General features: G+C 43.9%; 6 protein-coding genes and 2 long non-coding RNA genes across 29 annotated transcripts; 4 read left to right on the forward strand and 4 right to left on the reverse strand.

The window, feature by feature from the left end:
* Positions 1–759: 759 nt before the first annotated feature.
* On the forward strand, positions 760–19,598 carry ATAD1 (ATPase family AAA domain containing 1). 2 transcript variants are annotated; one of them, XM_068687874.1, is made up of 10 exons: positions 760–924; positions 2,749–2,924; positions 4,255–4,353; positions 4,586–4,706; positions 6,342–6,542; positions 7,653–7,759; positions 10,354–10,443; positions 13,050–13,100; positions 15,808–15,944; positions 16,490–19,598. In XM_068687874.1, exons 2-10 carry the CDS (start codon positions 2,763–2,765, stop codon positions 16,608–16,610), a joined length of 1,089 nt encoding a protein of 362 aa, XP_068543975.1. In that variant the 5' UTR covers positions 760–924; positions 2,749–2,762; the 3' UTR covers positions 16,611–19,598. The 2 variants fall into 2 exon arrangements, with proteins under 2 accessions (XP_068543975.1, XP_068543974.1); XM_068687873.1 differs by having other exon boundaries at positions 919–1,068.
* A 449-nt stretch (positions 19,599–20,047) lies between these two features.
* PAPSS2 (3'-phosphoadenosine 5'-phosphosulfate synthase 2) lies at positions 20,048–50,223 on the reverse strand. Of its 3 annotated transcripts, none has more exons than XM_068687868.1 (13): positions 50,069–50,223; positions 36,717–36,822; positions 32,171–32,406; positions 31,367–31,505; positions 30,973–31,091; positions 30,741–30,854; positions 29,724–29,835; positions 28,186–28,206; positions 26,633–26,838; positions 25,193–25,328; positions 23,298–23,566; positions 22,158–22,387; positions 20,048–21,860 (listed from the first exon to the last, which is right to left on the reverse strand). In XM_068687868.1, the coding sequence occupies exons 1-13, from the start codon at positions 50,087–50,089 to the stop codon at positions 21,719–21,721; spliced, it is 1,851 nt and encodes a 616-aa protein (XP_068543969.1). In that variant the 5' UTR covers positions 50,090–50,223; the 3' UTR covers positions 20,048–21,718. The 3 variants fall into 3 exon arrangements, with proteins under 3 accessions (XP_068543969.1, XP_068543968.1, XP_068543970.1); XM_068687867.1 differs by lacking the exon at positions 50,069–50,223 and adding an exon at positions 47,284–49,925; XM_068687869.1 differs by lacking the exons at positions 28,186–28,206; positions 50,069–50,223 and adding an exon at positions 47,284–49,922.
* Positions 50,224–65,029: 14,806 nt separating this feature from the next.
* MINPP1 (multiple inositol-polyphosphate phosphatase 1) lies at positions 65,030–87,731 on the reverse strand. Of its 2 annotated transcripts, none has more exons than XM_068687870.1 (5): positions 87,072–87,699; positions 86,758–86,946; positions 85,871–85,968; positions 83,894–84,027; positions 65,030–68,779 (listed from the first exon to the last, which is right to left on the reverse strand). In XM_068687870.1, exons 1-5 carry the CDS (start codon positions 87,616–87,618, stop codon positions 68,380–68,382), a joined length of 1,368 nt encoding a protein of 455 aa, XP_068543971.1. In that variant the 5' UTR covers positions 87,619–87,699; the 3' UTR covers positions 65,030–68,379. The 2 variants fall into 2 exon arrangements, with proteins under 2 accessions (XP_068543971.1, XP_068543972.1); XM_068687871.1 differs by lacking the exon at positions 65,030–68,779 and adding an exon at positions 69,744–69,868 and having other exon boundaries at positions 87,072–87,731.
* An 18,845-nt stretch (positions 87,732–106,576) lies between these two features.
* On the reverse strand, positions 106,577–112,348 carry LOC137859930 (uncharacterized). Of its 2 annotated transcripts, XR_011098669.1 has the most exons (3): positions 112,091–112,348; positions 110,312–111,009; positions 106,577–109,983 (listed from the first exon to the last, which is right to left on the reverse strand). It is a non-coding gene; the product is annotated as an uncharacterized lncRNA (long non-coding RNA). The 2 variants fall into 2 exon arrangements; XR_011098668.1 differs by having other exon boundaries at positions 106,577–111,009.
* A 23-nt stretch (positions 112,349–112,371) lies between these two features.
* On the forward strand, positions 112,372–195,837 carry SGMS1 (sphingomyelin synthase 1). 10 transcript variants are annotated; one of them, XM_068689499.1, is made up of 9 exons: positions 112,674–112,814; positions 133,791–133,909; positions 163,172–163,263; positions 179,700–179,778; positions 180,141–180,983; positions 186,002–186,119; positions 189,961–190,114; positions 190,843–191,009; positions 193,345–195,837. In XM_068689499.1, exons 5-9 carry the CDS (start codon positions 180,361–180,363, stop codon positions 193,522–193,524), a joined length of 1,242 nt encoding a protein of 413 aa, XP_068545600.1. In that variant the 5' UTR covers positions 112,674–112,814; positions 133,791–133,909; positions 163,172–163,263; positions 179,700–179,778; positions 180,141–180,360; the 3' UTR covers positions 193,525–195,837. The 10 variants fall into 10 exon arrangements, with proteins under 10 accessions (XP_068545601.1, XP_068545603.1, XP_068545600.1 ...); XM_068689497.1 differs by lacking the exon at positions 179,700–179,778 and adding an exon at positions 124,724–124,953 and having other exon boundaries at positions 112,681–112,814; XM_068689500.1 differs by lacking the exons at positions 112,674–112,814; positions 179,700–179,778 and adding an exon at positions 112,372–112,496.
* Positions 195,838–202,994: 7,157 nt separating this feature from the next.
* Positions 202,995–227,650, forward strand: LOC137859474 (putative neutral ceramidase C). 4 transcript variants are annotated; one of them, XM_068688543.1, is made up of 21 exons: positions 202,995–203,866; positions 205,113–205,277; positions 207,195–207,304; positions 207,600–207,749; positions 208,315–208,491; positions 208,963–209,090; positions 209,672–209,749; positions 211,022–211,142; positions 212,588–212,713; positions 213,099–213,185; positions 214,808–214,918; positions 215,036–215,117; positions 215,564–215,679; positions 217,300–217,394; positions 218,087–218,126; positions 218,854–218,949; positions 219,812–219,907; positions 220,549–220,698; positions 221,561–221,620; positions 223,487–223,575; positions 227,168–227,650. In XM_068688543.1, exons 2-21 carry the CDS (start codon positions 205,124–205,126, stop codon positions 227,352–227,354), a joined length of 2,253 nt encoding a protein of 750 aa, XP_068544644.1. In that variant the 5' UTR covers positions 202,995–203,866; positions 205,113–205,123; the 3' UTR covers positions 227,355–227,650. The 4 variants fall into 4 exon arrangements, with proteins under 4 accessions (XP_068544644.1, XP_068544646.1, XP_068544645.1 ...); XM_068688545.1 differs by having other exon boundaries at positions 202,996–203,866; positions 205,113–205,259; XM_068688544.1 differs by having other exon boundaries at positions 202,998–203,866; positions 214,808–214,912.
* A 5,891-nt stretch (positions 227,651–233,541) lies between these two features.
* A1CF (APOBEC1 complementation factor) lies at positions 233,542–261,766 on the reverse strand. Of its 5 annotated transcripts, XM_068688451.1 has the most exons (13): positions 261,629–261,720; positions 261,112–261,178; positions 256,344–256,487; positions 253,383–253,517; positions 252,512–252,642; positions 250,748–250,986; positions 247,474–247,638; positions 244,247–244,344; positions 243,085–243,355; positions 241,641–241,849; positions 238,947–239,083; positions 238,152–238,285; positions 233,542–235,878 (listed from the first exon to the last, which is right to left on the reverse strand). In XM_068688451.1, the coding sequence occupies exons 3-13, from the start codon at positions 256,440–256,442 to the stop codon at positions 235,727–235,729; spliced, it is 1,770 nt and encodes a 589-aa protein (XP_068544552.1). In that variant the 5' UTR covers positions 256,443–256,487; positions 261,112–261,178; positions 261,629–261,720; the 3' UTR covers positions 233,542–235,726. The 5 variants fall into 5 exon arrangements, with proteins under 5 accessions (XP_068544552.1, XP_068544551.1, XP_068544553.1 ...); XM_068688450.1 differs by lacking the exon at positions 261,112–261,178 and having other exon boundaries at positions 261,629–261,766; XM_068688452.1 differs by lacking the exon at positions 261,112–261,178 and having other exon boundaries at positions 241,641–241,825; positions 261,629–261,765.
* On the forward strand, positions 243,294–245,113 carry LOC137859404 (uncharacterized). Its single transcript, XR_011098259.1, has 2 exons — positions 243,294–243,392; positions 243,518–245,113. It is a non-coding gene; the product is annotated as an uncharacterized lncRNA (long non-coding RNA).
* Positions 261,767–278,478: the final 16,712 nt, after the last annotated feature.

Here is a 278,478-nt window from a genome sequence, read left to right on the forward strand (position 1 = left end):
CCGTCCCAGCTTGATTCCAGCTCCCTCGATTGCCTCAATCCTGCAGGAAAACACTGCCCTGGTGCTGGGAAGCTGCAGCACATGCCTTCTATTTAACCGACTGATCAATAGCTCTTCCTAACCAGTTTTATTTTAGGTAGATATTTTGTACTTCCTGGTTAGGCTGCTTATTCACTTCTTTACCAGTCAGTTCAGAACCGAGATAGTGTGGAATTTTTTATTTCTTGAATGATTCCAAGATTACTATTTCCTACACATTTTTAAGATTTTTTTTTTTTTTCTGTAAACGTGTGTATCTCAAAATTCAGGTGGCCCATCTCAAAATTCAGGTGGCCCATCTACACTGATAGCTCCAGGAGTGAGGACAGTTCAGAAACTGAACCATTTGTTAAACGTACTTTTTTTTTTTTTTGTCATTTTATATGTTTTTATATATCCGTATCTGTATATACTGGACAATTGTGCCATTTTATCATTGCACGATGGCCGTGACCTCCTGTGCCATACTGCCCTGCTTATCGGCCACCCGTGGTGTTCTGTGGCAGGGGACATTGAATTGCGGCAAAAACTCGAAACGTGACAGGACAGGGGCCTGCAAGGCGCGTGAAGAAAGCTGAATTTTCGTGAACTGCCCACGCTCGGCACGACCATGCGGTACCCGAGCGAGGAGCCGAGGGCCGCTGCCAACCGTGGCCGCCGCCCTGAGGGGGCCGCGGCGCCGCCGGCCGTTAGCGGCGCTGCCCGGCGGGCGGAACCTTTGCGCTGGGCGGCGGCAGCCGGCCGGAGCGGGGAACCACGGGGCCGCGCCGCCGCCGCCTCCTCCTCCCCCTCCTCCTCCTCCTTCTCCTCCTCCTCCTTCCCCCGCACGGCCGCTGCCGCGCCGGGAGCCGCGCGTCGCAGACACCGGCCCGGGGGGGCGGGCAGGTGGGTGAGCGAGCGGCACCGCGGCCGCCTCGGCGGCACCAAGGTCGCGGCTGCCGGCCCGGCCCGGCCCGGCCCTCCCGCTGCCCTCGGCGCGTCCTCGGCGGGCCCGGGCCCGGTGCCGCGATCCGGCCGAGAAGCTTCTCGGTGCGGGCACGGGGGGCGCGGGGCAGGAGGGAGGCGTTGGCCCCCCGCTGAGGGGGGGGATGTGCCGGCAGCCGTGCGGGGCTGCAGCGAGCTGAGCCCGACCGCTGCCCGCGCCTTCCCCGTGCCGCAGGCGCCGCTGAGGAGAGGACGCGCTGGGAAAGTTGAGGCGAGGGTTTTGAGCGTAACCTTTCCCTTAAAATGGCTGTTCGGCGAGGCTTGCGTGGGAGACGTGGTGTTGGTGGGGCTGTTTGCTGGCTTGGTTGGTTGGTTTGGGTGTTTTGAGGGGTGTTGGGGCCCAGTTTTCTTGCTCGGTGAATATATAGCCTTTTTGTTTTAATAAATCACGCTTAATAGAACGTGTTGAATCTGCTGGCTTCCATGGCTTGCTTAGATGATAAACAGACAAATTTTATTTGGTTTCCAAGTAGATACGTGCAGAAAGGATCTTAACTTTTTAAATTTCTACACGGGGGTGAAGGGTGTTCGAAAAACAAAACCAAAAGTGTTCTGGTGGTCACTGCTGGAATATAGCAGTGAGCTTTTGACTGACTTGGGTGAACGTATCAGGATGCTTCTCCTGATTCCAGCACGCTGAAATTTTGCAAAGAAAGTCCATGGGATGGTACTGGTGTTGCCATTACTTGAACACAGAGTCAACATAATGTGACTACTAGCCAAGAGCAGGGGAATTCAAGGATATTTGGGTAGTCCAGCTTTCCCCTGGCTGACAGCTCTGTTTGGAGGTCAGCCAAGGAATGGATAAAGCTGCCAAAAGGAATTGCCCTTGCAGCAGGAAAATCAGGCAGCCAATGAGTAGGACTGTGGGCATTCTTGTATGGAAACCCACAAGTTGAGTGGAAAGTAGGTTAAGGGAAGAGGACCCCAATTTTTAAGGCGTTTTTGTATGGTTTAAGAAGAATTTTATCTCTGCAGCACACTACTGTAATGTGAAGGTGTTATACGTTCTGGATGGTGCAGCAGCCAGCCTTTTCCCTTGATAACTCTGTGCCACATCCAGCCTTTTCAGTTTTCCAGGGTTATTATTAACACGGAAGACTACAAATATATTCTGCTAGGTGCAGGCTCCAGCTCTTAACCTCATTATATCTGAATAGAAGTTGTCAATCTTCATTGAATGTGACAATTCAGTGCCTTTCCTTAAAGCTTCCTCTTAGGAAAAAAAAAATAAAACAACAGTTAGCTTAAGTAATGTATTTATCTTTGTCTCCATGACTTAGCATTCTTAGGCCAATAACAGTCAGATAATTTCAGTTTTAATGGGAATGCAAGCTTGACGCTGAAATAAAGTGATCTTTCTTGGCAAGGTATTATGGAGCTGAAAGAAATGCTGATTTCTTAATGGAAGACTGAGATGGAGACCATTTTGTATGTAATCAGTCAAGAAATTGGGCCTCAGATTGCTGTTGTCCTTTGTCCTCTGCTTCCTGGAAGTGAAACTGAAACCATGTCATCGTTATACTTAGTGCTGCATACTTTAACCTTACCCAGTTTTATGTATTGGCACTGTGCTGTTGTTGAGGTACTTCATGGTAACTACATAGTAAACTTCATGCTCTCTGTCTGCCTGGAAATATATTTAAACACCATTTTATGAAAACTAAGGTAGGCATCTTCTCAGTTTTACTTTCTCTTTCTCCATTGTTTTTTTTTTTCGTTTAGTGTTAAAAGGCAAAATGGTACATGCTGAAACCTTCTCACGTCCCCTGAGCCGGAATGAAGTGGTCGGATTAATTTTTCGTTTAACGATATTTGGTGCTGTAACATACTTTACCATTAAATGGATGGTTGATGCTATTGATCCGACCAGAAAGCAAAAAGTAGAAGCTCAGAAACAGGTAGGATTTTATTCGTAAGTACTTTTGTGAAATACTGTTTCATTTATTACTGCTCAGAGAAATCTGCTAACTGTAAACTGGACTGGGAATAACCACTGAAGTAATCAACAAAACTAGATGTGTATTTTATTTTAATAAATATCAGGATCCAAGCTATTAGTGTTTTCAGTATTTACATCTTACAACAAGTTTAAGTGTTTAGCTTTTAGTTATAGAAAAACTGCTGAACTGCAGTTCTGTGTTGCCTCTCTAGTTATGTGCAAGTGTGTGGTCTCAATACCTCTTCTGACAGCTTTGCTAAGCAGCAGTTGCATTAAATAATGCTCTCAGTTGCTTTTTAAAACCTTGACCAGAAATAACTTAATTCTCTGCTGCTTTTTGGCAACTTACTGGCAGGGCCAGGAACTGTAGTTACTCATGACAGTGAGGGACACTGCTGTACAAATGCCTTTTTAGGCATTTCACTTTAAAAATCAGCTTTCACAATCTGTGCTACTGCCAGCTATTATATAAGGCTGCAATATCCCAAAATCATGTCAGACCTAACCACAAGTTTGAGTGTAAAGAGAAACTGAGTTGTGAAAGTGTGTTGACACAATAAATGACTTTTCCTTTTAAGTTGGGGAAAAAAACACATTGAATACATAGAAAAAATGACTGGCCTCTGTGCAGTATCTTTTTTTTTTTTCCTTGAAAATACATCATTCTCTGTCAATGATACAGTGGTGTTGGGGACAGAAGGTTGGGTGTTTGCTTTTTACAGTGACACAAATGATATTTTCCATTAAAGTGTGCACGTGTGTTATTTGTAGGGATATGAAGGTAATATAAGCATGTGAAGTTTGTCTGAATCCTATACAAAGTTTGTAAAGAATTAAGGACTCCTTGGCTGCTTTTTTTTTTTTTTTTTTTTAAGTGTAACATGTCTCTATAAGCTTTGGAAACTCACACATATTATGGAAGTGTACTGAGGTTACCTGTGTGCCAGCCCTGTTCTGATCAGCAAAGTCAGTGTGTTAATGTTTGTTTTGGTAGCTTTTCAGGTTATAATAAATGACTTGTAGGTCTGGGACAGTGGGAGGGTTGGTGTGACACTTACTTGATGGGAACTGAGACGTTATTTAGTTTCGCTCAGGTGACAGCAAGTCATTTGGAAATAGCAGAGCTTTCCTCTTCACAAAGATCTTGTTTCTTGTCAAATGTGACTTACTGAGAAGCGTATAGTTCTTATTTCTAACCTTCAGACTCCAAGTAGCAGATCTTTTAAAAATATTTTTTGAATTGTTACCTATTTGTTCCTCTGATTTTCTTGGTGTTTTATTTCCCTTAGGCTGAAAAGCTAATGAAGCAAATTGGAGTGAAAAATGTCAAGCTTACTGAATATGAAATGAGTATCGCTGCACATCTTGTAGACCCACTAAGCATGCATGTAAGAAATTGTTTTCCATTTTATTCCTATAAAAGCACTTCGGACATGGAAGATACTTCTGTGTTGTGTTATTTGGATGATATTTGGCATATATATGTATCCATGGAAATACACAGAAAATATTTCTGTAGTTTGAAACTAAGGTAGCATCATGAAGCATAAAGCTTCCTTTCAACTTCCTTTTAATTTCTTATCCCCCTCAATAATTTCTAATACTGTGTTTCCATATCAGGTAACCTGGAATGATATAGCAGGCCTAGATGATGTTATTACAGATTTGAAAGACACTGTCATCTTGCCCATCAAGAAGAAATACTTGTTTGAGAATTCCAGGCTCTTACAGCCACCAAAAGGTAGGAAGGAAATGTTATGAATTTATATGCTGATATTTAAAAAATAATAATAATAAAAAGAGAAAGGTTAGAATTACCTAGAAAAGAAAGAGGAAGTGGGTTGACAGTTATCCAAATTGTAACAATTAGGTCTGAACCTAAGGGTTTTTCCTCTTCTACTGCCATGAATTCAAATTTTAGTGAATGTTTTATTTTAACTATGAAGTGATAATTGATTTTAGTTGCATTTTGATGAATTAATCTATGTAATCTGCATTTTTAATTGCCTAAATTGTGGATTATTTTTATACCTCATCTTGCCTTTTGACCAAGGTGAGCTATAACTCTACTGTACAACTTTGTACACTTATTAATATTTTTATGGTATCATGGAAATGTAAGTTATAAACACAAAAACTTGTTTTAAGCTAATGTTTTACACAGCTCTCTAGTCTTAAAAATGTTGGTCTTTGTTCTAGTTATGGAAATTCCAGTCATTCAGAGACAGGCATACCATTTTCATTTCGGAGATCCATTTATTTTTTTTTTGTTGGAGTTGAATTGGACAGTATTGAGGCAGTAAGGAAACTGTTGGGTGACAAATTAAATTTCCAACAGTAAAACGGAAATTGGACTATCTGCACTAGAATGCTTCTGGCCATATTTGTTGTATGTTACAGAAAACAAAGAATTTAAATCTAAAATGTTGGACACCATAAGAAAGTTTATTTTTAATGTTCTGATCCCTGGAATTTTCTGAAAACAATTAATTACTGTCTGTATTAATTGCCTATCTGTAACCATCTCTTCCTAGTTTTGTGAACAAAAAGATGAAAAATGAAACAGTTCTGTAACTAGTTTAGCTTTTTCCAGGCTCCTATCTGTTTAAGTCACAAACTGGAAAATTATTTTAATGTCATGATCTAATATGTGAAAGGGAAATTTTTTTATTTATTTATATTTTAAAGCATACTTTCCATATAGGACAAGCTCTCCTGTTTTCATAGTCACTTAAATCGTATGTTAATAGGAAGTCATTTTTTCAGATTAGTTATTCTTGTGGTCATCAATTGCATAAACAGAAAAAAAAGGTAATTTTTTTTTTTCAGAATTGACCTTTTTTTTTAAATTGTTTTCTTTACAACTATGTTAGAAAAATATTACTGCGAATTCTTTCAACATGACAAGTTTCTTTCAATATGACAAGTTATAAAAATAACATGAGATGTCATGCTTTAATTGTGTGTGATTTGTTTAAAATGTTTGTGGGCTCTATTTTTGTTTAACCCCTTTGTGCTAAGCTTTCTCAGCAAAATTGAAATTAACTGTAAATAAGGCTTATCAAATGCTTATAAAAATGTTTTTAATATTACGTTACATTTACAGTCACTGTAATAAAACAGTCATCTCTCAGACAAGTTTCTTCTAAATTTCACCATATTCATCTACTTTTAGACAGTCTTAGCTTTAATCTTAAAACAAGGCTCTCTGAAATAACTAAAATGACTGTGTTTGATTTGATGGAGCACTGTATAACTTGATGTCCTGTCCTTTAAAACTTGAACAAAATACAAGCCTGGACCCTCTCACGTCTGTTGTGCCAAAACATGTTTTCTGTACTGCAACCAGAGAACATTAACACTGTGAGTTTTTCAGGAGTACTTCTCTATGGCCCTCCTGGTTGTGGCAAAACATTGATCGCCAAGGCTACAGCAAAGGAAGCAGGCTGTCGATTTATTAATCTCCAGCCTTCAACGCTGACTGACAAATGGTATGGAGAGTCTCAAAAACTGGCTGCTGCTGTCTTCTCCCTGGCTATAAAGCTCCAACCATCCATCATTTTTATCGATGAAATAGGTAAAAATCTGTGTTTTTTAAGTAACTGTAGCAGAGTGGCAGTAGGCTGTAGGTTTGAGTTGATGGTTATATTGAGCTGTTGTCACCTGTTTCTTAAAAGAATGATAATGGAACAAGGTTTAGTAATAAAAGTAGTAGTGAAAAGTAATGGTGACATAGTAGGAAAAACAATGTATTTCGTGTATTTCTCTTTTTTTTTTTTTAATTTGCTAGTGGAGGAAATTGCTAGTGGAACAAGTTGCTGCTTATTTTTGGTTAGGCTAAGATTCGTGTGGAAAGCCTTTCTTTATAAAGGGAAAGCTATCGCCAGATACATTTCAACACTGAATAACTTTTTTCCATGAGGCCACATAATGGGAAGTAAAATATGGGATTAGAAGAGCTCAGGAATAATAATCTAATTAGGCAGGCTACGGAAGTAGGAGGGGAACTTCAGCTAGGAAGGCAGCGAAGTTGCCAGTTGTTCAGTGCATTAGAGCTTGTCACATTAGTATTTGAGTTGCTGTAAGCAGTCTAGTTAAAATTGTTCATTTATTTGTATCACTGGCACTTAACAGAGTGTGTTTTACAGTTTGCGGAAAGGGAGCATCAAAGGGGCTACTTTCATAAGATGCTGATTTTACTTCCTATAGGTATGAAAAATGTGCTTTTCCCTAGCTGCTGGAAATTCTTAAGGCAACCTGTGGCAAAGCTAGAACTCTGCATAGCAAAGTATATAGCCTACTTCATATCAGTCCTGCAATTTACTGTTCTTGTGTGCTTTGGTGATTTCTAACTTGCCAGACTCTGAATGTTTCCATCTCTGCGTAAGAAATTGAGGTGAAAGTTAAGTTTCCATTCAGGAGAATGAAAATTTGGATCACAAGATTTAGGACAGTCCCATGTGATAGTTACATACGTACGTGATGTAACTTAAAAGATGGGCTTAAAAATGTGGTAAAATTCCACTATCCTATTCGTTGTAATAAATATTTTCCCTTTCTTGACAGCATTTATTTTAAAAGTACTTGTAAGACAGAGAGTAGGATCAGTCTGCACATAAGAAACCAAACAGCATAGTTTCAGTGGCAGGATTGAAAGTCAGCTGCTTCACTGATTCCTTTAATACAGATTCCTTCTTGCGAAGTCGTTCGAGTTCTGACCATGAAGCTACAGCTATGATGAAAGCTCAGTTCATGAGTCTGTGGGATGGACTGGACACTGATTATAACTGCCAGGTAAGTGAAGAGGATGGCAAGAAAAGCAGTGTGATTCTGTTATCTCATCTTTTATGCATTGAATCATTTGGGAAGAGTAGCAGATCATGTGTAGTAATTGCTGAAAGAGTTTCTTTACCTATTAGTGATTACCCGTGAATTATGGGGATGAGATGGATTAATAGATTGTGTTTCTTCTTGAGAGGACTGTTTCTATAAGTGTTTTGTTTTAAATTAAGAGCTGTTATTTTCTGAAGTCTCTTAAGTCTCAAAAATATAGCTGTAAAGTTTGAGCTGCCAAAATTGGGAATTTTGAACTGCTTTGAAAAACACCTTGTGAACAATAAAAAGACAAAAAAGAAAGAAAAAAAAAAAAAAAAACAACCACCCACCCAGGAAACATGACTTGTGTGCTGCATAGAAGAGAGCCTGCTCTATGTTTTTGAAGTGTTACCTGGGGCAATCTTTTTCAGGCCTTTAAAAAGGATGGTTATTCTCCAAATACTAAATTTTCAAGTTTTTAAATCTGTTCTGAGTTTTTAACCTGTGAATGAGTTCTGATCCTCTGAACCCCATTATTTTTTTCTTTATAAAAATTGTTCTTCTTGCTCTCTCAAGCATATAGTAAAGACTGTTTTTCAGGGGATTTTTTTTTTTTTAATGGTTAGAAGACACTGAATAGATGTGCATAGAAGCTTTAAAGCAGAGTGTTTGCTTACTGCTAGTGGGAGGCTAATGGTATGAATATTTTAGTGGAAGCTAAGATGATCTTGCAAGTATACATTCCTTCCAATATTTGAATATTATCTCTTTTCCAATAAGTGACCACTTGGGTTCAGCATGCTGAGCTTGAACAAGTTATTGTTGTCCCTTATGTGTATGCCTCTGCATAGTAGGGAGTTGCTGCAGTAAAATGCCGTGCAACAGCTGGGTGAAGACGCTGTGGCTGACGGAGATTTCTGGGGAGTTTTTCGGCGGGAGTGTTTTGTTTCAATACCATGTTTCAGGCTCCTCCCTTGGATGTCACTGCTATTCAGGAAGTGTTCTTTCAGCAGTGGTTTTGACATTTGTGCTGTCTGATTTCTGACAGCCAGCTCACTGGACTCTTGTGTTCATTACAAATGTTTACTTGGGAGATTTGGGTTGCCTGTCTGATTCTCACCAAACAGATTTCCTTTGAATAAGGATTAGATTTGTCTTTTGTTACTGTAACAAAAATTCCAACTGTTATGAGAAAATTGTAAAGTGCTGTAATGAGCGTTACTTGTTCCTGTGTTGATTGCACCTGACGAGTGTGTTAAGCTCTGATGGGCTAAACCTGCCGAGGAAGTAGTCTTGAGTCCAGCAGGAACTTCAGGCACAGTGCCTAGAGAACAGGGCTGTACTGCTCAAGGCTGCATGCAGGGGAGCTCCGTACAGCTGTGTTCACACCTGGGGGAGCTCATGTTTGCATGAAGTTCTGGGAAGGCTCCTCAGCTCTGTATGGAGGGAAAAACACTTAAGGTGCAATACTGGGCACTAGCACAGGTCCTTGGGAAGCACCATATGGGAACAGCAGTGCCTCTTTGCAAGAGACAGCTTGGGCTCAGCTAAACATTAGCAAGTGCTCAGCATGCGTACATGACCACAGAACTTGCATGCATCACCCTTACTAGACAGAGCTGTGATTAAGACCGCTGGAGCCCCACCTAAAAATGAGCCTTTTGGCTTTTTCAGTGTAGCGATTTGCCACCGTATAAATAAGCCTCTAGGTGGCAGGGTGGCTCTGATGCAGAAAGCACAAGCTGGTCTGGCCGGGAGCTGTTGGCTGCGGAAGAGTGACCCCAGACAAAGGAGCAGAAGGGTGTCAGGAAGCTGTTTTGATAAGAGATTTATTTCCCTGGCATTTTTCACTTTTGTGACTGGGTATTTACAGTGTACATAACTTAAAATAACAAATGAGAAAACAAGGTTGATGTGAATGGGAAGTAAATTTGTTCTTAAACTAACAACTGGAATCCACTCAAATGAGGTAAATACTCTCCTTGTATTGAACTTGGCTTATACAGGTCTAGTGTAGTGCTCTTTCAGTATGCCAGTGCATGTAGGTTCTTCTTGACTTCTAATGCTTTTTTTTTTTTTTAATGTAAAAACAAACAAACAAAATACAACATTTTAGTGCTTGCAAAAGTTGCCAGCTTGGTCATTCCGGAGAACTGATTCCCCTTCTTTTTTTCAACATAGCACAAGAATTAAACATTTTCTCATATCTTACCAAAATGTCTCTTTTCAAGTTCCTTCCAGACGACCAGGAACTAAATAAACATCCCCAGCAGCTGTAAGCAAAAGCTCTGGGTTACTGCTTAGTGTTTGAACTTCTAGATTGAGATCAGAAGGCTTCAGACTCATGTAAAAATGTCCTCCGAGATGGTAATGTGTGGTACCAATACTTTCTTGAGCTGCATGTTTAAATCCAGTTACTGAAATCAGTACCAAGAAGCCTTATGTAACTTCTTTAAATGCTGATGTTCTTGATAAAGTGTGGAAGAGTCACGTTTGATTTTGAAACTGTAACATGGTGATGTTTTTAAAATCAGGCTTCAGGCTAACTAGTCATCTTCTGTTGATGTACGCAGGTAATAGTGATGGGAGCCACCAACCGTCCTCAGGATCTTGACTCTGCTATCATGAGAAGAATGCCAACCCGGTTTCACATCAACCAACCTGTAAGTCATGCTATCTTTGCTTAAGCAGTGAGTCTGGTGGCTGAGCAACAGGCAGGTATTTTATCAGCCACAAAATGGCTTTATCAGCACAAAATCCCAACTGGGATTTTTTTTTTTCCCAAAGAAATAAAGATGGGGTATTATGTTGATCAGTTTTTAGTCTCATGGAAGTACACAGAACTTTGCTTTTAGAGGTGGGGTTTCCCACAGAAACATGATTCCTTGATTCTTTTGTCTGAAATAACTTTAAGTGTCCTGAGCACTTCCAACCCATTTTTCTGTCTACAGAAGTCAAGTGGCTTAGATGCCGCACTCTGAAACAGACATCAGTCCATCTTCCCTTGCTGAGAGATAAATAAGTATGAAATAAACTATTCTTGTAAGTTTTTGTGTAGCTAAAGGAAGTCCTTGGCATAGGACTAGGGTGTGTCCTTTGTCAGCGCACAGCAGTTAGTACTCGATACTCTCTCTGGGTGCTAGCAGTACTATGTTGTTTTCCAGTGCAGCTTTGCTATTGAAGTTTTGTCTTTCAGAATGCACCAGATGTCTCCATTAGCTGTCGTCTTTGTAGTGCAAGGAAACCCAGGTAGCTGAATTCCATGAGGGAATATTGGGCAGATACAGGAAGGGTACAAGCCAAAAGGTGCATTGTCTGCTTAAGGAGCAATTCTGGAGAAGCATCTTAGAAAATAGCATACTAAACAGAGAATTTTAACATTTGTGGCACTGAGATGAAGGGCAGCTCATTTCATGTGCTGCGTGTCTATTTTAGTGCTTTGGAGTTCCCCTTCCCCACCTATACAAGCTACTTGCCTACAAGGTAGAGTGACAGCCAGGTCAGAGGGCACCAAGAAACAGGTACATTTTGACCACTGTTTATAATTTCTGGGTATGAGATACTTAGTTTTCAAGAAGAAGAGAAGCAAGAAGGAAATCTGCATACCAAAAGCTCCATTCTGCTTAAGCCTTTCCACAGCTGGATATAGCAAGCAATCTGGAAAACTGTTTTTATTCCCCTTACAATTTATGACAAATGGGCAGTAAGGCAGGCCTGTATCACTTATGCCAGCTGTCACAATCTTACCCTTACTATTTTTTGCTATTGCCATCATTTTCAAGGTATTTGAGTAGCCTTTGAACACGTAACAAGACATTTTTGTATCAATACTGGAAAAAGATTGATTGTGGTTGTCAGTATACCCTTCTGGCTACAGAAATACCCTTAATTATTAATTTTTTGCAGAAACCTAGAGACTGGATTTAAACTCTCATTGATTGTGCAAGAGAGTAGTCATGTTCCCAGACCTGTCTTGTTTGCACACGCTTTCACTCCTTGTGGGTGGATACTTCTTGAAACAAAGCATTTGTAGCACACTAACTACCTTTATTGTGATGTCTGTTCGGAGGGTTTCAGACACCTTACTCATCTTCAGTTTTTCGTTGAATTAGTAAGAGGCATGGATGTGTATTTTAGTACTTTGCCACATCTTTTTATCAAGAGTCATTATTAGAAGGATGAATTTTCTGCAGGTAACTGTGCCTCAGAATATTACCATGGAGGCCGGTTTCCTCTCCGAGGTCTAGAATTAAAATCGGAAGTGTTGTTTAGGGCACAGGCATGGAACTTTCCTTACCCTGCTACAACCACCTCATGCACTTACTGCTCACCTCTTGTTCTTGTCTGTGGTACTTCGTGATACGGCCAAGATTGGTTACAACTCTTTTATCAAGGACCAAGATAACTTACGTGCTGTGGATTGACAGTGTGCACAGGTAGTATTATTATGGAGTACCTAACACCTTATAGATAACATGTTGCAGTTTAACCAGGTTTGGGATGAAAATGCCCCAAATTGCCCATAAAGAATTATCTGCAAGGCAGAGGGAAATGGAAGAAATATTTTTGAGACCGAATGTCATCTGGTCAGATGCAGACTGTCTATGTAATTAGTTTATTGGTTTTGCTTGGTTGGTTTTGTTTGTGTTTTAACAATGAAAGTGAATTTTGGACAAGTTTGTTTTTAGGAGATGCAAGAAAGTTTATTCGCTGCCTTTTGTTTTTCCTTGTTAGTAAGGCTATGCTTAGCCATTTCTTTCAAGATCATTATGGTATGTGATTTATATTGCTTAAACTTCCCAAGCATGATCTGTAGAATTAAATTTATTATTGTGTTTTTGCTTTTTTAAATATAGGAGTTTATCCTCTTGATCTGATTTAGCAAAGTATGTATTGAAAGCATCCTCTAGATCTAGAGAGTCTGCCCTTTGTTAAAGATTATGGGAAATCCTCAGAGACAGATGCTTTTATTTAAGGCAAAGTAAGACTAAACATATCACTGCATTTTCTCTTTCCCTATAGTTACTGTAAATGTATATGCTCAAATGTTTAATTGTATGTACTCCCAGAGTGAGAGTACCCTAGATCTGTTTTTGCCTCGTGGTGTGCCTAATTACTGTCACATAGGTTTACTTAGTTGTATCGTGTCTCCCATTTGAAGGAATGTTTTTTGTCATGGAAATTTAACTGCAAGCACACTTGGAACAAATTTGGTATCCTACTTATGTGTGTTTTTGTTCTCTAGTAAGTTTTGTCTCTTTTGTTTAAGGCTCTGAAACAACGAGAAGCAATCTTGAAGCTAATTTTGAAAAATGAAAATGTAAGTAGACTTCTTTTAATGGTTAATTTGCTGAATTACTGTTCTCATGAGTGCAGGCTCTGGAGTTGTTTTATAATTGGCTGTTCTGTAGTAAGGTAGAGATGACCTACCAGAGTATTTCTGATTATAACTTAAAAATCTTCTCTGGTTTTAGGCGTGGTGTAAGATTAAAGCAATAGAGTTGTCTACTGGTTTAAGTATGAGCTTCATTCAGAGCAGTAGTCTCGGATTTCTTGGTGAATCACCCACCATCTCTGAGGAAAATTATGTAATTTCTCTGTCTCCATTTTCTTGTCATATAACAAGATAATATATTCATCTCCCTGAAGGTGAATCATGTTTGAAAATTGCTTTGACCAATAAAAGAAATATCATGAAGTATTCACCCAGGAAGATACTGAATTTCTTGAGCTGTAGTCTGTTTGCGCTAATTAAGAAAGGAGGAGTTACTTTTTTTTTTTTTTTTTTACAGTGCTGCTTTTTCCACTTTCATTCATGGTTCATACTTTCTTTAGAGGAAAACTACTATGGATGTTTTTACAAATAATATATGGTGTTCATATCACCATGTGGGTTACAAAATGAGGAGAACAGTAGCTGTGAGTGCATCGGAAGCATCTGCTGGCAGGATACAGGACCATTACTACTAGAGGTTCCTGCCACTGAAGTCTTACAGAATTTAGTCTGTAGCACAAATTCTCATTAGGTTAATTTTGCAAGGTGTCTGTTGATTGAGGTCCATCCTAATAAATGCCATTCATTAGTAAAAACAAGTGTTTTTTTTTTTTTTTTTTTCAAAGGTTTAAAAATCATACCTCATCATTGTGAATGGCAGATACTGAGGATTTTTTTTTTCAAGTGGTCATTTTGGATTTTTTATATAGCATTGGAATATTTGCTTCTTGCAAAATACTATACGCATATGAAAACAGAACACATGCTAAATGCCAAAGAAGTTGTGGAGGAAAAGATGACCGATTTGCAGAAAGCTTCAAACAAATTAAAACTTCTATTGGAAATTGTGGTTCCAAATTGTTACTTGTTTTCAAGAGTTGTTAGGAAAGGTGTGCGAAATAACAGACCTGTATGTGGGTTCCTGAAATAACTGCAGCCAGCCTTTGCATGTGAATGGAGTGTGTTGTTCCTTTGCTTTGTCAATGAGACACCTTGGCCTTATGGCCATGAAGAGAAACCTAAATCATCTTCTGAACATGGACTTGAAAGAATGTAAAGCATACCAGTCATCTGGCAGTGAATCACAGCTACACAAGTAACAGTTGCTGGGGCTGCATGGAATCAGACTTCAGTGGTTATCCCATAGGAAGGGGAATTAGGTCTCTCAAGCCCAGTTTATTTCTAGCCACGGTAGCCAACTTTCTGGAAGCCCTTGAAAAGAGGGGTTGGAAAAAAACAGTGGGCATGGTGGGTGTAGTCATACCCACTGTTTTTTCTGCCTGTCTTGAAGTCTTGTTTCTTCTCCCTGAGTTGAAGGGAAATCCTTGTTAATGCCTGCCACACAATGTGCACGTTTTCTGGTTGTTCTTAACCAGGTACACTGCTGCATCCCTTTCTTGATGGCCGTCAGCCCCAGGCTGGGCAGCTCCATAGGTGACCATTGCTGGCTTCTCAGTGTTTGTGCGCAGGATGATGCTTTAGAGCAAAGCACTGAGACAGCCAAGCTGTAGTGATTGTAGGAGGCACCTTGGTGTAAAACAGCTGCTGCTTCTGCCTTCACTTCCACATTTGGGGAGGCAGATGGCTGGCTCCAGACCCAAACCTGAGTTGTAAGTCAGGGAACAGTGACTTAAGTATGAGCTCAGGGGTTGAGCAAGTAGGACAGAATCACTGTAATCTTTGTCCTTCAAGAAAAGCGGGAGGGATGGTGGGGCTTGGAAGAGTGCTTGGTGGGTGTCAGCACATTCTTGCATTATCCTGCAGAGCCCACAGGTTGGACTGGTAACGGGAAAATAACAATAGTTATGCCTGGGGCTTTGCCTTTATCACCAGTTAGCCAATTCCATGGAAGAGTTTCCCTCTTAGAAGAAGTTGCGCCTTAATTTCAGCCTTTTGGTTAGACTGTGTTGGCTTTAACTTCTTGAAAAGGAAATGTGGGGGCACTAGAAAATATGCTGGAAGGAGCTTGTGTAAACTGGATAAATAAATATAAGGTCTTGACTGTAACAAGTTCAGTCCAATGCAGCGCATGGAATTAGACGTGTTATTTTGCCTCAAGGTTCCATCTTTCATGGTTGTATAAAACAGGAGCAGTTGTTCAGTAACACACACAGACAGAAAAAAAAAAAAAAAAAAAGCAGAGCTGTTGTAGGAAACTTGTGTGAGCATTTGGGAAACTGGGTCATTATCCCTGTCATCCTGTTTTGTCATCTAACAGGCTTCCAAAGCTGCACGGGAACTTGATCAGTAATAGAATATACCAATGTGATGGTTTGCTTTCAATTACCTGTTCCTTTCTATACGTTAGGGTTTTATTAGATGAAACATTAGTTTAATTTAATGATGTGAACTACTTGGAGGATTCAAGGCATAACTTAATCAAATAATTTTCTTTTTAGTTCCCAAAAAGCAAGATTGGGGAAGAAAACCCTTAGGACAAGTAAAAATACTTAGAGGTGATTATATCTTGTGCTTGTAGAACAAAGTATATGACTTTGGAGTTTTCAAGCTGTTACCTTTTGGTTTTGGACAGGTGGACAGGCATGTAGATCTCCTAGAAGTTGCTAAAGAGACTGATGGCTTCTCAGGAAGTGATCTGAAAGAAATGTGCCGGGATGCAGCACTCCTCTGTGTCAGGGAATACGTTAATTCTGCATGTGAAGAAGACAAGTATGTGCCTTTCTTCTCTAATACAATACCTGAATAGCAATTTTGAAGACTTCTGGTGCTACACGCTGTTCAAATATTAGAATTTGTTTCCTAATTTAAATTGCAAATTTAGAGGGTTTTTTTAAACCTTGCAATGATTCACAGAAAGCACGAGGTACTCTCTTGACAAACTGCCACTATACAACCATAAGATCAACAAATAAGTTACCTTTATTCACTTTGACTATGAAAATAAGACTATTTGTTCCAAAGTGTTAAGCTTGAGGTTGCATGAACCAACAAGAGTTAATATTATTGCATTATATTACCAGCCTTAAATGATGATAACACTCTTGCATGCATGTTAACTTTACTTGCTGTGATCTTTCTTTGATTATCTCCCGTACTTGCAGGTAGACTATATGCACAGATAGAAGCATGTTTCCAGTGTAATGTTGGATCTGTGTCAAATTACTATTTTCAAGAACTAAAGTTGTCATTGTAGGAATAGGTGTCACGCATCACCTAAACCGTTGTTTTGCTTTTTTTCTTTCATTCTTCTGAAGCCATGATGAAGACGAAATTCGGCCTGTGCAGCAGCAGGATCTCCACAGGGCGATAGAGAAGATGAGAAAATCAAAGGATGCCACACTTCAGAATGTTTTGATGCATGTTAGTTTAGATTAAGACTAAAGAGTGTGTTTGCAGTTTCTGATGTGATTTAGTTTATATTCTGTAATCAACAAAAACAATGTAAGGGGGTGGGAGTGGGGTTGTTCCCTGAAAAAGGGAGTTCTCTTTCTGGAATTGTTTTTATACAACAAATTCTAAGTTATTGCAATGTTGTCATGCACAACTGAAAACGTAAAATAGATCATGAAGTGGAACAATTATAGCTCAGACCAAGAGCAGCTGCCTGTGTCTTGTCCCATAATCGATACACTGTGTAGCCTTAAAGCAGGTTCTGATATGGTGCATGGGTTCACTGGGTTACCTGTGTGGAGGGAAGATGATTTATTACCAGTAGGTGTATATACGTATGAGTGTGTGTGTATGTATTAAATGTATATATTCACACATTTTTTTTATATGTAGACATAACCTGTAGATAACGAGTATGGAAAATCTTTTCTACTTCCTGAGTCGAACCAAATCAGAAGATGTATAGATTAAAAATTCATCGATACTCAATACACATTTACTTCTTTCTTGTGCCAGCAAATAATGAAGGTAGAAATTTTGCTTCTAGGCAAAATTTGAAATGTTACTATTTTTTTTCTCACGTTACCACTTGAAATCTGGTACCATTTACTAAAGATGGTAAACTACTGTACAAATGTTTGAATACTTTTAATTTTGTATGAATCCTGCTTTTTGAGGCATTTTAATGCTGTTTTTATTTTTTATTTTTCCCTCTGATGTGAGTAGAGTAGAATCTTCTTAACTGGTCTCTCATTAAGTCCCACATATTATAAACTTTATGAAATTGTGCTTTTTGGTTTGTTATTTGTTGTAATGAGGGTTTGCTGCTATTTAATTTTCTCTGGAAGACCCACTGCTGCACGGTGGCATTGTACCATGAAGATTTGTACACATACTTTGATTAGGGTGAGGGGAGATGTTTTCTGATGTTTTGCTCTGTCACATATGTGCTCCGATGTGCAAAACTGAAGGCAATGAAGAATGGATTTCAGGTTTATAAATGTGATTTAGAAATGTTCTGCTGTACTTGCTGGTAACAGTTCAGTAAATTCATGTAACATTATGTAGTGATAAAGGCAAAGCGTTTAAAAAAAGAAGTGGCAAAGTGTTTTGGTAAAGTTATTGTCAGTAGGTTTTAAATAATTTAATTTTCTCCTTATAATGTTGTGCCCAAATTTAATGCAAATATGTAATCACGATTGTTCAACCCAAGGGCAAGGTACACTGTGTCACAGCTCTGCTAGCTACAGAGGAAAGGTAAGCCCTGAAAGCAAGATAGTGATGTAAAACGAAACAATCTGCAAAGTAAAATAAAGACTTGGAGCCAGCTGGCATACGGTATCAGGTGCTGATGGCAGTTTCCATTAAGCTTAGAGCTGCAGCAGCCCTACCCAACTGAGTGCCTTTGCTTCACGTACTGGTTGTGTAATGCTCCAGATGCAGTAGGTTTCGTTTGACCTGATTTAATCTCCTTGTCTTTTTTTTTTTTTTTAAATAATTTACTTTGTTTTTTGATGTGGCAGGGGAAATATGGGAAATGCATAGTGGTGTAAAACAAGACATAGGAAATTAGGCATAGCAGAACATAGTGGAATATGGGTATCAAAAAGTGGGGTACGGAATGCTGATCGCCCAAATTGTTCTGGTTTCAGGGCTGGAATGAGTGCTATAAGCACCACTGCAGGTGCTAACCGGCACTTCTTCACCAGGGGAGGGGGGAGGTGGTTTATTCTGCAGGGAAACTGCTAAAAAAAGTAGCAAGAACATGGAAGCTCCAAGAGGCCAGGAGCCACAATCAGCAAAGGCCACTTGCAGTGGGGAAGGGTGAAGGTGCAGCAGTACTTGTAGTCAGCTCCTTCCAGGACACATTTCCCCATTGCACTGGCTGTGAATGAGAGGAAATTGCTGCTGCTGCTCCTCTTGCCTTTGTATTAAATGATGCGCCTTAAGGCTACCTCTTCAGTGGTAGCTGGGGAACACTGACTGAGTTCAAGGACTAGCTTTAAGCCAAACACCCAAGTAGTGCAGCTTAATGGAATTTGCTTTCTCAGCAGGTTTAAATTAGGCACTCACCAGATGTGGTGCTCTGCCTACAGTGCAGTAAAGCAGTGGCTGTTTTTCCTGTGCCCATCGTGACTTGCAGGTTGTTGCAGGTGGATGAGATAATGCAGCTCCTAAGCTGCCTCTCCGTCCTTTTTCAGGGTGCTTGCTGCTTGGTACAGTACATCCTAGTATTTTTTAGATTAGTTGTAAAATGCAAGGTTAAATGTCAATTAAGTGTGCATGGGAAGAAGAAGAAAAGCATGTCTGCAGGTGGCAAGGGCATCTGGTACCCAGCTCAGCTCTGCTTTCTTTCTGTGTTTCTACAAGAATCTGCCTGTTTGCATGCCAGCTGCAGCTTGCCTTTACCTCCTGCCTATAATACATTGCTGCCTGCTTATGAGGCAGGGTGCAGGAGACATACAGGGCAATTTGCAGTGGTCCCTGAGGACAGCTGCAGCTGGAGTGTAGGTTTTTTTCACTTTTTGAAGGACTCTTCCATTGTTGCAACAGCTTTGTCAAACCAAGACCTTCCCCACAGCTTGCTGGAAGAGGCTGAGGAAGCTGCAAGAGCTTAGCCACCACCTCCTTCAGCTTTACATCTCCAACTGCCTCTGCTGCACCCAAACCCTGCACTCTGCAGCACAGGCTGGGGGGGGCTGACCCAGCACCACACTCTGAGTTGGAACAGGGTTTGGTGTGGAAAGGGCCCTTCCTGGGGAGCAGCGACTGGATCCTGTGGCTGGAAGAGGCACAGACTTTCCCAGCAGGCAAATCATTTATTTAAACCTGCTCAGTCACTGGTAGACAGCAAGTGCAGCACAATGTCCTCTGACTGTAAAGAGCCTGATCTTGGCAGTCCGACACGACTTGGAGAGTAATCTTTGAAGCAGTCTTAAATATTTGGTAAATAAATGCACTCTTTGCACTTGGGTTTTGTTGCTCTGGTTCTGTAACCTTTGCATGTACTACATGTATGTCTACGTTTCAAGGCTGTCAATACAGCCTTTTTTTTTTTTAAAAAAAAAAAAAAAAAGCACCTGGTTTGGACATGGGAAACCAGCTGCTGTGGGGCTGCAGTACAGTGCTGCTCCAGCATGGCTCCAGGTGTGGGTGTAGCAGCAGGTAGTGCATGCCTTCCATGTGTGTTAAATTTGCCTTGTTTGACATACTCTAAGCCAGACAGGAATAAAAAAATAAATAAAAAAGATAAGGTTTATGAAAGAAAATAAGCTATGTGGTCAGCCTCGTGGCTGCTGGCTATGCAAAGGTGGTGTGGATGGTGCCCCCACACTGCTATGGACCTGTAACTAGCCACAGGTGAACCACATGGTTGTGGTTTCCCCTCCCCCTTCAAAAAATAATTACAAGGCAAGCATTACTTACTTGTATAAATATTTATTTGTACTAAAAGTGAGTGTTTCATAGTAGAGTATGAAGTTCAGAATATATTAAATCATAAGATGCATCAGTTGAGGTACAAATTCCAGTCTCATGTCTTTAATAAATACACTATAAAAAACTAGTCTGCATACTCTATTTTAATCAGAGGTAATCAGTATACTAAGCTATTTTAAAAGAATAATACAGCATTTGTGTTTTGCTATAACCATTTGGATTTACTGCATTTTTTTTGAACTGATTATTTTAGAATGTTTTAGAATGAGGCAACAGCACTATTTCACTACTTAAAAAATGGCAAATATTGCAATTATAAATTGGAGTATTGCTTTTGTTTTCCAGGTCCCTGCCAGAGGGCCTGAGTAGGAAAGGCACTGGTGCTAGCATGCTGAAAGGCTACTAACATGGTTGGTGCAGCATTTTTCTGAGGTATAATATGGCTTTGTGTTCTTCCCTTTGAATAATTAAAAAAAATAAAAAATAAAAAAAAACACCTCTTACAAAAACATTCCCAATTGCATATGTAGTCTTAGACACTGCATCATGGCCACACCAAAACACGTTTGAGCTGGAGGTGCCACTTGCTATACTAAGTGCCACTTGCTATACAAGCAGAAGCAGGATTGTTTTTACTGAGCGTAGATACATTTGTAATTAAAACAAGCACAAGGAGAGGAGAACATTATTTCCATTTCATTTGAAACACATGCTGACTGGTGCTGGGACATCTACTGAAAAAGGACAAGTACAAAAGTCAGGAAATCTGGTGGCTGTGGTAACTAACAAGTGCAGTGGCCCCTGACTATTCCATACCATTCCCCTGTGTTCCAGAGCTTTCTCAAAGATCTCTTGTGCTCCACAACATCCCCCTAAGGATAGCTTCCCCTGGCTGCCAGCCCACCAGACCCTGAGCCCAGGCAGCACCCTCTGCAGCCTCGCTGCGGTTGGGCACGCTGCAGACTCATGGGGCAGTGAGCTCAGAGCAGCAGCAAAGACCAGTCCAGGTTTGTTTGTTGTTTTTTGTTTTTTTTTTCTGACTGAATGGGTCAAGCAGGAAGAAGAAAGGAAGAACAGCAAGCAAGTGACTTGTCTAGGCTATTTAAAAAGATACAGTTAAAAAAGGCACTTAAAAAGTCCTTCTGTTAGCAAAAATTGTCTAAGGCTCAATCTGGATCCAAGCAACTGGAGCAACTGGATCCAAGCACCAAGTGCCAGCAGCAACCACTTCTCGCCCCAGCAGCTGCTCCTGCACTGGGCGAGGGGTAAAGGAAAAACACTTCATCATTCCTGCTTCATGCAGGGGCACATTTTTATCCTGGTGCCAAGGTCCTGGCTCTGCAGCAGGGACCAGAGCGCAGTGCCAGCAGCACCGAGAGACCCAGCTGGTGTTGCACTGGGCTTCCCAGAGCTGCATTGTGCTGGGAGCAAAGGGCCGGCTGCCCGCTCCTTCCAGCTCCATCATCAGGGTGCTCCTGGCAGCTTCAAGGGGAGAAGGCCCCAGCTCAAAGTATTTCCGATTAGTAAAAAACTCTCTGACCCAGGCAGGAAAGCCCTACGAGTCAAAATATTGAAAACATCAAGTAGCTGATCGGTATCATAGGGAATCAATCAATCATTGCTCACTCTTAATACAAGTATTTTTAGAAGTAGTGTTAATTCTTTTTTTCCAGTGACTGGTAGTACTCGGTTAGGACTTTCCAAGCTTTGGGAGCCATGAAGCCATCTGGTGGGTTTTCACCTTCACGAGCAAGCTTTCTCATGCGTGTTCCTGAGATGAAGTCAAAATCGTCGTGCCTACAGCAAAACAGAGACAGAGGTGAGATCAGCACAACAGCTGAGCTGTCCCAGCGTAAATCTTCTGCTATGCCAAAGGTGCAGTCAGAAAGCTCCCGGCACCATTTCCTCGCCAACTGCAGGCACCAGCAACTTCCCACATGGAGTTTACGATTGGCAGCAACGGTGTCCTCTACGGGAGTTCTTCCTATATGAGCTAGAGTCATAGGTAAAATGCTTCCCTAGCAGCTGTGTAGGCTAAAAAAAAAAAAAAAAAAAAAAAAAAAAAAAAAAAAGAGACACTGGTGCCTGCATTACCTTTTGGGGTCATAGAAATCCATAGCCCTCTTCACTTTGTTGTAAGCAGCCACTCGGAAGGGGATGATTTCCACCGAGGTCAGGCCTGGTGCCATGCTGAGGACCTTCCCTCCTTGTGTAGGCTCGTAGAGGTCCTTCTTGGTCTCAGGGTGAGGCATGCCTGCAGGATCACGCCCTACAATGTAGAAGTTGGCCCCAGCAATCATGCGAGCCCGGCAGTGCCACTGTACCTGTGAAGGAGAGACATGAGGAGCTCTGAGCACTGAGCAGTGACTACCCTAAACTGCAGAAAAGATCCTGGTGAGCTGGATCCCACACGTGACAGAGAAGGAAGGATGGACACGTATCAGTAGCGTCTCTGCAGTTAATCACTGGCCATCAGGCTCATCTTCCCCTGCTTGGACCTGGTACATCACAGCTCTTCTAAGGAGAGGTGTTTCACCAGAAAAAACGGGGATGACAACTGATCTTGTTCCAGTGAATGAAGGAGGTGCTTTGCTGTTTGAATGTGGCTGTCCATATATCCCACTGGTTCCACGAAAAGGCCTGCCTATAAGGTTTCTGCTTGCACCATTGCCTCTGCTCAGCTCGACTCCCTGCGTTTCTTTCCTGCTTGCTTTGTGGAGGGACAAAAGCGATGCTAGACTCTCCAAGGCACCGAACGCACAGCTACCTGCAGCACCCACAGAGCCACTGCTGAAGGGTTCTGGCTGCACCTTAGCCCAGGAGCAGCTGATGCTGAATGGAGGCACTACTTTGGTTCAGGTTTTGGTTGTTGGTGAAACCAATAGGCAATGGGTGTTTGGGCTGTTTGCAGGGTGGTTTGGTGTCTACTGCTTTCCTTCCACAGATTTAGGGACAGAAGAGAAACAACTGGGAAAAAACAAATGAGCACTGCTGCCCAGCACAGCTCTGCTCCAAGCTCTCAGCACAACTCGCAGAAGCGCAGCAGCCTGCGGAGCCAAACACTGCTGCGAGATGGCAGCTGCAGCAAGCAGAGATTGAAGCAGGGAGGGAACTGAGAGCAAAGCAGCAGTGACTGACCTTTGCCCTGCGGCTTTCTGGATCTGCACTGGGAAGTCAGCAGCAAGTTTGCCCACAGGCTAAACCTACACCATGGTTAGTGTGCGGCAACTATACCTCTGTGGGGCCAGCGTAGAGCATGGGAGAGGGGAAGATGGCAACAATGGTTGATTTTGGGTCCAGAACATGCTCCTCGAGCACCGCTGCATGCTGCTTCATTCGCCATTCCAGCGGGACATCGTCATCTTTGGTCCATCCACCCAGGGGGTGCAGGAGAAGCACAGGGTTTTTGTAGCCCCTCTGCAAGAGCTGGCTCCGCGTATCCTGCATGAGCAGGGCATGCCCATTGTGCACGGGGTTGCGCAGCTGAAACGCAAAGACAGCATCTGAAATGGAAAGATTCAGAGCGTCACAGGCCTGCGCTGAGCTTCAGACACTGCTTCATTTATCCACTCTGTACATTTTGACACAGCCATAAGATACACAAGGGTCTGCTGTCCTATCTTCACGTCAAAGAGACCTTAAATACCTTAGATGAGTATTTAACACAGGTACAGTGACCCTGCCAAGTTTATTTTCATTGCACATCCTTCCTTTGGGACCAATTTCAGTTTGATCAGCTCTCCTATCATGTTTTGAGATGCCTCTGGGCACAAATGTAAACCTCTGCTGAGTTCCCTGGCTTCGAAAGCTATTTGTCACCTCCCCAAGCTCTATAGCACCTTCATGAAGGCCAGCACTATCTCCCTCTTTAAACACCAAAAGGAAATGAGTGTGCAACGACTGGCATCTCCACTGCTAATGGTCACTGCTGCTGCTGGTCCCCTCTGCTGCTGGGATGCTGTAGCACTGCACAGCATGGCAGGTGAGGGTTGGAAGGGTTACTTCACACTTACTGTGCAGAACTTAATTAGTCCTAATGTGTTGATATTGCATGAACACTACAAAGGCCTTGTCTCTGGTGGCAGAGGTGAGAACTGAGCCAGGCAGAGATGCCAGGTGTAACAGGAGATTTATGGGGTCAAATTACATAGACTGACTTACAGACTGAGCTCTTCAGATTGGGCTGCTCCTTTTGAAACCTTGTTTTGCAGAAGTGCCCCTTAGCCCATACTAGGGCTGTTTCCACAGACACCTCTGGTGCTCAGAAACAGGAGTTCATGAGAACACAATTGACTGATGGGTGTAAACTACTTATGGGTATAAACAACCTCTCAGCCTGTTCCCTAAGGACTTGCCAAACAGACTGAAGGCAAGTCCTGCTTAGAAACCCTTCTCTGGAAATACTGAGACAATACAGCATTGGGTGGCCATCGAATGCCCCACAGACTGCCAAGACAGCCCCCGGGGTAGAGCACCACCTGCAAGTAACCAGAACTCGCCTTTGTGCCTGAAGGCCAGGCACTCAGCACAGGACTTTACATGCTCTGGGTGTGGAAGAAAAGGACCTGGCCTGCCAGGAAGGACAGAGGAGTCATGAGCAGCATGCTCAGCACTCTCCAATCCTGTGTCTGGAAAAGCCCACTGGGGAAGCTGCCTGACACAAGTACTGCTCCTACCCTTGGAGTAACTCTGTGCAGTGTAAACCCTACACGTTTTTTGTGCTGTGGCCTGCTTTGCACTTACTGCTCTCCCCACTGCTCCATCCCAGTCTCAGAAGCATATGAAAGCAATCTGGCAGGTGCTGAAAGGCCGGGAGCGAGCAATCACAGACCACAAGCATCTCCTAGTGTCAGGAAAGATGGGGGGAGGGCACACACTTGAGAGGCTCATGAATTAGGGAGCCAGCTGAAAAGCTAGTACGGCAAGCTCCCCAGTCCACCTGACAAGTCTGTAGCATATCACAGGGATCTAATGATACAGCATGAATTAGCCAGTTACCCATTAACCAGTTAACCCATTGGCATTTACCCATTAACCAATTAACCTCATGCAAAATAATGGCACTAATGATAAGATTTCTTGGTAAGAAGAGCAGAGTCATTGGTGCTAGCCCAAGGCACTCAACTCACCAGCATTCATTTCTCTGAACTTCTGCTTGAGCTCGAGTGGTGTCAGCCGGTACTGGTCCAGTCCGTCATTCCATTTGATTTTCTCCAGCACAAGGAGCTCTCCACCAACCAGCCAGTCTCCACTCTCCATCACCATCTGTGAATTACACACAGGTTACATCAGGATAGAAAAAAATCTCTCATTTCCCAGCCTCCTTTGAAAAGCACTAGGTATGATTCTGCTTGTGGAGTGATCTTTCTTTCTTTTCGACCTTGCAGCTTGAAAACATTACCAAAGTGGCAATGTGATCTGAATGTCATGAGCAGTGCAGTGACATAAACCAAGGCATCAGCCGCAAAGACCATACCGCTGCACCCAGCTAGGTGCCAGACTTCTCTCTGCAGGGTGGAGGTCAAGAAGTTAGGGCACTAGATCTTCCTCCATCTGAGCTTTTGCTCTTGCAAAGTCTTTCCACAGAACAAACAGTGCTCTGGTGGTGGTAACACCACCGTGTTGCCCACCTTTTGTTCCCTCCTATGCTGGAAATGTTATTATCCTCCTGGAGCGCTGCCTGGGGAGTATGCAGCCCCATGATTTGTTGAATCCTCCTCTGGCTGTAATAATGAGACTTCCAACTCCATTCAGAACAACCTAGTGCCATTACCCTGCATTGACCAGCTCAGGATCTCACAAGTCTTTATATGAAATCTCTACATTGGCATTACTGTACTGTCACAGCTGTTTTCTTCACTGTCAATGGTATCATTAAACTTTCATAACTAAGATTGCTCTGTCAAGAGAGCAACTGCTACTAAATAATTGAGAGAAGTATTTTAAGGTAAGGGGAAAGAATTAGTAGCTTTGCCTTTTTAGTTCAAGCTGCTTGGCATAGCTTGCAGCTCTCCCTTACTAAGAGATGATATTCTTTGTATGGCCAGCAAAGAGAAGGAAAAAGATAAGGCGTAAAAATACAACCCCTTTGTATTGCCTGCATGAAAGCTACATTGAGGAGTAAAGCATAGCTAAAAAGGAGCACGAGCCAGGGATTTGCAGCGTCAATATTTGGCAGAATCACTGACATCATCATGCCCTCAAGAGCAGGAAAACCTAAGGAAAATCTAAGTTGCTGAGCATGTTAAAAACATTTGAATGTTGGTACACTCGTGAAAATAAATGAATGAGAGGAGCAGTACGCTTGTTTTCCCTTTCTACCATTTGTTATCTGACTGATGCTCTTGCTAAGCAGCAAGTGCAGGGTTAACAGTTGCTTGTAAGCCTGAAAATTCAGTCCTCCTGCACGCTTGAGAAGTGATGGTTCTCAATGAGGAGCGGGGCTTGGAGAGCTGACAGGACACCCAACACCATGGAAACCTCAGAGGAGTTTGGTTCTCCAGCCCCCCGTGGCACATTGCTAATCCTGGCCAGGTTTTTGACAATAGGAGGGACAGGGACAAACCTACTTTGACATGTGGGTGCTTGGCACAGGTGGTGCCCCAGATGCGGGCACAGCGCTCCTCCTTCCTGTGCTCAAAGTACTCGGGGTTCTTCAGGATCGCCACCTTGCGCCCCTCGTAGCTGAGTGCCAGTGCTCCGCAGCCCTCCAGCCGCTGCTTGTCCTCCGTGGAAACTGGCAGCACAATGGGGATGGTCAGGTTGATAACGCCGTCTGGCAAGAGAAGGGTGGATGTTAGCATCCTCCAAAGACCTAGAGCACCAGCACTGCTCAAAGTGTCCCCACACTACTTCAGATGGACTATGGGAGGGGGATGGGAGAGGCTGGAGGGGGCACTGAGTAAACAGAGGCTTTCAGAGGCTGAAAACAGGAAGCCAGGTTTTCCACGATTAGTTCACCATCAGTCATGTGAATTTATTCACTATCCAATTTTTGTTTTGTGCTGCTAATGAATACCAATGTTAGTGGAATAAAAAAGCTCCTTATCTTAGTGCCAGCAATGTCTCAAAGACACCTGGAATATTTATTTATTTTCTGGACTCTTTCTCTCCCAGGAAGATTTTTCTTTTTCAGTTGGCTTGTTTTGAAGTCTCTTTGAAAAATTTAAACATACATGATACATACAGTCTGGCTATAACCCGTCTCCTCTTCCAGGACAAAATCTCCATTAAGACCACTCCAGCGTGGTTTTGCCTGGTGGCATCTCTCACAACCGTGAAAAATCACTGCACTGCCCTATTTGCACGTCTCTTGAATCAACTCTTCCAACAGGGAAAACATCATAATGTTCTGTCTTTTTTTTTTCCTTGTTGTCTCTGTACTGTTACCCCTCTTAGTTTATCTTTGCAGCCCATTTTTGATCTATTCTTTGTATATACAGTGAATCCATGTTTGCATGTGTGGTTTCAAATCTCCGTGTTGTCTCTAAATGCCTTGAAGTCGATTTTATCCTCCCCCCCTTCTCACTTCCCCACTAAGGTCTTGCCACTCAGATATGCCAGTATTAATACATAAGAAACCATCTTTCCCATGGGCTGCCATTCATAAACAAGAGCAAATAAATCACTGATTCATTTTGTTCTGATCTGACTGAAATCATTTTGGACCCTTGAGAGTCTTAATTCGAGGATTTTGCCTATGATGTAGATTTTGTTTAATCTTTATTAAAATTTTCCATTTAATTCATGACTTGGTATCATCTGCCAGACAGAAATTTTCAAGCAACTTCATGAATAATCAGATACCTGTAACCAGTCACATGTGAATCAATCAGTATCAACTTTATATATTTAAGAAATATTAACCAGTGATCAGTCAATAAAGTCAACGTGGAAAAGTCAGCATGGCATTTTCAAATAAAAAATCACTCCAGTGAAAATTACTAGGATTTTTGTGCAGAGTGGTCAATAGGACATGGGGTATACATGCCATTTTGTAAACAGCGGAATCATAAATGGGATGTGGGTGTGTTAGTGTTAATAATTTAAAGAGCAAAAAAATCTGAGCAAAAAATCTAATTGTAGTGATTTCCATATAACCTGAGGACAGTTAAATACATACCAGCTACAGAGGGATTCTTTCCTGGGAGAATACAAACACAATTAAGATAATTAACACTCACAGGCACCAGTTATGGTTTCCAGAATCAAAGCAGCTTGGTTGAAACCTCCAGCAAACACCGTGTGTCGGCGGGCAGGGCAGGGCAGCGCGCTCCCTCACAAACATGGCCTTTGCCAGCCAGCCCAACAGTGCTCATCAGCCACACACACCCAAAGGGATGCGCAGCATCGGTGCTGTCTCTCCATCTATTTTTAACACCGCTCTTGTTCTATCAGTATGCCAATGTGGGATTTACTCCTCAGTGTGTGAAAAATGCCTGTTTGTCAACCACAAGAGAGGAGGACAGACTCATGCTGATGCTGGGCCACTGAACCAGATCACAGATGTCCCTCGCACAGCTTGCTCCTGCTGGGCTGCCTAAAACATCACCTACACCCCCTGGGTAAGAAAAACTGGGCCACAAACTTTAGAAAGACCGGCATGGAAGCTCTTGGGCAAGGCATGCCCAATCCCACCACCCACAGCCTCTGAGCAGCAGAGCTCTGGAGCAGCACAGTCATTCTGGGGGCACCTCTGGGACCTCGTCAAGTGTGCAAGGGGCAGCTTGAAGACCACAGCTCCAGGTCTGACAATAAAGGAAATGTACTTTTGAATGCTGTTTACACAGCGTTTAGGCTACCGAATGCCTGAAAGTTGAAGAACACTACAGACGCCCACATGCAGACACTGTTCCAGCCAACATGGCAGTCCTGAACTAAACCCTGTTTGCACTTGAGGTGCAGTGCCTGAATCCCAGTGCCAGCAGTAAATTACTGCCCTGCATGACCAAGGCAGGACCAGGGTCCTCTAGAAGGAGGACAAGACTCCCTACAATGAGTCCTTCACCAAGATCCCAAGCCCTGAGGCCAGAGAGCCATACTGGATCTACAGAACTCAACGCATGCACCCATTCACTGTGTGCATGGCAATGGCATCTCCATCTGAGACATGGGACACATGTATCAACTACCCCAAACTGCCTGAGCATTATTTGCCTCTTCTAGGGATGAAAAAACTCTTATTAAGTTGCTAATCAGTAGCTAAATCTGATTTATTTCAAGCTATAGTAATGGGGAAGGGGGAAAATAGGAAAAATGAAAGAGAAATCAGCCCCTGGCCCTGTTTCCAAGGATCAGCTACCCTCTCCTCTCATCTGAAATTCAGCCTGGCAGCCTTCCCTGGCAGAACCATGCAGGGTTAAGAGGTTTTATGTATATATATATAATGGCAGCCAAGACCTTTGAACAGCATGATATGGGATTTCTAGTGTGTGACATGGGGCCCTGGCTACAGCACTGTGAACTCTGTCACCTTTTGTACTCTTTGGCACATTTCAGAGCACAGCTTCTCAGCTCCGGCACTCCTTTACGAGGGCTTGCATGTAGCACTTCAGAGGAAAGGGGGCTTAAAACACAGCTGAGCATCAAGCTGTTCCACATGAGTGCCTGCTAAAGCACCACAGTGCGAGTGTCAGGTCTCCCAAAGCGTAGGATTCGTACCGTTCAGCAGGGTGCCGAAATGGATCACTTGCAGGTACTCTGCCTCGCGCATGAAGCCCTTCAGTGGCGTGGCCCAGCCTTCACTCAGCACTTGCACCCACTGCAGATCCAGCTGCAAAACAAACCCAGAGGGCACTCCTGTCACCAGCTCTCACTGCTCTTCCTTTCCTTCTGCTGCAAGAGCAGTCTCACCATTTAGTGTAAAATGGAGAACATTCATTAAGGGGAAAAAAGTGGTATTAGGGGCCAATGTGATGATCGTTTTGTTTTGTTTTTTAAAGCTAGATCTGTATTCTTCCATAGCACAACCATGTGTGGGGCTGTCCTAATACTATCAATGAAGTTGATGGCCCTGGCATGCTACAGGACAGAGCAGAGAGACACAACAGGATGAAGTGTCTGAGGATGAGGACTACACTTCATTTCGTCATAAAACATAGCCATGAAAGGACACAGCAATCTGAGGAATCACAAAATCAACACAAAAGTGATTAGAGGACTGGAACTCATCTCCTGTGAAGACAGGCTGAGGGAGCTGGTGTTGTTCAGCCTGGAGAAGAGAAGGCTCCGGGGTGACCATACAGTGGCCTTTAGTACCTAGAGGAGGCTACAGGAAAGCAGGGGAAGGACTCTTTGTCACAGGATGTGGTGATAGGACAAGAGGGAATGGCTTTAAGCTAAAAGAGGGTAGGTTTAAATTACATATAAGGAAGAAATTCTTCACTATGAAGGTGGTGAGGCACTGGCACAGGCTGCCCAGAGAAGCTGTGGCTGCCCCATCCCTGGAGGTGTTCAAGACCAGGTTGGATGGGGCTTTGGAGCAACCTGGTCTGATGAGAGGTGTCCCTGTGCATGGCAGGGTGTTGGAACTGGATGGGCTTTAAGGTCCCTTCCAACCAAACCAGTCTGCGATTCTATGAACAGAGCACCATTTAGCCACATCCTTGTCTATGCTTCTGCACTTCAAAAAGCAAACCAATGACTGATTCATAGTGCAGCATTCAAATGAGATGTTACCTTCGTGATCTCTACGGATGGTAGCATGTCTGCTTCAGCTCGGACACTATCAAGTTTATTTTCGGGTACAAACAGCTCAAGAACATCCTTAATCGATGCGCGGGGCACAATGTTCTGAAAGAGAGAGAGAGACAGCACTCCTAACACTGCTTTTTAAATGCACACCAGTAAGTCAGTATGTGAAGTCAGATTTATGAGCTGCCAGTGGTAGGGGTAAAAACAAATGACCTACTTGTGTCTGCAGGAGCTCCACAACCTGCTGAATGCATTCAGACACTGATGCAACGTTTGTTTTCAACACTAGTTCAGGAGATTCAGGCTTCTCATAGTCTGAGTCAATCCCTGTGAATCCTATGGACAATTAAACCCAAACCAAATTTATTTAATGTAATACTCCATGCTCTAGAGTTAACACCACTATACAAACAACTAGCAAGCATTCAAGCTGTACTGAGTACTAGAAGTGTTGCTTGTTGTAGTAAGATTAGGAAAATACGATACCCTTGTGTACTACAAAGAGCCTTTACTAACCCACCTCCAGAGATCTTCTATGTGCAAAGCTGCAAAGATAAGCTATCTGACACTTTGTTAAGCAAAAGGCAAATTAAGAGCTCATTCTTGCATACCTTTGATCTCTCCAGCTCTTGCCTTTTTGTACAGTCCCTTTACATCTCTGCTTTCACAAATATTTAGAGGAGCATCTACAAAGATTTCGAAGAAAGGAAGCCCAGCTGCCTCATGAATTTTCCGTGCATTTTGACGATCCTGTTTCAAGAAAGTTGGGAAACCGTATGTGTCTGCATCGCAACAAATACTTTCCTACTAAATGACATTCCTTGGAATTTTACACAGGTAAATTCATCTTTGGTACAGATTTATTAAATTTAAACCAATTCTAATTAAAGGTTTATATCTCTTTTCCCACTTTTTCTTTAAAGATACGTTAGAAGACCTCTTCATTAAGTGGGATAGCAGAACCTGATGATGTGAATCAGTCCTGTGTTTTAAAAAAAAAAAAAAAGGCAACTATTCAACAATTTAAATTAGCTTGATACTGGCAGATATTTGGCATTCTCAGGAAGGATAAAAACACAATCAAGCTTCTTCAAATAAAGTACTGATACCACGAAGACGGGCTATTTTTTATGCCTCTTTTCTGCCTCCGAACAAGTTAAGAGTAGGAGCTTTTATAATAAGATTTCAAAAATCACTTAACTTTTAACCAATTCTGAAAGCAGAAATGATACGTCCAGCAGCACTCCAGAAACTACTACTGATCATTTATAGCTCTGTATGCTGGTGGCATTGCACAAAAGCGTGAAGAAGCTAAAGGAACATCTGATGGCATATACATAAACGTCTCTTTCCTAGGAACATTCATGAGATCAAGGCCATCCAGAAGAGAGCAGCATATGATGCAGAGAGTTTACCTTTGAAAAAGGAGAAATGAAACTCGTTATGCAGACGAGCCCAGCATCAGCAAACAACCTGGCCACCTCTGCAATGCGGCGGATGTTCTCCTCACGGTCTCCAGCTGAGAAACCCAGGTTTTTATTCAAGCCATGTCGAACATTATCACCATCCAGGGAATAGCAGGGGATGCCATGAGAGACCAAGTACTCTTCCAGAGCAAAGCCGATGGTTGTCTTACCAGCCCCAGAAAGGCCTGTTGGAGACAGAAAAGTGAGGTTCAGGTTTGAGTTCAAAAGAATGAAAATGACTCCATAACCTAATTCTTCCTGAGATGCTGGCAACATCCTCCTGTCTGGACCTGCTTTAGCAAAAATGAGGTAGGGAGGTTGGAGTAACCTTTTCAGTGTATTGTTACTGCCACAGGACCCTGGTCAAACCTTCTTACTCCAGGGGTGGTATTAATGCTATGCGAAATGCTGTTAGACCCTCCCATCTGGGCGGGTTCAGCCCAGCTGTGTTGCAGAAGTACATCCAGCTGGGCCACGGTGGAACAAGCAGGTGTCAGGAAGAGGAGGAAGCTTTAAAGGATGCTGTTGCCTCTATGTCTTTCAGTATCTTCCTCCTCCTCTTCCCCCTCTGGACAGCCAACCGCTCTCCTGGAGTGGTCCAAGGAGAGATTCTTGCCACAAGTGCATGCAGTGGGATGGGCTCCAACAGCAGCAACAGCCCCTGCGCATCCACAGACACCTCCACTTACACAAGAACAGAAGCCACAGATCTGTAACAGCAGAACAGGATGGCTCTGCATCTCCTGGAGTCAGGTCAGCAACCAGAAAGTCACCAATCCTAAGTGAGGTGGCTGTTTCTCACCCCATCTCCATCCACTCACACAGTGAACTTGCTACTGCCTGTGTAGCAGAGCGGCAAGAAGATCTGGGGCACCAAAACCGCTCCTTTCACTTGGGTGGGGATGCACGTGTAGAAAGCTCCTTGAGATGGAAGAGGATCTCAGCTTAGGAAAGAGAACACCTCCAAACACAATGCCTGCCTCAGGAAACCCTTCGCCTCGGAAAATATCCTGAGGAGACAACATCACCTGCCTGCCTGTTTATTTATATACCCCAAATGAGATCCAGGCAAGGTGGACTTTCAGTAGATGCAGAACGGTCATGCTTGTGCTAGAGAGGAAATGTGGCTGGGTGTGCTGCTGCTTGTGCCTTTGGTTTGTGTAGTACAATGGCCTGAGGGCCTTCCTCAGCAATGCAGGACACTCAGGTGTCCTTCTGCTTCATCTATGTAGTCCATGTAACATCCTTCCATACCGTCTCTTAAAAGTCAGTTGTTGGGAAGTTAGGAGGCCACTGCGTATGTCACAGAGTCATAGGTTGGAAGGGACCTCAAAGACCATCTGGTTCCAAGCCCCTGCCATAGGCAGGGACACCACCCACTAGATCAGGTTGCTCAGGGCCTCATCTAACCTGGCCTAAAACACCTCCAGGGGTGGGGTATCCACAGCCTCTCTGGGCAACCTGTGGCAGTGCCTCACCACCCTCTGAGGGAAGAATTTCCTCCCAACCTCTAATCTAAATCTCCCCTCTTTTAGTTTAAAACCATTCCCCCTCATCCTGTCATTATCTGCCCAAGCAAAAAGTTGCTCTCCACCTTTTTTATAAGCCTCCTTTACGTACTGAAAAGCTGCAATGAGGTCACCCCGAAGCCTTCTGATCTTTTGCCTCAGAACCCCAGCTCTCTCAGCCTTTCTTCGTAGGAGAGCTGTTCCAGCCCTCTGATCATCTTCATGGCCCTCCTCTGGACCCACCTCCTTCTTGTACTGGGGGCCCCAAATGTGGATGCAGGACTCCAAGTGGGGCATCATGAGGGCAGAGCAGAGGGGGACAATCACCTCCCTTATCTACTGGCCACTCCTCTGGTGTATGCTGGGATACAGTCCAGGATGTAGTTGGCCTTTGGGCTGCAAGCATGCACTGCTGGCTCACATCAAGCTTTTTGTCCTCTAAAACTCCCAACTCTTCCTCTACTGGGCTGCTCTCAATTAGTTCTTCTCCCAGTCTGTCCTCCTGTCCAGGATTTCCCCGACCCAGGTGCAGCACCCTGCACTTGGACTTGTTGAACCTCATTCAGTTCACGTGGGCCCACTCCTCAAGCTTGTTCAGGTCCCTTTGGATGGCATCCCTTCCTTCTGTTGTATCAACTGCACCACTCAGCCGGGTGTCATCTGCAAACTTGCTGAGGGTGCACTTGATTCCATCGTCTATGTCATTGATACAGATGTTAAACAGCACTGGTCCCAGGACAGACCCCTGGGAGACACCACTTGTCACAGGCCTCCACCTGGACACAGAGCCATTGACCACCACTCTCTGGGTGTGACCTTCAAGCCAACTCCTTATCCACTGAATGGTCCACCCATCAAATCCATCTCTCTCCAATTTGGAGATCACGTTGTCATGTGGGACCATGTCAAAAGCCTTACAGAAGGCCAGGTAGATGCCATCAGTCGGTCTTCCCTTGTCAACTGATGCAGTCACTCCACGACAGAATGCCACCAGATTGTTCAGGCACAATTTGCCCTTGGTGAAGCCATGCTGGCTGTCTTGGATCACCTCTTTGTCTTACATGTGCCTTGACATTGCTTCCAGGCAGATCTTGTCCTCATCTTCCCAGGCACAGAGGTGAGGATCACCAGTCTGTAGTTCCCTGGGTCCTCCTTTCTACCCTTTTTAAAAATGGGAGTGATGTTTCCCTTTTTTTCAGTTACCAGGGATTTCACCTGACTACCAGGATTTTCAAGCATGATGGAGAGAGGCTTGGCAACTCCATCAGGCAATTCCTTCATGGCCTTGGGATGCATGGCAGCAGGCCCCATAGACTGTTTGTACTTGTTTAGTTTCATCAGGTGGTCTCGAGCTTTCTCTTCACTTACAGTGGGGGAGGGACTTTGCTCCCCCAGCTCCCATCTACACATTCAGGGAAATGAGAGACTTGGGAAGCCTGACTGACAGTGAAGACTGAGGTGAAGAAATTGCTGAGTACCTCAGCCTTCTCAGTGTCTGTCACTACCAATCCTCACTCTCCTTGGCCTTTCTCTTTTGAGCAATGTACCTACAGAATCCTTTCCTGTTATTCTTTGCATCCCTTGCCAAGCTCAGTTCCATCTGTGCCTTGGCTTTCCTAATACCATCCCTGCACATCTGGGCAGCATCCCTGTACTATTCCCAGGCCACATGTCCCTGCTTCCACTATCTGTGTGTTTCCTTCTTCAGCTTCAATTTGACCATCAGGTCCTTACTCAGCCATCCCGGTTGTCTGCCCTCCCTGCCTGCTTTCTTACGTAGGGAGATGGCGAGTTCTTATGCTCAAAGAGGCTCCAGCTCTGTTCAGCTCCTTTGTCCCTGAGGACAGTGTTCCAGGGAATCTCATACCCCAGGTCTTTAAATAGCTTGAAGCTCTTTGGAAGTTCAGGGTCCTGACTTTGCTCTTCATCAGGCCCATATTCCCCAAGATCACAAAAGAGTAGTCATCAGCCAAAGAAGTTCAAAGCTTTTGTATGCAGGAGCTTGGAGTGACAGTTGAAAGAAGGAAATTGCCTTGGAGAATTATTTCTGGCTTCAGAAATGATGTTAAAACAGATAAGATGCTGGCCTTCTTGAGATTAAAGAGGAAAACAAAATAGAGATGTGTTTTAATCCAACATCTAACACATAAATTGATAATGAAGGCAAATCAGAATGGCTTTACAAACCCTTCCACTCATGTCTTGCATCATCATCTGGCAGCCAAAGAAAATACAAGTATTTAACAAGCAAAGAAAAAAAATGGAAAGTAGCAAAAAAAGTCATGTAATTATCAGCAGAGCATAATAAATGCTGTTGCCATTTTTAGAAGTCCCTAGTCCTCAAATACTGAGTTGGTTTTTCAAAGCAGAAGAGAAAGGCAACACACCAGAAGGTGCACAGAATGAGAAATAACATGAAAACTGCGATGGCAGCACAATAACTTTCAGCACAACTCACTGTCTGGGTGTATTTCCTTTCCAGACAAGGAGACCGCCTTATTTTGCTGCTCACAAGGTCATTTTAAGCACAGTAAACCTGAGTGCCCCCACAAACTTTCCATTGACCCAGAATGGAAATCTGTGTGTGCTGTTCCAGACGATCCTGGGTGTGTTTCACTGCCAGGGGCTGCCCGGGTTTGAGCCAAGACTTCTTCAGCCACACGCTTTGGGACAAGTGTGACCCATAGGGCTTTTTATGTGTTCAATCAAGGGAGCCAGGAAATGGAGGCCCCAGTAACAGCTGTGAAATTTATAACAACGTTAGTTAGGGGCAGCAGCTGCCAGGGAGAACATCTTGCATTACAAACACCATACAGCAACGTTTCCTTGCTTCCTACTCGAAATTGTTTTGCAACTCCCAGCTCACAAGGAACACTGGTGTTTCCCACAGATCCCAAAACCCCACCTCCAAGCTGTCCTCCTTATCCCCTTCATTCATGCAAGCAGCTGTCACATGAAGCGAGACATTCGCGCCCAGATGAAAATACCTGTTAGCCAAACCGTGCAGCCTCGGAATCCACCCCTGGTACCGACAACTTGTCCTCTCTTACTCCTGCTGACATGGTGCGCTTGGTAAACCACATTGGTTGATCCCTAATGGAAACAGAGCAGAACAGAGCTTTTGTTACCGTGCTGCACTCTGTATGTGAGAAAATTTCAGCCAGGACCCAAGAGAGATGCAAGTTCATTCAAAAATCTACACAAGCCATCGCGGCGAACACTGGCAATTTCATTGTATGGGAAAACACTACAACCAAAATAGGAAAACAGGAAGAAAACAAGGGAAAACAGTGAGCTTTTAAGCCACTGGCATAAGTTATGCCTGTCCAAGTCCAGGTGTGGGCTGCAGCCAGAATGAGTGACATGGCAGGGCTGAACTGGGCGAGCCTGTCCCCTCCAGCAGGGCTTTGCTCCTCCTCACCGCTGCCACGATGCGGTCAGGTCCCACAAAACCAAGCGCACTGCCTGCAGAGCCTCAGGCAGCTGCGATAATTGTGAGGGTTACGTTTCCAGCCGCGCCAGCAAAAGGGAAAGTCCCAGCAGAAGCTGGCATGGAAACATTCTCTCCTCAGCCACAATCTGCATCTGAACTGCAGGTTCATCCCTTCCGTACTGTCGGTGCAGCAGGGGACCCAGGCTTTCTCATAACGTACATCATCCCATGGAAATATTTCTACGTCTCAAGTCACAGCAGGGAAGCCATCACATCTTATATGCCTGAGATTTTTTTCAACAAGCAAAAAGGAATGGAGGAATGGGAGAGAAAAACTTTTACAATTGTCTGCAAAAGAGCCTTTTTTTTTTTCCTGTGCTTTCTGGGCCATTAATTAATATGATGCAGCAAAGGCATGAGCGTTCATTGGAGGCTTGGTATTTTGTATGCACCAGAGGGCTGTGCCTGCACAGAAATCTGGGTGACAATTACTCTGTAACAAAAGAGAAAGAACACCCTCCTTGCCTCTTCTCTCTTCAGTATTAGCCCTTTCAGAGAGGCTAGCATCCTAGCAGAGGTCAAGCTCCCACCACAGAGATGTATCAAATATACTCAGAATGTCATGCTCAATTTCAATTCCAGTTTAGCTAAAAACTCCAAAAATAGCCTCTTTCTATGCCTGCAAACAAGAGGTGAAATTTTCCAGTTGCAATTGCTTGTGGGCATGCTGAACAGATACCAGGTCCAAAACAGCTTAATATAACAGGTTCCCTTTTCATTGCTGCTCTCAGCAGAGTAGGTCCCTGATGCTGCTTCCCCTTCCCATGGCCATTTCAGTGGATAAAAATAAATTATTTGGGTGTTTCCTGAGTTGATCTTCTGCAGGTTGAAGTCCTACTCCTTTTTCCTTCTTTGCAAGCAGCTCATCCAAGCTCAAGGGACAAAGGACGCTGCTGGCATCTCCCTTGACAAGAACACCCGTGTGCTTCTGCAGTGACGTACCCGTGCCAAATCACGTTCTGCTGCAACAAGCCTCCCTCCTCCACCAGCAGGGTGCTCTTACCAGCATCACCTCACCTCTTGCCACGTGAGTACAGTGCAAAGAAAGAGCCTGCTATGTACCCAGGCAGGTAAGATGCTGTCTGAGACACAGACCCCAGTGCACATCAGCAGCACCCTTCAAGTCTTGCAGCCCTTCCGCGAGCATCGCAATGTGCCACCCCTTCCCCAAAACCATACTGCTGTGCCAGCAACCCCAAACAAAACCTCTCTGGGTCCCACTGGGAAAGCATGACTGAGCAGAACACAGCCTCATGACTCCTAAAACAGAAGGCAAAGATAAATAGTTCAACATTTGGTTTCAGGGTGTTGGTGTTTTGTTGTTTTGTTTGTTTGATTTGCAGGGGGGATGTCAAAAGTCTTTTTGAGCATGTGGAACTTGCAAATATGAGATGGCACCACCGTGGTTTCATTTTTTCTTGTTCCTAGGGGTTCGGACTTCTGAAGCAGGATTAAATGAGCACATGTGGAAGGCAACAGACACCAAAACAGCCCCTGGGCCCAAGACACCACAGTGCGTTCCTGCTGCTTTACCTTTGGCTGAGGCCTGGCACCGGTCTGGCGCTGTGCGTGGGTGCCCAAACTCACTCCTCTCAACAGTGAACCACGACTCAGTGCTGCAGCGAAGCCATCCCAGACACAGCACGAAGCCTGAGTGGCAATCACACAGCCCTCCAGTGCCCCAGCACATGGAGCAGGTATTTTGCAGTTTGCAAACCACAACAGAAGAGGCAGATATTTCTGTGTGGAGAAATGAAACCTGCAAGTTCCAAAGCTCTTTCCTACACCCTGCATCAGCAGGAACTCCCGCAGCATGCTTATTTCCTCACAAAGTGGCTTTGCAGAGCATTAATCTGCTGGGTCTACTCTGCATGACCAGGAATACGATAACGTCTGTGCCTCAGGAAGATGCAGGTGTTAACACATTCCTACATGGCTGACATAATGAGATTATTATGTTAAAAGTACATGCTGCTGTAAATTTGCACAGTACATGCATCTTGGAGCAGGTTTTTTTGTTCACACCAGCATCTTTTGGAGCTTGGCAAAGCATCATCGATTGCATTTTTGCAACCCAGCAGCACTTCCAGACCTCTCATACCTGCTGGTTCCAGATCCCTCCGGTTTTGCTCCTACACCCTTAGAAATCTCACTGCTACAGAGGCAGATTTCCCCAGAGTCATGTGTCTGAACAGTGGGACTCACACCGACTCCGACCCTTGTTACCAGCTGCACAGAAAATAAGAGGCATAGGGCAGTGGGAGGCTTCGCTGGTGGCTGGGAAGCTTCGCTGGGGGCTGCTCAGCAAAACCCCCACATCGTCATCCAGCAGCTCAGGAAGTCAGATCTGAAAGCAAGCAGAGAGAAGCCACAGCAGCACCAGAAATAAGCATTAACAGTCTGAGAGCAAGTGTCAGAGAGATTTCATCTAGAAGGAACGTACATGGTAAGGCTGTTAGCAGGCAGAGATAAGGTTTCGTAAGACACAGGGTTGGTCTGCTGATTTTCTTCTCGTGTTATTAATCTCGTCATCGTAAATCAAACAGACCAAGCCTGTGTACAAAGACCTCAAAATACATCTAAAAGAGATCAGGGCTTCTGATCAGCCCTGCAGCATGCCTGAATGCTGGGCCCCATGGGGGTGGGAACAATTCAGAGACACTGGCAAGCATTTCTCGCAGAAATTCTGAGTCTGGCCACGTCTACACTAGCTCAGTGCCCAGACCACCCACCCTGGCTCACCTCATCCAAGACAGGGGACAATTTAATAAGTGATTCCAGACCTTTTGCCAAGGCTGCAGTGGGCTCTGCTTTTCACCTTCTGTCCTACTGAACCTTTCCATGAGGTTGACAAACTGGGAAGCACGAAGATTGCAGAATCATAGCATCACAGTATGGTTTGGGTTGGGAGTGACCTTAAAGACCATCCCATTCCAACCTTCCACTTCCAGGGACACCTCCTACCAGCCTAGGCTGTCCCAAACCCCATCCAGCCAGGGCTTGAGCACTTCCAGGGGTGGGGCATCCACAGCTTCTCTGGGCAGCTGTGGATGGTCTGGGCAGCTGGGCAGCTGTGGCTTGAGACCAGAGAGCCCACCACAGCACAGACCTGATGGAAGTCAGGAGCCATCAGTGTCCCCTGCTCTGAGAGGTGCCACTTCTCAACTCGTAGCATCTAGAAAAGTCACCTCAGCTCTCCTCAAGTGTTGGCTGTGAAAGGGAGCAGTGGCACGTGCCCAGATAAACCGAAGGATGCATGTGACTGCCCACATGAGGTGTTATCAGGCAGCATCTTCTCTTACCCAACAGTGCTGTGCTGAACGCACCATATCTGGGGGCCTCTCCCTTGTCTGACATCTGTTAGAAGCAGAAAAACTGCACAATTAATAGAAAATGTACTAGACGAACAATAAATGGGAACTACACGGACGATTTGCCATCCATCTTTCATTAGCCATTCAAATAGGTACCAACTCTGGACCTTAGGATGCGCCTCTGGCCCCAGCTGCCCATTTCTTTGGCCAGCGTCCCCGCAGCTGCTGGGGGGACTCCGGGGAGCAGCTCCCTCCAACACACCGCACACCAGCCCAAGGACCGCACTGATGGAGGAACAGCATCATGGACTGGCCTCGCATGGAGGCGGGTGACGTCTGGCAGCACCTCCGGGGGTTCCCCCAGCATCATTTCTACTTACAGGACTCACGTCATTAGGATGATGATTCACTTCTCCAGTTAAGTGTTTAATACATGCCCTATTTTGGTACTTCAGCCTGGAAAACTCTCCAAAAGGAAAAATAAAAAAACGACAACAAACAGCAACAGGAAGGATAGGCTTCCAAAAACATTTTGAGCCCATCATATTGAAAAATGATACAACTGACTTTTGAAATGATAAAATGATAAAGCAAGCTTTCATGTTTGAAGTCAAATGCTTGTTTAAACCTACAGAGACTGATCTTGTTGTATAAAATTACTTCTCAAATCCTGCCACTGCATTAAAAAAAATATTTTTTTCTCATTAGTTGGTAAAAATTAAGTTATGGAACTTTTCCTTAAAAAAATAAAAATTCTTCCATGAGGGCAATTCCTGCAGCTGCTCTTGCAAAAGGACATCATTGAGGAGAGAAAGCGTCCGTCACCACCGTGGGGGAAAAACCGTCCATAACAGAGTGAGAATGGGGGGTTTTGCTTGGGGAAGGCTGGCTCATATAATCAAACACAACGGAGAAACCTCGGAGTCTCTGAAGTCATGATGTAGCTCTTGTAACACTACCTACAGACTTTTCCCAAACATCACCGTAGTTCACTGCAAAGGGCTAAGGTGGTAAGGGTTTCAAAATCAGCTCTCTCCTTTCCCAGGGAAAAACCCCAGAGGGCTGGAGTTACTCTGGAAATTTCCGCCTGTTTCAGGCCACAGGATCCCATCACCACAGAGTGGAGCAGGGCCAGCAGGTGCAGGGAAGGAGGGCTGGAGCTTCTCAGGCACCCAACGCATCTCCATGCCACCCATCTCCCTGCCCCCCCACTGTCTCCCTCTTCCCTGCACATTTGGGCCACCTGACACGGCACTACCTGAAGAGCTAGGGGACATGTAGGATGGCTCACTCACTTCAGGCAACGATAAAATAAAAATGTAAAAAATAGCATATATATATATATATAACTTTTTTTTTTGAGATTTAGTTGAATAATGCAGCAAAGGGGTGCTAAATATCCCGCTGGGGTTGCCAGCATTTGCTCACACCAGGTAGGCTGCTGAGCTGGGCTCCCTTCTGCATTCAGCTCACTCATAAACCAAAGCAGACCACACGCGGTCCTCGGCACAGTCAGCTACTGCTGCTTGTTCCTTTTGGCACCACTACATCAGCCCATTTTCCCTGCCAGGAGCATAACACAGAAGGTCTTAAGGAGACCAGCAGACATCCTAGCTACCTGAAACAAGCAGGCTTTCAGCTTGCAGACAGACAGTTTGAAACGCCAAATACCGCTAACACACACGTTTGTCAAGGTGGCGTTAGCCAAAGTGCTTTCTCCTTAACCCACAGGAATTTTTGAGCTCTTAGCAAGACCCTGATTTTGAGTGCTGCTAAAATAGTTTTCATTTGGTATAAATGTGAGTGTTTGGGGTTGCCACAATCAAGTTTTATACAACCCCGGGGGGAAAAAGTAAGGCTCACGTTCCTGTCACCTTGCAAATCAAATACTGATTTCAAGACATTCTGACTGGAAAGCAGCAGGTTGGGCATTAAAAGTCATCTTTCTGAAGTCACCCAAATCAGGGGTTTACTTTCCTTTATTTTTTTATTTTTATTTTTTATTTCTCGACAGATGATGTCACTACTCTGATTTCCTCAACCCAGAAAAATTACTGAATCGTCCTGTGCTCATATATTGCCAGGACAAATGTGATAAAAAAATTCCTGTCTCCTTTCCAAAAATTACAAGGGACATCCGGACAGGAAGCAAATATTTGACAACAGAAGCATCTTGTCTGCTGCTGACAAAAGTAACAACAAGAAATCCTCCTATAGTTCCTTCCTCCCCCCACTCCACCACCCCTTTTTTTTTTTTTTTGTTAGTATTCAGAGCAGTTCTGCTAAATTACCTCCCCTAAATGAACTCGTTTCAACAGTTTGGCTCACACTGACTTTGCAAATACTAGGTTTTACATTGCAGAATGAGAAGTGCTTTGCCTTCATGCCCAGGTGTGTTACAAGGCTGCTTTGTGCAATGCCAAGACAGGGACAGTCCTGTGGGATCACAGACAACACAAAACGTGGTTCTCCAGCACATCAAGGGAACCCAAATCACATTCTCACTGTAGTTTTTGGACTGGACGCCCACAAAGATCCATCAAGGCTGTCCATTCAATGGCTGAGAAAACCATGGAGAATGGAATTATGCAGCCAGCAAGTAGGTGACGAGCTGTGAAGGTGCGGAGGGGGCAGCCAGCTGGGCTGCTCCATGTGCCCTGATGGCATCAGTGGGGAAATGATGCCCCAGCAGCACTGAGCAGCGCTGCCTGGCCAGGGAAAGTGACAGAGAGCATGAATGGACAAGCTTCCGTGGCAGCTTCCACAGGAAAGTGGCAAATCATGGAAATGGGAGACGGGACAGCAGTCCCTCAAGGAAAGTACAACAATCGTACGTATTTAGATTACACATTAAATTTGGTATATAAAAATTTCCAGAGAATTATTATAATTTTTTCCCTCCCAAATACGAGATTCAGGAATTTATTTAACAGGTCATGGCTTTTTACAGTAAAGCCACTGCGTACATCCTACCTCTTACCATGGCAAGGCAGCCACCCCTATCCCTAAAAACAAGCAAGACGGGCAGCTAGGATTCCTGCATCAAATACCACGCAAAGCATAACCAGCAATACAGCCTCAGGAGATCAGCAGCTGAGTTAACATTCTGCTACAAGACACACGATCAAAAATAGGAGCTCTGCTGTTCAGAACTGACACTGGTCACCGAGCAAGCACTGTGAGTCAATGTGGCAGAGCAACACGTCACTTCATCAAGCTCATTTCTCCTGAGAGCTCAAGACATTAGTTCGACAAATCCAGACCATCAGTACGTATGTTGGCTGGAAAAAAGTCATCAGATGCGTTCATGGCAGGAATAAAGGACTATTAGGCCCATCAAGGACTGGTAGGTCCTTGAGCGAGCTGAATGCAACCAAGTACAGCACAGGTCTTGGTCACTGCACACCACTCAGCTGGCTGATGGACAGTCACACATCCTCCTTGGGGACCACTATCACCTGGCACCTCAGAAAACTTCTTGAAAACTCCCAGCATCTCTCTGATTCACAGTTTTACAGCAAAAGAACAAACGGTAGACAAAGCCTCAAGCTCCCACAACATAAAAATGGTACACATTTGAAGAGCAGCAGCCCTGGACTCCAGGCTGCACCTCCAAGAGCTCGATGTGTCTTCCACCCATCCCAGGGGCCTCAGACCAGCTTCAGGCGGAGGCAGATGCAGTCAGCTGCCCTGGCCATGGCTGATATGACTTGTCCAGCATCACGCCCTAGGTTCCTGGTGTGCAACCCCATCCCCACCGCCACACTCACCTCCCTTAAATGAGGTTTGCATCTCTTCCAACCCCCTCGGGCTCACAGGATGATGATCTTCCCATCAAAAGGGCTGGGCAGGCCTGAAAAATGGCCTCCCACCCAAAACGCTTTTTTTGTGCCACAATGCAAAGATGAAAATTGTTTTGCTGTCGAAGAAAACATTTTGTTCTGCCAGAGACTCTGTGAAAATCTCGAGGTCAGAAAGTTTTGGAAATGTAAGCACAAATGGTCATTTTCCAAAGGTGAACAATCTAGCAAGTGTGTGGCAAAAAAATCTCAACTCCAAAGCACTGCATCTAAAAAAGAGTCACATTAAAAACAAACAAACAAACTAAAAAAAAAAAAAAACTACTCAAATTGTCTTCTTTCTCAAGCTCTGTTCTCCAAACAGGCCAACACATTTTGGCACCCACTCAGCAGATAAAACTCTTAACACGAACAGCTCTAACTCAGCCAAGCTGTAAGCAAACACAAAAGGACCGCTCCACGAGGAGAGGAGAGGCAGTGCTACCAGCCCTACAGGCAAATCCTAATTTTCCAGCATCCTAATTTTGTGACACACATCTGCACCGAATCCTTTGACCAGCCTTTTTTTTTTTTTTGCATCCCTCCTTTTGTTAATGATACACTCCGAGTAAATTTTCATTTAGAAATGACTAAGCTGTGAGGCAATTAAGGAACTATTTCTCACTTCCCACAGCTGTGATTCAGAGCTAAATCTGAAGTAATCATTAGTCACCACACTCACAGTAACAGTAAAGTAACATAATGACCTGAATTACATGCCATTTCTCTTAAAGGACTTTAAAGTACCAAAGCACATGAGCACTGTGATCAAAGTACAAGTTCAAGGCAGAGCATATCATTAGAGAAGTATTAACATGGGCCCTAAACACCCCTTATCTTTTGTGGGCATGTACAACTGCAAGTTTATCTAAAATACCTGATTTCGGATAGAAAAGGTCTTTCCTTTTTGAAAGGCTATTTTAAAGACACCCTCCAGGATCAACATCAGCCCAGTAATAAATGCAAGTATGCCGGTACTTCTGAAAACCCTCAGGAAAAACAAAATCATTGTGGCCTAAATCTAACTTGCATCTGCAGTGCACATGTCTGGATAGCTTGGGGTCTTCAAAATCATTCACTGTATTGCCTAAAATCCCTTGCAGGAGCTGCGCAAGAAGCATACAGATGGAAACATATGTGCAAGATAAAGGTTTTAGCAGGCAACCTCTCCGAGACTTAACCCGTGCCACCCGAGGAACAGACAAGGCCAGATGCCATTGATGCAGGAGTCCCACAGCAGGAGGCGAAACACTGTGCTGATTCACAGTGCTTTGACCATCTCTTTTCCAGCTGGGAGATGGATTTAGGTGCTGATCCTGGGGCTTAGCCACTGTCCCAGGTCACACCTGCAGCTCTGCTAACCCCACCAGCAAGCAGTGCTCAGCTGCACTCATCCAAACACCCCCAGCCCCTGTGAGATGGACAGAAGTCCCAAAGAGCCTGAAGCCCCACTGGGAAGGCAAAAGACTGACTTCAGAGCATGCCAGCAGGGATCAGATCTGGCCCCACAGATGTAATGGCTGAACACACATGCCCTGGCCACTTGTCCCCGTGAGCTCCTGAAAAACACTGCTCCAGTGGCCATGGCACCATCAGGGACACAAGACAAGCCTTCCCAAAACTAAAGATCCCGGCACACAGCTCCTGGAGCTGGACCACACTGACTATTTTGTTCCCCATCCCCTGGGTGACTCAACCTCCCCAAACCACAGAAAGAAAGAGCTGTTCATACTTAGGAGACTGCAACTTTTTCTGTCCTTTCCTCCATGAAATTCCCCAAAATGAACAACCCTGCTTTCACAAGACCGAGTGCAGTTCATAAACAAGCAGCTGGTATGCTGGCAGCCCTGAAAAACAGCACAAGTTAATGAAACAGCAAGGCAAAGGGAACAGACCAGAAAGGTAACTTTTTAATAGCAAAAGACTTCAAAAGAAAGAGGGAGAAAAACAGTACGAACTACTGGAAACAACAGAAATTGATAAAGAGCATATTGAGACAGTTCATCTAATGAACTCTCCTTGATCGTCAAAGAAAAGAGAGAAAGAGATAAAGTAAAAAGTGACAGAAAATAATACAAGGAGTATCAGAAAACCTAAGCATGTGATGAGCAATTAGAGAACAATCACTGTTTACTATCACAGTGCAATGAGTAAGGGACTGTGTTTCAGAAGACACATCACACCTGTAAACCAAATCATCTGGTGAAACACCAGAAACACAGTCTTGACAAACACAACCAAAACCAAGCCATGTCAATTCACTAAAATCAGCGTTTTGCTGCCTACTGCCTGTTCAAGCGCCATTGTGATGAGCAATCCAGCACTGTTTTGAACATCAACATCCTTAAAGATGTTTCAAGATGTTTCAGTCTTTTTCTTTATATTCAAGGCAATAGTAAAAAAAAAAAAAAAAGCATGCAAGCAGATGAATCTAGGATTATTATTTTTTTTTAAATAAACTCCTCCTACTTTTTGTTTTACATTCGTTCACAATTAAAACGATAAGGTTGTACAAACATTACAGCATGGATTCCAATATCACACTTCATCTGAACTCTGCCCTGTGGCTGCAGGTTTTTCAACATGACAATAGTTTCTAGGCAAAGAAACTAACCTTCATATTTCTTTATATTTCCTCAGTGGTGTCATCTAATGGTGTGTTTTTTCCTTCTTTCTTTTTTTTTTAAATAATAAAAATCTTTTTGCATGTTAATTTACCTTTAAATAAGGATCTGTAACTTGTGATCACACACATGCAAGCCCTGCACGAGCAAAACCAAACCTCGGGAAGTTACAGCTTTGGGACCTACCCAAAGCTACTGAAACGGAGGGATGCCACATGCTGCATTGCTCTGCTTGCTGGAGACACTGTTATGGATCCAACAGGTGACAAAGCTGCAACACTTACCCTAGGAAGGCAGTTTTCACCAGGGTCCATTCTCCCCTAAGGTTCTGTGAGAACATCCAAGGAGAAACTCGCCACAAAGAGTCAGCAAGGAGGATGTCCATCTTCCTCCCAGCTCTCCCACCTCCCGGGCAAGCAGGAATGAGTTCAGCTGGGTCTCTCTCAAGCTAAACAAACACCTCAGTTTTGCGAGGTATTCTGAGTGGCATCTTCCACACACCCATGTTTTGTTACAGGAGCAAGGGCATAGATGCAAGCCGTGCAGCTGGTCACCCTAGCAAGGGGACAGTCCCTTAGGGACACTGCCAAGTCAACGGGCTTGGTCTGCCTCTCCATGGCACACTGCACTGTCTGTATCCTTCTGGTTCTTGTAAAAACACTGCTCAGTGCAGAGAGGCAGCAAATGGAAAAAATACCAGCAGCACCACAGGTGTACAGAGAACAAGCTGCTCTTTCGATGGGACTGAAAGAACTACTCAGCCATGAATGCTTCACTGTGCAACAGCCCTCATAATAAACAAGGGCAGTCCCACAGCTCCATGTTACTCACTGCAATTACTTTAAGGTGTACTTACTCCTGAGAGTAAGATTTCACCATATAGGCACACAGGAGGCTTATGTAAGGAGCATTAAGGTCATCATTAAAGACCATTCTTCTCCCAAAAAGTCAGTTCTGAAAGTGGTCAGAAGTAAATACTTTCTGCTGTCAATAAGGTCTTTGAGCTGAAGGAGAATGCCAGGCACAGAGAGGACTTCATGCCTCTTGTAATGTCACAGGCAGAAACCAAGGGAGCATTTCAGTGTTAATCAGAACAAAAGATTCCCACATATAAACTCCCAGGTCTTAATCTGAATTAGGGGGCCTTGCTGATTTTTAAGGGCACCACACACTGAGGTCAAAAATTTTAAGTTTCCTTCTTTGCGCCTTACCGTAAGCTTGCATTAATAAATGAGTGTTAGGTGAAAATATCTTCAAACTATCCTCAAACTCCAGGCAGCACACAGGGTGAAGCTGGGTTTTAAATCTTAGGTTTATGAATACTCAGCGTGCAAAATCAGAAGTACAGCCAAATAACAGTTAGCTCACCTTGTAACAGCTAGTACTACTGCACCTTTTGAAAGCGGGCAACTAATCAGTGTCACCTACAAAATCCATTTTTGACATATTCTCAGGTAGTGAATAATGCTGGAAACATCCATTCTCCTCCAGAAGTGCATCTGAAAAGCCTCACAAAACGTTGCCTGCAGAAGGAAGATTACTGCATCACCCACACCATAAAGAAGTGGTAGAAACTAGGATTTTATTAGGAAAAAAGGATTCAGGTTGCTGGAGAAAGGAAAAAAAGGGGATTAAGGAAGGTGCAGAAAAAGGACCAGCTGCTGTACTGAAAGGGATCTTGGAAGATGAATTAGTGTTTGCTTCTCACCTTCCTTTTCCAATCGGACCTGTCTTGGCTGTCCTGCTTACAAAAGATGTCATGAAAAATTCACTACTACACTCAACCTCCTCTGAGCTACAATAGCTAGGCGACTAGCTGCAGGTGCACATAATGCTCTTGCCTGCTCTTTTTTTTTTTTAGGCAAAATCTCTAATAAACCACAGATGTCTGCTCTTTTTTTAGGCAAAATCTCTGATAAACCACAGATGCCTCAACCTTCCTGCCCCGTACCATGTAAATTGCACCGAGACTGAGTCCAAGATGCCTCATGCACACGCAAATAACCACACGCTAGCACAGCTCTTTCCCTTGCTCTCATGCGGACGACAGGAGCCTTATCAAAGGCAGTGCCTTGTCCTGTGCCTCCAAGTCACTTGAGATGGCTGAAAGCAAGGGGATGACAAGTCCGCATGGGGAGCAAGACCTGCAGCCTTGCTTTGCACAGCACCACGCTGCCCTGGCCACAGACCGTGATCACTAACGGGGTAACACCGTGGTATCATTGTAACAACTGAAAACTCTTATAATTAGCTAGATCTTACTCTGCTGCATAGCTTGGCAGACAGGCACATGAAAATACCCTTTCAGCTGTCAACAGCGAGCGTCTGTTTTGACAGCCAGGGTACAAAGATCAGCCACAATCTTGCTTATAAAGGTCATTTTTCCACCCAGGGTGGAGGTAGTGCAGAGGGATTATTCTGGAAGTTCAGCAATACCTCTCTCCTGTCACAAGAACGAAAAAAATCCTTCAGTGCAGGGCGCAGACGTCGCACCTCCGCAGCGCAACCCCTCCAGCACAGCTTTGCAGGATGCCACAGGGGCGCGCTTCGTGAAGCGCCGCTTGGGTTGCACTCCCGTACGGACACGCTCTGAGTGCACTAAACCACCTGAAAACCTTGCAGCAAGGCAGAAAGAGGTAATTCACCAAAAAAAAGCCCCGGGCTCGCGGCCGGGATGCCCGCACTGCTGCGAGCAGCCAGCGGGACCGGCACCTCGCGTCCCGAAACGGCGGGGGGAGAGCGACGCTGCCCGCGACAGAGATCCGCGACTCCCATTGCTGCCTGAGCGCTGCCCTCCCTGCCTGTCAGAATTTGTGAACTTTTCTCCTTCTTTTTCTTCTTCTCACCCCCGCCCCGTCCCCGGACAACTGGCAGCGCCGAAAGCCGGCGGCTGCCTCAGCAGCTTCGGGAGGCGGGCGGCACCCGAAGCACCGGAGCGGGACGGCGGCCCTGCCTCCTCCTCCTCCTCCCCCCCCCTTCTTCTTCCTCCTCCTCCTCGCCTGGCCTGGCCTCGCCGGGGCCCCGCCGCCTCCCTGGCCCGTCCTCCGCCCCGTCGGAGCGCGGCCCTACCGTCTGCTGGCTGCTCGACATGGTGGCGGGCGGGCGGGCAGGCAGAGCCGGCCCGGCGGCAGCGCGCTATAAGGGCTCCCGCGACACGTAGCACGGCCCCGGACCGGCCCCTCTCCCCCTCAGCCCTCCTCCGTCTCCTCCTCCTCCTCCCGCAGCCACCTACGTGGCGGGGAGCGGAGGAGGAGCGGGCTCGGAAGGGCGCCGCGGCGCTACCTCACGGCCGCCCGCCTCCGGGCACGGCCGCGGTGGAACAGGGAGCGGCCCCATGGCCCTTGGCTACCCGATCCGGCATTCAGGCGAGGGTCCCGCACACCATCGGGCTTCTCCCTGGCTTGTCACAGAGGCGCAGTCAGGACAAAAAGGGCCCCGTCTCACTGAGGTCGCTGCTGCTGAAACAGGTGTGTGGCTCGGCTGCGCCTCGAGTGAAATTCAGCTTTCCTCACCACCATCCCCGTGGTGGTGGTGACGGCAATGTGTGCATTCAGGGAGAGGCAGGCCCAAAGGGAAGGAACAGGGCGCCAAGTGACACAAGCCTGCAGCCAAAACATCGCCTCTGAAGAGTAACAGCACTACCAAAAAAAGAGCATCTCTGTGTTCAGGCTCCTGACCCTTGGGCCAGGTTGCTCTGCAGGTGCCGAAAAGGTTAGAAAGAAACACACAGGAGTGCACCAGCACATAAAATCAACCAGAAACCCCTCCTGATAGCTTTTCAGGAAATACACAACAGACCCCTGGAACTTTCCACTGTTATAAAAGCCCAGATCTCAGCACTTTGCTGAACCGGGGGACAGACAGCATCCCAGTGGAGTAAACCACGCAGCATCCTTGGGATGACCCATGAGGGAAGAAATACTCTCAGACAGTGTGTAATTTTGCCCATGGCTGGGCTTTTCTCACGTAGCCTAAGAATGCACAGCCCCATCCAGCATTGCACTTGTCCTCTCACCACTCCCATTCCTCAATCCCTACCAATCCTCCAGGGCTGTGAGGACAGCTATGCAAACAGTCCTGTTTCTCCCCCAGGAGGAGATAACTCCTAATCCTGTCCAGTAGAACAAGCACTCTCTCTAGGTCCAACATGGGACATTTGGGCATGGGAGTTGTGGGCATCTCCTGATACATTCCTCATGCAACCACCAGCAGCCATTCACATCCTTCACCATAAAAATACTGCTGGTTCATTTCTGCTCTTCCTTCCAGGAGAGTTTAAGATGCTGGTGCTGTAAAAGAAGCGCTTAGAGGGAAAAGGATAGTGGGCTTTTGCAAAGCTCCTGAAATAAGTGGGAGAAGGAAACATAAAACAGAAAATGGGAAACCCCAAGGGAAGGATAAAAGGAAAGACAATGGAATAAAGGGAATTCCTCAAATGAAGAAGGAACAGGGCCCAGTGTGGGGACAGAGGAGCAAGGATGACCTGCAGGTGAAAGAATGGGACTGGAAAGATGGAAGGAGGCAAGTAGCACCTGTTAAACCAACTCCTGAAGCCATGTAGCTAATACAGTGTGATCAAATTAACTAATCCACAGTGTAACTCAAGTTAAACCCACATTACGTGTTGGACCAACTTGACTAAATAATACGCAGCTCACATTTTAGCCTCTCTCATTTCATACCTTTTCTCAGGCTGCATTTTTTTTTTTATTGTCCAGCTGCAGATTAAGCTCCTGCCATAAAAACAATACAGCATGGTTGGAAGAACAAACAAGCATAAACATGTTATCCATTGGAAAAGCATGTCTTGGTACAAGGGCACTGTTAAAGGAACCCTCCCGCAACCATTACCCAGTCAGGAAACAGGCTCTGCCCCATCCTGTGGAGGACATCTGGAAAAGGAGGTGCTAAATGACAAAGCCTGGGAGTGCACAGTGAATGGAAGGTGTTGGTAAGCTTTCTCTCAAGCACGGTGGCATCCAGACATTGACTAAAGCTGCTTGGTCTGTTTAACTGATGCTCAGAAGCAACTTTATGCCATGCCCAAACTAGGGAACCCACAGTCAGCATCTCATCTTTTATTTACATGTGGATTCAAGTAAATTTGTTAACATGAGAGCTTCAGAAGTGATCAAATCAATGTTGACCTGGCAGGCAAGTATGTAAAATCTTGGGGAAAACACAGGTGATTACAGATTAACCACAGTTGTCATTGCATTTGTGGCTCTGCTCTACAAGAACACAGCAGAACCCATTATTATGTCTGGTGAGTTAATTACACACCTTAATTTCCTATTATTTTTCAGTGATTTATTTTTTTGTTTAGTTGGATAAAAACATACAATATTCTCCTTCTAAACAGGATAGATTTTAAATTCACATCTTTACAAACACACACACACCCCACGTTAACTTTCTTTTGTGCAGCGTCAGTAAAGAAAAACAGTTAGAAGTGCCTGACAGACCACCACAAGTGGGAAAATACATCTAATGAAGAAAGGGGAATGATAAGAAGGGGCCTGTAAAAGAAAAGACAGAAAGAGAGACTTCGGTACTGACAGACCACTATAAAAACTTTCTGGCCTGTTCAGGGCTGAGGCTGGCAGGGATCTCTGGGTCCATCTGGTCCAATCCCTGCTCAAGCTGGGCCACCTTGAGCCACCTGTTCAGGACCACAGCTTCTCTGGGCAACCTGTGACAGTCCTCAGTCACTCACACAGTAAAAAAAAAAAAAAGTTTTCTGTTGTTCAGATAAAACTTCCTGTGTTCCAGTTTGTGCTCGTTGCCTCTTGAGTGGGCACGACTGAAAAGTGCCTAAGTGCCTGGCTCCATCCTCTCTGTGCCCTCCTTTCAGGTGTTTATAGACATTGGTGAGATTCCCCCAAGAATACCCCATGATCCAGACTGTTAATGAATATGTCTCCAGGGGTACAGGACTGAAATCAGTACTGAACCCTGGGGTACACCACTAGCCACTGGCCACCTACTGGGCTTTGTGCCCCTGATTACTACCCTCCAGGCCCAGCCTGAAGTACAGCTAGATGTAGTACAGACATATTTTGAAGGAAAAATAAGTTCTATCTCATTAAAAATGAACAATGGAAAGATAAATGGAAAAGACAGAAAAATCATACTTCTACATAACAGAAAAAGTAACACTAAGTGCACTTAACACCTCCATGACTCTCACAGATATCTATCAGTGAGACAGGAAACAAGTTAATGTTATCTGCATTTGTTGCATCATTCTTCATTTCATACTTTATCAAAGATATCTCCTTTCTAGGAATTAAATTGACTGCTCATAATTTGCCGGAGAATTTAGCAAGTAAGAAATATTTTGCATTAAAAAGATCTTTTTTCTTCCTCCATTTCCCCAGCATGATGCAGAAAATGGTGTGAACTCCTTTAAGATTAAACTTCAAATAATTAAAAGTATATGGCTATTGCCTCAAGATTTAATTTGTGTGAGCTTTTCAAAGAAATAATAGATTATATAGAATCAGAAATTAAGCAGGAAAAAAAAAATCTAGTTGCTTACCTCAAGAGACATTTGAATTAGTGACACTCAATTAATTTTCATTAAAGAACCTCTCAGGCTAGTTAACGAGCTGTAGGAACCCCAGCCTACCACAGTTGGTGAAAAAAGCAGCATCACAGCAAGGCAGATGGGTTTAAAAATCTCTCCAGACAGAAAAAAAGGACTCTTGAAGCAGCCTCCCTACTCGGTAAAAAACAGCTTTGTGAATGACTGGGCAACTTTCGGGCCCTATTATATACAGTACAGCATTAAAGAGAATATTTTTATTTGTGGGTGTTCTCATTCTGCTTACAGGATCCGAGACTTTTGTTTCTCTCCTTACTGGGAGGGACAGAAGCAAGTTATTCACTGGGTATCTGCCCTAGTGCACACAGAATGGGGATTATTCAGCACTCCCTTGGAAAGTATATAATACCCTGACACTCTGATCTCAGAGAAGCAATAAATCTCTAGACAAACAGCTCTCTGAAGAGCCCATTGTGCAACCTACTGTTCCACTAACAGGACCCACAGAGAGGAAAATCTATATATAACTCCACCAAACAAGCCCTGTGAGCAACTGCCTGCAAAGTGTTTGCTACAGATAGCTTCCCACTCAATCAAAAATACCATCCTAGCATAACCCAAGAAATTACCCAAAAGTGTCAATACTCACTCAAATGCCTGTGTGCCCAGCATGACTGCTGGTTTCCTCGACACCCACCTCATCATGCCTAGCATAACAGATTTAACAGCAACAAAGTATTTTGTCACTCAGCCCTTGCCCATCTGCAGGGTCACAGAGGTGGAAATTAAAACAGGTCACATCCTTGCTTGTAGGATGGTTCCAACCTTAAAAGTACTGCAGCCTTCAGTCAAGTGTTGTGGAAGGAGAAGGGTGTTCCCTGTAAGTACACTCCCACATGGAAGATATCAAGGGGGGTCACCACCCCTGATTTCGGATGACTATATAGCCTGACATCCTTGCACAACCTCCCTCACCTTGCTGATATCTAGCAGCAGAAGCTTTGCCCAAATTGACACTGCAGCCTCAGGAGAACGAGTGCAAAGATCAGACGCAGCATTACTAGTGATGCCATTCGCTCAGCAGCTACCCCCTGCTCTGTGCTGTACGTTTGGGAAAGCAGAAGCCAAGGGTGGAGGAAGCAGGAAGGATGGCCAGGCTCAAACTTGTGTGCCATGGAAGCCGAGCTCTCCTGTGTATCAGGCTATACGAGCCCTATACGCAATCCTCAAACTACTCCACTATCACACTTTGTTTTCTGTTCCATTTGCTTTCATAACATTAGGAAACCTGCAGACAAAGACTTCAACTTCAGTGGCTTGCTTCAACTTGAGCAGCTTGCTCAGTTTCACAGGTGATGAAGGCAAAGTTGTATGCCCCATTTCATGGCTTCTCCAGGTTTGGTCAGATGACGACCAGCCGGAGGCAGAGCAGTGTAAGAACAGCCTTGGCAGTGTGGTTTGGGGTTCGCTGCTCGTCTGCAAACAGTGAGGGAGAGGTTGCACGGAAGACAAACATTATAAGGACAACTCTCAGGAGGGAGCCCACAGGGGAAATCAGTGCAGAAACACCTAAGAACAGCAGACCCGGGTTCACCAGCTTTTGATCCAAGAAAAAATACAGACAACAGAGCCTCAAGGGAGGCTGTCACCCCAGCTACTGGAGTGTCGCTCAGCCACTGGGATTCTAACAAATTATGCTCATCAAAATTTTCAAAATTCAACTTTCCACAAATTAATGCTCGTAATACCTTTGGCATCAGCCCCATGATCTGTTGTACCCACAAAGATACCAGTTCTGATACAGAACTGCCCCAACAAGCAGTTCCTGCTTATCTACCTCACCTTTCACGCATGATTTTTCATAAGCAATTTTTTTAAAATCCTGTGTATAACTCAAGACTGGATCTGCAGCCCTAAAATGTCGCTCATGAGACATTAAATCAGAAACTATCAAAGGAAAGCACAGCACAGTGTGTTGGTAGCTTGACCATCCATGCAGGCTGGCATAAGCAATTATTTATTTTAATAAGAGCAGGAAATGTTTTTCTTCTTGTTCTATAATTCAAAAACATGATCATCCCCAGCTTTTGGGAGAGAAACAAAAGATCCAGAAGTTATAACAAACCTACCACAGAAACTTCCAGCCTCAGCAACACCCACTACTGCTGGGGATGGTTACAGACAGCCAGAAATCCTATGTTCAGAAGCATTTTGCCAAAGATTTCACAATGGGAGTAAGGAGCCCAAACCAGAAAGAAGTTTTGCACCAGCACAGGACTTTGCATCTTTAGAACACCATAAAACAGTAAAAAAAAAAAAAAAGGCAAAAATAAATAAAGCAAAAAGTCATGGCTCTCATTTTGAAGGAAGAAAGGAGAGAGTTGGAGGGGAAAAAAAGTTTATCATAGCAATTGATGTCTTCCTATTATCCAGACAGCAGATGTACATGTATTAAACTTTAGCTTAAACTGTCAAACATCTTTGCCATGTGTGCAGCATCACCTCATGAGATAGCATGGAGTTGTCCAAGCAAAGGTGACTTGCACAGCAGGGGAGCCAGTGTTCATCACAGCCTGGGAGCCTGACACTCTAAAAAAGAAGGGGTATTTGTCAGCAAAATGACATCAGGAATAGCCAGCAATTTCTGTCCCACCAATTTTCCACAGTTGGTTGGGGCAGTTTGTAGATCCAATCATGGAAGAATTCAGCTAAGGCAAATCTTTGACACTGCAGTTTGTTCTGCTTGTAGAAGTGCACTGTTTTCCTTGCACTCACCTTGAATAATGATTTAGTAACAATCGACTTTACAAAACAAATTGACTTATTGAAGCAAAAGGTAAGGGTCTTTATCATTTTTGTGATATGTCATATTGCAGTAAAGATATTTATTTATTGTGTGTAATTTTCTGCTATAGACCCATCGCCTTTGCCCTGTGTGATTTCTCGTCCCTATCACAGACTTTGCCCATATCCCTATGTAGTTGCCTTTACAATACTGGAATAAAGATATCAATTCCCAAAATGACACCAAAGGCTCATTTTCACAGACTCCTTTTCCATACGGACTGCTGTAATCTGGGCACCCACGTGAGGAGATTTAAATCCACAGATGTCTTCTTCCAAAAGCAGGTTAGCACAGAAAAAGGCGTAAGATAGCCAGCCTGATATCTTCATGGATAAAACTGTCAATAACGCAGTCACGACAGAAGGAGAGTCAGAGATTAAGGACAAGCCAAAGAAATGCAACCTTTGTAGGGCCAGGTAGTGTTACAGATGGACAAGCACGGGCAAGTAGCAAAGTCAACTCCTATCACAACATTTTGAGGTCTAAGTTCATCCTAATCCTCTTGCAGAGGAAGCAGCATTGCAAGATAGCAGCTCCGACCCGTCACTCCTCTCCTTCTCCAAACTCTACTTATGAAGACAAGTTCTACAGCTCCAAACACTTTTTCAAGCAGCCCAAGATAAATACACAGTGAGCAACCCCACAATCTTCACTGGCTTCATTGTTCACCCATTTTTGTTCATCTTCACTCTTGTGTGGGGACAGATGGTTTAGGATTTGCAACGTACCACTGGATTTTAACTTTTCATCATGCCTTTTCTCCATTACATTTTCTAGTGTAGTTTGCCACATGGGTTACCAGGCAGGTTCTCTAGCCAAGACAGACATACATTACCAGCAACTAAGATAAATGACCATGCCTATAGAAAAACATCTGAAGGAAAACTTTTAATGTATTCTTTTGTGAGACTTCAGGTTTGGTGAACTTGATCTCAAGTTTGTAATTTTTAGAGTTATTTAGAGAAGCCTTTTTTACCACTCTCCTAGAAAAGGCATTGTTAATAAGAGGAGATAAGCCTTGTTAAAGATTATTACGTTGTCATTATTTACTAGCTGTGAAATGTTTTGGGAGCTTTATCCAAGCATTTCATTATTTATTTATTTTCTATATAAGCAGTGTCTTTGAAAACGCATATTGCATACAAGGAAATACTAGAAAAGAATGTCTCTTTATTTCTTAGGTATTTCTTTCCATTTCAAGTCACTAAGAAAACACCTAAGTCCACACTGCCAACTGTGCTCCAGGAATCCCTTGGCAAAGAAACAGCAAGTGATATTTCATCCCATGAACCTCAAACATAAATTGAATTATTGGAACAAAGGGAAAATGGGCACACAGCAATGAGAACACGCACATCTTCAGCAACCCAGCAGAGATGACCAAACAATCATGTTGTTCCTGGCAGCTCTCCCCTGGCAGAAGAGGCACACTGAATGCTTTGTTTTGTAGTGGCTGGGCCCAACAGAACTGATATTATACCAGGAAATTTCATAATAGGCTGCAGCTATGTCCGGAGCACACCGTTGCCCATTAGCTCACCATAGCAGTTCAGTGGTTCGCATCAGCACAATTCCCTAAAAAGTGTACTGGGTTGGTGGAAGGTCCTGTCCAGGATGGCACTACATTCAGCAAATACCTCCTCAAGGTATGCTCCAGTGATCCACTCTCCTGTGCTCACAGATAGCAAGGCACTAAGCAAAAATGATGAGGCATGTTCTGCTTGCTGAAGAGACCGAGAGACAAGGCTTCAGCAGAGCACCTTGCCTGGAGTCACACTGCTGAAACAGCCACTCGTTCCCTATTGTCAGTATAAAGTAGGTAGATGGAGAAAGAAGAGAGCTTTGTGTATTTGTTTGCTCTGCTTTGTTGCGATAACATGACCTCTGCTGCATCCTGAATCTTTCCACCTTGATTTCAGCAGGCTCCTGCGCAGACATTGGTTCAAGCTTCAGCCCTTCTCCATCCAAGGCAAAGGGAAGCAATGCAGAACAGTGGACACTTCCATTCTCCCCTGCACAAAGGTAGCTCAGCATTCATGAAGCACCTACACCCAAGTAACCACTCTACCACTGTGCTTCCCAGCCCTGAAGGAAAACTTTTACCTCAAGTCCTATGATGAAATCTGGTTTGAATGAGCAGATGCAACACCTTCAGGAAAAAAAAACAAAGCAAAACAACAAAAATCAAGCAAACAACACCAACAAAAATAGAAAAACAAAGAACCACAACCTAATACAGGGAAAAGGGACTTTAACTTACCTAGATTTACCACCTCTTCCCTGACTGACCAGGCACATGGGCTCAGGACAGTCATGTTACACTGGAAGTTCATTACCGATTTTCCATTACCAATTTTCATTACTTCTTTTTTCTTTTTTTTTTTTTTTTTTTCAACATTCACTACCAATTTTCCATGGAGAGGTTTCGCAAGCAGAAAGCACACACACTAGCCAGAGATGAAGAAAGGGGAAAGTAGAGATCTGCTGCAGGGTGACATGTGAGCATCCATCTCACCTGACTTCAGCCCCAGGAACACGGTGAAGGGGGAAAGGGGACACCTGCTGATATCAGCTCTTTGGGAGCTAGATAATCCCCAGAGAGCTTCTAGGCTGGGGAATCCACATCATAGCCTGCTCTGGCTCCAGAGGAAAGACTTGTCACTCTGTGCCACACCAAGGCCTCCAAGGGCTGGAGAAGAGCCCTGTAATTCTGGGTTATGTGAAGAGAAATCTGAACCCCAAAGGCATTTTTGTGAAGCCAATCCTCACCAGGACTTTGCATATGCTTCATGCTTGAGAGAGCTGGAGGCACATGGCCCCAGGCACTGGGTTTTAGACAGCAGCACTGGATCATCAGAGCAATGGCTCTGCAGGTAAATAGAGATGTTTCCAGGCACACAGAATATAGGCAGTAATGCTCTATATTACAAACAAATCTGTTATACACAAACCCATGCACAAGAAGTGATCTGTCACACCTGTCGAGAGTGTTCTCCAGCACCAGATGGGAGCCAATGCACAAAACCTCTGCAGAAAACAGCCCTCAACCACACCAGTAAATAAAAAAACCTCAATTGCATAATGATTAACCTTCCCAAGAGGGAAACAAAGGGAAATCACATTGCAAGACCTCATCTAGAAAACACAGTACAATTGTGGTCATTCATGTTCTAAACAGCTGAGGTGAAACGAGAGCCTGTACATAGAAGAAATAAGTCAGGTGAGAAGGAGAGTCAGGGGGAGATTAAGAGAGACATCTTAACAGATCTGGCAAAGCCAAGACTGGAATGAGATGCAGGCACCGTCTCTAAAGATACCAAGCAGGTATACAAGTATATGTTGGAAGACAGAATTAGGACACAAAAGCCACATATATAGCTAGGCTGGAAATCAAGAGACAAGGAATTACAAATCTGTCTTTTGGCAGTTATACCAGGAAGCAACAGCCTAGGTATTTTTTGAAAATTATAGGTGGATAGGGTTGTGAAAGACGTGCTGTAAAAACGGTAGCTGTGGAGGACACGTGTCAGCCTATGATATTTCCTCCTCTGTGCTGTCAGGGGAGTCGTGGGGTGTCCCTGAGAACAGCACACTGTGCCCCTGACCTGAGCCACTACACATTTCTGTAAGATGAGAAGTAGTGCTTTGCATGCATTAAATAAACCGCACCTAATTAAAAGCAGTACAATAAAAGAGCACAGCTGACTGGTTGGAGAGGATTAAGAACCAGTCATTTATCTGTGCTTCGGCCAAAGGTATCTAGCATTAGAGGAGACATGGATTATAGATATGGCTGCTGGACTTTAAATTGCCAGAAAAATATCAGAACAATCGATTAAACTCTTGGTAAGCATGATGGAGCCAACACTCACATGAGTAACAGCTTGCAGATACTGCCCAACACAAATCACAGTGCAAATAAACTGTACAGCAGAGATGAAACCTGTGGATGCAATATGACAAAGGCTAGAAAAGCCCTGTGATGCTCTCAGAAAGCATGGTGAGTGATGCCTACGCCAAGGCAAAGAAACCATAGATACAGAACTTGTTGGAAAAGCAGACTTAGAGGGTAGTTCACTCTCTGACTGGAAACAGGTATCCAACAGAGCCCTACCAGGGTCAGATCTGAGTCTAGTACTGCTCAATCTCTTCCTCAGACACATGGGAAGCGCTTACTGCATTGGCAGCTGGCACTGCTTAACAGATGTGCTGAGGAGTCGATGAGAGTACCAAACGCCCTGGAGAAACTGTCAACAAGGTAGAAGATGCAATTCAAGAGGGCAGGGGGATGGAGAAGAGGACCTCTTAAAACGCCTTTCTGCCTTATTTTCCTATCATCATGTGCTTTGAAGCCATGCAACTGATTGTTTCAGAATATTCCCTCTGCCATTCACCTCTCATAAATTTACTCTAATAAACCAATTATTCATGAAAAAAAATATCGTGACTAAAAATACAGGTTAATGAAACTTCACAAATGTTAAATATGAAACTTCTTCATTTTTACAGGTATTTTTACATAGCCAAAGAGTGAGCAGTAAATTGCCTCCAATAGCAGGAAGGAATACATTATACAGAGGATACTGTTTTCTTTGAGAAACAACCACAGAACACTGATTGACAATACTTTTAAACACTGTTAGGACTAACCCAGTAGGAAATACTTTTGACACTTTCAAAGGTGGGAAAAAAATCAGTTCAGCTCTTCCTGTTGGTTAAAGCCAAGCACAGGTATTCCCTGGGTTAATGTCATTAAACCCTTTAAAACCTGGGCTGTTCCTTGCCATTTGGGCTTGATTGCTAGTGAATGGCCATCACACAGAGGGACTCACTCCTACCAAAAGGCACTGGAGGTATCAGTCCTCAGCTGTCCCACCCCAGTGTAAGGCCTTTTCCCTCTTCATGCATGGATGTGACTGCCATGATCTGCTCAGACCCCCAGCATCATGCCAATTTCTCAACTGAGTCAGGAAGAATTTGCTTTCCTTCCATCAGGTTACTTTGAGAGAAGCTTGTCTTGTTTATTTAAAGCTATAGACTGAGAAAAAGTCAACAGGCATGTGGATCCAGCCAGTATGGACTACTGGCTTTCAACAAGTTCCTTACTAAAGTCTGCCAGGGAAACTGAGTATCTACATGTTGGGATAGAAGGTCTGGTGAGGCTGAATGATGAGTTAAGAGGGAGCAAGCAGAGGGCCGAAGCGGTTAGTTTGTGAAATGTAGTCCTGCAGGATCTGATTTGCAGGATTTCATGGTTGGACTTGATGATCTTGGAGGTCTTTTTCAACCTAAGTGATTCTTTTCTGGGAACTACAGGCCAGTCAATCTCATCTCTGTGCCTGGCAAGATCATGGAGCAGATCCTCCTGGAAACTCTGCTCATGGAAAATAAGGAGGTGACTGGTGACAGCTAAGCATGGCTTCACTACAGGCAAATAGTGCCCAACAAATCTGGTGGCTTTCTACAGCAGGGTTACAGCATTGTCCCCCTGTGCTCTGCTCTCATGAGACCCCACCTGGGGCCCTGCACCCAGCCCTGGGGCCCCAAAGAAGGACATGGAAATACTAGATCAAATCCAGAGGAGGACCACAAAGATAATCAAGGAGCTGAAGCACCTCTCCTACAAAGACAGGCTGAAAGAGCTGGGGGTTGTTCAGCATGGAGAAGATGGGGCTGGGGGCAGCCTTAGCTGGTGCTAAGTGTAACCTATGCCTATGGCTGGGAATTGGAAGGAGATGGGCTTTAAGGTCTCTTCCAACCCAAACCATTGTATGATCCCTGCTGGGCCTTCTGGGTCCATAAACAGCTTAGAAAAGGCACAACTGGGCAAAACTTATTGATGATTCAAAGTCATTCCAGAAGAGAAGAAACTGCAAAAGCACCTAAAAAGACATAGCAAGGAAGTATTGAAACTTAGAATGAGACTTGATTTGTTCCTGGGAACAGACGACTGAAGGTGGTGGAAACCACCATGAAACACTCTGAGCTGACCGTCACAACCCAGGAGTGACATGGAAGTAACAGGCAAGATCTCCACACACACTGACCCACTGCTGAAAGAAACAAAGCACTTTTGGCAGGGGAAGTCTAGAAAGCTAACAGGAATCATTAGTTTGGTCCTCTTGAAGTCCACGGTGTACCTTCACCTTGAATGCTGACAGCAAGTCTGGTACAGTAAGCTTATGAAGGCACAGTATAAAAAGAAGCCCGAAGTACAAACAGCAATGAAAATGATGAGAAGAACAGAATGATTTCAGCACAAGGACCAACTAAGCATGATGGGCCTCTGCACTGTAAAAGCAGAAGTCTGAAGTAGGCTACAATAGCCTGTAGTCCATGGGCGGAATACGAAGAGATGAAGCATTTAACTTCTTTCCCAATACAGATGCTCCAAGGACTCTGATGAACTGCTGGTATTCAGGACAACACAATACTGAAACAAGATCTGTATCACACAGAACAATTTAACAACTGCAAGAATACATGCCAAGCACTGATGGTTGCATAATTTCTGACATACTCAATTAACGTCGTTAACTTTGTTAATTGAGCATGTCTTCTGAGCTGTTACCTTTTTCAATCAAGGTTGCTGCAGACTGAATTTCCAGTTTAGCAAGTGCCAGGTTCAAATGCAATGATAGGAGCTGGCCCTTCACAAAGCCACAGTACCCAACACTTCCCATTGCAAGGCCATCTAAGACTTTGCGTTCAGAAAGCAACAGAACTTTGTAGAAGAAAAATTAATTAAAAGCTATAAAAAAGCTAATGCAAAAAATCCTAGCCCTTCAATAATAATCTCTTGCTTGAAGACCAATTACTTGATTTTATTAAATAGCCATATAGTAAGAGCTGCACACAAACTGTTCAGCAGTACCTCAGAAAAATAACACTTGCTGCAAACCCTTTCTGAAAAGAACTTTGTTAAGAAAAAAATCCCCCACTGTAAAGACCACATGCCATCAGCTCAAACCTCCTTTTTTCCTCTGTCTCCCAGTACAAATCTCCTTACTGAACTAACTTGAAAAAAAACCCTAAATGCAAGCTAATCTCTGTACAAATCTTCCTTTTCCAGTTACGGAAGCAAACAAGAGGGAAGAGGAGGGGGGGAAGCCATACGCTTTTACAAACATCCGCTGCTATCAGATCTGGAAGCAGAACGCAGCTCTGACCTGGCAGGTATTCCAGACAATGAAAACGCCTCTTCAAAAACTATCAGAATATACACAAATCAGAAATCAAGTTTTCTGCTTACTAGACCACAAAGTCAGGCAGAACATGTGTGCTACCGGTGCATGGGGGGACCACATCTTCCTTTTTTTCTTGCTGCGGTACAAAGGGGTTCCAGTTCCCATTTGTCAAAGGAACATAAAAACCAGACAGGACTTTTACAGTGAAACCCACTTCTACAACATGCAAGAAAAGCCTCACCAGCACATGGTGACACAGGTAACAAAAGCTTGGCTGGCCTCAATACGACAAATTCACGGGAGGAAGAAGGGTGGGAGGAAAAAAAAATCTCCCTAAAATCATGAAGTTACGATCTCTCACTGGACAATTACTGTCACCATACCCTTTACCGGTACACACTGTTTGCATTTGTATATAGTTCCTTTTTTTTTGTCCACACCTGACTACCCTTTGCTGAGGCAAGAAGAAAAGAGAGACCCTCACTCCAGTCCACTAGGGTCAGGCTGGTCCCATTTCAAGACTGAGTATCAGGAGGCATAACCTGTAACTTCAAGCCCAAGAAAGCAAGTATTCAACAACTGGCCGGAAAACTATTCTTTCTGTCATATCAGGAACTACAAACTAGCAGTAGATTATACTAACTCTTTGAAAAGTTAGGCAATTAACAAAATGAATGTTTAATGCATAATAAATCTTTTTTCTTTTTTTTTTTTTTAAAAAAAAAAAAAGTCTGTAGGGGGGTGTTTCTGATTTTCTTTTCTGAAAAGCAAGTCAGACATGGTTAGAGTCACTTTATATCTGTTCCTATGACTATACAGGTATTTTAAACAAAACAGCATCAATTGTTTTCTATTTCAAACTGTCTTACAGACTAATACTTCTGAGAAATGAAGAAAGAGTCCTTGGTCAAAGATTATGCCAGTCCAGTCACAGCACGTTTATGAAAGTGTTGCATCCTCAGTACATGAGCACTGCAGGCAAAGCTTCATTTTCATGTACAGCTAATCAGAGAATTAACAAATTAAGTAACTAATGGATACTCAATAATAAGGATCTGTTGCTAAATACCCACAAGAAAGGACAGGCTAGAAAGTACCGCATCATGTATGTTTGCAATTCTTTATCAAATCAACAGCTTCTATTTCTTATCGAGTGGGTCATAATGTCTAGCAAAATAGTACTGCAGCAGATTCTGGACAGCACAAAAATGTGTGTAATGTTCACTGTACTTCAAAACACAAGAATTTCTACACATTTTGCACGGTACAGTAATATATATGAAAAGCTTGTCAGGAAGCTATCACTTTTTTTTTTTTAAACCAGGACTCCAGGAAACGAGAGTTAGTTTTTACTCACCTCAAAATGAGGAAGTAAAACGCCAATTAAGATATTTTAATAGTAATCACTCAACAATGTGAAGATTCAAAATAACCAGAGACACCAGTGCAAGTAATAGCGACTTACCAAATGTATTTGAAGCAGAACACAGCCATGATGATACAGATCGCGTTATTATTATTGCTGATAAAACAGATGAAGAAAGTGTGCAGCTTTATTTCACATCACTAAAGATCCAAACCGAGTTCTCAAAATGCATCCAGTTAGTCCCACATTATCACAAATTCATGTCACGTACAGCGATTAGGCAGCTCCATGCTTACCAGAATTACACTAACAGTACTTAAAAAGAAGGAAAAATGAGTTTGCCAGAAACATTAGTAAAGCTTTAGACATATAGCAAAATTAAATATATTTCAAATGTATTCAATGCCAGTGTCCAAGAACACTGTCAGTATTTTTCATACATGAAAGGTTCCAGTTTGAGTAAAGTTACAAACAGAGTCTTCACTGGAGGACTGAGATGAGGTGTTCTGTCACAGATGCATGTGGGAAGAGAAAGCATCACTTTCCATGCAGGGCTTTTTCAGGATGTGGTCACTTGCAGTGCCATTAGATGTGGTAGCCTCTCCACACCCTGCTCACTGAGCTAGTGCCAACTTTAGGGAAATACGTTGATCTGTTTTAGTTTTCCTTTTTAGGAGGAAATACACACGTATTTTTGGTTGTTATACTCTGTGTGTTTTGCTTTTCTTTTTTTTTTTTCTTTTCTTTAATAACAGGGTCATCCTGAAGTGAGAACATCCCTAGAAGTGAGAATTAGTCACATGGACAAGTGCCTAGCACATATACACAGGTCCAAACACTCCTGTTGCTACGATTGTGCCAAGTTTCCACATCCAGCCTCTAGGTATGCCAGCTGAGTGAGTCAGTGCAGCCTGTAAATACAGACCCGTACAAACCAAATGGCACATTTCTCCTCAATTAATTGGTGATAGCCACTGAAGATACATCATCAGTAAGAGATACAGTGGACCTGTACTCCTAGGCAAAATAGGGAACAGCCTCTGATGAGCCATCCATGAAGTCCCTTTGCCCAATATTTATTTATCATACTATCAACTTTAATGTGGAAGCAAATGATGTTTCACTGAAGAAGGGATTATTTGGTTCTTCCACCTTGTCTGGCACATGATAAAAAAAAAAAAGAGGGTAATGTGTTCTTCCTCTGCAAAGAAGGCAGCCTTATCTTTTAACAAATACGATGGGTAAAATCAATCCAACACCAAACAGACAAAGGTAAATCTTCCATTCATCTCCAGCAGTCAGGCTTTCATCCCCTCTGTTCTTATCATGACTCATCACAGAATAGGATGACTCACCCACAAAAAATTGTTCAAAGGTGAATTTTCTCAATCTTGCATCTGCTATTTACCAAACTTTATTGCCTTTAAACAAGGTTTATTCTTTGTCACTTGCCTCAAACATTGTCTCACAATAAAGTTTAAAATTACTGTGGCAGATGCCTCTTATGATCAATTGACTCAGTCTCAAAGCAGGATCATGCTAAAAAGGAGACACAGAAAGCTGATATAAAACAGCAGTAAAACTTTTATGCTGCTGCTGACAAGTATCCTGACCTATATTCCTACGTGTGTTTAAGTACTGATTTCCTCCCTAGCCATTCACCTATTTCAGAAACAGGTCCACAGAGCTAAAATACACAAGTATTTTACCATTTATTTATGCTAAAGTATTCACCATTTTTGTGAGTATATTCAGTGAGCAGAACCACGGTCTCCATAGAAGTCAGTGCACTAATGAAGCAGGTTTCTGTGTCACACTGAACAGAAACCTCTCTCTCTTTCTCTCTTTCCTTTTTTTCAGCAGTTAAGTTTTCAGTTCTGCAGGTGAGGCTACCCTGAAGTAAATGAGGGTATAAATGTTTATATTGCATACAATACCCTGTTGTAACTGCTTATACCACCCCTTTACCCCCATTCCCAGTGAACAAAGCAAACTACCCCTCACTTTACGGACTGAGCTCTGGAGCACTCGTTATAGGGTGCAAGTGCTCATTTCAGGAGCTGCCAGCACCATAAAACCACACCCTCATTTGTTTTGGGACAGCTTGTTCACCCAGCTGTTCCCTTAGGGACAATGAAGGGATTTTAACTTGACTTGCGTTTTTTATTTCAGGCATTTCTAGACAATTATCTTCATCATTCCTTTTTCTGCTGTACTGTAGTACTCTAAAATACTCTCAATTTTTCAGCAGCAAGTAAGCCTGCTTTAAGTGTAGACACTCTCAGAGATCACCGGTATCTTTATGCAATTCATTTCTTTAAAACCAGTTTTATTTCAAGAACAAGCTGGCATATCAAATATAGAAGGCCTACGTTCAGTGCTTTCCTGCTAGCAGAAGTCAAGTTTCAGACAGATACCTTTCAAAGTCAGAAGCTTGCCCAGATTTGGGGTTAGCAATAATCCTGTTTCAAGCACAATGGACTGGAGACCTCCAGAGGTCCCTTCCAACCAGAGGCTCTAAGAAAACTGTCAGTATCTGAGGAGGACCGAGATGTTCAACCCCCTAACAGAGCCTACCCTGAATGCCCCAGCCCAAACATTTAACACAAGGAATTGATGGTGTCAAGTAAAAGGAAACAGCAAACAGCTGAGAGAACAACTGCTGCATATCCCAGAGCACTTCAAAGGAAAAGTGGCTATTTCCCACTCCCTCTCTCTTCCCCAGCTCCTTCTTGTTGAAAACTTACTTACCCTGCTGGCTAACTTGCTATGCTGGATGGGTCGATGAGGACTTTAAGAACTGTAAATCGTTCGTCTTTTTCAGGCAGATAATGCACACAGGAACACAGCAAGTCTTCCTGCTTTCAGTCCCCAGGTGAGATGTTCATGTGGTGCTGTCCAGGGAGAAGTTGGTCGGCTGTGGAGAAGGAGTTTGTACCCTCTCCCTCCTAGAGGCTCAGGAAAAGGAACAAAAAAGCTCACAGATTTGGAGTATTTCGTGCCTGACATAGGAGAACAATAGCTAAGAAACAAGGCAATGCAAAGCAATACTGAATCAGTTCAAGCACTTTCAGCTCTGACAAAATAAAAAATTGTCTCAGCTCTTAAATCTATCTACAGCACATTCATAAGAGGAATGACCTAGGAAATTACTTATTCGTACACATAAACATACAGGTACGCTTCATCTTGCATCACATTTGTTACAAATACTCAGTGACATTCCTGTTACAGAATTTGCTTTTGTACTTTTGCTTATGTAATAAACAAACAGTGCATTCAGCTGACCAAGACAACCCAGGGAAGTAACAGCTATCAAATCTGCAAGTTTAGAAAGTCCACACAGCAGCAGCAAATCATAAAAAGTGCTTGTTCACAACCTCTGTTGAAGAGAACTGAGAGCGATTTCCAAAACATCCACTCCATTTCATTCCCTCAAAGTTCGTCAATGGCAGTAATATTAACCTTTGGCAACTCACACACTTCTTTGAAGTGACAGTTTTGAAGGATGTCCTTGTAATAGTCCTTGAAGTCTGCATAAGTAGAGATGGTTTCATTTGAGTGATGAAACGGCATCAGCTTTTCATTCAACAACATCTGCACTTGATACTCCTCTTTAGAGGTTTTCACTTGATCACAGTGGTAAAGCACAAACACCAGGTTGGCTGCATAAGGCACAATCCGGCCAGTGCGAAATTTCCGGTGTGCTTGCCTGATGTAATTGTTTGCCCTGAGAGGCTCGTCATCTTTGAAGAAACCCATAAGAGCAAGCAGTGGTTGAAGGGTCTCTGCATGACCAACTTGTACAATCAAAGGTGAAGAAATGGGTTTTGAACTAATAAAAGAAAAAACAAAAAGAGCAAAGGATCAGCAAGAGCCTGTGCTTCAAAACAAATATACCAACACCACAGCTGTCAGCAGCAAAGGCTTAGAGAAGCAGACTTTGAACTTGTTTTACTCCAATGCACGATAAGAACCCGTTTGAGAATTTCAGTACACTACAGGCTTTTTTTGGCTTTTTTTTTAATAAAATGTATCTGAGCTCTCTAACCTATGTTTTGACCCACATTAAGCTATTGGATCTTACACAGAATGTAGGAATTTGCAATAAATGCAATTAGGATATAGTTAGAGTGTAACAGAAATATGGGAAACAAAAGCAAAAGCCAGATTAATGGTGTGCACTCATACACTCAGGATATTGCTTGGAGTTCCTGTGTGAAACCAGTTACTTGTGCTCTTCTTGGGTGTGGAAAGATCCTTTGAGCACAATACAGCTGATAGACTGGTTTGTGATGAAATACGTTTTTCAATAGCACTGCCTCTTCCCACCAGGGATTTTAGAGAAGGGCAGTGAATCTGGAAGGCTTTGTTAACACGCAAAACAAACCTAACCCTTCATCTGATGTGACTGGACTGTCTGTCCACTGTCAGCACACAGAAAGGCTCGAAGTCATCCCGTTACTCAAAATTTCCTTAGCACAGGTCCATTGTGAACACGTGCAACCATTCTTCCATCACAGGCTGCTTGCAAAAACTGCCTGAGATTTTACTTTATTTTAACCAAATAAGCACAAGGTTAAAAGATTTGCTTTAATACAATCCCCTGACTAAAATCTGACATCTTTTCCTAGGATGCTGAGGTGCGTTTAATAGGAATAATTAGTCAGTAGGGTTGGTTTTTTTTTTGTTATTCCCTGGCAAACGAGATGTAAAAAGTAAACAAATGACAAAACATAATGAACTATGAAGACAGCTCATCCACAAAGACAAATGATTTTTTATTGAAACACGGTATTTTTCTTTAACTGTTCTAAATACTTAAAGTGATTACAATTTTTTAAAAAGTATTTTTAATAAGCTTCTTCCTAAATCAGTCCTAGGTGTGGTGAAGAGAAGCCCATGGATTATCATCATTTCAGACCTGGAAAGTTTCAAGGGTTTTAGAATTAATTTTGCTAGATTTGAGGAGTAAAAGCTTTTCCGATTGCTGTCATAAAGGGTAAGTGACAATTCAGTTTCAAGCTGAAAATTACACCTAAGCACAAACTTATCCGCAGATTAATTACAGTAAACCCCCACTTCCCTCTGACGTAACCACAACCTGCTGATTGCCTGCATGGCAAACAAATTAGTGCCTTAACACGCAAGCTGCTTTTCTCCCTGGTGCACCAACACTGGCACAGGACTTGGAAGAGAGTTTTTCTTGCCTGTCTCGATGACCACCAATGCATATCGTGCTAAAACAAGAATCATGGTTTAACAACATGCTGCCAATTGTTTTTCCCTGTAATACAGTTCAATTCCTTGGAAGGTATCTCAGTTTACAGGTGGCTAGCATACCAACTGTCGGCAGGCAAAAAAAATTTCCCTCCACAATTTACTAGTGCCATTTATTACTGCTCTTGATGATTCTTGGGAATACTTGCTCACCAAAAGGATTCCACTCCCTTAGGACAAAGGCCAGCAAGTTAAGGTGATGATTCGAACCACTAACACAGGCTAACAAAAAGGCAGTTTGTTAGACAAGATGTTCCACGTTGTTCAACCGAAGGACAGGTAAGAGCTGGCTTGCAGCACGAGGAAGCATCAGCCAAGATGAACATCTGCCCTGTGCTGCAGAGAAGGATGATGGCTTTTTGGAGCCATCTCCAAGTGGCCCTGGGAAGCCCAGATCGCTGGCTCTAGCATGTGTAAATACTCATTTCGGTTTTGTGAGACAAAAGGTGACATTTGGCAGCACTCCTGCTCACCAGCTGCCAGTGAAGTCCACCCACAGATGAGGCACATCTTGATTGGCCTGGACAGGAGGTGTTTCCTCTGCTCCAAGCCAAAGCCTGAAGCAACTGAAAAATATTTAACCGGGGGGGGGGGGGCTTACCTGCAGATAAGAACTCTGACCACACTGGCAGGACTTCAGGATGGGCTCTGTGTGACCTGCTCAGTAGAGCCACGGTGTTTGTGCAGTGTGAAACACACTTTCGCACAACCCTGCTCCCTGGCCGCCCTTCTGCCTATCCTCCTTAAGACATGCACATATGTCTATGTGCATACTCATCCCTTAGGCACAGCCTCTCAAAAAAAAAAAAAAAAAAAAAAAAGGAAGAAAATACAGAAGCCTGCCTGTTTCCCATTCAAAAGAAGCGTTACAAACACAGGTTTTTCACCCCATCTCTTTGCTACATGAAAAAGCGTCCATTCACCGGAGCCCCTCTTCCAGCTCCTCCAGAACCAGAGGTCCTGCCTGCATTTTTCCCCTTTTTATTCATGACCCTCCCCTCTGACTACTTCATTTTCAATTTGTAAAGCTTTTGTACCCTTCAATACCTTTCTTCTTCCTTCTTCCTCCTTTCTTTGTTCTCTCCTTTTGCTCATTTGACCAGTCCACTTATATCCCCCCACTCCACACACATCTCTAGGGAAGTCTTACTAGTTTTTAGGATGCATTCACATCCCTCCTGTCAGTCAGTGAACGAGAACAGCAACCAAAAATGCAGGTGTAGAGAAGACAGAAGGATATTCCTCTGGCCTCCTACAATTTCCAGGTCAGAAGACTGTGCCAGATCTGCAATTTTCAAGTCCAGTGGGTCTGATAAGATCCTCCTACAATTCTCCCTAGTGAGAACAATTTGCCTTATCTTGTTTTTATCTTGAATAAATGTGCTGCATTTGCAATGCCACTTAACTTCTCACCTCTTTTTCCCAGTAATTTACAACATGCTGAGCGGCCCAGATATCCTTGCAGATATATCTCCACCAGTGAACTGCCGCTCCCAGTAAAATCAATCATCTATCCCTACCCTCCATTTCTTGCATTTTTATTCTTCCTTTGTACCCATGTAAAGACCTTCTCCCTTAGCTCCAGGCTGCTTGATTTCTTTAGGTAAGGAAACCACTGAAATATTTTTTGGAAATCTAGACTGTACCTCCCAGGTCACCCTGTTGGTATGGCTTGCTGATCCTTCCCCAGAGCTCCAGAAGATGTTTTCTTTTCAAAGAACCACTACACCAGTACATCACAGTACCTGTTCATGCTAGCCTCAAGTGTTATTTCCATTAGATTGGCCTATGATTCTGATTCTCTCCTGGAAATGCTTCTTCATTTACCCTTTATTTATTGGTTTTTAAATCATCACACCTACCAGCCCCCAGAAGCTTCTTGGTTGAAACCACTGCACACTGGCTGTCATTTCAGCCACTTTGTCCCACTTCTCTTAGCACTCTTGGGTGAATACCACATGGCTCTGGCAACTTGGTATGGCTGCATTGTGTCCCAGCGGCACACCCTTAGGCATGTGCCTGTTTCTGAGTGTGGTGGTTCCTATCTCAGAGTTTACTAAGCAGGGAAGCTAATAATGTACATATGCTGATGAAGCCTCCAAAACAAGTGTTACTATTATGCAGGCATTGCTGACTCCACCAGGACTGGATTTCACACGTACACATCCCCAAATATAAGACATGCTAAGAAAAATGCATTTCATGCTGTGGCCAGCCATGCTGGCTTTACAGCAAGATTTGGCTTTACTTTCCAGTTGATGCTGTCAGCAATTCTAGAATGAGAGTAAATCACAAAAACGTGGGTAGCTTCTTGTTTCATTTCATATTTTTTTTTAAACCAAAACAGTAAAACATACACTTCTGAAACAGTAAAACAAGTTACAACATTCATACTTACACATCGTTGCACACATCAGAGTGAAGTTTTAAAGAACGAGGAAAGGAAAACTCACAAAGACAAAACATGGAACAAATAAGGCAGTCATGCTCACTGTGACTCAAGATTTTATTTCAGCTCTTCACCTTCTGAAATCAGCTCTTCACCTTCTGAAATACCCTCATGCTAAAAGGTCACAGCACTTGGGAGGTGAAACAAACTTCTCCCATTGACAGCCATCCCAGCATATTATTTTTTTTATAAGGATTGAAGCTATTTCCTTATATTATACAATCCTTATATTATACTATCCTGTGATTTCAAGAGCCTCTTCAACACAGCATACTTGACAACCTCCTTGGTTTCTCACCAGCACTGCATATTTGATTTCTGTCTAGGACTACTCAAGCACTCCCTGTTCAATCTCCGTGGTCATGACTCCAGTTCAGACTGAGGTTTCGTTCTATCTATTGATAACGATAAAAATCACCATCAAGGTTAAAACACAAACAGTAATATTTTTAATTACAGTGAAATCAATAAAGATTGCCTCTTTGGAACATGTGCAAAGGTTATTATTGCCCAGACATTTCTGATAAAGTCCAAACAGGAGCACACAACGCAATCAGTGCAACACTGATAAATTCAAACAGTAGCACAAGCTAATAAAATTCTGAACCGAAGGCCTGAGATCTCCACACTCAATATTCTTTATGAACAATAAATTACTCAAGATTAGCAGTGGCAGACAAAGTTCTTGACATCATACTCAAGTAACTGCTAATGATACTCCATGCCACTTTCCCCCCCCCTTACTGCAGTAGCCAATGACTTGGGAAAGCACACTGACCAGTAGAAAAAAAAATCTCCAATGTTTCCAACTTTCAATTGGAAAGTTGTTTTTTTAACATAAAACTTTGCAATAAAATATTTAGAGGTTGTCTCAAGGTAATTGCTGAAGATAGGTTTCATATTCATTTTACGAGGAACTTCCAGCAGAGCACAAGTAGCTCTCACTGGGCAGAACAGGAGGAGAGGTCATTCATGAGATGTAGGGACTTCAGCTACTGAACTGTCCTTGCTGTAACCTTTGAAGTCTGACCACAGCTGAAAATGAAGAAGTTACTGAATGCTCATCAGTACAATCCTGAAAACTAAGTCTAGTCATGGAAAAAAAAAGAGCCCTGTGGAGAAGCATGCATATGGGATTTATCATTCAGGCAACTTCCAGTTCTGCTTCTTCATGGCAGACTTGTGTTTAACCCTGAATCTTCTGCCTCAGCACACCCATCCTCAACACTAGATTGTTCCTACTCCTCCAGGACTACTGAAGGACCTTAGATATGGAAGAAATGACCTTTCTTTTAAGCAAAGTTCCTTTCCTAAACACTAATGTGACTTTTGGCTAGAGACAACCCAAACCCCAAGAGATAGCGGGATAAGAAGAAACATTTCCTGCAGCAACACTTACCTGGCCAACCTTCAAACCTCAGGTAAAAATTCTCCCAGTAACTTCAAAGAAGAGTTTTAACAACCGTTAAAGAAGAAATCTTAGACCTCATTCTGTCCTCCTCTCCACCCCAACACAAAAGTGAGGACAAAGGACTCAAACCCCTGTATTTTCAGCTACGGGATGAATTCTCCACCCTTCCCACCTTCCTCAGTGATTTATTTCTGGAAAAAACAGCAGGAGGAACCCCAAATCTGCAAGTGAACAGAAGAGACCAGGGAATGCTGGGGCAGTGGTGAGACTCAGAAGCAGCAGAAATACTCAGAGGTGTTGCTCTGAGTGGTATTACCGGTTGGGAGAAGAAGAAAAATCTGTTAAATGGTATTACAGCCTCCTGTGTCAAAACTTCACCTTAAATAGTAGAACAGACTGCTGTGCTCCTTCATTTTCTGAATCAGTACCAACACAATATAACCTCACAAACACTGACATGATAAACATTTTCTTCTTGTCCAGCAAGAACGTACATGAGGTCCTTCATAGCAAAGGCAAGCTTGAGGAGCTGACAAGAATACTCAAAACTCATTTAAAATCCTCATTAAACAGCAACAGCCCATATCTAGTTCCACAAGAGCTAATCACCCCAAACTACCTAAGCTTCACTGTGTTTAACATCACAGCTTCTGCAGTTTCAAATGCTCCTTTCCAAATGAACTCACCTCTCACCTTCTTAATGACCTCTGAGATTAAATGCATTACGGTAGAAGCAGCATACCGATGCTAAATAGTTTTATGTTAGTTTCCAAGAAGGTTGTTTTTTTTTTTTTTTTGCTTGTTTTTGAATTCCTTAGATAAAAGGCTATGACTATAAAAATGCTGAGCTATCTTTTTAGAGCAATTCTGAGTATGCAAATATTAGGCAATTAATCTGAGATTAGTATTTGAAAGGCATAAGCAATACTTTAGATACCTAGGTCCAGGCAGATGGATGCAGAGATGCTTTCCCAGGGAAAGTCCCCTGAACTACCCCAGGATCTGGGAGAAGTCAGCAACGATTCACATGCTTCAGAAATCCTGGCACAGGGATGCTGTAAGCACACTGCACGCACCTACAGAGACTTTCGCATCTCCACCTGCTTTCCCCAAAAGCACCCCTTAAGCATGTCAGAAGTCCTGCCTTTGAAAGACAAAGCAATAAAAAACAAACATGCAATATGGTATGAAGTGCCAAGGACAAGCTATTAGAGACATTTTTGGTTTATTAGTGAACGTTATCCCATTTCTTTGGTTTTCTGAAAATGAAAGACCTGAGTATTTTTCAGGTCCCCTAACATAAGCTGTACAGTCTATCCACCTGCAGAGCTGCCATGCTGTTGTGTGAAGAGAACATTTTATTTGAGCAACGCAGTCACCCAGCACATACGCGTGTTCTCAAGTCAAGCAACTCTGTTTTAGTAAGGTACGTGTTCACCGACTCCTCTGAGCTGGCTCTGCAAGGGCCAGCTGCCCAGCCAGAGAGCAGAGAGCCTGCACTGCAGAAATGCACAGCGCCAAACAAGAGTCTTACTGAAAGAAGTCACTGAACAATTTGGATCCAAGCAACATTTTTGTTTGTTTGTTTGTTTGTTTTTAATGCAGGTATAGTTTCTACTGAATACATGGAAACTTTTTGTTCTGTTCCCTTTATACATACTATAAAAAAAAAACAGTTTTGAACAGATAATGGTTTTCAGATCACATACTGAATTGGTTTATACTGAATCATAATTTTGAAAGGAGCAATTAAGGCACAGTATTTACCACTAGATGACTATAGAAAAGTTATCATTTCTGTTGTGAACTGACCTCCAGAGAGGGAGGGAAGTAACAGAGAATAATAAAAGCTATCAATAAATTGCTAAATTAAGCTGTTTACATTATGGCTCAGCCCAGTATAACTACAAAGATCACCTTCAATTTTGAACTAAGTTCAAACATAGATATATATATATATATATATACACATACATACGCATTTAAATACCTAGAAACTGGGTAGTCTTGGAGGAAACCACCAAATATTTTGCAACGTGTGCAAAAGGTTAGTATTTTGAAGCATCAGCCACATACTGTAAACACTGAGATGGCTCCAGAAAGCGTGCCCCCCAGTTTGAAGAGCCTTCTAGAAATCCATTTGGAGAGTACAGATAGTAACAGGTATTTTAGATTCTCTTTTGGAGCAAGAAAGGCATACATTTAATATCTGAAGCTAGAAGAAAAAGTGTAAAACAGCTTTAGTGAACAGCTGATGATCTGGTAATAAAACTTAATAAAACCAGGAAACACAAATGACCTTGCTAATGCATTCTAATGCTGCTGCAAATGTTAGACTGTTGGTTACTTTACCCTTGAATGATTAAGTTAAGCTTTTCTTTGCGGAAGCGTGGTGAAAATGTACTTCATCTGACCTCTTAGTAGCTCTTCTATTATGTGTGCAGATCTCTGCCCAAAAAGGACTAGCTTTGTTAAATTATTTTTTTGGATGGATATGCTGTAACCCCCATATAACTAAACTAGAAATGAAAGTCTTTTCCTTTGTCCAACAGCTGTTTAGCCCTTAGCCTGAGACAGAGTGCTAAGGAAGTCCGGTTAGGGTAGTTGTTGCTATTACAGAAATTGTTCCTTAATTCTTGATAACTACCCATCAGCTACCTAGTTCTGGCCCAGGAGTGGTTACGTTAGGTGCTAGTGAACCGCTGCTCTTGCCGTTCCCGCAGCCAGCTGGTGGGTGCTGTGCCATGCCCTGGGTTATGGTGCAGCTTGGAAAACACCACGTGCAGAGCTGTCAAAGTGGTGTGTGAGCATGGCACAGCAGAACCCATTCAGAAGAGTGAGGAACTGCCAGAGCAGAATTGGTGAGCCTGTGGTTGTTGTGTAGAAAATGAAGAAAAAAGTAGATGCCCAGCCTATCCCTGAGCTGGCAGTACCCCTCCCGTCCCCAGCCAGCCACCCCACATTAATTGTCCAGCATGGTACGGGATGCCCCTTTGGCCAGTTTGGGTCAGCTGTCCTGCTTCTGTCCCCTTCCAGCTCCTGCTGCACCCCCAGCCTCCTCACTGGCAGGGCAGTGTGAGAAGCTGCAAAGTCCTTGACTCAGTAAGCACTGCTCTGCAACAATTAAAACGAGTAGGACACATTTCTTCTCAGAAAGAGCAGTCAGGCATCGGAATGGGTTGCCCAGGGAAGTGGTGGCATCACTGTCCCTGGGGAAGTTCAAGAAAAGGTTGGACCTCGTGCGTAGGGACATGGTTTAGTGGGTGACATTGGTAGCAGGGTGGTGGTTGGAGCAGATGATCTTGAAGGTCTTTTCCAACCTTAATGATTCTATGTTACACTGATGAGAGGCTAGAGCCTGAGCTAGAAAACATCATGTGGAATGTGTGGAACAAGGTAGATGAGGCTGCAATTTGCTAGGTCCTGCATTTTGGCCACCATCGCAGGCGAGCCCCCTACTTGTTGCTCAGGCTCCATCGCAAGCATTAGCTTGGAGCCACAAAACACCACAGACCCGGCAATAAACAGCTCTTTCCGATTCTCAGGGGTTGTGTGAGTGCTTCATTTTTTTCAGGGGGGGACGGGACACAATGGACTGAAGTTGCGCCAGGGGAGGTTTAGGTTGGATAGTAGGAAGAACTTCTTTTCCGAAAGGGTTGCTAGGCATTAGAATGGGCTGCCCAGGGAAGTGGTTGAGTCACCATCCCTGGATGTCTTGAAAAGACATTTAGATGTAGAGCTTAGTGATATGGTCTAGTGGAAGATTTGTTACTGTTAGGTCAGAGGTTGGGCTAGGTGATCTTGGAGGTCTCTTCCAACCTGGGTGATTCTTTGATATGCAAAGTATACCACAACCAACTTTTCAAACCCACCCTTGCTCAATTGTGTAACTATTGTGGTTGCTACATTTGTCTAAGATTAGCAGCTTCCTATTGCAGTGAATACCAAAACACTGACATCTCACCAACAGGCACAGGTCCTATTGGCAGAGCAGTACTCACACCTTCACTACTGTGAAGCTTGGCTAACAGATTGAAAAGTTGCTGGGTCAATCAACAGGTACAGAAGAGATTCAGGGTACAGTTATTCCTAGGATCAGCACCATGCTAGGAGGGAAAATCTTAACAAGTTTTGGTCTTTAACTATCCAGAACTTGCAGAACTGATGCTGAAGTGAGAACGTATCAAACCCTTAAGGAATGCTCCAAAGCAACAGCAACAAAATGCTTCTCTCCTAATTACTATTTTGACATTCTGCACCTATCCTAAAGGGTGTGGGTCTCCAGATGCTGCTCTTCACTGGTTGGAGACATGCTGGGGCCCACAGATGTGCCACAAAGAACTCAAAGCTTCTTCCAAGGCAAAGAGCTACTCACTGATTGCTCCTCTTTATACCATTGACAAAGCCTGCCCCAGAACCAGATCTCTGGCAAACTGAACAAGTAACTTCAAAAAAACACTGTCTGGTTAAGAGCAGCCTTGCACGGATTTTTACACAGCAGCACAACAGCAAGTGGGCATGAACATATGCATTGCTACCCGGCAGTTTTGCAGGTACAACACCTTCTACTTATAAGGAGGAGTAGGGACACTTTCAATAAGGCTCCAGAAGGGGGGAAAAAAACAACAGAAACTTCACAAAAAAAAAACAAACAACAGAAACTTCACAAAAATGAAGTGCTTTACGGACTTGGACAACTGCTCAACTATGCCATTTCAGTACAACTCACCTGGTTTAAAGTTACAGTCAACTCCTATGGTACTTTTTTTTTTTTAATTAAGATGATTTTTAAGGAATAGAGCCCCTGACCTCACCCTAGAAACGTGACTACTACATTTCCTTACAGACAGGCAAAGAGGCATGGAGGAATGTCATCCTGGAAGACCCTATTATAATGCTGGTAAGGCCTCAAGGAAAACATGTTTTCTACCAAAGAATTAACCTTTATTGGATATTTACATTTTATTGCTACTGAGAATGCAGAAGAATAGGGTCCCTGCATGAGTGTGCTGACAGTAGGTGATCACTAGTACAACTATCAGTAAACACAGTGTCAGGCCACAGCTCCTAAGCACCAACAGGTGCTGCAGTATCTTTCCAGTGGCCCTCCGGATGGGGACAGTTGACAAGAGTAAGTCTACAGTGAAAATCCCTTTCACAGCCTTCACAGCCACCTTGCTGCACTGCACGACCTACACAGTGGAGAATACTGGTGGTTTAAAACAACTATTCTCTTGGAATATATATGATATTAAAGATCCTCAAATGCCCAAAACTTTTTCACTGCAAATTGATGGTGGGACTTATTAGCCACAGATATTTATTAGTACTGCAGATACCTTCACATAAAAAGTATCCCTAAAAGGCTGGCAAGGATAAAAGTCAGATAACCCTATGCATCTGAAATGACACTAGACATTCGAGTCCAAGACATTGAAGTTGTAACTCAGGTGGCTCAGCAAATGCCAACCCTCTGATGGTCTTATAGGCAAAATCTTGAAAATTGGAGAGATTTTTGTCATTTTCTTAAGGGTAGACTAGTCACCAGCAGATGTTTTCTCCAGAAGAAAGAAGAGTGAGCTTTAACAATATGACAAATTAGGCAAATAACTTGAAGGCTGGTGAACAATCAGATTGCAAAGTCAAGAAAAGCTTCACGGAAGAAACAGGGTTACAGTAGAAACTCTTTTTAATTCAGCTGGAACTAGGAATGAAAACAGGACAAAACTACTAAAAATAAGTATTTGAAGTATGCAATAAAATGCGGAGCTGCCAGCACCATTCTCCACTGACAAAACTAGAGCAGACTGGCAAGTTCAGATGCTTTAACTTTTTGCTGGAACAGAAATGCTTCCCCTTCTGCTTCTGGATAGCCCAAATTAAACTTTTCAGAAAGATGGGAGAAGCTGGAGCAAAGACAAGGTTCTGGAAGTCAAATTATTCTTACAGTTGCAGAACAAAACAGAGCTAAAATCGGTGTTTGACACAGCTAAATGAGACATTTCATCACCACACAGGTTCTTTTTCTGAGTAATAAACTGCTGCAGATGTATTTAACCTGTTGCGCTGTACCGCTAAAAATAAAAAGCAACCAGCACAACCAAGTATTTTCTACTGTTAAAAATACAGGCATATTTTTCATTTGTGCAGTTTCTTGTTCTAAGCTGTACTCTCAAATTGCTGCAGGATCCTGTATAAGTCTCTTTCCTTAGGTGAAAAAGCATTAATTGCACCTCTACTCTTAGACCACGAGAGATACAAGCTGTTCGCCACTGGCCGTGGCAGATTTCCATATAATTTTAAGTGCACAGGCTATCCAATTCAGATCAAGTCTTCAGTGCTTTAAGACTGCCACCTAATGTCGTGGGATGGGGTTACATGCTCCTTCTGCACAAGACACTGCGGAAGTTTTCAGTTACCACTTTGGAAGGGACGCAGTAAACAGACTGCTCGCCAAGCTTTGGATTTTGCAAGATTTTTAGGGTTCCTATTCATTACCCACACATGAACTCTCTACCTTCTTCCCTCTGGGGCAGCAACACAACAAAGAGACTGACATGCTGTAATGGAGCTTGTGCAGCCAAAGTTGAAAGGCAGGAGGAAAATATCTCTGTCCTTTAGTACGCTGCCTGCTCTTCCCCCAGGTTCTGCTCTTGTAATTTAGGGACTGCTGATCTACTGCTCAATAAATCACAAGTGCAGATATGGATTTTGTCAACTACAGCTTTTTTAAAAAATATTAGTATTATTAATCTAACAGAGATATCACATACACAGTTAAAACGCACACAGCTACTTTCTAAATAGCCACTGTAATTTAAGGATAGAAAGTCTGTCAGTGTTCAAGGAGTAAATACACTAAAAGCAAACAAAACTGATTGTTCTCCTCACACGAGTCAAGCTATGTTAAGAAGTTATTTTTCACTTTTCAGAAAGGCAGAAGGGTCTTCAGAGTTTTGCTTGTCTGCTTTTCTTTTAACCCGCACTTCATCTTCTTATTCCCAGTTCTTATTTTCTGTCTTCATAGAGGCAGAGACACAGCGTACAACAGAGGCAATCACAGCAGTGTGCCTGTCAATCTGTTCACAGTTGGATGCTAATGACCTGCAGCCTAATGCATTTTTTATTTAGCTCCCTGGTAGGCTGAAGAAAGGATGCAGGGAAGGTTTATTTAAAGGGCAATCTAAAATAACCACGGCTTTGACTCTACCACTATCAAAACAAGAGGGATCACTGACTCTGACAGCCTTGGATTTCCAAATGCCAGCACAATCATTTGACAGCACAATGTCTTAAGCCAGCTTGGCTGCAGGGGGACTGCCATCCCCAGCCACTTCCTGCTGCCCACCTTTCCCCCACAGCAACTAGTCCCCCAAACCAACCTTATTTCATCCTTTCAACTTCCACATTTTAACCCGTTCATGGCAAAATGAACAGGGTTGTCTCCTTTGTGCTGGCCGGTGCGCAGCACAGCACTGATTCAGAAAGGTAGAGGGCTACGTGCTGCCCTCCTCAGCCCTCACCTCTAGCCGTGGACAGCCCCTTCCTGGTGCTCATTAGAGCAGGATCAAGGAACCAACATGGGTGCTAGCACTGAAAACGCCTGCATGTAGATCTCAAAAGGCACATTTTTAATTCCCGCTTTACTAAGCTGATGCTCTGTTAAAAAGGACACCTCAGTCGGATTTTCCACCTGAATCCCAGAAAGTAATTAAAATAGATAGTATTTGGTTTGTTTTTCTGAGGGAGAACTCCGCTTTAGATCAAAGAAACCATGCTGTGTATAAAGCATAACTTCCACATTCCTGCAACTCCACACTCTGGTGATCAACATAGCGCATCGCTCTGTATCCAGCATGGAAGCACAGCAAAAAAGCCAAGCATGAGTTTGAGAATTACGCTTCAGCTGTCTTAATACACGGTTCTTCTATCACTGCTTACATCTAACTTGGATCCTCAGTCGGCAAACATCTGAAGGAACACAACTTTGCAGTCCTCTCTGCTGTGAAATGACCAGCATCACAGAAAACCCAGAGCAGCTTGCCCAGGACTGTGCCACGGTGGCCTTTGAGGACCTCCAAGGAGGGAGAATCCACAACTGTATGGATCATTCCTCTACTCCAAAATGTCAATGCTACTTGTAATTTCAATCTGACAACTGAAAGGAAAGAAAGTGCTTTCTAAAGTGTTATCAAGCAAAAAAATACATACATTCATCCCCAAACATCAGTGACTCATGCTTTGCTTTCTGAAATATATATTAAAAAAATAGTATTTTTCTCCTGGGTATTATGTAGATCTACTTTAATATACTAAATTTAGAAGTAAAGTCCCAAGAATGCTAGGAATGCAAGAACTTCTGCTGCATATAACTAATATTTGCAATTCAAAGCTGAATTTGCTCATTATAAATTACAGTTACTCATACATTGATTCCTATAAACTATTTAAAGGTGCAATATTTATACAATCTTGATATCATGTGCTTGATTTTAGGTACCTTGGTAAACATTTCCACAGTTACCTACTGAGGTACTAATTCACGTGGTCGATCACTAAGCTATGAATTTGTAATTCCTTTGTTTGAATCACAAGCGTTCACACAGGTTGTAAATTCATTCTCATATGAATGCACTGTATTTAAACCTGAAGCAGCCCTCCAAAAATATATTACTGGCATGTGAAAGCAAATGCAGGTAATTCTGTGACATAAACATCTCAAACTGTAATTGAAGCCTTTGTTTTCTATGCTGTTTTCTCCATGCCACATCAGGTCACTACTGCTGACTGATACCAGCTGATAGGACTAAACAATACACAAAAACAGCACAGGCATCACACCTTTAATTCCCAAGGAAGCGTACGAGCAGTTATACCCATGGCACTAGAAAGGCTTTTTCGAGGGCTGCACAACTTAGCGGAAGGAGTACCACTGCTATTCATCCTCCACTGACACAGGATGACTGTTGCCAAATCATGTAACTACATGAATACAAACCACTTTGTCAGACCACCATCCTTTGAAGACACTTGATTGTTTTATCTTTAAGGCATTTACAACAACTTCAGGACTGAAGAGTCCTTCTCCAGTTTCTACAAGGCACTGAGTATACCATCCAGAGGTTTGCCCTTCTGTAGTTAAAAAGAAGTAGGCATGACAAAGGCTGGTTTGCTGTTATAGATCAAGACTTGTGGATTCTGCAACCAGTGGTTCTGCTCTAGAGTCACACCAAGTGTTTGGACTGCTTTGGTCTAATTATTTATTTTTAATCTGAACAGAAAGCTTTAATAGTGCAAGAGACTCAAATCAAACATATGTAGAAAGAAAGAAAGATTTTCATGCCAAAGAGCTTAAATAACAAGAAAACAGGATATATATCACAGGGACTTTTTCCAACACAGAGTCCTCCCATTTGTACCACAAATGGGTTTTAATGAAGACTTTTTGAACAGAAAGTTCATTGTTTTAACTCAATGGCCTCTCCTCAAACTGTGCACGACACAAAGAATACGTTGTCAGACACAGTAATTGGCTGTCCCTTGGAGGCCTGTTCAGATCAATAGGTTAAAATATGGAAATAAATCTGTTGTGCACAAGAACATCAATGGAAGAAAAAATATATATACCCTTTACAGTAATACTGCTCTATTAAGCATTTTATTTCCTCTATTACAAATTCTCATAAACCAAACCCTCCTAATGTCATTACGTTTGGAAATGTTTTACTTCTATTTGCATTAAATTCAACTCAGGGTTGATCACAGAAAGCTTGCAGTCAACACAAAAGGCCTTTTTTTTTTAAATTTACCTTTTGCTCTCTTCCACCGCTTTGTCCAACTGCTGGAAGATATCTTGGAATAAAATGCAGCTGGAGCGACTGTTGATGTCATAGCCATATCCTCTCTTCCAGTATTGCTTCAGGTCATTCAAGTATTCCAGTATCTGAAGTTACACAGTTCACAAATTTTTACTATTGCACAAAGTAGAAAAAAAACACAGCATAGAACAATGATGCTACTGCACACTACATGAAATAAACAATTCTTTGAAAAATAAAAAAATAAAAAAAAAAGCAAGGTTCCAGCTCAAAGTGTTTCTGCATGAAACCTGACACAATGGATCAGACCAAAGAGCCACCAGATTCAGCATCTTGTATACAACCTTACTTAGAATCATGGCTAGGGAAAATGGTACACACGTTTCCCTACACTGCAGTAATTTTTAGCCCAGGGCTTTCTAGAAATTTAATAGACTTCAGTAGATTCTCCCCCACAGCAGCGCAATTTCCCTTTTCAACATATCAAGTTTTAGCCTTAACAGTATCCTGCAGATTGGCTTCTAAATGTGGAAAAAAAAAAAAAAAAAAGTTTAATTGGAACCTCCTGCTACTAGCTTTATTTGTTACCTTTTAGTTACTGTACATGACAAGACAATCCCTTTCCACCACTGTAGCATTTCTGATTTGCAGTTGAAAATTTTATGAAGGTCAAAGATCCTCAGCTTAGTTAATCATTCTTCAAATGGAAACAACTCCACTGCTTCAGTAGTTTGTCATATTCTGTCCTTTTTGCGATGTGGGAGACCAAAACCATATACATCTCAAGACAGAACTGCATCTTAGATTTACTAAGAGCACATGAAGCTCTCCTTGTTTTTCTCTATTCCCTTTCTTATAAGCATTAAAATTCTTTTTAATTTTTATTCATTAACTCCATTGTAGCTGACCTACCATTTTCATGTATTTAGCATATTTTCAGCAACAAAATTTCACTTCTAAGTGGCAAAAACTTAATCTGAGTACCTGCCACCTAACCAAAGCTTTATCTTCTTATCCCATTCATCATTTTACACTTAACACCATCTGTCACTGTACTGCTGGGCAATTCAACCTTGCAGGGTCCATCTGCAAAGCTTTTCAAACACTCCATATTCTTAATAACCCAAGTAACTCTGTTTAATCAGCAAATTTTCCCACCTCTCTCCTAAGTTACTTATAGAAATAGTGAATGGGACAGGTCTCAGCACAAGTCCATGCTAACCCACCTCCTTTTTGAGAGGTGGCCACTTAATTCCTGACTCCGTTGCCCACCCTTACGTCTACCTCACGTCTCTCTATGCAGAGGTCCTCCCTCTTCTCTAGGGCTGCTAAGCTTACTTTAGAGCCTCTGCAGGGACTTTACCACATGTTCTGGAGTGCTAAATAAACATCATCGCCCTTAATCCCCATCTCTCTTGACCCAAAGAACTCTAAAAAGTAACCGGATACTTTTTTTTCAAAAAGGGGAATCCCAAGCAATTCATATTTATCCAAGTTCTACAAGCTTTATTGAAAGGCATTAGGTTTAGAGATCTGATGGGCACCAAAACCAACTAAAAAGAAGTCTTAGAGGATCTATAAGACCTTATTTGCTGTCCTCTAGAATTGAGGCATTTTATCATATGAAAGTATTATATGCAAAACACAGCTGTCCACAGCATTTGAGGTGTTACGGGAAAAAAGGCATTATATGAATTAAGTGCAATGGGAAAAACAAAACAAAACAAAACATTTTAATCAGGATGAATCAAAGCTGCACCAGTATTTAAGTCGGAATGAAGAAGGGTATTTCAGTCCTACTGTTGGATTGATCCAGAGTTCTTTGTAGACCAAAGAAGCTCTTCAATAGGTTGAAGAACAAGGGGCACAGAACTTAAAACTTCTGAATTTGCAAAGGATCATATCTGAACATTAAGACATCTTTCAAAGGCTTCTCAAATCTTTCTCCCCTCTACATTCTGCACCTACCTTGGCATCCTCTTCACTGAAGAGCGAACACCATGGGGAGCTCACATTTTTTATGGCCAACTCATATGAGCAGGTGAGAAAAGCCACTTGAACAAGATCTGCAATAAATCCAAGAAACCAGCAAAAGATAAACCACCGCTACAGAACTAGCAACTTCAAAGAACTAACAAATTCAAGCTGCAAGTCTTCACATTACATTTGGCAGGAGGGGGGAACAAACCGAGCACATTCCACACCTAGCGCTGCACGCCTGCCCATGTACATGCTATAGGTGTTGATTGCTGGTGTGTCCTTATCACCACAAAAAATGCAAGAGTGTGTGGAAAGTGTCTGCTTAATGCAGAGCAGTCTTTGGCTATCACTACTCAATGTCTGCATTAGTAGCTGAGTTTATGTAGCAGAGTGCTGCAGAGCTTTGGGATTGAGTCTTTAGGACGATGTTGGAAAGGAGAGCAGTGTGCCTGCTTCTGAGGGCTCCCCCAACATTTAACCACAGAGGGAAACCTGGCACTTCTTTTCCAGACAAGTGAAGGTGCGATGCGGATGTACAGGTCCACCTGTCCCATGGGTTATTTGGGTGTTTGAATTGTAACGTGTTTTACAAAAGCAGCACTAAAAACATAGGGTTATATCCCTTAAGACAAAGGTAAAGATGGTATCACCTGTACCATAGTAATACAGATCTATTGAAAGGTGTTCTGACTGTTGGCTAACAAGCATTCCCTGTTGCAAGACTGACATATATTTTGTACACCTCATGCATTTCATTCCCCATGACTGCTCTAGACTCGTTTAGCGCCTGTTTGAAGTTACCTACTCTGCATAACTACAAAGCACGTCGGAATTCGGGCTTAGCCGTGTATTGCCATGAAACAGGCACTCGTTACCTGCATTTAGCTCCTCCACCGGCAAACACAAGGCACTTGCTACCTTTTCCAAAACCTTCCTCATCTCAGGCCCCTCTTTGAAGGCGTTCACTTGGTGCATTGCCGTCTCGTTCTCCTCCACCAAGGCGACGAACTTGTCGCAGTGATCGAAAAACCTCATCAAGGCATCGTTCACCTCGATCTCCGCCTCTGCAAGCAGAAACCCGTGCTCAGCGCCGCGCTCCCTCCCCCGCCAAGCGACCAGGGAAGGCGAGGCCGCGCTGGAGCACCGGGGGGCCGGGGTCCCCTCGGGGGCCGGGGTCCCCTGGGCTCACCGTCGCCGCCGAGGCTGAGGGACGGCCCGAGGCCGCGGCGGAAGGCGGCGCCGCTCTGCAGGCAGCGGTGCTTGGAGCTGCTGGCCAGCGCCAGGCGGCGGCGGGCGGCGAAGAGCGCGGGGAAGCGGGCGGCCAGGCGGCGGGCCAGGTGCTCCATGTCGCGGCGGCCCTGCGGCGCCAGCCGCCCGTCCAGGCTCTCCTCGTACCACATCTGCCAGGCGGCCAGGGCGGCGGCGGCGGGGCAGGCGGCGGCGGCGGCGGGCGGGCGGCGGCGGAGGCGGCCGTGCAGCTCGGCCAGGCGGCGGATCTGCCCGGCCGTCGGGTAGCGGGTGCCGTGGCGGAGCAGGGCGCGGAGCTGCAGCGGGGCGCAGGCGGCGGGCAGCCGCGCCCCGGCGGCGACGGGCCCCAGGGACAGCGGGTCCTCCACCAGGTGCGGGTTCACCTCCTCGTAGCGGGACTTGGTGCCGAAGTAGCCGCCCAGCCCCGCGCTCGCCGCCGCGGCCAGCAGCAGCGGCAGGAGGCAGGCGGCAGCGCGGCGCGGCGCCATGGCGGCGGCTGCAGGAAGAGGAGGAGCGGGAGGGCGGCGGCCGCCTCTCGCCTGCCCCTCGCCCTCCGGGCTTGGGATGAGCAAAAGCATCTCAAGCCTCAGTCCAAGACGGAAAAGTGTTGTTTGGGGCCCCGAGCATGGCTGGGGGGACGTGTGCTTCACACACACAAAGCACTGGCTCTTTGCTTTTCCCTCCCTGCCTACGCAGTCAGGATGCTGCTTATCACAGTTGAGAATTTTCTCTGAATAAATTGATTTTCATGGGGCATTCATTCAGCTAGGGAGTTTTCTTTGTCATCTGACCCGTCTCCCGCTACATCAATAACCAAAGCAAAATGTTAGTGCAATCATGTACAAAGACACACAGTGTAGGCAATGCCTTTATAGCTCATAGAGAAAGAGGAAAGCAAAGCGTAGGGGTTAGGTATTTTAAAGCTAGGTATATATATAGGAGTAGGTATTTTAAAGCTTCAGGGGCAAGTTACAGGCTATCTGTTAAACCAGCTCTGACAGCTGTCGCACAGTGATAGTGTGCAGGGCTACTTAACAGGATTCTGGGTGGCCTTGGGAAAAGAAACAGTACTGCGAGGTAAATCATCTTGTTGGAGTCTTTGGCCTGAGCCTCCTGAGTGTGAAAGGTTACTTCTCACCAAGCTGAAATGGAGACCTCTAGGGTATATAATAAAAATTGTTGACAGCAAGGATTCTGTTCTGTGTGTTTCACAGAGACGTATCTAAAAAGGGATCAGTTTTGTGATCTCTTAAAACCGAGCAGCGAGCATGTCAACTGTCAGCAAATTAATCTTACTTGAGAAGTAATGCACCCAGTTATTCTGGTTGGGCTTCTGTTTCAGCTGTGTCTCGGTCACAGTGCACAGCACTTGGCTGTTTCTGTTGCTGGTCATAGCCTGTTCTTCTGAGCCTTGCACAGATTGACGCAGCTACTGGGATCCCTAGCCAGTTTAGTAAAGTACCAAGTAAGCACAGTGCTGACAGGCAGCGAGGTTTGGCATTTGCAAGCTAAGTTAAATTTCTGTCTTCTTTTCAGAGATCAGGAATATTCAAAACAATGTCAACTTCAGAACAGAGGAGCTGAGTCTGATTATCAGAACACATAAGATAGTTTTGAACAAACGCTTACCAACCTAACAATATGTTTGCAGTTCCACACGCAATATGATTAGTTCCTAGAGTTTTATGTCATTTAAAAAATATTCTCAGGAGTGTTTTCATGCCCAATGTTAATTTACACCAGTGTTCTTCATACCGGTTTCTATCATGACGTGTATCAGCAAGACGCTCCTGCTGTTTTGAAGCTACACTAAGGATACTAAAAAGGGCAAACAATCTCACGGTGATTCAGAAGATGATCTCCCCAGTAAGGTGGAACAACCGCTGTGCCCTGTTTTAATTGCTAGTACATTCAGCAGATAAACAAACCATGATTTCACTGGTCACGGAGATGTGTTGCAAAGGGCTCAGATTAAACATGGAAAATGTAACTTTGTGTGAGAAGGTGATGCTAATAACTAGTTATTAAAAAAATGCCTACTGTATAACACAGTGGTAATCAAAATCGGTGGGACAAATAAAAGTGTTTTGATATTTTGTCTAGTATAGCTCTTTTCATAGATTCATAAAATCACAGAATGGTTTGGGTTGGAAGGGACCTTAAAGGTCATCTAATTCCAAACCCCTAGTATGGGCAGGGACACCTCCCACTAGATCGGGTTGCCCAAAGCCCCACTCAGCCTGGCCTTGAGCACTTCTAGGGATGGGGCATGCCTAGAAGCTTCTCTCAGCAACCTGTTCCAGTGAGGAACATCACTTATGTTTTTAGATCTCTTAGATGTTTGAAAATACAGAGTGTTAATTTCAAGTGTGATTAAATAAAAACTAATATATGGTGGTAGTTTCCTTTCTGGAAAGGGAACTCTATGACTTGAATTCACAGTGAAGACAGTTACCCCTGACCATGATCTCTAACATGCTCCTATCACTCCTGTTCCTCTGGAAATATCTAATTTAATTTATTGGTTGTGCATTTTGGATGTCTTTCAAATGATTTTTTTTTCTATGTGTCTGTTCGGGAAAATCTTATCAATACCATTTTGTTCTATGAGAAGCCACGTCTAGCTACTTCCCCTTCTGAAAGGGTGCTGAAAATATTGCTTTTCTTCCTTCAAGGCTTTTTATCACATCTCTCCTGAAAACAGCTCCAGTTCATACCCCAAAACTCTGGATAAAGCATTTCCATAGCAGCCAAGTTACCATTTTCATCCTCCATAAGTATTGTGATATCCCTTTTTGATCCTTCTTTGTCTTTTATATGTTTAAATAATAAGAAAAAATATATAATTATGCCTGCTCCAAATGCTTTTATAACCGTATCAAATTGTTATCTCCTTTGTTCTTCATCTTTCTCACATTGTTTCTTTACAGGTTCAAGTATGATGATGCTGTGGGTGTTTAATTTGTAAGTCACATTTCCATTCCCTGGCATTTTTTTGTTCTTTTGTAGTGCAGTCAAATCAGTTTCAACGAACTGACCTGCATTATTTTCTTATTTCTGCTGTGGATTTTCCTTACAGGCACATCAGTTTCCAAACCAAGCTGTATTCAAAATGCAACTGAGTAAGTTAATGCATTAACCTTTTCTGAAAACACTTTGTTCCTTATAAAGCCTTGTTCCTCAGTGCTTTGATGGCCTGTAATTACCATTAATGCCAATATATTTCTTAAGCAGCCAAAGGCTGGGGAAAGCATATTTTAATATGTCCCCATTTAACTGTATGTTATTAGCTGCTCTTTTTAGGAGCAAAGGAACTGTTCCCATTACCAGTCTGAACATTCAGATAATTCAAATAGCACAGAATTCACTGCCTGCGGCTGTAGAAGTGAGGGTTGGTTCTCCATTTCAGCTTTCTTTATAGCACTTTTAAAACCGATACTATTAATTACACAGTCCAGTGGGGAAAATATGTTGGCCTCTTACTTTTGTGTTCTTCTTTCTTTCTTGTACAACCTGTCCTTTTGTCTTCACTAATTTTGAGGAATGGATCTCGAAGAAAGAATCTCTTCCTGCTGGCTGCCAGCCATGGCTTTAAGGAGAAGAAAAGCTGTTGTCAACTTTCAAGCTTCACAGTCCTGGAAGCGGTGCTGTTTGGGCACTCTGCCCTCACCATTGGGTGTCATCTTCAGAACAAGGTTTGCATAGGCTTCAGCAGAGATAGCTCAGAGTAGAAAGATACCCACTATTCATTTCTGTGTCTATTTGTTTCTTCTCTGTAAGTAATGGAATCAATTCAACTTCTGAAGGCAGAAAGCAAACTCAACAAGATCGAAGCACACTGCATACTCCAAACAACCCAACTCTATCTTATTCAGCCAGATGAACCCTGGGAATGTGCTGTGCTCTCGTTGACAGTGGAGGGGCTGCTGGCCAGGGCTAGGCTCAGATGCCAAGGCACAGGCAGTAGCCCAGGTATTTACGGGAGGTATGTTACCGTTCTGGCTCTTGGTCAGAACAGAAGATGTGACCAGGGGTAGAGATGAGGGTAGAGATGAGATGAGATGAGATGAGGGTAGAGTAGAGATGAGATGACGGCGAGTTTGATCCGGCATAAAATGGGTCAGAAAGATGAGGTGATGGGGTGAAGACTCAGAGCAGGCAGGGTGCTGGCTTGGAGCAGCTCAGCGTGCATTTGGGTCATGACTTCACACTCAGAGACGGGGCACTGGCACGTTACCTTTGTCTGCTTCTTGTGCACTCCATTAATGTCAGTGATAACTGAGATACTTTTATTTCTCCAGTGAGGTGGGTGACCCTCTTTCTTGTGATCTTTGCTGGCTCACATGCAGCTGCTTGTGTTTGTACTCAGCAAGCAAAGCTGAGTTTCTGCTGCTGCTGGGTGAGATGGCAGCATCTAGAAACCCAAGCTGCTGATCCTGTTAGGCGGATCATGTCCCTGCTCTAGTGCAAAGTTGTGTCAGCAGAGTGGTGATCAATATGGACTCATGTGTTTGTATCCTAAGTGCAAAATTGCTTTAATCTGGTGGCGCCAACAGATCCTCTCTGCTTCTTTTGAGAGTGTGGGCTTTTCAGAGGCAATTTCTCTTCTCAGGGAGTCCTTTGTCTTCCATGCATGTGAAGACAAAGTACATATGGAAAGGGATGGGATATTCCCTCTGAATTGTGTGCCGTTCCGGTGTGGGACTTGCAGCACTGCAATGTGTCAGCAGTGGTCAGCAGGAGGTCTACAACCAGGCTGCTTGTTCTGGAGATCACCTTCCCACTCCCTCACTCTCATTGTGAAGGGTGGCTGCTTTAGAGCTGCTCACAGTATGATCTCCTTGAAGCTGGGATCAGAATCTTTCCCCAGAGCTCCCTGAGGCCTGCTTTTCCATACGGCTGCTTCATTTAATGGCATATAATTAGGGTGGAGCCACAGTCTGCTTGCTGATGGGCAAGGCCAGTTTTGACCTCAATTAACCTGGAGTCAGCCTACATCTCTATAGCTGTGCTTACATCTCTGTCCTTGTGGCCTTTTGCCACTCTGCTTTTTCAGTCATGCCCAGCAATCGGGATATCAGTCTGGTTTGGTCGCATATGGGGAGCACAGTGCTCTCTGAACCCTGGAGTGTTATGACATGCCTGGGATCATGGCTCAGGTCTCTTTCTTCTGGCATTACATTACTTAAAGAGCTTGATTGTACAGCTGTGTCGCAACGGGACTGTACATCACATGGCTTGTTCTCCCAGAAAATATAGAAACCTCTGGGATCATAAGTGGTTTGACCTTGTTTCAAGCAGACTTTCTGGTCTTGCAGTGTGGCTTCACCCTCTGTGGGCAACTAGATCGGCATGGCAAACCCATAATTATGTGGCTTGTCCTCCGGGAGCATGTCAAGCCCTTCCAGTTCTTGATCAGTGTGATCCCATATAGCAAAGACACTCAGGCCATGGAATGGCTCAGAGTTTGAAAAAGGCAGAGATAAATTCAGAAACACTTAAAACCCAGCCAAGTTGGGTTTTCCAAAAGAGTCAAAATAAAAGTTTCTTTTTACACATAAGCAAGAGGAGAAATTTCACAATGTAGATGTACATGTATGCTTGATATAAAAGGTATGAAAGATAAAAGGTATATTTCTGGGTTGTATTTTCATCAAATAGAAGGCAGAAAAAAACGTTAAAGATACTATTCACTTAAGGCAAGGGACTAGTTAGAATAGTGAATACTGGAAGAATTGGTAAGTGTAATAAGTAATCCAGTGGGACCATTTTTTAGTAATTTCTCAGACTGGTTTTGGCCTTGGATGCCTAGGAATCAGAAAAAGTATATTTCAAGCAAAAGTCAACACAACTTTAGGGGATGAGATCTTCTGCCCCTGTAGACTGTTTTTCAATAAATGTTGAAGGAAAGAATAATTAAGATATATTCAAAATGGAATAACATGAAAAAAATATTTTATTGGCTTTATAGTTTTTGTATGGTATCATATAGGGTAGTTATTGAGGAAGAGAAAATGAAGATGGTACAGGTGGCAGGCCAAGAGCATTACTGTTAAAACTATGCTACTAGCCCAAAGGAATGATACCAGTGGGCTTCTCAAAGACTGGTCGTAGCCCTGGTCACATGTAATACTTCCAGTGATCCATCAGTTTCAAAACAGAAGGCAACTGTAATAATGAAGTTTGCTAGCAGCACAAAGATTGGCAGTGACCCATGTGCAGAGAACAACCAGCTGGAGGTGGGCTGAAGTTTAGCTGTGAAAGATTGCGCTCTTGTAGCAAACAATGGGGATTTCTTCCATATGCTCATCAGCTCAAAATAATAATTTTATTATTAAAATTATAATAATTTTATTAGATTATTTTATTCTTTTTGCATTTTTACCCATATTTATTATATTATTTTATTATTAAAATGAAAAATAATAAGGGGGAGAAAAGCTTGAACAGACCAGCTGATCTCCAGGCAGCTGGGAACCATCCTTGCAGCGTGGCCATGTAATGGCAAATGCGAGCTTGAGCTAGGTCAGAAGAAACGTTAGCAATAGAGATAGGGAAAGGTTAATGCTACCCACAGCAGGGACTGCTGTGATTGCATCTGGAAAGCTGTATAGGAGTGTTGGCCATCCACACTCACATTGCTGCACATCTGGGATGTTGCCCATCTCAGGAGAGGCTGGGCTGGGGGATGTAAGCTGGACACAAGTAAATGTGGGCTGAATGTTAGGAGGTTTCTCATTGGGAAGGGGCAAATTCGGGACCGGCCTTGCACAAGTAAATGTAAATGACCTGCCTGACCTCAAGATAAATTTAGCAAGCTTGGTGAGAGGAAGGAGGTACTTTGCCTTCCTGTGATAGCAGATACTGAACAACCTAAGACAGGATGCTTTGGTCCTGTGCCCTGTTCTCCTGCTCCTAACCAGAGAAGGCAGGTAAGAAGCACACAGCACACTTTTACAGCCAAGCTTCTTGGACAAGAGAGCAGGGGTGTTATAGTGAGTGCCGATAGCGTGACTTTCCCTACCCAGTGCCATTCATCCCTGCATGAAAAGAGGGACAGAAGAGCTTTGAAAGAGCTTTAGTATAGTCAGCATCAGGAATCAGTGCGAAACAAATCCAGCTGTACTACACTGCGTTTGGAGCCACATCTCGTTAAATCAGCCTGGATGAACTGGAGACAGGGGCAATTTGCCAATGTATTCAGCAGATCTACAGTCATGGCTGGTCAGCAGCTTTCTAAAATTACAACAGTCATCTAAGACAGATTTTCTTCATGACCAAACCACCTTTTTAATAGGTTCAGTAAATAAAATGTACTCTGGTAGCATTTTTTCTCAATCATAAGGCAGTAAATTGCCCTTATGATACTATTTTTAAATTCCTTCTGCATTTTCCATTGCTTCTCCTAAATAGTATAATCTTCAAAAAAAGCAATGACCACCTACATTATCAAAAGGAAAAACTATGCCAGTTTAACTTTTACCTGCCAGTGGATGTAAGGAGGCCATTTTACAGATATTTCTCATGGCCTTCAAGAAGTTACAAGGTAATTTAAGTTCCATTCAAAATCTCTTTCCAGCCTGGACTAGTTAACTCAGCCTCTATTTTATTTTTTTTTCCTCCCCATGGGAAATAATAACTCACTGCTGGCTCACTTTTCTTTTTACTGCCTTATTTTGTGAAGTTTAGCTTTCCTCTCATCTACATTTGAGAGATGATGAGGCTTTAGGAAACCCGAGGGATTATTATACTTGCCAATGCCCTCACACAAGAGGAGAAGCAAATTAATTCTTAGATCACTTCAGAGCCAAAATGAAGACAGATACTCGCTCTGTCCTCCCAAAGTCTGCAGCATAGTAAGAAGTACATCAGGATTACAGTAACAAGGGCGGTCTGTATCTGTATGACTGTTGATAAATCTGGTGGAGGGGCTGCAAGGAGAGGCTGTGGGAGCTGGGTGCACAGAGCTGCCATCCTTCAGAGTACAGGGCACCTCTCCAAAACACTTCAGGTGGGCCACTATGAATCAAGCTCACTGGGGAAGTGTGCAAATTTGGTGGGTCTCATATTTGAATCAAGAACTGAACTTTCCCTAAAATGAAGGCAAGATCCAAGCCTGTTTCCCAGCTCACACTCAAACTGCAAATCTGTTTTCCACGTTCACAGTTTGTTTAGTTCTAGTACTTGTGTATTTAGCTGTTTTGATGTTTTCCAGGCAGTGTGGGTTGCAAACGAACCATATAATCCATGCGCATTTTTGGAAATGTTCTGCTCTATCCAAAACCAGGCTGAGACTGATGGCAAATAGAGCTTTGCTGAGGAAAGATGCTGATTTGCTTTGCAGCTTTGCCCAGAGCTCAGCTGATGCTGACTGCATTTCAGAGCATTGATTTCAATTATGTGAATGAGCTGGCACATCGGTCATAGGGGCCTTTCTTTTAGCACCATTAGCAGTTGCAACACAAAAGGAAAATGAACAGAAAGAGGCATTCAGCTGGGGTTAGCTGAGTCTTAGTCTTTTGTCTAGAAAATCCTTAACTTCCCTATTGAAGTCTATTGTAACAAATTAAAAACTTTTCTCTGTTTTCCCCTCAAAATCAGTTCGTGTCAATAATGCTTTTAGCTTGGATAAAGGAGAAGGACGTTGAAGGTTGGATTTACTATTAATTAAGGTAAATTCATTTGCTGTTCTTTATGCAGTGTTGAAAAGTACTGCACAATACAATAAAGGTGCTCAGGGCATGGGGCTAAAGAGAAGAAGGGTAGAGAAATAGTGCTAATGTATAAGGAATGCTTTCTGAGTTGTGTGCTGAAAGATAAAAGCAATAAAAGTCATCCTATTTTGTTTATACATTTATAAAGAATCCACTCAAATGCAAAAGGAAAAAAAAGAATTACTCAAGAACACCCTGGGGACATGTCACCTTTTTCAGGCTCCTGTTGCATTGCAGAGGTCAGAGCCAAGCTCTTCTTGGCCATGACAGGTGATCGCAGCTCCAGGGGGCTCGGGCTGGATTTGGGAAAACCTTGTCCCAAAGTGGGGAGCAGCCCTGGGGCAGGTCCCCAGTGAGGTGAGGGAGCTTCATCTCTGTCTGCCTAGTGAAACACCAGTGGCCTTAAAAATTTATGCTTTTTCGAGATAAATATATAAAAAAAAGTGAAAAAAAGAAGATATTTCCTTTGGTAATTACTCAGAATGCATACAAGGCAAAAATAATGTTCTGGGAAAGTTTTCCTTTGTTGATACCGACATGGTCAAGGAAAGAAATCTCTGTGGATGCTCCTGTACATATACAATCTGTACGTGGTGAAAAGATGCTTGATAACATAGTCAAAATCATTTTTCTTCTTGGTTTCTTTCAGGGATTGTGAACATGATTGTGTTTTAGTTGAAGGCTGTCACCTTTGGCTGGTTGATTCAGTAGGCTACAGTGTCACAAACAGCAAGGTGTTGCTTTAAGTCATTGCTTTTATGACTGAGGAAATGATATTGTGCAGAACAGCAATTCCTACTTCTTTTGCCTTTCTTCACATTTATCCTGATTGAACATCTGTTTCCTTCACTCATGTCAGAGTAGAATCTATTCTTTATGGCAGATTTCCCTCACTGGAATTCATTTTCACATTTGATATGTCAACAGCTCATGGCTGCATATTGATATTTTGTAAAAACTTTTATTTAAAACGCCAGGATAATGATTTACTTTGCTTAAATATTTGCCACTGGATCCCCTTTTACTAAGACACTGACTGCACATTTTCATACACAAACATGAAATAAGGCTATTGAAATGCAGCTAGATCTGATCCTTAGCATTAGTTATACAAAATACTAGTACTGAAAACCATAATTTGGCAAGTTTCAACATTTTTACTATATGATATGATGTCACATAGTTTCACTCCATTAACATGTACACCTTGAGACTGTTCTTCAATAGATCCCCGACCTGTGGCTATAGAATAAATTCACTTGGAAACTGATTTAGTATTAAAAGGGAGTCTGATAACCATTTATCATAGTAAAAGCAATTCCTTAATCTATATGAAAAACAGCCACCTACAATTATCCTTCAGCAATTTAAAATGCCAGTTGAGGCCCTTTCTGACACAGAAAATATATGTCTATGTGCACGGTGAAGATATTTAATGATCACATGTTGCATTAACTGGATAGGAAAATTAATCCCGTCCAATGTAAAAGTATGAGTTTCATTAGCTGAATCAAGATGAATGTGACATTCCCAGTGGGTGAGTCTATTTTGGGGAAATCATGAGGCTGGAATAAGATTAAAATAACAAATGTGGCAGTTGGATCGTGTTGCTAACTGTAAAATATTCCCCCTGAAAAGGTTGCAACTTGTTCCTTTTATAACAACTCTGTTTTAGCTCCCCTATAATTTTGGACTGAGAAATTCCAGCTCAACTTGGAGGTCAAAGGAGAATGTCTTACTACAAACAGAGTTCTGTCTGTTTATGCAGAACAAATTTACTAAACAACCTTGTTGGAATGGTGACGTCTGCCTTCTTTACCTCACCTGAACTCCCAAATTATCTTTAAACTTTTCCTAATGTAAAATTCCATTGCAACATTGTGCTCGGGTTATATTTGAAAAATAAGTCAGCTGTACTCAGGCAAAGCATTTGGTTGTCTCATGGACAATTTAAAGTCAAGCTGCTCCCTCTGATGTCATTGTGCTTTCACTCTGATTAGTAAACACAGAAGAGAACACTTGCATACTGCATGAGTAAAAATCCTGCCGGGGCTTTTCTGGTCACACCAAAGCTGGCAGCCTCAGTATGCTTTTGTAGCTTCTGTAGCCATCACAAATCTTCCTGCTAATGCACAAGTATTTTCTTACTAGTTCATTTAATGTGCAGAAATGATTTTTGAATTTGAAACTATCACATTACTATAATAGTGATTTTAAGCCCCCTCATATTCTGCGTAAGAAAAACACACTTTGCAAAAGCTTTGATTATGTCAGCTGGTGTTAGAGACTTCCTCTTGGATAGCTTTGCAGTGCTGATAGGCTTTATTTCCCAGATGAAAGCTGTCTGCCCTGCAGCGTTTGACTCCTGTGTGGATATTGGCACTTGGCTCCTGAAGCTGCTGTGAGCAAGGCAGGTAGAGTCAAGGAGCCCATTAAAGTACGTGTGGTCTGAACAAGGGCTAATTCATTACCAAGAATAACTTTGAACTGACACAGAAAGTCAGCGCTTCTTCTTGGCATGGGAAAGCTGCTTAATTCTTCCAGGACCTTAGAGTGTGTTATTTTTAGATGAAAATAATCATGGGCTGTTAAGCACAAAGAGAACCTGAGACACAGAGAAGCCCTGTGGCACCGTGCGTGGTGCTGGGAAAGTCTCACTGCAGCAGTTTTACGCTGGCGTAGATGTATGAGCCTTCCCGTCTGGCGCTGTATGGCCATTCCTCCACAAACTAGATACACTTGTGTCACCCAGGAATGACAAATTGCCATTTCCAATTTCCAATTACCCTTTCTCAATTGATTTGGAAACAAAAATGTGAGCTATTTCTGGAGACAGAAAGGAGACATTAGGAGTCAGCAGAATTGCTTCAGTTTGTTCTTTGTTCTCCATGGAAATGACTATCTTACCCATATACAGTTCTGTATTCGAAGGGGAGGAGAAAGGGATCTGTTCTAAGCCATTTTCTAGATATAGCTGTAGATCTCTGATGACAGAGCTGGTACTGAAGTCCTTGTACTTGAACTGAAGGCATCAGCAAAGCAGACCAACACTGAAAAATACTTCGTCATTGCCAGAAGTATTCTGAGGAGACGAATTGGGTGAATCAGCTGAGAGAGAGCACTGTGGCACGGCGACCTCGCAGGAGTGCCAGGCCAGAACCCACCAAACTTCCCAAAGGAGAACTTCAGGACAGATGCCAGTTCAATACACAGATTTATCCTGAGACCTCCTTGATCCCAATGGTAAGGAGTGGTGCTGGGGCATGCCATCGCAGTGGGAGCTGCATCCTCAGATGTGGATGAGCGGTGGGTCGGAGGTCTGAGTGCCGGGCAGAAGAAGACCCAGAGACCAGCTCAGACAGTATCCAAGAAATGCTTCAAAAGGCATCAGAAAAAAAAACCAACAAAACAACACATTGAGCTCCTACTGAGGCTTCCTATCCAGGGCAAGGAAAAGATGTGCTTTTATTGGTACATAGTTTGGAAGGAAATTTTTGCAACTGTGAACTTGGCTCTCCGAATTCCAGCACTTAGCTGTTCTCTGTCACACTTGTTGCAGGAACAGCCCTCAGGCATGGAGATAATAAAGCTGTTGACGTCTCAGGATCAGTGGGTTTTAAAATAAGCCAGAGAAGTGCCTTTGTAAGGGAAAAAACAAGTTCACCATATATAAGGGGAAAGTTGCAACATTTTCCAACAGAAATTGATGTGTCCTGGGCTTTGCTGATGCCAAGCAGGTCAGGGCTGGAGCTAACTCCTGTGAGCAGGACGTGGGGTAGAGACCCCATGAGGTCCAGCACTTTGGTGACACCGTGATTCTGTAAAAGAGACTGTTCCATGCATGATCCTGGTCCAAATCTTAAATAATAATCTAGAATGAACTGTTTGATCCCCGGACATTTTGCAGGGATATAAGCAATACTGTCCTGACTGCAGCACGTGGCCTGTAGCAATGCATCTTTACAAAGGATAAACATTAATGATGCTTTTTGCAAATGCGCCTATCAAAAATTGTTGCAGGAAGCACGGCCGAAAGCACGACAGACACCAGCAGAGTCAGATCATGCTCCATTTTATTGCCCGAATAGCCCAACTTTTATAGAGAACTTAACAGGGGTGGACAGTGTTTCACACAAGATTATTGGTCAAAAGCACTCAGACAAACAACTGCAAGAAAACAACCCCACCTGCAAGAAAACAACCCCTTGTGTTTAGCAGTCACATAGACCTTGTCCTTGAAGCCAGCTACTGGTAACAATATTTTTCTGAGTTCCTCAATTGGGCGATGTGGGAACACTGTCATGGGAACTTCTCATAGTTGCCCTGGTAGCTTGGTTTGCTCAGCTACAGCAAGCCATGGGATTTTTGCTGTTTCAAGAAATCCCTCAACAATTCCCCCTTCTTCTTTTGAGCAAACCAAGCCCGACACAGCAGTTTTACAAGTGACTCTTTAGCTATACTTACAACACACAACGATGATTACCACCACCATAAACCAAATTCTTAATCCCCTTGTGACTAAACCCAGCAACCATCTACACCTTGTTTCAAACAAGTCAGTGAACCATTGATTGAAAGGATTGATACCATACTGAATCTTTCTCATATGCTCTTTCAGGAAAGTAATGGATTTGTGAATTGACTCATTATGATCAGAAAGGTTTAAACAGTACATTCCCTTAAAGTCCTCACACCCATTCCTTTGAGCCAAAAGCAAGATGTCAATAGCAGCTTGATCCTGTAAAAGCAGATGTCGCAGACTATTTTGATCTGGTAACATCTCCTCAAGTATCTCTGTCGTGGCATAGGCTTGCCTCTCGGCCCAGCATTCCAATTTTTCTAAGTTGTTACGTGCGGCCGCAGATGCCACTCCAGGCACTGAAATTGCTAATGCCGCTCTAGCTGCAACCCCACACAATTCAACATTATCATTGCAATCCGATGCAAGCAATGCCCATTTATGTCTGGTGATCTCACGCCACTGTAGCAAGCTAGGAGCAAATACAATGAGTTTATCTAAGTAACATGGACATCTGACAGCATTTGCAGGGATGCCTTGCCAGGCCCCATCCCCACAAATCAGAAGCACATCAGGAGGCAAGGCCAAAGCTGTACAATTGTTCCAAACACTGTAGTTGTTACCCCTTGTCTCCATGCTATAAACTCCTAAACCCTGCTTAGCAGCGTCATTGTAATCACAGGTGTTATTTGTGTTTTTGTACCGGTATGGCCCTTTCCCAGTTCCTGTAGCAGGATTCATCTGATAGCCACGGCTACGTTCACATTTGTAGCCACCTTTCAGGTTGATACAGATTTGACTACAGATACCAGGGTTTTGACATTCATCAATTCCACAGTTTCTCTTTTCTACAAACTCAAACCCAGCTGGACAGTCACATTCATTTATGTTGCATTCCTTTAGGGGCTCATCACCCCAGTCCTTGCAGTCTCTCTGCTGGTTACACACTTTATTGATATCTATGCATTCTCCACTTCTGCACTTGAATTTGCCAGGTCCTGAGCACTGAATAACATCGTTACAGTTTGCTTCATCAGTGCCATCCAGACAGTCTCTCACACCACTGCACTGCCTTCTTCCGTGGACACAGTTCCCATCTTCACATCTGAACTGGTCTGACCTGCAGGTCTGAGAAGGGCAGTTAATTTCATCACTTCCATCCTTGCAATCAGGATCTCTGTTACAGTCTTTTTCACCATTACATTTCCAGGACACCAGGATACACTGGGTTGACTGAGGACCACAGCTGATTTCATTTACCCGACATGTTCTCATATGACACAGATCAGCACTCTCATCAGACCCATTTTCACAGTCCGGATCCCCATCACACTGCCATCTGTTTGGCACACACTGACCACTGTTGCACACAAAGTCAGATTCAGCACACGTCTTCTTCACACAAGCACTCTCATCACTGCCGTCTGAGCAGTCTTCACATTTTGCTCTAGCACTGTCGGCAGCAGTGCACAGGCAGGTGAGGGCGAGCAGCAGGCAGAATGCCCCACAGTGCGGCAGTGCCTGCCGCCGCCCTGCACCTATGTCACTTATGCTACTCCTATTACCCGTGCTGTTAGTGTCAGTGGCATCCTCCTGGTACCGTTTGTGTCTTTGCCGCCCCTTACTCTCCCCCTTTTCTTTTTGCCACTGACCATTCACCACAAATGGATGAGACACATGATTACTAGTTAGGAAAGAGAGTGTAACGTCTGCTATATGGCTGCAGGCAGTGCCAGCTGCAATCCTAGAAGCTGTTTGTGAACGAGCCTGCCGGTGGTCATTTGGCAGTGTAATCTGCGTCTCTGCACTCCTGCCCTGCAATAGAGCTAAATCGTCATTAATAGTCCGTAGAATGAGGCAACCCCACGGAATGTTATCCAGAAACCAAGTTATAACACCGATCTGGGGACGAATAGTCCTTTTTGCATTGCAAGATAAACCTCTTATAAAAAGAATGCCAAAGAGAAGCAGCACAGCCGCCGCTGCCTCCATGGTTACGTCAGACAGGCTGCAGGGTCCTGATGTCCGCCCCTCTGCTCTGTGCCGACTCGCCACACGGTGAGGGTCGGCTGCCGTTGTCCACTGATGCCTCTGGTCTCCCGTAGCAACTCGATCTCGGATGTCCCGTATCACACCGTGATCACGTCAATGTCCCGCGGCCCTCCGCAATTCCACGTCTCGCCGCAACTCTATTTCCCGCGGCCCTCCGCAATTCCACGTCCCGCCGCGAAACCCCGTTTCCCACCGTTTTCACGCGTCTCTCAGCGGGAGTACCGCGTCTCACCGTGAGGCCTGTGTACCGTGTGTCCGGGCCGGTGTCCGGTCTGCTCAAGCGCCGGTCGGATGGGCGCTCCGAAGTCCCGACGGCGCGGCGAGATCGCGGCGCCGCTGGTCCCAGCGCCGCCGGTCCCGGCGCCGCTGGTCTCCTGGTCTACCTGCGTTCGGATGTGCCGGCGCCGCTGGTGTCCCGCTGCGCTGCGATGTTTGCCCCGGCGCCGCTGCGATGTCCGTGCTCGGCTGCGATGTCTGCTCCGGTGCTGCGATGTCCTGCTCCGGTGCGATGTCTGTTCAGGTCCTGTTCAGGTCTCCCACTGCGATGTCCTGTTCAGGCCCTGTTCAGGTCTCAGCCTGTTCGGGCGCCATATGTTGCAGGAAGCACGGCCGAAAGCACGACAGACACCAGCAGAGTCAGATCATGCTCCATTTTATTGCCCGAATAGCCCAACTTTTATAGAGAACTTAACAGGGGTGGACAGTGTTTCACACAAGATTATTGGTCAAAAGCACTCAGACAAACAACTGCAAGAAAACAACCCCACCTGCAAGAAAACAACCCCTTGTGTTTAGCAGTCACATAGACCTTGTCCTTGAAGCCAGCTACTGGTAACAATATTTTTCTGAGTTCCTCAATTGGGCGATGTGGGAACACTGTCATGGGAACTTCTCATAGTTGCCCTGGTAGCTTGGTTTGCTCAGCTACAGCAAGCCATGGGATTTTTGCTGTTTCAAGAAATCCCTCAACAAAAAATACTCTGTGGTAACTCCTCAAGCAGCACTTGTTGCAAATTTAAGCTTGTGACATTGTGGATTTGAAAGGAGGATGCTGGAGGGACGGCACTGGTCTCAGTTTTACAGCCCTGTGGCTGCTCCATCCCTTGCCCTTGCAGCTGGCTGCTGCCCTGCTAGGTGTCACTATTTCTACAGCTCAGTAGGGAAGAAACACGTGAGATGCCCTGGGGACTAAGTGCATCCATCTAAGAGCAGGGCCGAGCCTTTCTGTTTCTTGCACCTGGGGTTTTGTCACATTATCAGGAAGAGATGTGCATTTTCACCCATGGTTTTAGCCTCTGTCCTCCTAGCTCCAAAGGTAATGAAAAGGAGTTTAAATAATCATGGTGTTTTTCCCTTTATAAGTAATGCAGCAAAGACTGAATTTGGGCTTACACCACAAGTGATATGTTCCTACCGAACACAGGTCTGTGCAGTGGGGATGCTCTGTGCTCTGCTCCTGCAAATGGTAGAGCCATATCTAAAAAACAAAACAAAACTAACCAACCAACCAAACAAACAAACAAGAAACCACAAAACAGAAAGCTGACTTTTTTAAAGCTTCCTATCTAGGTGCTTATTTCACTGCTGCAATGATTGCCCGTTCTCTTGCATGAGGTGTTTTTACACACATAAAAGCTTGGTCTTGCAAACTGACCCTCTGTGAAAGGATGCTTGCATGCTGCCACGGACAGGCCCAGGAAACCAAGTGAGTGCAAAGGGCTGCCTGTGTACTCACTCTGCTGGACAGGGCCAGCCTGACAGGAAGCAAAACCACCTTTTCTCTCCTTTACTCAGCAAGGTGAAGGGTTCAACAAATCAGAGGCTAGGTTTGGCCCACTGGTGCTGTTGCATATAGGATTTAGAAACTCTTACATGGAGAAAAATGTTCTTTAATCAGCATCTTTTACTTTATTGCAATTAACTCTGATATGCTAATACTGTCTTACTGATTACAGATCATAAGCTTTGCTCTGATAGTCCTGAATTACTGCTAGGATAATGAGATTTCCATTTCTAAACGGCCTGTGCGTTCCATCCAAATTACATCTGTATTCATCTACGTATCAAATATGAATTATTCTCACAAAATTTACATCAAACATCCTGTTTCAAAAATACTATGCCACACTCAGTTAAAAACAGCTTTCCTGTGTTTTAGCACTCACCTAAAATACTATTATTATTAGCCCTGTGTTATTATTGCTGTGTATTTAAGCCCAACCCAGCCACAAGCCCTGCCTTCACTTTTTGCGGATGTCTCTGGGGACAGACAGCAACCATGCCACCTGGTAGTCATCCATTGCCTTCACAAAGACCTGTTGAGGGAACAGGACAACCCCTCCTGGCCTTTAAAAAGGAAAGAAACTTGTAGAAGGAATCCTCTGTCATGCACAGAGTGAATCTCCTGTATATCAGGAATAGCAGTGTCTATGCTGTAAGGTGAGAGCAGAAAACCTGATTTGGCATTTTACAGTGAAAGGGGGAGAGGAAGAGGGAGAGAGAGAGAGAAAGAAAAAAAAAAACTGTATTATGATTTGTAATGCCTTACACATCACTCTTGCACCAAGGAAGCACATTCAGTAGTGATATCATGGCAGGTGAAGCTCTGAAATCAAATTACTGCTGCAGAAATAATTGCTCTTAGCCCATGACTGGAATGTGCCATGACAGCAGTGTCGCAGCAAAGCAAGTGCAGCAAAGAAAACAATTGCCAGGAGGTCTGACAGCGAAGTCGCTGCACTTGCAGTGGTGCTTGGTAAAGCCATGTGAAGTCCCCTGCTCCCCATCTGTTTCCCAGGCAGCAGTGTGGGACTGGTGTGCGCAGCCCGAGCAACAAGAGGCATTGAAGCTACTCACACCTTATTTTAGGATGGGGCTGCTCTGTTGACCTTAGCTTTAGGTGACCTCTCATGATGCCATCTCCGTGATCTACATTTTTATTCAAAACCTCTTGCCTTGCCGGCTGACACGTTACCTGGTATCACAATTTTTTGCGCCTGTCAGGAGCAAGCCTGTGCTTTGACCAAATCGAGGGTCTTCAGATTTATTTTTTTCCCTCTGTCTAATTCTGAACAAAGAGGAAAAAAGTTTTGCTTGCATTGTATCAAATGTTAAAAAGAAGGTAGCCATTATTAATGAAATTACAGCCTTTCCTAGCTGTAAGTTACCATAAAATCGTATCTGAGGTAATGTAATCTCAGGGAAATGTAATACACTGCAATCTCAGATTCCAGCAAGAGGCCAGACACGATACATACCCCCTTTCATGGTCTTCACATTAGCCCAATTTGCAGAACAAACATATTCAACCTTCAGCCCTAGTGCTGTGACCCGTGAATAATGCTTCTAATAGGATTGACACATCTGACCAGCCCTCCGGGACAAAACTCCCCTTGAATTCAGTGTGAGCTGCTCTGGTTCCTGTGTTTTTCCAGCAAAACATCTGCCTACCAACTCCTCCGAGAAGGACTTGCAGCCCAAGTAAGGGAAGGTCAGAACCACAATAAAATTGGGATGACCTGTAGTCAAAATGTGATTTGTAGCTCCCTTTTCTTTCTTTAGCAGAGACATTAACAACCTTTTTTTTGCAGCGATAAATTTTCTAGGCACCTGGCAGAGGTTAGTCTCTCTCCCATGCTTGGCAATGGTGAGGGGGTTCTGTGATTTTGACCTTTATATAGTTTACACAATGATTCTCTTGAAGTAATGTATGTTAGGCCCACTTGGATTTTGGTTGTAGATCTTTAAGTTACTAAAACTCACCATAAAAATGAGAACCTAGGCGTCAGCTTTTCCCCTTGCATGCTTGCTTCTCCCTTGCTGAAGGGAGATTAGATTATTGCATCTGGAGGCTGCTACAGTGCAAACTGTGTTAACACTGAACCCATAATAAAGCTCGTCCTCACTTGGAGAACCTGGTGCCCTGAAGATTTATTTTATGTATTTATCAAGTTGGTAAAAGGACCTTAGGCTGTTTTATGAGAGAATTCTGTGTGTCCCCAAAAGGTATGGGGAGATCTGGACAGAGAATTATTCTGTTAAAATGTGTCCTTAATTTCCCAGGCAGTGCTGCCCACGGCATGACAGCAATGACAACAGTGGTGCTGGGAAGGGATCTCTGGAGGTCTCCAATCCAGCCCATAATAGATCATGACAATCATAATATCTTTATTATTATTATATTTATTACTAGAGTAAAAAGAGGTTTGACTTAGAGACCTTATTGTAATACAAGTAATACAGTTTATGTGATGACACAGGACACAAATCACTCCTCAGCTTTAGGCAGCATGTTAAACATTAAAAAGAAAAGATAACTACTAAACCCACTTTGTTCAGTTTCGTGCTGAAATCATTCTTGCTATTCAAGCTATTCAAGAAACAGGAATTCATTTTTTTTTAAATACAGATATTTTTCTTCCTTTAGACTCACTTGAAAAGCAAGTGCTGCCCCTACTGGGAAAATTGAGAAAACCCAGTTTGAGAAAGAAAATTGTGCTGTCCCTGGTTGCCAGCATCACAGTAGGACAAAATCCACAAAACATTTTGAAATGGAAATTCCAAAAATCACGTGAGGTGAAGAATAAATAGTTGGGTGCAACCACAGAAGCCTCCAGGATCAGATCCTGAAACTGAGCATGAAGGAGAGCTTTGCTCCAGACAGGTATTTTGGTCTCCAGCTGAGGCGACTTGAAGATGACCTGGAGACATTGTCCTCTTTTTCAGTGTGACTTGGGGTAGACAGCAGGTTGAGGGAAGGGAGCGTTCCCCTCTGCTTGGCACTTGGCTGATGACACCAAGATATTGGGGCTGGTTTGGGGCTCGCAGGGATTGCCAGACAGGAGTGAGCCCAGGGAAGCCTCAGAGAGGTGGAGGCCAGGGTGTGCAAGGCGAGGCTTCAGGATGGGGGCTTGCTCAGCTGCAGGCAAGGAGGCACCGGGGAATTCCCTGCAGGTATCTCCCTCAGCCCAAAAGGGTCCCGGAGATGCTGGGACCAGATGCTGCTCCCAGGGGCACAGGCACAAGCTGCAGCATGGGCCGGCCCCGGGGAAACAGCCCTTCTTGTGCAAGCAGGGCATTCCTGGAACTGAGTCAGAACTTGTCTTCCTTTACTGTAACTGCTTTGACCCAATAAATCTGCCTTCTTACGGCCTCTGCCACGTTGCAAAGTCAGCCCTGAGCACTGCAAAGCCATTTCTTCCTGCTCTCCCATGATTTTTTGCACACAGCTCTGGCAACAAACATGCTGGCAAGAAGCGTAAGAAGAGCATTCTTTGTGTTACTTCCTCTGCTGTTTAAAGCTGGGAGCTGACTGGGGAGAAATTGTGAAGCCTCCCCTCGTGGCTCCCTGAGTCACTGCAAAGCCACAGCTGTGTGACTTCTGCTGTGAAATCCCATCCGATCACTGCTGATTTTGTAGAGTAAGGTTTTCTTCTTCTTCTTCCAGCTCCTGCCCACAGTCCAGCTGAGATAATTTAGTTTTAACCATTCTGTAATTAATGACTCTTAGGCTCCTTACAGAGCCCTGTGCTGCAGGACCTGCCCAAGCGTGCTGGCACGGTCTGCAGGGAGGAAGATGCGGCAGAATGCTGGTGGTGCCAGCTCCAGTTCAGACTCAGCTGATCTGTGCTAAGCTGTGTGTGTATGGAAAAAAATACAATTTACCTCTTTTGGGAAGCACAGGATTTTACAAGGAAACAGAGGAGAATGTCTTAAACTGGGCTTGCCCTGAGCCACGCAACACAGCAATGTTTGAAATCCACTTTTACATCTATTTTATTACAGTTAATGTTGCTGCTGTACATCTCCTGTGCCTGCTGCTACCCTCCTACACGGACACGGTAACAAAGTGCCCTCTGTCAGCCACTTTTCAACTCCATGGCAGTGACACACCATAGAGCACATACCACCACTGGTGTTAAAATGCTCCCTCCAATTAGAAAGCACAGCTGAACAAATTTGCTCCATGAACTGGCATCAGGGGTTCAGCTCAGGTGAGCTGCAGTGCTGTTCTGATGAGAAGTGGAGTACGGCATGGGAATGCGTGGTGGGTTTCAACAAGCCTCACCATGAGCACACGCTCTCTCCTTGAAAGATGAAGTAATGCAGAACATCGGAGCCGAAGGACAGAAGAGGGTGAGGGACACAAAAAGTCTGGGAGCCTCTGTTCTCAGGAAACGTGCGCTGGGGAGAGCAGTGGCTGCAAGTCCTGAGCACCTGGGACTCCCTGCTCAGACACTGGATGCTCTGGGCAAGTCAACTGCAGCCCTGCACAGTTTGCTGCTAGTCTCTTAAAACTCTGTATGTCCTCATTGTTTGCCTGTTGTCCCCATCTGATTCTTTTTTTATTTCCTTCTTTTACCGTCTTTCATGTTCCTTTTTAAATTTTTCCTTCTTCTTCTTTCTCTTTAAATGGGGAAATGGTTACTACTGTCCTCTTACGCATTTCTCATTTTGTTTCAAAATGTGAAGCCTTTTCCCCTAAAGAAATATGCTGTTTTAATCAGCAGCAATCACCCATTAAAACCAGATTAATTAATTTAAGAAATTAAATTATATATTTTTCTAATGATCTCAAACAAACAGGAGGAAAACTCTGCAGTCTCCGATTTATAATGCTGTTTGCCTGCAACACATTGCTAATACCACTGCTGATCTGAGAAGATGACATCATTTCACCATTAATCTTTTGCTACAATAATAAAATAGCTGGATTGGAATTTACTGTATCCTTTGGAAACAGATATTCTGGTCTCTTTCATGCAGAGGTAAAAACCCACAACCTTATTCTACAGTTTCTTAAAACCATCGCATATGAATGCAGTGTGTCCTTTGACTCTGTTAACAGTGTATTTATTTATTTTTCTCTGCTGCTGATATCTTTCCCATTAACGCTGTTTGCCACCAACAGGGGAAAGGGACAAAGCCCATGACACTGTGCAATGAACTCAGAGCAATGTCCACTCCTGCCAGGCTTTAAAAAATGTCTCAGTACATGCAACCCCACCTAACTTCAGGGGTAGCTTAAAATTACTGAATAAATGAGGTATTTTGATAGTAAAATGTAGGCACAGAGTTAATGTCTTTGAATGTTAAGTGATGTAATGGATAAAGCCACTAAACAAGTGATGCAACCTAAGTAAATGATGCAGACTGATCCCAAGTGATGTTAGAAGTACCGTCAGTGAGTAAATGATGCCATATGGTAATGAAGTCTCATCATCAATGATGACAGGGTGAATGGTCGTTGTATTACCGAAAGATGTACCTGTGGTGGGGTGAAGAAGATGCCGTCCTTGGGCCCTCTGTATGAGTGAAGCTTAGAAACTGGCAAATTGAAACTGTTGTTGATGGAACTGATGTTCTCCTGGCACAGCAGTGTCACCGAGGAGGCGGGAAATAACTGCAGCAAATATGTGAGCATGGTCCTCCCCCTGTGAACACTAGGTGTGTTCTGGGTTGCTTTCCATGCTGTGTGATACCAAAAAGGGAGGGCAGTTTATTAGTCCCACTGACCCTAACTCAGGGCCTCCGTCACAGGGTCCAATTGGTCTGGCTGCAAACTTTTGCTGGAAAACATTAGTTTGGGTTGTAAATGTAAATGGAGGTAGAAAGTAATCTGATTTCAGAATTAGCTTAATAGCACTTGCATGCTATTATCATTATTTTAGTATTATAGAAACATTAATTTACTTTAGTATTAGTTCATTAATAAAGTATTAACACAGTATTCCATATTAAAATATGAACTGAATTTCTTAATAATTGATCAGCGATTCATTTATTAATGATAGTGATCTACTAGCATGTTAGTGTTGATTCATTAATATGTACATTGATTTTGATTAATTGGTTAAATTGCTATTCATGCTTATAAAGTTATAAACTTATTGCTACCATTCAGGGCGCTTCATCTAACTAAAAACATGATTCAGATTTTCATATGAATGAACTCCTTCGGGACTGGTAATCTCCTTAGCATCCTAAAGGTCTCTTCTTGAGGGATATGATAAACTCGGGTCACCACTAGAAAGAGCAAAAATTAAGAGAGAATGCCTCCAACGTTTTATTATGATTTAAATAGCTTCAGTTCTTTGCTCTTATTGTTAAATGAGGCAACACCTATCTCGGCAGAGCCGAAGGGGGAGTCAGAGCTATCACACATCATCCCATTCCCCTCTGGCGCTCAGGTAAGGAGAGCCAGCCAGCCAGCGTGGCTTCCAAGTGCCTGGAGGAGAAATGCCAGCTAAGTGGAGCTGTTGGTCATCCCCTCCCACTCCTGAAAGGGCATCTCCTGTCCCCAGGGGTCCCCACAATGATGTCAATGATGTTATTTGGCATCCATGCAGTCTCTTGGCATCCCCCCACTCCTGGTACCTCAGGAGTGGCGATAGCATTGCAGGAGAGGTAGCTTTCAGGATCCCAAGAGGATCAGAAGGATTAAGCCCAGGCAGCAGCCTGGGACAGCTGTTTGTAAGCCTCTCGGACAGCCCTTTGTAGTTCCCAACAGGGAGGTCAGGCTTCCTAGGAATCAATTTGCACCGCCTTCGGGTTCATATTATTTGCCAGAAAATGACCATGCCGGGGGAACAACCCTGGAAAAGGGGAGTTTATTATGATTACCCTGGGGGAAGTGGCAGCTACAATGTTAATCCTATTATAGCATCAGTGGGATGAGGTTGCAAGAAGTGATTGTCAGTGAGAAAACAGCACCCTGCCAAAAAGCAGAAACTCCTCTTAGGAACATACCTGCCTTGATAGCATTGCAAAAGGGAAGCAAATAAAAAGATATAAAACATTCCCTAGCCCAGCATTGCTTCCAGCTACTCTATTCAGACTCTATTTTCCTATTCTGATGAAAAACATGGCTTTATATTTATCCCACGAGTGCTGAGCACAGATAACCAGTTAAAAGCAGGGTTGTAAATAATTTGCCTGAGAGGAATGTCAAGTAAAATCTCATGCTGGACTTCCCCGTTTTAAGAAACTGCAGTATTTGGTATTTCTTTACAGAGGAGCAGGACACTGAGTAGAGAGAAGCTGAAGGTGAGAAACAATTATCAAGAGGAAAATAACAGAAACAAGTTGTTTCACCTTCCCCAGTGCATATATTACTATTTATCCAAGCTTACCGTTTATTTTGTTTGGGTAATGTCTGCAATCACTCACTGATTGCAATAAGTCATGAGGCTTTTATTGTTGTTATTATTACATATTTCTATACATTTATGTGCTCAGATCAGCAAAAACTGTCTCTTACTGGATGCCAGTATAACATGCCAGCACATCCAGTCCTCCCTTGTGTGTTTTCATTCACCCACTGCCTGGGCGAGGGGTAGCTGGGTGCAGTGCTGCTCTGCTGTCTCTGTGACCTGCTGCCTAATTAATTGGACAGGTAACAAACACCTGCTGCCTAATTAATTGGACAGGTAACAAACGCCTGAAGTGCAGGAAAAGTTTCAGTCAGACCTCGCAGATCTTCCCACACCAAAGAACAAAATCCTCAGGAAGCTGGGCTCAGCTCTCATGGCTAACGCACTCTAAAATGGCTTTGACCTGCATTTTGGGTAGGAAAAATGTATTTTGCTGTTCTTTAACAAGAGGCAGATTTTGAAGTGAAAGGTTTGAAATAGGATGTGTTACTAGCGTTCATGAAACTTAAGTTTAATCACCTACCTGTTTTGGAGTAGACAACATACAGAGGCCCTCCCTTGCTGTGTTGTTCTGTGAATTTAAGTAAGATTGTTTAAAAACAGCTGACTTCTCCCAAGATCTTGGCGCCGGGACAACTCAGGTGAGCAGACGCCAAACAGACTGGGGAGTCAAAGGCAGACTCCAGAGGCTGCTCCAACACCAGGTGGTGCCAGGAGCAGGAAAGGTGTGCCATGCCGCGTTCACACCGGCCCTGGGGTGCCTTTCCCCTGCCAAAAGGTGCAGTTTCCCTGCAATTTCCCCTCCTCGCAGATGAAGGCGCAGGCGGCAGCCGGCTGGCCTCACGCGTCCCAGGATGGGGATTTCCTGCACACTCAGCTGCTCGGAACAAGCCGCGTCGGGTTCCTGACTTTTATTTTTACAGCTACACGTAGGTTCTCGGGAAGCTCTGAGGCGGCTTATTTCGAGAAAAGCGGCGATTTCCCGTGCTAAAGGCGGCCACAGCCCTAAGCGGGACCGAGCAAGGGCTCCAAGCTCCAGCCTCGCAGCCCCTACCCCCGGCCCGCACAAGATGGCGGCGGGGAGGTGACAGGGCTCTTACGTGAGGCGCTGCCCCGCCCGCTCTGCCCACCGCCGCCGCCCGGGACACGGAGCCGCCGCCGCCGCCCAGGGGACCCGCCCGGCAGGCGGCCGAGCTGCGCCGAGCTGAGCCCAGCTGAGCCCAGCGCCGGGGGCACGGCGCCGCCCGGTGAGCAGCGAGCCGCGGGGCCGGGAGCCGAGGCCCGGGGACGGCGGCGGGGGGCGGCGGGGACGGGAGCGCGGCCGAGTGGCGCAGCGGGGCTGGGCCCTCAATCCGCAGGGAGCCGAGCCCCCCCCCGGCCCCGTGAGGTGCTGGCGAAAGGCAGCTGCCCCCCCCCTCCCCGGAGGGCTCAGAGGGCAGCCGGGGCCAGGTGTGGGGCTGAGGGGAGCCCGGTGCCCCTGCGCCCGGTGGGGTGAGGCGGCTGAGCGGGGTGGGGGCCCCAGGCAGCGAGCCCGAGGTGCGGGCGGTGCTGCCCGGGGGGCTTCGGCGAGGCAGAGCAGGAGAGGCCTCGCCTTCCTCCGTGCCTTGACAGGTGAAGGCAGCGCAGCTGGTTTGCTGGAGAAATTGCTCGCCGACGTGGGATTTTTGGCCTGTGATGTGTGTGGCTGTCCTTTACGCGTTGCTGCTGCGTGCCTGCTGGAGGCCCGGTTGTGAGCGGGGTTTCTAATCCGTGCCGTTTCGTGCGTAACCTCATTAAAGCAGGCCTTGTCGCCTTCAGGGGCTCTCGCTGTAAATACGCGAGGTGAGGGTGGGAAGGGAGAGAGAAGAGCGCTGTTTGTGCAGACGGAGCTCTGCCTTGCAGCAGAGAATGGTTTGTGCCACCTTGCTGGTTTGCGAAGGATGGCCTTGGCGGTTCGAGTCACGGGAAGGTCTGCTGTTGATGTCAGTGGGTTTGGGCTTGGCTGCGTTTGTTTGCTTTAGGAATGGGTTTTTGGATTGACATAGCGCATGTTGCTGTTTCGTTTCAGATCATAGTTGGGCGGGGATTGAAATTGCTTCAGCTTTATGAGGGTGTTTAGAGTTTGGAAAGAGAATGCAGTTGGCCCTCATTGGTGGCAGATGGAAGATAAATGCTAGTTTTAAAATAATAAGAAAATCACTTACATCCAGAGAGGTTGCCTTGATTTTTCTGGGTTTGTGCATGTAGAACAGTATTAAATTTAGCTCAGAAGTCTGCAAACTGTGATTTGTGTAACTGTGATTCCCAAATCATTTGTCACGCTTCTTTCAGCTTCCGTGTATCAGCCTAGAGACAATATGTCTCCCTGGGTATAATTAGTTTTTAATGAGAGCTTGCGACAATTATCTGAGTGCTTCAATTTATTAAATTTACAATTTTTAGGACTGACAGGTATTTGTGAATACTGTTTGACTACTCGGTGTTAACGGTACCCTTAAAAGGCACAGACTTCTTAATAATACCTTCTATATGCCAGTTCTCCATGCGTGTCATTGCTTCTCTAAATGCTCCTCAAACTTCAACAGGTGCTGCTTTTAATTACATAATTACTGAGTTCTCTTTAACTGGACATGGTGAGAAGGAATACATATGTTACCGGTGACAGTGACTTAAAAGTTCTTACCCTGTTCTGGTCTCTGCTGCTCTGTGTCGTTCAACACCGGGTGATTGGCATGTGCAATGTACGGGTGGTGTGGGACTTGCTTGGATTTGACAGCGATTTTAGTCTGGCGATAAGGAACAGTTGCTGAACTAAAGGCTTTGTAGTTGGGGCAACTGTATATCCTGTAAAATGCTCAGACAGAAGTGATCCAGAAGCTGCTTCTCCCGTGTATCAGGTGGAGCCTGTTTGGAGTAAGGGGAAAAAAAAAAACAACAAAAAACAAAACCCAGCAAACAACAGTGGCCCACGCTGGGCAGGGAGGATTTTTAAGGCTTCACACTGAGGCAAGTTCAAGCTGCTCTGCTTGAGATGGAGCAGAGCACCTGAATGCTATTTCAGTCGTAATTCATGTGCAGCATATCAAAAACAACCACAGGTAGGAAAAAGTGCTCTGAAGTAGAGGTGAGAACAAACGAGCTCAAAGCCCCGAGTTGTGAGGGTTTTTTGACACTCGACCTCATGACCTCAGCTCCCATGTACTGGCAGAGTTTTCCAAAGGATTTTGGTGTCCTTGGAAGTATTTTGCACCCAGGAAAGCAGAATGTGGATAGGGGCGGGCAGCCCTCCAAAGGCTGCTGTTCTGCATGGCTTCTGTGCTGTGGGTTAGAGACTCTCTCTTTTAATACAGCTTCCATTCCCAAAGTGAGCAGGTTCATTAAACTTAATGATTAGAGTCTTTTCCCCTTACTCTCCCCCTGCCCTCCCCTGAAAGGCTGGAGGAGATGCAGAAAGCACTGAGGAAAGCATGAAATCTTCTGTTGTTTGTTTTTTTGTGATGCTTTCATCCTAAATATGTTTTTGAGAATAAGTGTTTAGCAGAGGCAATAATGGGTGCAGGTTACTTAGGCTTTATTTTTGTTGTTAAAAATAATACCCATCCTAATGAGCTACCAAGTGTAACTAGTTTCCCTGTGCTGCGTATAGTTCATTATAACTTAAGTGAATAAATACCTGAAAAGCATCTTCACTAACCATAGGTTTGACTTGTGCAAATATCCATGGTTTTAACCAACAACAAATATCCTCCTCTTAACCATGCCTCCAAAGCTGTTCTCTTCTGTCTGCTTCATTCTGAGGCTCTTGGAAGGAAGCTTGCTTTGTTTACATAGAGTTCAACACAAAGCATGTTGCTGCTTGGGGAAAAAAAAAAAGGAATCCTGATGTCTAGTAGGCTTGCTGTTTTTCTTGTTTGTTTTTTAAGAATGGCTGTGTGAAAACTAGCAGCTTTCTGCTCAACCTGGTGAGGTGCAGGTGTGCTCTGGGAAAGCCGGCCAGCAGCGTTTCTTGGGAGCGCTCGTCGGACTGGCTTCATCTGGCACAACACCCGGCGCTGCATCCTCACCGTGCAGCCCTGAAACGTTGCATCCCGGGAGCATCGGTCTGACGAACCAGCAGCCGTGGCAGGAGAGGCTGCAATCCCCTCTGAAGAACTGAAGCAGCATTACCTTAGGTGTGCTGCAGTGACAGCCCAGCACATTGGAAGGAGGTCTTGCTGAATAAAGCAGCTGCTTTTCCTTGTTGCTCTTGGGTCGTATGGAGATGATGCCGGGCAGTGCGTCTGTAGAGAAGAGCTTTGGCAGCTGTGGTTTAAGAAGAATTTTTTAAGCTCTCTTCCTGCCTTATGCAGCCTACACCCCTAATTTCCTTGTGAGAAAAAGGAGCATCGTATTTTGGAGTCGTACGATTTTCCTTGCTGGCCCATTAGCGTATTAGCTTAGCTTTGCATGTGTTGAATGCCATTAAATGTCACTTGCAAATTTAACGTTGGGAGTGCTGAGATTTGTGCTAATTGAATTTACAGCCTTATACTTGGGTTTGTTAAAGTGGCAGGTTGAGGCAATTGAAATGCTTTAATGGGAGAGTATGTAAGTGTTTGCAAATCTGCTATTGTGAGTGAGTCTACCACGGCGTTTGGCTAGATCAAAGGGAGACCCTGAACAGACACGAGGTTTTGAGGGGACTTTACTCTCATTCTCTCTTTTTTTAATGATGATGTGATGACAGCTGGCAAAATCCGGTATGATGAGTCTTCATGCTTGGTATCTTTTCAGGGTCACTGTTGTGACCTAAGTTAACCTTAAATACTTCTGCAAAAATGTTAGCAAATATCGGGCCTTCTTCACTTCAAATTACATTTCACTGTCTCCTGCAGCCGTCCTTCTAGGTACTAATGGAGAATGGTTGTTATGAGGTCTGTTGGTCTTCACACTCTATTGTGCTTTCTTAAATTGTTTTATGGCATTTTTTTTAATGCATGAACAGGTTTTGTTTCAGTGTTACATCTGAAGGCTTTTTTTTTTTTTTTTTTTTTGTAGAGGGCAGTCTGCACAGAAGCTCTGGGCTTTAACTTTTTTTTTTTTTTAATACCTGACCTTAGCAAAATAACCAAGGATTAAATAGATGTAGAAAGAGCTCTCACTGCCTACAGAAGACTCTACTGCTTCATTTTTTGTAAGGTAAAGTGTTAAAACTATTACCTTTGATTGAAAAGGAGTCATAAAAATTGTTTACTAGCTTTTCCTAGTAGCATAAATCTGTGCCTCCCTAGATAGCACAGTGCTTTTAAGAAGTTTGTCTTGGAACGATTCCATAAAATATCTTGATACCATACTTTGACCTCCTGCCACTGAGCTGGCATTTCATATGGTCTGGCATGAGTTCTGCCACTTTCAAGTAAAAATTTACCATGCATTGAAAAGCTCGACTCTGCAGCCAAGCACTGTGCTAAGCTATAAAAACTCTGTATGCAGAATGGATTTTTGCTTGCTGGAAAGGCTTGGGTAACACTTCAGTAGCTGCACAGGAATGGCTTTGCATCTACATGCAAGTGGAGCAGCTCCATCCAAGCTGAGCTGTAGCTTCTCTTCTGCTCTGAAGTCTGTGGCTTGTCTTCATTGTGTCACTGCTGCTCTGCATGGAGGTTTTTTTTTTGTAGTCAAACAATATTGCTCTGGAAAACTTTGTTGGGAAAGTTAATGAAATGTATTTGAAAGATTTTAAATCCTTCCATTTGGATGATGAAAAAGACCTTGAGAGTGCGTTGAGCATGACCGCCGCAAAGATACACACATGGGTAAATGAGTGGCGCGCAGCTCCCAGCACATGCCTGGCTGGTGGTGCTTCAAAGTGCCTGGGCTTTGGCTGGGCTCAGAGACTTAAAAAATAAACAGGGACCAGAGCACATTTATCAGATGTAAATTATTTGCATTCTGATACTTAGTTCAGAATTTGGTTGGAAACGTTTGCAGGAGTGTCTGTGCTGAGAAGGCACAGACCTGTGTAGTCCCATGTCTTGTCTCCAAGCACATATCGTGTTCTTGAGAGGGGATGCCAGGGTGTATTGAAGTGTAAGTGGCTACGATGGTACGCAAGAAGAAGACAATGACTGGAGGCTTTAGGCTGGGGGGAGACTTCTGGGAGTCCCTCGGCTGACCTCCTGCTCAGAGCAAGATGATCTTCAGAGGTACATCAGGTTTTCAAGGCCCTTGTCCAGCTGGGTTTGGAAATGTCTAAGGATGGAGCTCCATCAACATAAGAACCGAAGGTGGGACCTGGGGAGAGGGCAGGCTCCGTGCCCCATGGAGACTGTTCACCCTGCTGGCCTCACTTGGTGTTTCTCAGCACCTACGTGGGGTGGGAGTGGAGGAGAGGGAAGGACTGAAGCTACGGCTGATGGTCAGGGTCCAGGTGTGCCGGCTTTATGCAGCAGAAGCTGTGGTTGCCTGTTTTGCTCTCTGTGCCTGTTGGACTGAGCTGATGCTTTCAATGAGCTTCCTGTTACTCCTTAAGGATCTTCTGAGTGGTGCTGGTTAACTCCGTTCATTGCACAAGCGAATTGACTGGCATCGTTTCACAACTGCCTGTGGGGAACTTCCTTTGCCATTTTGTTGAGTGGCTGCCAATCTTTAAAATCCTTCTGTGATTCTTCCCATTAGACCTTCTTCTTTGCTAATATCGCACAAAGTACTCAGGATGTTAAATGTAGATTGGTTGTGTTAACTTTGTAATCCCTCGTACAGTAGTAGTATTGCTTTATACTCTGCATTTGTAGCTGGACATGAAAAAATCTTCAAAGCACTTGTCTGCAGAACTGTCTGTCAGCTTCGTGGTTTTGGATTTTATTTGTTAACAATCTGGGAATCTTGAGTCCATGTCCACAACCATTTTTCATCTTTTCATGGTTATAGTCTGAAAGCAGAATACGTACTAAAAAATTGGAAGAAGTCGCTGTTTCTTCAAGCAGTTCCACCGTAGCTATTAGCTACATGTTGACATTCAGCCTGTAAAATGTGATGCCGTGCTCCTAAATTCATTATCTCTGTTTATTTGCAGATTGGATAATAACCCAGTCAGTTTTTGGCCCTTCTGACAGAAACTGTGCAAAAACTGCAGCAGGGACAATGCTTTGCCTGCCTTCACTGAGCTGTGATCTCAGGGTGGCTGGGTATGTGGATGTGTGGTCCCACAAACACACCTTGCTCCTTTCTGAATGTCAGAAAAGGCAGCCGTGTCTCGTAGTTCTGGTTACTGGTGTAGTTGGTGCACACGCTTCAGTCCCATCCCCTGCACAAGCTTGTGTGCAAATGTTATTGTTGAGATTTTGCCTAATTGTGTAGCACCTGTTGTGCACACCAGTGCTAATAAGAACTTTCAGAAGGATCCTAGTTCATTTACTGCAAATTCTCAGTTAAGAATCCATGAAAATCTTTCTGGTGTTACTGACATGTGAACCAACTACCGATGCAGGTGAACTGCTTGAATTTCCTATAGCCGCAAGCGTAAGGGAGGCTGTTTTTCACTCTGATCCTTATCGGTTTTCTGACCCTTGCCAGTGAACCTGCTTTTAGGTTTGGAGCCTGCAGATTCAGCTCCCAGAAAGCAGAAGCTAGTGTACGTACATCTGTTCAAAGTGAGCTTTCTGTTACAGTTTCCCTCATGGCTATAGTAGAGCCAATCCAATTTTCCTTCTATTCCTCTCCCCGGTTTGTGATGTTAAAGGGTGTCCCAGGAGTCTTTGGAGAAAAGATGAGATCAGAGCCCCTCTGCCAGAGCTGCAGGAACTGTGAAGTCCCTGGGAAGGAGCCTGGTGCTGGGGTAGAAGCAGAGGAGCAGTGCACAGAGGGCAGAGCACAGAAGTGTAAGCACAAGTGCTTGCTTGCCTTTGTGCATCCTCGACACCCAGTTATGGAATCAGTCAATGATTTAGGGTCAGCGCTTGCAGGCACAAGGGGTTCAGGTGTGCAGCTGCCTGTAATGCTTGCACCCCATTGTCTTTGTTCCTAATGTTGGTAATAGGAAAAGATACAATACAAACTGCAGCTATAGTGAAGGAAAAGGCCAGTTATCTCCAAAGGCGCTACAGAGTGAAACAGTTCGAAGTGAGAAACTTGGTATTTTATTTCTGTGATTTACATTTGCAGGGTGAGGGCAGGACTGTTTCTCCCATGGTAGCCTGAAGTGAGACATCTACTTAGACAAGTGCTTAAGTTAACTCTGCAGGGAAATGTAGAGCTGGTTCCTTAGCTGGAGACTTTGTTGGGTGCTTGCAGGGCTGTGAACTTGATTTATTTTTTTCCAGTTTAACTACTGATATGAAATATGCATGCAGTAATTCAGCATGTTTTTAAGCACGGCATTTAGTAGAATAATTTTCAGTGTGACGTAAGTGTTCCCGTATTAAACCTGCTGGTTATGGTGCTGCTTGTTATCAAAGTCGGTGTTACTTGGTGCAAGCCTCCGAAATGAGGCTCAAGTGTAAGCTTCCTCACTGCTGGGGACCCAGTGTGTTATTTGGGGCTTCTGATCAGGTGAGAAGGGAAGGGGCAACGTATTTAAACAGCTGCCTTTGCTCTTTGATCAGCCTGCTGCCACCAGGTCTTTGTGAATTGTGTACATGCTCAGAATATAGGAATATTATTCTGGCAAGTGTTGTCAAACCTGGATTCTCTTTTCACAGTGATACGCAATTTATTTCCTAGAAATTTCAGTGGGAGCATTACAATGTGTATGTAGATTGTTTGTGCTACCTGGTAATATTTGCAGTTGATCCAAGTGTTAACTGGGGACTGGTTTTTGAACGTGTCAATGCAGAGGACAAAGCCTGTCTTGGTAAGGTCAGTATCAGAAATGCAGGGTCTGTGCTGGTTCTTTTTTCACGTGTAATTTATATCCAGTTATGTTGAGAACAAGTCACTTTGTTTCTCATTTTCCCTAATTAAGCTGCTCTTGCAACATGTGTCAATTCGTAACCATAGGTACAAAGATCCAGAGCTACATCTGATTAGAGCAGAATCTACTCAGGCTTTTAGGACTTCTCACAAGTAGCAGCACAGCAGCTAAGCCTATTACAGTAACCCCTTTGGTTGTGCTGTGCAAGTTGTTTCTCAGCCTTCTCCCTGTTGGGTTGCTCAGCAAACAGGTTAGGAGGGCCATGAGCCCTTGATGGGGGTTTTCTGGCTTCCAGGGGATGCAGGAGGATGTTCGGCTGCAGCTGCTGCACCTCTAGCAGGCAAAATACGTCAGCATGAAGAGCTGCAAGCAGGAGAGGATCCTCTTCCTGCTTGGAAGAGTGGGAGAACATCCCGTCCCTCCCAAGGAGGTGGTCCAGCAAGTGAGGAGCATTAGCAGTTCCTTGGCAGGCTTGCAGATGGTTTTCCAGAGGGGTGGAACACATTCCTGCTCCTGGCCCTGAGGTGTCTAGTTTGGGGCCTGTAGCTAGGGGCTGGTGAATCTGAAAACCATGCTTTTGCCAGATCCAAGGCCATCTTAAGAAGAGATTGGACTGTGCACTTAGTCACATGGTCTGAACTTGGGTAGACCTGTGCGGTGTCAAGAGTTGGACTTGATGATCCTTAAGGGTCCCTTCCAACTCAGGATATTCTATGATTCCATGATTCTATGATCTGTGTTGTGTAATCTGTGGTAAAGGTGGCTTTTGCAGAAAAGTTCTTTTACTACTGATATTTCTAAGGACCCAGTTCCTGCTGTCATGTGAATTTATTTCTTATGCAAGTGACTGAAGACGGACAACTCCAAAAACATATCCTGTAACATGGAGTGACAGGTTTAAATTCACTGGACTTCTAAACAGAAATGGGCAGAAACAGACATTTTCAAAGGTGTTATAATGTGATTCTGATGTTTTATGGCACGTGGACACTTTTTGGCATTAGGTTACTGTTATCCCTTTTGAACAAGGTGTTGTGAAGAGACTTTGGAGGGTCTCCAGTCCGTGTGGGGGAAGGTCCTTTCTACTGGTGTGACCCCTTGCTCCAAATCACAAGGCTTTCCTGAGGTCCCAGCAGTGCTTGATCCCTTTGTGGGAGATGTAGCTTGAGTTTCCTGCTCTTTTGTTTACATTTATAAGGGAAAAAAAAATATATATGCTCTGCTCAAATTTGCAAATACATTGCTGGAGCTCTTTTTGATTTTTTTTTCCCCTGCCGATCTATCAATTTGCAACTTTCCTAAATCATTTTTGAAAATAATTCCTAAATCATTAAGACTGGAAGAGGCTGTTTGGTGTTAACGGAAAAGTTGAGCAATGGACGTATTACAGAACAGTGGTGTAAATGCCAAAGCAATGTTTTCACTGTTGACAAACTTGTTTGGAAAATACTAATTCCTCACCTCTGTGTTGATGTAGCTTTTAGTCTCACAGCTCTTGGTATTTTTAACAGGAGCGGACCACAGCAGGGAATTCCCTCTTCTTCCTCAACCTGGTGCTTTGGTTTCTGCAGGGAACTGTTATCTGTCACAAACCACAGCCTGGTAACTGGATGCAACATCAAACTTCACCATAGCAACTGTCAGAAGGAAAAAGGAACACAGGCTTCATTGAAATACGAAAAGCGTGGTGAAACTCTCCAAAACAAAGTGCAAAACCATTGAGGTTGCAGAGGGGATAGCAGGGAATAACAGATGAGACACCAGGGAGAGGGAGTTGCTCATGCAGTTCAAAGCTAGGCTGATCGTACTTCTGGCTTTGTGGCCTGAGGCTTTTAAAATACCTCTCATGTTGGCTTGTTGGCTTCAGGTTTTGCATGGGGAAGACTTTGATCTCTTCTTTGGTCAAATTAAACCAGCACCTTAACCTCAAATTTTGAAGTTTTACCTTTTCTAGTATGAATTTCTGAATGAATAAAGATTATTGTTTCTCTCCAGTCTGCAAGGCAACCACCTCTTACCATTGATTTAATTGCAAGAGGAGTGGTGAGCAAATCCTTTCCAATGCTAGAAGAAACAAGACTAAAAAGCAATTGATGTAACCTGGTGGGAGTGTGGTACAGATTTTATTTTTTTTCCCCCAAGTTGATACCTTTTAGGTCAAGGCAGAGGATTGATAACTACAGGTTACTGAAACAAGTTGGTGCTGCACACTATGAGAATCAGTGAAAGCAGGTATAACTTTTCTGTCTAGAAGTCTTGAATCCTTTTATTTATTGCTTTGTTAGAGCTAAGCTGTGCTTAGTTTGTTGCAGGTGAATTTGAGTTGCCTGATCTGTGGCCAAGATGCTGTGCTACCTTCCAGGAGTGATAATCCCTACTATTCCTCCCACCCCCCAACAGTTCACCTGTCCCTTGTTAATGCCCGTGTTAAGCCTGGTTAAGAAGCACTCCTTCCGAGGTTTAGGTACCACCTGCATCAGACAATGGATGTATATTGATTTAAAACGCAGAATAATTGTTGCCCATCAGCCAGCCATAAAGCTGCTCTGTGGGCTAATTGAAGTATGAGTGTGCTCAGCACGAGGTCATTCCATCAAACATCCTGTTGTAACTTTGCCTTTTGCTTGCAGTGAACCATTGACTGGGGATTTGCTGCCCTCAGTGCACAAGGTGCCTGCTGTCAGGAGGATTGCTGCTGCGCTGCTGTGTTGTACAGGCGCAAGGGAATAACCCCCTCCCAGCACCCACCGAACAGCACGGTTTGTGAAAGCTGGGAGCAGGCTGTGCCTCAGCCTGATTGCTGAGCCCCTGTGCAGGCCCCACTGCGGAACTCCTTGCACCCAGAGAGCAAGGATGGATTGAATTACTGTGTCATTGCCTGCATCATGCTGCTCTGACAAACAAATCCATCTTCCATTTTCCTCCTACCTCCCATCAATACCTATGGCACCAAAATAATTAGCCAAAAGCAACATGAAAGATCATTTTAGTGTAATACCAGATATGCTGTCTCACTATAGCTCCTTCAACACCACAGCTTTTAGTATGTGAGAGAGACTTGAGAAGTGCTTGCTAAGCTTTTTTTTTTTTTAAAGAGCCCTGTGAAAGAGGGGAGGAAGGGACTGCAGACGGTTCTGCATGTCCTGGGTCTGCAGCCCTTCTTCACCAGCTGAGCTGGAAGTTAGCTCTCTGTCAAGAGAAGCACGTGCTTGATACTGGCCGATTCTCTTTTTTCCTCAGCTTTACTTTTCTTCCTTAGGCAGGCCTCGCTGTCCAAGTCTCACTGTATAGCTCTGGTGCTTTGATACATAGCTGGGGTGTACGCTTGCAGTGACAGGTGAAGAAAGCCCCTTGGGTGTAGGGAGCATGGTGTGTAAGGGGAGACCAGGCCAGTCCTGGGGAGCGGCTTTGCCCACGTGTGCACACGCTTAAAGCAGAGGTCAGGTCTGTATTACGTGCTCCCCCCCTTTCTTTGACTCTTGGTTTCTTCCCAGAGCTGTGTCTTGTTACTGACCATGCAATTTCTAGTTATAAAAGGGCTTTGCTTACTTCCAAATTCTCATACTGTGGGCTTCCTTGCTCAGAAGTCGCTTGCCCAAGCTCCCTCCCTTCTTTTCCATCCCCAGCCCAGCCTGTTTCATCAGTACTGTTTCCCTATTCAGCAAGAGGCAGAAAAGTAGCATTTGATCTAGTTTGTGAGGGTGGTGTCAGGCTCTTTTTAAGCACCGTGTGACTGCAGGGAAGCTATGTGTGAAGGTGACATCGACGTGACAGTATAAATCTTGCGGCCGTGACTCCAAAATTGCTGAATATGATTTGAAGGTGTAGCTAATGCAGCTCCATGTGAAATGAAAGCGTCTCGTTGGGATTTTTGAATATGCTGTCAGCTGCTGTGCCTACGCCCATCCTTTCTTTACCTCCTGCTTTCAGGTGTTATAACCTGAAAATAAAATGTGTTTTACAGAGGAGCGGGAAACAGGGCAGCAAGCCAGATTTCAGTGCCTGTAGCCTCGTCTCAGCATTTGCATGGTGCGGAGAGGTTCCTGCTGGTCAGTGAAATGTGCTTGGTCAGAGTGGTGCAGACAGTTCATCACGCTGCAGAGACTGAGCTCTTCCGTGCTTTGCCCTGTAATTAACTCAGATGCCAAATTAAAAAAAAAAAAAAAAAAGGGGGGGGGTGATTTGGAGAAGATGTAAGGTTCGTACAGTTTCTCTGAGGGGAGCATAACCTTTGTAAATCTCTGGAAATGAAGGGAATAAATGTATTTTCTGTTCCTTATTCTGCAGTGATGTGAAAAGGTCTCTCGTGAGGTGCTGATGTACTCCTATGCCACTGAGTGAAATCCAGTCCTGGCAGGTCCATGGCAAGAGGAAGTTTGTCTGTTAGACAGGAGACTTCGTCCGACCAACCAGAGATACCTGTCTTCTGGTGGATACCGTGCCATTTTACAGCCTTTGGAGCCTGCGCGGAAAAACTTAAGTGGAAAGGGAAACGGACGGTTGCTTCTATGTTCCAGGTTCTTTGTTTACATTAATGCTGACATGCAAATCCAACAGTACGGGGTTCCCTGTCGTGTTGCTCTTTTATACTGACTCACAGTGAAGGCTGAAACCTCTGTTGTTTTTACTTTGTCACGCTTAAGAGGGTTGCTGCCGCACGGGCGGTTTGCATGTCTACCTAGATTTGTTTCAGCATTAGGCTTTACTCTCCCATTGGAGTGTAAAGTATGTCTCCGGAGAAAGAAAAAGCAGAGCTCTCTTATTCTTGAAGATCGCAGGGGTCTGGTGAAGCCTGGAGGTGCCGTGTGGTCCTTTCGGTATGGGAGAGCCTGCCTGTCTAACCCTCCCAACCACTGTAGGTTGTAGGTGGAGTACAGATCTTGCACAACTTACTGATTTATTTATTTTTTGTGCACCTTAGGAAATACTGCAGATGTTTTTGCCTGTTGCACTTAAGCAAACCATCTGATTTGGTACTTAGTGTGCCTTGTCTTTAACCATTTTTTCCCCTGGTGTAAGAAAAAGACAGTGCAGTCTGCTTTTACTGTTATGTGGCGATTGTGATCGCTCTTGGTCTTGTGATGTGTTAAATCTGAAAGCAATAATGCACTCGGGCTTTTTACAGCAAGACTAAAATTACTCCTTAAGTTTTGACCGAAGCTGAGTTTTCATGTAAAAGCTGTGGTTATTTCTGCTCGTTAGGGCCAGGGGTCTCACCAGGGACCCATAATTGACTTGCAAGGTTTTGATTAAGCTCTCGAGCTTAGTCTAGTATTCTCATACTTAAGTGTTGCAAAGGCCAGTCCTGAAAAAGTATCCTGTGTATTTGTTGGGCTGAAGATAATCTTGTGGAGGGAAAGCACCAGCTGACCAAAGTTTATCTCAACCTTTTTTCTTGTTTGCTGCCTTTTTTTTTTTTTTTCTTTTTGTATACTTCATTGTCTTGGTTTCACTTCTTGCACTTCCTATTTGCCTGAGGTCTCTGACCACACTGGGCAAACCCTCGTTTGTAAGGCGGTTTGAGCAAGGTCTTAGCTGTGAAGGTTAAGGCGTTATTTAGTAACCTGCAAGGAACTGGTGTACTAAACTGTACGGCTTGTTTTTCTGCACATTCATTTGTGGTAATGTCAATCTGCTGTTTTATTGTTGTAGTGCTGCATGAGATCTGCTAGCATTTTTTATCTTAAATATATACAAGTCTGTAGTATAACCTTGCTGTAAACCTGAGTATGCTGAAGTTAGCAGAAGAGCAGAAACATTTCAGTACCTGCCAGATCACTTTCTTAAGAGATTAACTTTTTTTTTTCTGTTTATATATGGTTGATTCTACATTTGTAACATAGTTTGAGATAAGTCTGTTGATTAACGAGGCTGCTGAAGGAAGCGATGAACTGGTGCAGACCCAGCCTGTGGCTGGGAATTCCTTGGCAGAGGCAAATAGCAAAACCACAGCCCAAGTAAAGCTCAGTAATGACTCTGTACAGAAGAATGCATGGGCCATCTGCCTGCTGTAGGGCCAGTGAGGTTGCTGCAGAAAAAAAGGACTTTGTCCTTTTTCTCTTCTTTCATTTTTTTCCTTTAAACTCGGTATCTTGGTCTTAGCATGAGGGTACAGCACATCTGATTTATCCTTTGCTCCTATCCTAAAACAGGGATTGGGAATCAAGTGTATGAAGGGCATCTCTTTAAATGAGAAGAGCTTTGAGCTGGAAACAGAGATGTTTTCTTGCTGCTGTTGACCTATAATAGTTTTAATGTTCCTGTCTTCTGGTTTTGGAACCTGGGGATAATTAAATGGAGTCGTGTGGTATTGTGTGTTATGTTTGAAAGTCTGTCCTGTCAACTGCCATGCTTTTGTCTCTGGTGATGGATGTGCTTAATTCCTCGTCTTAAATTAACACCCAAAATAGGATGCTTGGGGAGAGTTTTATTTTTAAGGTTGGTATGAACACTGTAAGACTTCAGTGCTGGTAGATGATCTGCTGGCTATCTCGATTTCACTGCTGCAAATTAAACTCGGGACCAAGCTGCGGGGAAACTCCCTATACATTATACTTCATATTATTCTGGTTTTCCAGAGCCACTTACTGGCAAAGATGCCATAATTACTGGCTTAATCTGCAGTACCATAGAGGTTTTCCTTCTGATTATTATGTTGATCCGCTCCAAACAGTGAGCAAGAGTGCAACGGCATCCTTGCTTTTTGACTTTTGCTTCTCTCTTCTTGGCGTAGCATTTTTTTTTTTTCCATCCTCCTTTGTTATTAAGTCTTACACTTTGCTTTTGGTTTGTTGTAGTTTTATTTTTGCAAAACAGATTTTCACAGCTAGAAAGCCTCAAGGAAAAAAGTTCCTGGTAATATCTGTAGGAGTTGTATCTCTTTACTTTGCAAATGCTGAAATTTAAATCTCGCTTTAATGTCTCTTGGAGCTAAAATATTTTTGGATAAACAAAGCATTTAATATACTGAATAAACTGCTTACAGGCAGCCTTTGCCCTCAGACTGGAATGCAGCCATCGTGAATGTTGCAGCACGAACAAGGGACTCTGGCATAGTTGCGGGCCAGAAGTGGGATGCAGTGTGAGATAGAAATGTGAATTTTGATCAGAGTATCACAATCCAAGCCATTTTTATACGAAAAACTACTGGCATCCATAACCAGATTCATATTTTATGAAATGTTTCACAATTTTTCTTCCAAAATTGTTACTGAATATTGCTATGTATTAACTAGGAGCAGTTAGACTATGAAATGTGTTTATAAAGTGTATCTTAGGAGTGCTGTGCCTGCTCAGGTTCCACTATGGACAAAACAGGCCAGAAGCGATGGCAGACGTGGTTGGTAAGTGGATCTGGTGTGTAGATAGCAGCTGTGCATTCACGAAAATCAGTTCTGCCACTGCTAGCCCTTCAGAATCCTAGTACGGCATCTTAGGAATGGCAGAGGAGGCTGTTCAGATGAAGTCTGTTTCTGTTTAATTGTTCTTCTGGAGGAAGTTCACGTTCCTGCTCTTTGCTGTTTTGTGGGAAGAAAGGTTTTCTCAAGCATCTCCTGTGTGTTGTTACAGAGGGAAAGAGCGTCCTCAGCGTGTGGGTTGTAACCTGGTTTCTGCTTACCAGAGAACCCAGGGAGGTAAACTGATACCTTGTGACAACTTAAAGATTAGGTAGCGGTGTGAACTTACCTGCTAAGGGTCTGTAAGTAGACAGGAAGCCAGAAATGGGGATTTCTTCCCACCCTATCCACGTGGGAGTTAGGAAGTGGCAGTAACTGGAGTCCTGGGCAGCGAGCGATGGCACGTAGGCTCCCCATCGATGCAGCAACAGATGTGTCAGAGCCCGTGCCAGATAATGTTGTGGGCAGAGTTTAAATGGGATCAAGGGGAGGCTGAACAAATATTTGGATGAAATACTCCCTGAGGGTTGCTAAATGCAGGCTTGGGAAACTCCCGGAGCTGAAAATAGTCAAAGGCTCAGCCTTGTCTGAGACAGGGAGCGCTGTTTAATCGCCTTGGTTGAACAGGTACAGCAGAACAGCTGTGAGGTTTTGTTGCACAGGGACATCATGAGAGTAAAAGCACTGAAGCTTGGGATGACTGGATTCAAGGGTAGTGATAGAGGAGGCAAATGCCAAACATGGTATTCTCCTGGAGAGGCTTGGACCAGATGATTTTGGAGGTCTTTTCCCACCTTAATGATTCTATGATTTTATAAAATTCCTTGGTGCTTGATGCAGCATCAAAGGGAGTCTCTGCAGAAAGCAGTCCCAGAGGTCAGATACACAGGCTTCAGCCTGCAGGGGCTGTGAGAATGATACTTTCATGATTTTTTCCAAGCTGGAGATCTCTCAGATGGGAACAACTCAGGAGGAAGAGTCCACTGATCTACTCCAGCTGTCCTGCTACGTACCCCTATGTCTTTCTGCCTGGGAAAACCATTGGCACCCACTGATACTTCTGGAATTTACTGCGCTTTGCGCAAGCGCCCCGTGTCCTCAGAGGAGCAGTGAGCTCTGTGATGCCGGGCAGCTGACAAAGTGGACATTCAGTTACCAGCAGAGGATCATGTTCCAGAAAGCAAATCTGAACTAGCACTTTTAACCCTGCTGGAGCTGAAAACCCATGCAACAGATCTGTTTTAGTGCTACAGTTGTTTCCCTTAACCTCTCCAGATTGCACAGTCTGTAATTGAGCTCATCTCTTTGTTCATGATCTGTGCGTAACCGTAATAACAAAGTCTCCCCTTGTGTCCGTGCTGTCATTGCCACTACTCTGCAGGAACCACTTTGTCCAACTTCACTAAGTCTTAAACTTGCAGTAATTGTTATCAGATGAAAATCTGAAAAATCAGGTGTGAGAAACACAATTTCTCAGCTCTCCAGTCAATGAATGGTGCAGCTCCTTTTGCCAAACCAGTTATTCTGATTTCTATCTTTATTAAAAACAAAATAAAACACCCCAAGTATTAAACAGTAGGTGTTGTCACTAAGTCCAAAGAAACATTGAGGTCTTCTGCTCTTTGGAGAGAAAACTGATGCCCTGTTTTTAATGCTCTCCATTTTTAAATATGCTAGCAAGGTTGACACCTGTTCACCTGTTGTTTCAAAGAACCTGTGAATTGAAGAGCTAAGTTTAAAGTGGCATGGTTTGTTTCTGAGTCAACAGATAACTTGATAGGAAGGCTTTTGGGTGTGAAGTTGTGTGTTTAGATACAGTGTAATTTCTGATGCATGAAGTTGCTTTCGGGTGGAGGTGAACCATTTGTCTCCATCCCCTTTGCAGAAGTACGTAAACCATGCTTGTTGTGGGGTCTTCAGCTTGCAACCCATTCTCCTCCAGCTCCTAGAATGGAAAGTGATCCAAACGAGATGCCAAACACTAGTTCAGGGGGTAAAAATAAGCAATATGATTCAAAGTAGTGGTCACCAGTGACAGAAATGGGGAAGTTCCAGTCCTGTTATTGTCTCTTCCAAGAGCAGCAGCAAGGTCCGTAGCTCCAGTCATGCCCTGCGTGCCTTATTGCTGGAACGTTTGCCTGGTGACCTCTCAAGGTATGTTACACAACAGGTCGTGGAATGAAGTGAATGTTTGTGATTTCCTAGGAGTTGTGGGAGAAGAGGCGTGTGACCTTTTTTTGAGTACGTTTACCGATCTCAAGTTGAGGGAACCCTTGAGGAGTTTGCCAGTTTTCAAAGAACATGAGTTTTGGAAGCTGATGTTGCAGCAGGCAGTATGGCATTCAAAAAGCTGTTATAACAGCGTCCCTTACAATGCTTATCAAAGGTGAGACTTTCAAGAAAATCCTTCTAATATATCTCTGTGTATATGAGTGCGTGCATGTGTATCTATACACATATGCATGAGTTAATAGTGGAAACTGTCTTCCAAATACTGATCCAGGAAATGCCGTCTTACTAAATAATTAGACCTTGGGTGTTTATAACCTGAGGTCATTATCTAGACAGATCCAATCTGAATAAACCACTGACTATTCTGAAGGTTACCTGACTACGAGTTAGTTGCTTCCTGTTCTTAGTGTTTTTCAACTTAGTAATAACCTGCTGTATTAGAACTAATTTTAGTTTTGTTATTTCTAAGTATTTTCAGGTTAATCTAGGCAACTTGGAGCATCCCACTGCTCCCGCTGGAGGGTCTGTCGAAAATGCCAGTGTGTACCAAGGTGCTTCTCATTGTTTCCTGCTGGTGTGGAATTTCCACATGTTCCTGGGGCTGCTAGTACCCTAAATGATGAAGAGGCTCACAGAAACGTCAGGGATTGATTTGTGGAGCAGTGTGTCCTGTAAGGCGCTGTTTGGAAGGTGGAGCAAGAAACTGGGTAGGAGGCCTGAGGGGGGAGTGTTGTTTCTGGGAACAGTGGAAGAGACCATGTCACCTGAACAGGGTAGATTTTTGTTGCATATTCGTCATTTAGATCCTGTCTGATGTGACCTAAAAGTAAATCTAGCCAACAGGCAAGTGGGACTTTGGGTCTGGTTGTTTCTTGCTGGAGGTTGGCTTCCTCCCTTATGACAGCTACTGTGTCTGGTGTAGCTATTCAGGAAAGGACTTGAGCATTTTGACTTCGTAACTTGTGCTCATGCAGTCCTTCTGGACACTCTTAAAAATTGTGCTTTGCCTTTTTTGCAACATAAACTGGAAAGGAAGGCTTGGTGTGTTATGTTGGCTGGTTTTATTCAGGTTAGTGAGGTCGATGCACAGCTGCATTAGATGTGAAGATGGGCACAGTTATGTACTTCCATAAAAGTACAGAATGATTTAATAGTGAAGGAAGTGCTTGCTGCAAGCAGTATCTTTCATGTTGTCAGTGAAGTCTTTTGAGCTTCCTCCCTTCAGTTTTGCTCACAGCAATCTGCAAGGGGGCTCAGGCCCTGGAAGAACTAAAAGGTAATCCTGTGGCTAAATCATGCTGCTTTGCATAACTGTCGCCCTTGGTCATAATACCAAAGGTGTTCTTGGGGCTGTGGGATGCCAGGGCTGACTTCTGCAGCATGCCAACACACAGAAAGGGGATGTTTTGGGGCTTCCTCCCTTAATGCTTCTCCAGTCACCAACCAAAAATGCAGTGTGTGGCAGTGGGGAATCGCCTCTAAATCTTCTGAATGGAAACGAGAGCCAAAATATTTTGCCTTTTACAGAGACAGAAGAGTAAAGTGGACGTTAGCCTAAAATACAGCAGCAAAAGCTGAAGGAGGGGGGGAAGAAATCAGTGTTTGGATAAGGGTTCCTGCACTGCAGGTCTGTGTACTTAAAGCAGTTGTAGATCACTTCTTATGTACCCTTTCACTGGGGAGTGAATGCTAGGTTAGGATTACCCACATGATTTTATTGTCCCTGCGGAAAGGGTGTAGAGGCGAACTACTGTAAGTTAAGAGCCCTTTGCAAAACGGTTCAATTATTAGCATGCCTTCAGAGGTGTGTTATGTAAGCATCACAAATTTCATTGGCTTTCTGTGTTCAAAGAACTAACTGTGAGCAGGATTACAATGATATCTTAGATGCTGGTTAAAACGTTCTCTCAAAACCCCTGACATTGTCTTCTAATCAATTTGACGTTTTAATCAACAAGCATACTCAGTGGTGAACTTGGCACAGGTGACCTATTCAGGCAGGGCTTCTCCCCGTGTATTTTAAGGAGTACTTCAGCATGTCTGAGAAATGAGAAGCAAATACGCCAGGGAAATGTGGAAATAGGCCTGTACTCCTGTGCTAGGGCGTAAAAGGAAAATGCTGCTGTAATCACCAAGGTACCTTTTCTGGGGAACAGTTGGTAGCCAGTTAATCCTGCTTTTGCAGCCATACCTGATTCTTGCTGTTTATGTTGGATAAGAAAGCAAGAGGACAGCCCACTCCTGCTCCCTTTGCAGCACTTCTGCTTGCGTATGCGTGTTAAGTGGGAGGGAGACGAGGAGAATCCCCACCTCCAAAGCTTTGTGTGTGCTTTGAGAGAGACGTTTCTACTTCTTTGACTTGGAAAGTGGCCCTCGGTGCTTAGCTTGGGGTGGGTGGGTGTGCATGCATGCACGTGCAGGTTCTGATGGATTGGGTCAGAGGATTTGCAGTGCTGCACGATACACCATGAATAAGCTGGAGGTGCTCTGCGGGGTGTTGCAGAGGGCTCTGGACAGGTACTTCTTGCCCATCCTGTGATGCGGAGAACACGACTGGCTGGCGTCTTCAGGAACCGATAGCATCAAAACCATCAGAAATGCTTTTTAGCTGCTGCTTCTGTGTCAAAGAAACGTTCAGGGTATTAAAAACAAGTGGTACCACAGAGTTGAATGCTGTCATCTTGCGTGCTAAAACAGAAGCGAGCTTCTCTTGTGCCATGACGCCTTGCTACTGCTGAACAGCTCCAGGAGTGGAGCTCCTTGGTAGATCCTTTGGGCTCTGCCTTGCTGGGTGTGTTGGTGTCTGCACGCCAGCCTGCTCCCCATTGCCTCTTGGATCGGGGCATCGAGTCCAGGAGCTTCCAGCGGGGCCACGGGCAGCGTTGTGGCAGCTGATGGGCGGCTTTGGGGCACTGTGAAACTTGGCAGGGATGAGTGCCAGAGAGCGCTCTGACGTGTTTGGGAGGGTGGCTGTTTTCAGGAGATAAGAGTGCGGTTACTTACCAGAACAGGGCCTTCCCCCTTTATCCCCCTTACTGGAGACTGGTGGGTGTTTGTGGGGTGGGTAGCAAGCATAAACTGTGGCCTGAGCAGTCCTGCCTGCTGCGGCTGGCCCTGGCGTGTGGCTGTGCACGAGGCTGGTGTTTGCAGAGCAGTTGGAGGGGATGGAGAGAAGCCTGTCACCATCGTGCCGCCCCTGGTGGATTTTGGTCAAGTGCATTTCAATTTTATGTTTTATCTTCGCTTCTGTGTGACTGTTTTCTCTATCGTAAAGCTATCTTGAAGACCAGGAGAAAAGGCTTTTGTCCCTCCCCCTGCATCAACTTGCTTGTTATCTCCTTTGATGCCTGGATCAGAGCCTGGGTGACTTTACCACCTCCTGCCAGAGAGAGTTTTGGGAAGGCTGCTGCGCACAGTGGCAGAGCTGCTCTCCGTGTGATGCCACAAAGTAGGAGCAGAAGCCCTCCAGCCCCCCTCCAGATCCAACAAATGCTGCTATAGGCCTCGTATGGACACAGGGTTCCTCTGTGTTTCTGTGACTTTTGGGAAACGCTGTTTTTGAAGCACAGCTGCCTAGGTTAGCACAGTGCTTTACAACATATTCCAGCTACTGGTAGATCTTGAGGCTATCTTCACGTTATAGTCACTGTAATGCTTTTAATAGGAGGCTATGTGATAGCACTGCTTTCTTAACACATAATAATAATTATATATTTTTTTTATAGTGACTCTTATGACTACGTGAGCAGCAGCCAGCAGCAGGTCTTCTGGGCTTTGACTCTCATAGTCACAGTGAGCTTCTAACCCAATGAACCAAGTTCTCTGGGTAGGAAGGCAATTTCAGGTAAGTGAATTTTGTGTTGTTAAGGATGTGTGTTTTGGAGCAGTGCGCTTCTTAATACGTTGTTTATTATAAGCTGATGTTAAATGCGACCTGAATTTGGATTAATTCTTGTTTTGGATTTGCACTGGCAGGTATCCATTTTTGCTTTGGTTTAATCATTTTTTGTGTGTGTGCCAACGGCAGCCTTCAGCACTGGCAGTCTGTGGTCCTCGCTTGTGTATTTGTAACATCTTACTTAATGTCCTCCAGCTGCATGGCAGTGTTTCATTTGGCACCTGTGCTGCCTGGTTGCTTTAAGGGAGGCTTTCATTCAGTGACATAGCTTACTAGCAAATATATAATGATTCACTCCATTTTATGTTAGCTTAGACACGAAGTGCTAGCCTGGTGCTTTCTCTCCATTCAAGAACACAGTCCAACTCCAGCACTAAACTGTACAATCTTAGAGAAGTCAGCTGAAGGATGTGTTAGGTTGGTTCTTTTTTTCTTCCAGTTCAGAATAACTGAGAACAAAACTTCAGAGGATACAGTTGTGTATAAATGCTACAAAAAGACTACATTTAAGGAAATTTTTGCCCCTCTGGCTGTTGAAGCCTGTGATATACAGGGTAGACGGCCAGACTGGTGGTTGGAATGCCTGGTTTCTGTTCCCAGTTTTGGCTTTGACATAGATAAATGACCTGCAAAGGAAAAATAAATCGGGCGTGTGCCCTTTTTTGTTGCTTGTAGTTGTGTTTTGTTTTGTTTTTCTTTCAGTAATCCTTTGAAGCTGTGCAAGGATTTGCTGAGAGGCATCTTTTAAGATTCTTTCATGGTTTTGTTGGGTTTGATCTCTGTAGAAAGGCCCATGACTGCTGTAAGAGCTACAGAGGGAGGTATCGTAAGAACTGGAAAATAAAAGCAGGAACTATTGAGCATAGACATTTTTGAGGAAAAAAAGATGTATTTTACACAGTCATTTGTTTGTGTGCAACCCTAGTGACTAGCATATTGAATGAAACAAGTTTTTGGTGCCCTCAGCTCTTAGTTGGCAAAGCTGCTTCCTTTTTCTCTAGATGCTCTTGAAAATCGTTGAGACTAAACTGGCTGGTCCTGCATGGCCTCAGTGACAGAGCAGAAGAGCAACTCTAAGTTGTGGTTCTGTCTAATTCGGTTGTAATTCTTCCTGTGGGTGCCCCAAGCAAACCTGTTTTTAGAAAAATTGGTTTTAGCACCTTTCTTGCAGAGGTCCCAGTGCTGTGCACCTCTAAATCTCAAGTGTTGTGCAATAAGGTATTAAATAGTGCTTCCACAGATAGTGTAGGAAATAGGGTCAGTGAACAGAAATAACGAGAAAAATACTGTGACTAAAAATCAGCAATGCTAAAATCAAGAAAGTTTTTTTTTTTTTCTGCACGTAATACTAATTACTTTGGGCATGGGTTAGTTTTGGAGTTGCTGCTTTTTGAAAGCTGACGATTGATTCACCTTTTATTTCCTCTGGGTTCAGTGCACAGATGCTATGAATAATGTAGTCATCTACTTCTTGAGTTAAACGCAGATTTAATAGGGGTTGAATATTATTACTGCACATACAGTGCAAGAGATGTGAGGTTGCTTTGTTCCTGCTAAAAGAGAAAGGGTCAAACCAGGCACTGTTGGGCACGTGGCACAACCTTGTGATTTATATTGAGAAATGACTCGCAGATGCATTGGTATCTTTGACTTCTGTGTGATTTGTGTACTTGTCTCGGTATATGACAGCGTATGCTCCAAACTCAGAGGGTCACAAAGTACTCGTTGCTGAAATCTAGGGGTGTACTATGGCAGAATAACAAGATTCTGCTGGCTCTTCAATGATGTTTATTTTGTGAATCGGTCATAAAAACAACCCTGTCCTCAACTGTTAGCTTTGCAGAACTTGAGCCTTAAAATAATCCAGGAAGCCTTTTGTTACATAAACATAACTCATCCTTCAGCTTGGTGCTATACTTGCTTGCTGCATTTGCTTTAAAATTTAAACTGTGGCGTCGTGGAAGCAGAAACCCTCCCAAATTTTTATGTAGCACTTCATGTTCTGACTGTAGCAGCCCTCTCCACGTGGAGAGCAAAGCAAATGATTGCTGCATCATCAGTGTAACATTGACTGTTGAAAGCAGACATTGCACCGTGTAAAGCACTTTTGTGGCTGGAACTTAACTTCTCTTGATGATTTTTGTTTAAACTTACTGCTAACAGGTATGCTTATACCTACCGTATTTAATTCCACAGGAATAGACCTTCCAGGTATGTGGTATCTTTCTGTAAATATTGCTTCTACCAAGCAACTTGGGCAAAAAAAAAAAAAAAAAAAAAAGAAGGAAGTGTATGAATATGGCGAGGGATTGGAATAGTTAAAATTAAATTCCAGTGCAGACTACATGGTGGTTTAACAGCCATGGGATTTTCAGCCATTAGATTTCCCAATTAAATGAGCAACAGTTGGCTAGAACAGGTGCTTAAAAAAAAAAAAAAGTGAAATGTCAAATGCATGGGGGATAATCTCCATTAAAAGTGCTGTCTGTGGCTTCTGGGCGTTGTCTTGCACACGTAAGAGCACCTTGGGGAAAACTATTAATCACGTAACTGACTGCAAATTTAGGGGTTTTGTGGCATTGACTTCTTAAGTGATTACTTTGCTGCCAGGGATGACTGAGCTTGAAGCTGTCGATGAGTGTGGAAGTGATCCAAAACGAAAGGTTTAACTGAGCTTTGGAGCAGGTATTTTGTGCCCTTCACTTGGTTTGTTTGAGTTGATCCGATTTGCCTCTGGTATCTTCCCCAGCCTTTGCTACTTATTTAATATGTCTGGTTCTCAGCAAGTGGGTACCACAAAGCAGGTTGCTGTCAATAGTTCATGTTATTTTCCTATTTGTTTTCCCTTAAACACAGAGCTTGGGAAAGGCAAAGGGTGCAACAGCAGGAAGTGACTGCAGCTTATGGAAACAGGCTGTACCTGCCCAGGGTACTGCTTAATCCAGAGAGTGAATCTTCCTTCTTGAGATTGTTTGTCAACTGCATTAGCAATGACTGGCCCTTTGTCCTGGGGCATTGCTCTGAGGTTGATTCACAGCTTATAGAAAAGAGAAAATGAGCTTTCTGTCATGCTGTGCGTCTTCTGCTGGTGCTCCTTCTGGCTTTGGCTGAACCATTGCTACTGATCAGTTCCCACGTACATACCTGAGCCTTCGGTTTCGGTTGGGTTCGGCCACTGCCTGGCTCCTTCCAAGTGCCTGAGCATCTACCTGGCACACCTGGGGGTGGGGCAGGACTCTAGGCAAGCACTGAAGCTCCTCCTAGCCCCAGCCGTGCCGTGCTTGAGGAGCAAATGCCTGTACATGCAGGCCCTGTCTGAAGGGCATTTAGTGCAATGAAGTACGGCACAGCTTTTTTGCAACTTTTTTCACTTCCTTTGGAGGCTGAGCATACGCTCAGGGCTGCTCCCTGTGGCTCTTCCTCCATCTCTTAGCATGCGGATGAAATTCCAGCGATTATGTTACTAACAGCCTGGTGCAAATGTTATTTTGTGCTGAAGCTGTGCTGGAAATGGTTCAAAATGTGTTGTTGATTTGGTTTCACAAGGAGAACACCATCTTGCTGCTCTCTAATTGTGCTTTGCTCTCTGGCTGCGAGTTAGAAATGTAAAGACTAAGCACGTTTGGCTTGCAGTTTGGAGTGATACTCTGCATTTATATCTGGTCTCTTTGCGTTCAGAAAACTTGCGTTCAAAGCATTTGAAGCATAATCAGGCCATCCTTGTAGTCTGCAAGCCAGGCAGCACAGCCTGGTGATACTTGTGGGCTCGTTGTCTTTTTGGAAGCTGTATTATTAATCTGTTTTCCCCCAACTTCAATCATGTGAGGTATCCAGCACACTGTATTCTCATGTTGAATTAGACCCTACTAAATAGCTTTCTTATCAGAGACTCTTATGACCTCATTTTGCACATTATTTTAGCAATGGACGTGGTTGTTCTAAACTAGTCTGTGGCTCTGCAGTTTTATTATTCCACAGATCATATGGTTATCAGGATTCTTACACAAGATGCTTTCTTTCAGTTCATTTGTTAATTGGTTTGCTGTGTTCACATGGATCTGTGTTTGCAGGGTGCCTTAAAACAAAAAGGTTTTCTTCTGTCCTTTGCTTCTTCCCCCTTCCTCTGCTGTCTCCATTTCCACTGAAGAGTTGAAAGACTGTTAGCAGCTGTTTTGACAGGAGATTTGCATGTACTTCTTAGGAAGCTGATATGTTGTAGCTGATGTATTTTGCTCCATGGTGATAGATATGTCGCAAAGGATGGGTAGAGTATTGGGTTTTAAAACGTTGAAGGATTTTACAGTCCCTGCTGAGGATGTCTGCTGTCACCAGAGTCCTCTGAGGCTGTCCCAGTTGTTGAAATCGTGTGTGCATCCAAGCTACGTTAAATTTTTGCTAGGCAAATCTAAATATCATCTTCTTTAGAGCACTCTCCTGCCTTGAGGCTCCTCCCTGCCATTTTCTGGGTTGTGGAGCTCTTCATTTCAGCTGTCTCCTGACACTGATGCATTGTTAAATTCCCCAAGCTTTGCTAATAGTTTCTTGGAAAGCTCATGTAAATATAGCCCTGGGAGCACCCTGACCTGTACAGCACATCGTGAAGGGTGAGTGGCAGCAGAGGTGAGAAACACACTTTGCACAAACGCTGTTTTTATCGTTCGGATATGCTAACTCTGCTTGCGGAGTTGCTTTAGGTGTTTGGTAGAAGCTGTCAGCAACCCAAATGAGGCCAATGCCCTCCTCAGCCCAGTGCAGCTACTTGCCTGCCCCCTGCCAAAGATTTGGATGGTCTGCATCTGCCAGCACAACCGCCCTTTCATTGTGCTGGTTTGTCCGACGCTGTCTGCTCCAAAAATAATAATTCTGCATGAGAAACATTTAAATGAAGCCAGCAGCAGATGTGAAATGGAGTGCTGTAGACGAGGCAGAGGTAGGATAACAGGTCTGGGCATAGCAGGAACAGGGAAAGCATGTGTCTCAGCTGAAATTGATTACAACACCTAGCCTGCTCTTCCGCTTCATGTATTTGTCTTCTGTGTTTCAGTCTTCTGTGAAGTTTCTGTGGGCAGGCAGCCGAAAAACAAGAATGCAGAGACACTGACTCTGATTTTTGCATTGCTGTACAGTTTTTTACTGATTCTCTTACTGTCTTCAGACAGTTTATCTGGCAAACCTGCTGCTAAATGGATGACCTAACTCCCAGTGAATGCTGTGATCTTAAATATTACCCTACATCACAGAAATTATTTGAAAAGTGGTGTGTATTCTTCAAGCTATCGGTTGTCTTTCAGCATCCTCTCGGTATTCTTTCATCTGTTGCTCGTTCTGAAGCTGAGATGAACTTACCTGTCAGCAGTTACAAGGCTGTCTCTTCTTGTCTCCTGCTCCTTAATCACAGCTGTACCTCGCAGTTTAAATGTTGTTTACAGAGGAGATATGGCAAGTAGCTGTGTTGTAGCTGCTCTTTCTCTAAATGATTTTTTTCATACTCCAGTAATATTCAGCACAAGGTTGTGTTTGTGCTCTGTAAGGATGTCAGCTTGCTTTTGGTTTGCAAAGCCAACACGTGGTCTCTCTTCGTCACCGTTAAGGACTAATTAATGCCATGGGCAAGTCTATCTAAACTAAAGGACATCTCTGTCTGTAAGTCACTGCTAGCTTTGAAGCATCAGTTAGGTTTGGGGTTTGCTGGCAAGGTGGTAACAGCCTTGAGCCACTTGTGGGTTCTTCTGAGTGATCTGTTTTTAGAGCAGAAGTCATGTGATATTTGTGATCAAGTATCTTAAACTATCATAACCACAAAATTGCAACTTGTGTACAAAAATACACCAGTTTTTGCCAGATTTCATCAAAGGGTTCTGTTGAGAGACAGGTTGTGTAATGAATAGACAGCACCCTCGTTGGATTTTAATGTTACCTGATATGCTGTGAATGCCATGCTAAAATTATGAAATACAGGAGCATACCACAAGGATAAAGAGCTTAACACTTTTGTGACTGTTACTTGGCCACATTCTGTAGGATTCAGATTTACGGACTGCATCAGGCCATGCTTTAGCTCCTGTTTGCTGAGCTGAAGCAGCTGGTATGCAAGGGAGCTGGTTCTGTGTGGAGGGGAAAGTACATTGGGTACTTGGCTTCACGGCTCGAACGCATCACTGCTTGCACCCACAACCGCCTAGCAGAAAGGTGAGGGGGTAACAGCAGATGTTTGCATTTCTTCACTGTCAAGAAGTGGCTTAGTTAGGAGGCTTTAACTGGAGCCTTGAATGCAGCCTTGATACTTGCAGTCTTTAAATACATACAGCTGACTTTAAATCAGCATAGTTTGTGCATGGTGTATCGGTCTGGCATGGGGCGTTCTTGTCCTAAAGCAACATTTGATGAGAAGTACCTTGTCCTCCCTCCCAGCACAGTGTGAAGTGCCACTTCTGGTCTGGCCAGAACTGTAAGGAGGGCTTAAGGTAAGGCAAGGGAAGACAGCTGCTTTTTGGCAGTTTCTGGCATAATAACATTCATTTTCATCTGTGTTTGACCAAAGATGGAAGGCACAGTAACCCTGTGTGTGCCCTGCTCGTGCTTTGCTTCTTGCTGTTCAGAGATGGGATTCTGGGGGTGGAGGGTTTCATTTAGCTGTTCATAAGGAGGGTGTGCAAGACAGCATACGCTGAAACAAGAGACACTGATGTTAGCTGGAGTGCTTTCTGGTGGCTGTTGAATTGTTGCAAACCCAAGAAGTAGCCAGAAAATCTCTTTTCACAGGCTTCTTCTCTTACGGAGTTCTGTGTCATCTGCTTTCCTTATCTTGATGGAGTGACTGGGACGGAGAAGTGAGGCCAACTTTCTGCAAATTTCTCTCCCGTGGTAGGGAACAACCAAGTGCAGAAGAACTGCTGGATTCTCAGTCATCTGTTTGAGTCTGCAGTGGCAGCAGGGAGAGGCACAGAGGCTGCGATGAAAATGGGAGCCAAGTTGTGAAGCTTGCACAGAAAGAGTACAGAGTAATTCAGGATACGGGAGAGTCTCGAGGAGGAGTGCAGAGCTTGGCAAACTGTCTCATTGCTTCTTCCCTGTCCTTTACCCTTGCTTAAGCTGCTTGGACCCCAATGAAAAGGGTGCAGTGGAAGCAGTCAGCATGGCTAGCCACCGAAAGCCGTGCATCCACCAAATGGGAATCTTGGTCCTGTTTCTCACAGTGCTGTCCCCAGGTATTCTAGTTTTGTGTTTTTGAAGTCCCACCATGCATCTCAACTCTGTTACATTCATTTGTAGAGAAATTGTTTCACCGTCTTCCACGTTTTTGGCTATTGAGCTGTTCAGGAGTACATCCAGTGTCAGTAGCCTGCAGTCCCTGTACACCGTGAATGTGGGGTGGAGAAGGGAAGGGAGCATCCAACAGCCAGAATGAGGGAGAGGAGGGAAGAGCTGGTGAGACTCTCCTGAGGGGTAGCCTTAGGCCAGGCAGTGCCTTTTCTGAGGCTGCATTCCCATAATTTTAATTTTACAAGGGAGGACTTGTGGAAACCTGAAATTCAAGACCAGGAGGTGGAGTCCCCAGAGCAAGTTCCTAGACCTGTTGATGTCATCTCTCGTTCTTTCCTACAGTGAGGCATTTGATGCTCACTTACGAATGAAAGTCTTGTTATCACTGCAGCCAAATCAATCCTGTCTATTCCAAACACTGTCACAAACAGTGCAGTAGGAGTGCCAGACAGACTGGCCTAAGAAAGAGCTTTATTTCACTCCACAGCCTTGCAAGGTAGATGAGAAGCCTAAGAATTTTTTTCTTAAGTGAACTTGCATCAACACTCATGCAGATTGTTGTCTGCATCCTGCTGCTGCTTGCTTGTGCAAGGTTCATTGTTGCTGCACAAGTCACACTACAGCTGAAGTTCTTCCTCTAGCCACTGCTTGTTGGAGAAATGTCCACCTAAGCTGTTTTTTTAACATTTCTGTGCTGATTGCTGAGTTTTAGCAGGAAAATGTTTCTATTCAGCCAGTGGTGATCACTTCTCTGTGGTGATTTGGGGTTGACTGAAAATAGGTGCTTCAAAGCAGATCTGTACTGATGCTCTGTGTTGGGAGGAATTTGCAGTTTCAGGTACTGAACCCTGGGGGAAAAAAAAAAATATGTTCTGGCAGGAATTTTGGGATGCAGCCTTGCCCCTTGGCATGCTGTGCCTAACCTGGCACAAAATATAGTGGGTGTGCTGCTCCCACGTGAAGAGAGGAAGCAAGCGTGTGTCCAGCCTAGAGGAGGTGAAGAATCTGGTATATGGTGAGAGGTTAGTGACACTGCAAAGTAGCTAAGGGTAACTAAAAACAAACAAACAACAAGAACAACAACACAAAAAAACAAGAGGTTTTTCCTGTGTGCATCAATATAGGTCATTTTGCTGATACTGTATCAGGAAATAATAAATACAAAGATGGAGGAAGGCTTTAATTTTATTCTTATTTAATTTGGAAAGCTGCACAATAGCCAGAAAGGCAAAGAAGGAAATGAATGTTCTTGAGAACAAAACAACAAGCTACTGCTAAATATATATACATTTTAAATCCATTTTATAAATGTATCTGTATATCCATGATTCCCTGCATCCTCAATGCCAGCTGCTCTACCATCTCAAAAAAAAAAAAAAGAGGAAAGTGTGGCAAAGGATGATGAAGGTAATCAAAGGCACAGAACAGCTTTTGTATAAGAGGAGCTGTATAAACTTTGGCTCTACATCTTGGAGAAGAAATGGTTGTGAGTGGAGGAAGTGAGAAGAGGAATGTTACGAAAAGCATGAGCAGAGCATGACTCTGCTCAGGCCCTCCCCATTCAAAAAAAAAAGCAGCCTCAAATAAAATGAGGAACCAACAAGCTTATAACAAGGGAAAGTTTTTCTTTGAGTAATGCTTTCTTTTCAGTGGTGTGCAGTTAAGCTTGGGTATTCCCTGCTGCAGGTGCTAGAAGAGTAGAGGTTGAAAGGAGATAGGATAAAATCTAGCTGTGTCTATTAAAGATGGCATCTCCTGGCTCAGAGAGAGAGGTTACTGAAGCAATGTTTTAGAGGAAGGTAGTGTCTTCTTTGCTAAACTTGCTGCAGAAGCATGAAATTTCATTTTATATGTATGTAATTAACTATGTTTTCAAATGCCATGTCGTATCTATTTGTGCTAACTGGGGCTGCAAGTTGGAGGAGCAGATTAAATGTGGGATCTCTTGGCTTCTTCATGATTTGAATTTCTTGGAAGCTAATGAAGAACAGGCACGTAGAGGCAAATGATTCAGGTGATCAGAAGTTGGCATTTAGGATCAGGTTATAGCTGAAGGGATTGCACCGCTGAAGTCACCTGGGCAGTGAGGAGGGGAAAGGTTTCCTGCACAGCACACTGCTTGGAACTACCGGGTACGTTTTACTCAGCTACTGTGTAAAACCACCAAATTTCTCAGAGATTCTGGGGCTTGACAGTGTGTGGGTGTTGGAGGCTCTAGTAGAAGGAGAATAGAGATGGAAGAAAGTCCTTTGGAGGGGATTTGATGTGCTAGAAAGAAATTGGCAGCTATAAACTGTGAACCACTTACCATTTTGTGTAGAGAGGAAAGACTCTGAGGAGGAGATGTTTAAAAATTTATGCTGGACTGGCTGGGGTGAAAACCCAAGTGCGGGTAAGGATGGAGCTTACAGGCACACAAACAGCAGCTTTGCAGCGGCATGGAGTTGAATAGCGATGCCCTGAAGCTGGAGAAGGCAGTGGCAGCATGCTGGGTGACTCTCAGTTCACAACAGGCTTCATCCCAAGGCATGGATTCAGTGACCTGCTTGGCAACCTCACGAGCAGATTTGTAGTGATTTATCCCTTGTCTGATCCCTTCTCTGTCTCTGGTGCTCTCTGATTGCTCTTGTCTATTGCAATGAAGGGGCCTCAGCTGTCTTTTCGAGTGAGGTGCAAAGCTGTTGACCTGCTTTGCTTCCTGTAAAAAGCAAGTGGTGGTTCTTAAGACAGTAAGAACAGGATTTCTGAATGTGCTTGGGCTGAATTTGCTACGAGGAACTGAAAAAGTGTAAAAGGTGAGTGACAGACAGGAAAGCATGTATTTATTGCACAGTGACAGTAGATTCATAGTTTAATTTATAAATATTATTTATATATATAGCTATAAGCAGTTAGGAAATCGGATTTAAAAGCCTAAACTTTGCTGTAATCTAAAGATCTTTCTACGTTTTTTTTCTATCCCATCTGCTGAGTTCTTCACTCAGGGCTGAGACGTCACATGGCAGCAAGAGAGCCATGAGAAGTGACGCATCTTGGTATCCCATGGTAACTCTTTTCCTTCATTTTTAGCTCGTTTGCTTTGCTACCGAACAGAATAACCTGACTGTGGGATAAGATTTGCTTTGCTCAAAAAAGGTGAGGGTTAAGATGTGATGTTTTTACTCACCAAAATGATTTGCCCGTGGTAATCCCAACTGGCCTTTAAAAAATAAACCAAACCCAGAAAACTAGGTGCTCACCAGCCTGATTTCTCAACCTGCACGAAGCTTTGGTGGGGGCTTTTGCTGTGCGTTTGCCATTCAGGATGTTGAAGCTTGTGTGAGAAACTTGCAAACCACAAGTATATCTCCTACAAGCATCTGTTGGGCTCAGAGGTAAAACATGCAGCAAAGCTATATTTGCAGTTTGAGTCTTACAGTTAGCAGGTTTTGCTGCTGGAAACTTGTTAGGTGATTTTTTTTTTCTTTTAAACTCCATCTTTTTAGCTGTTTTATATAGTTACTGACTTGATCTTTAATTAGCAACATTTAATGTATCTTAGAAGAAAAGCTCTTGGTTTTGCATTCAGATGTGTTGATATTATTTAGGATTCTGCTTTTGCTTTTTAAAATGTATTGCTTAAACCCATTTTCTGTTCTACACCTAAATATTTACTGCTACCTATATTGTACCCAAAGAGCAGCAATACCGTCTGTCAGCCAATGCTGTAAAAGCAGTCGCTCCTCGCCTAATTGAAAAGTGTCTGGTGTTTGAAGTGCATGGGAGACTTTGAACCCATTGTGTGTGCTGCTTCCAAGCTCTGCTGGACTCTTTGTAACTGCTTCCTTAGTACAAGCCCCTCTAAAACCTAATAAACCTGGCTGAATTTTTTCCCGCAAATTCAAATTTTTTTGCTTTGGGGGATGGAAGAGTTGTCAGAGCCAAGAATTAAGCAGGGCTCTGCCAAAAGGGCTCTTCTTGCTGCTAGGTGGCTTGCCCAGGCTGGAGGAGCTGTGGCAGAGCTTTGCTGCCCGGCAGGGATGTGTTTGCTGTGGCCGCAGTTAGGAGCAAGTTGATGTCGTTTCGGTTCCCGTGGCGGAGAGGCAAAGCAGAAGTTTTGGAAGCGAAGGCACCACCAGCGCATAGCAATGACTCATTTTGGGGCTCCTTTTCTTTGCTGCGCTTGACAGGGCGAGTACAGCCAGGACACTTCTGTGCAAGGATGCTTGGAGAAGTAGCTTTGACCAAGTTTCGGCTTCCTGGATGTGGCGGGTGGTTGGACTGCGTGATGCTCGCTCTCGGCAGGCCGCTGAGCTGTCCTCTGGCACACAACGTACACAGAGGCACATGCACAGCTGGAAGCATTACACAGCCCCTCTGGTCTGCGTGGGCTCTTTGTAGCGGTGCCAGTGCAGGGGAGGGAGGCTCAGCCCAGGTCTTTGGTGCTGGGTCGCACGCGCTGGCTTTGCAGCTCTGTGCGGCCTTGAGCTCACTGGAGCTGGGCACTTGCAGCAGGAGTGCTGTGTGCTTCCTTCCGAACAACAGGCGGCTTGTGGCACCCAAAAACAGCAGGGAAAGAATCACTCCTCTGTAACTGCAGGGGAAAAGCAAGTCTGTTTCCAGCAGGAATCAGAGAGAGTTTATAAATCGCGCTTGACTTTTTCCCCTGCATTTTCTGCATAGAATATTAGAATACGATGATTGAAGCGTGAATTGCTTAGGCAGCAGAAGTGCTTGGCCTTTCTTTTAGCTGTTAATTGAAGTAGCTCTGACTTAGTGTAAAAAACAAACAAACAAACAAAAAAAAAACTATACCTTTCCAAGGGTGAAAGCATGTGCTTCTTATTTTGAGAGCAGATTTCTGCAAGTCTGTGAGCATATTTACCAAGCTGACTCTTACATCTGCAAAAACATCTAGCAAAACAAAAGCATCTCATACATCTGCTTTTTTTTTTTTTTTGTTGTTGTTGTTTCGTCACTTGGGATTATAGCATTGAATTGCCAACACTCCTTGGAAATTGAGAGAGCTCAGGAGTCCTTCCCAGACTGGCCTGTCCTTCCTGGCAGCAGGGGAGAAGGAAATGAACTAAAGAAAACGAACTGAGTTTCCAGTGCAGTGAAGCAATAAAAAGCAGTATAGCACAAGTATGATGTGGAAAGTGATGTAATGTGAGTAATATGAAGAGTATGCAACCATTGACTGTGCTGGAAACAAAAGTAAGTGTCAGGAGAAAGACAGGGAGTTTAAAGTCCATGGCTAAAGATTTCTAACACAAAAAATAGGAAGTTTGCTTCTCAGGACAGAAAATCATACGTATGTTCAAAGGCAAGAGGAATAACATCCTTTGAAGATGAGCAGTTTGTGTGGATATGGGTTCAGTGTCTGAGGACTGCTACCTTAGAACCAGAAGTTTATAATTGAAATGTTTAAGTAAATGTAGAATATTTAATAGGTAGAGAAGGTATCTTCATCTAGATAAGATTAAAAACTGCATCAGCTACCTTGCAGTCCAGTTTGTCATTCTTTTTCCCACCAAAAGCCTGTGCCTTCACCTCCAGTATTTCCTGCTGCTCACATATATCAGCCAGGCTTTGGAAGCTGCCTGCAGTGATTGCTTGTACCTGCTGAACTGCTGATGCTTGGTCTGTCTTGAAATGGTTAACAATATGCTGTTTACTCACTATCATCTGATGTAAAATACTACTATGCCACTGTTTGAGGAGTGCAGCACTGAAATTAGCTTCCCACTTGAGGAAACTAGGTCCCTAGCTGCCCTGCTCAGGCTGTGCTAATGTCCTCTCACCATGGAGAATTGCCGTGGTCTCCTCCCTCGCTTAGAAAATAGCATAACAGAGGGAAACCCTGGAGCAGAGGGGTCAGCTCTGGAGATGGCCAGGGAGGGAATGGTGCAGAGCATCTGGGTCAGAAGGGCAGAGGCCTGCCCTGCACCTCTGGAGTAGTGAGATGACGAGAGCACTCTGTGGGACCCAGACAGGCAGAGAAGATTCCCCCTGGGATCATCGCCCTTTTGGGCTGTAGGTCAGGGGGAAGATGAGCCCCTGCACAGACATCACCTGCCGTTGCTTTGTCTCCATGCGTATTCTGTGGATTTGTAACAGGGGAATTCAACTTTTATATTGCAAGGAATGCCTGTTTGTGTAGCAGGTAGAACAAAACAAGGAGCAGCTATTGTAATAGGGTGAGTATCTGGCTCCTGTGAAGTGTTGACTACAGAAAGTACAGAGAGGTGTGTTATCCGTCTTATGGGACTCCATCAGACTGTGTGTGGTGAGCTTGCAAGAGTGGAGAAGGAAACCAAAGCAAGGATGAGATGATAATGTGGAAGAAGCAAAAACTGTAGCCTTTGGTACAGCCAAAAGTGTCAGAGGTTTTTTTTTTTGTTTCTTTGTTTTTTTTGGACCACACAGCAGGCCAAGGAATAAAGGTAGATGCTGGTTTGGTCAGAAGTGCTGGGGAAAGCCTTTTGGCAACAGCACGGTGCTGTCTGCAAGTGAGGCTTAGCCTTGCAGGCATCTGTGTCACTGAGGGACAGGCCAGTTCTTTGTCGGTGGTGGTTTTTTGTTTTCCCATTGGCCTCAAAACACACCACCAGGTGTCTGAGTTGCACCTAACGAATTACCTCTGTAGGAATGAAAGTGAAGAACAAATCAGTTGTCCGGTAGATCTGCAGCTTTCTTTTCTGTGCTTCCAGCCAGAGATTCTGGACTTATTCTAGTCCACGGGAAGACTTCTTATACTGCTGTGATCGAAATCTGCAGGTAATAACAGCTGCATGAAGAGGTGTAGCACCGGGAGGAATGTCCACAGGTAATGCCAGTGGTGCAGAAGGTCTGTCCTTGAGCTGATACCACTTAAGTTGGCTGGTCTGGTCTGCACAAGGGAGAACTTGAGCTGTTGCCTCTAATATTTTTATGGTCTGTGTCGCTGGAAACTGCGGAGCTGGGCAGGAAACTTGCTGAACCTTGACAGCATAGCTGGCTTTGATGCGTGAAGATGAAAGGAGAAGGCTTGAGGAGAAGCTCAAAAGCATCCCAAAGGATGCTTCTGGAGAGTTTGGGTGGATGAAGTGGCTCTGCACAGACTGACTGAGCCCGTATGAGCCCAGATGTAATTATTCAAAAAAGCCTACGGCAGAGTTGTACTGGAGTGGGGAACTCTGCTGTATTTTGACATGGAAAGTCAAGGAAATGGGGTTTTTGTTCCCCACCATGTGTTATAATAGTGGTGGAGGATTTCTGTTGGAATCTCTTATTTCCTGTGGGAATCTGTGTCTCCTTCCTTTCTGTTGGGCTTGCTTTCCTGTACGGACTGGTCAACACTGTGGTGTAATTTACTGCTTCCAGTAACAAGAAGTTAAACAGTGATTTAAAATAAAAATAAAACTCCTCGGAGCTCTGAATGACTTTCTGAAATAGCACAAGCAGGAGAGAATCCATATGTGGATTATTTGGTCTCTTGGGTTTTAGACTTTGTTTATTGGTCCTAAAAATGTCCAGAGGCTAAAATTAGAATAGCAGTCTGTAATAAACCTTTACCAGTGAACCTCGGCAGTCATCTGTCATTTAGCACCGAGAGCCCTGGAAGGCCGTGGTCCATTTTTGGATGCTGAAGTCAAACTGTGAGCACAGCTGCTCAGCCTAGCATCAGGGAGTAGTGAAAGAGATCTTGTTAGCTTTTTGCTTGCTTCCTCTCCCCCCCCCCCCACCCCAACCTGTTTGTTTGAGATGCATAATGCCTACAGAAACTCGAGGTTTTTTTACTTAGTAGGGTAGCAAGGAGATTGTTCAGCTGCGTTAACAAATAGTCATGCTTTTAGCAGCAAGAGACACTAAGCAGTGCAGTGACTTACAGAGCATTTTGGTGAATATCTTGGTATTGCAAGCAATTCATAAATAATGTAAGCCTCTTCTGCTGAAGTCATCTTGAGCTTATAAAATCATTGTTTGTGGATAGGCCTGTAGCCTTTCTTACCCAAGAGAAAGAGCTACCATGTCAGTCTTAGTCATGCCATCCTGTCGCAAGCTGTACTGAAGAAAGTAATGTGGTTATTTTTGTCAGTAGGGTGAGATTCCTGTTGTGTGAGCCTGTAATGAAAAGGCTGCTGTTTCTGACCTTGAACCTCTGAGAAAATACATGTAGGGGACAGGCTGCAGCTGCCTCGGCTGGAGCCCAGTTGTCAGATACCTGCTGCTTTGGGACAGGAGAGAGTCTCTCTTGTCTGATCCGTATTTTTCCCTTGAGCTTTCTGATAACATATACCTGTATGTGTGTGTCTGTGTGCATCTGGTCTTGCTTTTTTCTGTAGTACTTATGATACCCTGTGACTTAACCAGAATGCTGGTTATTCTGCCAGCAGCAACAGCACAAGCTGCCCTGAGTGGATCCAGCGAAACAATGACGTGCTGGACGTCCCGGTGTCCCTGTGTGCTTTGTGACTGTGTCTGAACATCTACTGGCATCTCGTGGCTCAGATGCCCCTCTCACAGTGGAGCTGCTCTGTTACTGGGGAAGGGCATTGGTTTTACAAGCAGGTTAGTGTATATAAAACCACAAAACCTTTCTGGTCTGACACAAGTGTCTGCTTTAATCATTAAGTAGACCTGAAAACCGCTGCACAGGACTTCTAAAAAATAATCTTAGCTACTGTTTACCTAGAGAGTATCAAAAAGGTGAAACACAAATGCAGAGGCTCAGTGTTAACCAGCCTGCAGGCAGTAAAGTATGCTGCTGTTTGAAAGCAGCTCATAGCAGTATTACATATAAATAGTAGTTCGTCTCCGACACTTCTTCCCCTTGCCTGAACCTAAATTGGGCAGCTTCCTAGTGGTGGTGGCTGCTAATGGTGACATTCAGCAGTGCATTAATTGACCAAGAGTACCTGAGAGCAGTTTGGTTGTGGAGGACAACCTGTGTTCAGATCTTTGCAGTAGAGCTGGAGCCAGTCAGGAGGTACAGGTAAGAGGCATCCTGCAGGCTGGCGCCTGAAGCTGCTCCCCTCGTCTCGAGGGTGCTGTCAGGCCAGCTTCATGAGAACCCAAACCCCCGATTTAAACACCAGTGACAATGCACGTTATAGAGACCTCATTGGTGCTGCTCTTAGGGCAGTGAGGAGATGAGTTGGGCTGTAATTAACATCTTCTCTTTCTTCTTGAAAGTCTGGAGAGAATTCTGTAGTTGTCTTTATGTTCAGTTGGTTCTGCTTTATTGGGTTTAATTCAGTATGAAATGGTGGCTTATACTGCCCAAGAGAAAAGTACCATGTAAATGGGGTTTCTTGTGTGCAGGGAGTGCTGTAATTGTAAAGAAACCAACTCCTTGGCCTCAGTAGGATGAACTGCTTTGATGTTTCAAGATGCTGGTCTCATTTTCATGTTTACAGCTGTGGGATTTCTGAACACAGAACATTGTGGTGAGCTGAGAATCTGAGCCCTTGTTAACACCTAGAAATCAGCGCAATGAATTTATGTAGGTTCAGGGCTGGCTCTGTGTTCATCTGATGCGTTATATTAAAATCTAGCTTGGCAGATACAAACGGATAGTCTCTAAAAACATTCCCTAGCTCCAGTGTGAAATGTGGTATTGCTCACTGATGAACCCTACCACGAAATTTACCTTTCATCTGGTTTCAGAGCCAGCCTCAGCTCGGACCAGGGGTTGGACTTGCCAGCACCCCTTCCACCTCCTTCCCAAGCCCCTTACAGGCTGGGCCTCTCTGTGCATTTCAGCTAATGTTTGAAAGTACCTGTGGCAAGAAACCTGGACTGTGAACGGCCTTTAGCTGTGAACAAACACATGCAGCCAGTCAGTGTAAAAATGTTGCTAAGGTTTGTTTTGTTTTGTTTTTCTGCTGGGAGGGAAAGACCAGAAGTGTTCTGGCCCCAAACGTGCCAGCTGTCCTGGTAGAGCTCATTGCTCTCTCCTGCTCAGCCCCCAGCCTACTCCCTATTTGCAAAGAGAGGAAAAGGAGGAGGAGGTGTGCGAAACTGAGAACCAGTAAAGGCAAACATGCTAATGTTTGGGTAGTAACATGTTTTATCTTGAGCTTTTGTATAAAATTTTGAATTCCATGTTTCTGAGCTTCCCTTTAGGGTGAAATCTTAGTGGATAGGATCAGCTTTGTACTCCTCACTGATCTTTCTTTGGCAGACCACTTCCAGCTGTGAGAACAGGGAATATTGGGGATTTAAAGAAATTACATTTTTAATTTAACATTTGGCTTTAAAACCAAAATATTTAGCACTTCTGTTATGTTATACCAGCAGAAAGTAAATGTCTTCAACAATCCAGCGGAATTTGCTCATATCACGATTGGATGTAGTCATCATTGCTCAGGGATTGCCTGTCCTATCTCCCACATACGTGAGGGCTGCAGCAGCAAACTAAACTTGCTGTAATTTGTATGGGGGGCAGGGAGGAGGTTTTTTGTTTTCCCGCTTGAAAAAACATTAGGGAAGTAATTTCATTACTGTAAAACTGAATTTTAACTCCTTGTTGGTATTCTAAGCACTGTAGAACTTCCCCAGACTGTTCCATTTTTATGAAAACTCTCTAAAAATATAGACTGAATAGTCTCTACTTCCGCTCCTAAGGATAGTTTGCAAAATCCCACAGCTTGCTTTTGGTTTAGGTGTGTGTTTACTGGTGTTTTAAATGGCATTTGCTACCTTTTGGTACTTGTGAGCTGTAGAAGACAGAGTAATGTATGGGGTATGGGGTTGGGTATGTCTAAGCATTGCAGTTTTGTGGAAAAGCAGACCACACAGCGACTGTACTACTGCTACACAAATAAACGAGACAAGAAAGTAAGCCCACCTCTTCAGAAAGCTCAGATATGTACCTTAACCCTTCTGAATTAGATATTTTCAACTCATTATAGAATTGCTTTTTGTGAGCTATAGTTGTAGGGGTGAAACCTTTGACTGGGATTTTTGTGAAACACAGTGTTTAACTGTCAGTAGAAGGTCTACGGAAATATTGTTTTGGATTAGGCCTCTCTAGTGTGGATGGGGAAAAAATAATCTCCTTCTACTCTAGGAAATCATAGCACGCAGCATTCAAGTAGTGTCATCCTTTGGGAGGAGTTAAGAACTTTAAAAATAAATGGGCATTTCCTGTGAACTGAGTTTCCAAGAGCATGGGAAGGAAGGGTGGTGGGGTTCAGTTTATTTACACCTACCTCACCCAGTTGGGCAGGATCAGCTTGATCCAATTATCCAGTTTTTTGGATTTCACTGGGAAATACTTGAGAGGCCATAGGGTGTCAAGAAGAATGATTCTCCTTGTCTCCATTTTGATCACACAGGGACTTGCAGGATTAATAGTGAGTTCAGAGTGGCATGATGGTTTGTTGTGTGGCATAGAAGAGATCTGGTAAATGTTTGAAAAATGTGAGTGTGGTCTTTACATTCTAATTGGTGTAAAAAAAAAAAAGGGGGGGGGGGCACAAATGCCATCCAGAATGTACTTTGTGCATGCAAGGGGAAAGGTATGTTAGCATGGCTTGATTTAGTATTAGCTACTCTGTGCATATAGCATAGTATATTTATGGGTTTTGTGTGTTTTTTTTAAGATTGAGAAAATGATAGTAGTTTGTCAAGTAAGGCTATATACAGGCTGTAGAGCTATTCTTGGCCATTATAGCTACCCGTACTAATAGAAAGCAAGTTGAAACAAAATCCGCTACGTGCGAATCAAACCTATGCACGTTCATCATGCTCAAATACCTAGCTCCCTGAGATTTAGAAATCGATGCTGCACTTAAGCAGAACTCAAACTGAGCCAAACAAAATATAGGCTTCTCTTTCTGCGAGCTGTGCACAATCTCCTTTGTGTTCAAAGCTTCCAAAACTTGGCTTTTCTGAAACAGGTGGCAAGGCTATTTAGTTTAGGAATCAGTGTGGTATTAGTTAGTCTCTCTGCAGTAGTTTTAACCAGCTTTAAGCAGCTCGATTGAAACAGCGTGGCTGGTGTTTCATAATTTTTGATGTAACACAGAATCTCTAATATTTTCCATGCTTGTACCTTGCAATGTTTTTTACCCCATGATTGTGCCCTTTGCTTCTGCAGCACAGGTAATGCTTCCCGCAGGAAACGCCTGACAATTTCCTTTTAGGACAGCAAAGTTTCCAGTGTTGGGAGCACAAAGTCCGTGCACAACAGCAATTGCTTTGATCTTTGACCTTTTGTGTTTCTTGTATGCATCACAGCAGTCAAGGCTATAAAAGCAAGATATAGCAGGCCAGTGTGCAAGAATAGGAACTGGGAACACCTTTATCTGACTCTGGCCATTGGCAGAGATGTAAGTACAGCCAGGTTTTGAGTTACGCCAGAAACAGCCTGTGTTGTGCCTATGGCAGCACTACTGAGCTTGCCCTTTCTGGGGAGGAGCATAAAAGGCCAGAAACACACCTCTCTAATAAGCTCTTTCAACCTTCTGTGATTAATGACTCAGGCTTGCTGAGCATTGTATTTTCGTCTTCATTGATCTGCATTCATCTGATCATCCTTCGAAGCCAGGTAAGCTTTTGGCACTTGCAGCGTGCTGGGGAGAAGCTGTGTGAAGAGGCCATGCCTAGGGTGATGGCACCACACAGCTTGTCCATCTGTGAAGCTCTGCTAATGCTTGCTCCACGACACAGAGTACTGGGTATGTAACAGTGTGCCATGTTACAGCTCCTTATGGCTTCTGTTGTGTTATTCCATTTGCCCTTGGGATGGAGGAAGTGGATAACTGAAGTCCTGCTTTGCAGTATTAAGCCACCTCATGCTTATTAATAAGTCATTGGATAGGCGGGTATGTCTGAGTCAGTGCAGTTTAAACTGTGAATGTTTAGTTTTGGTTTTACTGGAGGAAAAAAAAAAAACAGAGCTGGAGGCATCTGGCTGTGTCATCTTCAGAGTCTTTGAGTGGGGTGTGTGGCCTTCAATCTGCTGCCTGGGCATGAGAGAGGAGATGCTTGCTGCATGAACAGCAGGTCCAAGTTGTGTGTTTGGGAGAGTTTAATCACCCCAGTGATGTGCCTCAAAAATACATCGCAGGGCAAGGAGTTGGATTTCTCTCTGGTTTGTGTTCAGTGAAGCTCTTAACGGTATGCAAACAATACTCAGGATGTGAGACTGAGCTGGTTTATCATTGACAGGAAAAAAAGCCCTTTCCACACCCAGAAGCCCTGTCATTGACCGCTGGCACAAAATGCAGTCACCCATTAACTCTTGCCTTTTTTTGTTTTGTTTTGTTTTAAGATGCAAATTTCACTGGTACTGGAAAGTCCATTTGGGTTTTCTAGGTTAATAATAAACTCCTCTGAATGGCAAGAAATAGCATCTGCAGAGCGTGAAGTTGGTATTTGCAGAAGGGTGAAGTTCTGCTGCTGAAGAACAGAAGAAATGGGAAGAAATGAAATATTCCTCTCTCACTTCTCTGCTCCTTCTTTGCATGGAGATCAGCATTAGTACTGTTTCAAATCTCACCACTATAAAAAAGAGATTGTCAGCCTGCCGCCCAGCAATCTGGCAGTTCTGTGCATTAATGAAATGTGCTTTCAGTATGAACTCCTTTATTTTCTGAAAGGAAAATCATTTGCCTTGCGACACTCTGCGTAAGCCCAAGTATGGACACATTGTCTCTGTTTATGCATAATAAATTAGTGACTTGCTATATTCAGCCAGCCTTGCTTCAGATCAGTGAGGGCGTTTTTCTGAAAGGCTCGTTATTGCTCCCTTGGATGGCAGCAGCAGCTGACATTCATTGTTACATGCCATGTTTCGAAGCAGGCAAGCAGTATATACTTGCTCTGTCCAAGGCTTTAAAGAAGTCAGAGCACCCGCTCTCTGCCAGACTACTGGTGTACAAAACCAGCACTGTTGTAGCAAGATGTAGGGTAAATAACAAAAGAATGAACTCTTTGTGGAAAGATCTGTCCGTGTCCTGTAACGGTTATTTGGTGAAGAAATGCTCCTCTGGTTTAGGCACACAAAATTTGGCGTGCCTACATGTATAAGCATAGGCCCTTGGGTTGAAAGTTTGGTTTTAGAAGAGCTACAACCAACTTAATGTTCTTAGGTGATGACTTCCTTAGCCAAATGATTTGGACACACCTGGATAATGATACTTCTGAGAAGAACAGAGTAAGTGGATAGGGAAAAGGAGTGGCACTCTATAGGCAGGGAACATCCCAGCTGGATGTGGGACAGAGCCACGTGTGGAAAACTGCCTGCCACGTGAAAAATGCTGGTTGCAGCGGGGAGTTTGAAAAGAACAGCTTGTCCTGTGTCACTTTACTGAAACTTGCGTTGAGCCAGGTGCCTCTTCATGCACCTCTGATGTGAAGGCGAATGGCAGGAGCACGCTGTGCCACCTCGGCTTGCTTGGCTCGCCTTCCAAAGCAGCTCTGGGAGTTGCACTCCACCACACCGTTCCAGTGCCTAATGGCAGAGCCTCCTCAGAAAATAAAGGTGTTTCACTGATGGTCTAACATGCGACCGTGGCGTTTCACATGGGATGAACGTGTCCACAAAGATGCTTCCAGTTAGATGAGGCTTGAGCGAGATCCAGGCTGTTTGCACAGCTGGGACAATGCACTGGCTTCATCTGCAGTGAAAGGTCTTATCTCCTGGAGGACCCCCTCTGGGATCATGCAGATCCTGTTGGTGTTTCTGCAAACCTTTTTACAGCTGGCAGGCACAGGGAGCACACAGGGTGCTGGGGCACTTGTGATTTCTCAGAGCTGTCGCAATTCATTGGAGTCCCGTGACTGTGTGCAGGGCTGGGTGCAGGGGGTGAGCCGGGAGCTGCCCGGAACAGATCGGTCAGCCACAGCGTTAGGAGGTTGCAAAACTGGTGTAGGGTCAAAGTACAATCACGTGTTAAAATACAAAAGCGTGACATATTTCCTAATGCACTTCTGAAAGAGGAGCAGCAGGGGAGGCTTTCAGCTGAGTTTTCAGATGACTCTGGTTTGCTGGCAGGCTGCGTGTAATCATTGTTTTTACTAGGGATTTAAAATAAACCTTTGCTCTTGCACACGTATTCAAGGAGGCTGAAATTAGCTCCTTTGGAGGAAAGATTTCTTGTTTGGGTATCATGGTTTGGCCTCAAAGCAGGTAGAGGCTTTTTTTTTTTTTTTTTTTTTTTTTTTTTTTAAAACACTAAACAGAAATGTGTTTTCCTCCGGACGTTGCTCTGTGAGTCACACGAATGACACAGTGTTCCTCTCTGGAAACTCAGTTGCTGGAGCTGATGAGGGTTTGGAGCTGGTGAGAATTCCAGGAACACCCTTGGTGGCTGATACACCTAACTACTTAACCCAGCATTTCTGGAAGTTAGTTTAAAAAGTTGACTTAAAATTCTATTAAGTATTTAGTAACGCTTCTAATGTATATCAGAACCCCATTAAGGTAAATTTAATGAGATTTCTTCAGTTTCAAAAGCAAATGTCCACCCAGCTGCTTTGCACACAGAAGGTGTAATGGCTGTTATTGCCTTAATACAGAAGAAATAGTCTTGGGTTTTCCTCTATATCATCTTTACTACTGAGTTTATTTTTTTTTTTTTGTCCACTACACTTTTTTTTTTTACAGACCTGTTTAAGATCACATTATATCAAACAGAAATACACACATCCACTGGTTGAAAACCCTCAGAAGGGTGGATAACTGATAGCCAGAACAGATTGCTTCTAGAGATGAGGATTTGACCTTATTAATGTGCTTCATTTCTGGGTCATAAAGCAAATGTGCTGAAAGATCATCCATCAAAGCTGTTAAAAACTTACCAACATCCTCAACTCTGTATTTTCTTTACAAAGGCATTTCAGTGTAGGAAAAGTGGTTTAAAAAACAGCTCGGAGCTAGAAGAAGTAATAAGGTTGAGGACACAAGACTTGTTGCATTCACAGCAATTCTGGAGAGATCTGTGTTACGGATTGCACAGTGAGTTTACTATAAACTAGGTCACTTCATTTGAAGGTGAAAGTGTTGAAGTGGAGTAATAAACACCAATTTTAAAGTGGTGTAGGTTGTTCAGCATATCGTGATACTAAATGCTGAATGAAGGAGGGGATTTGGTTCTCATAGCAAACAGTAATTCAGTGCAGGAGTTGGTACTTCATTTCAAATAAGCACCTAGTCACACAGTAGTTAAAAGCAAAAAGCTTTGTCTTGAAGTGAATGGGCTTTATGTCCCAAATCATTAAAACAGTGCATTCAACAATAACGTGAGGACTCACTTTTAAAAGTGTTTTGAAGCAAACAGAGCTGTTTGGTTGTTTTCTTTTAATGGTCATATGGCATGTTTTTGCTGATATGTTGCATCAGTGACCAGAATCGGATTACTGGAGGGGGGAAAAATGCTTAAAAGGTTTTTGTGATACTTTCTCTGTGGAGTATGTGTGGTGAATGTAGGGATTTATATTGTTCAAGTGTAGTGATCTGAATGTGACCTTTGGTAGGTGTTGATCCTAGAAATAAGGAATCAGGCTTTGAACTCACAGCAGCTTTTGCATTGTGCTGGTATCAGCCATTGGTAGCCAGCAAGAAATGTGCCATCATGCTGGGCCATGTAAAACGCTTCCTGAAAAGGCAAGAGTGTAGCTCCTTCATGAAAGCTCTGCTTTGGAAGGAGTGCTGTTTAGCAATTTAAGGGGAGAGGAATGCTTTGCTTTAAAAACTGTTGCCTGTTCTATGACTTTCCTTCCTTCAGAGGTGTGAGCAGGTAAAGCTACTTCATTTTTTTCAGTTGCTTTTTTTAGGTTTTGGGTTTGTTTCTCTTCTCATCTCTGGCTTAGGCTACTCAGTCTTCCTTTCCTCTTTTTGCACAAAAGCATTATTACAGCTCTGCTTTTTGTTCCCTTCAGCTCAGCTGGAGGTAACTCCATGATGATGAATGTCACACCTCTGTAAGCTTGCAGATTCCTTGTATTTCAAGTGGTGTGGTGGTCATCAGCATGCTCATCCCACATCAATATGATTTTACTCTGACTTTTTGCTTTTAAGACTTGGGCAGATATAACCTCTCGGGCCAAGGAAGGGCTTTTCTCATCAAAGCTTCTGAAAGGATGCTCTCTAGCCAGTGCACGTACTAACTGTATTATGAAGAAACATCGGTGCTGAAACTTGGTAGTAATTATTTCTTTGAAGTGTCAGCAATCAACCTCAAATCAAGCATTCTGTAACACATGTTGCGAGCTGATTAGAAAAGAAGCAAGTAGCCCCATCCTCTGTGGCTATCTATCTTCAGGCGTTTTTATAGTGATCATTGTCCTCGTCTTGAAGCACAGTGTGGGAAGGTAGAGGTGAAGCAGAGCAACAGCTGCTTTAACAGAAAACATTACTCACAGATGTGTAGTCCTATAAAAGGAAAATGGTGCAACTACTTCAGGCTGTCCTCTGTTTCAGTCCTTTGCCTAAATATGTCCTGGCCAAAGTGTATAGGAGAGGGTGAAAAAAAAAAGAAAATAATAAAAAAAAAGCACTCCCCACCCCCTTTGCAAGTACTTTGGAAAAGTTAAGTGTATTTCTTTTTATTTGTTTAGGGCTGCACATGGTATTAAGCTGTATCTGCCTGGACACATACACTATTTAAATGTGTAAGGATTAAACATGTATAAAAGGTGTTCCCAAAGCTCACTTTTAATTACTTGTAATACTCACCAAACTGTCCTCTCTTTTTCCTCTGGCCCCACCTCATTCATGGGAAAACAGGGCTGGCTTTGCTGTGTGCCCTCAGGTCTCTGAACCCGTACAGTTGTGGGCTGCCAGGAAAATTAAACATGCACAGATAGGATCTACAGGAGTAATAAAGAGCATTTTTGTCAAATATGAGCACATTTTTTGTCAGAAGTGATTTATTACATTGGCCTCTGTCCCATTAGGTGTGTATCGGCCCAAGGTAGACATGGGTGTCACTTAGACAACGTGGCCTGGACTGTGTCTTCTAATTAGTCCTTGGATTCATCTCATGTATGCTCAGTGGGAGAAAATTTACAGAACTGGTGCTGATAGGATTTGATCTAAGAAGCCTGCAGGTAATTCCACTCAGAATCCCTCTAAGGAAGTGGGACGAGGTTGGGCAGATGGATCTGTGGAGTGCTTTGGTACTAAATTACTAAAGGACTGCTAGAAGCAAGGCATCCTGATGCCTTTTTGAAAATGTAGGTTGACGTTCAGAGCCCTTCACCAGAACCTTCTCGCAGTCCCTTTCCTCGCTGGAGTCTGAAGATTAGTGACAAACCTGTGGGCTTCCTTGGGCTTTATAGGAGCTGATGGTGAAGGCATTGTAGCATTTGTTAGGGAAAAGAACTGATGGGCTGTGGGTTTCTGGTTGCTTTGCTTTAACAAAGTAGTAGGAGCTTTTATTTTTTTTAAGGGTAGGGCTTAACATCTGGTATTTATACATTGGGAAATGAATCCTTCCTCCCAGCGCTGACTCCTTTGAGTTGGCAGAGGAATTTCTTGGGTCTTTAGCAAAATGACTTGGAGGCGAGGCGGTGTGGGGCTCCCCATGGCAGCCCAGACGCCTGTGGTGCTCCTGCTGCTGGGGAGCCGCGAGTGGAGCGTGGTGGCAGCACAGAGGAGGGCAGGTTTCGTGCTACCTGTCAGCCAGCAGTCCATAAGCTGTGTCTTAAATGGATACCGAGCCTTCCCGTGGTGGATGATCCTATTCGTGTTTCTGATACAACCGCCCCTTCTCATCTCAAACCTCTTTTGGATGGAGAGCTTTAATCTGTAAGCTTTCTAATAGGTTTATAGTGATGAATTGAATGTTTTTCTTTAAGCTTGGCTTTTGAGAAAGAAACTAAAACACCTATTAGAAAGCTTACAGATTAAAGTGGTTCATCTGTGTCTGTATAAACGTGTTTACACACTGAACAGCTACTCCAGGCATTGATTTTTTTTTTTTGGTGTGCATATATATACACACACACACACACACAGACATATATACTGTACCTTTTAAGCTAGGATGGAATAAGCAAGCTCTGAGGCACTCTTTTCTGTTAAAAACCTCAAGTGACGCTGTGCCTACTTCATTTGTGGGGTTGGTTTGGTTGTGCAGACTGAGGCAGGAAGGCAGGTGATGACAAAACATGGTCTTACCAAATACCAGCTTAAAGCACTGTCAAGTGAATCATTAACAAAAGGTCCCAGTAAACACTGCTGAAGAGGTTTCAGATCCCTAAAATTCCCTTTTCCAGGAGGTAAGCGAAGTTATTTGCAGTTCTTTATTTAGCTTGTGGGTTGCTTGCTGGCACGTCTTTTGTACTGGTGCTGTGGAGTTAAGTACAGGAGAGAAACCTCCCCTCTGCATGCAGAATCCAGCCCTTGCCTGTGGGAGCATCTCAAGCTGATACCAGGAGAGGGAGATGGGGTGGGGGGTGGAACCACAGCATTCCAGGCTTCTCACTCAGATTAGTTCATCCATTGCAGTTGTGCTGTGAGAGCCATAGGTGGGCAATGCTTTTAAGGCCCCTGAGCAAGAAATTAGCGCTCTGTAGGTTTGGGCGTAGAGAGAAATCAGTGTTTCACTCCCTGTTTGTTGAAATAGCTTGAGGCCACGAAGAGTTTTGCAGCAAATGGTATCAAAGATGCGTGGTTATCCACAAACAGCCAAGTGCTCTGTGCCTGTTGCTGTTGTGGATAGTGGGGAACAGGTTCTTGAACCCACCGGCCTGGAAGTGTGCTCATGGCAGGGTTTCTCCCCTCTGGCAAGAGCAGCTGCACGGCAGCTGATGAATCCAATCAGCTTCTGCCACAGTGGCATTACTCAGCTGCCCGTAAGTACTGTAACTCATTAATGAAGTTTAATTTTAAATGGGCTAATGGCTGATCGGCTGATTTGACGAGTGGCTTTGTTTCTTGGAAACCAGGTGGACTGTGATTTGAATGTGTTACTTTGAGCTGTGAAGATGCTGTCCCTTGCCATGCTTAACTCCACACCAGAGTCTTGTCTGACTTCTCTTTTGCAGGCATTTAAGAAAGATTTCTTCAACACATTTGTTACTACTTATCTATTGAGTTTTGCCTGCATTTGCTTTAAATCTGGTTGATGACGTTTCCAGTAAGATTATTTTGATCAAATAACTTGAAGTATTGGCAGTATGTAACATATGAAAACACATTACGTGGAGGAGAGTAAAAGTAGCCTCCTTTGTGATGTTTGCAGCTGCTAGAACGAAAGAAAGAGGGTTTAGTTCAGGAAGGACTTAATCTGCTCTCGTTGCCTGCATTCAAAAGCAGATCTGCAAGCTCACAACTAAGCTCTGAGCTCCCTGCATCGACATGGGAGTTTTTCCTCACACTCCCCAAGCTGCGTCCCTTCTGGGTGTTGAACTCACAACCTAGCTCTCTCGTGCCAAGGATCAGTCTGGTTGTACAAGGAGATTTCCACTTTTCTCCACCTGGCCCTAATAAGACTTCTCAAAGCCCAGCTCAGAAACCTGGGCCTCACTTTGTCGTGGTTCTGCTCGAGTGGGCAGCCGAGCTCCACCACAGCCGCTTTCTCACTCCCCCTCCTCAAAGAGGAATGGGGAGAAAATATGTGAAAAGGGCTCAAAGGTTGAGATAAGGACCAGAAGATCACGCAGTAATTATTGTAACGGGCAAAACAGACTCGGCATAAGGAGATAGTAAGATTTATTGCCTATTACTAACAAGCTAGAGAAGTGAGAAACAAAGGAAAGAAACCAAAAGCACCTTCCCCCCCCCCCCATCCACCCTCTTCCACCTCCTCCCCCCAAGCAGCGCAGGGGAACGGGGGAATGGGGGTTATGGTCAGTCTACAGCACTTCTTCTCTGCCGCTCCTTCTCGGTCACTCTCGTCCCCTGTGCTGTGGGGTCCCACCCACGGGATGCAGTCCTTGATGAACTGATCTGGCGTGGGCTTCCCACAGGCAGTAGATCTTCCAGAACTGCTCCAGATATGGGTCCGTACCACGAGGTCCATCCCTCAGGAGAAAACTGCTCCAGCCTGGCTCCCCTACGGGCAGCAGCTCCTGCCAGGTCACCTGCTCCTGCGTGGTCTCCTCTCCACGGGCTACAGGTCCGGCCCGGAATCTGCTCCGGCAGGGGTCTTCCACAGGCGGCAGCCTCCATCGGTGCAGGGCCACCTGCTCCACCGTGGTCTCCTCCATGGGCTGCAGCGTGGAACCCTGCCCCACCGTGGTACTCCATGGGCTGCAGGGGAACATCCTGCTTCACCATGGTCCTCACCACAGGCCGCAGGGGACTTCTGCTCCGGCGCCTGGAGCACCTCTCCCCCTCCTTCTGCACTGACCTTGGCACCTGCAAGGCTGTTCCTCACTCCTCTCACTGTCCCAGCTGCTGTGTGGCGCAGCATTTTTTTCCCTGTCTTAAATATGCTCTCACAGAGGCACAAAACAACATCGCTTATTGGGTCAGCTCTGGAAAACAATGGGGCCCTTCCCAAACATGGGGCAGCTTCTAGATCCTTCTCACAGAAACCACCCCTATGGCCCCCTGCTACCAAAACACATTTAAAAGCAACCCAAAGCAAAAAGCCTGCTCCATGCTGTTCCACATGGCTAAAAGCTTTGCACAGCCTGTGCTCTGTATCCTGGCTTGCCATCAGCTACGAAGGTTCAAAACTGCTCTTGCTGCACAGGAAAGTGCCTTTTTGCTTGGCTAGCTTTATAGGGTGGCTGCACGCTGTCCTTCTAAAGCAGGTTTTTTTAAAGCTGTCCCACCACGTGAGGGGAGAACTCAGGAGTCACAGTTTGTGTGTGTTGTGCATACCAGCTGTTTGGAGGAGGAGATAAATTCAAACGTAGGGTTACCTCCTTGTTGGGACTGTGGCTGCCTTAGGAGCTGCTTCACAAAGGAGAAAAGTCCCTCGCTCTCCTCTTTGCCACATGTTCACGTGTCCCCCCGCCAAGCGAGTCTCCAGCACCCCTGAATTAATACACGCACCTTTCTCCTTTGACTTTTAGGGACAAGAGGCGCCCATCGGGATTTCATCTGGTTTATGTGAGCTGCAGCAGGAGGCCAGGAGAGTGCTTGGATAAGTCCTTTGGATAAGCAGGTAGCCATACTCAATAACACTCAGTTACTCAGTGTTATTCAGTCACACTCAGTTACTGTGTTCAGTAACAGCTGTCTTGGACACGGGACCTGGAAGACGGGAAAGGAAGAAAGCCCGGTTTCTGCTATCTTGAGCTGTGTGTTCTGGGGCAGCACTTGAGGAGCATATCCACTGCCCCTTGTGTGCTTGCTGCAGGGCGATAGTAAAAGTTTGCTAGGAAAACTGGCCTGGTGGAGTGCTCAGTTGTCTCCAGATGCTCTCTGCAGCTGCCCGCATGGTGGAGAGGCTGGGGGAAATGACTCCGGTTAAAAATAGAAAGGAAGGTTAGGAAACTTGAGCTATGGTTTCAACATACATGTATGTAATGTAGAGCCGAGTTGCTCCAACAACTCACTGCTGCCACCGAAAGGGCTTGCTTCTGCTTGTGTGACTGCGCAGTGAGCCTGCTGAGCTGCCTCGCCCAGCAGCAAACCCAGCCAGGAAAAAAAAGGCGTTTTCCACCATGCAAACACACAAGCACAACAGAGGAGGGTGTGTGTGTGTGGGGGGGGGGATCTGGTTGCCTGCAAGAGAAGGATTGTTTAGCTCTGCTGGAACAGGTAACCTGAGTTCAGGTGAGCAGCTTGAATGCTTTGCATTGGTAATGTCAGCGTGGTGTAAAATCAGAGCTACAGGGTGCATGCTGCTGCTTCGAGCTGGGGCCCAGCTCATTCAGAATAGTTGATGCAAATTAAGAGCAAAGTCTTAAAGAGACTTACTTTGCTGTTTGAAGTTTTCGTGTTCCGATAGTTCACGGAGGGGGATTTGGTTTATCTGAGTAGTTTTTAAAACCCATGAAAAGTGCTGGGGCTTTACTATCGTTTACTAAATGTGCTTTGCTTGGTATCATACTTCTAAGAGCCTTTATTTTGCATTAGTTACGTGAAGTGTTGGGTGGAAGCTAATCAGCAGACTATCCCATGGTAAATATGTTGTGTGTTGTAGGTTGCGTACTTCTTAAGCATTGCTTTTTAGGAAGCAGCCATTATGTCGGCAGCTCTTCACTCTTTGTTTATTACTAGTCCTTGCAGTTACTTCTGGTTCTCGTAACTTTGTCTGGATATATTTTGCACTGCCTTCCCTGAACCAGGGACAAAAGCCAGTCTAACAGTTTTCTTTTCTAGAAAGTTTGTTTTCTGATGCTTTTTTTGGTGTGTGTTTTTGTTGTTGTTAGTTGCTTCTTTGTTTTAGTCTGTGTTGGTCTCGAAAGTAGTGTGATTTCTCAAGATGCTCTTTGGTTCAGCAGAGTTCCTGCTGTTGTAGCACTCCCAGCCAGGTCTTAATAACCCATGAAATGCCCTGTGATGTGCCAAATTAAGGAGATATTCAGGGGCATTTCAGGTGCTTGGTTCAGCAAGTGTGCTGCATCAAGTGCTCCCTGCACGTGACATGGGCAAAAACCAGCATTTATTTCAGCATAACTAGGTAATACTTAGCTATGTAATATTTAGACCAGAAAACCTGTAACATAGCACTTTGCCTGGGCAAATGACTTGAAGAAAAATAGCACTTACTCTTTTCAGGAGGCCTTTTACATATGGCAGTAGACAAAAGCCTTTCTCTGGAGCATAATGAAATTCTGTATTGAGTCAAATTGCAGTTCTGTGTTCAAAAGTGAATTTTAAGAACTGAAGTTACTCTTTAAGCCTCTAGGTGAGTTCTAGAGACAAGTGTTTAGTTATTATCAGTTAAACTTCAAAATGATTAAGGATGCTTTCTCCCTTGATAGTGGGCAGTTTCTCATAACCAGCAGTAAAAATTACTCGGTTCTAGCAATACATACTATTTTTTTTTTTCTTGTAAATTGGAAAGATCCCTTTAGCAGGCAAACAATTTTTCTATCAGTAACAATGCTGATGTTGTTACAGTTAGTTAATTTTTAAAAACTGGGAGGTTTAACTCAGTTAAACCCAGTTTATTTATAGCAAGAAAGCTTTGAGATTGGTGGTATTAAGCAGTCCAGATGAGGAGAATTTACTAGGAAGATCACACCAGCTACTTAGTTTTGGTGCCTCTTTGATTTCAATTTCTTAATCTTCTTTTTTTTTTTTTTTTTTAATAATTTCTAACTCCTGTGTTTTCAATTGTTTTTTTTTTTTTTCTTTTAATCCCAGACATGTGCTTTTCTTTGGGGACATTGGCCTGTCCTCAAACTAGTCACACCCTGCCTAAATTCTTAGCAATTTCATGGTATTGTTCAGCCCTCTGCATGTGTTTGTACAGTATTTAGGTTAGAATAGCAAAGATCTGACTTGGGCAAGCCTCAAGAAACTTTCCCTCTGCAACTGTACTAACACAAGAACGGGGGGCTGCTTCAGATGATGCGGGTATCTCTGGTCCTGGTAAGCGCTGAAGAGGAAATAATCTTGCAAATTCAAAACGAGAACTCAAAGCAACTTTCAGCTGCATTAGAGTTTCTTTGTTTTTATGGTTCTCCTTGCACAGCTTATGCTTTTTGAAGCTCCAACTGTTTGCAAGGGACTGGATTTTAGTTAAATGAAAAAGCTTTTCCAGGGAGGCTAGAGTAATTCCTCACAGCACAAGAGAACACTTTGCCCCTGTTCTGCTTTCTGAGCTACTAAGCTTACATAAACAACCCTCTCCCAAACCATAAATATATTTAATTGAAAAAAATATAGCTCCCCGTATAATAAAAGTCCATCCCTTTAGCAAAGGGACTATTTGCAAACACTTTCTGGGTATGCAGTAGCCTGCTTTTTTTCTGCTGGTGAGGGAAAGGTGGGAAAAGAACTGATCCAATAATTCCAGGTTACTTGAAACTAAATCCACTCAGAATTAGATTTATATGTGAAAAAAAGTAACGCAGGCTTAGACTTTTGTTGATGTTTAATGTTCTGTAACAGTCTTTGTGGGCATAATTAAACCATCAGTGCAGGAGTGATGTCACAGGAGTTTATGCTGAGTGATTACAGAGCCTGCTGTGGCTTTCACTTCAATGCAGTCTGAGCTAATTGATGAACAGGGACATAATTTATTTACAGTGCTCAGGATGCTTTCAGGTTGGTTCTCCTTCTTTTGAAAACCCTTGAACGGTGGGAAGGAGGAGGTGGCTGGTGGTGTTGGCTGAGAATTGTGGGCCTGGGCTGTTTTTACTGTTGGTCACAAAGTTGTCTAAAATATTCTGCCTCTTCTCTTAGGTGATGGCTCTGCATTGCCCTAGTTTTATCATCCTCTCGTATTTCTCACAAGCCTATTGACCTTTAATCTGGAGCGTGGGCTGCTCGCTTGGGGAGGTAATGACACCTAGGTCTGAAACAAGCTGCAGAGGAAGGGGAAAGAAGGGAAGAATGAGTGGATGCTACTGTTGATTCAAAGAAAAATTAGGAAAAATCTTCCGTGGGCATGAGTACACGCTTTGTTTAGGGCTCATTTTGGGATGGATACTGTCTTCCTGATTTTGTTAGATTCCACTGTAATGCAGTACAGTTTGCTCTTCTGATGAACCATGGGTCTGTACCAAAAAATCTGACTCTATGTAAAGCTTTGAAGCATGTTTTGGAATAGGAGGAGTTCCTGTTTAGAAGTCCCATTCAAAGTAGGTAAGCAAAAGTTGGGGTTTTCTTTTTTTTTTTTTTTTTTTTTGGCACTCCATATGAAAACACATACTCAGAAATCTCTTAGGGCATGAAGATGACTTTCAGTTCTGTTGAGCCTGTGAATAATGAGGGAGGAGGCAGCCACAGGCTGATTGTGTGGCTTGGGGTTTTCCCCATGCTTTGGGCAGGCCTGCTATTTCTGGAGCTGCAGCAGGGCCCCGCTGTTCTTTATAGCCCTGTATGGAGGGAAAGAGTAGCATGGGATCCCTTAAAGACTTGCACGCTGCTGGCTTGGATCTTTGTACATTGTATCCTGTCCCAGGGAAGCTGCTCGTACAGCTTAGCATAGTCTTCATCCCGAACTCCTTTGTCTGGCTGCCAGTTAAAAGCCACCTCAAAGTCTGCTTTGCAAATAGGGAGTGGTAAAAAGAAGATCTGAAAACACTGTTAGCCCATGTTTTAACTTTGAAGGTGAAAGGCTGTTTCTAAGTAGAGATGCAGTTAGTTTTCATGAGAGATCTGGGAGACGCCAGCCACCCGTAGTTTTAAAGCTGCTGTATCTGAAGCAGGGAGATTTCTGCAATTTCTTGCGTATCTCTTTCAGTGTGGATCATGAAGGTGAATCCAAATGCAACAGTTGTTAGTATAAAACTCCCTTACCCGCTAACTGACCCCGAGGTTTGTGCCCTCTGTTAGGGGACATAAGTCCCGTTGTCATCAATGATCTGCGCAGCACCTACAATACCAGTGCCTACTACTTGTGTAAGTGTAGCCATTTATATTTTACGTCTTTGCCTGCTCTTCATAACTTACTTAACGAAGAACACAAGGAAGTTGGTTACTTGGCAAAAACAGACTTTTATTGAAGCAGTGAAATACAAGTTTCCTGATTTTGTCCTGGCGCTGTGCTCTATTTGACTGTGCTCTCCTCCATGCTAGTCATGCCACGTTTTCCCAGGATCTTTACTGCTTAATGCTTTCTAAACATTATCCTTCCTCATTACTGATCCAGAAAACAAGGAGAGCCTTTAGTGCTTCTCTTCACAACCCATCTCTTGTAGATCTCGTTGTGCACTCTGGGCAGGGCAAGAAATCCATCTGAGGCAGACAGAGTGCGATATCCTCCTGGTCTGCTGTAGCCGCTGGCTTTCATGGCCCGGGATCAGTGGTTGCCCTTAACTCTTGACTCGCATGGTGCTGTGCATGGCAAATCCTACACGTGAGACAAGATCAGTTGCGTGCCCGTGCTGCGAATTAACTGGTGTGGTTCACGTGCCGTCTGTTATGTTTGCTGTTCACCTGTACTCAGTGGAAGATGGTGTTTTATTCTTGGGCCATTGCTGTGAGCGACTGTGCACCGATGCGTTGAATGGTGAGCCCAGAGGTGCCATCCTGCGTTTGTCGGTGTTACCCTGTACTCTGACTCTGAGATGCTGCCAGGATTTTGTAATTTGGCTGCCAAGGAATGATTCAGATTGGCACTGTTTTTTCTCAGAACCAAATTAAAACAAGTGCCTGCATTGTTTCACTGGTGATGTGAAATAAAACCTGTAATAAGACATTTTTTTTTCTTTTTTTTTCAATGCTGTTGTGGTACAACTTGGGTTGGCATGCATATTTCATCAGGATTTATGCTGTGATACTTTCATCCTCTTGCCCACATGAAGTGTTTGTGAATGTAGGTATTTTTGGAGCCAGTGGAGGTTTTGGAGTGCCTAAGGATAGATAATAATATACTTGCTTTTAAAAGCAAATTTTGTATGCATTTACGTTCTGTGCAATCTTCACAAGTGCAGCTCCACCCTCACCCCCATAAAAACCACCCAAACCAAAAAAAAAAAAACGCAACCACCAACCCTTGAACAAACCCCAGATGCAAATTACTGATGGTTTAATATCTCTTGGTATGAAGACTTTACAGTACCTGATCTTATCACTTCCAAAGCAGTACATTTTTTTCATTAGAAGCCTGATCAGCTTTTGAAAGGTCTGTACAAGCCGTACATGAGAAGCACTGGCAGCGCCAGAGGACTGCTTGTGAATTTTCATCACCTTTCTGCATGGGAGATTATTTTTTTAATGACCTCTTTTTAAAATGCCATCGGATGCTGTTGGACATCTCTACTGAGCGCATCCTCCGATTGTTCACCCGAGGGAGGGGCTTATTCCACTCAGCCTTTTGCATCTTGCTGCTGAAGGAGCATTGCTTTCTCCAACACGGCTGCTGCTTTATCTCCTCTGCTATTGATCTTTGTTGCTGAGGCTGTTTCCAACTGTACCCCTCTTTACTTGCCATCTCCCTTCCTTTCCCACAAGTCAGCGGAGCTGCAGCTTTGCAGTAGGCACCGACCTGCCTGGGAGAGGGGAGCATCCCCTCTTTTCCTCTGTTTTTATTTCTATCCCCTCATTCCTCTGTTTTTGGGCTGCACCTTGCTGGTGTTACTGCCTTGCTTTCGTTAATACCTTGCTAATCTGAGCCTCACCCGTCTGCCTGCAGAAAGCTATGGCATCCGTGTGACCACAAATTCTTCCTCCTCTCCCTCCCTTTCGTCTCCTTCACTGTCAGTTATTTGGGTTCGTCTTCCTGGGTTTCTGCTGTTCTTCTGCTGCTGTAGTTTTGCAGGTCTTGTTCTCCTTATGTGCTTCCTGCTAATTTGTAATAGAGGGTCTCTTCTGGGCTATGAAGTCCAGGCTTGTTTTTTGCAGGCAAGCACTCAGAGTGACAGGCATCCCTTAATTGATTACATGGTTAATTCACATGTCTACTTCCGCACAGCCAGCAAGGAATGCTGATTTTGTTCTTTTCAAGGGTGGATGCAGCTTTTCGGTTTCTAAACCAACTGAAATTGTCCAAGTGATTGGATTTGTTCACTGCAAGCAGTGCATATAGGTGGAGAGCACTGCACAGCAAATCTCGGGGAGCTACAGCTGCCAGCTTGGTAAAGCACGTACACCGTCATGTAGTCTGGAGGCACTTAGGTGGCAGCGGATCATGAAAGTGCCATTATGGCTAATGCTGTGCTGCGAGATGTTAACTCTTCCCTCCAAATGCACAATTTAATGAAAGGAGGCAGGTTGTTGAGGGTTTTACCATAGGCTTGATAGCAAGCAGCTCAGTTTGCCTTCTTTTGGCTCAATTTAAAACATTTAGCCTAGTTAGCAAAGTTCTCTAGTGGGTGCACCCTCATGCTAGTGGCCGATCACAGCACTCTGGACCTGATCCCTCCATCCTTTCTGTGGCAGGAGGGAGGTATTGTATGACTGACCATCTCGAGAATGAGGATTACCCTGCCTGAGGCACTCCTTGGGGTCATGACTGTAATTGCTGGGTAGCCAGTGGACATCTCTGTGAAGATATTAGGAAAACGTGATGCAGCTGTGTTTCTTATACCCCTAGTGTGGTGCTGCGACGGGGAAAGAGAGAGGTAATTCAGTGTCTGCAGGAGGAACTTACTTCTGAGGCTTTCAGTCTGTTGAAATATGATTTCCAAAACAGATAACAAGATGCACATTTCTTATTTTTCCTTCTCTCTCTGTGTTCATTTTTGGTGACTGGAGTTGCTTGTAACTTTGACAATATGCTGAATAGTTCATTTGAAAAAAATATCTGTGTTTTGTGGACTTTGAACCTCCTTCAGTACTTTCAAGTTGGTTGTCTTGGCAATTGTTTGACTGATACCTTGTAGCACACACACTTGCTGCCAGTGCTGATAAAAGTGTCTTTAAGCATTGTTTTGTGTTCTTAAAATACGTGACAATAAAAGTTGTTAGGAAGGCTTAACATTTTAGGGAGGAAGGTTGCATGTTTTGTTTTTTTGGGCCCTGGTGTGGCAGGATAAGCTCTCTGACTTATTGGGAGCAACCGAGAATGGATGAGAATTGATGGCCTTAAGATCTGGAGTCCAATGCAGAGAGAAAGCCACTTGGCAGCGATGGGGGAGGAATATCTCTGGTTTGTGAAGTCTCAGTTATCTATCTGTTGCATAGCGTGTAGCAGCAGCAGTCCTGAAATACCAAACAAGAATCCTGCATTTAACTGCATTTTACTTAATTAAGCCAGGGACACTTAACTCAGGGAACACAGCTGGTGTGAGCTGCTCTCCCTTCCTGGCACTCCTCCTTGCTTTCGAGGGAAGAGACGGTGCACGGCCCAGCTTGGGCGGGGAGAGGACGCATCTCTCCAGATGCACTGGAGTTTGCTGAATGAACATGAATGTGGTTTTGCCATCAAGCTGAATGCAGATAGTGGCTGATCAGGAGATTTGGCATCGATGTGACTGGCAGCAAAGACAGTAAGGAATGTGGCTGAAATTTGGCAAGTGAGCTATGAGATACTTTCCTTGCTCGTAGCATTAACTGCAAAAGGAAGATGCCAGGGCAGTTTTTCCGAATTTACAGTAGGTCTGGCTCTAGCAAGACAAGTTCCCATCATTAAGATTTGATTGCCAACAAGTTACTGGTATAAAAATGCCTTTTTTTCCCTAGCCTTTCCCAGGTTTCTGGTTGTTCTTGGCCAGCTGAGAAAGAACAGTCTTCCTCTCCTTCTGCCTACAGAGATGTCTTCCATATTCAATCATCTGCTGTGGGTGCAACCCTGAACAGATTATTACTGGATAGAGAAGGAACATGTGTCCAAACATCAGGCTAGGATATGCCAGAAATGATGTTGAACATATTTTTTTTCTTTCAGACCAGGGATTAGTATGTGTTATCTGAAATTAAATTAAAAAAGACAACCCCAAGAATTGATTTGCAAAGGTAACAGCATTGGCAATGCATTATGTTGATGGTGTACCTTTTGGGTGGGCTTGTGAATAGTAACAGCTGAAACGCAGAGAACAGCAGCTTGCATGAAGATGTACTATTTTTATTTCGGCTCTTGGGGCTTAGAGTCTTTTTGATCTGGTTTTGTTCTGCTGGACTTCAGAAGTGTTATATTTAAAATAAAATATATTTCTAATGGAATATAAAACCATATTATTCTAGGCTTGGCTTCTAAGCACAGAAACTCAGTTTTCTTTGTGTTAGTGGCAAGTCAGGGGAAGGCAGTTTGGAGAAAGCAACTGTTGTGGTCTGGAATGCCGTCTAGTACATGTCCAATAACAAACCCAAATGTTAATAGATACGACAGTTGATTTAAGCCTTCAGTGACTGAGGCTATATTTTTGCTGTACTCTCTGCTGGTTTTCATTTTACAAAAGATGCTGGAGTATGCATTTTAGAGGCACGTTGCCATCAGTCACGAGACTGTTCTGAGTTTCCCTAGGCAAAACTTCCCTTTCTCCCTTTCTGATGTATGGTGTGCTTTTTTAAAATTTTATTTTTATTTTATTTTTATTTTATTTTCTTGCAACTACTTGAATTCCCAGAGGCTCACCACAAAACTGGCTCTCTAACAATAAATTACTTTCAGGTATTCAAAGTAGGCAAAAAAAAAAAAAAAAAAGCCAACCCAAACCACCTCAACTTGGTTAATCAAATCGAAATGCAGAACACATCACAAGTATTTTATCTCTTCCTTCTTCTTATTTCCATCCTTCTGCCCTGTTCCATGCTCTGCTCATTTCTGTACCTTCTGGGGAAATGATGCTTTTTCTGCCTTCTTTAGTGTTTTATCTGTTTTCCCTCCAAGGTCTTCTGTTGCCCCTATATAAACAAAAAGGGGTTTGGATAATGGCAAGAGGAAGGCAAGTATCGTTTCGTGTGTTTTAGCAATGGAGTTAGCTCAGAGGTTGCATGAGGACATGGGGCTCTATTTCTAGCTCTGCCCTATCTCTGCCTGACCCAGATCCCACACTGTAACATGGATGTGTGCTTAGCTGCTATGGAGATGAGGGCCAGAGCCTGCTGCTGCCCGAGTGTGGATCCAGCAATACTTCGGGTTGCTTCTGTCCTGCACATACGCCAGGTTTGAGTCCAGTGCGTGGCATGGGATCCGTCGGGGCTTTGCTTTTCTGTAGCATAGAAGTGACTGGTGTAGTACGTGGCTTAAGTACTGCTATAGAAGGCTTTGAAGAATTAAGGATCTCAGTGTTTTTGGGATTTTGTGAAAGCTAGGCTTACCTACGTGTGAGTGTCAGTGACAACCTGCTGGTATTTTCATGTACCCCTTTGCAGGTAGAGGGCTGAATGGTACAAAACCACTTTTCCTCAAGAACAGAGTTGCAAAATTGAGTTCTTAGATGTTGAATATAATTTGTTTTTGTTTTTCCTGTGCAAAGTCACTATTTGGGGAGGCTGCTCTTTGCCTTTTCCTTGCACAGGACTACAAGCATGCAGGGTGGGGGGGCAGGGCTGGAAGGGGGTAGGTTTCCTTTTACAGCTGTTCAAAAAAAGTTAATACCACTTCTACTGTAGGTGTGGCTTTACTTCAGAATTCAGACATCAGGACTGTGGCATGTTAGCACGAAATGACAGCTACATTTGAATCAGCTTGAAAGCCCCTAGCTGTTCCTGCAGGTACCAGCTGGCATTCTGGTCCCGTTGCCTGACTCATTTCTGTAAGGAGACTTTTTGGTCTGAAATAATTCTTCAAAACTTAAACCAAAGCCAGGACCTACCCCCTCCCCACCCCCCTCCTTTCCACCCCTGCATCACTCAAAACAGGATTTCCGTAGTACCAAAACAAAAGCCCTGCTTAGTAACTGCTCGGATAATGAAATTGCTGGTCAGGTGAAACCCTCTCGTGAGTGTTTGCTGGTTTCCATAACTACTTCACAGCAGAAGAAAGAAGAAGGAGGAGGAATAAAGTTGAGCGAGGAGATGTAGGGCTATGAAGAAGCACAGAGCAAGGCTTCCCTGTTCATCAGGTTTGGAGGAAAAAATGTCTCTGATTGAGCAGTGTGTGTGTATGTATGTTTGTATATTCCTATATATGGGCACCATATAGGTGATGTGTTTTTGTAACAGTCCTGAAGATATTCACCAGCAGTGTTTCTTACCTGAAGATAAGTTGTTTGGTTATTGGGATTCAGCACCAGTACCTTTGTTTTGAGATCCTTGCTGCTGAGCTCTGGGGTTGAGTTTGGAGCTGTTATGCTGAGATCCCTGCCTGTAAGTGAATTCTTATTGCTCTGCTTTTTAAAATTGTGCTGGGAAATATATATATAAGGTTTTTTTGTTTGTTTGTTTTTTCTTCCCATAGAGTAATTTAAGAAAAATGGGCTGCTTTAGGATTTATGTAGCATGCAGGCAATTCCCTCTCTCTGAAGCTGTGTAAGTAGCTAGTCAGGGTATGTGGGAGTAGCTTCGTAGCTTGATCCCAGCCTTCTTTTCGTAATAGTGATTTGCTTGGTCTGGCGCTGTGTCCAGGGACAGTGTTTTCCATCTGGGACTGACCTTGGAAACCTTAGAGCTCTGTGAAACTCGTGTACCCTTCTGTGCCTTCATTTTATATTTACAGGTATCTCCTATCAGCAGGTATCTCCTATCTTCTTAGTGATATCCAGCGCATAATTTGTGGCAGACATAAATTTTTCTTTGCAGATCGGCATTCAGAGGCACTTCGCAGGTACAGGACATCCAGTTGCGGAGGTGTGGGAGCGCTGTTGTCAGTGGTGACAAAATTCCTGTAGAGAGGTGACTGCAGACGTGACTCACACCCTGCTGTTCCGAACAGTTTGTGTTGTGCTGTGAAGCTGCAGGATGAGAGATCCCAACTTTCATCTGGATTATTTGGTGTCTGTGTAACTTCTGCCTGCTGGTGTTTTTTTGGAATTCACCTATGTGTTGCTTTCTAAAGCATTAAAACTTCAGTCGTTACAGCACTTGATTTTTCCTGCTTGCTTGTGTGCATATATCATCAATGTGTATCTCAGTATTATTTTTCAACAGAGAATGTTTCATTATTTTGTCTTCATGTAGTGCTTACTTATCCCCAGACATAGCTTGTTTTAACAATGCTTTTTGCTAAAGGCTTTATCATTTCAACTTTTTAGAGATGTTTAGGGATTATATACAGTTTTGCAACCAAAATGCACCTACTGCATGTGAAAGGATTCGAAAATCTCAGCTCCTTGGAGCTAGTTGCAGTTTCTGAAATGGCTGGTTATTTCACTGATTTCTATAGTGACTGTTGCCTTGGCAGCAAAGGTCCTCACTTAAAGAATAAAAGCACTGTGCAAACATGAGGAAGGCATGATTTCATTTGGGAAGACTGATCTAGCTTCACCTTTTCCAACACCATCCCTCCCTTCCTGTAAATACTGCTATTTCCTTTTCCCTACCTACTTCTACCCAGAGCTTTCTTCATTTGGGTTTCAGAGGACTTCAGGAGGGAATCAGGAATGAACAACTGGTGGTCTTTTTTTGCTGTTTTCGTCTCATCAGTGTTAACGATGAGAAATATTTTTTTTGTGCTGCCAGTTTAGAGGTAATAGGGAGCAAGCCAGCTTTGGGAAGGAGACGACTGCTCTCTGGACCATGCAGCCATCCCCCACAAAGTCTGCCTTCCCAGGGATGTCTGTCACTCACTCAGCAGTCAACTGGCAGGCTTTGAAACTAAAATTGAAATTGTGACACCCAACGTGAGTGCTTAGTTATTCTCCAACCAGACCTAGAGGCAGAAAATTGCGGGTTCTTCTGCACCTTGGCCACCAGGTCAAGTACAGAGGTATAGTCAGCTGCTGATTTGATTGCAGGAAGATCCTGTTCTTTAATCGAAGAGGTGGGTACTTACCAGTTCAACTGCATCAGTTGAACTTCCAGTTCAACTCTAATGCTCAACTGCATCTCCTAAAAACCATGCAAAAGATAAGGGATCTTATTCTGTGAGGTTTCCCAGTCCTCTCTCAAATACTTGTGCAACCTGGCATAGCCACGGTTATGGTACTGCAACCTCCGTGTAGCCAGGTTGAAGCGGTGGGGGGAGATACTTCACTTGCAGTGCTACCGGTCGTGAAATTGGAAAAGGGTCTGAAGGTTTTGAGTTAGGACTTCAATATTCACTGGGAATCTGGAGGAAAAGTTGTGTAAACATGAGAAGGTGGGGACTAGAGACCTTGCTCGAGTTACTTCATCTTGCTCAGTCTTGTGATGAGTGTTTTGAGAAGACTGGTTTTGTCCTGTGTCATTGTTATTACGATGCAATCAGCGTTATGATGATAATCATTCTTATTTATAACTTGTTATCAGGTACAGGCTCCTTATTGAAGCAGATCTGCTGCAGATGCAAGGAGCATTTTAGTTGCCTGGCCTGAGCTCACGGCCCATGTCAGAGCTGGGAAGGCGCAGGTGTGTGCCGGTCATCTTGCATGCCTGAGCCCTTTGACGTGGCCCTGCAGGGCCGATGCCCATCTGCACCTTCTGTGGACAGGAAAAACATTATGTGGAAGCAGTGGGGATAGCAAGGGCTGTTAGTCTCCTGAGCTGCTTCTGCAAACCTCATCTGATCGAGCTTTCAGAAATGCATGATTGAAAATGGGAGGTATTTTTGATGTGACAAGCTGGGAATTGTTGGTAAAGAAGCTTTTTTTCTTCCTCCTCCTCTGTTAGGCAAGCTATGAAATGAAGGCTTGAATAATAAACATTGATCAGAACTTTTAGCTGTTCTTCCTTGTTTTAACTTTCAAAGTGAGTCCGTGGTCTGCATCCTCAGCAGAGTATTTTCTTTCCTCTCAGCCTTCCTCCCGTGAGTATCAATTACTCCAACTTCACGGAAGGTGCTCGGTAGTGATTTACTCACCCATGATGTGACAGCAGCAGGCTGGGATCGCACCCAGCGGGTGCTGAACTTGTGCTCCCAGAACCGTCAGTTGTGAGCTCTGAGGATTTCTGCTCCTTCACTCTTTGTGGAGCCCGATGCTGTCAGTGTCTGTCTGCAGAGGGTGAGACCCAGATTTCTACCAGGGATGAAAGTGTATGTCTGTGTGTATATGAGATAGGATTCTTCATTTTTACAGCCAATGAAGCCTCTTAGGAAAAATGCTTTTACACTCTATAACGACACAAACAAAGGATTTGAGCAATCTTTATTCTTCTGCATGGTATCTCTTAAAGGCAGAATTGATGGTGAGCTTAAAGAATAAAGCATATACAGGTTTCTGAATTGATTGTATTGAAGGTTGGCTGCATTTTCTTGAGCAGTGATAAATACGGTTCTTTTGCATTGTAATCATCATGTGAGGGATCCTTTAGCAAGCAGGAGGCTTGCAATGTGTTGACAAGGGCTAGACAGAAAAGCCATGTGTAAGGATGATAATAGTTCAAGATGCTCTTTCCTTCTTTGTAGCTTTCTGAGTGTTTGGGAAACTAGATTGCAGTCCCGCCAGCTTTCAAAATTAATAAGCCTTAATATTGCCCCACCTTGTGGTGTGTGCAGCGTGCTTCAACAACCCCAAATCCATGCTGAATTTGTAAAGCAAAACTTGCAGAGGCAGTTGGTGCAGCTGTTCAGTGGCACAGGGAAATGACGTCCAGCTGCAGGACAGAGCCAAGGTGTTATAACTGGATTCAAACAAGAGTAACCTAGGCTCTTACTGCCATATCAAGAGTGTCACATAAATGATGCCCCCCTCAAAAACAGCAAGCACCTGGACTGCTATAGAAAAGTCTGCCAGTATGAGCTGTGAGTTTGATGCAGAGCATTTTCTGGTGCTGCATTCATGGATTTCAGCCAGGTTATCAGTCCCAGGACACATGTAAAAGAGTACATGCATTTTATGAAAGCGACGTGCTCTCTGTATAGACGCAGATTCCCTGTGAATTACTGGTACATCACCTGAGACAGAAATATCATGGACATCAAAAAGGTAATAGTGGCAGGGAGTAAGGGTATGGGTTCATGCTTGAGCTTCGTGCTGCAGCTGGTACTGGATCCAGGGTTTCGTGTGCCCCGCAATAATGCGAGTACATCGAGTACATCGCAGACTGGTGCAATGGAGAGTTGATCTACTCCTTTGGTGAAAGCCTTGTCAGAGTTGGTAATGTGGGTTAACATGCATAATTCAATCAATCCTGGTTTTCCATGTTCAGAGCTCTGTAACTAAACACCGATTTGCTAAACGCAACTTGAATAATGAAGTGATCCGTGTCTAAAGGCCTTTCTCGGTACCATCCCACTGTAAAATGAAAGAAGGAAAATAGAGCTGTATCCTTTCTTCCTATGTTTTAAAATAGCATGGTATTCGCAATGGAGAATATTTATCTTCATCCCTGTTTGCTTCATGTATTTCATGTGCATGCTTGGCATGAGCACTAAGTTAGAGGTGGTGTACCCAAAGTGTTACGAGCCCTTTGTCCAAAGCTTTTTCTTCTATTAATCACCAGACCTAGGTGATTCCATAGAGAAGGTTAAAAAATATATATGTTTCTTGCTCAATTTAGATGAGTAGGTCAAAAAAATATGTTTATATGCTGTATAGTCAAGTTTTGCAAAGGAACATAGGTCTGTATCTGTTTTGCACCTTTTATATTCAAATCTTGCCAGTATTATAGATTACTTTGTTTTCCCTGAGTCGAAGCACTGTTCCATGTGACAAAACACAAACATACTTCTGTAGTTTGTAAGAAGCTAAAAATACTCTTCAAGCTGATAAAGGCACGATATGACTTCTGGAAATGCAAAGCAGCTTTTTCCTGTGCCGTTACTTTCTTTAGGTCACTTGGTGGTTATGATACCGTGGTCTTCTGCAGGAGAGACTCCAATAAAATGGGAGCAAAATCAAATAGTTGGGAAGGAAGCCTGGCAGGCTTGTCAGTGGGATGGCAAGCTGGTGATAGGAGTACTCAATGTTTTTTTCTCTGCTCTGGAGGGGACTGTGTTTTGTGTAAGTATTTCACTTCTGGGTGTTTGCTGTACCCTGCTGCGTCATCGTTGCATCGTGCTGAGGATTTTGCTGCCCATGTCGTAGAAATGCAGTAAGAGATTCTAGCAAGTAACATCTATTTTACTGTAAATGTTGTAATTGAGCAGCTTTTCCAAGCTTCTTCTAATTTTTCCTAATTAACTGGATGCAGAAGGTTTTTACAGTTCATTTTTTCCCAGTACCTCCTCCTCCCCCCCTCTTGCAGTTTCACTTTCATTTCTCATAGAGTCGTAGAGCTCGGGCTGGGAGGAACCTCAGAGGCCTCTGGTTCCAAGCCCCTGCCATAGGCAGAAACACCACCCACTAGATCAGGTTGCTCAGGGCCTTGTTCAACCTGGCCTTAAACACCTCCAGGGATGGGGCATCCACAACCTCTCCAGGCAACCTGTGCCAGTGCCTCACCACCCTCTGAGTGAAGAATTTCCTCCTAGCATCTGATCTAAATCTCCCCTCCCATAGGTGCCCCTCTGGGTTACAAACATGCACTGCTGGCTCATGTCGAGCTTTTTGTCCACTAAAACTCCCAACTCTTTCTCTACAGGGCTGCTCTCAGTGAGTTCTTCTCCCAGTCTGTACTCGTTTCAGGGATTGCCCCAACCCAGGTGCAGCACCCTGCACTTGTTGAACCTCATTCAGTTCACATGGGCCTACTTGTCAAGCTTTTCATCCACTATTTTTCTGTTATTTAATTTGTACCTTACTGCAGACATCTGAATTCTAGCAGTGTACCATGGAAACCATAACATTTACCTTGAAGAGCTGCTAAACATCTGCTCTGCAAACTTAAATGCTTCTGTTTATTTTCAGCATAGCCTGTTTGGGCATTGTTTTTCCTTCTGATACTTTTTCAGACCATATAGCTTCGTTTTATATACATTAGGGATATGGTTTAGTGGGGACTGTTAGCGTTAGGTCAGAGGTTGGACTCGATGATCTTGAGGTCTCTTCCAACCTAGAAATTCTGTGATTATTTTTTGTTGCTGACTTGTAGTAAAACATTTGGTGTGGTACACTAGACTTTTTTTTTTCCTTGCAGAACAGAAACCAGGCATATCATTCAGTAACTAGGCACAGTGCGTTTGATAAGATACCACTGGGTGGTGGGGGAAAAGAAGGTTTGTGACATGACCATTTGCTCTGTAAATCCTTAAATCTGTTAGTATTGCAATTTTAAGAGAGGGTTGGGTACTGGTTATGGACCAGAACTGAGCAGTAATAGAAAACTTCACAAATATGGAACAAAAAGGAGTCCTTCCCACAGTTGCAAAGCAGTGTTCTTAATACAAAATTGTTAATGCTCTTGAGTAGCCTGTAGCAAGCTCAGAAGGGACGGGGTGTATACAAGTGCTAGCACTCAATTTGATTAATCATTTCCAGGCCTGAGTCTGGTTATTTTGCAGAAATTTTGTCTTCGAACGTGAAATGTAAACTTTTGGTAAATACTCTCTTAATTACATTTTTCCCCCTTCCTCCCTAGGAAGAAGAATGCCAACACGAATATGAAGTGAACCATTTCCTGCACTTTTCACGGTGCCTGGGTGCTCACATCAGATGGTTAGAGACAGAGACTTGTCTCTTGCCAAACTGCTTCCTCAGACACGATGAAGCCAAGGAAGAGCTTTCTGATGCACTGGAGTCACAGTGACTGCTGCCCAATTTAAAATCAATGTGAGACTGCGCTCCAGCTGTCTGGCGAGATGAAAGAAGTGCTGTTGTGGTCGCCCGAAGAGGTGACAAATTGGCTAACAGAAAATGCTGTGCCGGAGTATTGTGAGCCATTGAAGAGCTTCACTGGGCAGGATTTGATCAACCTGACAGAGGAGGATTTCAAGAAGACACCTCTCTCCCGGGTGTCTTCCGACAGTGGACAGCGGCTATTGCACATGATTGAGACCTTAAAAATGGCTCATCACATCGAGGCTCACAAAAATGGGCACATCAATGGGCACATCCCTGTCAGCATGAGGAACACCACACATGAAAACGGCTTTAGTAGTAAAATGAAGCTGAACGGGGTGCCAAATGGGTATAAGAAGGAGATGATAAAGATCCCCATGCCAGAGCCAGAGCGCTCACAGTATCCCATGGAATGGGGGAAGACTTTCCTGGCTTTTATTTATGCACTTTGTTGTTTCATCTTTACCACAGTGACTATCTCAGTTGTTCATGAAAGAGTGCCTCCCAAGGAGGTGCAGCCTCCCTTACCAGATGCATTTTTTGATCGTTTTGATCGGGTGCAATGGGCCTTTTCTATTTGTGAAATTAATGGCATGATCCTTGTAGGACTGTGGTTTGTTCAGTGGCTGCTGTTAAAATACAAGTAAGTAAAACCTTCAGAAACCAAGTGCTTGTGTACATACTCGTGACAGCTTTTGGAGGTCAGACACTGTTTTACATCCAAGTAAAATGAAGTTTCTTGTGATATTGCTGATTTTGGTATTCCAGACTGAAATAGACGCCATGCCATGGGCTCTGTCTGCAGTTTGTATGGGCTTATTGTGCTAAACTGGGGAGTTCAGTCCAACTGCCACATCAAAAACGAAGGAACAGTGCTGGTCTTGCTTGCCTGCAGAGTTAACTTGAGCCCTTTTCACATGTGAAAAACCTTGAATTGTATATAATGATGTTCTTAACTCAGTTGACTGTTCTGCCTAAATAAGAATGAGGACAACTCATGCTGACGTAACTCATCAGCTGTGAACTGATTGAGAATGGATTTAGTCTTACTGTAGTTTGCCTGATGTGAAGATCCTACCCTAAATTTACAGTACTTTTGGACAAAAACAGCAGGCGGTGGTTTAATCTGTGCACCTAAGCAGTGTTGCATAAAAAGTTTTGAAGTACATTTTCTGCTTGACATTAGGTGGGACAGGTAACATCACGAACAGAGTATGCTGAAAGCTAATCATAAAGTACACAAAAGTGTAGACACAATGAATTTACGAGGTTATCTGGGTGCATGCTCATACCTGGTCAGAATTGCAATGGTAAATTTGCCTGCCAGTGCAAGGCACTTACCTTTTTATTCTCTACAGGGTGGATGTGCATGCTGATGCTTAATTTGGTGTTTTTAAAGTGCCGTAAATCCACACCTTGGGCTGCCTTACCATGAGTGGTCTGGTACAAATCCTTGTGCTGCTATGACTGTGAAGTGTTCAAAGTCAAGTGGCTTGAAGCAGTATGAAGTGGCAAGCCACTTCTGCTTTCAAAAACCAGACACAAGCATGCCCCGGTGCCTTAACCCAAAGGGCTCTTTTCTCCTCTGCTAATGCAGGATCTCTTTCTTTACCTGTTCCCTGACTCTTTAATGTGGCTCCTATATTTGAAAAAACAATAATTGGAAGGCATATAACTTGGGCATCACCGTGTTCAATACAAGATCCTTTGGTTTACAGAACTTTGTAACGACTGTAGAATTTTAGATTGCCCTTTTTCAAAAAAAGTAAAGCCAGATGCTACTCACTCTTGTAATGGAGAAAAACTTTAAAACTTAAATGTGATCAGGTTGTTTACCAGCTTGCTAAGGTTACAGTCTGAAAGGAGAGAATTGCTAAGCTAGGGCAGATACCTTTATCCAATATAGTTGCAGATTTCCATAGCTAAATGTTTAAGTAATCCATGAGACACTGTGAAATACTCATTCTGGTGAGCTAATCCAGATACTGTTGAGACACAGAGACACAGCTTTTGCTTTGTGTCTTTTCACTGATGCACTGTGTATGAGCACTTCCTATCAAAAAAAAAAAAAAAAAAGCCTTACTTTATGAAATACAAAGGTCATTAATATATGGAGCGAGCAATGAAAATATAAATTGGTCCTGAGATTTTTTTTCGCCTTTTCTGTTGCTTTATACTAGTTAATGTATTTTCTCAGCTGAAATTTCAAAATTTTTTTTTCAGATATGGTATTCCTTAAAGGAAAGTTTCTAGAATGGTTATTTTAGTCCATTTATTTTTTATTATAGAAACTGTGAAACTTTTTTTTTTTTTTTTTTACGTGCACACATTTATAGGAGGAAGACTCTACCCTGGTGTGCTCTCTTGTTCTGTTTATGGCTTTATCAGCTTCTGTATCAGATCCTGCGTCAGTAGCTGCAGTGCTGAGCTCTCCTCCATGCTCTGGTCCAGTTGCTTGCGATGAAAAGGGGAGCCGTAGACTTGGCGTCCCTGAGCATAAAATGTTCAAAACCAAGGGGAGCACCCAGAGAAGGCCATGGGGAAGTGCTCTCAAAAATGGAGTGTCAGGTTAATCGGGCAGTACAAGGGATCAAACACACAGTGATGAATTAAAAACAGCAGAATCCATAAGGTCCTTGGAGATTTCAAAGCAGTGGGGGATGGGTTGACTTGATTACAAAGTTTTATGGCATCATTGATAGGTATGGAGGGTTTTCCCTCCATTTGCTTTGATGTGTTCACTCCTTCTTCTTCTAGTGTAAAGGGAAGTTGGAGTCACAGAGCTTTCCATTTTCATTATCAGTCCTGGGCTGTGCCAGTCAGTATGTCTCCTGGTCACACACTGCTTTGGGGGCCTTTCTTCTTGTAAAGGAGCGGAGCTATCCAGGTCTGCGATCTGTCAGTAAGCAGCAGAAGGAAAAAACAGGAGAGGTGCTCATGGGAACAGGACAGTGACACAGCTTTCTCCTGAGGACCTTGCTCTTGTGGCTTTGGTTGGTGAACCACAAAATGCTCTAAAAGAGCTGAATCACTTTTGTGGCGTGGGTCGTCACCTTCCTTTGGAACTTAATTCAAGAACAAAGGGGGGACATTAAGCCAAACAGACCTTCTTGGCTTTTCTGACCTCCAGTGGTGTCAGGGACGGCGATTGCCACAACCCGTTGGAGATCTGAAGATGAGATGTGAAGCCAGGTGGTTGCTCAGATGAGAGCACTACCATTTGTGGCCCTCTCTGAGGGAAAGTTCAGAATTGCTGATGAACCAGAAGCATTATTGTCCGTGAGCTGAATTGCAGCCAGGGGCTGGGTTGGACCTTTAACCAAAGGAGGCAGTTTCCTTGTTGCAGGCTTTTCCTGAAACACTTGTCTTTGTCAAGCAGTGAAACTCCTATTGCTTGTCATATTGCACCCATATGTGATGCAAGGATCCATGCAGAGCACTGTCCATGGCCTTTATGGCAGGGGTATTTGGCTGGTTTCACCAGAAATCAGGAGCAGGCTGGATGCTTGTCTGGGGACCCTGGGCTGCCTGAGCCTTTTTCCACGGACACAGCAGGGAGCCCGAGGAGCCCAGGCAAGGTGCCTGTCTGCAAGCACTGCCAAGGTCCTAACTTCTCTGGGAAGCGTTCCCAGATGGTTCAGGAGAAGCACAGTGATGGTGTTTGGCAGTGTTTGACATCTCATTCAGCCTGCACGCTCACAGCATTGAAAAAGCTGCATACTCACTACCCACATGAGGAAGGTGGAGTCTGGCCAGGAGGAACTTTATTACAACTATCCAGTAATAAGCCTAGAGAGTGCACTTGTTAGCTGGCAGAAAAACATCAGGTCTTTTAGATTTTATTTTACTTTTTTAAGTTACAGTACAAAGCACTTTGATGCAGACTTTCCTAAGCTAAAGTACACGATTCAACTTTAAACCAAGTACTTTCATGGGTAATGTTAATTAAAGGCATTAATTGCTCAGTAAAACACTGCCGCTTCTTTGGTCTCTTGAATGCAGTGCTGCTCAATCTTTACTCCCCAACCTCACCTTTTGTCTTCATAGGGGGGATATAGAGAAAAGCCAGGCACCCATGTGAGGTCTTTAACAGATCACCCTTCCAAGAGAAAAACTGCACCTAAACCACAGGGGAAAACCACTGCCCCAGGGGCCATGGTGCCTTCAACTCAAGGTCTTTTCTCCAACCTAGATAATTCTGTGATTTTGTGATTCAGTCCATGGAGCTACACTAATAAAGTATAATTTTTAACTCCCAGTTGTGTTCCTGTTTTACACTGGGGGAGGAGGAGGACACTTGAAATGTTCTGTCTCAATAGCAGTGAGCACTCAAGTGCAAAATGCGCTTGTACATATCTGAAGCTTTTCTGATAAATTAAGGCATTCATGTTGTTATTGATCTGGCACTGCAAAGTTGTACTCCCCTGAGAGTAGAGCACTACAGTTTAATAACTCTGTCAAAAACTATTAAAAAGCAGCCAATTTCAGCTTTGAAAGAACTCAGCTCAGTAAAAAATGGTTTGTTTGTTTGTTTTTTTAATAGCAAAAGCTTTAAAATAGCAACAAACGAATGTCAGGACTTGCAGCTTGTATTACAAACCTTGTAGTACCCAAATTATCCTAAGTATAAATAACAATGATTTAAAATCAACCCAGACAAAAAGGGCCTGTGCCAGCAGGACACAGCAGTGATTAAATTCATGAACTGCTGTAATTGGATATGGCCTCCGTTTCATAAAGCCTTTGGTGATTTCTCTTTGCTGACAGCTATGCAAGACACATACAGTTTGCTTTCTGTCCTGATGGGTGTGTTGGAAGGGGTTTAATTGCCATGGTTCTTTCCTGGTGACGTTTTACTTGTTAGGTAGCAGTGAAACTCAGTAAGCGTGTTTTGGGGCTGGCAGTCACTTCCAAGTCAAACTTGCAGCCCTTTACAGTGGGTGCTCTCGCTGTTTTTGCAGAACTGCCCTACGGTACCCCAGAATTCAGCAATTTACTGGCAGCCATCCCTGAGTGAATCTCATGCAGCTACAGCTGCTTGCCTGGAGGATGGTTTCCTATGGAAACACCCTATCCTGTGGCCAATGCAGCTCTAAATTCATATTTGGGATGTTTTATTGCTGATGTGAATTGCTTCCTCTCTTAATGCTGCTCAAGAAAGATATGTTCTCCTTCATTTGGGTCATACAAGCTAATTCTTCTAAAGCAATCCTTTTTAATTACTTAAGGGTGTGTGTCAGCAGAAATTAACTTACAATATTTTCTTTATAAGATGAAAGGCAGTAACTTTATCCCCTGCTTTGAATAGAAAATTAGTGATCAATCTAAGTTAATGGAGGGGTGTGGGGCATGAAATCCCTTTTAATGTCTTCAGCACTAAATCTGAGCAGGCTTTTGTATTCTAATCCTTAAATTTCCTGTAATCAACTTCATGGGTAATGTTAGTTGAGTTGTTTGTGTACTTCTGACCTGTAAAGTGTGGGAATATTTGTAAAGGAATTCAGTATCCACAGGTGCAAGTTGGTATAGATGAATAAGTCATGAGTTTCAAAAGCATCGAGAAGAGAAAAGTATCTAGCTTTTGTGTTTTATTTACCTTTTCATGTTGTATTTACATTGAGTAACCTCCTTTTTCTTTTTCCTCTTTTTTTTTTCTTCTAGGTCTATAATTAGCAGAAGATTTTTCTGTATAGTTGGCACACTATACTTGTATCGGTGTATTACAATGTATGTAACGACACTCCCAGTACCTGGCATGCATTTCAAGTGTTCTCCAAAGGTAAACTTCTTGCTACCTTTCTTTATTTTAATCTTCATGTTTTCCCCTTGTCCCACTATTGCCAAAACTGTGAGCAGCCCTTTCGCAGTGATTGCTACTAATTTGAAGCACCGACTTGGCATCACAGGGAGACTTCTATCTGCAGATCATCAGTTTCCTTTGCTAAGGTGCTGACACTTTGCTTTTGGGCAGGGCAAGCATTTTCATCCTTCAAAAAGAGCAAATCTATGTAATTTCTCTATCAGTTGGAACTGATTTGTACGTTCAGCATTTTTCTGTCTCCACTGAAGTGGTCAAAGGTTGCTACCTGGAGAAGTTCCCTATGTGACACATTTCTAAACACTTCAGTGTGTCAAATCTGATTACAATTTGTACTTGAAATTGGCCCAAAGAGACTTTTTAAGGACAGTTTCACATGAAAAACTCTTCCCTTTGCTGCTGTTTGCATATTTTACAATTATGCATATATTGCAATTGTGTTATTGCAAACACTTGCCCCCCTCCTCCTTCAACTAGCTCTGTTTGTTGTCCCACAAAATAAAACGGTCTTAAGAAAGCCATGACTGAAACCAAGTTATTGCGTTGGAGTTGTTTAGAAAGTCTCTCTTAGTCAGTGTTGAAGGGTAATTACATGTAATTCATGAAACAAGGAGTGTTGTCGTATCCTCAGTAAGTTTGCAGATGACACCAAGTTAGGTGGGACTGTTGATCTGTTTGAGGGTAGGAGGACTCTGCAGAGGAATCTGGGTAGGCCAGATTGAGGACATCTGTACAAGGTTCAGCAAGGCCAAGTGGCAGCTCCTGCACTTTGGTCACAACAACCCCATGCAGCACTACAGGCTTGGGGCAGGGTGGCTGGAAAGCTGTGCAGAGGAAAAGGACCTGAGGGTGTTGGTCGATGCTCGCCTGAACGTGTGCCAGCAGTGTGCCCAGGTGGCCAAGAAGGCCAACGGCATCCTGGCTTGTGTCAGGAATAGTGCAGCCAGCAGGACCAGGGAGGTGATCGTCCTCCTGTACTCTGCTCTGGTGAGGCAGCACCTCGAGTGCTGTGTTCAGCTTTAGGCCCCTCACTGCAAGCAGGACATCGAGGCCCTGCAGCGTGTCCAGAGAAGAGCTACAAAGCTGGTGATGGGCCTGGTCCGCAAGTCCTGTGAGGAGCGGCTGAGGGCACTGGGGGTGTTTAGTTGGGAGAAGAGGAGGCTCAGGGGAGGAGACCTCATTGACCTTATTATAGTTACTTTAAAGGAGGTGGGGATCAGGCTCTTGTCCCAAGCAGCAAGCGATGAGATGAGGGGAAATGGAGATGTCTTTTCCAACCTGAATGATTCCATGATCTATCTCTCCCACAAGCACAAGAAACAAGGTTTGTGTATTAGACACGTGTTTTTTTTTGCCATAGCAGTTCGTTTCCTTGCCCCTTTTACTTAAGTTATAGCACAGACAGGAGAAAGGGGGGGTGGATGGGGACTAATTTCTGTGAAACACCTAAACATCTTCAGCACGCACAGTTCAGCAGGTTTGTGTGCACAACCGTGAATTAGATGACAGGTAGCAAAGTCATAAATCAAGATTGTGATTTGGCTTGATACACGTGCTGTCACAACTTTGATGAAGATTGCTGGTACATACAAGCCTGTAGGACAAACAAAGCTGAAATGCTTGGGTTCCTCAGGGAAGTAAAGCCAACAAACATGCTGTATTGTTTGTTTGATGATTTGCCAAGCCACATGTGGCTTCTTGAGGGACCTAAGTCTTTTGTAAAGAAAAGTGAGGAGGAGAGGAGTCAACATTGTATTTGATCAGTCAGCTATTATGAGACTTAAAAAAACACGCAGGGAGCGAAGTGAGTAAATCTGCCATTTTTGTAAATTTACAGCATTGGCAAGTTGTTCTCATTACTCATGTAAAGACAAGCCAATGTTGTGCCCTTCTATTGCCCTGCTTGAAAAGATCAGCTGGGCTTTTTTGAAAGCTATAAATACATGGGTGGGAAAAAAACTTCTCAACACCTTACTGAGCTGCAGGGGATTGTGAAGAGCAGTTTTTGGGAGCATTTTTAAGATTTGTAAGGAACTGCAAGCAGGAAATATTTAAATGCTACAAAAGCTTTGTGTACACCTGTCCAAAAAGTACAATTTTCCCATTCTTAAAGCAAGAAGGAGCTTTAAAACAAAGGAGGAAGATACTTGCAATGGCCAGTCGGGGGTTCTGTGTTTTCATCTGGCTGTTAAATGGTTACTGTGGATGATAAAATGAGGTAAGGATCCAGCATGCTGAGTGCACTGATCCATTTGGCTGCCTCCTTTGAGCTTAGGTGGTTCCTGCTTCCTTCTGGGTCCCGGAGGTGCTCAGCACATCCTGGTTGGGCCTTTCCCACAGCAGGTGTTTTTGTGGATTTGTTTAATAGTTGGTCTGGTGTTAGAGCTGGAGGCATCAAAAGCAAGGTCTGGGGATGCTGCCTACTGCCTGTAGGGCACTTGGTAGGAAGGAAAGGGGTAAGAAGGTCTTGGTTTGGAGGTCGTTCAGAGCATGTCCTTCAGGTGTGAGGAATGTCCCTGTTGCTTGTGTGGATTGTGTGAATGGAAGCCCTTGCAGAATTGGCACCGTCTGCTGACAAACACCATTACTGGTTCTTTTGCAATGTGAGGTGGGAAGAAATGACTTTGAAGGCTTTTCAAGGCAGGGCAGGGGATGCCATAGGTTTTGAAGTGAGATGCTCTATTTTGTGTGTTAAATGTGGTGTTACATTTGGATGTACAGGTTAGGGCAGTTCATTTTATTTTCTGTTGGATTATCATCTGTAGGGCTTGTGTTGTTATGAACAAGATCAGTTAAATAAAGTTTGATTTATCTGAAGTGCTTTGCCTCTTGAACAGAAGGGAAAACAGATGTTTAAAGAACATGGCAAATTTCTAACTATAGCTGGGAATGCTTTTAACCCCTTTTCCTTTTGTGAAACAGGATTTTTGAGACTGTATTACAGAATTCCTAGGTTTTCCAATAGTCTTTATTTTGATCCTCACTGCACGTATGTGGCATCTCCCAAGAATATAATGAATAAAAAGTCTGAACCTATTACCTCTGCTTGAAGATTCCTGCTAAAATATTTTCCTGCCCAGCCATGAACATTAGCAAAGGCTGCCAGCAAGACCTCAGATAAAGATTATGCCATGGTAGCAGTAATAAGTATTTATGAATAACAGAAAACAATTTTTGCTCAGCTGCATGTTTTACCATTAGCATGGCACTCTTGAGTGTAGGCAATGACAGGAGTTTAACACTTCTTGGACCTTTCTTCTGATTTGGTATTGTACTGAAAAATGCCATGTTTTTCATCGCAACCAAAAGTGACCAGGTAAAGGAATTTTTTTTTCACATGTGCATACTTTCATAAATATCTATATGCATAAATAATATTCCCTTCTTCGTTCCATTCTGTGAGTGCAGGAGAAGACAGTAATCCTTCAGGTGATTATATTTATAGGGAATTGTAATAATTTCTTTGATTCCCTATCTTGGGAATACTTCAAATCAGATAATACTCAAAACAAATGAATGGAGCTGTGTGCAGCCTGTACTCACATGAAGACTTGCTATAATGCATACAAAGGATCATTTAAAAAAAAAAAAAGAAAGAAGTCTCATTTCCAGTCTTTTTTTTTCTTTTCCTCTAGAAATATATTGCTGGCTTTTGGGAAAGGTGGTAGGATTTACTGAATAAAAAGCAACACAAAAAGAGAGAATAAGAGAGAGACAAAGTTGCTGGCTACTGCAATGCTTTAAATTTAGGAAAGTTACTGCTGATAGGTTACCGCATGTTTGTGTTTCACTCTTTCACCAGCTTTTTGGAGACTGGGAATCTCATCTGCGAAGGATAATGAAACTGATTGCTGGTGGAGGATTGTCCATCACAGGATCCCACAACATGTGCGGCGACTATCTGTACAGCGGTCACACCGTCATATTAACTCTTACATACTTATTTATCAAAGAGTGTAAGTTTGTCACTGTTCGTGGTGAATTTCCTCTTGTATCAATTATCTGCTTATTAAAGCATTATTGTGATTAGTAAATACAATTAAAGTAAAAATGCACTCCTTTCAATTAAAGAAAAGTAACACTACTGCAAGGACATAGGCCTTACTGAAAAAGAAAACTTTGGAGACAAAGGTAAACGCTTTGCTATGTAGGTGACTGAATTACACATTTTATTTCAAAACTGTTTTCTTTAAAATATAGTTTATACTTTCACTGCATCCTGCCTGATGAATGGTACTTTAACAATGTATCTCCTTGTTTAGAGAGAGACAGATGCCATGCTAAGTGCAAGGTTGCTCATTTTGCAAGAATTGAAGCATACATTTATCTCCTATGAAAGACAGGAGGAATGGATTGTCAGCTATATAGAGTCAATATTGAAGTACAAAACAGTTGATGTTACAGACCAGAATACATTAGATTTCTATGCGTCAGGCCTCTTTCTCAAAGATTTCATAACCTTTCTATTTTCCAAGTATCTTATTAAATTGTACTCGTGGGAAGAGTCGCACCCTAAAAGAATGAGGCTTCTTTTGTGATCTCAGCATTCCTGCTCTTAATCTTAGTGCTGGCATCACACTATCCATTCAGGATTGCAGGCTGTGTACTCTGCTAATTACAGCAGTAGTCCTGAGCACCAATAACATTACACTCGGAATTAATCATTGCTTGTGCTTCTTTACAGATTCCCCACGGCGACTCTGGTGGTATCACTGGCTTTGCTGGACACTCAGCATGGTTGGGATGTTCTGCATCCTCCTTGCTCATGACCACTACACTGTGGACGTGGTGGTGGCTTACTACATCACTACAAGACTTTTCTGGTGGTATCACACGATGGCCAACCAGCAAGTGAGTTTCTCCTAGTCTCTGGATCCACATGGCCCTGCTTGCTGTAGCATGGCAGTGGGTGAATACCCACGCTTTGCCTTGAGCCTTTCTGCAGAAGTAGGAATGGACAAGCACCCATCTCTTGTGAAGCACCCTACTCTTCCCCCTTCACTTTGGGCTTGCAGGAAAGAAGAGGTGTCATTGGTTGGGTTCATCTTGTGCCTCGACTGCAAAAAATACCTGAAGGTGTGCCTGCAGGCAGGCAAGCAGGCCTACCTCCTTTGGCTGTGTAACCTCATTTTTTTGAAGCCTCTCTGAATTTGGGCTGAAGAGCAGGTTTTGTTGTATTAGAGCAAACCATTTAGAAGTGATACTTCCTTAAGCTACCTGGGTACCAGAATACCTTGTATTGTGTTGTGCGTGCCCTTTATTTGAGTGATAGGTCTCTTGAAGAACAGTATGAGGCTTCACAAAAAAAGAACCAGTTTTTCATAGTGTTTCCAAGTGGGTAAGTTTGCTCCCCTAATCAAGAGAAATATTTTCATTTTGGAGGATGGTGGGCGAGAGCCCAGGCTGCTCCTGTCCTAAGGTCTGTGCCTGACAAGACATGAAAAATGGGGTGATGGGGGAAATACTGAGAACAAAGGAGCTGCTTAGGAGGAGATGTGTCACATGATGGGAGATAACAAAGTATGTTTTTTACAACACTGAAATACTTGATCGGAGAGCAGCGGTAGGTGGTACAAAGGTCTAAATGAGGTCTTGTGCCATTTTCTTTGTTCTTACTTTCCTGCCAGTGAACTGGATGAGCTAGTGAAAAGATGAGCTTACCATTGCCTGAGAATGTGAGCAAAAATGCATAATTCTGTTATCTGTGGAGAGGACACGTAGTGAGTTAAGAGAAACTTAAGATAACTTCTCTTAGGTCTGTAAAAACAAATCAGTGTCCAAGTATTATTTTTTTTTCTACACAACATGGAAAAGATATTTTGCTTGTCTGTGGCATATGAGTCCAGTTTATTATGCTTGATAAAAGCCTCCTGTGATGGTAGGAAGTTGGTTAATATTATGGCAGTGCTGATTTTTAGTTCATACCAGGGTCGTCTAGCTACCATGTCATATATTATTCCTGTGGCTTTGATTCTGCTTGAAGCAGTACCCCACAGTCAAGCCTTGTTGTAGATTTCTCCCTCCAAATGCCTGATTGCAAAGAATGCAGCTTAATGTTCAGCCAGTTCAGGACCTGCTGTGTTTGACAGCAGTCTGTGTTTAAACTTTGTTGTCATACAGCACTGGACTGAGTTCCATGCCTCAGATCTGCTCCTGTGCTGTCAGAATGGCAGTGCTGAGTGGCCACGTTTCCAAGCTGGTAGCTACTGAAGCCAGTTACCCTGAGTGCTAATGAGGACTTGCTTCAGAAAAACTCTTGGCCTTCTTGTATAGAAACGTACCTGTTTTGCTGCATGGTGTGACTCACAGAAGATGGCTCAGCATTCCTTCCCTAATCTGCTGGGATGATGGGAAATGCCAGTCCTTGGCTCCTTACCTGGGAGTGTCGTGCCTTTTTGTCCTAGTGCCTCTTCCTGGTGCTGCTCCACATGCAGAGGCCTGTGGCTTGTGACTGACCTTAAAATTGAAAGCAGAAGTAATCCCAGCGTTAAAGAGATTTTTTTTTTTTTTTACATGTGACTTTATAACATGGAAAGAAAGCTTGGTGTACAAGTCCTGTGTTTACACTTCCCAGTGGGCTGATACAGCTCTTCCCTGTTCTGTCATAACAAACGTGCAGCGAGGTAGTTGCATGACTTCCTCACCCACTCCTTTTGTCTCAGCTGTGGCTTGCATTTACTAGGAGAAGGAAATGGTGGATGTGGTTTGAGAGCATATGGAGGCTGGGGCAGGGTTTGCTCCCTCCTCTGGATGGGTTGAGTGCACACAAGTGGACTTGCAAATGATTCTGGAGCTACAGATAATTTCAAACATAGTTATGGAAACAGCCGTGCTTTGGGTGGGTCTTTTCCATTCCCAACAGAGAGGTGAGATTAACCTTTCTTGCCCATTGCTTTTTTCCAATGAGGCTGTTGAGCAGCTGAGGACTTGGAAATGATGGTGAACCTCACTTAGAAGCAGCTGGTCATGTGTGCAGGAAGGCTGTGGAAAAGTATCTTCGCTCCTCTTGATCGTTGTCCATGTAGATTTGTTTGGCAGGTATCTACACATACCAAGAAATTTTTGGAAACATCTGTAAGCAGAATGCCACTGATGTATGGTAGGAATCAACATGCAGTGAAGTCATGCAAGTGGTGTGCTTTCTTGTAATTCTTTTTTTTTTTTTTTCCTAATTATCTTTCTGCAGGTGCTAAAAGAAGCTTCCCAAACCAACCTCCTTGCAAGGGTCTGGTGGTACAAGCCCTTCCAGTACTTCGAAAAGAATGTCCAAGGAATTGTACCTCGCTCCTACCACTGGCCCTTCCCCTGGCCGGTGCTGCATCGAGGCAGGCAGGTGAAATACAGCCGACTGGTGAATGACACATAACAGTGTGTTGATGGACAAAATGGGGGGGAAAAGGACCTGTCCCAAGTGCTAAGAACTCCATACAAGAAGATGCCATAAAAAAAAAAAAAATCAACCCCTCCCTAACCCTTTCTTTTAACAGTTACCTTGACTTAATCTATTCAGTTACCTGGTAAGCACTGTGATCTTTTTTTTCTCTCCAAAGGATCTGCGTTGGACAACAATAAAGAAAATTTAACTTATCATGCACTGTTATACATTTCTTGTTAATAGATTTGGGATTTTCATTACCCATCACCATGTTCCTTTGTATATGATGCGAGAGCATAAATGAAATCTTTTCTATCATAAGTTCTGGTCTTTCCAGTCACGTCTGGGAATAGTGCATATTATTTTCTTGGGAAAACATACTTTTCATATCTCTTGCCCCAAAGATTGGGCTGTAAGCCATTTTCTAGCAAATGACTATATGAAGGTTTCTGAATACCTGCCTTGGGGTAAAATCAAGAAATCTTTCTACCTGTTGCACCGTGATACAAATAAGATGATAGACACAGGGAGGTTTGGTAATCTTGATTTTGTAGAATCTTCAGTGACTGTGTCAAAAAGTGTGCAAAAAAAAAAAAAAAGGTTGTAAAGTGATTTTCTAAGTATTTCCTAACTTTATTTTTCAAAATGTGTATGAAAATTAAATTTAAAAAGATTTTTACATGTCAGAGAATAGAGAGTTAAAATTTAAAGAAAATGCTTCTTGGGAGAGAAAGATTTGTCTATGTTTCTAGTGCCTTTCTTGTCTTGATTGTATGGTTAGTAGGCAGTCTTAAATGTTTTTATTTAAAATAAAGTATTCCATGAAAGCAGAATTATATATACTGTATAATTACTAATTTTTGCATTTATAGCTAAATTAAACTGGAAATTTGCTTATAATGTTGAAATTGCCATGTCTAGGGAAAAACCAAATAAAAAGGGTCAGATCTTGTTCACACATTGTGGGCAGATCATACTAAATATATCAGTTTATTGTCTACTTGGTAGCTGTATTTTAAAAAGAAAACAGCCATGAATTCCTGTTTTTTAAGAATTTTACAAATGATCACTGAGTGAACTAGGAGTGGTTTCTCCATCCCGTATTGAGATGTTGTTGAAAAACAACAAAGATATTCTATTTCTTTAAAATATTTGTGCAGAAACTGCATGTAATTATAAGTTTCACTCCTACCATACATACTGTATGTCTGGGGAAGTATTCTATCCTAATCTTGCCAATGTGCAGAACAAAATAGTTTTTTTTAAGAATGATGAAGAGAAAATATATATATAAATATATATATATATATCCATTCTGTATTTTACGTGAAGCAGAGTTATCTTCTGTAGGGTTTTTGTGTATTCACAAGGTGATATTTGTATTGTAAAACAACAATGGTGAAGGAAAATAAAAAGGCTTTTGAAAAATGTAGTTTCCTTTATCTTCTTAATATTAATTTTAAATTTAAAGTTGGGCTTCTTAACTTTGCCTTTAATTTTACATGTTATTGCACTGTAGGCCATCAAATTTGGACTGTATGGAAACTGCATTGATTTTGAATTGCTGTTCACCTTTGGCAAATCAGTGCCTTATCTGAAGTAAATGCTATGCAATAGATTCTGATCGTTTGGGAGCTGGGAGCAGATCTGAGAAGCCTTCCTTGGAACCATCACCAGGGCTTGAAAAATCTACCCTAAAACTGCTGGGATGGAGCAAATTGCAGGGTAAACACCCATAAACCCCAGGAGCTACCAATCTTTTGCTTAAAAAAAAAAAAAAGTCAAATTTCTGTGAGTACATTATGGTGAAATTGGTGAAAGTGTCATATTTTTTTTTTTAATTCTTTGATGATTTCTCTCTACTTCTCTGCCCTGTATCTCAGCCTCAGCCTAAGACTTCCTTGAAGAATCAATCCCATGTTCTGCTGCTTTGCCTTGCTGTTGCTTGGGATGTTAGACAAGACTAACCCATTTCTTACCACTTTGCCCTGGGAGGGATTTCCTCATGTCCCACATTTCTTTGCAAAACCCTTTGCAACAGTATTTGCAGAGCTGTCTGTGAATTTCAGGGATTAGCTCCGCATGCTTTGCCTTGAGTTGAGAGTTGTTATCTTTGCAACTATGTGGTTGAAAGCTGAGTTTAAAAAAGCCAACCCATCCAAAGATGATTGCTTGAGAGACTTCACGCTCCCAGACGTAAAAGAATGAGTAGATTTTTCAAGACCTGGCATCACGCACATCAAAACCATTGACATAAGTAAATGTATGGATATATGCACATGACATTAAATGGAATCTGCTGAATTCTGCATTGTAGTGTCTGACTTACTGCATGGACCTGGCTAAACATGGTTTCATTTTTTCACAGAAGAGCTGTGCTGTAACAAAGCATGCTGTCTTGAGAATCACTGGGCAGGCGGTGACATTAAGCTCAGCGATACGGCATAGCTCTTGTCACTGCCAAGTCTGGAGGAGGGGACCAAGGGAATAGATAGAGGACAAAATTCTGCATCAGTGCTAACTGCAGGCTGCGGTGCTCGTGCTGCCTTGTTCCTCTCCTTCTAGTCAGTAGCAGTGAATATCTGCTCGGCAGCGCCAGCTGGTTAAGGTGGGCAATGGCTTGCGATGGTGCTAACATTGCGGGTGGTGGAGTGCAGCTGCTTGTTGTTCAGCATTTCAGTAATGATTGGGGATCTCACATTTCCCACCGTCAGAATACCAGCTGTGTTCCCCCCATGTTACTCAGGTATGATGCTTGTACCCTGGTGCTGCTGCCTTCAGTCCCTGAAGGAGTGTAGCCAAGAGGTGCTGCTGGTGTTCTGGAGGCTTCTTACACCCTCTGGAGCAGGGTATTTCTGGGGTGAGCTTCTTGGGCAACTTCCAGGAGCAATCCTGTCCCCATCCTGAGGCTGAACCAGCACTTGCTCATTCCCTTGCTCTGGGATGCCCCATTCCAGTTTAGTTTTCAGTCCTTTCAGGTGGGGAAAGTTTTGAGACCTGTAAAATACAGAGAGGGAAGGTTCTCGAGGAGCGCAAGCCAAGCAAGGGCAACAACCACTTGTCCTTTTTGTTCTCTGCAAAGAGCAATTATTGCCCATCAAACTCAGCCCTCCTGCTTTGACCTGGAGGTGGCTGCACCCCTTGCCCTTTGCTTGTCCTTGTTCTGGTGGCAGGGTATTGGAGTGCTCCCCAAGGATGAGCCACCACGAGTTACTGCTCCAGCAGCTTTCCCAGTTTGATCCAGCAGCTGTTGGCGCAAACATTCATGTATGTATTTACAAGAAGGATTTGTGGCTTCCTACTGACTGTTTCCTAGGGACTACTTCCAGACCCCACCTACCAGCTGAGATGGACCCTCCGTGTGGTGCAGCAGGGTGTTCCCATGCGTCTCAAGAATACACATTGCAAAAAATCAACACTGATTTTCTTACACGGGCCCAGCATTTGGAAGTCCAGCTAGTTTTGGCAGCAGGCAGGAAGCCCCCAACTTGGTTGCAGGTGGTTTTCAGCAGCAGCTCTGGACCTGGTAGTTCAGAGACCCTATCTTCTGCCCAATATTTTCACAGAGACAGCTGGAGTTAGCTTGGGAAGGATCTGCCCCATTCTGCCGTGTCATTTTATCTGTCCCCAGGCTCGGGGAGCAAGAAGAGTTTCCCAGAAAGGCTTTCCCAATTTGGGGCTGCAGCTCTTTTGCTTTGCACTGCACACGCTGCTTGGCTTGTCCTCTGAGTGGCTCCTGCCTGGTGCTCTCCTGCATCCCAGGTAAGGGCCATGCCTGTGTGGCTGCTGCTCTGCAGCTTTGAGCAAAACAGCCTGGGGTAAGGGAACGACTGATAAATGCTGGTTTGGGTGCAAATGCGGATGTTTGTTGACTTTTGTTGTCACCAAAGTGTTTGTTTTCTAACAAATGCTTCCAAGTGTGACCAGACACCATGTGAATTTGTTGCAGGTTGGTGAAGGGCTTGAGGGGAAGTGGGGGCTAGGAGGGGGGAGAACGTGCTTTATCCATGAGAGCACAGGCTGAAGCCAAAATTAGCTGCTGCCTGGTTCATTCCAATATCTCCTCCACTCCTAAGCACCAAGAAGGCTGCCAGCTCTCCTGGCTTCCTCCACCCAGGAGCTACCATGGGCTCCAATGAACCCCAGGCTGCTCCCAGCCCCATCAGCCTGATGGGGGCAGCTTCTGCAAGAGCTTTTCCATGGTCTGCCTTCAGCCCTGTTAGAAACAAAGCCCTTTGTTCCAAGTTTTCCCCATGTAATGATTCCATGCATCTGCCTCCCCGGATACAAACAAATCACTTGAACAACAATTGGTTTTCGTTATTTTTAGCTCATCTTGGCTTCTTGTGTGTGGAACAGGTCAAGCAGCCAGAGCTGTGAGTCTGAGTGCAGGAAAGAGATTAGCATGCACTTGCCCATGAAGTTGTAGTGGTGGTAGGAGGATGAGCCTCTGGTAGTGCTTATTTTTACTCTCCCACTTAATATTTTATAGACTTAAAGGACAACAGAGGGGGGAAGGAGCTCAGTTAGCTGCTTCTCTGTCCTGATCTCTCCCCGTTGGCTAGAAGATGCAGCTCCATATAGTCAAGAAGTGAGAGGTGCTGTGATTTTATTTTTCAGCCTTGCCGCGTATTTCCAGGCATTGCCTGCATTTTGGTGGAGTGATTGAAATGCACCTCCCGATTTCATTTTGCAACTAGATTAACTTTGAGGGTTGGGAGGCATTAAAGCCGGGATTTCTGGTGAAACACATGAATTACTTACTATGTTGGCCCCTGGAGGCAGAAGATGCTCCAGAAAGAAATCATTGCATGTCCAAGGCATTGGACAACCAGCCAGGGAGCTTGTAGAGGATCTCTTGCTCACACCTAGTGCTTCCTGCGTCAGTCCAGAGTTGCCTGCTGCTATATGCCAGCCTGATGGGGGGGCTGTACTCAAGCATGGCCCTGATTTCCAAGACTTCACCCCAAACCCCAGCCCTTCACCCGATGGAGCTACCGGCTGCTGCCCAGAGCAGGTGTGTGAGTGTTTTCACCAGGAAAGACAGGAAGGAAAATCCACGTGGTGCTGCCTGGGTCACAGAATCACAGAATTGAAGGGGTTGGAAGGGACCCTGAAAGATCATCGGGTCCAGCCCCCCTGCCAAAGCAGGTTCCTTAGAGCAGGCTGCCCAGGTAGGTGTCCAGATGGGCCTTGAATATCTCCAGAGAAGGAGACTCCACAACCTCCCTGGGCAGCCTGTCCCAGTGCTCCGTCACCCTCACCATGAAGAAGTTCTTGTGCATGTTGGTGCAGAGCTTCCTGTGCTCAATTTTGTGGCCAAAACCCCTTGTCCTGTCCCACAAACCACTGAAAAGAGGTTGGCCAAATCCCTCTGTCTCTCTCACCACATGTATTTATACACATTGAGGAGATCCCCTCTGTCTTTTCTCCAGGCTGGACAGACCCAGGTCTCTCAGCCTTTCCTCACAGGGAAGATGCTCCAGGCCCTGTATCATCTTTGTGGCCCTCCACTGGACTCCTTCCAGGAGATCCCCGTCTTTCTTGTACCGGGGAGCCCAGAACTGGACACAGTACTCCAGGTGAGGCCTGACCAGGGCAGAGTAGAGGGGGAGGATCACCTCCCTTGACCTGCTGGCCACGCTCCTTTTAATGCATGCCAGGATCCCGTTGGCCCTCTTGGCCACCAGGGCACAGTGCTGGCTCATGGCCAACCTGTCATCCACCAGGACCCCCAGGTCCTTCTCCTCAGAGCTCCTCTCCAGCAGGTTGTTCCCCAGCCTGTACTGATACGTGTGGTTGTTCCTTCCCAGGTGCAGGACTCTGCACTTGCTCTTGTTAAACCTCATTTGGTTTCTTCCTGCCCATCTCTCCAGCCGGTCCAGGTCTTACTGAATGGCAGCACAGCCTTCTGGCGTGTCAGCCACTCCTCCCAGCTTTGTGCCATCGGCGTACTTGCCGAGGGCAGACAAGCCCCGGCGTGCCCTTGTCAAAGCCCCGAACACTTTTTGCTGATGTCTCTGTGAGGAAATGTTATCTCCTGCCATCAGGATCCTCCCACATCCTTATCAAAAGGACTTTGGCCATTCCTTACTAAATAAACATAATTATGTAAAAGGCTTCATAATTGCTTTCCCCTCTTCGCAGCCAGGATCCCAGGCTGTGGTGAACATCTTGGGTCCATATGAATAGCACATCCAGTCTGGGAGCTGGTGCTCATTTCATTTCTCTGCTACAGAAACCTGCCAGGGTTTAGCAAACAGGCTTGAAGGGAAGTTTTAATTCTCCAAGTGCCAAGGCGTATGATGTGCCCGGCCTTATTGGAGAATTGCCCACAACCGTGGAGTATCTTCTGTGGCTTCCCAGACACCAGGATTGGCCCCCAGAATAATGCAGTATTGAAGCAGCCAGATTCAGTGGCTTCAGGGACAGTGGCACAAAATGTTCCAGCTTAATGAAGAAAAGCTTGGGCAACGCAGCGCATTAGTTTGGAAAAAGAAAATGTCAGCCTATTCATTACCCATCCGCCCTTCTGATGGCAAACAAAATTTCAGCCCCGTTCTGCAGCAGATCTCTCCTCTTCCTGGCTGTGTACATGTGGTGAGTTAGGCCAGCTCTTGGGTCTCTTCTGGACTTTTTTTTTTTTTTTTTTTTTTAAATGTGTTAATTAATAGAAAGGAAGCAAAGTCAGTGTGAAGCTCCAGGACAACCTTTAGAAGATGCTCAAAACCCCACACCTCATCCAGCAGGCGGGGAGTCACTAGGCAGCTGCATTTTACAGGCACAAAGCACCAGGTGCTTCACCCCAGGCGTGAGGCTGGAGCTTTTGGTACAAAATGAAGTTTTAATTGCAATGCAAATGAGCATGTACCTCCTTTGGCTTTGGGCCATTCATGCTGAGATGTCTCTGGTCTCTCAACCAAAACTCTGTAATGCATGCAGAAGTGGAGTGGCCAGGTTGCTGTCCTGATGGTAATGAACTACCTCAGAAAAGCAGAGGTCCTACAGATGGGTTTCTTTCTCCTTCCTTGGTGAAGGTGGGCATTGTTTTAATCCTCAGCACTATCCTCACGTTTAATCCTCACGTTAGCTTATCGTGAGAATTTTAACTTGGATTTCTAACAAACTGAGCTTTTTCAGCTTATTTGGCTTAGGAGTGACATGGCAAAGACAGCCCTATTTGTGGTGGGGACAAAGTGCATCTTGGCTGGCTGCCAGGCACCGCACACCTACGGGTTAGCCAAAGCTGGCTTTGGTGAGGAACTGTACGGATTTGGAGGGATATCTACTGCATGCTGATGAGCTGAGTCTGGGCCTCTCAGAGGAGAGAAAGTGTTAAAGCTGTTCTGAACTGTGCCATGGCACCACGTGGAGGTGCACGAGGAGGAGGGGGGAGGCAGGGAGAAACACACGGGAGCTAAGCAGATGTGCCAGACAGGTTTTGTTCCAATTTTCCTCCATCAAAATCCTGGCTCTTCAGCCTTCCACCTTTCACTGTAATTACACCTGCCCAAAACATTCAGATAAAGCTTCTGACTGCAAAATGCAGCTATCCCATACCTGTGGTCAGAAACTGCACGGTCATAAGGCAGTCCTGTTGCATCATCCTGCATTTTTGGACTGGTTTTGGAGAGAAATGTCATGTTGGCATCTCTAAGGCATGCTGGCTCTATTGTTTTTGCTCTGCTGTGGTTTTTAGGCCATTCCCTTGGAGAGAAGCAGGCAATAGTGAGGCACCACAGATGGAGCTTTATGTCCTTCCCCCCTGAGGTCCATGGAAAAGCCTGTGATATAATTCAGGGTGAAAATGAGGATTAAAGAAAAAGGAAGAAAAGCAAAGGGGCAGAATGGACAAATAAGCACTCTAGTTAGTCTCTTTTTAAACCTGCTTGGATTGGAGTTTTCCATGGGAAGAGCATCCGGAAGGCTAAAGATGGGTGGGAAGTCCCTGGTGTCCTGAATCCTTCCCTCTGTCTCCCCTGTGATTCTCTTTCTCCATCACCTTTCCTGCATATGCCAACACTGGAAGATCAGGATGGAAGGATCCATTTTCAGATGGTTTGTGGAAAAGGTTGCAGACTCCTATGAATTGATATAAGGGAAGTGTTTGGTTTGATTTGGTACCAGCCCTTGATGACTTACAGGAGACCAGGAAACACTGTTTCTGTGCAACCTGGTTTCCAGCCACAGCTACCATTGCTTCTTAAGAAACACTTCCCTGGCTGTTGTCTTGGAAATCCACCTTTTCTGGAGGTGCTGGGTTGTTTTTTCACAGGCAGGAAGGAGCTCAGAGGGATTTAACCAAGCTCTTAGCGCTTCAGCTGAGGGTTTTGCAGTCCAGACAGTCCCTTTTCTGTGCCAAAAAACTTGCTTTGTTCTGCACTTCTGATCCAGGGTGGGTGGGCATAGTCAGGCCATGTAGGGTAGATAGGGACCTGTGGGTCCCCATAGCCTCATTGAGCAGTCTTTTTAAAAGGAAAAAGTTTAAGATATTCCCCCAAACCTGTTCTGAGGTACTATCAAACTTCCTTTTCCTCCTTAACGTACAACAACAACTGAGTTGCCCTTCCTGGAGCCACAGAGCCACAGTGAAGTCTTTTTCTTGACTCTTTGGGGTCCCTGGGGTGAGATGACAGGGCAAATCATCACCTTCCAAACCTTGAACACTCAATTTCTTCACATTTCATGATGATCTAGCAAATACATCACCTTCAGGAAAAGTTCTTGTTCTTCCTGCTAATTCACAGCCTACTCCTGTGGTGTACCATCTAGTTTCTGTCCTGGGACTTAATAAATGTGGCTCCCCCAGGGCTGGTGCACAACTTGGAGCAACCTTGCAAAACCCTTGGGCACTGTGTTTGCAGAGCATCACGGCTGGGTATGCCTGAACACTGCACCGGGGTGGACTGGCCCAAGCTGCGTTAACAGCTGTGTGTCCAGAAGAAAGAACACAAATTAAGGTAAAGGATTGTTAAAGGAAGGAAAAACAGGATCATTAGCTCACGTGACTCATTTCCCACCCTGATTAGGTGCTTGGTGCACCTCTGCCTGAGGACTCGGCTGTCAGGTCTGGAACTGCTCTGGGGTGGTGACAGCCAGGATTTGGGTACCATGCTTGGAGGCCAGGGCGCTGTGGGGTGGATTTAGTGGACCGTGGTGGCTTGGTGGTGGCCCAGAGCAGAACCAGTGGGGTGTCTCTCTCCCAGGCACCCACATCCAGGACTTCGGCATGGAGCTCACCAGGAATATCTGTCAGCCTATACAGAGATGAAGCATGCTGTTTTCTGCCAACAGCAAGGGCAGAGTGTTCCTTTGGTATCGCAGTGAGGAGATAACATATCAGAAAACCGTTCTTCTCCCCACAAGCCAGTCCAAAAACTGCTGAATCAAAGGGAGATACTGAATGTGACCTTGAAGTGATTACTCAGGCTGCCTGTGCTCAGTGCTAGCTGGAACATTAACCCCTGGAATTAGGAGACATGGAAGAAATGGTGGTGGAAGAAGAAAACAGCACCTCCTGCGATGTTTGCCTGCTGGAAGCTGAGTAGAATGGAAAATGTCACACGTGGTCCTATCCTTAAATTCCCTCAAAAACTCATGGGAGTTGGGGAAAGCAAAGGTGTATTGCTCAGGGGGGTTTTAAATTCTCTGCAAGCAAGAGCAAGCTGCCACTGTCTCAGGGATATGATGGCTCCTGAAGACACAACTCTTTGAAGAAAACATGTTTTAGCAGCTGGTGGATTAATGCATGATGCAACCAAGCTGGGGCTCAGAAGGAAAACAGACAGAAAAAGCAAACGTTTAAAAGCTGAGAGTATGTCCACATATTTAAGTTCTTCTTCTAGTGAAGTTTGGAAGCCCTTGAGACTGATATCCCATGAGAATTCAGATTCACAGCAGGATGTGGAGCAGCAACCATCTTGCAGCCTGGTCAAGCTGTGATGAAAAAACAAAGAGGGAAAATCCTTGTTCCCGTAATCCTCATGCACCACAGCTGATCTGTGTAATCCCGGAAAGGTTATTTTGAAGATACAGGCACTGTTAATAACTTATTAAAAAAAAAAAAAAGGCATGGAAAAAAAACAAAACACACCTGTTTTGCGATAAATGTTATTGATCTGTTCCTTATCTTACACAGAGCCTGACTCATGGGATTGTAACAGCAATACTTTTCAAGCTGGACCTTTCAACTTGAAGTAGATTTCAAGCAAGGAGATGTTTCTCTAACCCCTGGGACTGGCAAGGGACCTCAGGTACAAGCAGAATTGGATGTACAGAAGCCTCACGGCATCCAGAATATAGACAGAGAACCCCTAATAAGCTGCATAGCAAGGTAAGTTTGCATGAGATGTTGTTGTGATTTCATAGTACAAATGTTTACTTCTTTTGGTATTGAGCTGTGTAATCACTTGGAAAAACAAACAGAATTTCGTATCATGTAGTCATGTTTTGGGACGGCGCTGCAATATCCATCATCTGGGCAGGTTGTGATGAGTTGCATCTAGCTGGCAATTCCAGCTTACAGAATAAAATGCAAAGTCAAAAAAGGGAGGAAGGAAACCTGTAATATTAGATTTCTTGCCACTAGAAGATTAGCTGGGTGAAATCCAGCAGTGAGCACAGCTGATTTATCTTACCATGGCAAAATAAGTTGATAGAAAGGTCACCTATTGCAAGTCTGGGTGACCAGTTGGCTTGCTGGTGGTGATATTTCTTGTTGCCATGCTTCCAAGACCATAAATGCTCTTTTCAGTGGTTCTGCAGTAAGATGCAGAACCAAAGGATGCACCCAAGGATGCATGAAAATGAGCAAAACTATTTTAAAGGTTTAATTTAAGCTAATTTAAAGGACTTGTATGGATGTTTCCAAGAATGGCAAAAGGCACATCTTTGGTACAACTGCCCGATGGAAGCTCTTGATGCAAATCTCAGATACCAGAACAGGGTAAACTGAAAGTCACCTTTTTACATAGGAGAAAATAGTACATTTTCCCATAACCATATTTTGAGTATTTTTTCTTGTTAATCTTTAAACTGAGGTGGGGTAACAATATACACAAAGGAAATCCAAAGATCTCCGCTCTGGAAAGCTGTCACAACCACCACTTTTCATATCCTGGAGAAAACTGCCTTTTCCCATGCAATGGGGGTATTTGCTTTGCCCTGGGTTTCCTAAGTTAACCATTATTATTATGAAAATATTGTACACACTGAGCACGAGCAGCAAAAATGTGGTGAGGCTTCAGGCCGCAGCACCTCTCTTGGTGATTATAGGATCTGATGAAAGATTTAGGGTTTTATTCGAAAAATTTTTTCAAAAGAGCAAGCAAGGTGTCCCGGTAAACGCGGATGCCTAGTGACAGGGAGCAATTGCTGCACATAGCAGATATGATTTTGCTGTCTTAAGCAGAATGGGTAAAAAAATAAAGATATCTGTCACCGCTTCCCATCCGTATCGCTGCCTACTCTGCCCCACCTGGGGGACACACGGGGTGGGGAATGCAAACCATGGCCAGCTCGTGGATCACCTCGGGGCTGACCCCTCTGCCTCTCTCACGGGCTCCCCTCTGCTTTTGCAGGGCCCCCTGACATGTGTGGAAAGAGGCACAAGTGCTCCTTCTCCCGCCTGGAGGTGGTCCTCATCGTTCTCCTGGCGGTGATGATAGCGGTGACCGTGGCACTCCTCGTTCTCCACTTTCTCACCCAAGAGAACAGCTCCAGCAATGGCAAGTTAAGCTACTTCGGTACTGCCCATCACAGCTCTCTGCCATCCGGAGGGCTTGGTGGGGTGGAGGGAGGATACAGGAGGAGGGAGAGGAGATGCAAAAGCGTCCGATTTCATCTTGTGGCAGCAGGGTTCAGGAACCTTTTTCAGGGCTGCTGGCCAGTGACAATCATCCCAAAATGAAAAAATAGCATGGTGGTGTCTCATTCCCAAATCATTTGCAGACTCAAGCCATTACAAATGTGCTCTCCCCCCCACCCCCACCCCCCACCCCTTTTTTTTTTTTTCAGAGGGCACCAATTTTTGCATAAACCTGGATATTATCCTGGTTTTTGGCTGCTCCCACAATGAGGCGATGTGCATGGCATGCCCCAGGGCCACATGTTCAGGTCAAATTAATCCATTCCCACCTGAAGCAGTTTGCTCTTTTTGGAAAGTTTAGAAATATGTTATTAAAAAAAAAAAAAAAAAAAAAGTCAAAATGAGCTATGAAGCTTCTTTCTAAACCCAGAGAATGAGAAACTGAGGAGCTTGGCAGCACTTGCAATCCCACCACAACTCGCTTATTCCCTCCAACCCCATCACCAGGCATGGGGCAGCTGGGTGGCATGAGCTGCCCCAAGAAACCCTCAATCCACTTCTAATATACCCCACACTTGTTTTCTGGAGAGAGAAAATATCATGGGGGTACAAAAGAAAAGCAAAAACAAAAAACACAGCAAATCAATCCAAATGAAAAGAAAAAAAAAACACAACAACACACAAGCATTTTCAAGCTTTAGGTGTTTCCATGTGGTAGGAGCCCTTTCCCAGAGCATTGCCTGATTAGTCAGCAATGAGGACTTCCACTTCCTTGATTTTCTTCTTGAGTTACGTGGAGTTCATGCTTCCCTCTAGTTTTTAGGTTGTAACGTGAGAATTTTGCACAAGCGCCTTTCCTCCACATTACATCTCTCTGAGGAGGAGGTGGAGCAGCAGTAATTTTAATGGGAACCCCTCCCCTTCATTCACACTGCTTTGTCTCTCTGCTGCTCCTGTGCTCGGTCTGTGGCCGATGAGAGTGTTTTGTTTCTCCCCTGTTTTAAGTAACAGTCTAGGAAAGGCCGTGGTGGGAAGAGCAAGCGTCCCCTTTTCCCTCTGCCCAGCCTCCAGCTGCCCCATCTGGCCAGGGAAGACTTTGAGCACAGATTAACTGCACAAAAATATTTTTCCCACGGTGTTATCTCAGCCTCCAGTGATTTGTGGCTGTGGGATTTCCTGAGGCGCAGAGAATTTATTTATTTATTTAATAACCCTCAATGGCTTTTCTTCTGTGACTTTGTCCAGATGCTCTGTGCATCCCGTGGAAGCCTTTTCGATGGCTGGGATGAGGCTCAGCCTCCTTTGAGGGGCCTTTTCTGTGTCGTTTGGTCCAGGGTCATTGCCCACAACTGCTTGCTCTGGCGCTGCTGTGCCCCCCCACCCCCCGCTTTTTTTTTTTTTTGAGACCAGGACATCAGCATAGGACATGGACTTTGTTTTTGGTGAAAACACCCTTATACCCTGGCTTCTGTTTTCTGCATGACAATGGTGAATTTGGAGAGACGATTTGGAGTCAGTGAAGCTAAGCTTGTTTTCCCCCCTGCTGTGAATCACTGCACATTTTACACAGCTCAGTGATCCCATGTTGTGAGCTCTGCAGTTCTTCACACCTGGCCTGTTATTTTCCACCCTTAATACATTAACAGCATCAGCAAATGCTGGCCATGTTGGCCAACAGCTGGAAACCCAAGCAGACAGTATCAGCCAGATCCCCTTGTTCACAAACTTCTAAGTCCTCCAGGGATGTGCAGCAGGTCCAGGCAGGCACACCCTGTGCACAAAGCTGTGTTGACTCTTCCTTCCCTAGTTCTGCTTGTTTGTGTGGCCCCTAATCTACTATTTATTCTTATTATAGGTAATGATGACCCACTACCAACCCAGAAACCAACAAATGGTGTCTCAGGAGGCTACTTATTGGGTGCAGGTCGAGCAGATTGTACAGGGCCAGTAGCAGAAATTCCTCTGGTATGTATGGGGAATTGAGCATGGATTCAGTGAAATACTGTTATTTTTTCATCATCTCTGAGTATTATTATTTTTTTTTTCAGAACATTTGGCCTAGAGGCCTTGCCTTAACAAATGGTTGTCTTAAATCATTAAATGAGTGATAGCAGGGCAAGATAGTTGCAACTCTGAGTTTTCATCTTGAAAGATTTTTTTTTTTTTGATCTTCTGGAAATTGACTTAGGCAAATACATGCAAATGAATCCATCTCTCGGTATTTTGTCTGTGTGGGCCTGACAGAGCTCTTTCCTTCCAGATGGGTTACGCCAATCCTGACCAGGTGGGCGGTGGGCTCCTCACACGCCTCTACAGCCGAGCCTTCATCGTGGCAGAGCCCAACAGCTCCAAGCGAGTAGTGTTTGTTAGCATCGACATAGGGATGGTGTCTCAGCGACTGAGGCTGGAGGTACGTGGCTGGAAGTGAATTATCTGCACGGCGTGAGCTGCCGCTGGTATTAGTGCTAAGGTTGTAGATGTTGCCAGACAGTACAGAATGCAGCAGCACCTTGGCCATTTGCTTTGGGATTTCCTTGCAGAAGGACTTTGAGAAGTGTGGTGTCTCTGATGAAGAAGATTTCTCAGCAAATGATGCTGGACTTTGACCATGCTTTTTGTAGTGAAAAAGTTACCAAAAATACACATGGTGCTTGGTGCCTATGTATTGCACCACAGAGGAAGAAGGGAGATCCTTGAGAATTAGGCACTCCCTGGATGACATGGGGTGGGCTGCAAGTTGGCTACAGAGGTCTTCCTTTACAGGATTTTATTATTTTAAGGTTGACAAATTGACAAATAAAGTTGACAAATCATCAGCTGTAGCCTACTTATTTGGTCACTGGCTATAGAGTATCTGATGGAAAGAAAAGAGCTGAGAGGCAGGTGAGAGATTATTATTTTTTTTTTTTTCAAGGGTTGATACAAATCTCCACAGGTATAAGAAAGGGTTTTTAGGACCACTTCTTTCCTCTTAGGTGCTCAAGAAACTGAAGAGCAAGTATGGTGAGCTGTACCGACAGGACAATGTCATCCTCAGCGGCACCCACACGCACTCGGGTCCTGGTGGCTACTTCCAGTACACACTTTTCTGGTTCACTAGCAAAGGACTGATCAAACCATCCCTTGATGCTATTGTGAAGGGCATTGTAAAGGTAGGCATCAGCTGGACTGTTGACACATGGGCCTATAAACACAGAAGAGGTAAGGGGAGGTACAGAGCTCTTGCTGCAATGTTTATGGTAGCACCTGAAAATGCTGCAACCTTAAAATACACTCAGAGGTGTTTTTATGCTTGTTGGTGAGATCAGGTCAGATAATAAAAGCCTGCAAGTTTTTATTTAGAAAGAGATGGTTTTGCCTGATTTTGAAATATTACTTTTCATGATCATAACTTTCTAGAATTTTGGTCTATTAAAAAAACAAACAAAACCGAACCAAACAAAACAAAACAAAAATAAACAAACAACAACAACAACAACACAAAACAAACAAATAAACAAAAAACATGAAAAGCCTCCAGATTCCCAAGAAAGTGTTGGGGCCAGGCAGGGAGGGAGTTTTCCCAAACAAACTCATATGGCTTACATTCATGCACTAATATTCCCTGACTTTTTGTTTTTCAGAGCATTGATATAGCACATCAGAACCTGAAAAGAGGAAGGCTTTTTATAAACAGAGGCACTGTAGAAAACAGTCAGATCAACCGAAGCCCGTACTCATATCTCCAGAATCCAGCATATGAGCGAAGCAGGTAGAGGCTCCGAAAATGGGAGAGAAACAGATCCCTGAAGAGAACCCTTTGTTTGGAACCATGACCCAGAGGTCTTGCATACAGTGTTTCTGGTCATTTGTAGGACAGTTCAAATGTGGAACCAAGTCCATGGCAGAATGACAGTCACCATCATGGGTCCTTGGGTACCTGCTTCCCCCAAAATGAATTGTACAAGTGGACTTGGAAGCTGTTGATGCCCCCTCCAAGCATGTGAGGCATTAGTTAAGGATGTGACCTCGTGTTTTGTTAACAGCAGTGAAAGAACGTCCTTAGTGGATGCTAGCATTTGAGTCAGACGGCATTAAAGTACATAAGGTTGTGTTTAGAGGGATCTCTTCTTTCCACCACCCAGGGAAGCAGGGCCTGAGGTCATCAATGACTGTGCCTCTTCCCTTAGGTTCACAGCTGCATTAGGATGGTCCTCTAAGGTCACCATGTCCTAGCAAAAAAATCTCTGAATCTCCGATATCCTCCCCATTTTCTTGTTAAGTCCCGTGGAGTTTTAACAACACAGAGTGTGACTCTGGTGATAACAGGATTTCCCTGCTCTGTTGTCCCAGGTATTCATCCAACACGGATAAAGAAATGGTGATTCTGAAGATGGTAGATGAGAATGGACATGACCTGGGCGTCATCAGGTACTGATTGCTGATGTTTTCCTCCAAATCTTCATAAAGAAAAGCACCCCAGTGCTGTGGTTCTAGGCTTAGCTCTGTAGTTCCTTCCTGCACAAGCATGCTGACTTTCAGGTCTATGGCACTTTCTCATAGACCATTCTTCTCAGGTAGTCACCAGAGGGCCTCTGAGGCAAGAGTAAGTTATGCCGAGAGTCACTGAATGCATAAACTAGGTCAGCGTCTCTCATCTGCTCTGGGACCTTCAGCAGCCTTAGCCCACCTCCAGCTCTCTGTGTTGGGCATGTCTCCTGCCACGACCCCTGTGCTGCAGCTTGCAGAGGAGGCTGGGGAAGACGACCATGCAGAGGTGCAGGTGAAAACCCTATGTGGTTGGAAATCAGTCTTTTAAGGCTTGTCTTGCACAACAGGGGAAGAAGGTTGCACAGGTATACCAGGCTTTGTCTGGAAGCACCACTACAGGAGCTGTACCCCAGGCTGCATGGGGCTATGTCCCAGAGCACTGGGGCTGCCCCCAAGGACAGAGACCCCCAGCTCACACAAGAAGGGCTGTTTCCTTAGGGCCGTGTCCCATGCTGCGTCTTGTACTAGTGCCTCCTGTGCTTCCACTGTGCCTCTGGGAGCAGGGCCTGGCCCCAGAATCTCTGGGACCACTTTGTGATTCTGTTCTTTTGGTTATTTCCTTTAACACCCCATTATTTCATGCAAAATGTGCCCTTCCCAGTGCTGGGTGTCAGGTGCTGTGTTTATGACACCCATCCTATCAGCACATCTTTGTGGCAGTGCTCAGCTGCTCGAAGGTCAGAGCTCAGGGCTGGGGAAATGAAGTAAGAGGTAGTCCTGAAACCAACAACATGACTTCTCAATTTAGAAATCACAAGTGAGAATCTGACTGCAGTAAGAGGAACGGGAGGGTTTTCCTCTCAATTTTTTTCTCTCCTTGTGTCACAGATGATGGTGCAAGGAAAAGCCAGGGATTTTCCTCTAAATCTTTCCAAAAATATAACTCTTGGGAGTCAGAAGAGAGTCAGTCCAGGGCTGAACTAGCTGGTGGCCCTGTTAATTACAGTGCCAAACTATTGTCACCTCAGGACCTGGGTCACCAAAGTCATGAGCCTTCCAGGTCATGATGGGAGAGGATGTGGGCACTGCCCTTCTTAATCCAGCCCTGGGCACTGATGATCTGGGTTTTTGCTTCCCCAGAGGAAATTTCTATAATCCAATTGCAAATATTTATTTCAAATAATGCATTTCCTACACATATCTTCTTTCTAGCTGGTTTGCCGTGCACCCAGTCAGCATGAACAACACAAACCGTCTTGTGAACAGTGACAACGTGGGCTATGCATCTCTCTTGTTTGAGCAGGAGAAGAACAAGGGCATGCTTACTGGAGAGGTAAGAGTGTTTTCAGAATATTGAGAATAATGGGGAAGAAAGTTCAACACAGAGGGTATGGTCAATGCTTTTTATGGGCCATAGCAGGTTCTGTCAAACACTGAGATAGGACAGCAGGGTAAATACATCAAAAGGAGACCAAAGATGCACTTTCTGATTTATTTATTCTTTCTTCCTCTGGTGAAGAGAAATTACAAAGTGTAATTGTGACTTTTCAAGATAGTAACTCCCATTTTACTCCATTTACTCCCATTTTAAGAACAAATCAAATTTGTTATGATTCAACTATTGGACACACTGGAAATCACTAGAAAGGCAAGTGGGGGATATTAGATCGTGTACATTGCATCTGCAGTATGGGATCAAGCCTCTGGTCATCCTCACTTGTTTTCCGTGGCTTCCAGCCAGTTCTGTCTCGTAGTCTTCATTTGTCCAAGAGATTTTGCCATCCCCCAGGTCCAAACAGATCTCCTTTATTCCCCTGAATTATTTCCCCTGAGATGTAAATATGGACAGGAGCCAATCTCACAGTCACTTTGAGTCGTGTGTTAGTTATGACGGTGTCCTGTGTGCATCTTCAGCAGGTACCTTGAAACATTGCTCAATTCATATTTTAATATTCTGGGCAAGGGAACATGTGCGGTTCATACGAAGGATAAAAACTGAAGAAAGTTTAGACATGTTCTGCTTGCAAATATTTCTTTTTATAGCGGGTTATCTAAAAGCTTTTAAGAAGACTTGTCTCTAGTGCATAGTTATGGGTGCAAGTCAATGCAAAATGACATGAACACAGACTAAGTATGTGTGGAAGTGTTTGCAGGATCCAATATTCAGTTGTGCATTTTGCCAGACACATTTTGTCTAGCAGTCTTACAAGAGAATGTTTGAAGAGCTGATTAGATATTAAAATAGCTGGTGTGGACATATGCTGCTTCTAGACGGGGTAGAAATGAGAGGATCCATTGTGAGAGCTTTGCTCAGCTGATGCTCAGTGCGCAACCAGCCTTGCTTCTCAAGTACTGCTTGGCGTCAACTTCTGTGGTCAGATCCACTGGCTCTCACTCCATAAATCTGTCATGTTGATAGCGTGGAAGAAGAAAAATCCAGCTCAATGTGTCACAATGAGCCATTAGCATGTGATCAGGAATGCAAGAACAGGGGAGGTGGGGGAAGAGCTGCTGCTGAGATGGAAGGTGGCAGTTACATACCCTGTGACCTTTTCTCCCTTACTTTTCCTGTCCCTAGCTTGTGGTACACTCCTGAATCTCTATGCCAGTACTCCCAGTCACCTCAGAAACATTTACCAGCTTGCGTGCCAATCAGCTGGCTTTAATACCTCTCTTGAGGTTGTGCTGCATGTTTGCAGCCCAAAGAGAAAGCCACAGGGGATGTCTGCAATCGCTGCAAGTCACTGAAATCTGTCTGACCATGTCTCTATTTTGCAGGGATCTTTTGTTGCTGCCTTTGCATCTTCCAACCTGGGAGATGTGTCACCCAACACCAAAGGCCCGTTCTGCGTAAACACAGGGGAATCGTGTGACAACCCACAGAGCACCTGTCCCGTGGGGGGGGTACGTATGGATTACTTGATCTACACTAAATTATGATGGAGGAGAAAAACTCAGGCTAGAGCTGCAAATACAGAGCCTTGTGATGGACCATTCTGCATGAAAAAGACCTCTTCTGGACTATTCTGGATGCCCTTTTCAGAAACCTACCATGTCTTGTCTTCACACCGTTTTCTGATCATTCAGCCCAAATCCATATTTGTCTCACTGCAAAGCTTAGTGTTGCAATCTGGTGCCCAAATTTTAGATGGCTAGCAAGAAGCTATTAGCTTCCACATGATGAAAACCACTCATGCACTCATCCACTTTGCAGTGCCACGTGTTATCCATATGAACAGATCACTAGTATTGAAACAGATCACTATTACTGAACCAAATTTCTTAACAGGCAGCGATGTGCATGGCCATGGGTCCTGGTACTGATATGTTCGACAGTACAAGAATTATAGGGCAAAATATCTACTCAAAAGCAAAGGTAAGTGATGTTTCATTTTACAAATGCATGTGAATGCTGTTATTACAAAAACAACCACATATTCATTTGAGCAAATTTCTTGCACCTGTTTTTTATGAATGTTTGTAGGTTTAAATTACTTTAAAATTCATGTTTATACACTTAAGGAAAATTTCCTGATTATTCAGAAAACATACACTTTTATTTAGATATGTGATTATAGGACTCAGAATTTGAAAATGTTGATTTTGAAGTTTTGATCTCTCTCTTCCTGACTGCTATGTAATCTGGATGTTGCTACCTTATAATTGCCCATCCCCAAGAATGCACCTCATGATGGGTCATGATGGGAAAAAACACTGGTTGCGAAGCCTCCCAGGACAGCTCAGCAACACCATCACATACCACTTGTTAGCTGACTTGGCATTGCACTCACAAACTAATGCAAATGTGAATTAAAAACTGCTAGCTTAAAAACCCAGGAAAGATACTCATCTTGCCATGCTTGACTTTGCATTTACTCATTGTGGTCCACCTTCTTGGCTCCATTATGTAGCCTATGTTCTTGGGCCCCAAATTCACTTAAATTAACTGTTTTCCATTCTATGGATTCGAGTAATTTGCGAGTTGTCAATGGGCGGATCTTTTTTAGCACCATTTCAGGGACAACAGCTTGTAGGAACTGGAACAGGTCCAGTGAGAGCAGAAGGCTTGATGGTGGCTATTTCCTATTTAATTGCCATTTCGGATGCTTGCCCTGAAGTCACTCCAGGCTGATCATGACTTGTAAGCGAAAGCTTGTCCCAGTCAAGGTGCCTGGCATAGGTATCAAGCGGAGAGGGAAAACATTGCTGTCATTTTTAACACTGCAGACTCAGGGTTGTCAAGGGCTGTGTCCTCTGCTCTTTCCTGCAGTTACAGGAGATGTTACTAAACCTGTATAACTTCTGGCAATGGTGTGTACCAGCTTGAGGCATGTGTGTCAGGAAAATCATCTGCTGAAGAGCTGAATGATGGAGATGTCACCCATACAGTAAATGCATAGTCAAGTCCATGAGTTTTGAAGCAATTAATACATTTGACTGCATCTTTGTCATAGAAAACATTTGTTTTGGTTGGTCTTAGACACGAAAACTGCAGATACTCCAACAGCTCCTGTAATCAACAGTTGCTTTGCCTTCTCTTTGAGCTATGAGTAATATGGGTGAGGAGGGAGGGAGGGAGGAAGGAAGGAGGGAAGGAGGAAAGGAAGGAGGGAAGGAAGGGAGGGAGGGAGGGAGGGAGCCATTCAGGTGGAATAGGTGCTTGCTTTAACTGTGAAAATCAAGGTGCACACAGAACTGCTGACCAGTGTCCCCCCCATGTTGCTTGGGACAGGAAAGCTTGCAGGACTCAGGGGACATGGGATTTAGAGACAGGATGACAGAAACAACAGAGCTTGGGAAATATGCTCCTGCAAGAGGCCACTGCAAGACATCAACTGAGTGTAGAAGTAATTCATATTGCTGAAGCTCAGAAGACTAGGGTGCCTGATTTCTTCTTCCTCAAGGATTTCCACACACTCTGGAGACTTTCTGCTTTGGCAGGAGGCCTTCCCTTGGTTTTCTGCCTTGGCTGCTGATTGCTGTCTGTGTGTCCCTTAGGAGCTGTATGCCAATGCTTCCCAAGAGATCACAGGACCTCTCAGCTCAGCTCACCAGTGGGTGAACATGAGTGACGTCCAGGTGGAGCTCAATGCCACGCACACAGTAAGAGTGGGAGCTACCGGGGTACAAGGAAGGAAAAACAGCTATGTTCTCATAGCACGATCTGGCAAACTGGAGGAAACTGGTTTTAAAATCTCTCTCATTTTTTTCCCCTTTTTGGTTAAGGTCAAAACATGTAAACCAGCCTTGGGATACAGCTTTGCTGCAGGGACTATTGATGGAGTGGGGGCTTTCAACTTCACACAAGGTAATTTGGAGAGTGGATGTCAACATGGCTTTGTGCAAATGAGGAGGACACAGGGCACACAACAGGTGAATTCAAACCCTCAGACCTTTTCAGAGAATATCAACATGTGGTTAAATCTCCAAAGGGATGCTTTTAGGAAGGTGTGATCAAGTTTGTGTCCATTGCAAAGCTTCTGGAGGAAGGATATGTGGGGAGGAGAGTGGGGAGGAGAAAGAGCGGACTTCAGGGCAGTCTTTCCCATTTGTTCTCATTACCCTAATGCTGATGAAATGGGGCTCAGCTGGGCTAAAGCCTGGCAGAAACCACACCAGAAAAGGGAGATAGTTGGAATCCACTAAGAAATAGCCTATCTGACATAAGGAGGGAGTGGGCAATATATGATATTTCTGCCTGATAGCTGCTGGGGAAGTTGAAAGAACAGTGTTTAAAAGATGTTTTCCTTCAAGGCTCGGTAGAAGGGGACCCATTTTGGGATCAAATCCGTGACCAGCTCCTGGGAAAGCCATCCAATGAAACGAAAGCTTGCCATGAACCCAAGCCAGTTCTCTTTAGCACTGGAGAGGTAAGGGCAGAGCTGGGTGTGCACTCTGGTAAGTGCTGGAGTGCCCTGCTGAAACGCAGTCCCTATCAGCACTGTGCCAGCCTGCATGGTGAAGGACAAGGACCAAGAGAGAGCTGTGGGGATGCTGAGGGCATGGTGGAGTGGCACTGGGCTCAGGTGGGCACACCATGGGCTGGAGGCCTCTGCTCTGACCCTTCTTGTGGCAGGACCAATGTTCCTAGCTGGCCCAGGGCTGTCCCTGGGGATGGAGGCCGCTTGCCACCAGTCCTGTGCCCCCAGGGACAACCCACTCCCCAGGAAGGGCTATTTCCTCAGGGCCCACAGAGATGGAGCCCCACCACTGCCAGCCCCTTCCCAGGGGGGTGTGCTGTTCCAGGGACAAACTCAGCGCTGTCCTTACTGAACTCTCCCAAATCCTAGTTAAATCTTTAAAAGAAAATCAATGCCACGTTTCCTACCTGCTGTTCTTTTGGCATTAAGGCAAATGCACCATAGTGGAGTGGGATCATATCCAAGGCCCTTTAGAGCACTTTAGAGGATGCCATCTGGATGAGGTGATTCATCGTTGCTTTCATGTGTTCCTTTGATGTGCATCATGAGATTTTGTCATTCATGTTATGCCCCTGGTAAATCACTCCTCGAAAAACTTTTTGGCTTGCTGTAGCAAGATTTTGCATTTTGTTTGCCAGAGCTGTGCCACCCTCAGGTTCTTCTTGTTCTTAATTGCCTTTAGCAGACTCCTTCATATTTTGTGTAGTCTTTTTTTATTTTATTTTATTTTATTTTTTTTTTAAGCTGAAATGCTCCTGTAGTGTACAGTTTGTATCTGGCTGCTGCAAGGGTGTTGAGTCTGGGTGTGGCATGGTCCCTGCTATGGGGTGGTTTGAAGCCAGGGTTGGGCTGCAGGTGGCTCCTTTACAGGGCTCCCTGAGCATCATGTAGAAGGAGGTAACCATTGTTTCCCATTGCCACCAGGCTCCCTCATTCACTCAGTTTTGCCATTCTGCTCAGATGATCGGCCTTACCAGTCATAACACTGTGTCCTTCCCTCACACAGGTGGGAAGTCTCTACTGGTGAGGACTCTGTTTCTGGGTGCTACTCTGATTTTATTTACCTACTTTACTTTAAGCTGCCCCTCCGCCAACACTTTTTCACAGAATCACAGAATTTCTAGGTTGGAAGAGACCTCAAGATCATCGAGTCCAACCTCTGACCTAACGCTAACAGTCCCCACTAAACCATATCCCTAAGCTCTACATCTAAACATCTTTTAAAGACTTCCAGGGATGGTGACTCCACCACTTCCCTGGGCAGCCTGTTCCAATGTCTAACAAAGACATTTTTATTTATTTATTTTTATAGACATATTTTTAAAAGACATTTTTATTTATTTATTTTTACCTTACCCATGTAATTCGCATGTGTCTCTCCTTCTCTATCTGTTGCGGTCAGGCTGCTTGCTGTACATGTGGTGTAGGAGGTGCACTTTTTCATGTCCCTGTCTATATTATGGAAAAAAAAATATTTTCCCTATTTATCACTAAAGGAAGGAAAACTCTTCAGCTATCTCTTTTGTTATTGTCCTATAAAAGTCATATACTTTTTTTTTTTCATCTCAGATGACATGGCCTCATCCATGGCACCCTGATATTGTGGATGTTCAGATCGCTACCATCGGATCATTGGCAATTGTTGCGGTTCCTGGAGAGTTTACGTATGTATTCTTTGGTCTTGTTCTACATATTGCATCTGAGAGCATTTCATTCAAACTACCTGCAGTACTCCTGTGTGTGGGTACATAATCTAATGCATAAAAAGGGGGGACAGGATAAAAATTGTCCTTGACACAAGACAGCAGTGTAAACACTACATACATATGTCCACTGCACTTAGATTCTTGCATGTGTTCTTCTCTGGTTGCTTTGGAACTCCCATTTTCTTCTGTATGTTATAAACTAGCCATAGAAATGAATGAGATGCGATCAAGCTTCCAAGATAATTTTAGCTGTTCATAGCAAAATACAGTTTCACTGAAATGAAAGGAGTGTGTTAACTTTGTTTTTTCACACCATGAATGCTGGAACAACAAATTGCACTGATTGCTGATGGTACAATGGTGATAATCTGAATAGAATAGTGATTTATTTATATCATTTTTCTTCTATCTCACCCCACCCTGAGGTGCTTCCAACCTCAACTTGGCTGTGATGATATACATGAAATGTTTTGAGGTGTTTTGATTGGGTTTCTTGAGAGGAGCCCTGAGGGTGCTTTAGCAAACCCCAGAGAACCACTGCATGTGCTGAATGAATTTCTGGTGGCCTCCCCTCTGTTCTGGTGTGCTGCGTGTCAAGCAAGCGATCCCTGCATTTCTGGGTATTGATGCCATTCCCTTAATGTCCCTAGGACCATGTCTGGACGCAGACTACGGGAAGCTGTTAAATCTGTAAGTTGCTGAGGAGGAAGTTTCTTGAGAAGACTGTGGATCTGGAACTTCACATTTCTTGACCCTTTTGTTTTTTCCCTTGTCCCCTTCCCAACTGGGGTCCTGGGGCTCATTTCTTATGGAGCGCTTCTTCTCACACTTGCTTAACACTCATTTTTCATGCACTTACTGACGTGCAACAGAAATTAATATCCTCCCCAAAAGAAGCAAATTGATTGGGTTTCAATCCATTAAGTGAAAAGAAGTTAGTTAATTCTGTATTAGAGTGGTATATCTCCTTAATCTCTACCAGAATTCTGCAGCATGAAAACTGTTGGAAAAAATGGCAAATGTATTTTTTCTGTTTTCTTGATGGATATGTCTTATTCTTAGCTTTGGTCTGAATACTTAATCTTGCCTGCTGCCCCCGAAGCTCACTGAGCCTTCCTCGCATAGTTTCATTGCCAAGGTTTTTTTCCAAGAACACAGACATCAGACTTCAAAAAAAAAAAAAATCCTTAAATTTATTGCATTCACTGGAGCATGAGGTCATTTATCCTTTTTCATGTGGGAAGCAAAACCAAGATATTAATATATGCAAATAACACTGGTGGAGTTGCTTTCATGAACATCCAGCCCCCTATCCACTGTAACTTCCTATTCTGCCCTGGTAAATAACAATAATATAATAATATAATTGTGCATAAAGAGGTTGATACAAGGTGAGTGATTTATCTCCTTTTTTTAGGAATTTGATTCTCATGGTACAGCAGGAATGGATGTCGTAATTGCAGGGCTGTGCAATGTCTACACCCATTACATTACCACCTATGAGGAATACCAGGTAGTTGAGTTCAGTTTTTACTATATGGGATGATAATTCATGTGAAATTGTGCAATTTTTCTCTTGCCATGAAAAGCTGAAGAATCTGTGATACAAATCCTAAAATGGCCTTCTTTATTCTGGACTAGTTGAAATGTTGCAAGTGCCAAAACAGTTTCCTAACCATAGCTGGAAAATACTTATGTGGTTTTAACGTGGAAATAGTCAGAGGTACTGAAGGAAGTTCCTCTGAGCTTGGGTCTGGATTAGTTTTTCTCCTCATGACCTGGATGAAATTATCTTCACAGGCTGGTGAACTGCAATAAGAAAGTTTTGGAGCTGCAGGGTCATGATAAGAGCATGAACTGCAACATTAGATTGCTGTGGAAAAGACTTACAAGAGAGCTTACAAGACCCCTGAAGCAGTTTTAAGGGTCCCTCCAAGGCAGGGTAGATGCCATGCTGAAGATGTGGGTAGTTGGAATGATTTAGAAACACTTACCTGGGAGGAAAGGTGGGAAGAAGTGGGGTTGTCCAAGCTAAAAAGTGGGAGAGAAAAAGCCTTCAGAAGAGCAAAAGAGCTCTAAGAAATGGAAGAGTGACAACGGGGCCTCCCTGCCTGTGATGGATGGGAGAAGAATAACCTGAAGTTGCAGCAGAAATACCTAAGTGAGCTGAGTTTTGTTGTCCTGTAGCAGTAAGGGGATTGAGGTTCTTCTGGAAAACAACCCCTTAAATAAGGATAATAAATTAATTATTAATCATTAAATAAACCCTTGCAGGTACACTACAGTGCTAATCTTGTCCTAGTGCAGATGGATGAGCTGCAAGATCTGCTCTAGAGCCCTTCAAACCCTCCTTTTCCAACTTTGTCCTTTCCTAGGTTCAGCGATATGAGGCAGCATCGACTATTTATGGGCCACATACCCTTTCTGCCTACCTTCAGCTGTACAGAGGACTTGCAAGGGCTATTGCTACGGTAATCAAAATTTTCTGTATGTCATATGTTGCTAGAGGCATTTAAATCCCGTAAATGGTATTGGCTATATTTGTTTCACAGTGAGGTGGCTCGATTGCTACACTCTTTTCTCATAAGAAACCCACTTGAGAAATTCTCTTATGCTATAAAAATATTTCCTATAATGGGAGTCTCATACAACTTTAGAATTTCTAGTTTTTTTTTTGATTCAAAGTTTAAAAAAATACCTACCTCCTCCAACCTTTCTGTATGCTCTGAAGTTGCTGTTTTCCTACCAAGGTATAAAAAACAGCTGTATTTTTGCTGTATGTGACAATGTCACCATTCCCTCTGAGGACCATGCAGATAGAGCAGAACCTGCAGGTGGGAGCTGCCTTTTGAGGGCATGGGATGGATATTCTGCCTGATGGGGTTTGGGAACATCAGCAACAGGGCAACAGGTGTCTTGTGGGTATTGGTCCTGCATGTGGAGCACAGACGAGGGGGCTCTTGCTTGCTTTTACATTCACTGTGTTGCTTCTGCTGTTAAAATCTGCTTGGACCAACTTAATTAGATGAAGAGCCACAGCATGGGTGTGATTCAGGGTGGAGGTCATGTTTATCTGTATTTGAGTATAATGAGCACCTCTTCCCTCCCACAGAACACGGTTCAGGATTTGCCAAGTGGCCCAGAGCCCCCATTTTTCAATATAACTAACTTCACCTTGGTGCCTGCTGTCACTTCCGACAGGACACCGGTGAATAAGAAATTTGGGGACGTGCTTCAAGAAGTGAGACAACACTATCGAGTGGTGAGAGCTTCATCTGCTAAAAACTTTTTAGAAAATCATCCTTAAATACTTACTTATCTTGCTAAAAATTCTGAATTTTCTAGAGTGTTGTAGTGGACGTCAGAGAGCCCTCTTGAATTTTAAAAACCATTTCAAAATGCTTCCCAGCTTCCTTACCTTTTAGCAATGAAGCAAACTTAAGCCTTGAACATGAAGCTTGTGAGTGACCAAGTTTTATTTCTATGAGACAAACACATTAGTGATTTTATGAAGCAGCAGTACTCTTCAGATCAAAGCAGCAGAAAGGAGGCAGTTTTCATGCCAATGTCATTGTACTGAATGGTTAAAATGTGTGAATGAAGGGAAAATAAGTCACCATAGTATTCAACATGAAGAATATTTCCCCTTCTGTTTCTACATAAAATATAATTTGATGATGAAATGGGCAAATGTTGTACAGTGATGTCTTTACAAGCAGAAATCAGGTAACCTCTGATATCTCTGGTATGGAATGTAAATGAAATAAAAAAAAATATGTTAGAAAGGATTTAGTTTTCAGTCTGTAAAATTTAGATAAGTTGTTCAGAGCAAGGATTTTCATCTCATTGCTGTCTCCAGCATTAAGGTAGGAAGAAGGCAGGAAAGTATTCTTAAACGTTTACTCATTTCCCTCCCTCTTTTGCATAGAAATTTTATGTACTGTGGTGTTCATCCCACAAGCAGGAACAAGGATTCACAATATAAATTGTCCATTGCTGCTGCAACAATTGAAATTATTTAAAGACAAAGAGCAAATAAAATACTTTTAAGGTGTCTTCAAAGGATGTTTTTAATGTGCAATGTGCTGCTTAGCCTTTAATATAAATTTCATTTTCTTCCTCAGGGAGAAGTTGCTAAAGTAACTTTTGTAAGTGCCAATCCTAGGAATTCTGCAGAGAACATGGTAAATATAACAGAATCACAGAATTATCTAGGTTGGAAGAGACGTCAAGATCATCGAAGTCCAACCTCTGACCTAACCCTAACAAGTCCTCCACTAAACCATATCCCAAAGCTCTACATCTAAACGTATTTTAAAGAACTCCAGGGATGGTGACTCCACCACCTCCCTGGGCAGCCCATTCCAATGCCTAACAACCCTCTCAGTAAAGAAGTTCTTCCTAATATCCAACCTAAAACACCCCTGGCGCAACTTAAGCCCATTCCCCCTCGTCCTGTCACCAGGCACGTGGGAGAATAGACCAACCCCCATCTCGCTACAGCCTCCTTTAATGTGCTTATAAAGAGCGATAAGGTCGCCCCTGAGCCTCCTTTTCTCCAGGCTGAACAAGCCCAGCTCCTTCAGCTGCTCCTCGTAGGACTTGTTCTCCAGGCCCCTCACCAGCTTCGTCGCCCTTCTCTGGACTCACTTGAGCACCTCCATGTCCTTCTTGTAGCAAGGAGCTCAAAACTGAACACAGTACTCGAGGTGCGGCCTCACCAGAGCCGAGTACAGGGGGACGATCACCTCCCTAGCCCTGCTGGTCACAGTGTTTCTGATACAAGCCAGGATGCCGTTGGCCTTCTTGGCCACCTGAGCACACTGCTGGCTCATATTCAGCCGACTGTCCACCATCACTCCCAGGTCCTTCTCTGCCTGGCAGCTCTCCAACCACTCATCTCCCAGCCTGTAGTTCTGCTTGGGGTTATTGCGCCCCAGGTGCAGGACCCGGCACTTGGCCTTGTTGAACTTCATGCAGTTGACCTCAACCCATCGGTGCAGCCTATCCAGATCCTCCTGCAGAGCCTTCCTACCCTCGAGCAGATGGACACACGCACCTAGCTTGGTGTCATCTGCAAACTTACTGAGGGTGCACTCAATGGCCTCATCCAGATCATAGATAAAGATGTTAAAGAGGACTGGCCCCAGTACTGAGCCCTGGGGAATGCCACTAGTGACTGGCTTCCAACTGGATTTGACTCCATTCACCATGATTCTTTGGGCCTGGCTATCCAGCCAGTTTCTAACCCAATGAAGTGTACGCCAGTCCAAGCCACGAGCAGACAGTTTCTTGAGGAGAATGATGCTGGAAAGGGTGATGTTAAGGATTAGTTAATATTTAGCTACTGCCTCTGCCTTATGCATTTTACTCTTCGATGTTCAGGTTTCAAAAGGAGTAATTTCATGTAATTTGGAGCTTTTTTTTTTATAGCTGGGAGTTCACAAGAACATAGTTTCTCCCACAGGCATATGCTTTTGGAACTCACACCACCAGAATACTTTTGCAGCAAAGTCCTTGTCTGGTTGTGAGAGACCATGTTGGCTTGTATTTGGTATACAAAACGTAAAATCCACACTCACGGTCTGACCATCAGTCACTACAGACCATCCATGGTGTCTTCACACTATTGAGCTTAAAGGCACTCTAGTCCACATACTTTTCTCAGTATCTAATGCCCTTTCAGTCTGAACAATGATGTTCTCTAGTCTCCATCTTACCAGCTCTGTGCATTGTTTTAATAAAACAAAGAAAAGTAGAAAAGTACATAGTTCATCCCATCACTCATCAATCCCATCATTCATCAGTCATCTTAGATAGAAGCTGATAGTTAATTACTTTCCTGTTCATTCTTGTTTTAATGATCAATTTCTCTGCTTCATTTGTAAGTTTAAGTTTTGCCAGTGAAATATAAGCACTTTTGCTAGTAATTACTGGATTTGCCAGTAAAACACACAGAAGCATAGCCCTGTCTCCAGTTGAAATGACACAAAAGAGTAGGGACATGCCTGTTCATTCAGCATCTTGCTCATTCTCTTGTTTTTACACAGACTGAACACAACTTCCTGACGGTGGAGACATATGTCAATGGTTCAGGAAAATGGCAGGTGGTACGGAACGATGCCTCCTGGGACACCAGGTGAGTGACCCTAACAGATTTCACTGTTTCACAATCTCAAAAAAGTACTTTGAGTTTAATCCAACCTGCTCAATTTCAGAGCTCCCAGCCCTAGGTTGGTCTTGTCCCTTCAGATGATGCTCTCTGGCGATGGACAGGTCTACATTCATCTGGTTAACATCCAGAGCACAACACTTAGCCTTCCCCTTGGTATAACTTCTACAGTGAAGGCTTGTAAGTTCAGAAAAGGTAGACTGAAGAGCAAGAATTAGAGAAGGATCACTCAATTTTTTCATAGCCTACATCCTTCCATCTCCTGTATGCTGCTGATGGCTAAGATACCAATGAGAGGTTCAGCCAGCAGTAGGGTTTTTATGGGAATAGACTGGCTGGCTTTGCTAAACATCATAAAGTAGAAACAGTCAACAATTTAAAAAGTTTATAAGAAAATAAAATCAAGGTTAGAGATATCAGTCATAAGGAAGAATATCCATTAAGCAGCAAAGATGATGGCACCTTTCAGAGCTACACCAGAAGCCCATATATGAAATAGGAATACCAAAGGAATCTTTTGCCAATTTTTTCATTCTGAAGTTTCTCCCCTGCTTGAATAAACACAGTTGCTTGCTTATCTGTTCATGCAACCAATCTGTAAGAACACACACCAGTAAGAAAGTGGAAATAATTCGTCTTGGGATCTTCCAACCTTGCAATGTAACAAGTAATGTCAGAAATCAGAGGCAACATTCCCAAACAGGAAAGTCTTACTCTTAATTTATGGAGAGCATTTGGTAGGGCACAAGTGCAACCAATTGCTCTCTAAATCTAATCTGGTAGCTAGGCCTCCAGCCTAAATCCACTGCCTCCCCTTGGCATGCTCTCATAAGGTAACAGGAGCAAGCATGGTCCTGGCTCTCTGAACCAAGAGGTGATGTACTGCTCCTGTGCTCTGTATGGATTCCTGGCCTACCTCAGTGTGGGAGATTTAATCTACCAGCATCTGGAGCTTGGCATTTCTAAGCATTTAGCCTCTACTTAACACTAACACTTGTTATATTGTCCTTCTCATTTGTTTCCTCTTTCCATTCACCCTACTTACATAAAGGCAGCACAGGCATTTTATTACTGGTATGCACATGGCATAGATGATATGTAGCTCTGCCTAGAAAGACATCTGAAAAGATGTCTCCTCCTGCCCCCAAACCAACAAGGTTACTAAAATCTCAGCTGTAAACACTGAAAAAGGTTAACAAAATGTCTCTCAAAAGGACAAAAAAAAACATAAAAAGGACAAAACTTTAAGAATGTGCTGCCATGATGCTGAAAGAGAAATCTAGGCTTATTGTTTTAATTCCTGAGAAAGGTCAGACTTTGGATCTTGCTTGCTCTGAATTATGCTTAAATATTTCTGCTGATAAGGATGAGGAGTTGTTTGGCCTAAAGGAGCTGAACAGAAGGCAAAGCAATGCAGATGGTAATGTCTCTTTTCCTGGTGCCCCAGAAAAAGTATAAAAGAACATGAGAAAGGGGAAATGGTTTTGTTAACAATAAAAACAAGGCAGTCTTTACAGTACCAGTACATTCAACTTGAAATGTCAGTAATCAAGGTGATAGGAACAGGAAACATCAAGCAGTTTTACTAGATGTTAATGAAGTCAGACTCTTTTTTCAGTACTGGGGAAATCAATGTACGATACTGTTGAACTCAATGGCATTGCAACAGGAAAGTAACACAAGGGAATGCATTATTATTCATTAGCTCAGTGTTGCAAAGTGTTAAATAGTTTATAAATACATCTGTAAACCTTATGTAAATCTTATTTTCAGGTAACCAACAGATATGAAGGTTTATTTATAGGAGGAGCGGCTTTTGGTGAAGGAGACAGCTGTTATCTTCCCTTTGTTTTGCACTCCCCATTGCATCAGGGACAAACTCAATGCAGACTTGACTTTTGCTGGGTGCTATCTTGGTGTTTACAATAGAGAAGTGTTTGGCCAGATCTCACATCTGCAGCAGGGGCAGTGATCACTTTCATAGGGCAGTTGAGGAGGATGGGCTGAGCTAGAGACAGCAATCTGCCTGGCCCTGCCTTTAACAAACAGTCAGCAGAGATACGATGTGGTGGAGCTCATCTGCCTGAAGGTCTTTGCAGGTGGGATCTGATATGAGTTGTGGTCCTGGTTCAATGAGCCTGGAGGGTGGGATGGAGGGAGGAAGGGTGATGGTACAGGTCAATCACAGTAGCATTTGTAGGTCCCATCATTACATACAGACAGGGTCAGACTGGAGGAGGTGTGGAGGGTAGAGAGCAGAGACCTCGGGGTGGACGTCTCTGCTCTGAGCCAGCTGACAGCAGGGACAATGCTGCTGCTACAGCAGGTTGCTCAGGGCCACGGCCAGGAATGCCGGGGCAGACCCTGAGGATGAAGATCCACCACTGCTCAGGGCCTTGCTGTCATCTCCTAACACAACATTGCACTCTGCAGTGATAAAGCCAGTGCAATCCACAGCCAAAACCTCAGACAAAAGCAACCAGGTTGATACACAAACCATGTGTCAGCCTGTAGTCTCCACTCACAACTGATGAAGCCAAATTTTCCCCATTAATCACTGTTTTCCACAAAGTAATGTCTGTAAATACTTATTTCAATATTCTCACTAAGACTGCTGTAGTGAAACTCTGTTTCTCAACATTGACAAAGAATTAATGTATTCTGATCATCTGCTTCCTTTGGTTAAAGCCTTGAAATGGGGGTGCTATTGCAGTAGGACTTGAAAACTCTCATTAAGATTTCTTGGTCCGTTTCTTTTTATTTAGAAAGACTAAGAGCTAGTAAGAATGCTTTATAATGTTATTGTTTCTCATTTCCCACCATGGGCTGTGAACTTACTGAATCATTTCTGCTGTGAGCCAGAAATGTGTAAAGTTACAGAGTACTGTTAGCACCCACTGAATGTCTGGCCCAGGTACAACTTGGAGATACCCGATGCTGACAGTATCAGAAAAAGAGAGGGTTAAACTTCTTCATCTCCCCAAGAGGTGCTGCATCATGGCTGGCTGAATAATCCCCACCACCAGACATGGGGATCTTTTGTGTGGCTGTCTGTAGTGTTAAGTTTTTGCACAAGTCTGCAAAGGAAAGGAGTTTGATACGGAAACAGATGTCAGAAGCCTTGAGCTCCACTTTGATGGATTTTACCTGTCACCTTCAGTAAATCCTCAGCCTCTCGGCTCAAAGCTTCCCCAGTGCAGCAAAGACTGAACTTGTTTATATTGCTCATGAGGTGGTGTTGTATGGGGTTATGATATGGATTTGGAGATGTAGGAAAACTTTGGTAGAAATATTTTGTTTTGTCTGCAGAAATGACCTTTGACTTGTGGCCATATTTCCATATACTTTTCAGCCCTACTGGGTTTTGGATTGACTTGCTAGTTGCTGCTCTGGTGTAACCTCAACATATAAGCAAAGGTTAAAAGAAACTCTTAAAATATACTTTGCTGTAGGGCATTCATTTCCTTCTGCTTCATTTAGCCAGTGTGAGCTCTTCTGATATTAAAACAAATGCAAAATGTATTTTCTTGCTGACTGCAACTTTTGGTTTGTCTGATAGGTTTTACTGGACCAAGGGATCATTAGGTCGGAGCAATGCGACGATTGAATGGCACATCCCTAATGACACAGAGCCTGGCATCTACAGGATACGGTACTTTGGGCACTCCAAGAAAATTGGCACTACACTCATGACCATTAATCCATTTAAAGGCGTATCCTCAACGTTTGAAATCACAAGTCTGTAGGTGATCTTGTTCATTAAAGGAATTGTTTCCTTTGAACAGTAGATTTGATATCTGTGATGTTGCAATGCACACTGGGGAGTTTTCTTGTGGAATATGTGACTCTATACATCATTGCTGTCCCTTGTGTGCTGCTCGTTATCCTTTGCTGTGCAAAGCTTAGCTTCTGCAAAATTTTGACTTTTACCTGCAATTCAACCTTACTAGTTCGATATATTTTCATTCAAGCTTTTCCAGTCCTGGATGGATCTCATTACAGTTGATTCTTATTATAATAAAAAGTTAACTGTTTTTCTTTAGTCATTGATCAGATGCTTATTGATTGTGAATAGGCTTTCAGAGGGAATTATTGCATGACAGGAGCTAATCCAGACCATAAAATAGTCCATAAAATTGAGCTCAGTCCATAAAGCTGGGAAGAGCTGCTGAATTCACAAGATATCAAAAGAAAAGCCTCCTCTATTGTGCTCAAAGTAATTGACAAAGCTGGCTTACTAGGACGGTAAGTGAAAAAATGGATAGATACTTATCAGAAGGGTTTGAATATTATTTCATTTAATCATTCTGTTTCAGGACATTTTGGTGATTCACTCTCTGAGTTAAAAAACAACAGATGGGGCAACAGAATGGTTTTCCATTAATCAGTTGTCTTGGCTTCACAGGCTGTGTAGGGCCCTACCACAGAGTTCTAGTGTAAGGTTAGCCATGTTACAGAGGTCAGCCATTTGCAAAATAAAATATTGAAGCAGTCTGCAGATATTTCCTGCTAAACTGTGTTCTTTACTTTCACTAATGTCACTTTTGAACTGACTGGTGTGCCATGTGGACTCAGTGCTGTCCACCACACATGGGTTTATGTAAAGGCAAGGTTTTTTGGAAGATAAGTCCTCTGAATGTTCTCAAATAACTGCCAATGGCCCAAGAGACCACAGATAAAGACTAAGGATGCTTACATGTACCAAAGGTGATTTCAATGGGAGGGTGCTATGGGAGAACACTGGGGCCATATGCCGGATGAAATTTTTGTGGAGGAGCTCTTGGTGAAGGGGATCCTGCAGGTGGTAGTGGGATGTGACTGATGTCCAGCCAGAGTGGGGCTGGATTTCATTGCAATAAGTTTATATTGCAGATGATTCAAATGGAAAACAGCAAGAACCAAACTTAAGAATTAAAGCTGTGGGTAAGGCAGCTCTGACTAGATCTCAGCCCATTTCATTTTATCACTTGGAAGGACTCAAGGTGGGCAAGCCCTGACTGGATGAAGATCTGCCCAGGGCTTGTAGCTGAAGCCTGGAGAGGGCTGTGATCACCTACAGGTGGGCCACCAGAAGGGCTTGTAGTGCCCCACCAAAGAAAGAAAGTACCACTGAAAGAAGAGAAGAACGGTCCCAAAAGCTATCAACTGTAACTTTTAAGACAGGAAGGTCTCCAGGAAGGCGGAGGACCTTCTAACCTACAGGTTTCAGATCTGGTTGTATGAATCCATGACCACCTTGGCCCAGTGCTGGTGGCAGATCCCCCCTGAGGTCCCTCCCATCAGCGCTGCCATGGGGTGAAGTAAGCAGGAATCACACCCCTGTCCCTGAGTCCCTTCCAAATTCTGGAAATAATACATTTGGGGCCGTGAGAAGAAAAAAGTATCGTTTACAGATCCGGATTTAGCATTCTTGTAGTGTCTTATGGGTAAACAGTTGTAAATATTTAATAAGCTCCAACAATGTGTATTAATTATGTGATCTCTTTAATTCTTCAGAGAATCAGCAGTCAGATAATTTTGCCTCTCTTTAAAATCAGTAGGAGAGAATGAATTATTCATTTTAAACCATCTGCAATCAGTCTCAGAGATTCCCATCCAGAGGAGCTCAAAGCAATTGCAATATTGAGACAGGAAAGAGAGAGCTTTGGAAGAACAACACTGGGAATTAAATCCCCAAAGATGCTGTTAATGTCCTTTTCAAATAACGTGCCCAGCTGGTCCATCAGCCCTGCTCCTGTCTGCAAAATCCCTCTGCTGGCAGTGTTAGCGTCCCTGAGATGGGGGCAGTGGCACAGGACCCTGCTCCAGGGCTGTGCCATGCCACAGGGCACTCAGTGCTGTGACACTCAAGTTGCAAAATGATCAGAATATTTCTTGCAAACTTTTTCCCCATTTCACTCTGCTCACATTTTCTTCTTTGACCACACACAGTAAAACACATTCCAACACCTTAAAACAGGACTGGATCATGTAATCTTTTTTTTTTTTTTTTTTTTTTTTCCTTAGTCCAGGCAGCACTAAGATACTTTATTTGATTGTTTCAGATAAATTTGTTTGCATTATTGTATTACACTAACTGTTAATTTTTTTAGTAGTACTTCTACAAAGCATGTTTATCCAAGCAAAATTAAATAGTGTGGTTAAAATTCTCACGGGTGAGGTTTACCCTCTAAAATTTCAGTAGTTCACCTCAAAGAAAGTTTTTTGAAAGCTGGTGTTTCTCATGGGAAAAGTGTCAAGAGCCAGAAGTAGGGTATCTGGAGAGTCCCACTTGTGTCCCAGAGCAGGTCCATAAACTTCCTTGTGGTAAATTTATTTATTTATATGCCACCAGGGGACACTTTTTTTTTTTTTAAATTTTTTGGGGAGTTTTTTGGAACCTTTTTTTTTTTTTTCCCCCATAAACGTCAGCAGTGCTGAATATTGCAGTGTGAGAAATGCTGTCCTTTGCACTGTCCTTTGCATTGTTTGCTCTTTAACAGTTTCGTGGCTGTCATCTGCTGTTCACATACAGCAAAACTGGCCCTTCCCGACGATCTTCACACTGCTCAGAAGGGTGCTGTGATTGAATTCAGCAGCCGCTAGGTGCCAGTGCAGTTTTACATGAGAACTAGTTTTCCACTGAACACGGCCAAAGCATATAAAATTTTTCAAGAATTTAGGCAACTTGCCAGTTGTTAAATTTAGCATTACTCATCACAGTTGCTCTTCCCTCGATAGAGCTGTTCTCCTTCGATGTCTAGCCATTTGTGCCTTGCGTACGTGCTCAAAAGGCAAGCAAAGTCTCCACCTTTTTATCATGGGATATAAATTAATATGAACTTCAGAAACCTATCCAGGAGATGCATGCATCTGCAGGCTGATCCTGGCTCTGCTGAGCTGCTTTGCAGGGCTGCATTGCAAAACTTGACTATACTGCAACTGTCCTCCTGCACAGCATCTTGTCCCTCGAAAAATACTGACACTATTTGGTGCTGCAGAAGAGATACTAAATTAAGATCTGAACCAAGGCACTGAGAAGAAAGGGGAGAACCTCTCTGCTATTTCTGGGATTTCATGCAGGCTTTTGGACTGTCTGATCCTATGGTTGCCTGGTGTTTGCACGTTCCATGTAAGATTTCTGTCTGCAAGGAGCTGGGACAAGGCTCTGAGTGTGTAGAGGTGTTTAAGGAAGCAGAGTATCTCCAGGGGGACAGCAATATGCCCCAAACACCCCCAGAGGAGAGGGTCCATAGATGGGGATTGTCTAAGCCCCCACAGGCAGTTCACAAGGGGCAGCTGAGAGCTGCCAAGGATTGACGGCGATAACAACTTCTACACCTTGAGGGAAAGGAGTATCCCACGAGGCACCTTTGCTTTGTGCCATGTGCAGTACCAGAGCCAAGCTGACCCCCTGACAGTTAGTCCCTGGCCTGACATCACTTCAGAGTGTTTTTGCCAAAAAGGGTAAATCCAGGTAGGTATGTGGAGCTCAGATGGGATGGTCTATGAGAGCTTTAGCAGGACTGGTGGGAAAAGGAAGTCATGCAGACTCAAATACCCTTGAAAGTCCCTGGAGACTCTAACCCACAGGCTTCTGGAAGGGACATGAGAGAGACCTTCCAGATTGGATGTTTCAGGGTCTATCGAGCTCCAATGGCACAGTCTTCTGATGCCCAGAGACATTCAGGTCTCACATTGCACCTCAGATCACAGAATCACAGAATCACCTAGGCTGGAAGAGGCCTAGTCCAACCTCTGACCTCCACTAAACCATATCACTAAGCTCTACATCTAAACATCTTTTCAAGACCTCCAGGGATGGTGACTCAACCACTTCCCTGGGCAGCCCATTCTAATGCCTAACAACCCTTTTGGTAAAAAAGTTCTTCCTAACATCCAACCTAAACCTCCTCTGGTGCAACTTTAGCCTATTCCCCCCCTAAAAAAAAGAAGCACTCACACAACCCCTGAGAATTGGCAAGAGCTGTTTATTGCCGGGACATCCTGCAGACAAGCCTGCGGGATGTCTGTGGTGCGTGGAGGCTCCAAGCTAATGCTTGCGATGGAGCCTGAGCAACAAGCAGGGGGCTCGCTGGGCACTCCTGCCCTGCTGTTGATGCTCTCGGATGGCAGAGCACAAAGACATGCCGCAGTAGTCCCAGGCCTGTCCCAGCAGAGATGGATCCACTTCCATCCGTTCCTCCACGCCTGGTGGATCCAGCTCTGTGGGCTCCACGGTGCTGGGCAGAAGGCTAAGCCAGTCATTGCCTGAGACTGCCCAAATGGGATGCCTTTGGTCCAGAATGTTCTCAGGCCAGGGTGCCGAACCAGGAGGTCATCCAGTTCCATGCCTCAGCCCCATGCCACTGTCAGCTTGATTGTTACTTGTGGGTCCAACGCTGCCCTCTGGTTTAGGGCCATTGCTGGGTCCCGCACTGTGCTCCGGGCTATGGGCACGCCTCTGCTCCCCGCGGCTGTCTGCCTGATGCTCCCGCCTTCGCTCCACGTCACCGTTGCTCCTAGGGTAAGGCCCAGGCCCCCTGTCGCTGGCTGTGTGAGGGGCCGGCCTGTTCCCCGCATTGTTGCGGTGCCAATGGTACTGCCTGTGTGTGTCCGTGGGCTGGGCGCCAGAGGTCCCTCGGGCACTGGTGTCTCTTTTGCCCCCGGCGCTCTCCTTCCACCCACAACACATCTCCTTCTGCTCAGGTGCATTCCTTCTTGGTGCTTCACCGCACTGCATGGCTGTCCTCTCACACAAGGCCTGCTGCTCGCCTTGCTCTTCTGGTCTCCTTCCTGCCGCACCAGCTGGCAGTCAGAGGGCCCAGATGCTCAGCGAGTGCTGGGCCAGCTGCAGGGGGCCTGTTTTATAATTTGACATAAAGCTTTAGTGAAGTCAGCTGAAACTTCTGCCAGAGCTTGATTGGAACTGGATGATCAGCTTCGTCTCACCTCCTGTGTGGTGGAGACTGCTGATGAAGCAAGAGAGCATTAAGAACCTGTGCCGTAGAGACTTCCAGGCCAAGGCTGCGTAGAAGAAGGGAAAAGGAACAGGCAAGTTTTACATCTTCTGTCCTGAAAGTGGATTAATGTATGGCTATCTGCTGATTTCTCACCATTCTTTTCATCACTTATGGCTCAATCATGTCTTTGACTTATTTTTGGAGGACAGATACAGGTTTGTTTTTTTTTGCTTTTTATTTATTTATTTATATTTTTCTATCCATTCAGAATCTACATCTTTACAAATTTTTAACTTGGGTTGTGGGTTTTTGATTTCTTGAAAATCATTCTTGCTCTCCAAAATGGATCATCCAACTATAGAGGAAAGAGGGACTCTCAGTTCTCCAAGAAGCAGGAGCAGAAATGTTAAAAACATAAAAGTGAGTTCTGTCATTGCCCTGATTTCAAAGAAAATGAAAGCATGGCATCAAGGAAAATCTAATGAGGTGAAATAATAGAGCTGGAAGATCTGTAGTTCTTGCTAAGGCCCAGTTTATGGCCCACCTCTTTGTAAGTCTGTAAAAAAAAGTCAGACTATTTTGAGGAAACCTTCTTTTGGCTTGGTAGGGACGTCTTTTTTGCATACCATGTGGTGTCAGAAGCAAGGTATCAGATTTTCACCCATCTCTTGGGATCAGGATCCTTATGGAGAAAGACCCCAAAGGTGCAAAAACAGAGCTGAGGGCTTACACCCTTAATATTGGGTGTGGATGCAGGATCCTTGATTTTTGATGTAAACATGCAGAAGCATAACCCTAATTTCTGTTGCATGCAAATGCCAAGTGTCATCAAAGTGCATGTTGAAAACACTCTCGGCATTGCCAAGCAGTATGTGACCTTGTCTGTATGACCTCAGATCGATTCTTACAGAACAAAGTGTCCTCTTATTTACCATGAATGGAATGACCCTTTTAGATAAAACTTAGGGTAGAAAAGACTGAGGCATTCAGGTTGGTTTAAAAAGTTTTAATGATATTTCAAAGTCCAGTTAATGCCCTTTGATTATTCTAGAATTACAGACTCACTTCACAGAATTTAAATCAGGTTATAACTTCATTGCAATGGATGATTTAGATGCCATTTTTGCTTTATTCTCTTTAAACATAAATGATTGTCCTCCAGTAAATGGATGGTGTGATTTTTGCTACACTTTATAGTGTTAAAACTCTATACAAATATTGTACTAAGTGTACAAAAATAAGTGCTTCATGCACATACTTTTTAATACTGTTTCTTGCCCTTTTCTTTGACATCTTTCTGAACTTCATATAAATAGCTGAAAAAGAAGACTACAGTTACTGAACATGGAAAGTGAGAAATGTCTTCTGCCAATGGTAGTAATGTTTTCTTAGAGAGACGTATTATTCATTGGCAGTTTTCTCAAACACAAAACACCTAGACAGAAAAGAAAATAAAGCCACAATACCAATAACACTCTTGGTTATTTTGACCTCTGTGAAAAGGGTTGTCATTTTCTGCAAATCAGAGTGTGCTGAACAGCAATCACAGAGGACCATAATACCTTTTGGATCACTCTAATGAACTACTTTATAAATAGAAATAGTCTAATAGTTCCACAAACTATACAGCTTATATGTGTTTGTTCCATTCCTAAGCAAAATCAAGTCAGCCGAAGTATGAGAATCCAAAACACTTGGCTCCTGCTTGTCAACACCTTGTCTCAGACCATCGTAGTTGGTACAGCTATTGGGATACAGGAAAAAGTTCCACTTGAAACAGCAGAACGGCTCGCATGGTGCCACATTACATCATCTAGACCAGATGACAAATTTGGGGCCATATATGTTGGAATTGATGGGCATCACCAACCTAGCCTGGATGAGTTCTGCACCCTGGTGGGGAGGTTGCTCCCCTGATTTCAAGGAAGAAGCTTGTTACAGGTTGTAAATTCTCCTGGTTAACCTCCAAAATGGGCTTGTGTGACCTAGGCTGAGCTGATTTAAGTCATCTTAGCCTGTGTAGTCTATAGGACTAAAACATACACTATAGTTATATAAGACCAGCTTTCTCCTGTATCTCTAGAGCATCGTTACTCCTTCCTCAGTCTGATGGCTAAAATAAAGGGATACTTCCCTCCTGCTGTAAACCAAGGGGCACTCTCAGCATCCTCAGAGCACATGCACACACTGGCCACCAGCAGCTGGTGCTCTCCAAAATGAGAGTTACGTGTACCATGTACTACTGATGTACGTTAATTACCCCAGAGAACTCTACTCTAAATTAACTTTTGCAAGAGTCATAGCAGCCAGCACCCTCACTTGCTGTGTAAAGCAGTGTTATTAGCCAGGCAGGGCTCTTTCCATCCTGCTGAAAAGTTTACTTCTATATCATTTTGTTCCTGTAGAAGTGTCCGTTGTTACTAGGTAATAACTGAACTCTTGTGGTCTAATGAAGAAAAGAATTGGCCTGAATATATAGGGCTTTTCTGATCAGCCTTAACAGTCCAAAAGGTTTTGGACTATTGCACTGAGTATGCCATTAGATGGGAGGTGTTAAAAAAGACATTGTTTGTGGTTTTGTGACTTGTAGGTATGGCTTAGAAGTAGCAAAGTGAGAGGCAAGACTTTGCTGAATACTAACATCCTGCTTTAAAATACAATCAGCACTAAAAAGCATGTAGACTAGCTTAGTAGGCTGGGCAGACACATTTTTGATCAATGGCTTTTTTCATTGGCTGTTCTCTGCTTGTCTGGAGAAATTCTGGGGTCTGCCTGGCTAAAAACTTGGGGTGAATGGAAGAGAGCTCCTGCTGTTTTCAGCATGGGTTGTTGCTTGTAAACACAAACACAATGGTGTGTGTATGTATGTATATATGTATACATATCTATATGTAAATATATATAAATACATATACACACACCTTAGAACCACTCATTTTTGAGGCTGAGATTTTGCTTTCTAGTGTGAAAATCTGATTTTGAGCCATTTATTTTTTTCATTTCTCTTTTCTCCCTAATGTCCTGATATGAAACTAAAGAACTAAAAGAATGAAACGCCAACTAACATCTAACTTTAGTCAACAGATTATTTTAAAATCATGGGGGTGTAAGAATTACCAGACAGAGAATTTTTCTACCTGTGCTTGATTTAAGGAAACTATTTTATAAAGACAGAATTAGAACGCTCCATAACCATCACTGCGTGCAGCTACTGCAAAGGCAGGGTAGGCTTCATATGTGGCATATGTCGTCAAATCTTGTCCCATTGTCACTGCTTGTTTGAGGTGAGTGGCTGTGACTGTTGCAGCAGCATTAGCAATGGTGTATCCTGCAGGGGAAAAGAGATAAGAGATGGAGATTAAAGGAAAGACATTCAAAAGCTACCATTGCCTGACATTTTTTGATGGGAAGACTTCATTGTCAATGGCAATCATGTCGTTCGTCAATGGGAAGACTGGAACAATCTGATTAGATTAAATAAATCATTCCTGGCATGTTTTTCCTCCTCGTTAAAGGTAACAAACTTGACAACTGCAGCTGAAAAATTAATGCATTTTCTCACCTATTATTTGTTAAACACATTGCCTAAAAAAATACCCTCTTTGTTGAATATTTTTCCTTAAGCTTCAAATATCTCTGAGATGAGAGGCTGGTAACAGTGCTCTTTACATGGACTCCCACACATGACAAAGGAGGGCAAGAAAATGAAGTACTGCATAGAAAATCTGGGCATGTTTTGTTTCATAGAGAAGACATTTGTACAGCTGGGAGAAAACATGGCTGTGACATCCTTTATGGTCAAAATGCATGCAACTCAGGACAGACATGTTAGAGAGGAGGGGAATTCTCTCTATGCAATATTGGGAAAAATATTTAGCAAACTGGATTTTTTTTTCCCCATCAGATTCTAATGGGATATGTGGTTTCAACACTTCAAAATTTTCCATGGGAAAATGTTAGCTTTGCTGATTTAAAATGAATCACTGGGAAAACAAACATCATTTGGGGCTGGTTTGTCTGAAAGGAGAGTGTAGCAGCTTGTCAAACAGACCACAGTATGTTGTTATGAAAGGATCAAGAATTAAGACGAAGCCCAAATGTGGGAAGAGTAGACAAGATGCCCATTGGCTCTACTGAACCTGTCACTGCTTCCAAACTACATCTCCCAGGATTCAAACTCTCCAACCAACCAGCTGGCAGTGGGATTGGCTCAAGGTCAGTCAGATCCAAGTCCCATTGGGGCAGGGCCTGGAGATACTTCAGGTTGGAAGTTAGGAGAAATGCATTCTCAGAAAAAGCGGTCAGGCATTGGAATGGATTGCCTAGGGAGGTGGTGGAGTCACTGTCCCTAGGGGTGTTCAAGGAAAGGTTGGATGTGCCTGGGGACATGGTTTAGTGGGTGACACTGGTGGTAGGGGGATGGTTGGAACAGATGATCTTGGAGGTCTTTTTCTACTTTAATGATTCTGTGATTCTATTATTCTATGATATTGGGCATCACCAAGACTACGTTTCCTCATGGAAGGTGTTAGCTTGGGAGAAAACATGAGAAATTCATGGGAACATGAATATTGTGGTCGCTCAAAGTGTCTTTCTTGCATCAGCAAAGCGAGGTGCAACATTTCAACTAGGAATTGAGAAATTTGTCATTTAAACCATGTTCAGCATCATCATAAGAGAAATAAGCTGCTACCTGGGCATGGCCTGGACTGTGCTGGACTTCAGTGAGTGTGGACTGAGCACCGGTGTGTGCTGCTGGCAGTAATTTTAATGTATGTCTATTTGTTGCATTTCCAAGATAAATAAATAAGGGTGGATGAAAGAAAAAGGAGAGATTATAATTAAGCAGTAAGTGGGGACTGGATTCAATAAAGAGCCCATTTGGTTTCCACACTGCGGAAGCCTGCACAAACCCAGACAAATTGATTTTTCTGTGGCTTTTGCGGACTCCTGTGGCAGGAAGCCGGATAGATTTTTATTTTTTATTTTTAAATCCATCCTTGAGACACTCCAAACAATTCAGTAGTACTGACTAATGCATTCCTCATGTGCAGTTTGGCATAAGTTGTTCCCACTACATCAGAATCACCGTCATGCTGGGGAGCACAGTAAATGTAATGCCTGCAAGCTGGATTCCAGCTCCTGGCTTATGTTTTCCATGATTTCCCAAGCTCTTTTGGTAGTTACAAGAGCTGTTGGGAATGAACTCAAGAACTGGAAACATTAGTCTTCCAGCAGGGGTGGGAGAGAGCTGGGATCGGATCCTGGCTGTCACATTCACATTATTCCTTTGGCAGATGAAATCCAAGGGGTTGGCTCAAGAGGAGGGATCCTTGCAGTAAGGAGGACCGAACCCATCCTGTGTGGCACTGGCAAGGGGACAGCAGGAAGGGGACCCATTCCAGCTCTGGCTCTGGGGAGACCACATCTGGGTCTGGGTCCTACTGGGGGCTCCCAGTTAAAGGGAGGCATCTGTGAACTGGAGCACAGTCAGGTCTATCCTCAGTGACCACGAACAGGCTAGTTCTGGACTAACCTGTGAGGAAGCATGTTGGAAAAATAATACTGCAGGAGGCCTTTGCTGTACAGACCTTCACATACCTGGAAAAGCTGGCGCAGCAGGAGGCACCTCTGTTCCCTCGGTGGGAACCCCCAGTGTCTGCAGGGTGTATTCTGCTGCATAGGTTTTGGCTTCATCAATAAAGGCGCTGAGCTTGGGAGGTGTGAAGGGATGTCTGTGAACACAGCAACATAATAGCTTTTTGTTTTGTTTTGTTTTGTTTTGTTTTCCTCTCTAGGCCTTTCCTGCAAAACCTTCTGATCTAGCCATAGTTGGCATAATCCCACACATCAAATAGAAACATCATTTTACTGTGCTGATGCATCAACACGAATACTTTTAGCAGTCTGGTTTCTTTGCTGAGATTATCGGCCCTGGGTCACATTTCGGCCACTACATGTTTTCAGAGCATGTTGTCCGTTTTCAGTCCAAAAGAAAGCCTGCTTCAGTCTTTCTCATTAAAATACACCACAAAAATATTTCAGATCAGAAGTGTTTAGGATCATATCTGGAGCCTAATTAGCAGCATGTTCCTACAAGCTGCTTTTCTTTTTCCTACATGAAATATTGTATGTTTTATTTTCTTACTAAAAAGCTCCCCTTTGCCTACTTATTTCTGGCTTTCTGCAGTTTTTACACCACTGAACACAGAGTGCCAAGCACAGCAGACATCACTGTTGGTCTTTTTTTTTTTTTTGAATTTATTTATGGATGATTTTCTCTCTAATGTCTCAAAAACCTGTAAATAGAGACCTGTGTTGTATTCTGAAGAGAGATGCTAGACAAAATCCACTAAAAAAATCCTAAAACCCAGAGAAACTTGAATAGTTACATACATGGTGGGGTTCTGGCTGGCGAGGGCGGGGATGGTGATTTTGTATAGGAAGAGCTGTCTTTGGTCTTGGCCAATTGCAGAGTGGAGCTGGTAAACAGGCTGTCCCCAGTTGTTTTTCTGGCAGATTTCTTCTAAGATCTAGGAGGGAAGAAGGGATTTGCTCGGGTTAATTGTTGCATGTAGCCTTCTTCCCCAGCTCCAGCCCCTGCATTGCTCTGCTTCCTCCCCTCCAAAGAATTTTTAGAAGTGTAGTGGCAGCTTCCTCAAGCCTTCGTGAGAAAATAAATGGCAGACAGGATAGTAAAGCTCACCTTGAAATATAAGATTCATCTAAATGTTATATACCTTAAAAATGCATTTAATTCCTGAAGCTAATTATCACCTCATTAAATGGGATGTCTTTGTTTTGCTGATTAGCTGTTTCATTTCATTATCGGCATGGCCTTCTCTGAATTCTCCACAGAAACTCTATCTGTGCACGTCTTTTTAACCCCCTTAAAGCATTATGGTTCCATTCATCTTCGCAGCTCTGGTGCCTCCCTCCCTTGGTGGGATACAGTACATAAAAAGTCCGGTCTTAAAAAAAAAAAAAAAAAAAAAGGAAGGAAAAGAGGCTGTTTCTCTGTCCAATTAATTATTCAGGCTTCAATAGGCAATTTCTGCTCCTAGTTTGAAAGAGAAATGCTGGACCACATTGCCCTTGGCCTTAGCACAGCTTATTCCACAGTAATTGGGAATCACTGTCTGGAAATGCTCTTGCTTTTTCTTTTTCTTTCTTTTCTAAACCCAGGGGCTATCTGCTGTCCCAGATGGGTTTGATATAGTGTGGTGCTCCTGTGCATCCCCACCAGTAGTGCTTGGACCATTTATTTTTTCTAAATAACTCCATCAGGTTTGATGCTCAACTTAGAAATTGTTGGGGCTTGGGGTTTTTCCTATTGAGCAGCAGTTGCGGTCTCCCCAGGTATTTTTCAGTGCCATAACAATTTGCATTTCAGTGACACAGTAAGGCAATTTGGCATCCTGAAGTTGAACAGAAGACAAAAATGTTCTGTTTGGAATGACCCCAAGCGACTTGCTGTAGCTGTGACGTTGGTCTTGCCAGGTTGGAGCTGAGACCCCTGGGTACCCACAGCCTGAGGCTTTCTGCAGTCCACCTTAAAATTATTTTATTTCACTGCTGCCTTTCATTTGATAACTACAGATCTAAAGTTTACTACTCCGTAGTACGCACACCCTAGTTCATCAGATTTCTTGACCATGGTGACAGCTGTCCCCTGCTGTCCCAAAGGCTGCGTAAGGAGCTTTTGAGATGTAACATCACCATTTAAATACTCGATGAGCAACATCTATTCATGAAAACCAAGTACCCCAGCTAGGCAGCAGGAAGGAAGTTAGGAAGGTCCATCCTTCACAGGTGCTGTTGCAGTGTGCGGTGGGCAGGAGAGGCTGACTGATTTGGCACAGGTATTAATGAGACCTTCCTAAAGCAAGCCATGTCTGTGTAAGAAGCATTATTATGAGACAGTGGCAGTGAGGGAATTAGGCAACTCAGCTGAGGGGAAGATGTGCTCCAAAAATTATTGCTGCATGGCCTGCCACACATTGACCCTGCCATGGGGGTTCATCACAAAGATGTCAGGAGAGCAAAAACCCTGAACTGCACCTGCCCTAAGTCAGCCTGGACCATTTCACCCCTCTTGGATAACATGGAGACAGAGAAACTTTGCAGGGGGAGAAAAAACTCCAGGTTTCTGGGGAGAAAAGGATGCTTTGGGAGACATTTAGCAGATGGAATACTGCAACAATTTTTTTACTAGACAGAGGTGTGTTTCTGAAATCTGAGTGAAATTAACTTCTAACATTGCTTTGGATGATTCAAGGGGAAAGGAGTTGCTGTAGGAGAGTGACCTCTGAAACTCAAGGAATTTGTTCTGCCCTGTCCCCAGCTAGCTGTCTGGATCCCAGTCCCGCATGCACAAGCACGTCAAAGCTTCCTTGTGCAACCAGAGCTGTTGCATTTGGCTGGGCTGTGCAGTCCATCAACTCCTCTTTTCCCATTCCATTTAGGATGTACATCGGTGGTTCAGGATTTTGGTTCTCAGCATCACACAAACCCTGATCTCCTGCAAGGACTGTGGCATATGTCAGCATCAGGGGAGACAGCACAAGCTGCCACACATGGGTCCACCCAGATAATGTGCTCCGCATTGTTTTCCTTTTTTTACTGCATTGGAGCAATCACATCGAGGCAGTAAAGCTCTGTGCAATGCCATGGCCCTTTTGCAATACAGATGATTCTTTTTTCCTTTTTTTTTTTTTTTTTTTTTTTCTTTCCTGGCGAAGTTGCTGTTTTTCTAGTTATGTGAAATAGTTCCTAGGGTGAAAATTTCTTAATTTCTTTACTCCTCAGTGCTTTTGTGGCGCGGTAGTCATAGCTGGATTTCATCTTCCACTCATGGAAGTTTATGAAAATTCTCCCTTGAAGGAGAATGAGTGCTGTTCTCCAGCAAGGTGGACGGCACTGCAGGATGCAACTAACAAGTGTTTTCTTGTTTAAATGTATTCCAAGAGTTATGAATAGATGTAGCTATCAATCACCAGTTTAAATTCAAGCAAGGGCTGTTTTTCTGAAAGCATTTTGAGCAAAGGCAAACCCTGGCCAACACATTGACCATACTTCGCACACACCTACCTGAGGAGCAAGTTTGATCCCTTGGGGCTTTAGTGTGACGTGATTCATCGGTGTGAGTTCCATTCCTGGCAAGAGGTCGTAGAGTTTATCCTCTCCCCTCTTTTCTCCTTTGAGTTGGTATCCACGCCCCAGGCCTGTGTACGCCAGGTAGCCGCGACCTCCCAGTCCTCTAACTCCCGCAGCCCCTACAGGTACATTCATGTAAATTTCTAGGAATGTAAGAAGGCATTAAACTGAATCAAATCACCGGAAAAATTACCCTGATTGTCCCTGAAATGGAAAAGTTAGCCCCACTGACTGAGTTTGGGAAGGAGGTAGGCAGGAGCCCCCCATAGCCTGTTGCTGGGCTTGCACACTTGGAGGTGCGAAGTTATAGGGGTACCCCTGCTTCTGTCTGACCCCATTTCCATCTCCTCTGCTCTGTGCTGACAGGTGAGGTGTAACTTTCCGTTGAGCTCATAGACAAGCCAGTTTTAATTTTATAACACCTTTCTAACCACATTTGTAGACAGAAGTGGGAGAAGGGACAGCTGATGTCACTTGCCACTCACCAGCATAATAACAATTTCATGAGGAACTGTTTCTATATTTATACAGCCCCTCCCTTATATGAACCAAAGTCAAATTTTCAGCCCCTATTACATTTTCATTTTTGTTCAAGGAGCCCAATGAGCACATGCATTTATTTTTCTGGTAGTCCCCAAACTTACTTCTGCAGATACCAAATGCTGTCTGCAATGCTATTTAATTGGGGGGGGGGGGGGGGGTACCTGAATGCAGGGATTTGATTCAGTACCAGTTGCCGACACCTGGGGTCAAAGGCAGAACCTCAGCAACCATCAGAAATACTCTCTATTTTCATAGGTTTCTTATTATTACATTATTATTATTAAAAAAAAAAAAAAAAAAAAAAAAAAAAAAAGAGTCTGTCTCCCAAAGCACAAAATTAATGGCTTTCTTGGTTTCAGTTCTGGTTCCCCACTCGGCTTTAGCACAATGTGACCTCCCTGGGAAATGCTGTGCCTTTGGGTCAGAAGACATCAGGACTGGCAAAACTTTCCTTGTGGGTTTCAAAGGAAAGGGGAAAAACAGCACAGAGTTGTGCTGGTGGTTGTATGAGAGTTGTCTCTGGAGGGAGGTAGGGAGGGAAGGAAAATGGTTTTATTTTGTTTTCCCTGTTGGGGCAAAACCAGGAGGATTCATGGTTTATTTACCCTGGAAGGAGGGTGATCTGGAAGCTGTCTAAAGCTTGCTCCAGGAAAATGGTTATTTTTTAGTACCCTGCTTAGCCTGCTGGAATATCACTGTGTCTTTGGGAAGGTCAGAGCCTAAAAACTGTTTGCTGTCCCTTTCTGAAAGGGACATCCTCAGCATGAGAATGCAGCCACCCAAGCACGGGAGGAATCATTTTGTTAGAGCAGAGTATTGGCATGACTGCAGTTACCTCGGATGGATGGGGGCCGGATGATGCTCCTGTTGCTGAGCCCCTTGGCAGCTGGGAAGTGGAGGTTGGGGATAGCAGCGTAGGCATGTGGTGCGTAGAAAACCGGGGCACCCAGGTAGGTGGTGGCAGGGTCGTACATGTGTCCAAAGGCGTAGGTGTACTCTCCCTGCAGCATCGTGCCTCTGCCACCTGTGCCTCGGGTATATCTGACGTAGCTGTCCTTGTCGACAGGCTTGGCTAACGTCACCTCTATGGGGGACCCATCCAGCACCTTCGCACCGCAGGAAGAGTGCGGGAGAAGCACAAGTGTAAGGCAGTCTCCAAGATACATGGGGATTATCCTGTCTAAGAAGGCAGCTTCCCCGCATGGTTTACTAACAGAATGGGAAAATGGAGAAAACCACCCAAATCAGCCAAAATCTCCCTCCCACAGGTGGAAGGAGGCACTGGCTGGGTGAAGGTTCAACGTGTAGAGAGCATCCAGAGCTGACACCAACCAGCAGAGGCTAATTAACTGAATTAGCAGAGTTGTGAAGCCCTTGAAAAGGCTTCACTTCCCTGCAAAGCAGCACCTAAGTCAGCCTGATAATAGGTACTCCTATGGAGAACAGCAGTAGCACTAAAAATAGGAATGGGGTTAACACCTCTTTGGGAAAAGCTCTTGCATTACAGCACTGTGAATTACATTGCAGCGCAAGAAGTACTAAATACAGCAACCTCCTTGCAAATCTGCTTCTGAATTTGGAGCAGATGTTCTGGGTTGACCTTGTTTGTCCCTGTTTACTATTCACATGCTTCCCTTCCAGTGTTTTTGTTGGCAGACGTGAAACACGTATGTGAGTGCAAGCCAAGGGAACCCATAACCCCTCATTTTCTAGTCCTCATTTCAGTATTGCTTCAACTTTTTTCAGAGAGATGAACTACAGTCTGATCTGGGCAAACATTTATTATGAATGCAAAGGGAAATAAGCCAAAAAGAAGAGTTTGTGAACATCAGGGTTGGAAAAAAAATGAATTCAGAAGCATAAAAGCAGCCTGAGAACTGAAAAAAGGACTAGCACCCTCAGGGTGTCTTTGTAGCTAATAAGTCTGGCAGCTTTGTTTCAGCTGCATATAATATACTGCATGTAAGTCACAAAATAAACACTCAGAGCAGCTTTACCTTCCCATTCAAGGCTTTCATAGCTTCAACCGCATCTTCTCTTTTATTAAAGTGCACAAAGGCATAGTCTCTAATTTTCTTTACTCTTTCTACTGCACCTGTGGAAAACATTAGAATATTAGTTGGAAATAGGTATTAGCTGGAAAATATGTATCAGAATGAGCAATTGTGTTGGGTTGTGAGCCCTTCAAGAGCAAAAACTGGCCAAGGGTAAGAGAGAAAGTCAATGGTGTCTTCTTACCTCTTAGGATGCATATACCATGAGAAACTAAAGACAACGTCTGTGTTATTTCAAGCAAAACTAGAAATATTTGAAGGCAAGCACCCATATGGTTCCCATTAAACTGGAGTGGTTTGCTCCTGTCCAAAATGCTCTGTCTGAGGTTGTCTTTGGTTTTGTGTTTCACTTCTGTGACAGATCTCCAGGAGCTGGATGGCTGAGCAGGACACTTGGTGTTCTCACACTCAGTGTTCTTCTCTTCTGTGTCTGTCCTCTACAGCCTTCCCTTTCCCTTGTCAGATGCTCTGCTGCTGGGAACTTTGCAGCACCCAAATATTCTGGCTCTGAAATAACCACACTGGCACCTGCTCCCTGCAGGCCCAAGCTTTAGGTATCTACCTTTTCTCCTCTAGTTGTTCGTCTTTGCCAGTCCTGTCAGTTGTCAACCAGCCTAGCCAGCGAGGCTATAACATCCCTAAAAGTATCCTTTGGAAATGTGGCTAATGGATGCAGGATGACTTTTCTGTTGGTTTCTTTCCTTTTAAAGCTGAACAGGTGTACAGGGAAATATCCAATTGCCACAAAACAAAAACAAAAAAAAAAACACACAAACAAACAAACAAACAAAAAAAAACAAACAAAACAAACAACAACAAAAAAACCCACGTACTTAAATAACTGCAGAAGGAAAAATATTTCTTTGGAGTTTAAGGGGTGGCATTAGGAGCTCCAGTGGGTTATAAATAGCCTGTTTCAGCCTTTAACCCAATCAGCCTGCATGTCTTCAAACTGACACTGAAATGGCAAGTGGCTCTTTGTGTCCTTCTGGGATTGGAGGGTGATTTTCTAAGCTCAAAATTAAGGTCATTATATGCTGATGTCTCGTTTATGAGTTGAGGCTTTAATGAACTCTCTGTGTTTTGAAAATCCCCCTTCTACCTCCTGGAAATTGCTCTGTGTTATTGATCCTCACTCAAGCCAAAACCTTGCTCTTTCCTATTTATGGGACTAGGTGGCGTGCTCCCACCCCAGCAGGACAAGCAGCTACATGACACCGCAAGGAGAATATCAGTCCAGTTAGCACCTTTGGAGAGCGTGGCCTTCCTGCTGCCAGGGCAGAGCGCCTTGCTGTGGGAAGGTACAGACCTGCCCCTCCTTGCCACTCTCTTTCAGCATCACCCCACTTCAGCTGCGCAGTCTGGAGCCCATTTAACCAAATGAAAACTTTGCCAGGGCTCAGGATATTTGCCAAGATCTCTAGGGAGTGAGGGCAGGGCTTCTTGTTGATGAAGTGATGCATATTTCTATAGAAGCCATCCGGCACTGAATTTGGCACAGATTTAAAAGGGGTGATACTTATGCTGTGTTACAACTTGGGATGCATACGTAGCATTCCTGGTAGTGTCTGTGGAGCTTGTGGTGATGTGGTAATTGCTCTGTAATGGGGACCTCTGCCTTGTAACTCCTCTCATTTGGGTACTTTTTTATTGGATGGCTCGTTATTGTCAAAACAGCTTCTAAATTCCCTGGATCAAATGTACACTTCAGACAAGTGATATTGAAATGTGACCCAACAAACGTAGCAGATAACCAAAGTGGGAGATGAATCATTTCAGCTCCTTGCTGAGTTGCTTAATTGTAATCTCACTATGACTTAGACTGCATTTATTCTCCTCAAAACTCAGGTTTTGCTTCTTCTAGGCATGTTTTTTTGAAAGTATGGCACAACTTTAAAAAGGGCATTCTTGGTTTCATCCACAATAATTAAGGCTTTCCTTAAAAAAAAATTAAAAATAAAAATTCCAGCATGAGAAGCAAAATGAGAAACTGTTGAAAAGACAAACTAAAGAAGATTCAAGTCTTCTGTTGTACTAGAAAACTTTCCTTAGGAGCAGAGCAGATGACTGTTACTGAAGTGTCAAATGGATACAAATGTGTTTCTGGGGAGTGTGAGCAGTTCAGTGATCAGGAACAAAACTGAATAAATAAAGGAGGAAACAGTTAAGAGAGTGGCATGATACATATTTAGCTTGGGGTTAAAATGGGATTTCTAACAGCTTGATGGTTACTTAAAGTATTAACTGGTAACATTAGCTGGACAGGAAAAGACTTGTAAAGAAATCTCTTAAAGATCTTTGCATTGCAGCCTATTTAAAAAAAAATGGAGCAGAAATGAAAGGTTGGTGAAGGAAAAATGAAGCTCTGTAGTGTATTTTTAAAAAATAATAGAAGGAAGTTAATAGGAACGAGATGAATGGCAATTTCACATTGCCAAGCATAAGTTACTAATGCCTAATGGAATATGAGGCTTGGAGAGCTGCACAAATGGGTTATTTTTACTCTGTTGTTTTTGGGTGGAATTTTCTAAAACTGGAGCAGCTCAGAAGTAAAATCTCATTTGAAAGCCAGCAGGATTTTTATTCCCAACAAACATATTTGCTTTTTGAAAATCTCACCCTAAGACCATGTAATATATGCCATGAAAATACCATCATATCCCGCATAAAATGATAAGCACTGGTTATTCATAAATTTATGGAAGATCATTTTTGGTATGAAAAAGAAAGAATTCAGCATTTAGATAGATTAGATAAAAAGCAGTTGAATTAAACCATCCTATTTCTGTCATCATCCCTTTCTGTAGATGAAGAAAGCTGAAATCACCCAGCTGTTTTAACAACTCTCGTTTTCAAGAAGAGTCAAATGACTCAAAGTTGTTTTTATGATACAGGCATCCTCATGAAGTATTTTGGATCTCTTCCAGTTGCCAATCACCTTAAAAAGGTTAGTAGTGTTAGCTGTAAATTAATGAGCCCGTAGCAGAATGACATGTTATGCATGTTGGGTGGGAGCCTTCAGCGTAATAGCAATTTTGCGGCATTACACATGAAGATTTCACCATGGAAAAACTGCTACTTTGTGTCTTCCTTTGGCATTTTATGAATGAAGAAATACTTCCATTTGCAGTAGCAGCACGCACTTAAGGGCTGTGTCAGTGGGTTCCTACCTTGTTTGATGCTGTTGAACTCCTTTTCTATAGTCTCTTCGGTGGTTGAGAGCATGAGGTTCCTCACATAGAGGATTTTTACCGATGACATGGTGTCTTCATCCACCTCCACTTCTGGTTCTGCCCAGTCAACAGCAATAGGGTGTCCCCACAACTGGATCCTTCCTTTAAAGGGATTGGCATCATCAGTGTCAGAGAGGCTTAGGTTCCTCTCACTTCTGCTCAGAGTTCATTTCATATGCAGTATGAGTAGAATAGGTCAATTATACAAAGAGGGCCAAAATAAGCCTTTTGTGCTCAAAGCACTGCCTTTTAGTTAACTCATTTCCAAAAGCAGATGGTCACACTTTCACAGGTTCCCACTAGCATCTTAGATGCCTGCAGAAATGTAGCATCCAGAATTTAAAAAGCAAATTTGTGGCACAATTCACTAACATCTGCATTCCCTGGAATGCTCTCTGAAGGGAAATATTGTAATGGGTATACTTCTCTTAAAAAGATCCCTGTTGGCTGCAAATATTTAATTCCCTAGGAAGTTGGAAAGGGATCCAGAAGTCCTGGGGGATGAAATGAAATAGTAAAAATCAGGATATCTCCATGTGCAAGTATTTGAAGCATGGTCCACACAGGGTGAAGTTGCAACAGAAGCAGTAGAAAGAAGGGAAACAAAAAGTAATGAGGCATAAAACAGGGTATGGAGAAGAAGCATATGGCTTCTGTATAGAGTGGATCAAGCTGCCAAGGGGCAAAGAATAAAAACAGCAAATAAAGAGGTAGTTAAAAGTTACGTTTTTTCCACATGATCATGCTGAGCTCTGTAATCATTTGCATTGAGTTACTTAATCGACTAAGTAATTGATTAGCCAATTCATGATACTTAATATGTAACAAAAACTGATAGCCACAGCCTTGCCTCCAATCAGTGTGAATTGCTGCGATAAGCATTTCTTCCCAGTCCTTTCAGCACATCTTTCAGGAAGAAATCCTTCCCCCTTCTCTTCAAGAGTGGCTGAAATCTGGCCACTCACCAATATCCAGAGCCCTAAATTCCATGTGCTCGGTCTGTCACCCGTTTTTTCTCTGGCAATTTTAATCAGCCTAGCAGACAGTACTTTGGATACACAGTAGGGACCATTTTCTGGCTTAGCAGCATGGTTAGTGCTGGGTATTTCCTCCAAAATAATGAAATAAAATGTCTGCCTCTTCTGCAAGTTTCCCTCAAACTAGTTCTGTCTGTGCTATTCTTATTACTTCTCTGATCTTTGTGATATGATCTTTATGATTCTCCAAGGCCTAGGTGTATGCTAAAATCTGGAAGATACCTAAGTTGGTAGAATGAAAATGAGACAAAACACTCTGGGAGGCATCCCGTCTTGCATCTCCACTTGGATAATCTATCTAAGATAGGATAGGAGCTCCAAAATAGAGGAAAATTAGAGGGAAGGGGTAGAACTTGGAGACCTGTTTTTCTGTAACAGGAGTTAAAAGCTGAAAAACAAACAAACAAACAAACAAAAACCGCTAAAATGTAAAGGGGCTGCTCCCTGCTAGGAAGTCCTGTGAATGAGCAGGGAATTGTGGAGCTGGGACTGCGGTTGATGTTCAGCTTCCAGCCCTGACCAGTCTGATGAACAGAAATAGACAGCAGCTAATGGCAGCCAGCTAAAATGAAAGGCCATGATCTATATTCTAAGTTGCCATGTTCAGTTCAGTAGTGAAAATAACAACCTGGCTGATTCATAGCAAGGAGCTAAGCTTGGTTCTTGCTCTACCAGCTTGCTAAAACCCAGTCTTCCTCCACTTGCCTATTTAACCAGGAGACAAGACAAAGCTTTCATAAAAAACATCTTCATTTTGAGCTTTTCTGACTCTTCTACAAAGCTTCCTCAAAGAGCAGTGAGGTTCAGAGTCAAGGAAGCAACTTGATAATGATATTCAATTTCACATTCATCCAATGCATCAGCTGGAGACACATTCAGTCCTGGCTTGAAACCTTTTTCAAGTTCCTCCCGTATGTTTGGAACATCAGAAGACTGTCACTCCTGCTCAGGTCTTTGAAATTCCCAAGTTCCCAACCTGTTTACCAAGATGTCCCTAAATCGGAAATCACTAGCACATTGCACAAGCCTTTTCAAGACTATGTTCTCATTCCCATCTGCCTCACTGTCTTTGCTCAGGATTTCAAGTGCTTTGCTCTCTCAAGGCTGCCATCAGTGGCGGTGCCTGTGCCTGCTCCTTCCATCCTTCTCAATATAGAAACCATGAGAAAGTTATGCTGAAGCACAGACTAACAGAAAGTGCTCCTATAATTAGGGAGCTGCTAAACTGATGCAGAAAATACAGAATAAAAAGAAAAATAATCTGCGTGAGATACCCCACAATAGCAGGCATACTCAGGTATATATTACCTCTTGCAATCAAACTAATTTCTGACAATAAGAGAAAAGGTTTTAAAATGACAAGATTTTTCATGGGCTATCATGTAGAAAGAAAGAAAATTGGTGGGCATGATGTGTGAGGGTCAAGTGTCAGAACAGAAGGTTTATTGGATTCTTTCATCAGCAAGTGAGCTGACAAAGCAGTGCAGGAGCTGCTGCTGAGCATATGAAAGCATGAGAAAAACAGTGAAATCACTGCAAAGGCAATTAATGTTGTGTCTTTTTTGCTTATCACCTATCAATCTTCTCTTTGCTTCACTGTGTCCCCCAGCACTAAATTACATAGACTTATTCTCTATATAACTTTTAAATTCTAATGCAATTCCTCATCTGAGGTTTTCTTCCCATGTGGAAAATAAACATTTTCAGGAACATCCTCAGTACAATGTCAAGTCTGAATATGGTCATATTTCCCTAAGTGATGCTCCCCAGGAGGTCATAGATGAGGCCATATTTTACATACAACTCAAGATAACCATGGGATAATATATATCCCACAACAGAGCTGAATGGATACAACAGCTAGATCCATCTAGCTATATTTTAATAACTTCAAGCTCTTAAATGAAGCACCTGGCTAATGAGAATGGTGGTAAATCAGGCTTTTCAGTGAATCACCCACCCCACACCCCAGAGTCAGGGCATGTCTGGCAGCCCGATGGGTGTAATGGGGTCCCTCTTTGCTTGAAGTAAATCGTTGGCAGCCAAGATGAGAAAACTCAGAAGTGTTCCTTCCCTTGGGTATATGTTTCCTCTGGAGACTTCTGTGCTGTTATGCATACACAGGCATCTGCTAAATTGAAGCTGCCCCTACCACCCTCACCATCTGTACTAACCTGGGAGCAATTTTCGCCTGGCCATGGCTGCTGCCCGGTGGCTTTCATATTCCACAAAAGCAAAACCCCGGTTTTTGGTTTTATCAGCTGCACTTGGGTAGACAATGACATCCACAACTCCATCCGTGACTTTCTTCATCTCTGCTAAAATTTCCTCTCGCTTCTTTGTTTTGGGGATCCCCCCTACGAACAGGCGGCAGTTGTCCACGCTGGCACAGACTCCCAGGAGACGCCCATTCCTGCAGAAAAATGATATTGTTGGTTTGTCAGGACCCAAGATCGCTTCTCAGAGAAAGGGGAAAAAAATCCCCCTTCTTGTCCCAAAACACAAGGCCAAATGCAAGGTCTCCCCCTTCTGTGGCACGTGTCGCTTGGGATGTTCCAGTGGCCTCACTCAACACAAGGGGCTAGATCCAAAGGCTGACAATCTGCTAAATTTGACATCAAAGTAAAGCAGCATATTTGAAACAAGGTACTTGAGATCAAGAGAAACCAAAGCCAATTTTTGCTTTTGACTCTTGAGAGTCTCTCTTTTGCTATTTCCAAAAACAGTTGCCACCAAGCAGCTGTTCTGAGCGGCTGGGACACCACTGTGATTCTTGCATTGCCATCAGCATAAGCCAGGTTTCATTGTGTTCACCAGTGACTTGCAGCTTCCCGATCACCAGAGAGCCTCACAGTTGAGGTTTGGGAAAGAAAATCCCTTGTTATGGGGAGACAACATTTCAGGGTTTATTGATGCCAATTGCTGTGCAGACACCCAAAGCAAAAATGTCTTTACATTCACTTTGCTCACAACGTTGTGGTCCAACTACCCCTTGCAGGTCTGGAGAAGTCATAAATTTCTTTAGAGGCATCTTTGGGACAAGACAAGTAAGCAAAGGAGGTGGAGGTAGCTGAAGTCTGATCTTTAAGATGCTCCAGCATCTGATATAAGTCATGTTTCCAAACCTTCCCCATGTGCCTTGCGACCTGCTTATCCCTAATGTTGCCAGTAAAGCAATTCACAATCAATATTTTTCTTTAAAATAAAAAAATAAATAAAAAGAAAGAAAGAAAAAGAAAGAACAAAAAGAAAGCACTAAAATTTCCAGAATGGTTGATCTCAAAATGCTTTTTTAGCAATTGTATCTATTCATCCCACTTTGAACTGGAAAAAAAAATTAAATGGGGTTGAAATCAAAACAAACCATATTGATTGACCCATATGTTGTTGATTTCTAGGTGTTTTGTTCCCAATTTTTAGTCACAAACATGAGGGATTTTTCTGTTCCTACTTATTAGGAAATGTCACTGTTTTGCCAATTAGTTTTCATCCCATTTCACCATTTTTGTAATTGCTCGTGTCTCCCAGAACATATCTGCAGTATAGCTCATGTGAGACACAGTGGATAGGAATACATCAACAAAAAACAGCCCAGAAGGGAACATGAAATAAACAACAATGGTTAGACATCAGTTGATTTGATGCAAAGCAAAATATTTTTTCCAATGTTCTCGTAGATTTTTTTATTTTTATTATTATTTTTTTTTTTTAAGGAAGACATTTCCTGGAAAAGATTTTGTCTCTGAGTGCTATGTACTGCCTTTGTGCTACAGCATAAAGCAACAAATGCATAGGCAGAAAAGAAATGACTGCCTACTAAAGTTTAGGTATCTAAAGAAGCTTCCTCTGGGCTGTAGGGAAAAATATGCTGTCCACAACAATCCGGATTAATACATTATATGATTTAAAGTTGATGTGAAGGTGTATGCCATTCTCACCTAATTTCATAATTATTGAGTTGCTTTATTGCATTCTTTGCCTCCTGTTTATTTGAGAAGGTCACAAAGGCGTAGCCCCTATTGTTGCCATTGAAGTCCATCATCATTCTCATTTCATAGATTTTGCCAATCTGCAAATAGAAAGAAAAGTCATTTGTAAAGAAGTGTTTGCCAGGTGAGGTGTTTAAACAAGACTGGGTGCTTTCATGTCAGAACTCTTCAGATATCTTCATCTACAGGATAATCATCCAGAGCCTGTTCTGCTTTCACACAACTTTCTGACCCATGAAAGAAGTCATAAACACAGGCAGCAAGTGCTTAGGTGACAAGGGAGGGGGGGCAAAGTTAGCTCTTCAGCAAGGTGAGCAAGATTTTGGCCACTGACCTCAGCAGCCCCAGGGTTGTGGTTCTCACCCCCTTATGAGGTTTATGTTCCAGTTTTGAGGCTAATGCATCACACAGTAGAGAAATTAAAAAAAAAAAAAAGACTAAAAAACAGGAGGGATGAGGTGCAGCAATAGAATTGCATTGCCATTGGTGTCTGAATGGTATCACTTGCTCAGTCTTGTACATGAGTGGTTGGGTGGCTGTGCTCATTTCCTAGGTGGAGGACAGTGTGTTTTATATGACTGAAGTCTAACTTATGGAGGGAGGCATAGCTGGATGTTTCAGTACAACCTTCTACTCTAAGCAGGGCCAGCCCCAGTGTTAGATCAGCCCTGGTCATGGTGAGGAAACACCACAGAAGGAGCTGGAGGGGCTGCCACCAAACAAAGGGTAATCTGGGCCAAATCACCTCCAGTGCAACACGGAAATGTAGAGCTGATCTTCCGTAATCTTTGCAATATATCTACCTCTCATAAAGTCTTACTTTTTCACACAGTGGTATAAGTTCATCTTCAAAGAGGTCCCGTGGCAGTTTCCCGATGAAGATCTCGCAGCCCCTCTCTGGCGGAGGGCCGTCCCAGCCTGGGGGGGGACCACCATATTTCCTTTGCCCATTTTCCTGCCATGGAGGAAAATAAAATGATGATGTAGTGGATAAAATCAGTCCCTTTGTGAGGAAAGACACTTTGGGCACACCCTGTTAGTACAGTGCCAGAGGTAAACACCCTCCTTCCTTGTAAAGAGCACCTCTTTGCAGGCTCAAGGGAGACGGGGCAGTGTGCGCTGGCTGCCCCACTGCTGTATTGGTACCGAAAGGCTTTAGCTTCCGAGCTAGTATGCTGGTCATGTACTGCAGAAGGCTCTGGTTTACACCTGGTTGAGTTTTGCTGAGGAACATGCATCAGCACGTTGAAGGGGAGGCCATTTCCACAGCTCAGCTGTCCAAGATTCAGCCAGTCAAAGGCCTTGGAAAACGCAGGGGAAAGATGATGCCCATCCCTTCCTTCCTTCCTTCCTTCTTCCTTCCTTCCTTCCTTCCTTCCTTCCTTCCTTCCTTCCTTCCTTCCTTCCTTCCTTCCTTCCTTCCTTCCTTCCTTCCTTCCTTCCTTCCTTCCTCCCTCCCTCCCTCCCTCCCTCCCTCCCTCCCTCCCTCCCTCTCTTTTTCTTTCTTTCTTTCTTTCTTTCTTTCTTTCTTTCTTTCTTTCTTTCTTTCTTTCTTTCTTTCTTTCTTTCTTTCTTTCTTTCTTTCTTTCTTTCTTTCTTTCTTTCTTTCTTTTCTTTCTTTCTTTCTTTCTTTCTTTCTTTCTTTCTTTCTTTCTTTCTTTCTTTCTTCTTTCTTTCTTTCTTTCTTTCTTTCTTTCTTTCTTCTTTCTTTCTTTCTTTCTTTCTTTCTTTCTTTCTTTCTTTCTTTCTTTCTTTCTTTCTTTCTTTCTTTCTTTCTTTCTTTCTTTCTTTCTTTCTTTCTTTCTTTCTTTCTTTCTTTCCCCTCCCTTCTTCCACCTTCTCTCTTTTGCTCCCTCCCTCTCCCTCTCCCTCTCCAGCTCTCCTTGTCCTGCAGTGATGCCCTGTGCCCGGAGGGCCTGGGACTCTGGTCATTTTTCTGTTTTTGCCTCCTGACATTTCTGTAGCCATTTCTCCCTCTGGGATTATTCTAGGCAATAGCTGATTTACAAAGAAGGCCTGAAGGACCTAAGCCTGCAGCAAACAGGGATCCTGGTAGGAATATCAGAGTATAGCACAAGCAATTTCAGTTTTCCTAAGCCTATAACCAGCCCTGAATAGCCGTGCTCACTCCCGTTTTGAAAATGTTTTCAGCATAATGATGAAGCTGTTTGAATTTATGAATGCATTTTCACAGCAGATCTAATGAGAAGATGTTTCAGGCTGCTTTTCTGCCCCCAGTTTGGCTGAACTGAGCACATCTCTAGCATGGAATTTTCTATCTCTTGAGCCATTTGTTACAGCAATGATTGTATGTTGTGTTGCTGTGGTCATCTGTGATCTTCACTGGCATGTCAGCTGGAAGAAGGCCTTGGTGACCTGCAGAAATGCTACTTTCATCAATAATGGTCTGCAAAAAGCCAGCATATTTTTACCCTCCTACTTTAAGCCAAGTGAGAGACAATCAGATTTTTTTTCTCATTTTGTCAACATATGTGGGAGTGTCTCCTAGCGTGCTAGGAGACATGGCAAAAAGTAAAATCTACTCTCAGTCTGCAGTGGCTTCATTTGTGCCCTGAAGGCTGAATCTCAATGAACTCATCTTGGCAATGTCTCTGTGGGGAAGGAGAGCTTCATCGTCCCTTTTGAGGAGACATGTGAGCCTGGCAGCTGTTGAAGAAGAAGGTGATGGTTAGGTTGGAAAAAAAAAAAAAAAGCCCAAAAAGATGTGGAAAAGAAAATAATGAGGGAAAAATAATAATAATAGTAAGAGAAATGGAAAGGTTGAAGGAAAGGGAAAAATAAGGAATAAGAAGATTCTGGGTGGGCAGCAAAGCAGGAATCTGTGGTTTAGGAATGAGCTATTGCCAGATGTGACAGTATGAAAAACTAAAGATCAGGGTAAAAAAAGTCACAGCAAATAAAACACACAAAGAAGCTATTTATCTTCTCCTGGGTCAAGTACAGCAGGAAGGCTCCTCAAGTGCAACAAACCCAATGTTGTTCTGGTCCTGGGGCACACACAACATTAAGGACTATAGGAAAATGCTTTTTCCCAGGAGTCCCCTTTTTGCTTTGGTCTGTTGTGCCCTCTAGTGCTACACAAAGCAAGCCAAAGTTCACAGCAACCACCTGCCTGAAATTCAGTTTTCAGTTACTTCTTCCAGGATGCAAGGTAAGCCATATTTCTAGCAAGCACTTTTGAAAAATTTGCTTGTTTTGGTCATGCTAACTAGGGAAGACTTCCTGAGATGTTTTTGAAGGACTTGTCTGTTCCCCACCTGCACTAACCTACCCTGCCCTTGGCCTTGGAGACCAGACGGAGAGCAAACCTGTGGCTTTTGGGCAGGTAAGACACTTTTACTTTTTTTTTGCACTTAAAGATCTTGAAAAAAGAGTAAATCTGGTGGTCACTTATGGGACTTACTATGGACAAATCTGGGCTCAAGCTCTTCTGAAACCTTGTTTAGTGGGTTTTCTTTGCTACAACAGCACTGCAGCCATGGCTTTCAGACAGCTATCCCAACTATTCCTGGAATATATCTGTGCTCAGGTTTTATTTCACCCTTCTTATATTGACAGGGGGAATACTCTGCCACCTCATAAAAGACAGACCCTACTACATGAAGTTTTGTGCAGGATGTAAACTGGAGAGCAGCAGAGAGGGAGGAACAAGCAACCAGCACTTGCCATGTGCAGATTCGCTGCACAAGCCCCCGGTGCAGCACTGCTTCAAGATGAAACCAGACACCATGTGCAGAAGGATGTGACCGTGAGTTCCTACCTGGATCAAATTATATCCCGTTCGCTGAATTAATGCACGGAGGGCGGCTTCTTTCTGTGTGCCGGTCAATCCATCCCCGGATTTGTGATTTGATTCCATTGTGAGTGATTATCAGCAAAAAATCAGGTTAATTAGGGGTGCTCACTGCAATCAAATTTAAGATAAATTAAATAAATTAATACAGCTAGGAGGAGAAAGTCCACCCTCCTGAGAAAACTAACAGGATCATTCTTCCTAAATGAGTCATTCATTCTTCCTAAATCAGTCATTTTGAGATAAAATAAATAAATAAATAATACCACAGACCATGGAAAAAGCAAAAATATCCCCCTTTTCCCTGTTGCACGACAGCAAACCCACAATCAGATCTTGTCCAGTGCTCCAGCAACATGCAGGGGATATTGCAGCATGCATGTGCAGGTGTGTTAGGAGGGAATTGCATGCAAGGTGCCTAATCTGCCTTAAAGTAGGAGGCAACTTGTCCTTCGTGCTGTGGCATCCCGTTGGTACTGGGAAGGCCATCTGGCACTCTGCCCAGCACTCTGTAAGAGGTGTGAGACATAGGTCCATATATGGCCTGTTTTTAAAACTCAGGAATATGGGAGAACTTCAGATCTGTATCTAGGTTCAGGGCTGCGACAACCTCAGGTTCAGATGTTTTGATTCAGTGCTGTAGTTTTAGGTTGTATTTAATTAAATATTATAATATTTTTTTTTAAGTTTACTTTTTGGGTTGAAAACACCATAAAGCTGAAATCTGAATCTGAATTGGGCCACACATGCTAGCAAAGGACTATTTTAAAGACAGACTCCTCCCTGCCTATAATTTCAGCCTGCCCATTATTTACCAAATGGGGAGCTTCAAGCCTATGGGGAGCTTCAAGCCATCATATGCATGGGCACGTGTAGAAATGGGTGTGCAAATGCAATGCTGAGCTTGAGGACTCACAATGTCATCATGGATGCTGTCATAGCAGGAGATTGCCAGTGAAGTCTTCTGAAGGGAAGACTTAAGCAGATAATTAAATTTAAATAGGTGGATTATCCTCAGTGCCAAAAATGGGGCATGAGCCCATGTTTTTGCAGGGTCTGAGCCTTGTGTCACTTGGGCTCTGCCACACTGAGCTCTGCAGGCTTGGAAATAGAGACATTTGTGTAACAGCAGATTTTGGAGCTATTTATTGTGCAGGTTTGTGGGATGTTTTGGATGTCTTTTTGTTGTGTTCCCAGGCTCTCCTGTGTTTCAATTGCTGACAATGTGCGGGGGCTGGGAGATGGACTGAGCCATGCAATAGCTCTCTCCCATCTCTAATTGCAAAATGAGTGTTTTCCGCAGCAACTGGAGCCTGATTATTGTTTTGGTTTATATTTCATAGAATCAAGTCTATATTTAAGCATTTGTGTGTGTGTGTGTGTGTGTGTGCGTGTATCCTTCAGATCAGAGGGATTTCTTTAATGCCTGGAAAGCATGGAGTGAGCTCAGGCTTTGCAGGGGAGGCGTGGAGGTTGGTGGGTACCCGATGCATGACCCAATCATGCCTTTGCCCCTGCTGAGGGCAGCAGCAAAGCCCCGTTGATGCTCATGGTTTCTCCTGCAGAGCTGGGTTTTGGCATGGCACAGGGCAAAGTTTCCAGGCTGCTTAAGAAAGTAAAAAAAGGTCTGGCAGTGCATATTGTATGCACTTGTTCCATGATTGGTGGTCACTCAAAGCAAACAGTTAAAATCCACATTGGCTCTGCAGCCTCCTTTGCACAGGCAGAGGCATGCTCTCTATGCCTTATGGAGGAAAGTGCTGGTGTATTGCTAATTTAGCCCCTTGTATTTTGCTGTGTCCTGATTTCACCAAGGGCTTGAGTGATCAAACTGCAGTACTGGGATCAGCGTGAATTTGCACCAAGTTTCACTGGTTGGGATTTCATCGTGTGTAAGAGCTGCAGGAGGCTATGCAAAGGTGTGAATCACACCAGTGCCGAGAGGCTACATCCCATCCCCACCCCAAGGGCCACGCAAAAGGCTTTGTCCCTCTCAGTGGGACACATCGGTTCTGCAGAGGCAGGTGCAAGGGCTGCAGCAAACTGCTCAGTAACACTGAGGGTGGCGGGCTGCTGGCGCTGCCGTCACACAGAGAGCTGCCTGCACATCTCCACTCCTTGCCAGGATGGGAAGCAGCTGGACTGCAGCCAGCCGAGCCTGGCGGGTTTCCATAGCAGCTGAGGTTCCCAGTCCCATCCCCAGCGGCGACCTAGATAGACGGCAGTGCAAGAGCATTTCACCCCCCCCCCCCTCTCTCCTGACAAGCTGGTGGCTCGGCTGGCTGCTTCGAACGTATTTGCATGGGGTGCCTTAGATACCATACATCTCCATGCCTCTCATCTGAGGAGGAGTACCACACACACATCCCAAACCCAGTCATAGCTTCCAGTAATGTTTCCATCCAGGCAGCAGCTTCTTTCTGAGCAGAGAAAACGAGCCATGGGGAGGGCGGAAGGACGGGAATAGCACATCTCCCGGCTGATGCATTTACAGCAGAAGCAATATCCCTCTTGGGCTTCTGCCTGAGTTGATAAGGCCAGACAAGCTCTTCTCATAAGGCATCCTGCAAATTTTAGCCTCTTTTAGACCAGCATGTCTAGACAGTTGCTTATTCCAGCAGAGAGGATAAGTTAAGCCATCCTGATTTAAGGTTCGGGACCGTGGCTGGACAGCACTGTGCCTGCAGGGCTTGTGCACCACCTGCATCCTGTTGTGATAGTGCTGCTCTTAGAAATGAGGGCCCTCCTACTAATTAGTGCTCCAAATTCATTCATAGCTAATGTATCAGCCTTGTTAGAGAGCTTTCCTCCATCGGGTGGATTTCCTTGGGATGGAGACAGAAATGATACCTCTTTTCGTTAAGAGGAAGAAATCCCTACAAAACAACTCCCAATACCCTAGCACAGTTAAGCAGCCTTTCCAGCCCCCAGTTTTCCAAGTACCTCCACTCTCCCTACTTCTCTCCCTCCTCCTGAGAACACCTAAAAATCTTTTTGCAGGGGGTACTTTCCCACCTCCACCACCCAAGAGTCTGTTCCCATTTCCAGCACACAGCCCCCAAACCATAGTGTCACATTTAATTTCCTAAACCTGTGGGATTTCAGCCCTTTCCCATATTCCAGGTGTCAGTGCCAGTAAGTGCAAAGGAGGAGAGCTGCTGTCATGGGACCAGGGAAACATGATTACTTTCTCTCTTTCTTTGTTCCCAGAGTGATCAATCAATTAGCAAATCTGTCCTGACAGGAGGAAAACTCCCATTTCAATGGCTGCTCTCAGGAATTGTGAATGCCTACAGCAAATTAAGGCAGTATTTTTAATATTATTTACCCAAAAGAAAAAAAAAGTTAATGGAAATAATTGTTATGGAATTCAATCATTTTCAGGGGGTTAACCCACAGATTTCTTGCCGCTAATAATGGCTATTATGTTAAATGGTATTACAAGGCGGGGCGGGGGGTTGCATTTTATTCAACAGGTGTATCTCCTATTTCTTCCTCGTTTCTGGCCAAATTGTTAACAATACTGCCTTGTTATCATGGGCACAGAATCCAGAACCCCAGGTCAATAGGAAGGGAAGACAATAATTTTAAATCAGTATTGTTTCATTTGATTTTTCCCTCTCTGCAGCAAAAGTTATTGTTCATTTTAGGTTTCTCTTAAAACTCTAAAATGCCAAGACAATGAAAGGCACTTTTGGCATAGAAAACCCCGCACCGATGAGAAGTAAGCTTGTTACAGCACCGCTTAACCTCCCCATGACCACTTCTGTGCACCATTTTCTTGTCATTTTCTGAAGCATGCAGACCTTGCCAGCCTGCCCACTGGTCCCAGGGCTTGCCCCAAAGCAGAAGCAAGGTCAAACCCTGCTCTTCCCAACTGCTTTTGTGCCTGGAGCCTGCCAGCTCACAGCCCTTCGGAGAAACCTGGTTACCGTTTCCATGAATGAGATAACAAACCCCTGTTTATCCTGTGTGGATCGATGCACCTTCTTGTTTGAATGTATCGAGCCATGCAGGCACATCCAGTGAAGACTGTTCTGCCCCCATGCAGCCACCCCACGCGAAGAGTTACAGCTCCCATATATATCCATATAACATGAAGTATTCTTTGTATTCTTCCTAAAATCAGGCTCTTTAAGTTTCTTGAGCTGCTATGAGACACACCAGCTCTTAGCCTGGGTGAGACACACTGCAGGACAGAGTCCAATTGAGCAATGAGGGTGTAATCCCTTAACTTTCCAGAGAGGAGTTTTTTTCCAGGTTGTCCCACAGAAAGCGGGTACTTTTAGGTATTTAAAAGCAAATGGTATAGCATCCCTAGGTACAATGTGCCTTGGAGGTATGGAAAAGTGCTGCCCGCATGCAGCATTTGCAGCACGTGAGCCTTGAGAAAATACTTCACTTTTAATATTTCACTTTTCTTAGAAAGAGGCTGCTCTCCTGAAAACAGCTGCATTACCAAATGCATGCAGCGCACCCTAGAAACTCCTTCCAAGGATGAGAGACACCTGATGCTGAGCCCAGCCTCCTTCCCCACCCTGTTTTATTTGCAACATCATGATGTGTCAGATGCTTTGAAGCCAACCTTGCACTCACTCCTGCCTAAGCCTCCTGTTTCGCTGAGGGAATATAGCTTAAGGGAAGCATTAAAGGACTGGGCAGGAAACTATTTGGAACAGATTAGGGAAATTTGAGATTTTTAGGAGCAGTAATTGCATTTGAAACAAAGACTGACCTTTTGCAAAGAAAAGTAGGAATAAGAAGTCAGCTAGGCCAAGTGAAGCGGTCCTTAATGATTAGCCCTGGAAAGTTGCAATTTAACAAATCAAGACTGAATTATCGCAGGGAAAATCCCTCCTCCCCCCAGCCTTGTCTGGCTTCAGTTTTCAGCAACCGTGGGTGATCGGCATGAGGAAAGCGCTTAAAAAAACTCCCTGCTGCCGCTGCCCAGGCAGAGATGATGCCGAATGCCCTTGTCTGCTCACCTTGCTTATCAAAATGTCAAGGCGAGTCTTGCGGGGCCAAGCCATGGGGTGCTTGGGGCACCCCCTGGTTCCACCCCAGCATTTCTGGGCAGTGCCCGAGGCATGCATCTGATTGTGGGTCCTCGGCAGGGGAAGGCGCGTGGCCGAGCCTCCTCTTCCCCATGCCAGCTGTGCAGAGCTGGCCAAAAGCCCCACTACACGGGGGGCCATCTGAGCCCCCCACACCCCCGGCCTCACGGTGGGATGAGCCCGAGGGCGGCAGCGTACCTGAGCAATTTGGGAGATCACCACACGGGAAGAGGTCTCCTTGATTATGGGGAGTTTGCGACGTGTCACTCCGGTTATTCCCCAATCGTCATATCAAACTCCAAAGGTTCAGCAGCCCCTGGCTGGTTTACAGTCCCTGCAGGTTAAACGTTAACCTGCCCTATCTCCTGGCTCCCTGCAGGCCTTTGACCAGATAGCTGGGTCACTGCTGCTCAGACGGCACCTACGCAGGCTGATTTTTGCAAATAAATACACAGGGCCCGAGTCAGACCGCAGCTCAGAGGCAGGTGTGGAGGACAGCCCACTGCTACCATTTATTCACTCCATGCTCTCCCAGCCAATCCGTCTCCATTGGTGTTGCTCCCAGCAGAAATCCTGGGAGAAGGGACACAGCCCTGACTGCCACGGGTGTTTTTGGCTTCTTGGAGGCAGTCCAATTGGCCTCACCATTGGCCTACACACAGAGACCCTGCAAACTGCAAATGGCATGGAGACTGTGGCCTCTTCTGCCGACCAGGAGACTCTGAGGCTCTCCGAAATGGGTACTCTCCAGGTGTCCAGATATTGCAGTCCCTGGGGTATCGTGCTGCATCAATCAAACATTTGTCTCTGCTAAAACCCTTCTAGACCCTAACAGTAATGAAATGGGCACCGTGGAGTGCCTTTTTCTACACGGACACTGAACTACGCTCGAGATGGGCTCAGGCTGAATTTCAGGGCATTTTGAATGAAGCGTTTACAACCAGGTGCTGCTGACACTTGGAAAAGTGCTGTGGTGCTGTTTGTCCAGATTTAAAAGCATTAGGTCTTTCCACATGGTTGGGAGACAGCCGTGCCCTGCTCAACTCAATGGCATGCATAACTTAACTGCTCTGTCATTGAGGCACTGGTGTGGTGACCCATTTCATGACCCCAAAATGAGGTTGCTCCCAAGCCAAGGCCTGCCCTCTGTTACCCACCTTTTTGCTGAATTCAGGGGTTCAAATGTAGATTTTGGAGCTTATTTTTAAGTGGAAAACAAACAAACAAACAACACCCAATCCAGTTGTGACCACTACTACTAAGTACAGACTCCAGAGAGGGTTTAAGGGCTGCTGCTTTTTTTGGCATCCTGGGCAGAGCTTGGGAGTAGGTAAAGCATAGAGCAGGTAAAGCATAATTTTTTCCCCTATTGAAAGGATTTGTGTCTCTTTGGTGTGCCATCCTACCTCACTTGCCACAAGAAACCTGTAAGATTTGACCACCGATGACATCAGATTTCAGGTGTGACACCAGCTTGCAGTCCAGTGTGCCACCAAGCACGTCAGGATCTACAGGGAAATGATTTGAAATTATTCGGTGAAAATGCCACAGCCCTAAGTTGTGATAGTGAGAGAAGCACCAAATCATCTCTGAAAAAAAAAATAAAAAAGTAAATGCCATGCATCTTCTTGTGACCATCAATAAAATGGTGTCATGAAAATGTCTCTGGGGGAGAGGCAGAGAGATAACAACAGAAGATGCTACCTGTGAGCAGCTGCGGGTGAGTCTGATGATACGTGAACAAGACTGGAAAGTGCAACATACGCAGTTGTGTCTGAAAGCATGGCAGAAGTCTGACGTCCAGCCAAGGCAAACAGACGTTTTACAGATTTGGGACTGCTGCTCTGGGAACAGTTTTGTCTCTGTGTGCTCTCTCAATGACTGGGTTGTCCAAGGCAAGAAATCTCATGCAGACACATATAGCTGCAATGGCATTGCTGGGGAGGAAAAGCCATCTGCTCATTAGATGGAATGCAAACAACAAGTGGTGTTATATGTGTAAATAAATGGATGAATTTGGGATTAAAAGCTGGCCACTGAGTCCCATTTTCAGCTAAAAGGCATCTGTGCTTCCACCGGTTTGACCCACAGGGGTGGGGGAAATGTGATAACACATATGGGTGCAGGGAGACCACACAAAGCCAGCCATTCAGATGAGAAAGGAGGTGGGATTTAAACTTAATTTTCTTGAAGGCCCTCAGGTTGCTATGATGCTTTTCCCCTATGTCTTCCTCTCCCTGGGGCAGACTTTGCTCAGAAGAGGAGACGTGATCTGTGTTTATTCTTCCTGGAAAGCCTCTTGAGAGGCACAGTGGAGAAGCCCCAAGAGCAGTAAGATATAATTGCTTCCTTTTCCGTAATCATGCCAGCAGTGGGTTGCCTGTTTGAGGGTTTCTCTTAGCTTGCCAGGTGGGATATAAGTAAAATCACTTCCAGCTCAAGAAAAGTAACACTTCAGCAGACATTGCCCCTTTGTGTTAGTTACTTCCTGCCACAAAATTCCTAACGTGAACCCAGACCCCAGCTTCCCCTGGAAATGCTTCAAGATATCGCCTGGGCTGCCCAGCAAGGGATTAATAGCAAATCTTCAATTATCACTGTCCTGCTGGCTGTGATGGGGAACAGAAGCTGCCCATTAACATCATAATGAAGCCATCAAAAATAATTTTGATTTCAGGAAATGCAGGGTGAGCTGCCCAGGACCTCTCGGGGAGTCATTCCTCAGCCTCCACTTACTCAAGTTTTGAAGTAGGGAAGATATTAATTTATCATTGGGATTTCCTTGAGCACACCTGGGGAGGCTCAGGGAAGTAGTGGGTAGGAATTCAGGAGAACGTGGTTTTGGAAAGTAATGATGCTAAGATATTGTCCACATCCATCAGAACTGTAAGGCTTGACTTTCTCCAGAAGGCAGATGTTCCCAGGCTCCACAGCAACCAAAGCCACATGGGTTTTGGTGGCTTACTTGCCTTGGCTCGGGAGGCTTACACGTAGTGCAGAAAGAGGCTTTGCAAGAAGGATGGACGCAATTTAAAAGTTATAAAGTAGAAGTTTAGAGTTAATACATGTAGTTAGATGAGACTTAGCATAGAATATATAGAATAGAATGTCCTGAGTTGTAAGGGACCCATAAGGATCATCAAGCCCAACTCCTGGCACCGCACAGGTTACCCAAAAGTTTAGACCATGTGACTAAGTGCACAGCCCAATCGCTTCTTAAATTCAGACAGGCTTGGTGCAGTGACTATGTCCCTGGGGAGCCTGTTCCAGTGTGCAACCACCCTCTTGGTGAAGAACCTCTTCCTGATGTCCAGCCTAAACTTCCCCTGCCTCAGTTTAACACCGTTCCCGCAGGTTCTATCACTGGTGTTTATGGAGAATATGTTGGCGTTTGCCTCTCCACTCCCCATCGTGAGGAAGCTGTAGACTGCGATGACGTCCCCCCTGGGCCTCCTCTTCTCCAGGCTGAACAGGCCCAGTGCCCTCAGCCGCTCGTCATATGTCTTCCCCTCTAGGCCATTCACCATCTTCGTCACCCTCCTCTGGACACTCTCCAACAGTTTAATGTCCTTCTTGTACGGTGGTGCCCAGAACTGCACACAGTACTTGAGGTGAGGCCGCACCAGTGCAGAGTAGAGCGGGACAATCACCTCCCTTGACCGACTAGCAATTCCGTGCTTGATGCACCCCAAGATACGGTTGGCCCTCCTGGCTGCCAGGGCACACTGCCGGCTCATATTCAACTTGCTATCAACCACAACCCCCCTCTCTGCAGGGCTACTCTCCAGCGTCTCGTCGCCCAGTCTGTACGTATAACCAGGGATGCCCCGTCCCAGGTGCAGGAACCAGCACTTGCTCTTGTTAAACTTCATGTTGTTGGTGATTGCCCAGCTCTCCAATCTGTCCAGATCTCCCTGCAAGGCCTTTCCACCCTCATCCGAGTCCACAACTCCTCCAAGTTTGGTGTCATTGGCAAATTTGCTCAAAAATCCTTCTAGTCCTACATCCAAATCATTTATAAAAACATTGAAGAGGACTGGCCCTAAAATGGAGCCTTGAGGGACCCCACTAGTGACCATCTGCCAGCCAGATGTGGCACCATTTACCACAACCCTTTGAGCCCTGCCTGTCAGCCAATTGCTCATCCATCGTATGATGTTTTTGTTAAGTTGTACCCTGGACATTTTGTCCAGTAGGATCCTATGGGAATCCATGTCAAAAGCTTTGCTGAAGTCCAAAAAGATCACATCAACTGGTTTCCCTTGATCGACTAGATGGGTGATCTTGTCATAAAAGGAAATCAAATTTATAAGGCAGGACCTACCCCTCATGAACCCATGTTGGCTGAGACCAATGACTGCATTGTCCCCCAGGTGCGCTTCAGCGTTGAAGACAGAGGTGAAGGAGGCATTAAACGCCTCTGCTTTGCCTATATCATTGTCTGTGAAGAGACCTTCCCCATCAAATAGCTGACCTATGTTTTCTTTGGTTCTCCTTTTTCTGTTCACATATCTAAAAAAACTTTTTTGTTGTCTCCCACAGACATGGCCAGCTTCAACTCTAGTTGGGCTTAGGCCACATGAATTTTCTCCCTACAAACATGAACAGCATCCCTGTATTCCTTCCTTATTGCCTGACCCTCCTTCCAGCAACCATACACTTTCTTTTTTCACCTAAGCTCCAGTAGAAGATCCCTGGTCTTCAGGCCCCCCCTGCCTGACTTACGATATTTTGGAATTGCCTGATCTTGTGCTTTTAGGAGGCAGTGCTTAAAGACTGACCAGCACTGATGGACGCCAATGCCTTCAAAAGCAGTTTCCCAGGGGACCTTGCTGACTAGTTCCCTGAGCAGCATGAAGTCTGCTTTCCCCATATCCAGGGCTGAAGTTTTGGTGGCAGTTTTCCTTCTGTCACCATAAATTCTAAACTCAACCACTTCATGGTTACTATGATCGAGATGGCTGCCAATTGCTACATCTCCCACAAGACCCTCTCTGTTCTCCAGCAACAGATCTAGGAGGGCACCTTTCCTAGTCGGCTCCCTTAGCACCTGCACCAAGAAGTTATCATCTAGGTGCTTTATGAACCTCCTGGACTTGCTTGTGTCAGCTGTGTGGTGATCCTAGTTGATGTCTGGCAAATTGAAATCGCCCATAAGGACAAGGGGAGTTGATCTTGAGGCATCTCTTAGTTCTGCAAAGAATAATTCATCGGCGTTGTCATCCAGGCCAGGTGGTCTGTAACAGACTCCCACAATGACATCCCCTTTATTTGTTCCTTAATCCTTACCCAGAGGCTCTCAACTTTGCCATTGCCAACTTGAAGTTCCACACAGTTCAGCCCATGCTTCACATACATCTCCACCCTGCCACCTCACCTACCCTGCCTCTCCCTCCTGAAGAGCCTGTAACCATCTATTGCAACACACCAGCCACAGGACTCATCCCACCAGGTTTTGTTTATGCCAATGATGTTGTAGCTGTGGGACTGGACCAAGACTTCTAGCTTGTCCATTTTATTCCTCATACTCCATGCGTTTGTGTAGAAGCATTTCAAATGCGCCTCCCTACATGCAGAACCTTGTGGAGCAGACCAGCAGACTCACTAGCACACCGTCCCTCTGATTCTAGTGCACCATCCCTTAGCTCATCACTGGCGTGCCTGGTTTTATCCCCTTCCCCCTTTGACTCTAGTTTAAAGCCCTTGTTAATACATGTTAGCTGAGACTTGGAAGCTTCTTGGCTAAGTATTAATTTGCTTAGCCCCCAGAAGACACCTGAGGATGATTTGCTGGCTGGTCATTGACCAGATGGGGAAGGTTCACCTCTGTCCCTCCTGGGAGGGGGACCTCAGTGATGTTTCCAGTGCCTTGATTTTCCCTTAGCTTTCCACAATGGGTTTTTTCCTCTGAATCCTTGAGCTGTGAGTGGGCACATCTCAACTGCATTCCCTCTTTCATCTTTAGCCCATGCAACTCTCACTGCCAGTTTTCACAGGGGTTTGAACCAAGGCTATGCTGCTGGCCTGGATTGGTGGGTGGTGGGTATGGCCTGTGGGTTAAAGAACTCTGCCCTCTCAAGCCTCAGAGACTGGTGCTGAAGGCTGCCACATAGCTGCATGTACCCACAAAAGCAGTGTGCCCCTTGAAGTCCTGGAAGAGCTTAGAGGGCAATATATGTTGTATATTATGTACAAATAGCATGTACATATACATCATCACGTTATACAAATGGTGATGAGTATCATTGCTCAGCAATAATGTAGACAAGTCTGTGATAGCAGCATCCCTCCCTTGCTTGGCAATGCTGAAAACACCTCCTGAGTCCTTGGTGTGGTCCCCTTGGTGGCCACAGCCTGGCTAACCTGACCATGGTGTGGGGACACCCATGCTCGGTGGTCCTGTGGTCAGTGGCATGCCCACTGCCAGGAGATGATCTGCTGGAAATGGAAGATGGAAGGAGTTGTGGCTGCAAGGAGTTTGAATTTTCCCAAGTGGGATGCGGTAGGTTATTCCCTTGTATTAGGGAAGGTTGCATGCGTTTGCCAAAGGCTGTGAGTTACAGGCTGTGTTAAACACCATTACCACTCATTGAAGCTATACAAACATTGTTGTGCTCCCTTTCCCCAGCATAAATCTGTATAGTGTAATGCTACCACGGTCTGTAATTATGAACAATTAAATTTAAGCCTAAATGATTTCAAAAACAGATCCTACATTTCATCAGCCTGCAGCATACCCCACTGGAGTATTGTTCTATGCTACCAAGGAGTTTGTATTGGATATACACGTGTTATACATATAAAACTTGGCCTTAGCTCCAAAGCTGACATCAGGTGAAAACCAAACTCTTAAAAATTGGCTCTGTTGGGTTACTGCATCCCCCCTTCCTCTGGCTGGGGAATCTCTATCTTCTCATCCTGTTGCTTTCCCTTTGCCCTGGCTGAGATGTTTTGGCTTTGATTGTGCCACAGGGGTGCAGCAGTGATTTGCCAGCAGTGCATGTGGTGCCAGTAGGGCATTGGATCATGCTGCTGCCAAAGAAAATAGAATAAGTTATAAAAGTTGTGTGCAGCTGTGACTTCAAGATAAAGCTGTGGTCATGAGTACTCTTTTGGTTTATGATATTTTGATATGAGCTGTGTTTGTGCAAGGCTAATGTTTGGATATTGATTAAATATTGACACTATGCCGGTCCATAAATATTCTACTATTCCTCTGCTCCCAAGTCCAATGTCTCATAACGCAGTGTGTGAGCCTGCTGCCATTGCAACTTCTTCATTCCAGTGGGTGTTGTGTGAATGCTACTAATGGGATCACAAGAAAAAAGCATTGATAATACTTTTGTAGTTACCTCCTTGTTCCATGGTATAAAGACAGCATGAATGGTCATAAAACAGAAGCAGAATCCTACCTGTGACTGCAGATTAAATACTGTTGAACTGATTAAATGCACTCGTTCCTAATTTGCCTGCTCAATATCTGTTTCTTAACTCCATGTCTAAAAGTAAATGCAAAAAAGTGTGATTTTTGAAACAGGAGCTGATGGCAACACTGGTTGTGAAGATGTTTTCATCTCTCTCTCTCTCTTTTTTTTCTTAAAAAAAAAAATAAATTATTTTCTTCTGCACCTGCTGGCATGTTTTTCCTTTTAGCAAACAATATCACTAGATCAAAATTCTTGGAAATTTAATTGAAAGTTACTTTCAGCTATTTTTAGTTATACTAAAAATTTCCCAACTTGCTTTCTGACTCGTTTTCCTTCCATTCCTGCAGTCTCTTGACACTATTAGGATGACCTCTGCTTGGTGTTGGAAAAAGATGTGTTTATCATATATGTAATATACCAAAGAAGTTATAAAAAGTGACAATTTTTAAAATAAAACAAGGTCCTCCACCTATATAGGAAGATAAGGAGGCAAACCTTTAATGGCATATGTTTTAAGGTTTATGCTATATTTGCAAAATTCAACAGGAAATTTGTCCTTCATACTAAAACAAAGAAGTTGGCTAGTTGATTTTTAATGGTAATAAATTTCAGGAAAATTGAATAAAATCTTTATTAGAATAGAGAGCTCCTGAATATGTGTTTCACAGGCAAAGTAGAAGAGCTCAGAGAATGAAAATGAAGACCTGAGTGAATATTTCCATATCATGGGGGAGTAGGTACAATTCAAATCTGACTTACTTCTCAGTTATTTTTCCATGTCCCCTCTGCAGTAAGGTGATGATAAAATTATTTGGTATGAAAATGTTTTTTTTTTTTTTCCTAACCTTTGATTTCCCAACCAGCTCTTATTTCATCTTTAAGTTCAGTATGAAGTAATAAGATGTTCTTATACAGTAAATATAGTAAAAGTTTACATAAAACATAAATGAAAAGTAGTAAATTAATTTGCTGTACAGATCTCAATCAGTAAGTACTATGATGTTGTTAGGTCTTGTTTAAATATTCCATATGCCAAAATTATTAAAGTTAACTGTCTACATTTCAGTCTTTAGAATACATGTCTTAACCTCTCATCTAGCTGAAACTGTAGATCATGAAACAAATAATTAAACCCAATGGCTAGACACAGCTATTTGGAGCACCTTTTTGTGGCTTATGTGTGTGCAGGAGAAAGGTTTCCTTTTCTGTTTCAGGACAAATTAGAACTGACATGAAAAGGACAGGATTTGCACTGTTTTTTGTCTATTTGTTTTGGAAAGACACCCTGCAAAAGGCCTAAACTCCATTTGCCACAGCTGCATGTGCACCTACAGTGTATAACTTATTTTTGGTAGAGGAGGGGGATTTTTTGCAGATCTAGAGAGATCCTGAAACACATTGGTTGAAATAAAGCTGTTCAATAGCACACAGACCTTAGTGCCTGGGCTCTAATACAGGTGCAACTTCAGCATCCTGGTCACTTCCTCAGGATCTTGTGTTATGGCAAAGGTTCGGATGAGGGGAAACCACTCCTGTGGCACAACAGCTTGAAATGGCCACTGACAGATGTTACCAACCAGAGTGAAGAAATATGGTTTGTTGGGGTGTCACATGGAAGTTAATGGAAAGCGTGTGGCTATGAACCCTCCTAAGGAAAAAAAAACAAAAACAACACTTCTAGGGACAAATAATATGCAGCTGAATGAAGGCTTGGCACTGCCACAGTGTCCTGCTTGTTGGAGCAGGAGACTTTTGTCACCAAATATTGGAACTGTCTCCCAGTCCTTCTGTAAGTCTACATGATGGAATACGTCCCCTTGAGGTACAAAGCAGCAAGAATTACCTGGGCACTGAGAAACTGGCTGTATTAACATCCATCCTAAATCCCACCTGATGAGGAAAATCTGGTAGTGAAGGAATTTCCGATGTGGTTAGCTGCAGGTGGAAGGAAGATGGGGTCAATGACACTTATTTTTTGGAGAGAAGAAATGGTGAATTATGTAAGATTATGTGTGAAACAAAGAGGAGGTAGGAAGTGGTATTGATCTTGGCACACAGGGACATTGATAAGAGAGATGCTGACATTTTGCATAAAATACTAGGCAAGTCTGAGTATGAAAAAATGGAAGAAATGAGGTTTGGTGGAATTTTAATATATATATATATTTATATATTGGAAAAAAAATATTTTTAGTCATTGTTGGAGATTGGTGTCTTTTCCTCTACTGGGAGACCACTGAAGAAAATGATATTCTTCTGCATAGTAGATCGGCAGTTGTAAGTCTGAACTAACCTCTCCTGGCTAAGCAGAGTCTTCTGCCTCTTTAGATCTTTGGACACCTAGGGAGGCAAAAGCAAATAGTCTGGGATTCTGCTTTCTTCCCTGTGGCTTTTCCTTTAGCCACGTATACTTTGCTTCAGAGACCATTCCATAACTCCTGTGTCAACCTGGAGAATGTAGGCATGCAGAATATTTCCAAATTCATTCTTAAAATGTGAGTTTTTTCCATGACTCTTCACAGAATCACAGAATTTCTAGGTTGGAAGAGACCTCAAGATCATCGAGTCCAACCTCTGACCTAACACTAACAGTCCCCACTAAACCATATCCCTAAGCTCTACATCTAAACGTCTTTTGAAGACTTCCAGGGATGGTGACTCCACCACTTCCCTGGGCAGCCTGTTCCAGTGTCTAACAACCCTTTTGGTAAAGAAGTTCTTCCTACTATCCAACCTAAAACTCCCCTGGCACAACTTTAGCCCATTCCCCCTCGTCCTGTCACCAGGCACGTGGGAGAATAGACCAACCCCTGCCTCGCTACAGCCTCCTTTAAGGTATCTGTAGAGAGCAATAAGGTCGCCCCTGAGCCTCCTCTTCTCCAGGCTGAACAAGCCCAGTTCCTTCAGCCGCTCCTCGTAGGACTTGTTCTCCAGGCCCCTCACCAGCTTTGTCACCCTTCTCTGGAGTCGCTTGAGCACCTCGATGTCCTTCTTGTAGTGAGGGGCCCAAAACTGAACACAGTACTCGAGGTGCGGCCTCACCAGAGCCGAGTACAGGGGGACGATCACCTCCCTAGCCCTGCTGGTCACACTGGTTCTGATACAAGCCAGGATGCCGTCGGCCTTCTTGGCCACCAGAGCACACTGCTGGCTCATATTCAGCCGACTGTCCACCATCACTCCCAGGTCCTTCTCTGCCTGGCAGCTCTCCAACCACTCATCTCCCAGCCTGTAGCTCTGCTTGGGGTTATTGCGCCCCAGGTGCAGGACCCGGCACTTGGCCTTGTTGAACTTCATGCAGTTGACCTCAGCCCATCGGTGCAGCCTATCCAGATCCTCCTGCAGAGCCTTCCTACCCTCGAGCAGATCGACACACACCCCTAACTTGGTGACATCTGCGAACGTACTGAGGGTGCACTCAATGCCCTCGTCCAGATCATTGATGAAGATATTAAAGAGGACCGGCCCCAGCACCGAGCCCTGGGGGACGCCACTAGTGACTGGCCTCCAGCTGGATTTGACTCCATTCACCATGATTCTTTGGGCCTGGCTATCCAGCCAGTTTCTAACCCAACGAAGCGTGCGCCAGTCCAAGTCAAGAGCAGCCAGTTTCTTGAGGAGAATGCTGTGGGAGACAGTGTCAAAACCTTGCTGAAGTCAAGGTAGACCACATCCACAGCCTTTCCCTCATCCACCCAGTGCGTCACTTTGTCATAGAAGGAGATCAGGTTCGTCAAGCAGGATCTGCCTTCCATAAACCCATGCTGACTGGGCCTGATCGCCTGCTTGCCCTTCAAGTGCTGCGTGATGACTCTCAAGAGGATCTGCTCCATGAGGTTCCCTGGTACTGAGGTCAAACTGACAGGCCTGTAGTTTCCTGGGTCTGCCCTCCTGCCCTTCTTGTAGATGGGCGTCACATTTGCTAGCCACCAGTCAGCTGGGACCTCCCCCGATAGCCAGGACTGCTGATAAATGATGGATAGGGGCTTGGCCAGCTCCTCTGCCAGTTCTCTCAGTACCCTCGGGTGGATCCCGTCCGGCCCCATCGATTTGTGCACATCCAAGTGCCGTAGCAGGTCACCAACCAGTTCTTCGTGGATGGTGAGGGCCACATCCTGCTCCCCATCCCCTTCCACCAGCTCAGGGTACTGGGTATCCAGAGAACAACCGGTATTGCCGCTAAAGACTGAGGCAAAGAAGGCATTGAGCACCTCCGCCTTTTCCTCATCTCTTGTAACTAAGTTTCCCCCCGCATCCAGTAAAGGATGGAGATTCTCCTTAGTCCTCCTTTTTGTGTTGATGTATTTATAAAAGCGTTTTTTGTTATCTTTAACGGCAGTAGCCAGATTGAGATCCAGATGAGCTTTGGCCTTCCTAATTTTGTCCCTGCACAGCCTCGCTACATCCTTATAGTCCTCCCTAGTGGCCTGCCCACTTTTCCAAAGATTATAAACCCTCTTTTTTCTCCTAAGCTCAAGCCACAATTCTCCGTTGAGCCAGGCTGGTCTTCTTCCCCGCTGGCTCATATTTGGGCACGTGGGGACAGACCGCTCCTGCGCCATTAAGATTTCCCTCTTGAAGAGCGCCCAGCCTTCCTGGACCCCTCTGCCCTTCAGAACTGCCTCCCAAGGGACTCCACCAACTAGTGTCCTGAGCATCTCAAAGTCAGCCCTCGAAAGTCCAATACAGTGGTTTTACTGGTCCCCTTCCTGGCCTCGCCAAAAGTAGTGAACTCCACTATTTCGTGGTCACTCTTACCAAGACAGCTCCCAACAATCACATCCTCCACCAGTCCTTCTCTGTTTGTGAAGAGAAGGTCTAGCGGGGCACCACCCCTGGTAGGTTCACTAACCAGCTGCATCAGGAAGCTATGAAAAGCAGAATGAAGTAAAAGGAAGTCCTGTGGCCTGAAGGGCAACTGACTTAAGTAAGGGCTGAGTGATACTGCCAGGAAAGCACAGAGCTGTGCAATGGCTGATTAACTTCTCAAGCTCTGTGTACACGAAAAATTACTCTCATAAATCAGAGAGGTGCCCATTCCTCCTTCCAGAGTATTTTATAAGCAACACTGTGACCCCATTGCCCCCCAAAATACAGACATTTCAATGGTGGAGACTTAGATGTCTACACCTGGACTAGCAGCTTTTGAGTGCCAATAGCCAGAATTAGTGCTGGCCTTTTTCCTTTAATATGTCTCAGCTTTGTTCTCCTTCAGTTTTTCTTTCTTTTCTTTCCCCCAGTGTTTTTTTTCAGGCTGTCTCTTATCCAGTTGGTTGGCTTTGATGCTGTGTATTCTTGAGCCTGAAGGTTGGCTCATTGAGTATGAGACCTCATTTGAGCCCAGGTCGGAAGCAGGATAGTTTGTTTCTTCCCTGGGAGGCTGCAAAAAGCAGGTCAGGTCCAAACTGAGAGGCTTGGACCTTCCACCTGGTCTAAATGTGAACTTCCCTGTGGGCTGGGGTTTGGATCCAGCCAACAAAATCACTGCAGAGGTGGGCTGCACCCAAGCTCAGGTGGGTGGCTGGGCCAAATCCGCACACAGCAGGGTCTGTGTTGCAAGGTGGTGGTGTTTATTTTTGGATGTGTGACTACTAACCACTAACAGAGTAAATATTTAATATAATAGAATGGAAAAATAGAGTAATCTGTGGAGTTTAGGCAGAACTGTGTCACTTCAGCATAGGGGTAAGGTGTGTGTTTTTTCCTTTGAAGCATTTATTATTATTTTTTTCTCTAAATGAATCTGAGGCCTTGTTAGCTTTAGGGGTGTCACAGTTTGCTTTGCTATTTAAAATGAAATCCTCCAGCTGATAGTCTGCCAGCACCCTCCCTGAAGCTCTCCTGCTTGATGATGTATGGGAAACACATTCATTCTGAAGTGGTGTTTTTAAACAAACTCTTTTCAGCTGTGGCCAAGTTTAAATATTCAAATATTTCCTTGCCTAGAAAAATGGTTTTGCTTTTAAATAAATAAAAACTGGTAACACTGCTCCAGAATCTATTCCTATGACTTCCAAGCTGTGACCAAGAAATGGCAATTGAGGCTAGATGTGACTCTGGTTAGCTGTAAACATAAAACAACACTTTTACTGCTAACAGCTGCATTTGGCAAGTGGGGCAAAGCCCTAGGGATTTAAGCTGTTTTTGTTTTGTTATGTTTTGTTTGTTTTCTGTGTGGGTATCTGAGGTTGGTGAATTTCTTAAGGTCTAATAGGTGTATGTGAATCCATAGACACAATGTACTTGTTAATCTGAGTCTTGAGTACTCCCTAGCAGAAAGGATTTCTTGAGCTTTGTTTTTCCTAAAACTCCTCTTGATAACTACCTCCTCCTGCCCACTGCAGCATCCAGCTGGTAAGAGGTTGAAGTGACAGGGTGCAAAGTGGCTACAGAAACACTTGCATAAGGCAGTGTTAGACACCTATTCACCCCTTTGCACTGGTTTTGGGTGCCACATGTTGCTTTTTCCATGACAGCACTTGCCATCATTTCAGATTCCTGTTGTGGATGGCATTGTCAGGCACTCCAGGTCGGCATGGTCTTGCTAGAAAATAAACATGCATTTTTTAAAAATATGCTCACGTTACAAACTTTGCTGGCCAATTCACTTCTGTTGTGAGCAAAAACACTGTCTTGGTCCAGAAGAACGTCCCCTCTGAAGTTGTGACATTACTTTTAGACAATTCCAGCTGTGGCAAGATGACATTTTTTTGATGGGGAGGCAGCTCCAGACTGGTTTTCCACTGGAGCTGTTATGAAAAACATCCCTTCTGTGTAGATGAAGGACTGCAGTGATGCTCACAGATGAGGAGTGTCCTCCCAGGTTTGCAAGTCATGAAATTTCTTGTTTTCTACCTACTTCTGCCTATTGCAAGTGTAACCACTGTGGAGTAGAAGTTGAGTACACAGAAGGAGATGTTACTCTTTCTTGAATACACAGAAAGGAGATGGTACTCTTTAACCTTCATTTGCTCTCTGATTTCTGCTACCAAAATACCAATCTCGCTAGTAACATTTATGTAATGTGCTGCTTTCTATTTTTGTCCCTTTGAAAGCGGACAAACTTGTCACAAAACTTTTCAAAGCTGGGAATTGCTGAAGTCTTTCTAGTGCTCAGTAACAAATTACAGTTTTGAGATAATACATAGCCCTGGGTATTGCTGAGAAATGGCATGTTCTGGATATTTTAATTACTAATTTTTGTATCTGGGGAAAAAATGTTCAGATGCCATGCAACCAAGCAATGCATGTGTATTCTGAATCATAAACAAATATTCTCCCTGGGACTATAATCTTTTGGCAGATTATATATAAATTAAAATAAATAAATAAATAAATAAATAAATAAATAAATAAGATTAAATGGGGATTCATTCAGCTGCTCTATATAGTGACAAAAATATCTTGGATGTCACAAGGGTGTGGATTTAGTCACTTGCCCTTCCCAGCAATACACTATTATTGCTACTACTTGTTTGGTACAGCCCCTTACTAAGCGAGGAGTAATGCAATGTTCTCCATGCATACTGAAACCCTGTAAGTGGACTATTTTAGGCTTTTCTTTATTTTTGGGGCAGCAGCAGAACATGATCAGAGTGGGAGGCAAAGACCAGTCGGGAAGGCTGGGCCAGTGGTGAGGCTGGGGTTGGATGGGGCACCACTGGCTTTCCACCCCAAACTAGGCAGACCTCTCCTCTTGCAGGAGGACAATGCACTTTTGGAGTTGAAAAGTGATAGCCTCCAAAGGGACCTCTGGAGGTGGCAGGAGTTGACTGCTGAAGCAGCTCAAGGTTTTCACCTATTCTTTGTCTGTATGAATCAATCCTGCAGTGAAACAATCACAAATGGATTAAAAACATGTTTTTGTAGGTGGCTTAGTTTCTTCTCTAGCCTTGCCAAAGATTTTCTACTGCTGAAACATCATGTCTTTGAACAGGGGTGATGTGCTAGGAAGGATGAAGTTGGTGGTTGGTACCATGTTAGCTATGGGATTGCATGAGTAACTCTTTGAACAGATTGTGGGTAGAAATTGAACATGCGTGTGGTGATGCTCTGTTACAGCAGTATATTTTTTATCATAAAAACAGTAATTGTCATCTAGTCATACAGATGAACATTAGCTTGAAGGCTAGATGCACGTGTTTGTAATAGCTGTTCCACAGAAGAAACTTCATTCTATGAAACTGAAGAAAAATAAAGACTGGAGGGACAAAAGGATTTCTTTCTAGAAGAAGACGAAGGATAGACTGAGACTTCAAAGCAGTCACCAAAGAATGCCAAACAGGGTCTTGAGCACTCACGTGCTATGGCCCCCTGCCATGATAAGTGAAATAACTTTACGTTTAAAGTGTGGTTGTGGCCAGATCTGCTGACTTCATCCCGAAGCATGCTAGGCTTTGCCACTGCTCCGGATGACGCACATACGTTTTTATAAGGTGCTAGTTCAGAGCCAAGACAGCCAGCAGCATGCTAGCCACTCTTCTGCTTTACTCATCATCAAAAGAATTTAGTTCAGTTCCACTTGCAAAGCCTTGCCCTCAGGGCAACGACTTGAAGACAGTCGTGTGGAAAGCTCTGTTTTTTGGTTTGCTGGTTTAACCAAAAAAAATGTACTTTTGGTCAACTGGAATAATCATGTCTGTTAGGTTTCTTCTGCCCTTGTGGAATTGAAGAAACCTGAAATTCCTTTGGGCTGACTCAACTGTTGAGACTATTTGAAGATGAAACATTGCATTATTTTTGAAAATATTTTGAAAAAAGGCTGATCAATTTTAGTCAATACTGGTTGATTTTATTTTATTTCTCCCCCTTTTTCCCTCCTTCCCCTTTTTGGTTGTCAAGAAGGTCTACCTGGCATGTTGTGTTGTCTGAACTTCATTTATTTAATAGTGTTCCTGCACATCAAGCAGGAAACCCTGTTGCTGGTGTGTGGAGAAACCCTATCTTTTTGACAAGTGAATGGTGTTGTACCTGCACTGTCACCAATTCAGGAAGAACCTCAGCCTGGCCTCTGGTCTAGAAGCAGGCAATCAAGTCCAAGCTGAAAATGGCTGTGAAGTCAGAGCTGAAGTGCTGTGGTCTCATTTTAATCATGTTCTCAAGACTGAAGTGTGATTTCTGTCCTCAAGCATTTGGTTTAAAAATGGAGTTATATATTGACCTTTGAGTTATGTTTTCATTGATTGGGTCTGACTTTTTTTTTTTAACATCACTGTTACCTCTTACAGGTGAGAAATGTCACAAATTACACCTTAAAGGGGTAAACATCTTTTGCTTGTTGTTTTTCTTGTAGTATATTAATGGCCTGACCTGGATTTCTGCTATGTTGTTAAATTCAGCTGCGTTTTCCTATGAAATAACCTCTTGGCAGTAAGAGTGAGCTTGTCTGCATGTTATTGCTGGGTGCTGATAGGCAGGAATAGGCTGCACCCTTTCCATCCCTACAAGAACTGAATATTTTCTCTGCTGATTTGCTACTCTACTCTGTTTTATCATTATTTTAGACAAAGATGCTGACGTAAAAATTGTACCAAAATATTCAAAATTACTACTACTACAACATTATATTTAATGTTTACAGCTAGTTGTGGGGGAAAAAAAAAAAAAAGACCATTTAAGAAA

Source organism: Anas acuta, chromosome 7 (assembly GCF_963932015.1).
Source record: "Anas acuta chromosome 7, bAnaAcu1.1, whole genome shotgun sequence".
In the NCBI taxonomy this organism is placed as follows: Eukaryota; Metazoa; Chordata; class Aves; order Anseriformes; family Anatidae; genus Anas; species Anas acuta.

What these genes read in the sequence shown, in the direction of transcription:
- ATAD1 (XM_068687874.1), top strand. Translation starts at nt 2,763, where the DNA reads ATGGTACATGCTGAAACCTTCTCACGTCCCCTGAGCCGGAATGAAGTG. An exon ending in TAGACCCACTAAGCATGCAT is followed by an intron (nt 4,354 to 4,585) that starts GTAAGAAATTGT and finishes TTTCCATATCAG; the next exon opens with GTAACCTGGAATGATATAGC. An exon ending in ACACTGATTATAACTGCCAG is followed by an intron (nt 7,760 to 10,353) that starts GTAAGTGAAGAG and finishes TGATGTACGCAG; the next exon opens with GTAATAGTGATGGGAGCCAC.
- PAPSS2 (XM_068687867.1), bottom strand. Translation starts at nt 47,313, where the DNA reads ATGGACCCTGGTGAAAACTGCCTTCCTAGG. An exon ending in GTGAAAACTGCCTTCCTAGG is followed by an intron (nt 36,823 to 47,283) that starts GTAAGTGTTGCA and finishes TGTTTCCATTAG; the next exon opens with GGATCAACCAATGTGGTTTA. An exon ending in GTTCAGAGAAATGAATGCTG is followed by an intron (nt 23,567 to 25,192) that starts GTGAGTTGAGTG and finishes TTTCCATTTCAG; the next exon opens with ATGCTGTCTTTGCGTTTCAG.
- MINPP1 (XM_068687870.1), bottom strand. Translation starts at nt 87,618, where the DNA reads ATGGCGCCGCGCCGCGCTGCCGCCTGCCTCCTGCCGCTGCTGCTGGCC. An exon ending in GGTGGAGGAGCTAAATGCAG is followed by an intron (nt 85,969 to 86,757) that starts GTAACGAGTGCC and finishes GATTTATTGCAG; the next exon opens with ATCTTGTTCAAGTGGCTTTT. An exon ending in GCGGTGGAAGAGAGCAAAAG is followed by an intron (nt 68,780 to 83,893) that starts GTAAATTTAAAA and finishes TTCTTTTATTAG; the next exon opens with TTCAAAACCCATTTCTTCAC.
- SGMS1 (XM_068689500.1), top strand. Translation starts at nt 180,361, where the DNA reads ATGAAAGAAGTGCTGTTGTGGTCGCCCGAAGAGGTGACAAATTGGCTA. An exon ending in TGGCTGCTGTTAAAATACAA is followed by an intron (nt 180,984 to 186,001) that starts GTAAGTAAAACC and finishes TTTTTCTTCTAG; the next exon opens with GTCTATAATTAGCAGAAGAT. An exon ending in ATTTCAAGTGTTCTCCAAAG is followed by an intron (nt 186,120 to 189,960) that starts GTAAACTTCTTG and finishes CTCTTTCACCAG; the next exon opens with CTTTTTGGAGACTGGGAATC.
- LOC137859474 (XM_068688543.1), top strand. Translation starts at nt 205,124, where the DNA reads ATGTGTGGAAAGAGGCACAAGTGCTCCTTCTCCCGCCTGGAGGTGGTC. An exon ending in TTGTGAAGGGCATTGTAAAG is followed by an intron (nt 208,492 to 208,962) that starts GTAGGCATCAGC and finishes TTTGTTTTTCAG; the next exon opens with AGCATTGATATAGCACATCA. An exon ending in GGAATTCTGCAGAGAACATG is followed by an intron (nt 221,621 to 223,486) that starts GTAAATATAACA and finishes GTTTTTACACAG; the next exon opens with ACTGAACACAACTTCCTGAC.
- A1CF (XM_068688450.1), bottom strand. Translation starts at nt 256,442, where the DNA reads ATGGAATCAAATCACAAATCCGGGGATGGATTGACCGGCACACAGAAA. An exon ending in TGAAAGCCTTGAATGGGAAG is followed by an intron (nt 243,356 to 244,246) that starts GTAAAGCTGCTC and finishes TGCGGTGCGAAG; the next exon opens with GTGCTGGATGGGTCCCCCAT. An exon ending in CCGGCCCCCATCCATCCGAG is followed by an intron (nt 241,850 to 243,084) that starts GTAACTGCAGTC and finishes TTACATTCCTAG; the next exon opens with AAATTTACATGAATGTACCT.